The sequence below is a fragment of the Rousettus aegyptiacus genome, unplaced genomic scaffold, assembly GCF_014176215.1.
Source record: "Rousettus aegyptiacus isolate mRouAeg1 unplaced genomic scaffold, mRouAeg1.p scaffold_m13_p_6, whole genome shotgun sequence".
Taxonomy (NCBI): Eukaryota; Metazoa; Chordata; class Mammalia; order Chiroptera; family Pteropodidae; genus Rousettus; species Rousettus aegyptiacus.
Window position 1 is genome coordinate 39,641,862 of NW_023416309.1, and position 282,470 is coordinate 39,924,331.

The 282,470-nt window shown below is 47.3% G+C and overlaps 8 protein-coding genes, 3 long non-coding RNA genes and 2 pseudogenes across 35 annotated transcripts in view; 8 read left to right on the forward strand and 5 right to left on the reverse strand.

The window, feature by feature from the left end:
- Positions 1-19,199: 19,199 nt before the first annotated feature.
- Positions 19,200-31,239, reverse strand: LOC118603792. Of its 2 annotated transcripts, none has more exons than XR_004951270.1 (2): positions 28,660-31,239; positions 19,200-21,124 (listed from the first exon to the last, which is right to left on the reverse strand). It is a non-coding gene; the product is annotated as an uncharacterized LOC118603792 (long non-coding RNA). The 2 variants fall into 2 exon arrangements; XR_004951269.1 differs by lacking the exon at positions 19,200-21,124 and adding an exon at positions 21,319-22,909.
- Positions 26,678-115,769, forward strand: PAX2 (paired box 2). 6 transcript variants are annotated; one of them, XM_016120063.2, is made up of 12 exons: positions 26,694-26,963; positions 37,496-37,606; positions 41,113-41,281; positions 42,043-42,240; positions 68,191-68,276; positions 69,830-69,949; positions 75,513-75,581; positions 93,452-93,627; positions 95,859-95,985; positions 110,557-110,658; positions 112,822-112,908; positions 113,395-115,769. In XM_016120063.2, exons 1-12 carry the CDS (start codon positions 26,939-26,941, stop codon positions 113,514-113,516), a joined length of 1,392 nt encoding a protein of 463 aa, XP_015975549.1. In that variant the 5' UTR covers positions 26,694-26,938; the 3' UTR covers positions 113,517-115,769. The 6 variants fall into 6 exon arrangements, with proteins under 6 accessions (XP_036078096.1, XP_036078097.1, XP_015975549.1 ...); XM_016120065.2 differs by having other exon boundaries at positions 26,698-26,963; positions 113,376-115,769; XM_036222203.1 differs by lacking the exon at positions 110,557-110,658 and having other exon boundaries at positions 26,678-26,963.
- LOC118603791 lies at positions 33,856-37,364 on the reverse strand. Of its 2 annotated transcripts, none has more exons than XR_004951267.1 (2): positions 37,112-37,364; positions 33,856-34,210 (listed from the first exon to the last, which is right to left on the reverse strand). It is a non-coding gene; the product is annotated as an uncharacterized LOC118603791 (long non-coding RNA). The 2 variants fall into 2 exon arrangements; XR_004951268.1 differs by having other exon boundaries at positions 36,705-37,364.
- Positions 38,720-41,065, reverse strand: LOC118603790. Its single transcript, XR_004951266.1, has 2 exons — positions 40,929-41,065; positions 38,720-39,268 (listed from the first exon to the last, which is right to left on the reverse strand). It is a non-coding gene; the product is annotated as an uncharacterized LOC118603790 (long non-coding RNA).
- LOC118604149 lies at positions 102,370-102,485 on the forward strand (annotated as a pseudogene).
- Positions 115,770-128,327: 12,558 nt separating the features above from the next.
- Positions 128,328-128,456, forward strand: LOC118604381 (annotated as a pseudogene).
- Positions 128,457-185,589: 57,133 nt separating this feature from the next.
- Positions 185,590-223,528, forward strand: SLF2 (SMC5-SMC6 complex localization factor 2). Of its 2 annotated transcripts, none has more exons than XM_016120049.2 (20): positions 185,590-185,884; positions 188,286-188,329; positions 188,780-189,522; positions 190,838-190,895; positions 194,592-195,580; positions 196,583-196,653; positions 199,323-199,445; positions 199,775-199,942; positions 200,926-201,028; positions 204,476-204,551; positions 205,348-205,489; positions 207,020-207,119; positions 207,710-207,886; positions 209,055-209,152; positions 209,713-209,800; positions 211,336-211,467; positions 211,940-212,017; positions 214,776-214,862; positions 216,840-216,908; positions 219,038-223,528. In XM_016120049.2, the coding sequence occupies exons 1-20, from the start codon at positions 185,745-185,747 to the stop codon at positions 219,071-219,073; spliced, it is 3,522 nt and encodes a 1,173-aa protein (XP_015975535.1). In that variant the 5' UTR covers positions 185,590-185,744; the 3' UTR covers positions 219,074-223,528. The 2 variants fall into 2 exon arrangements, with proteins under 2 accessions (XP_015975535.1, XP_015975537.1); XM_016120051.2 differs by having other exon boundaries at positions 194,595-195,580.
- Positions 223,529-226,691: 3,163 nt separating this feature from the next.
- SEMA4G (semaphorin 4G) lies at positions 226,692-240,265 on the forward strand. Of its 3 annotated transcripts, XR_001593885.2 has the most exons (16): positions 226,692-226,780; positions 229,749-230,227; positions 230,325-230,473; positions 230,757-230,819; positions 233,287-233,385; positions 233,468-233,561; positions 233,682-233,795; positions 233,996-234,165; positions 234,249-234,418; positions 234,712-234,856; positions 235,018-235,240; positions 235,579-235,694; positions 235,836-235,993; positions 236,196-236,257; positions 237,651-238,710; positions 238,826-240,265. XR_001593885.2 is itself a non-coding variant. In XM_016120054.2 (15 exons), the coding sequence occupies exons 2-15, from the start codon at positions 230,104-230,106 to the stop codon at positions 238,478-238,480; spliced, it is 2,517 nt and encodes an 838-aa protein (XP_015975540.2). In that variant the 5' UTR covers positions 226,692-226,780; positions 229,749-230,103; the 3' UTR covers positions 238,481-240,265. The 3 variants fall into 3 exon arrangements, 1 of the variants encoding a protein (XP_015975540.2); XM_016120054.2 differs by having other exon boundaries at positions 237,651-240,265; XR_001593886.2 differs by lacking the exon at positions 226,692-226,780 and having other exon boundaries at positions 230,111-230,227; positions 230,325-230,420.
- A 110-nt stretch (positions 240,266-240,375) lies between these two features.
- On the reverse strand, positions 240,376-241,594 carry MRPL43 (mitochondrial ribosomal protein L43). Its single transcript, XM_016120062.2, has 3 exons — positions 241,416-241,594; positions 241,218-241,324; positions 240,376-241,098 (listed from the first exon to the last, which is right to left on the reverse strand). Exons 1-3 carry the CDS (start codon positions 241,544-241,546, stop codon positions 240,857-240,859), a joined length of 480 nt encoding a protein of 159 aa, XP_015975548.2. The 5' UTR covers positions 241,547-241,594; the 3' UTR covers positions 240,376-240,856.
- Positions 241,209-246,847, forward strand: TWNK (twinkle mtDNA helicase). Of its 3 annotated transcripts, none has more exons than XM_016120060.2 (6): positions 241,209-241,342; positions 243,451-243,577; positions 243,766-244,006; positions 244,161-244,268; positions 244,593-244,734; positions 245,647-246,847. In XM_016120060.2, the coding sequence occupies exons 3-6, from the start codon at positions 243,885-243,887 to the stop codon at positions 245,944-245,946; spliced, it is 672 nt and encodes a 223-aa protein (XP_015975546.2). In that variant the 5' UTR covers positions 241,209-241,342; positions 243,451-243,577; positions 243,766-243,884; the 3' UTR covers positions 245,947-246,847. The 3 variants fall into 3 exon arrangements, with proteins under 3 accessions (XP_015975546.2, XP_015975544.2, XP_015975541.2); XM_016120058.2 differs by lacking the exon at positions 241,209-241,342 and adding an exon at positions 241,646-241,733 and having other exon boundaries at positions 243,743-244,006; XM_016120055.2 differs by lacking the exon at positions 241,209-241,342 and having other exon boundaries at positions 241,664-243,577.
- Positions 246,848-249,210: 2,363 nt separating this feature from the next.
- LZTS2 (leucine zipper tumor suppressor 2) lies at positions 249,211-259,266 on the forward strand. Of its 3 annotated transcripts, none has more exons than XM_036222199.1 (5): positions 249,211-249,353; positions 254,582-255,031; positions 255,650-256,297; positions 256,853-257,110; positions 257,936-259,266. In XM_036222199.1, the coding sequence occupies exons 2-5, from the start codon at positions 254,624-254,626 to the stop codon at positions 258,617-258,619; spliced, it is 1,998 nt and encodes a 665-aa protein (XP_036078092.1). In that variant the 5' UTR covers positions 249,211-249,353; positions 254,582-254,623; the 3' UTR covers positions 258,620-259,266. The 3 variants fall into 3 exon arrangements, with proteins under 3 accessions (XP_036078092.1, XP_036078093.1, XP_015975547.2); XM_036222200.1 differs by having other exon boundaries at positions 249,238-249,319; XM_016120061.2 differs by lacking the exon at positions 249,211-249,353 and adding an exon at positions 251,637-252,081.
- On the reverse strand, positions 259,110-277,800 carry PDZD7 (PDZ domain containing 7). 7 transcript variants are annotated; one of them, XM_016120053.2, is made up of 18 exons: positions 277,731-277,800; positions 276,642-277,016; positions 272,430-272,570; positions 271,940-272,114; positions 271,238-271,414; positions 270,819-270,966; positions 269,573-269,633; positions 268,776-269,180; positions 268,081-268,278; positions 266,484-266,534; positions 265,704-265,879; positions 262,551-262,642; positions 262,343-262,434; positions 262,105-262,176; positions 260,974-261,609; positions 260,560-260,660; positions 260,038-260,163; positions 259,110-259,818 (listed from the first exon to the last, which is right to left on the reverse strand). In XM_016120053.2, the coding sequence occupies exons 2-18, from the start codon at positions 276,862-276,864 to the stop codon at positions 259,663-259,665; spliced, it is 3,030 nt and encodes a 1,009-aa protein (XP_015975539.2). In that variant the 5' UTR covers positions 276,865-277,016; positions 277,731-277,800; the 3' UTR covers positions 259,110-259,662. The 7 variants fall into 7 exon arrangements, 6 of the variants coding, with proteins under 6 accessions (XP_015975539.2, XP_036078087.1, XP_036078088.1 ...); XM_036222194.1 differs by lacking the exons at positions 259,110-259,818; positions 260,560-260,660; XM_036222195.1 differs by lacking the exons at positions 259,110-259,818; positions 260,038-260,163; positions 260,560-260,660 and having other exon boundaries at positions 261,410-261,605.
- Positions 277,801-277,910: 110 nt separating this feature from the next.
- Positions 277,911-282,470, forward strand: part of SFXN3 (sideroflexin 3) — an 8,358-nt gene continuing 3,798 nt past the window's right edge. The window contains exons 1-6 of one of the 5 annotated variants that reach the window (XM_016120078.2): positions 277,913-278,237; positions 280,370-280,533; positions 281,191-281,361; positions 281,712-281,810; positions 282,153-282,228; positions 282,391-282,470. The exon at positions 282,391-282,470 is cut by the window's right edge and continues 6 nt beyond it. In XM_016120078.2, the coding sequence (XP_015975564.2) occupies positions 280,373-280,533; positions 281,191-281,361; positions 281,712-281,810; positions 282,153-282,228; positions 282,391-282,470 (587 nt within the window). In that variant the 5' untranslated portion in view covers positions 277,913-278,237; positions 280,370-280,372. Of the gene's footprint in view, positions 278,238-279,012; positions 279,156-280,369; positions 280,534-281,190; positions 281,362-281,711; positions 281,811-282,152; positions 282,229-282,390 lie in introns of those variants that run through there. The other 4 variants (XM_016120077.2, XM_016120080.2, XM_016120081.2 and 1 more) reach the window with 4 other exon arrangements.

Here is a 282,470-nt window from a genome sequence, read left to right on the forward strand (position 1 = left end):
CTAATTTAAGGATAGTCACGTTAGTAGAAGGCCAGTATCAACCTAAATGAACATCAATCTGGTCTTATAAGTAACAGTACATCCTCACAATGAAATACTGCATGGTGGTTGTAAAGAATGAGGGATGTCTCCATATATTACTCTGGGATAACCTCTAAAATAATTTGTAAAATTTAAAAATGTATATAGTTTGCTATCATTTGTGAATGTAGAGAAGATTTTTATAATATACATTTACAATATTTCTGTACACAAAAATGTCACCAGAGTTGCTTCTAGGAAGGAAAATACTGAAAGAAAGATGAGAAGGGACTTAATTTTCACTGTATACTCATGTATGATGTTTAAATTTTTACCATACTCAGACATTTAATAAGTAAAAAAGGAAAAACAAAAGCAAAAATTTCCAAACTTTCTTCGATCATCTCACTGAGCCTTTTTATTTCATATATGTGAATATCTGGGTACACGGGGGTGCCCTGCTCCCCTCTTCTTATGGCCTCCCAAGTGAGGCTTACATATCAACCATTTTCAGAGACCAAAAATCTTGTCTCTTCTACCAGATAGTATGATCCTGCAGTCACTTGACGGCCAAGGAAATGACTTTTGTTCTAGCCCTAGCTCTGCCATTTGCTAATTGTGTAACCTTGGACAAGTCATTTGACCTCCCTACTGGTAGACTCTGTCTCCTCCATCAGACAGATGAAGAGTTCTCCATCATCCCCCTAACTTCCAGATCTTCAATCTGTCCCATCCACCTATAAAATACCACTCTTCTCCTGTCCTTATCTTGGGAGCTCCTACCCAGCCTTCAAGATTCAGCTTTCATATCACTCCTAAAGACTCCTATAATCTTTTATTGGAAGTCCTGTCCCTTTGCTATTGGCTTCTCCATCACAAGCCCCATAACACCTGGTGGGCATGACTTGTCCACTGTTTGCCTTCTCAGTTAAACTACAAGCTCCATGAGGACAGGAACCATACTATGTTTATCACACCTAGCACAGTGCCTGGCACATGTTTCAGGCTCAGTACATATTTGCTCTGAGAGTAAATGGGCCGCATCATTCTTATCTAGACCCGCTTCTCAGATCCTACATCCTGATAGACGTTAGAAGCCTCCCCGTTGTCACTCATGAAATGGGGTGTCACTGTGGATTAGGCCTCTCCATTTCTGTTCTTCCTCTAAAGTCTCCCAGCCCACCTGGGGCATCGGAGCCTGAGATCTTCCCCACCATCACACCCACAGCCTCCAAAGCAAGCTCCCTTAGGTCCCACCCCAGTCTAAGCCTCTCCCTCAGGGCAGGGCCCCACCCAGGCTGAGGCCAGGCCCCAGACCCATTCCCAGCCCCCAACCCAGCCTGAGAACACAGTGGCCCAGGCTAGCCTGGAGGGCTGGGCCCATCAATCGTGCTCCCAGGGGTACAAACCAATTTCTCTTGCTTTCCCGAGCCCGTCTCCCTGGCGGAGCCTGGAAGAGCCTTCAATCGCATTAATCCCAGCCTGGCGGCGGTGACGAAGACGGATTTCTCCACCAAACGATCCATTTGTATCTCTCGTGCACTCACTTGGTTTTTTTTTTCTGTGCGGATGTTCAAAATATCATGAAAAAGGCGTTAGTCGGGTAGCCGTGGCGCAGTGAAATAATAGAGTGATCCGGCAATGCGCTCCTGACCTTGCAGGACAGCTAATCCATCCGCACATCTATCTTAATTATTCCCGGTTACAAAAGAGAAACTCCACCATCCATTCATTCCAGGCTGGCAATTCCATTTTCCACCCCGACTCACGCCCCATCCTTTCTCCACATTCCCCTAGCCAGATAGGCCCATTCACTAGTGCTACAACAATCTCCCCACTACAGCCCAGGTTAGCCACATCTGAGCCCACCCAGTAGCAGCGCACAGCCTAGCCCACGGCTCCTTGAGATTAGAAGAGCGACGCTCTCTTCCCCAGAACTCTGACCAAAGTCCATTGGAGAAAGACTAGCTACCAACACGATTAAGACTTGGCAGGGACACACATATTGATACCCTCACGAAGGCAGCCATAGACTTAATCTCGTCCAGACTCTGACATTCAGGCCTCCTCTCATAGCCACTAGCAGAAAGGCCCAACCCCCTCCCTACCCCAAAGCAGACCACTTTAACTCTCCTGCTGCCCTGGCACAGACTCTGAGACAGATGCTAGGATGGGCATTTTAACTAAAGGCAGGTACTATGGGGGACATCTTGATCTGCTTGTCTCCCACCCCCAATGCCAAAACCCCCACCCACTGCATCCTCTCAGGCCTACTCATTAATAGAACCTAGCAAGCCAGGGCTGGAGGTGCACCGTAGAGTGTGGGAGAGGAAGAAAGCAAAAGAGGAGAATGAGTGAAGAGAAACAGTTTGAGGAGAGAGCCTGCAAGTGGGAGAAAAAGAAGTGAGGACGGTGTGGTGTGGTGTGGTGAGAAGGTCACTGAGATGATGTGTGAAAGTGTCTGTTTGTGTAACACAATTTGAGCTAATTGTACCAGATTCACTTTGGGGATGCCTGTGCCAGTCTCTAAAGCCCTTCCTAATTCTACCCTTAATGTACAATTTTTCAGATCCCTCATTCTAATGATTTTATGCAATCAGCAAAACTAGGCATGTAATTGTCTTGGCTTTGTGTTTGGCCGTGGTGGCTCCTGGGAACCCTGGCTCCCAGTTCCCTTGCCTTCCCCCTTCCTTCCCGCCCCCACCCCCACCCCCTTCACACACACACACACACACACACACACCAATCTTTCCTTCTCTCCTCCTTTACTCCTTGCTTCAGCCTCTGTCAACAATACAGAGAGAGACTTCAGCTCACAGGGCGGTGGCAAAAAAAGAAATGGAAGAGTTCAATCGTGGTCTCATGAAGCCCAGCTCTGACTGAAGAAAGGCCACATGTCCAGGCCAGAACTGGGCAGTGGGGACTGTCTGCCGGCCCACCCTGGCTAGATTCCTGCCGTTAGAGAAGGAGGAGGGCTTCCCCACAGAGTTCAGTGGGCTCTCCTCCCCTTCTCAGAAGCAGCAGGCAGCCTGAGCTGAGCCTGTGGGGCAGTGTGCAGGGGAAGGGCCATTTGTCCTGAGACAATGGGAGAGAAGGGGTCTCCAAGCGGCTGTTGAGAGTCAATTTGTAGTGGTGACGGCTGAGGTTACTCCAAAGGCTGGGAACAGCTGGAGCTCCGGGTGACTGATGGGTGGGCCCAGGAGAGGGGCCATTGGTCTGCCAGACACAAAGGCCCCGATGGTGTGCGGGTGGGGCCTGTCAAAATCATTAAGTATGGAAGATAGGAGCCACTGACTTCAGATGGGATCAGTGGGTGGGGAGACGAGGTCAGCAGACTACCCTTCCCCGCTTTGAACACTCTCAGCCACCCACATCCCCATTATCATCTTATTTGCATAGACACCCAGCCTTCCAGGTCCCTGGCCTCACTCCATTGAGAATACAGGTTCCAGTCCTATTTGAGCAGCTTTGGTTCTGGGGCCAACCCTGGGCCTGGCTAGGCCTCCCTGGGCCTCTTTGGGGGTACTTGCCCACCCTCGGGCGTTTCTTTCTCTAGCCAGTAGCCTCATTCACTTCTCAGGGAACGCGACATCCTCAATTCAGGACCTGGAAAAATCCGCCCCTGCCTTCCAAAAGGAAGAAACTGAGGCCCCAAGTGGTGATTTCTCTGGTTTCTTCCCCTATGTGGGAAACGCTTCTCCCACTTGACCTTCCCCAAGGGGGATGGAGAGGCAGTGATACTAGGAGAAACCCACCCCCTCCCACCACACAACCCTTCCCGGCTCCGTGGCCCTCCCAGCAGGAGAGGGAAGCAGTGACCCGGCCAGGTGGTGATGATGCGGCCGGCCGCGCTGGTCACTCTTGGCCGCTCCCTGAGCGCAGCCCGACCCCCCTCGCATGGGTCACGGCGCCGGCAAAACTCCCTGACACAGAAACGCCACGGGGCCTGCGCGTGTCGGGAACAATCCTCCGCCTGATGGGAAGCGACAGCTCTGCTCCGCCTCCCTCCGCTCGCTTCCCTCTCGCCGCTCCTCCCCTGCTCCTGCTCACCCGCCCGCTCCAGGCCCAGTCCGGCTGGGGCGCCCCAGCAGGTGCCCCGGCCCCCTCGACTCAGCCGAACTAGTTGCTACCAAGCCCTCCCGGGTGTCCCAGGGCAGGAAAAGGAAAGGAGGAGGGCTTGGGGTGAGGGGAGTGGGGACAAGAGGGGCACCGGGCGGTGAGGCACCTGGCAGCAGTCAGAGATGGCAGGCAGAACACGGGCGCAGGAGGCGGCAGTAGAACAGTTTGTTTCCAAGACCTTGCTTCTGTTTTCACAGTGTTCACATAGAAAAAAGACTGGAAAGCTCCTCCCCTTTCCAGGAAGTACCATACTGATTCTGGCGCCTTTCCTCTCCCCCCTTTCCTCCCCCTTTCCTTCCTTTTCCTGCCCTAGCAAAAAGGGGGGGGGGAGGAGGGAGGGAGGAGTGAGGGAAAAAACATTGGAAAGACATTGGTACATACCAACTTGTAGAAGGGGCTCTCCCTGGTTGTGAATTGACAGGTGGTTTTTCTTCTTTTTGCTTATCTGCATCTCCTGGTTTGTTGTTTTGTTTTGTCTAGTTTTGTTTTGTTTTGTTTTGTCTTTGAGTGTTTGTCTGTTTGCAATAAACCTATCTTGTGTGACTTTCCCCAAGAGGCATAAAAGCCAAGCCAGGACAAGGGGCTGCAGAGGGAAACTCCCACCTGGACTCCAGGCCCTATCACTGATTCAGCCACAAGGAGGGAGGCTAGTGCACTCTGGATGGGCCCTGGGTGTCAGACCAGGCTGGGGAATGTCCCCTTACCCTCAGGGGCCCTGCTCCTCCTCCCACTTCACCTGCAGAGATGAAGCATATGTGGGGAGGAGCCCAGGCTGTAGAGGTACAAAAGTAACCTCTCAGCACATTGACCCTCACACACAGACCCTCAGACACTTGGAGACATGCTGACATGCTGGCGCACATCCACGCACCTATGAACATATGCTTGTAGATATGGCCACACACCCAAGAACACACTCATTCACAGCCACGCACTCCTAACAAGCACTTGTGGCCCTCCTATACTCACACACTCAAGCATGTCCCTCAGAGCCCCAGACAAATACCCCAGTCATGGCCTCCTGCTCTCAACTTTCCACTAGCCCAGATCCTTCAGAGAGCGAATGCCTCATTCACCTCAAACGCCGTCGTTCATCCTTCTCCAGCTGTTTTTCTGTTCACCTCAACACAACCTCCTCCTAGCTGTCAGCCTCTCTCATCCCTCTCCTCTATGCTTCTACTCTATATCTTAGTCATGAGACATGAGGGAGAAATTTGCCTGTTCTTACCATCTGACCTTAGCCCTAGGCTTCACATGGAAGGAGGAGGGTCTGAAGGAGAAAATGAGAAATCTCCCTACCAAGACGCCCCAATAAGAGGCCTATGTGGGATCCCTGTGGGCTCCAAGGACTGTGTCTGGGGTGAGCCCCTCCTACCTTCCACCTATAAACCACTGACTCTACCCACAGAGCCTTCCCCTTCCTCCAGCCCTACCTCGCTCCTACCTTCCCCTTGTGGCCTAGCCTAGCCTGGGGCCCAGATTATCCAGGAAGTCTCCCATCCCAAAACCCAGAGCCTGAGGCCTGGTTGCCCACTGGTACTCCTATCCAGATTGTACTATTTACTTGGGTGATAGTCCTTTCCTGCGTTCACCTTTGATTGTCTCTTCATAGCTGTGGATCCTGTGAGCTCCTACAAAACAGGGCAGATCTCCAATCCATCTTGCATCCCCCCACCCACATCTGCCTAGCAGTCTCTCGGCTGACTCCTTGATAAATGAATGAATGAATGAGCTGAAGGATGTTTGTGAATATGGCTTGTGTCTCTGTTTTTGAGTGTGACTGCGTGTCTATGAAGAGGAGGTGGGAACAGAGCCAGACACATGGGGTAAGTGCCATTCCCTGTTTCCTCTGTGAAAGCACTAACGACCACTGACTACTTTTCATGAGAGGTGTTCACTTTATAAAGAACAGAAGCTCACAGAGGTTACATTATTTCCCCAAGGTCACAAGGTTGGGAGTGGCAGAGCTTGCCAGACTGTCGGCCTCTAAGGCAGGGGATACTAACTGCTTCTGCCTCCTTCATTATGGCCCAGAAGGGTGTGGTGGGGAAGAGCTACTTTCTGATAACCATGCTGTCCCACTCCACCTCTCCACAGTGAGGGAGTCTCTGGTCCCCTCTCCTGTCTTTCTCCTTCTCGAGCCCTTACTTCAGACCTAATTCCCTGTTCTGCCCTTTCTATTATATCTTCTCTGCCCAAGATCACCATCTCCTCATGTTCCTTTGGCCTTAAACACATTTTTAGGAGCAAGAAAACAGGGCCACAGTTTCGGCTCCATCACTGAATAGCTGGTGACCTTAAGCAAGTTACTAATCTCTGGCCTCGGTTTCTCCAAGTATGTGCATCTGAGCTCCAATCCCTGATGAGAGAAGGCCAAGAGCAAGTCAGCACCTTGCTCAGCTCAGTCCACCCCCAGACCTACCAGAGGGGTTTGGGCTCAAAGAGGGTTGGGAAATGCAGTGAATTAATTACCATCAGACCTCTGGTCGCTGTTCATCTCTGTAAACAAACATTTTAATATGCTGTAATTAATTACATCTGCCACACCAACCCTCCTCTCGTTCATCCTTCTTCAGCTTTTCTTCTGCTCACCCTGAACCAACCTCCTCCTCCCAGTTGGGGCCTGAGAACCCAGGCAGTGCCCCCCTCCCACAACCTCCTCAGTCTTCTCCCCCACCCCCCAGCCCCCACCCACCTCAAATCACCACCAGATGCAGGTGCTCACATCTGCCACACTGCTCTGCAGCTTTTTGTTCTTTTTTCTGGTTCTCTAATACCTCTTTCTGACAGACAGTCTTTTGTCTCAAGTTCTCTCTGCCTGGATTTTCCTCCCCAACAAAGTTTGATGCCAAAGACATTCTGGGAGGCCAGGAAAAGAGGAAGCCAGTGGATCTGCCCCCAGCTGCCCAAACGCATAGGCACCCTTTTCAACTCAATAGTCCAGGACCAGGCAAATTTACAGGGATTATCTAAAACCCAGAACAGACCTTTCTCCAGGAAGACCCCTCCCGCCCCAAAAGCTCCCAAGTGTTCTGACTCCAGTCCCCACTCTCTGCCTCCACAGCAGCTGAGTGTGAAAAACACAGAGGGGGCACATTCACCCCGATGGGCTCACCGGGCCTTACCACAATTACCTTCCACCGTTTCCAAGGGCCAGAATTATCAAGATTGGCATCGCCTTCTGCACCCCAGTCCTCCCGGCCTGGGTACTCGCCAGGGTCAGGCAGCCTAGCACGGTAGGCATGTGGGGGATGCCCCCAGCCCGTGGAAAGAAGCATACTCCTTTTCTGGAGAAGTTCATCATGTCCAGCCTTGAATCTGGTTGGGAACAGGGGAGTGACCAACACTGGATCAAAGGTGTGAACCCCAGATGAGAACAAAGCAAGGGGCCGGGTGCCTAAGGCTGAAGCGACAGGAAGGGTGGGAAGAGTACCGCTGCCCCGAGAGATACGGCCCAGCTTGGCGGTGCTTGGAAGCCGGGAGCGGGGTGGGCGGGGTGGGGCGGGCGCCACCAGGCGTGGCTCAGGGAACCGAGCAGAATGAAATGCAGATGCAAAACGTGCTCGTAAGAGTTTCCTCTCTCTCCCCATCTGCCAAAGCCGAGATTTTAATCTTTAATCCATGAGCAATCAGCGAGCAGCGGCGAATGGCACATTACAGATGTTTTACTGTCGCGGGCGCTCGCAGCTTCCGCGCTCCGCACAAACGCGCCGGGAGCCCCCGCCCGCCCCACCCCCTCCCCCATTACTCCCCCTCTCCTTCCCCTTCTCTCTCCCCCTCTGGTCCTTCTTCCTCTCCCCTCCCCTGGTAGTCATTTAACAATCTGCCCCTCACCTGCATGCTCCTGGCCCGCAATGGAGGTGGCAGTGGGGCTCAGGGTCATTATTAACCCTTCCTAGCAGACCTGGGGCTCTGCCGGGGGGAGGGGGGGTGGAGGCGGTACATGCGAGGGCACTGGCGCGGCGGAGGCCGTACTCAGTATTACGTTGAGGTGGATTCCCCGCCCAGTCCAAATTGGGGAGGGGGGCGGAGCGGCAAGGACAGGGGCAGCGAGTGCTCCGCTAGCTGAGTTGTTCCATCCCTCCACCCACTTCCCCAACCCAACCTCTGGGGCCGCTCATGGCTCCTGCGATGAGCGCTCCAGATGTTCAGCCGCGCTGGTGCTCCGATTTCCAGATGTTGGGCAGCTCTGTTCTCACGGGTGGGAACCACGATCCCCTCTGTATGATGAGGGAGGAGAGTACTTTAGTAGTCAGATCTGGAAGACCCTATGGAAATCTGACCCGATGGAGTCTTGAAAACCAGCCGATAAAAGCTCACTTCGGTGGGTAAGTTGTGCCCTCTGTAAAAATGAGACAGGAGTCCCTCTCACTTCTTGAGAGCTGGAACAGGAGGAGAAAGATGGAGGCTTCATCAGGCTCTGCGTCCAAATCACTCCCCCAGCCCTCATAGGAATCCTGAAAGCCACAGGGATATACTCTTCCCCTAGCTCAGAAACCCTTGGCAGTGATTCCAGTTTGCAAAGGCATATTTGTGTGATCACTTGATTAATATCTGCCACACTAGTCCATAAGTTTCACGAGGTCAAAGACTGTATTTCATTTTTCACTGTGTTCCCTGTGCCTAGCACTGGGCCTGGCACATACATAGATGCTCAATAAATATTTGTTGACTGAATGAAAGAACTGGTGTGGTCTGCTGTAGTCTTGGATCATACTTTTTGTGCCATTATCAGTAAAGACAGGCCCTTCACCCCATGCACCTAAGCACGCACACACAATCTCCCTCTATCAAGTTGCTTCCCAAACCGCAGACCTCATCGCTCTGAGTAACCACATTTTTTCCTACTTGCCTGGTAGGTCTTTCCCATTAGATAGAAGGGGACCCCAGGGCAAGAGTATGTCTGACACTAAACCAGGGCTCTTTTGGCCAGCTACCCTCTCTTCTGAGGCCCCAGGACCTAGGCCCCTCTGATTTAGCCTTCATCCCCAACTCTTAGACATTCTCCCCTTTTCCCCTGTTGACGTCTTCTGTTTACATGGTCATACACATCATAACCCTCTCTAACACTCCCCTTGCCTAGTGGCTCCAAATGTACCCCCAACCCCAATCCAACCTAACCTAGTCCAAAGCCTCATTTTACTAAGCAGGGTCCATCCTATCTGCAGGACTCCCCTCGCCCCACCCCAAATGGCTTCTGGCCTTCTGAGAAGAAAAAAGAAGGGAAAGATGTAGAGAATGGAAGTGCATAGGATAAAGAGCTGGAAAAGAGAAATCTAAACAGTTGAAAGAAGAGATCCACAACAGAGGCAGGGGTAGAGAAGGGCACACAGAGACGGAAAAAGAGCGCCTTGAGAGAGGACAGGGGCCCGTGTAAAGACAAAAGAGGGAGAAAGTAATTGGCAGAGGCCACTTCAGAGGCCTAGACAGACAGACCCAAAGCAGAAAGATGGGAAAGAGAGTGCGTTGGGGGCTGAAGAGTTGGGGCAACAAAAAAGACTCAGATTCCTGGAGCCGCAGCGTTGGAGAGGGAGGCGCCAAGGAGAGAGGGTCTGAGATGTGCGAAGCGGCCCTGAGCCTGCTCTTGCCCCAGCCACGCACTGTCTGTCGACAGCCTCCCAGGGCCTAGGCCGCAGGGCCCACAAGCGGCCCTAAAAGGCGGCGGCGGTGAGGGAAGCCGGAATGAGAGGCAGCGGAGCCGCGTGTGTGTTTTTATTATTATTATTTCTGATTAAAGAGGAATTCATCTCGTATCTGCCTCCTGCCAGGGGCCGAGGCGCCGCCATTGGGGTTAACGGTGCGGAAGAATACAAAAAAATTTCATTGAGGAGGATTATAAAAGTTACTAGCTGGAACATTAACAGAAGAGTAACTTGTAAAAAATGCAATATTACAATATTCACAAGGACGGCAGAGCGTGGTAAAGCTATAAAATTCAACATTAAAATCTTCCACAGCCTAGATAACCTAGTTAACAAACATGGTATTGGAACTACTTTTCTGCTGGGGATGAAAGATACCAGCCAACGGCTGAGGGATACTAGCAGCTAGAGCAGCTGAAGGCTGATCACTCGTTGACAGCAGGGGCGAGAGGGGGCGGGGTGGCCTGGTCTAGCCCCGCCCCTCCTCAGCCTCAACCTCCTCCCCAGGAAAATGGGGATAATCCCGAGCTAATGTTGGGGAATGCCTGAGACAGCACCTCAAAACCTCGGATAGGGCTTTACACCTGCGAGGATGTTTTTGTGTGAAGTGTTAATTAAAACAGACAATTCCGAGTGGATTTCATCCTGCTGAATACGATATACATTTCTGTAACTGCAAGATGTTTGTATAAAATGTGTTAAGAAAGGATTGTATGTGTGTGTGAAAGTATGTATTCAGGGTAGGATAATGCGCTCATGTGCAGAATGCGTGTACCCAGGGTCTCTGTATGTATGTGCACAGTTCTTGAAAACATGCATGGTCTACTGCCATGCCACCCTAAACAAACCCGATCTAGTCTGATCTCTGAAGCTAAGCAGAGTCAGGGCTGGTTAGTACTTGGATGGGAGACCACCTAGAAAGAGTGGGTGCCGTAGGCGTAAAAATAATAAAAATTAAAAAAAAATACACATGATACATAAATGTGTATGCAGAGCTGTGGAGTACAAGGTTGTATGTGTGCATGCATGCGTGCATGCTCATACAATGTATGTACGCCAAGTGAGTCTCTAAGGTATACGTGCGTGTGCATAGAATCCATGTGTGAGTAAAATATGTGTCTAGATAGCATAAGTATTTGCTGAGTATATATGTGTACGTGATGTATTCATGTACAGGGTATGCATATTATTATAGGCATATATCTTTTTGAAAGATGTGTTTATAAAGAGGCTATATGTTTGCATGGTTCTGTGCATATGTATACAAATTGTATATTTCACAAGGCATTATATGGTTACAAACACAGGATGTTTCTGTGTAAAAATAGCATAGAAAGTATAATATGTTCACTATGTGTTCAGAATATGTATTTATGCATAGGCTCTGGGATAGTGCACATAAATGTGTATGTGTATGTTCAGAGTATATGTACATGTGTGCAGTATGAGTGTAAGTGAGCAGAATGGATGTTTGTGAATGTGTATATCCAGGTATTTTGTGTATATTCAAGTATCTGTAGTGCATATGTAGATATATAGGTATGTGAAAGGCATATATATATTGTGTTATATGTGTATAAAAAATACACGGATATTATGTGAGATGTCTGAGTATGTGGAGTGTGTGTGTCTGCAGGTGCAGACACAGAGCATCTGTTTATATCAGGCCCCCAAATGCTTGTGTGATGGTTAAGAGCACAGACTCTGAAGACAGGCTGCTTGGGACTGCATGTTAGCTTTGTCACATACTAAATGTAAGACTTTAGACAGCAACCTCAGTCTGCTTTAGGTTTCCTATCTGCAAAATGGGGATAGTAATAGCACCTACTTCAGAGTTGTTATTAGGATTAGATGATAAATATTTGTGGTAGGCGGAATAATGACCACCCCCCAAAACACTCCACATCCTAATCCCCCAAACCTGTGAATGTGTTCCCATACACGGCAAAAGGGATTTTGAAGATGTGATTACATGAAGGATCGTGATAAGAGAAGATTATCCTGGGTTATCTGAACAGGCCCAGTATCATCATAAAGGTACTTTATAAGAGGGAACTGGAGTATGAGAGTCAAAGAAGGAGATATGAGGACAGAAGCAGAGCTTCGAGTGAAATTGGCCATGAGCCAAGGAATGAGGGCTGCTTCTAAAAACTGGGAAAAGGCAAGGAAACTAATTCTCCCCTAGAGCCTCTGGAAGGAACACAGCCCTGCCAACCCAGAGTTTTAGACTTCCGAACTCAAGAAATGTAAGATAATAAATGTAGTGTTTTAAACCACTAAGTTTGTGATATTTTATAGCAGCAAAAGGAAACTAACATACCTGTAAAGTGCTAACAACAGTGCCAAGTACACAGTACCTTATAAGTACCTTGTAATTCGTTAAATAAATTCTTTGGAAGTGATGCATGAGGCCTTAGGGGTGGTCTAATTGGTCAGTCAGTTGCCAGATTTTCCTCATCTAGGGCTGCTTCTGGCTACCCTGGGCCCTCCAAGATTTTGGATTCTGCCAGAGCCTATGTTCTGCCAACATAAGCATGGACACATTGAGCAGGGAGGGCTACTCCTTCAAATCTGCCTGCTTCTTCTTTCTTAATCACATGCTGGGGACCTGACTTATACTAGGGATCTAGGCCTGTGGTTGAGGGGTTTGGGGGTAGGTTGAGAAGCTTGGACCTTCCAGTTCACTTGCTCTTTGGACCAGGCTTGGCAGGAGGATGAAGTTGTTGCAGGGAAACTTGTGTAGGAAGGTGGTGCTTTGAGAGCCTGTGTAGTATACACATGTTCTTGTGCACAGAGAGCTACACCAGACTATCGGTCACACTCAGCCACATTATTAGCCATAGAACTCATGCCATAGAACTCAATCCATGGGGTGAGTTCTTGGTCAAAGGCCTTAATTCTGCCCTTACCTCTCTGGTTCTTTGGCTGTCTCACTTTACCTCCAGCTTGGTATTATTTAATATCTGGGTCCTTGGGAACTTGGAGGAAAGAGGCAACTCTGGTTGTTCTAGGTTCTGCCCTTACCTCTCTGGTTCTTTGGCTGTCTCTCTTTACCTCCAGCTTGGTATTATTTAATATCTGAGTCCTTGGGAACTTGGAGGAAAGAGGCAACTCTGGTTGTTCTAGGTTATGGGCAGTACAGGGTTATAAGGGCAGGTTACAAGGAATCTGAAAGCCCATTGCTAACAGGGAGATATCCATTTCTTCTCACAATGGAAGAGGACACAGGAAGTCTGTCTCCCAAAACCATTTGCTTCGGTGCTGTGAAGGTGTGTTTGTACAAATAAACATGAACATAGGTCCACACTATGAGGGTTAGTGTATGGGGGTTCATGGCAGGCCTCAGAGAGGTATGATAGAACCATCTTGGGATGAGCCACTGGGAGTACAGCATAGGTTGTGGAGTTTTTTATGTTCATTGAGATGGTTAAGCACCAAACGCTGGAGTAAGAATATCCAGGTAAGTATCTCAGCTGTACCACTTCCTGGCCACTGTAACACTAAGAAGCTCTATTAACCAACCTCTCTGCCTCAGCTTCCTCACCTGTAAAATGGGATAATAATGGTATCTAATTCATAAAGTTTTGTGAGGATTAATAAACTGTGAAATATTTATCACAGTGACTAGCACATAACGAGTTCCCAATGAACACTGCTGTTGACAACGATGATATTCTTAGCATCATTATTCCTCCCCTCTTCTGGGAAGAAGCAGTGTGATGTTATGGCCAATAAATCAGAGGGACCTAATTAGAATCGAAGCTCAACTGCTAACCAGTTTATAAACTTGAACTTAACAACTATGCAAATTTAATCCAAATTAGCCTCAGCTTCCTCATCTGTAAATGGCATCGGCAATACCTCCTTCAAAGGGACACCCCATGAGGATCAAAGTTATAAACATGTGGCCCAAAAGCCATAGGTAGCCTTTGGCTACGTTTGCTGGGCTTACACTATAAATACATAAATCACACAGTTAGTGTAAAAGTCAAAACATACCGAAGGGTATACTGGGAAGAATAAGTCTTCCTTCCACCTCGGCAACTACTGTTTCCAGTTTCTCCTATATCTTTCCAGAGTTAGTCTACACAGGTACAAATATGCACATCCATGTATGTTTCTCTTTCTCTCAATAAATGCTACCTTACACATTGCCCCATGCCTTCCTTTTTTCACTTAATTCACCTTGGAGCTCTTTCCATATCTATATCACTTCATTCTTGATTAAGGCCGCCTAGTATTCTATTGAATAGATGTGTCATAAGTCATTTAACCTGCTCCTACTAGAGGACATTTAGATTACTTCTAATCTGCAAACAAAGCTGCAGTAACCATCCTTGCACATCATCACTTGATCATCTGCCTGGTTAGGTTTTTTTGTTTTTTTTTTTTAATGTTTAAGTAGTTTCCAATGCATTTCAAATAAAAACCAAGATTCTTGACTGTTCTTAAAAAATCAGAATTTGGCATCACTGGCCCCCACTTATGTATGACAATCACAAACTTCAGAGAGGTCTCACTGTCTAGTTGCCCCAGAAAGCCCTCCCTGTTGTCTTCCCTACTCTTCCTGCCTTCACAGGCATTTATATATGTTTATAAATCCCAGGTAAGATTTATGATATAGCATATGCAAATAGTGTCTGATAGCCAAGAAATACTCAAGGAGTGCTATTGTTACTCTCATGGGAAATTACTCATCTACAGTTTTTAGAAGGAGACTGGTCCATGCACATGTGGGCAGATTTTGTTTTTACAGCATGTAGAGAACTGGTGGTCTAAACAGGAAGAAGAGCCATACTCAGAGGTCCCCCATTTGCATTCACAAGGCTTCCACAGCTCTGGAAGGAGGGAGGGAATTTCTTCACATATATCCTGCCCCATTGAACGAAATAGACTAACCTGCCTGTGAGACCTGTGCTGGCCAATACAGCAGCTATATAAATTAAATAATCTAATCAGATGAAATTTAATCTAAATAAATAAAATTAAAATTCATTTCCTCAGTCACATTTGCTACATTTTGAGTGTTTAGTTGAGACATGTGGCTACTGGCCATCATATTAAACAGTGAAGATATAGAACATTTGCACCATCACAGGAAATTCTATTGGACAGCAGTGCTCTAGGCTATGTCCACGGAGGCAGACACTGGGTAGCTCTTTCCCACCACTGTAATTCTCATGTCAAGCAGAGAGCTGACACAGAGAAAGCACTCAGTTATGGTTGTTGAATTAATGACTGAGGAATGAATGAATCAACCAACCAATGGTTCACAGGAGACACAACCACAGGCTCCTCTACAGTGACACATTAAGGGAGGCTTTTGAGAGGAAACTGAGGATGAGCTAGATCAGAGGGGACTTCAGTGTAATACTGGAGCTTGACTACCACCAGTTAGGCCAGCAGGGGCCTAGAAAGGAAGCAGTCACCCAGAGATTGCTTTTTGGGTCAGAAAACTGTGTTCCAAACATTCTTGCTATGACTTTTTGTGAAGTCTCTTTCCTTAGAATCTGAATAAACTCCACTTCTGAAATGTCCCAGTGTCTGTGGGCCTGAACTGGGGAGACCTCATTAACCCCTGGGAGTCAGCGCAGAGCAAGTGAGGCTCTTCTAATAGCCTGGTAGGGCAGCTGAGATCTCGCTGGTTATAGGCAAACTCACTCACCTAAGCCAGAAGTTGTTCCAGAGATTGTGGTGCCTGATCTGTTCCTGCCTAAAGTGTATGTACTTGCTGAGAGAGAAAGAGGGGAGAGAGAGAAATGAATGGGGCTCAGGATCTGGGTAAGAGGGCATGAGAAGACAATGCGAATCTGCACACCTGTGTATTTGGAATGTGTGTGCCATTCTCTACCTATGTCCATCTGTATGTATTGGGGCCTATGTGTGTGGTAGATAGCTATGTATGTATTAGCGGGCTCTGTGATATAAAGGGGGGCTATGTATGTAGAGAGATTGGCTACATGAGTATGGTTAAGACACTGTAGGGGTCTACTGAGGGCTGTGTGTGTGGTGTGTGTGAAGGGGCTGTGTGTATTGTGAGAGCTGTGTGTACGTGTGTGTATGGTATGTGCGGCGCAGACCCTGTAGTATGCGTGAGGCTATGCGTATGTGTTGTGTGTGTGTTTGTAGTGTGTGATGGGCATGAACATATCTCTAGTGTGGCCCTGCTTCATTTCCTCAGACTCCTGGATGTGGGCCCTAACTCACCCTGGAATCAACCTGGGGAGTTCCACTGTGGAACACCTCAGTCCAGGAGGAGAGGCTCAAGCTGTTCTATCACAAAGGGCCCTTCTTGCTTCTTGGTTCTGGCAGGGAAATGGGGATGCTGGGTGGGGAGAAAGCAAAGCCCCAGGGAGACAGGGATGACCTGGAGGCCAGGCTCTGGGAGAGGGGAGGGGAGGAGTGGGGAGGGGAGGGGGGAGAGGAGGAAGAGAGGAGAGAGAAGAGGAGAGGAGAGAGAGGAGAGGAGAGGAGAGGAGAGGAGAGGAGAGGAGAGGAGAGGAGAGGAGAGGAGAGGAGAGGAGAGGAGAGGAGAGGAGAGGAGAGGAGAGGAGAGGAGAGGAGAGGAGAGGAGAGGAGAGGAGAGGAGAGGAGAGGAGAGGAGAGGAGAGGAGAGGAGAGGAGAGGAGAGGAGAGGAGGAGAGGAGGAGGAGAGGAGAGGAGAGGAGAGGAGAGGAGAGAGAGGAGAGGAGAGGAGAGGAGAGGAGAGGAGAGGAGAGGAGAGGAGAGGAGAGAGAGAGGAGAGGAGAGGAGAGGAGAGGAGAGGAGAGGAGAGGAGAGGAGAGGAGAGGAGGAGTGTTAGAGTGTTAAGGAAGTGGAGGAAAAGCAGAGGGACTGTGGATCAAAGACCAGAAAGAGAGATGAGAGGGAAAAGAGAGTGGGAGAGGGTTGAGCGAAAGAGATTGATAGGGAGTGGGGAGTACAGAGAGAGTGGGGGGGTGGAAGCAGAGACAGTGGATCAAAGGCCAGAGACGGGCCGGCGATGGGGGTTGGGGGGAAGAGGTGAGGGGAGGAGGCTCGGCAGGGGAATTGCCGGGCGGGCGCTCGGGCGCTCCGAGCCGCGCGGCTCCCCGGGGAGACCGCAGACACTTTGCGGAGATGTTACTCCGGAGTTGGAGACGATGATAAATATGATAATTTGTATAAAATCTGAATGGGTCTTGTTTTCAGGGAGAATGCCTCGGATGATGAATGGGCCCGGCTCTCAGATAGATGGCTGATAAAAAGTGTATTGGATTGTTGAGAGCGATTTTAATTCTCATTCCGTACCTGCAGATGCCGTGGCCGCCGCGCCCTGCCTCCTCCTCCCTCCTGCCCGCCGCGCGGGGCGGCCGGCGGCCCGGCCGGCCTCGGCGGCTCAGGAGGCTTCCGAAATGACTCTAATTACAGAGTTATTAATTTTAAGAGCAGGGTGAGCGGGGGGTTTATGATTATTAATCGAGCGCCGGCGCTCGGCTGCGGGGCGGGGCGAGGCGCGGGCGAGCGCGCTCGGAACATGGAGGAAACACAGGCCCGGGGGCAGCTCCAAGCTCGGCGGGCTTCGTGGCGGCAGCGTCCAGGAGAGCTTCGGAAGCGGGCTGGAGGCGGCAGAGTGCGTTGCGTACCCCTCACCCCTACCCTCAATCCCACCTGGACGTCCATCCTCTCGGCCTGGCCAGAGCACCGGCGCCGCCGAGCATCTGGCTTTGCGGGTTGACAAGTGGGTCTGCAGCCTTAGGACCGGGAGGTGAGGTTGTGCTCGAGGGAGCGCACTCTCCCAGCTCCCACAGGTGTTGAGTGCCCATGAACCCCCACCTAGACTGTGACCAAAGTAGTGTGAGCTCATTTAAAGGCATAAGATGTCGACAGTGATATTTATGGGGTTCCCTGTTGTGTGCCAGGCGCGGTGCTGGGCCCTCTAATGCTCTAATTAGAAGGGATGAGCCTCCCACTTCTCAGATGAGGAAACTAAGAGGAGGAGGGATGGGGGGAGGAAGAAAGCAGCAAGAGAGAAAGCTCCTGTCTAATTTACTACATCTGTCCAGTCACCTTCATCCCAGTGTCTTATCTGAATGATCTGGCCTCTCGCCTAACATCCTGTCCATCTTGAAGGAAGAGTTTCAAAAGAGTAGGCTGCAAACTGGGGACAGAAAGAAGTTCGTAAATGGTTTTGTTCCACCGCGCTGGCACTTTGGGAATAATATCTGCCTGACTTTTGTGACTATTTTTAAAAATGCACGGGTCATTTAAAAGAGGCCATGCAGTGTAGAATTGGTTGAATTCCAGTCAAAATGAGACCCCTTCAAATATAGACCCAGACCCCCTCTACCCTCCCCTCAAACACATTCATTACTACACAATCTAGCTGGATGAGTTAAAGAACGCACAGATAGTCTCCACAGACCTGGATCATTCCAGAACTTCTTCAATTTCTATCTTTTGACAAAAATAACTCCTGCCCAAAGGGAAATAAGAAAGACCTGTGTGGGCCTAGAGAAAAGAGGGACTGCAGGGTGGTTCCAACATTTAGGGGAGGGCAGTTCTCTGGCCACAGTGAAGTCAGTTCTGAGAAAAGCTGGAAGAGAGGATGAACTCATAAGTAGAGTCCTCTAGGTTCCTCTGCAGTTCCCAGGGCACTTGGCCAAGCTCATGGGGATCTGTATGGGACAACCCAGGTCAGGCCTCCATGTGGGCCATCAGGATCTGTCTAGGGAATTCTTGTCTGTAGCTGGTGTTGAGGCCTTAGCAGAAGCTGAGCCCAGGTAGGACGAGGCATGGAGGGGATCTCCCGCCATCCCATGTAGAAGTTGCAGGCCTGCAGGCTGGAAAAACCTGAGGCCCATGGAAAAGAACAATGCCTGGCTGGAAAAAATCAGCCTCTCAATAGAAAGAACGGCTCTTAGGGTGGGGCTCCAGGCTTCTTGCAGCCTTATAGACTTGGCTGTCTGGTCACAGAAGCCAGGTCTGAATTTCCAAATTTAGAAGCCCCGGGCAGAGAAAAAAGCATGGAGGTGGTAAGAATCTGGAAGAGAAAGGGAAGGAAGGCTCCTGGTTTCCACCAAATGGATGTTCGGAAGGAGTCCTCTCAGATCCACTCAATCTCTGAGCCACAGCCAACATCTTTTCTCCCTCTGACTTATGCTAGGGCACTAGGAATATTTAGTATTGCATGTACTTAAGAGTTTAGGTTATAGAGACAGTATCTGGGTACAGATTCTACCTTTGCCACCTACTGGCTGTGTGCTGTACACAAGTTACTAAAATTCTCTGTGCTTTGGTTTCCTCATCTTTATTTCTCCAGAGTATTACTCTATTACTGTTCTTTGTGTCCCTGACATCATGTGCTTACACAGGAGACAATGCTCACTCAGTGCATGCAGAGGTCTGGGCCTAGGGCAGGCATAGGGAATGAACTGATGTGATCAAACATCTATGTGTCAGGGCTTAATATACCTTTTATTCAATACCACTCAACAATTCCATAATGCAAATATTCTTGTCCCTGTTTTATAGATGAGAATATTTAGGCACAGTAAGTTCAAGGGGTGTGCCCAAAGTTTCTTATAATAGGTACATATAAGAAAGGTGGTATCTACCTGAGTACCACCCTAGTCCATTTTTCACTCTTGGGGTGCTGCTCTCTCTGTCTTGGGGTTAGTGAGAAATTATCCCCTTCTGTGGTATGCATTGTTCTATGTGGCAAGGATGAGTGAGGTGAGGAGACAGCCTTCCTTCCAAACATGGTTTATGGGTCTCCACTTTTGTAACCACTACAGGGTGGGGGGATTGCAAGGGAAGGGGGTGGAGAGTCAGGGAAGAGACCAGAGTTGATACTAAAGTTACCCGAAAAGCAAGAAACCTTAATTTATCATCTCATTTCACAACACACACACACACACACACACACACACACACACACACACACACACACACCCTCTCTTCTCTATCTCCCTCAGACTTTTTTTTGAGACCTCCCATCTTCTCTAGCTGAGACTATTTTCAAAATCTCTGCTGTTCTTACTACCTCCAGCCCACTGTCCACACCTCCAGAATGGTCTTTTCCCCCCAAATTAGATATTTTTATCTTACCTATTTAAAATCCTCAGTGATATCCCATGGCCTAATGGAGCAAATCAAAACTCCTTAGCAAAAGTGCTCCTTGATCTAGGCCCTGCTCACCTCCCAGCCTTATTTTCCTTGCCTAACCCCTATACCCCTTTTGGCCTCAAAGAATCCTTTGCAGTTCCCTAACTAAGTGGGTTGTCGCCCCCTCCCCATGCCTTAGCTCTTGATCTCCTTCTGCCTGGGACTATGTCACCCAGCTATCCCCCACATTTAGTGTACATTAATTATCTTACCAGACCCCCATCCCCTTTAAGAAGCTTTCTCTAACTCCCTCGATGGTGTTTCACCATGTTCCAGTCACCCTTCCAGCCCGTATTGATACTTCGCACAGTTCCTTGGTTTATAGCTCTCCTTGTGCCGCCAGGTAAAGTCCTCCTTGAAAGCAGGGCCAGTGTCTGATTTACCTCTATAACCCCAGAATCTATCGCAGAGCGGACCCAGGCTCACTGAGTGACTGGTGTGGGGGGAGCTGCCCTGCTTGGTTGGCGTCTTCCCAATTTCCTCAGTCCAAAAATTTCTGATTTAAGTATCAGTTTCATCTTGCCTCCATGCACAAGTAAGAATTGACTGGGCTGCCCACTTCTCTCCTGGAGGTCTTTCCCCATTCCTCTCTTCTAGTTCTGTGGTTTAACTGGCCAATGGACAAGGCAGGAGGGAGGAGAAGGAGGCGGAGAGGAGAAACAGAGTGGATTGTCCATTGCCCTAGAAGTCCTAACGCTGGGAAATTTGGGAGCATTAGTCATCTCAGGGGCTGCCTGATGGGCAGGGAAGCTTTCTTCTCACCGCGGGTACCACACGCACACAGCAGCCCTGTTGGGGGTCTCAGTCTCCAGCCTGGCGTCCTGGGGGCGCCAGAGCACAGGGGCTCGAAATGAGTGAGACAGGGAGAAGGCAAAAACCTCGTCAGACCTAAGGGGAGATGCTCCCATTCACCCTGGCAACTTCCTTTCCCTCCGGCCAGCATTTCCATTTTCATCCCGCTCAGTTTTAATTCTGCATCGCCCCGCCTCTTCCCGCGATTCTTTCTCTTCTTTCCTTTCCTTCTTTGCAATCTCGGGCCCGGGCAGCCCAGTGCGGGGCCCGGCCTCTTGAGCGAGCGGAATCTGCGCCGATCCTCTCTGTCGCCGCGGGGAGGCAGTTTAGGAAATGCGCCCTCCTCTGGCACACAGTCGCTGTTCTCACTGCGTTACTTTTTTCTCGAAGCTTTCACCGGGCGCGTGCACCTGGAAACTGGGCATCTGCAAAGGGAGTGAGGGAGTTCTTCGAGGCCCTTTAAAAGGGAGGGGGGTCCTAGCTGCCTGGACGCTGGGAGTAGGGGTGGGGGTCTGTGCTAAGGTGCCCGAAGCCCGCCCTCCCCGTGTCCCCGCCTCCTTTCGCTCCGGGGCAGGAAGTCCCAGGTACCAAAGGCACTCCCAAGAGAGAACCTTGCGGCTTTTATCTGCCCATCCCCTCTCCAGCTACAAATCCAGAATTACAGTCCACATATAAACACCATTCCTTACAGGGGTAGATAATCTTGTGCGCCCCCTGTCCTGGGACTTTGACTTAGAGTCTGACTCTGCGCTCGACCCAACCTGGGGGCCCGAGCGCGCAGGCTGCGCTCCCGCCCGGGCCTCCCGGTTCTGCGGCCCTTGCGCGCGAGCCCTGACCGCCGCGGGGCGCGCTTTCACTGCCGAGCCTCGCAGCGGAGTTTTTGTAGATAAACAAAAGCGTTTGCTCTTTTGGTTTTCTGTATTTTCTTTATTCTTTTGTCTCCTCTTTAATTACCCTCCTCGCTCTTTTTTCTTCTCCAACTTCTTTCCTTCATTTTCCTTTTCTTTTGGTTCGGTTTTCTTTCTCTCTCCGCCTCTCTTCTGTCTGTCTTTTTCCTGTATTTCCCTCTTCTATTTTGGCCTTTTCTCTGCTTTTGGGTCCCTCTTTATCTTTGGGTCTCCCTTCTAGGGCCCTTCGCTGTCCCAGGGCTAGGGTCGCGCCATCTCCCTGTATCATTTTTTCTGACTCCACCGTCTCTTTCTCACTTTTTCGTTCTCCTGGTGGCCCCCGGCCGGCAGGCTGGGTCTGTCTCTCCCGCTGCCTCCGCCACCGTGGTGATTTATTCGCCTCACCCGGCGGAATCAGGTGCTGAACTGAACCCCGGAAGGAGGGAACAGATTTCTCCCAGGAAGGGTTTTGTGAACTAAACGATGCTAATTATAGGGTGGGGGGAGCGCCGCTTGAGGAGGGGAGGCGCGCCCGGCCGGGCCCGGGTGGGCTGAGGGCGCCGGGCAATGCTAGAGGCCGGGGCCCGGCCGCGGCCCTCCCAGGCCGCCTCCCCTGAGCCTCTCGCCCCGGCTTTCGCCTTTCCCTGGGAACTTTCCCGTCTGAGTTAACTATTAACTGCTGGCGAGAGGCAATTTTCTTCGGAATTTCAGCGATTTCCTTTTCGCGGTGGAGGCAGATTAACATGTAAATGGTGAGATGCTCGGCTTGAGTCTACGCGCGGGCGAGGATGCCTCTGCCCCTCCAAACAGTGTCCTTCGCGACGGCGGAAAACTACAACTCCGGCCCCCCCGTGCCAGCGCAGGAAGCCGTGACCAAGCCAGTGCCAGGCCGGTGCCCGGGGTGAAGGTGGAAAAAGCCGAGCGCTCGTTCTTGGGGGCGGGCTTAAGGGGGGGAGCCTAACCCAAGCGAGCCCCAGGAACCTCAGACTCACCGCCCAGCACGGCCACCCGAGGAGCCTGCGACCAATACAGCCTGGTCCCTACTCGTAACCCTGCACGCGGGGACGCTTGTGGAGGCGTTGGCAAACTCGGGGGAAAGTCTTTCCCACTTGCAGGACCCCAGACTGTCTCTTGCTTCCTCCTCCTTCACCACTGCCGTCACCCCCAAAACACAAGCACACACACCCTGCTCTGGCTTGTGATTGCTGCAAACTTTATCAAATTTGAGGTGCTGGGCACAAAGTCCTCGTATTTCCTCCTTCCCTCTCTTGCTCGGCTTGCTCTTCCTGGAGCAAAATGGGAGGCGGTTCTCGGCCTCCAAACCTGGGAAGGAGCAGTTTCCGAAAGTCAGGGACTTTAGCACCTACGGCAGTCCGCCAAGCTGCAGGTTACCCAACGCTTTCCACGGCGGAATGCGCTAATGGTTGCAGCCAGGAGTCTTGACACGGCCCTGGCAGACAGCCCCGCTGCGGCCCGGACCAAGCCTTCTCGGGGTGCCCGCCTCTGTTCCTCACTATTGCCGTCGGGCCATGCTGGGTTCAGGGCTGCCATTCCCTCGCCGAGCCATCCTCTGCTTTCGCAGTTTTTCTGGCTTATTTTCCCCCAGCCCACTCCCAGGGTGAGCTCTCTCTCCGCCTGCCTCGCGGGCTCCGTCTCTGGCGGGCTGCTTCTGTCTCTCGCTGTCTCTCCCTGTCTCTCTGTCTCTGTCTCTCTTGTTTGTTTCAACGCGCGGACACTGATTGCGCCTTATGAAGTTCTAACTGGTTTTGTGTCAGGAAGATCTTTCTCGCTGCTACCCAGCCTGGCGTGACGGATTAAACATCAACTAGTTAAATAAAAATTAATATCAACTGCCTCCTAACTTCTAATGTCATGTTGTTTATAACTAATGAACTGATTAGGGGATAAACACATCACGGAGACATTCGGCTCTCCTGCCTGGGCTCCACCGCCGCCCAGTGCCCACTCCCCAGCACCACCTGCCCGCTGCTAGGCCAGGGACTGAAGGCTGCCAGCCCCCTGGGGCTTGCTTCTCTGCCTGCCTTGCTCTCTTTTCTTCTCTTTCTTCCTCTTTCCCTTCTTCTATACATTTCCTTTTCCCAGTCTCTCTTCTTTCCCCCTTCTCTCTTTCTTTATTCTGTCTTCCTTTCATTCTTCTCTGTCATCTGCTTCTCACACTGTCCCCTGCAGTAGTTTCTCTCTCTTTCTCTCTCTCTCATCTGAGCCCCATCCCCTTTCTTTATGGGAGTCTCTAGCTCTCTCTTTCCGCTTTCCCCCCTTCGTTTGGGTTTATTTCTGCCCCAGTGCAGAATGTAATGATTATAAGTGTCGTTGTGACTGGGCTTCTACCCTGCTACAAAGCAGGAGACTGCAATCTCTCCCTCAGCACCTTGTGAAAGGCTGACATCTCCTCAGCTATAAGGGGAAAGGAGAGGAAGCTAGAATAAGTGCAGTTGTGTTTTCTATTTCTCCTCTATTCAATCTGTAAGGAAAGGGAGAAAATAAAAGTGATTTTTAAAACTTTCACCTTTTCTCTTGTCCCAGAAGCAATTAAGACAGGTTCAAATGCTAAATTTAATTTTCAAGGGAAGAAAAACTGCTCTGGTGTTCTTCCTCCTGGGGGTTTTAGAGCCCTGTCCACTTATGTGTACCTCACCAGCCAGCCCCAGCCTGAACTGAGCAGCTTCCTGCAGGGCCCCTTTCTTAAAGATACTTAAACCAAATCACAATTGTTATCATGACAACAATAGGGCAGGAAAGCAAGTAATCACAGACCTTGCTCCGGTGATTTTTTTTTCCCCCTAAGAAGCCACAACGTTAAACTTGGTTTGCCCTGGACCGCAGGGTCTGACAAGACAATAACAACAGAAAAAGCTTTTAAAACCAATTTAGCACACGTGAAAATGTAATTCTAATGAAGAATCAATAGGCTGGCTGATCATTTTTTCTGGGACTCCTTGGAGAACCTGAGAGACTTTCAATCAATGGGGCGGGCAATGAGCAAAAGGGCCTGAGAAACAATGTGGGACAGGGGTGAGAGCTGAAGACAAAGAAGCAGAGCCTGAGGGAGGAGGCTGGAGGAAGGCTGAGGTATGAAGCCCTTTGACTGGCATCACTTTGCAGGCTTCTGGAGTCTCCAAGGCTCCAAGAGTATCAGACCCAAGAGCTAAGATACCTCCTTCCTCCTCTTGGTCCCTTTGGTATGCGACAGGCTGCTTAGCACAATGGCCTCAGCTGCTTTCCCCTAAGGCTAGGCCCCAGCCTTGGCACTACCCCAACCCTGGGCCCTGTGTTCAGGTAACTTTGCAGAGCTGGCTCAGGAGTGGGCAGGGACACTGAGCTGAGTGTGTGGTTCCCCAGTGATTGCCTCCCTGCTATGCATGTCAGGAACTTAGGGTCTCAGTTCTTGTCTCTGATAATACAGGAGCAAGAGCAAGGGATGTGTCTGTGATCACACTTCACATTTTACAAATCACTGCCACATAGTTATCTTGTGAGGAACCTGTGAGAAGGGCAAGGATTATTACCACTATTTTAGAGAAGAGGTAACAAAGGTACAAAGAGCTGTGCAATGAAGGCGTGACTCAGCGGGTCATGGCCCTTGTGTGTGACTGGGTGCGGTTCCAAGGAGGTGACCAAGAGGCTAACTATGTGTGTGAACATCACACATGTGTGTAATGGAGTAACCACATGAGAGTGCTTTTAAGTTTTTGTGCTCTTAGATCAGAAAATCAGTTTGATTAAAAAAAGAAAAAGACACTGGCAAAGTCTGATGTTTTAAATCACAAGATGATAATTTGGCCATGCTTTGTCTGAAAGGGTAGAAATTCCTGTGCTTGTAGAAAGATTTTTAAATTTTAAGTTGAGGAACCATGACTTAGGGGTTGCCCCTGGGCTCCTGTGCCTCTCCGGCTTCCTGCCCCTAGCTGCACAACCTTTCTAGAACTTCAGCATAAGTAGATGGGACTCCAAATGAAAAACTTCCAGTTCCTAATCTAAGTGGATTCAGTGGGCCCAGTGGACCTGGGCCGTGCACTTGCCCGAGGCTTAGAAATGTGTGTGCTCAAGATGGAGCTGGGACCAGCCACAATTCCCTGCCTATACTCTGAGGCTTACCCAGCACTTTTCTTGACAGCCTCCAAGTGTTATCCAGCATGTGTGAGGAAGGCTGTGACAGTGGGAGGCCCAGGACAAACAGGAGGGGGTATGGCAAATGAGAAATGGGTACATGGGTGGTGGGGTGGGTGCAACAGTGCTTAAGAGGTGAGTGTGTAAGAAGTAGGAATACAAGAGGGTACATGTGAGAAAATGGTATATGAGAGATTTGAGGGAGAATTTGTAACAGAGGTGTGAGAGGTATAAACTCTAGATTGAAAGGGCATAATGTGGGACAAAGCTAAAATGAACTTTCCATTAGGAATGAAAGAGCATTAGTGCACCTGGACAGGGTGTGAATCTGAGGGTCCAAGAGACTTGAGGTGAAAGGACTAGAATATTGTGGGATGGTGTAGCTCCAGTGGGTGGGCATCTGAATAAGGCACGAGTTTGGGAGGGATCTGGTCATTCTCCCTTTCCCTGAGGCCCTCATCATATTCTTAAGGCAAGAAAGCCAGGACCTTTTCCTTTTCTGAGGGTTGGTTTTTTTTTGTTTGTTTTTGTTTGTTTTGTTTTTTTTTTTTAAATCCAGAGGAGGAGAGCATCTGAGGGTTTCAGTGAGCAGTTCCAAAATGTATTGGTGACAGGGACATCCAGGGAGCAACTGTGCAAACCAAGAAAGTTGGAATGGTGGGAAGGGATCTTGGAAACTGAGGCAGGCTGTGGAGCCTGATTATGGGGAATGTATGATGGGGGAAGCTCTGTGAGTCTCAGGGGAAGCCTGTGAGTCTCAGGGGAAGGGGAACGGTACAAAGTTGGGATTGCATGAGGGTGAAGCCGCCCCTGCACTCGAGCCCGTAGACTGACAGGGAGTATGTGACAATGAAGAAGAGGGGGTGGGGTGAGAGGGTGTGCCATCGTCTAGGCTGGGGATTCGGTCTTTGGGTGCCTCTGGTAGCGCGGGTGTCGCTTGCCTGCTGCTGGCTCAGGGCCTGGGGGCGTGTGCGCGCGTGTGCGCCGGCGGAGAGCCGGGCGCTCCCCCGCGCGTGACTGTGTTTCGGCGCGACCGGGTTCGTGAGCGCGGAGCGCACAGCCAAAGCGGCGGGCAGCCTGGGTTATCTGAGCCGCTCGGTCTTGGGTGGCTGCGCGCAGATCTCCGGGCGGCGGCGGCGGCGGCAAAGGCGAGACGCGCTGTCGGGCAGCGGTGGAACTGAGAAGTGAGACCCTGGCCCAGACGGCAGCGGAGGGCAGAAGAGCATGGAACAGCGCGTGGGCCGGGCAGGTGAGAGTCAGAAGCGATCTGCCAGCGCCACAGGCAAGGGGGATGACTGAGAAGGATGGGGGCTGCCAAGCCAAGGGCGGACTCCACTCTTTTCTCTTGTGCTTGCTTGGTAGGACCGTTGTATGGACTGGGGACTGGGCTCTGTGGCCTCTTCCCACCACTGGGCCTCTTGAGCCTCCCCTCCCAGTGTCCTCTAAATCTACTAAAAACTTTCTATCCAGAAAATGTGAGTTTTACAACTTCTCTTGGTCTCTTTGCAGAACCTGGCTTTTCCTTTCTGTTGTGCATTTAGGACTTTATCTTTCCACTTTCCCTCAGGCTTCCAGAATCCCCAAGGCATGATGTTCACTCACAGTATAAATATTCTGCGCAACTTCCTTCGAGTTAGAAGCACTGGGAAGGCCTTAGTTTCTACTGGAAATGGCATGTGGGTGCGTGTGCATGTGTGCTAGTTGGTGAGGACATGCTGTATGCACATGTCTATGTGCACATATGTGAAGATCTCGTGTATCCGAGTAGGAGCCAAAGTGTAAATGTTGGTGTAGATATATGTGCCTAACGTGTGAGGAGAAGGCTCTGCCCCGAAACTAAACAATTCAAGAAAGGCCTGGGCCATGGGGAGGGATGGTAGGCCCCAGGGAACCCAGTCAGAGAGAAGAATCTGAAGCTGCTTACCCACAAAACTAAGGGAGAAGAGAGCAGCAATCTTTTCCCTTTCCTCCTCCTCTCCTCCAGGTCTGCCAGTTCAACTCTGTCAGCCCACTAGGTGCCAGGGAATAGCGCAGGGGTGGGGAGCTAGGGACCCAAGTTTAGTTTGGGGTTGGTGGGAAGGGAGAAGGTTGGATCAGGTTTCCAAGAGTTTTCCAAATAATGCCACAGAGATCAAGGACTAACTTCAGGCCCTTTATGCCTCACTCTTCCTTTCTCCCAAATCTCCTTCCTCCTTTCCCTCTCCCACACTCCACCCACTCAGGTTCTAGTTCTTTCAGTTGATAATCCAGTTTCCACTCTCAGCACTGCCCTTCCTTTAGCATCTTGGCCCAGTCCCTGGGCTACCTCCATTCCCATTGGGGGCCTCAACCCCTCTGGGGAACCTGGGCCCCTAGGTGTGTCAACTGTGGCCTCCTAGGCTTTTAGGGCTCAGGGCCACCCCTCCGCACGAGAGGTTTAAGTAGGGAGATCAATAGCAAACAGTTGTAATGATCTAATTAATTATGGCAAAATTAAAAGCGAGTACAAAATCAATCTCTGATGGTGTTGAAGATGGAATTCAATTGAGAGCCCATCTGTGCACCCCCTCGACCGTATAAATATGCAGCCCAAGGACAGATCTAATGGCTCGGTATTCCTGGAAACCTCTCTCCCCCTTTCTTCCTCTCCAGCACAGGGCTTCTTTCTCCCTCACTCTTTCTGCTTTTGCCACCTGCCACCTCCTGCCCCCACTCCGTTTTCTTTCCCTGTCCTGTCTGCTCAGGCTCCCGACACTCTCACTTTTCCATTTTCCCTCTTGGAAGGTGGCTTTCCCTGCCTTGCAGGCCTGAGGTCCCCCGCAAGTCTCCCGGAAGACAGCCTTCTCCCCAGGGCTCCAGGAAGGAGAAAGCAGAGCAGTGGGGGGCATCCTTGACCGCCTGTCAGGGCTCTCTCTTCCCAAGTTTCCTGGCACTCAGGACACTCCAGAATGAACCAGGACGCTTACCTAGTAGCTGCTCTCCCGGCGCGCAGGGCAGAGCGGCCGGGAAGACAAGCTGCTCACCGCGCTCTCTTTCCTTTCCCTCTTTTTCCCCCGCTTATGCCGGTGCAGGGATCGCACTCACGCCAGCCGAGATTGCGTGAAGGATGGGGAGGAGCTGCGGAACTAAGAAGGAGGCAGGGCTGTTTCTAGCAGAGGAAAACCACTGTTTCCTTCAAGGCAGCCGCTCCGAGCTCTGCAGTCTTCCGCCTCCGAGCCGCCTTCGCTCTTTCTCTTTTCACTGCCCCCTCCAGCTCCTCTGCCCTCACCTCTACCTGACACTTGTCTGGCCCCGGCAAAGCTCCCCAGGGTGCCCGCGTCCCCGACACGGCCCCCACGCCCCTTTTGGCCCCATCTGGCTAGTTCAAAATGACAATGACACCCACGCGCGAGCGAGCGCGCCTGGAAGACGCCCTGGCGCGACCGCTGCAGCCGGGTTTGCGAAGGATGCGGGTTTTATTTAGTGTCGCTGAGCCTGTTCGGGAGCAGCGAAAACAGTCAGGAAAAGTCGAGGGAAGGTAGGGGAGAGAATCGGCAACTAGGTCATTGTGGTCTTTGGCTATCGCGGCCTATACCCCCAGAGCCATAAAAACAAGACTTTAATTTGATGTCCTCCCTTTTACTCCTCTGGCTAGTCCCAGCTGGATCTCAGGCTCCTTGTCGCTGGTCCTCTGTCTCTCCCTCCTGGGGCCCTGGGTCCACTCCCTGGCCCACACTGAGTTCCCAGGGTTCGCTGCCCTCGGGAGACCCCTCCTACTCCCTGGTCCTGCAGCAGGGCCTGCAGAGCCTGGGGGAGACACAGCCCGATGCCTCCCCGCCCTCTTTTGCCAGGCCTCCTCACCCCGTTATTAATTGCTGTGTTGACCTGCAGGATTGATTGGCGGCCCCGCTGGAAGAGGCTGCGGAGGCCTTGGCCTCTGAGCAGCCTCAGCTGAGGGCAGCGGGAGGAGGGGGAGGTGCTGGATATGGGTCCAGAGGTCCTAGCTCAGCCCCGCCTGGGACACATCTGTTTGTGTCCCTTCTCCACCCCCCTGACACACACCTTTACACACTCTTACTCAAACACACACTCGCAAGATCTCACCAAGAGACATTCAGCCCCCAAGGAGACACATCGGGAATTCTCCTTGATTGATTTAGAAATTCAAAGAGGTTTCCTCCCTCCATCAGTCAGTTTCTTCAACCCATTCGTTAGCTACGGGTCCAGACCTCCCCGCCGGTCCAGACACGGCAGAGCCAACGACTGGGACCCGGGCTTTTTTCTGTCCGAGATTTACTTTGCATCTTTTCCCCTCCAGGAACAGTTACCGAAAGTTAAGAAATATTCCTAGATGCGGGTAACCCTTAAAGTCTCAAAGCAAAGCAGTTTTTCCAGAAAGAGCCCGTGCCCTGACTCCTGAGGGATTCAGTTCTGCCCTTTGGCCTCAAGTTCGGGGGTGAGGTGGACGGCTCTGGACCGCGAGCAGCCGCCGGGGCAAGGGTCTAACCCGACAGCAAATGCCCTCCCCTCCCCAGCTCTCCCCCGCCTGCCTAATCCGGCGTGCGCATATACAAACGCACGCACACACTCACACCCACACTTACAGGGCCCCCAGAGCCACAGCAACACGGCCTGCCCGACCCCAGGCCACAGACCCGCCGGCCGGGAGCCCAAGCGAGAGTGAGCCCCCCAGGACGTCCGGCTCCAGGCTGAAGTGGGCAGAGGCGGCAGGAGTAGACCAACCTCGCCCGGTCCCCCGAGAGCCCGATTTTCTTTGGTCTCTCTGTCTCACCAGTCCATCTCTCCTCCGTTTTCCCCTCTCCCCTCCGCTCCGGTCCTTTGTCTGCAGCCACTTAGCGGGGCCAAGCAGCCCGTCCCCGCCTGAGCGGCCCGGCCCTTCGCTTCCCTGGGTCTCTGGCGGGTCTCCCCTGCCTTACCCGCTCCCGGTTCTGGCGCGTTCTCCGCCTGCTCCTCACATCCTCACAGCAGCTGGCAGAGGAGGAAGGGAGGGCGGGCGCCGCGGATGGATCCGAGAGTAGATTTGGTGTCTGCTTGCAACTCTGGGACAACTCAGCCCGCCGGGCTTCTCCCGCCCCTCTCCAACTGATCCTCAGTGCTCCGTGCCGCGCGCTCACGCCCGCATTTGGCCCCTTCCTTTCCTTGTACACTGGCTGTGGCTATTTCGCTCTCCCTGGTCCGCCTTGCACCTGGAGTTGCGCTCCCCCTGCCCAGTAGTCCGTTCCCTTTCAGCTGCCACTTGCTACTGCCTGTCCCCTTCCTCCGTAGCCCCCTTCGTCGCAGTGGCTGTGGTGGGTAGCGCCAGGGACATCCAGGGCCCACAGGCACTGTCTCCCTCCACCAAAGCCGGGTCAGGCTGTGGGCTCAGGGCCCGGCTGAGAAGAGTTAATCATTACTTTGCCACGGACACTCAGCCTCACTCGGACTCTCTCGCCCTACCTTGGGGAGGAAGGGAAGGGGCATTTGGACGGGTGGAAAACGCAGCTTCGCCCAAAACCTGCCTCTGCAGGCCTTCCAGAGACAGGTGCCTTCTCCATTCCCTCAGCACCCCTTTCACGTCCTTTTCTTCCCCGCCCCTCTCCCCCCTTCCCCGCCTCCCCTTGGTCAGGCCTCTCCCCCACCATCGCATCTCCGCCCCGGCTTTGGCAGGTTGACTGCAGGTCCTGGGAAGACCAACTTTCTTTGTTTGGAAGCGTACAGGACAGGATTTCATTCCCCAATTCTCCGCCAACGGGCCAGCTTCTCCCAGCGGTTTTGACAAACTGTCCCGAAGGAGACCATGCCCCAGGCCACAATTAACCCGGCCGTTGGTGTGTGTGTGTGTGGGGGGGGGATTTAACTGATCCTCTAGCAGCTGCTCTGGTGCAGAGGGGCCAGGGTACAGGAAGAAGTGCTAATGGAGGAGAGTGATAAACATGGATGAGGTGTGGAATAGTCAGTCGTGGAGAAAAAAATCCTGAAAGGGAGGAACACCGGAAGGAAGGTAGTGAGGAATCTTCTAGCTACCCTTTATAATAAGGATAAAAGTTGGATGGAAAATACCATCCCCTGACCTGCCTAAGTGCCCAGATCCCCCCTTTCCCTCTTTGTGGAATGTTAAGGGTTCAGAAAACTATGGAAATGTTTCGTTTTCAAAGTGCTTTCCTATTGGCTAGCTCCACGGGGTAGGCAAAACAGGTGAAGTTATCCCTATTTTACAGGCAAAAAAACTGAGGCCTAAGGAGCCAAAGCGACTGTGCAGGAGGTGGGTGGCTGCTGTTCTTTGCTGTGGGCTGTGGGATGAGTGGTCCCTTTAGCTACGCAGAGAGGTCTATGAGTGTGTGTGTGTGTGTGTGTGTGTGTGTGGAGGGGGGACGCAGGCTGTGTCTAGGTCTAACCAGGGCCTCACTGGGCCTCTTGTCCCCCCCCCCCATCTCCCTCTAGGTTGTTCTCTGTTGGACAGAGTCCTCCGTTCTAACCCTAAAGACCTGCTGGCCCAATTTCTCCTGGCTTGACTATTCTTTTGGCTCCTGAGTTGGGTGGCCCATCAGCGGAAGCTACCTGACAGGCCCCGTGCCTCTAAGGGGCCGCCCGCTTTGGTGACCAAGTGGCTAGTATTGTCATTTCCCCTCAAAGCGGCTGCGAAGGGCCGGGCATGTCGCTTGGACCTCTAGTGCCAAGTAGCTGGGCTAAAGGGGGAGGGGCCGGGGAGGATAAAGGCGCAGCACGTGCGGCTGGCCGCCACAGGACCAACAGACCAAGCAGGAGGGGCCTGCCTGGAGTCAGGCCCCCCAGGCTTCACTTAGGAAGCCCAAATATTGGAAACAAAAGCGGGGAAAAGAAGAGTAAGAGCAGGAGGGAGGGAGAGAGGGAGGGAGAAAGGGAGGGAGCGAGGAAGCAGAAATTAGGGGGTCTTAGATGAAAAAAAAAAAAGAAAGTAGCTTTAGGGGGAATGTGCCGTGGAGTGTGAAATTGCAGCCCATGGTGCTCCATATTGTACCAGAAGCTCTTCCAAAAAAAAAAAAAAAAAAAAACCCATCCTCCAACGTGACCAGAGGGCTGGGAAGGGGGAGGGGCGGGGAGAGAATGGGGAGGAGGAGGGGAAGGGGGCAGGCAGGAGCCGGCCAGGCCAAGCTGGAGAGGGGGCCGGGTGTGTGCGCCCGCTGCCCGGAATCTGATTTCCGAGTGTGCGCCCCGGGGTGCGCCGGAACCCTGGGGGAGAGTGGGCTGTGGCCGTCCCAGACTTGTAAACGAACTTTTCCCCCTTACTTTCTTTTCTTTTTCCTTTGTTGTTGTTGTTGGTGGTGGTGGTGGTGATGGTGGTGACTTCCAAAACTGGGCATAATTCAGAAAAGGAGATCCGCTGCGCAGCGGCGGCACTGCGCTACCCGCTTCTGTTCCCTCCCCCGTTTCTGCTTCTCTTCCCTTCGGACTAGTTTTTCCCCCGTCGGTTCTAAACAGCATTTTTCCCTCCTGAACTTTAATGCGTTTAATTTGGTCCGCGCTGTGGGGAGCATTTCCTAGGGAGATACATTTAATTTCGGAATTTCTAATCCCCTTCCTGAGAGCCCCGGCCCTAGCTCCCCTCGCCGCTCCCTGGGAGGTGTCAGGAGTGGAAGGAGAAAGGCAGGCCCAGGCCACGGGGGCGGGGCGCGGCTGGGGGCTTCTGCGCCCCCTCTCTCTCCACCAGGCCCCCTGCGGCCCAGCTGCCATCCCAAACTGCTCGAAGTCCGGCGCCTGGGCGGTGGGTCAGGGCCCCGACTGCGGAGGGCAGGCAGCCACGCCTCTACCTTTCCCCTCTCCGGGGAGGAAAGCCCCGGGCCGAGGACTGGGAAACCCGAAAATGAACAGAAGGATCGCGAAAGAAGCGGGTGTAACTAGGGGCAGCGGACATAGTTTATAGGAGCCCTTTGCTTCATGTACAATTTGTCCAGAAACGCATTTGGGAGTTTGGAGTGCTAGTCGCGCTTGGATTGGCTTGGGGACCTGTGCATGTGTACGCTGTGGGAGAGGAGAGATCTCAACGGGGACCACTGCCTCCTGGACACCTACACCCTGGCAAGAGCAGGCTCCAGATAACCGGAGACCCAGGCGGGTGGCAGCTCCACTTGAGGAAAGAGACGAGGGCGGGGGCACCGGGCGCCAGGCATGCCTGGCAGAGAAGGGAGAAGAGAAGGCAAAGGAACCAAGATTCACAGGGAAGATTTATTGGGCAGATCAGATGCACAGAGGCGGCTAATGAAGCAAATCCCGAGATGGGTATCAGAGCAACTCCCCAAAAGTTTATTTGCCTTTAAATTTCCGCAGGGAGGCGGGCGCCTTGTTTGAAGTGTAAATGCCCCTAGGTTGGGGGGTGGAAGGTCCGCTTTGAAAACACCAAGAGAGAAAAGGTTCATTTAGAGGCAGACGGGAAAAGCAACGAACCCTGACAGGTCAGAGCCCGGGTTGTGTTTGGGGTTGGGTTGTTTTCTTTCTCTTTCTTTTCCTCTTTCTTCTTCCCTTTTTTCCCCCCTTTCTTGCTTTTTTCTCCTCCACCGGGCTCTATAGAAAAAGAAAAGGAAAAACAGGAAATGAAGCATCAGAGGGAGAGGCCAGTGCCTAGAGAGAAGAAATCTGTAGGCCAGCTCTTCAGCCTGGAGCCCTAGGAGAAGGCAGAGCCTTGGCTGAAAGGGTTTTAGTTCACCAGGGAACAGGGCCCTTTGACTTTCTAGACCTGGGAAGGGGTTGGAGCGAAGGGGAAGCTGCCAGGGACTGGCCTGGTGGGAGGATGAGTGTTCAGCTAGTGCAGTGCTGGAGAAACTGGGGGCAGGGGTCTGGAATCTTAGGGGCTACCTGGGAACTGAACTGTCATAGAAAGGTCTTTACTTCTCAGGAGGTACATGAGGATAGGTGTGTGCGTACAACTTCCAGAATACATTGTGTGTTAAGTCCCCTTCTTTTTACAAAAGGTGAAAATGACTCTTTGCAAATGCCTGTTGTCTGCACCCAAACATCATCATATGTGTACCATAAGGATATGTCCAGCTGGTTCTAGAAAAATCTGTGAGTCTATGTGTGGAGGGGGTTCTGCCCACAGTCTTGTTCCTCCAGTAGTCTGAACTGGAGACTCTACAAAACGTAACTTTTTAGGAAGACGGGAGGCAAAGAGCTCCTTGAGTTCTGAGCTTTCAGTAAGAACCCTTTCTCTTTGCCTCCCCCAACCCCAGTTCTGGGTTAATTACCTCCCTGAAGAAAGTCCAAGGCTATACCAGCTAATAGTACCTGAAATCCCTTTACTCCCAGGCCTGGAAGCCTTTCCCTTTGGGCTGTGCCAACTCTGTTTTCTTTTTTCACTCCCCACACGAAGTTTAGTGCGTGTTCGTGGGGTTGTGAGGCCAAAGCAAACCCGGGAGCGCCATCTGCAGGTCTCGAGAGGAAAAGACTGACCTTCGGGGCTGGACCCCGCGTCTTCAACCTCCCGCCTAAGGGAACCAGCTTGGCCGCCCAAGGAAAGTAGGGGTGGAGGCTGCGAAGGAGGGAGCGGGCGGGGGAGGATTTTTTTTTCCCTCTAAAAATTACTCTGCAGGCGAATTAAGTGGATCGGGTTCAAGAGGTTCCACGAAATAGAACAAATGGTAGGACCTCAGTAGAACCAACTCCCTAAGGAGTGGGAAACTCAGAATCTAGTCGGGTTGAGCCTGGTGCTAGCCCCGCCCAAGGAATAAGGGCACCCTGAAAACCCTAGTGCAGGAGACCCAATAGGAGGCTCCTCCTGGCTGAGCCCGGCGGGTGCGGCCTCCATCCTCGCTGCGGCCTGGGCTCCAGCCAGCGGGACAGCGGCGCGAGTCCTCTGCGCTTCCGCTGGCACCAGAGGTGTGCGGGCAGGGGCCAGAGGCGCCTGGAGTCCAGGCAACAGGAGCGCAGCGTTGGCTTCCCTGAGCCGCCCTTTCGCAGATCTAGGGAAGCGGAGAGCGGGAGTGGGGGGAGCGAAGGAGGGAGAGAGAGTTAAAACATCAGCTGAAGTGCCAAGATGATTTATGAGACGAGAGAAAATATTTCATAAAGATCTCCCGGATATTCTGTACTTAACCAGTTAGGAGACAAAGGGCTTCTCCTGCCCGATGCGTGCGAGCAGACCCCAGCGAGAGAAAGAGAGTGCGGACGAAGGCTGCGGAAGCTGGGCGGGTGGCTCCGGCAGGAGCGGGGCCCGGCCGAGCGCGCTGCGCCCCTTGCGCTAGCTCGGGATCAGCTGAGCTGGCAGCGGGCGGCGCTCAGCCTCGTTCCAAGCTTCTTCTTCCAAGCCGGGGAGAGCCACCCTTGGTCTCCGGCGTTCTCTGCCGTCAGCAACTAGCCCCCCTACATGGTCACCCTCCCCATGTCTGCCTTCCCAGCCACCCCAGGGTCCAGGAGCCAAGTCCCCGTGCTCTCCCACATTGGGTCCCACTGAGACAGGTGGGTCCTCGTCTGAGGGCTCTAGCTTGATTCTAAACCGAGAGTTCTGGGCTGCCCAGACCTTAATGGGTAAGGGGACAAGAGAAGCCATACGCGCAGTCGCGCGTGGGACAGGAGAGGATTAACTGCCAGGCACTTTGCCCCGGAATGAGATTTGGGGTTGCGTGGGTTGCGAGGTACCTCAGGAGGGAAAGGCGAAAGGGAAGGACCAGAGAGAGGAAGGAAGAACCAGGAAGGAACGGAAGGGAACTCAGAGAGGAGAGTGGGGGGCGGGGGTTAAGACTAGGGATGCGGACCCAGCCTGGGGCGGCGTCGCCCATGCAGGCACCGGCCGGTGGATGGCAGGGCTGGGTGAGTTGAGACTGCGAGCCAGGCTTCTAAGCGCGGTGCGCTCCGCGGCCTTCAGTCGTTGCCTGAATATTCATTAGACTGGCCGCTCTTTATCCTTATCTAACGTTTATCTTATCGGCGAGTTTCGTTTCTCAGTGTAGTTTTAATCCCGAGCTCCCCTTCCCTTCCCCCTGGCCGGCTCCCCTCCCTCACTCTTCCTTCTCTCGCTGCTCCCTCCTCCCTCCCTTTTCCCCCTCCCCTGCCCTCCCCTCACCGGCACCGGAGTGACAGGCGCGGGGCCCTCCTCGCCGAAGCTCGGGGCTCCGGCGCTGGCGAATCACAGAGTGGTGGAATCTATTGCCTTTGTCTGACAAGTCATCCATCTCCCAGCGCGGGGAGAGGGAGGGGGTCTGGAGGGGGCTTTGCAGCTTTTAGAGAGACACACACCGGGAGCCGAGGCTCCAGTCTCCGACCGAGTCTTCTCGTAGCCGCAACCCACCTGGGGCCAGCCCAGAGCTGCCGGCGCCGCTCGGCTCCCTCCCTCCCTCCTGGCCCTTCGGCCGAGGCGGCGTGCGCCTGCCTTTTCCGGGGGCGGGGGCCCGGCTCGCGCTCTTTCCTCCTGAAGGCGCCCGCTCGGACATCCCAAGGATTGCTACTTCTCTGCCAACTTCGCCAACTCACCGGCACTTGGTGCGACCCGGCTTCCCGCCCGGCGCCCTCGGGCCGCCCCAGCTCCTCGCCCTCTCTGACCGCCGCCTCTCCGATGACCAGGTTCCAGGGGACCTGAGAGAGCTGCCTGCCCCTCCCAGCCTCAGCCCTGGCCGCAACGGCTGCGAGCGCCATGCAACCCCAGATCCCTGCGGCCCGGCCCGCCGCCTCGGGGCCGTTCTGCTGACCGCGCAGCTCCGAGCCCCGACGGTGGGAAGTTGCGGCCGCTGCGGTTGCAAGCTCCAGCCAGCTGGGGAGGAGTCCCCGTGGGGAGCACGGCGCCCTCCGCCCCCGTGCGCCCCGCAGCAGCCGGGCGCCTGCTCACCCCCCCCACCGTCCCTCCCTTTTCTCCTCAAGTCCTGAAGTTGAGTTTGAGAGGCGACACGGCGGCGGCGGCCGCGCTGCTCCCGCTCCTCTGCCTCCCCATGGATATGCACTGCAAAGCAGACCCCTTCTCCGCGATGCACCGTGAGTACCGGCGCCCGGCTCCTGTCCCAGCTCGGGGCTCGCGATCCCAACACTGTCCCGTCCTGGCGCGGCCCTGGCCCCTGTGCTCAAGTCCCTTCTTGGAGGCCACGCTGGCTTCTCCCGTTCCCCCCTTTCGTTCTTCCTCTTTCCCTCACTTCCCAGTGTTTTTAAAGCCTACAGTTTCTCTCCTTTCTGCTCTCTGTCACCCATACTTCTCCTTCTACCTGCCTTCCTACCTTCTCTGGTGCCCATCCCCTGCCTTCCTTTCTTCCACCTTCTTCTTAAGTCAGGGATCCACAGCCCCCCACTTTCCCCACCCTGTTTCCAGTCACCCCACTCCCTGGTTACTCTCTTGCCCTGGGCTGGGGAACGAAGGAGCAGGCAGTTTTCAGGGTTCTGTGTTGTGTTGTTTTCTCTATCTTCTCTCTGTCCCCCCACCTCTCTTTGCCTCCTCCTCCCTCCCCTCAGTGCTACCTTTCTCCAACTTAGAGGGTGATTGTCCAGGAGGACATTCTGAGCATGGGCACCTTCAGTGTCAGGACAATCAGGCAGAAGAGAGTGGGGGTGGGGTGCCCCCTTCTGACCCTCAGCTCCCAGCATCTTGGTGCCCTGCAGCCCAGCCAAGGCTCCTTGTGGGCTGGTTTGAAATACTTCTCTCTTCTTTTCTTTCTTATCTCCCTTTCCTCTCCTTTCCCTTCTCTTCTCCTTGAGTTGGGAGTCTGAGATTGGCAGGATGTGGTGGTCATCTTTTCCCACCTCTCCCCAGGAGATGCTCTAAAAACAAAGAAGGGTTCCAAGGAGAAATCGAAGTCAGAGAGAGATGGAGCAGAGGAGACTTCCAGGTGGCCCCTGGGCAGAGCAAGGCTCTGCTTCTGGTTGTGGAGGCTCCTTGCCCACCTCCCAACCCCTGATAAGGATGGTTTAGCCAGAGACCTGGGCAGGGGGTAGGCAAGGAGGGGGAAATTGCAGGGATTGGGGGAGAGAACAAAAGGGAGGCAAATGCCAAAGATGGGGAGAAAGGGGAGAGAAATCAAGACAAGGGGAAGAAAATAAAAGAAATAAAACAGAAAGGATGTGACCAAAATAAAGGTGGAGATAAAAGAAATGGAAAAATAAGAGAGAATTATTTTAATGAAATTTGAATTTATCTAATTCATGTCATATGTCTTTAGCTTGGAAAACAATTCAGACTTTTTTTCAGGCTTTTAAAAAGATAAATAGATTCCAGATTTTTAAAAAATCTCCTCCTTTGTAGATTAATAATTAAGGATGATTTGTAACTTTTCACAGGGAAACTTTTTAGAGCTGACTTAGATCTGTGCTTCGGACAAGAGAGCCAAGGAGGGAGAGCTGAGTTTGTCTCTAAGCATACATTTAGCGTTACGGTGAGAACTTAAAAAAATATTCCTGGGATAAAAATATTTCTGAATAATATCTAAGCACAGGAAATCCGAGCCAGGGGCCTCGGGGTGCCGCGAGTCTCTGCGAGCAGAGGCAGAAATCCAAGCTCCTTTTCGGGGAGAGTGGAACCGGGTCCATACGCCGTCTTCGCTCAGCCCGCCGGCCTCCCGGCTCCGCTGCCTCTGCCCTCTCTCTTCTCTCTGGCCGATTCCGCGGGGGACTCGCCGAATCCCGACAGTCCACTGGGTGCCACTTTGAAACCTTAAGGGCAGCAAGGCAAGCTGAAGGTGGTTGGAGGAAGGGAGAGACCGCAGCGCGGGAGGCGGACTGGCGGGTTAGTCCGCAAGCAGCCGCAGCCAGAATCCGCGCCGGCGGCAGCGGCGCATTCCAGGCCCGACTCAGCGCCGGCTCCGGCCCCCAGCCCCGGGCTCCCACCGTGCCGCCTTCCATCCCCACCCCTTAGATTGGGTTTGAGGGGCCGGGCCTGGAGCCCGGGGAGGCTGAATTATTCATCTTTAATCTGCCGGCAGCTGCCGCCTTTTCATACCGGTAACGCGAGTTCTCCCGGGGCCTAAATTATTGATGATTGGGGTTTGGAGGGCGGGGAGGGGAAAGGAGTGGGGCTACAAGTAGGGAGACTAACGGAGATGGGGGTAAAATAAGAGGTTCCGGCCTCCCTCGGTCTCCAGATTAGAGGAGATTCGTCTGCTTTGCTCTCTGTCCCCTAAAAGGGGACGGACAGAAAAGAATTGAGCAGGACGCCGATGTCCCCGCTTTTCCCGAAAGTCGCCTGAGGCTAATAGGGCAGGGGCTGCAGGTTGCCGGCCCGGTCCGGCCCAAATCGGCCGCTAGAAGTCTCTGTGCTTGGATTGCTCAGAAACTGCAGCTGTGGATTGATGGCTCTGAGTGCAGGATTTCTAGACTACTTTAGGCTAGGGAGAATGGGGCACCAGGAAGCGCCCTCAGGTCTGGCATCCGGTAACCATATGGGGTCCGAGGTTGGAAGCCCGAGCTGCGGTCGGGTTAGAGACCCAGCGCCCTTCTCTTGGCCAGGCAAGCAAACGCCCTGGCTTCGCGGTGTTCCCGGCAGCTGCTGAGGTCTAAAAGGTCGGAGGGACGAGAGCTAGCTTCAGTTGGCTGCACAGGGTGCCCCATGAACCCTCAGCCCGCCTGGGCGACCTGCACCAGGCGACCTGGGCGAGGCGGTGGACCCCGAGCCTGGCGCAGCGCGGCAGGTTGGCGAGCCTGAGCAGCCTGCCTTCTCCGGCTGCTGCCGGCGTCGCGCTGCTCAGCGCTGCCTCCCGGTCTCTAGACTCCGGATCCTTGACTCTTCAGCCTTCCCTCCTGCACCTGGCTTTCTTTGAACTTTAGACACTAGGGAGATAAGGAGGAAATATGGACCCCGAAATATCTGAAGATAGAAAACATAAAAAAAAGGAAAACTCGATCAAAAAAATGGAACAAAACAAAAACACAGGGAAAGAGGTGAGAAGACTCCAATCCGATTAAAAATAAATACGAGGAAGAAAGTTGGGAGCTAAAGGGGGGGTGTCATGGACTCAGGGATATCCCTCTCTGTGCTCAGAGCCCTTGTGTGCAGAGTCATTTAGACCCAGACCCCCCAAAATCACTCGCCTCCAAACGGCGCCCAGCACGCACTGACGACTCCCTCTAGCGTGCGGCTCAGGCGGGATCCCGCTCCGCGCAGGTTCCGTCCTCTGCCTGGCCCTTCCTTTCAGCACCTACATTCTTCCCCGCAGGCATTAATTTCTCCTTTGCTGTTTTTTCCCCTTCTCCTCTCTGTTCTCTTGCCCTGCGCCTCCATTCCTTCCCTTACTTTATCCTTTGCCCAGCACTGGTCTCACAGCCTCGTTATTTCCCAGCCCTGCGCCCAGCGTTTGCCCTTCTTCATCATCTCTACCTGCCGCGGCTTCCAATCCCCAGTCCTCCGCGCTGTGGTCTGAGGGCCACCGTTCTCCCGCGACTCCGGGAACATGCCCCTCCACCCTGCCTGCTCCCTTCGCAAGTCCTGGGCCGCGGACCTTGACTAATGGCTGGTCCCTGCTGTGTGTGGGGTGTTGTGTTTTTTTCTTGTCTCTCCCCAGCAGGGCACGGGGGTGTGAACCAGCTCGGGGGTGTGTTTGTGAACGGCCGGCCCCTGCCCGATGTGGTGAGGCAGCGCATCGTGGAGCTGGCCCACCAGGGTGTGAGGCCCTGCGACATCTCCCGGCAGCTACGGGTCAGCCACGGCTGCGTCAGCAAAATCCTGGGCAGGTGAGGGCCTCGGAGCTGCCCTTGGGAGACGCTCTGCCTCCTTCCCCTGCCGGCCCTGGGTCCCGAGGACTTGGCTAAAAGTCGAGGACGCCAGCGGGAAAGGGAGATGCCAGACTCCGGGATATCTGGAGAGCTGCTCCTTTTGGAGAGGGTGCTCAGGTGGTGGCTGCCGCCTTAGGAGTGAGGGTGGAGCAGGGTCATCCAGTGCCTACCGGACCCCGAGGGGAGGCAGCCTGATTCTCGACTTCAGAAAAGGAGGAACGCCTCTTCTAGCAGAATTAATTCGGACTGGGGGATTGGAAGAATAGAATGAGGAGCAAAAACGGGTCCCCAAGAGGAGAAAAATCAGGATTGGGGAGGCAGAAGGAGCGTCTTCGTTCCTACCAGGAATCTGCGCTCAGTGGGAAAGGGCTGGAGGTGGTGCCTCAGTCCTGGTTAGCCTAGAGGCCTGAAAACGCGGTTCCTCCTGTTCTTAAATGAAAGGTCAGGCTTTCAACTCCTAGGGGCGCCTATTCCGACTGGCGTGCTCGGCAGCCCCTGGCATAGCTGCCTCCCTGGAGGGAGTGCCCTCCTTGTCCTCCCCCTCATGCTCCGCTGGGTCCGTCGTCCTAGCCAAGCGTACTCTGGAAGCCAGCTCAGCCACGCTGGACCTGTTCCTTCCCGCGTGGTTGCCTCGGCGGCTCCAGAGCCTGCATCTCCCCTGTCCCTGCCACCGCTGCTTCTCTGCTTCTCGCTGACTCCGCCGGCCTTCCCCGGCGCAGGTACTACGAGACTGGCAGCATCAAGCCGGGAGTGATTGGCGGCTCCAAGCCCAAAGTAGCGACGCCCAAAGTGGTGGACAAGATTGCTGAATACAAGCGACAGAACCCAACTATGTTCGCCTGGGAGATCCGGGACCGGCTCCTGGCTGAGGGCATCTGTGACAATGACACAGTGCCCAGCGTCTCTTCCATCAACAGGTGAGCAAGGCACCCTGGGCTTTCAGGACAGGATCCCAGCTCCCAGCTCCTGTCCACTAGGGCACCACAGCATGTTATCTTGAGATCCTGGTTCTTTCTCCAGCCTCTGTCCTTCCTCCCCATTCCCAGGCCCAAAGTCTTTTGGGCAGGGTTAGGGGACCTGGGAGACAGATAGACAGGCAGACAGGGCTGTCTCCAACTTAGGGCTAGGTATTCCCTGCCAGGCTTCTCCCGCCGGCATCCTGGAAATGAATCCAAGTGTTTGTGGTAATTAAGACTCCAAGATTACACACCTCCGTATCTAGAGACAATCACAGCCCACAGCCGAAGCCTTTAAAATGACCAGTGTCTATTCATCGCATCCAAACAGACTTCCTTTTCTAAAGGCATGCTCCCTTCCCCAGGGGCAGCCGCCTGTCCTGGCTCGCCCACCCTCCCTGCCAACTCTCACAAAGCTTGCCTCCCTGGAGCCCAAGCCTTGCTAACCAGCTTTGCACAAATTTCCGGCCTACAAGCAGGAGTATCCAGGCCTGCAGAGCAAATGCCAACCACCAGCCAGCAATTGGCAGGGACTAGAGGAGCTAGACAAGGAGAGAGATGCCAGGCAGTGAGGGAGAACTCTGAATTCTGAGGCTGAACCTTGGGAGATGCCTCTACCCATATGGGGTGCCTATGTCCAGGCCTAAGTGTGCACCAATGACAGGCTCAGGCACAGGCTGAGGATGAGGATGACACAGGCTGGAGTCAGTTTGAAGTACCATAGCAGGAGATAGTCTCCCAACTTCTGAGCACTCTAGCGTGCCTCCTGAGAGAACACACGTATACACTCCGTGTATGTACACCCGACCAGTGTGCAAATGTGTCTATCTGTGGTACGGACAGCACACATAAGCAGCAGTTGGATGCAGGAACCCCGGATAGGTCCAACATCATAGAACTGTAAAACCTGACATCGATAGAGACCCTGTACAAGTTCCAGATAACCTTGGCCAGCCTTTCAACCCCTGCCCCCCATTTTAAGGCAAATCCCCAAATGAGATGAGGATTAACAGTTTCATACCCTGTTATTCTTTGCACACTTCATAGGCTTATTATCAGGACAACTAATAATTCAGATGGTGCCTTTTTCTGAAATTGGCATCACGTATCAAGGCTTTTTTTTTTTTAATACTTTGCAAATGATATGGAATTATCCCAAATCATCCTGAAAACAGCAGGTAAAATTAGCTGGTAGAATGTACCTTGGCTAAAGAAGATTCCCTCTGCCACACTCATGCTGTAACGTACTGCGAGGCGACCCCAGAAATTATCCCTATGTGTGCCATCTGTATTAAAATGGTTATTCAGTTATGAACAGGGTAACATAATACTGATCAGCTAATTATACACCCTCCGAAAACCCTCCAGCTCCCTGGGCCTGGCTCAGCTAGGTATTGAAAGCATAGCAGTTTGACATTCAGACACCTTCCAAAAGAGCTGGAGAAAGATACTGGGTGTTTTGGGAGAGGAATGAGAATTTTGCATTTAAAAGCCAGAGGGGGACACTGGGGAAGCTTTGGGGGCCGGGGCAAGCATGGTGGTTAAAGAAGGAAAGGGGACAAAACATGGTTTTCTGAGCCTCCAGGAGATTTAGCTTCTTGGCTGGCTGCTGGTGCTTGGGAGTGATTTAGAACTGAGGTCTTGGGAGAGCAGCCCTCCTGAGGAGCAGTGGTGCTGAGACTAGGTGCTGGTGTTCTGGAGAACATTCGCGAGAAATCCTGTCGTCGGTGATAGGATTTGCTTTGGAGGAACCCAAGACATGTATGGTTACGGCATTTTGCTTCTCTTGATGGGTGGATGATCAGAGCAATCAAGGCAGGTCCATGGTGGCAGCGCCCCTTGTCCAGCCCCCTGTCTAGCACTCTGTGCCCCTCTCCTCCTAATATCTACCCCTCACTGGCTGAAATGGTTTTAAAAGCTGGCTTAGCTAAAAGTTTGGGGATACTCTCATCTGGAAAAGCTATGAAGAACAGGGGACAGGTGACCCTAGGATCAAGCTCCAGAGGCTTTCAGGTGTTTCTATCAGAATTGGGAAAAAGTAGAGACGTGAGTCTTGGGTGGAATGAGAGTAGGAGAAAGAACAGCCTCAGCTTGACAGCTCTGACAGCTACAGAATCTGCTCAGCATGGATCCCTCTCACCTGAGGGGCATAGAGACTTCCTTTGGGTGTGGAAAAATAGCCATCTGTGGGCAGGTATTGCTGTAGATGGAGAGGGAGTGGGAAGAGCGGAAGGGGGAAGCCACTGACAGCACGGGCAGACAGCCCTGGGTCCATAGTTAGATTTCCCAGTGGTTTGCTTTGTCAACCGTCAGAGTATTCCCAATTTTGTTTTGGGACAGGATCCTACCATGGTTCATATTTGGGAAAGAGTTCTGAGGGCTTCCCAGTGTGCCGCTGAGTCAGGGCTGGAGGCATGCATCTGGGCTCCATGCCCTCAGCTTCATCCCTGTAGCTGCTTTTCTGTGAGTGGGGAAGGGTTTTGTGAGATGTGTTGTTTCATCTTAAAGCCTGATAAAGTAGGTGTTTCTGCTGGTGGTGTTAGGAAGCTTGTGAATTCTCACTCGCTGTGGGAAGTGTCTAAAGATTTTCCCCAGTGCAGAAAGTGTGGTGCACTGGGGAGTGGGCAGTTCTCGAGTTGAGAACTTTACTGTCGGTGAGGTGCCCTCATATGTTGGGTACTTTATAACCCTCATGAGTAAGGGTGTGCTTGTGCTGGTGGTTGGCAAGAAAGGAAGTCTATACAGGCTCACTCACCTGAGCCAAATCATGAGGTTTTTCATCTTCTCTTCAAAATAGATGCTGTTGCCACACTTAAAATATGCTGTTATAGTTATAAACTAAATTGCTTTCCATGCTTTAAAAATGATTTTGGCTTTCTCTGATGCTGTCATAATAAGGGTTTGGACAGCCAACCTACATTCTCCATTGGCAAATCTTCATAGAAATACCTCTCTGAGCCAACAGAGTAGGTCAGGGAGGCCTCCCACCTCAGCCTCACTCCCTAGAGACCACTGTCAAAAATCCAGAGGGTTGACTGGATTGCATAACATGTGGAATTTGTCTGAATCATTCTCAAAATTGGGTGACTGATAACTGAGCATGGAGTTGACAGTTCTTCACCATGTACTCTGCCTTTGTAGAGGGCAGGTGCTTATAAACAGGTGACTTGAAATTGAAACCCGGTGTGGGAAATGGCCTGCAGGGGGAAGAGATGGAGGGAGATCTCTGCTACTGAAAGAGGAAAAGTCACCTAGTTACATCCCAGAGCAATTGACTAAGCAGGAAGGATTTTCCTGATTATATGCCAAAGTCTTCTGGTTTGGCTGTTGCTCTGGACATAGAATAGAGAGGCTTTGAAAGAACAGGCACAAACTCCAGATAGATTTTGGAGTTACTGAAGATCCCTTCAGGGTACTCTCTGGGAATGAGCTGACGAGAAGGCCATCACTCTTAACTTTTTCATCCTGCCCTATGCTCTTTGGGATCAGGGCACTCCTTGCCTCAGATCTTCGGAGTGGACTCTTCCAAAGTCCATTTCTCCCTGATCACCTGCTACCTACAGTCTCTCTTAGCCTATTTGGCTCTAAGTGAGCACATTAATTCTCCAAGAAGGGGCAGCACTGGCTTCAAGAAGGCTACAGCCCCAGTGTTGTTAAAGAATTTATTCACAAATCTTCATCAGAGCTCTGGCAGTGAGATGACAGTGGTCTACCAGCTGTTCACTCAAAGACCTTTCCAAATAAGCTGGGAGCCACTCAGTCTAGCCAAGGAAATGCTGAGGACATGTTTAGGGCTGGGGTCTGTGTCTTCCTTTTTGAACCTCAGGTTCTAGAACATTGCTGGTTTGACTCTTGGACCTGGTGTGACACAAAGCCGGGCCAGAGGGGCAGCATTTTCTGCCACATCTCTATGTCCCTGCGGCTGTTTTGTGGTCAGGGCTGTTGGTCTCATGGCAAAGAGCCAAGGCAAGTTGATGCACCAAGAAGACTTCTTCCCACAGAGGAATGTGAGAAATAAGGACAGAGACTTTGCCTTCTGTGGCCCCAGGCCTACAAAACTGGACCACAGATAGCAAACATAGGTGGCATTATCTGTCTGAGCTTTGCTTACTTGTCCCTCCCCAGGGAGGGTCTCCTGGTGCTGAAGTCACCCATCATTAGAATAACATGTGAAGGAGGCATGCCAGTTGATCTTACTTCTTAAAATAAGAAATTGAGTTGTCCTCCTGAAAAGCCATTTTTGTTCCCTTGATTATTTTTGACTTGTTGGCCAGCAGTCATATTGGTCTGTTTCTCTGTTGATTGGCTCCGAGTGGGCGTTCAGGCCACAAAATGGCTTTCAGGTGAGAGCAATGGCTGGTTGCCCTGAGTTCTTACCTCAACTGGCAACTATTGGGAAGAGACAGACAGGAGGGGTTGTCCCTCATGAAAGCTCCAGGTGGTTTTTGGAGGCTTATGCAAAGAAGAAAAGAGAGGGAAACCCTTAAACAAACAAACAAACAAATAAATGGTGTCTCAACTATTCTGAGAACTCAATAAAACAATCACATCAAAATGAAGAGGCATAAATCTTGTGTCTGCACAGGTAACCCACTCAATTGCTTTTATTATTGCTCAAGCTGCCTCCATTTATTACCATCCATAGCCTGGGCCAAGGAGGTTGCGTGGAGGGTGGTCTCCAGTGCAATCCTACACCCTGAGAGGCAACAATCAGCCCATACAGCCAGGGATTTCGATGGGAGCTCGGGAAAGGCCCATCTGTCTGCATGAAAACCAATCAATAACTCTGTAACCAGAGCCCTTGTCACAGGGAAATGGACAACACAACAGTTCAATACAGGGGCCACAAGGGGAATTAGCCAAGTGGAGATGGGGCCAGGCAGGAGCAGCCCCTAGAGAAGGGAAAAGGGGTGCCTGGAGAAGGGAGTATCGGAGAGGGAGTGGGGTATGGCAGGGGAGGGCGGTAGCTCTGTGAGCATATTGGCACAAGGGGAGAATTATTGTGTAAAGGAGATCCAGGATATGAAAGGCGCAGTTAGAAGTTGGGGTGGGAGGGAATGGTTGGGAAATGAACTTGTTCTGGTACCAATGGGATCGTGTGGCTGTTTCTGTGACGGTACGTGCTCGTGGACTAGAATATTACAGCTTCTAGAGAAAGACTAGTGATAGTAGTAACTGGTGCAGACGGTGAATCAACCCCGCCCCCAAGAGCCTGCATTCTGAAGAGTGGGCTCCTTATGAGCTCACATGGGATAGGGGTCCTGCTTCCCAGTCTTCTCAGTAGGAACACCTTAAGCCAGGGGCTCTACTATCTGCTCCCAGCTTCCTAGATCCTAAGCTCTAGCTACTCTGCAACTATGTCTTGTAATGCTCAGGTCTGTCCTTAGCCCCTCCAGCAACCTGGAGTTGGAAGTTGGAGTTCTTGCAGTAAAAGAAAACTGTGTATACTGGAAAGAATTTTTTTTTCACTTCCTGTTCTTTAAAGTAGCGGTCCCCAGCCTTTTTGGCACCAGGGACCGGTGCTCCTATGAGAATATAATGTCCAAGGATCTGAGATGGAGCTGAGGCGGTGATGCTAGTGTGCAGGAGTTGCTGCAAATACTGATGAACTTCACTCTGCCTGCTGCTCACCTGCTGTGTGGCCCAGTTCCTAACAGTCCACGGACTGGTAGTGGTCCACGGCCCAGGGATAGGGATCCCTGCTTTAAAAGAATGCAGTAAAGGCTGCTAACCTGGCCTGCCAATCCCCTGAATTACTACTGTTTCTTCTTATACATCTTCTTCCGCCCCCCCCACCACCCCCCCCACTTAAGCCAGGTGTCCAGAGTTTAGATTCTTGCAGGAGAAGCAGTTACAGGTACAGCTATAACCAGTGCAGCTCATGCAGCCATGTGGATGAGTCTAAAGAAAAGAGAAGGCCCCCTGACAGATCTGAGGAGTGGGAAACAGTGTCTCATAACCAATGCCCAAGTAACAAGTGAAATATTAAAGAGATAGGGAATAATTCACCTTGGGTTTATCTGTTTACCACTCAACTAACTGCTGGGTTGAGATATTTTCCTTCTGTTGAACAGATTATTTGTTTTGGTGCTATAAAGGTTCAGCCTGAATATATTCATGATGGTTTCTAGGCATAGAGTTTGATATCTTTGGGGTGTGTACGCATGTGTGTGCATGCACACATGTGCATGCTCACACACATACATGCGCGCACACACCAACCTGTATCTGCTCGTTGGTGAAAGGTTTCTGAGGCCAAGAGGCAGAAAGGAAGGCCCACAGAACGTGACCTGCAGTCACAGACAAAGGTTGGATACTTTGTCCTTGGGCTCATCAGGTCATTCAGTGAGGCAGCCATTGGACCATTGGGCAATTACAGGGCTGGGCCAGAGATTCGTTTTAGAATTTGGGCAAAGTAGGGCCAAAATTTCCTTTTTTTTTTTTTCCCACTGTAACACTCCATAGTCCAGTTAGCCCCAAATTAGAGGGACGTCGCTATAGTAATGCCACTTTTGTGTTGGGAAGTGATGTGATGAACTGGCCATTTTCACTTCAAAACTTGAGTCCCAGCCCAGGTGGGTCTTCTTCCTGCAGAGTTGTGGTGCCGTGACTCGCCAAGGGGTGCAGGTTCCTGCAGCAGCAAGCATGATAGAAGCACTGGGGCAGTCATTGGCAGAACTCTTCGAAGGGCCAGGCCCCAGTTCCAGCCTCCAAATCCGTCCCCAATAGTCCTGGTGCCAGGCAAATAAGGAAGAAACTATGTGAGAGAAACATAGCTGGAACTGGAGAAGGCTTGGCAACCAGGCGGGGCATGATGGCAGACACAGGGGCCTGCTGGGGAGGGCTGGGCAGAGCTGGGCATAGAGGATGCACTGGGGGTGTGGGAAACAGGAGGAGAATGACCTGGCACTGGAGAAGAAAGAGCAAGGCCCTATGTAGATCTGGGAACTCTCAGGGAAGAGAGGAAGCTGTGTATGAGGGAGGTCGGGAGACGGGAGAAGGCATAGAGCCAGGTTTTTCTTGTAGTTCATCCTCAATAACCACAAAAATAACTGGGCGTTTTTGGTTTTTGAGAGATAATATGGTAAGAAGATATATTGTGTGTGTGTGTGTGTGCGTGCGCACACACACACACACAAGAGAGAAATGGAGAATATGGTAAGAAGATATATTTTGTGGGGGGTTTTGTGTGTGTGTGTGTGTGTGCACACAAGAGAGAAACGGAGTCCTTGGAATTCTAGAGAGGTTAGGTTTATCGTAGGAATGTGGGGGAGGAAAGTGCCCCGAAGTCCAGACCGGTGAGATATGTGTGAGTGAGGGGCAGCAATGGAAATGCCTTGTGCGGCTGGAGGGGTCACTAACACGAATGCCTCCAGGGGACACTCAACAGGGAAGGTCAGTGGGAGTGGGTACAGGAGTTGAGACAGAGGTGGTGAAAACTGGACAAACAGGAGCTGGAGTGAGCGGGCCCGACCTAGAGGCAGTAAGATTTGTTTTTTAAAAAAAGTCTGCTGGCCAAATAAAATACATTTTCAGGCCTGATTGAGTTCATGGGCCAGCAATATGCAGCCCCTGGTCTATGTAACTGGACATAACTTACCCTCCTGCTTCAGACCGGACAGCAACCTCAGCGCAGCTGCAGGGGAGCATGACATTTCCTGAGCCCCTCAGTCCAGACGCCCTTGAGTAAGAGAAGTGGGGGAGACTGTACTTTCTCTAGCTAGGGGAGGAGAGGGTGAAATGTCAGTGGAAAGGAGAGGACAAGAGGAAGAGCAAGGATTAGAAGAGTGAGGACGGAGGCAACCACGCTGAGAGGGAAATGACAGAGGTCTCGGAGCTAGCTCAGCCTGGACGCGTGTGTTTGGGAATGGAGCATATCAGAGTGCAGAACAGGGAACAACAGAGGCTTGTAAAGGGGAATTGGATCTGCGTATCTGAGCCAAGGACCTTTGGTAGCCCTGCAAGGTCTTGGAGGTGGTTGGAGCAAGCTAGAGCTCCGGGCAGTTGGTAGACCAGGCTGAAAGGGATTGAGAGGGCTCAAAGTTAGCAAAGGAGAAAAGAAAAGGCCACCCAGGGTAGAAAGAGGTGGTGGAGCAAAGGACACGGCATGGGGTTGGGGGGACAGAGTCGTAGGACCTGGAGCTCGCAGACGCCTGTACCGGGCAGCACACCGCAAGGCAGGCAGGCAGTGGCTATGGGACTGCAGTGGTACAGTTACTCCAGCCTGATCCCTGGCAGAAGGGGTGGTGGGAGCCAGGCCAAGAGGAAAGGAAGTCCCTGCTTCTTGCATGTTCCAGATCAGAGCGCCCTCCACCAGAGAGCCTCTGGCCACTTTGCTCTGACTTCCTCCTCTGCCTGCCTTCGGGCCTGCCCAAGCGTCTCTGCAGTGAGCTCCCACTGCAGCCATCCAGGAACAGAGGAAGCCAGAGGACGTGACTGACAGGTTCTGGCAAGAGGAGAAAGGCTGTGAGACAGGGCAGCAGGCTGGAAGAGGAAGTAGACCACCTCATAGGCACAGTAAGGTCAATAAATCAGAGAGAGGAAGGACTGAGAGGACTGGGAGAGAAGGGAGGAGGGCAGGAAAGGGGATCAACAGTGGCCTCAGAGCTTGAGCAAATGGGATTGAGCATTGGGGGCAGGCTCTCCTGGTCCTTATGCTCCCTCTTGGTCTCAGGGTCTTTATTGGGCTAATGAAGGAAGCTGAAGGAAACCAGGAACCTTGTGGGTGGGATTCAGCCTGGTAGGCCACAGAGATGGTCAGGGAGGAGGCCCTCATTCTGCCCCTATCCTGTGACTTTTCATCCTGATTCTATAGGGCAAGATGGTACCTGCCTTGTGTGTTGTACGAAGTGAAGTTGGCGATTATGTGTTGGGGGCCTCTGTGTGGCTCTGTTTTGGAGTGGGTGGGCTTGTGGTATCTAGCTGAGCCTGACATTTGTGCCCTGGGAAGCTGTCTAAATGGCTCTGGAATTCCAGGGAGCTCTTAAAAGGAGTCAGTCCTGTCAAACAAGGAGCTGGTTGGTTCACTATTTAGAGGGCTTCTGGCTGAAGGGATTGTTTGGTCCTAGAATGAAAGTGTCTGCCATCACCTGAATGGCTCGCCCATTTGGGGTGTTAGCAAATGTAATCTGGAGAGCACTGGGTTGAATGAACTGTAGATGTCCTGCTGGTTTAATGAGTGGGGTCCTGTCAAGTACACAGAACCTCCTGACACATGTAGTTTGTGTGTATATACATGTGCATTTGCTGTGCTAGAGGCAAGGGCGTAGAGTGGTGTGTGATGCCAGGGTGGCGATTGTGTGTAACACACTGCTAGGGAAACTGGTAATAGCTGCTTGGTTTGTGTCTGCTGAAGTCTTCAAAGGGAGTGCGCATTTAGGAAGGGACATAGACCGAACTATTTATCTCCTTTTATCATCTGCAGAGAGGATATCCTGCTCCCATCCCTTACCCTTTCCTTCTCTCCTCCTCTTCCTCATCATCATCACTCAGGTTAGCTGGTTTGGGTTAGGAGGCCAATCTCAGTAGACTCTAATTGAAGACTGAAGAGAATTTGATAAGATAAGGAAGGCCATCGTTCCTCTGGGGACTGATAGAGGTTTCATGTTCCCCCACTCTACTCTGCTTCCCTAAGGAGCTGACACCCGGGCAGGCAGCCTTCCCACTAACTGTGACTGTCTGGCCTCTGGGAGAGAAAAGGAGGTATTCCCCAGGGTCGAGGTTTGGGTTGCTTTCTTAGTCACCATGAGCCTGGGAGGGACAATCTAACAGAGCCCTGGACAAGAGACGGAAAAGAGTAAAGACAGATGTCTGGAGACAGGAAAGAAGTGAGGGCCAGATGAGGCTGCCACCAACTGGCCCCAGCTAAAGCCACCTTTTTGGCCACAGAAATGCACTGGGTGTGTGCATTAGGAAGAGGGTCTCTTTTATTAGGAAAGAGGCTCTGAAGCCTTTTAGCTTATCTGCTGAGCTGAGCACTCAGCTGTTTGCAGAGGATATAGCTCTGGTTCAAGTTCGGCTCCTTCTAGAAACAGTGTTCACCTCACCCTTATGCCCCCTGCCCTTGCACCCCAGCACATGCACATACGCCTCTTCCCCAACCCTTACTTCCCTTGAACTTGACTCTGAGGACCACCTAATTTCTGGCCTCAGGGAGACAGCCTGAGGGGCAGTGTAGGCTCCTTAGGAGATGACTTCTCAGAGTGGGTGTGAAAAAAAGTTGAGAGAAATTCATTTCATGGCCAATGGCTGCTTAGAAAAGATATTCCAGCATCCGAATGTGATAAATGTTAACTGAGCATTAATCGCATTAAAGAGGGCCCTATAAACTTTTCATTTCTAATTAAATTCATCCAGTGATGCTGCCCAAGCGAGTACTCTGGGCCTTTGTTTATGTGGAAAATTAAAATGCAAATACAATGGGATTTATTTCCAGGAGTGGAGTGATAGGCTAGCCCCTCTGGCTACTGGTCTCCAGGCCTGTCAGGCCTGGACAGCAGGTGCTGTCCCTCTTGGGACACATTCTGGTGTGAAGGGAGAGGCCAGAGTTCAAGGTCAAATGGAGTGAGAAATGAGAAGGTGTGGAAAGAACTGAAGAGGAGGACAAAAGGCAATAGATGACCGGGAAATATAGGGAGGCATTGTCTTGTTTTCCTACCCTCCAACTCGCACTTCTAGGAGAAGAAATCCCCCAAAACCCTGCTTGTAAATAATGTCATTACGGCTTCCTCTGCAGCTCCAGGGTGAAGGATATGTGTGGGAGAAAGATTTTGGTAGAAGTAGCCCTGCCGGGCATATGGGGGCCTGCTCTTAAAAGAACTGAGTGGTCATCAGCAGGGAGGGCCCAGGGCCTGCATTTATCTCCGGCAGTTTGAGGGTCGGCTGCCGTCCACATCATGGTTTCACTGGGCTCTTCCTGCTAGTGCCAAGTGGCATTGACACAGGGCAGTGGAGCGTAGTGGCACACACTGAGGACGCTGTGCATGCACGCCCACACGCACACAGCCTTCTCGCACGTAGGGAGAGCCAATCTCTCATAAGAATAAACAAATGTCCCTTGCAAGGAGTCCTTTAGTGCCATGATTCCTTTGATAAAAACGATAACCCTAAGCACTATTGAATGGAACGACCTAAATTTCCTATTTACTAAAACATAAATTAAGTCGAGAAAACCTGGGTAAGAAAAATCATTTGGGTGTATCAGTAGAGATACTGAAAGAGTAGTATGCCGCCGTATGGATGAGGAATTGTAAATAGTATTAAAAAGTGGAGAGGGAAAGAAAATGGAAGTAGGAGAGATGATAAAAGGCAGCACACTAAATTACAAATAGTACATATACAAAGGCTTGTATATGTACTAAACCAGATTTACGCCAAGCTTTGCAAAATCTACAGCCTTGACTGTCGATACATAGGGATACTAAGTGTGCAGGCATGAAGGTGTCCAGGGAGTGAATGAGGCCGTGACAGTGTGAAGAGGGTGGATTAGCCACAACGTGGGCCCTCTGTGCCAGACACTGATCCATCAGCTCCGTCCTGCAGAGATCCGATTGGGTCTGGTTCTGTAGATCGTCAAGGATACAGACTTAAGGTTTCTAAAGGTCTTTAAGCACATGAGTCTCTTGTGAGCTGGATCCCTGTTCTAATGGATCTCCAAGGCAGCAACCCATTCCCAGAATGGAGTCTGCTTGACTAGCTTTGTTGAATAGCTGCTGACCCTGTCCTCTTTAGTCTGTTTTGTTCTCGGTTATTCTTTTTCTCTGTAGTATTCACTTATGTCTTGTGGAAATCCATGAGCACTTGCTGACAAACAGGTTAATGATAGTGGCAACTCCCAAACATCTGGACGAAAACCAAAACCTTTAGTTAATCATCTATAGCAGTTGTCAATATGATGCCAAGTATTCGGTGATTTAGAGACGTAATTGATTGAATTTCTTAGTTTTTATCCAGGCACATCATCAACACTCGTTTTCATTTCACTTGTGTTTCATTTCATAGGGAAACACCTGTTTTCGGAGGAAAATATTCTAGGAGAAAAAAGTGTTGTGGTTAGAAAGCATCTTTGATGCGTTCGAGTCTCATTTCTGATTTGAAGGGAGGCTGAGCTTGGCCTGAAAGTCTAGTGGAGAGCTGGGCCTTAGAGCATTTCGTATTTGAAAAGGCACAGCTGATGGACACTTTCCCCTGCAAGTTGGTTTGGAGGGCAAATAATTTTTGCCAAATTAGCTTAAGCTGTCTGTTAGGCCTGGCTTCCATAGAAAAATCCACTTTGCCATCTTGAAGGAGAATATTGTGGGTTTTAGTAGATACGGTCTTTCATTCACTTATTCTTTTATTCATCCATTCAGAAAACCTTTGCTAAATACCCACTATGTGCCAGGCAAGTCACATAAACCTATGTGGCATAGGAAATGTAAGAAAGTGGGCTTTGAGGAGAGATCGCCAGAATTTAAATCTAGCTCCCCCACTCACTATCTGTGTGGTTAAAGGTAAATCTCATACTGACTCTGGACCTCAGTTTCCTCACTCATCTATAGCTCTCTCATAGGTTCTTGTATGAGTTAGTCTACATTAACCTGCTTAGAATTGCCCCTGGCAGGTATCAAGTGCTCAATAAGTGTTAGTTATTATTATGGCAATAATAATCATCAAATGTATATTTCTTGTTATGTGTCTATGTCAATGTGTGTGAGTTCTGGCTTATATGTGCATAAACATTGAAATCTTTTAAATTAAAATGCTTGAGGAGCCAAAAGGATATTCTGTGAGCAGAACTGTGTATCATGAATGCCAGTGAGAACTGAAGTCCACAATGAGCACAGCTGGATTTAGGAAGGGGGCTTGCTCTGTGTGCATCCAGAAAAAAATGATAACTCTACGACTCAGTTATCTGACCATTGAACAAAATTAGTCATATAATTTCCCTCTTTGTCTACTTTGAGAATCCTGCCTGTGTGTGTGTGTGCGTGTGTGTGTGTGTGTGTGTGTGTGTGTGTGTGTGGAGAGAGAGAGAGAGAGAGAGAGAGAGAAATTTGTGTAGGTGCACATTTCTTTTCTGAGGTGAGCCTACTATTGCTTGAGGAGTTGAACGTTGGCATTTTCTGAGCTTCACGGCATTTTCATGTGTTGTGCTGCTTTGCATTTTGTAGGTTTTTTAAAAAGATAAAATGAAACGGTAATGGAAAAAAATCTTTATTTGACAGGTTTGAAGGGTTCCCCTGATTCTTAAATGTCACAGAGAAAAGAGAAAAAGAGGGAAACAGGAAGGAGGATGGAAAAGAGGAGTGAAAATAGAGATAAGATAAAGTATGAAGAAAGAGAAGGGAAGAAGTAAGCAAATATTTGACAAATTCAACCAAATTTGTCTGCTATTCCCACATATTTATATATCCCAAGAAATTATGGGAAGTTGATAATCATTACAGTTATTTACATTGCTGTGGGCTAAAGATGTTAGGAAAAAAATTGGGGAGAAAAAGTTTACTTTGGGCTTCCTGTATTTGGTGCAATGGCTCACAGTAACTGGACAACTGCAAATTCTCCTATTTACTCTGTGCCCGAAAAGAGCAAAAATGAAAATCAACGTTTCCCAGACTCACGATGATATGTTCTAGCTCCCCATCTTTATGAGAAAGCCCATGGAATAAGACTGAGGCCCCAAACTCTCCCTGCCCCTTTGGCCTATCTAGGTAACCAAGTTCAGCTCAATGGACTTCTGTAAGATTCACATCCAAATGCCTTCACATTCATTTATCTGATTCCTTTTTTTACCCCTCCCTTAGTTCTCAAATTTAACACCTAGATTCCACTATTCCTCATTTGCACCTATTAGTTGGTAAAGGTCCTGATTTTTTAGTTGATTTAGTGATTTAGAAAATAAATATTTTAAATGAGCTAAATTTGAATCTTGAGAATTCAATCATCCTTAAAATTTTTTTATGATTGTAAATATATAAAGGCCAACATCTTCCTTTCTCCCTCAGCACCACAGGGCCTGGTGCAGTCCTCTGTATGCAGATGGGCCGTGGCGAACTCTATTAATTCCCATCCCTCCACTGTCTAAATGGACCAGAGGCCAAGAAGAGAACTACCCTCTGCCCCACCCCCCTACTGCCCCGATCTGACTGTAGTTTTTGTACGTCTATGCTCAAATTACACAAATGCCTTGATTCAGCCTAGGGTTTTATGTACATTAGCACATATGTGTACATGTTTGTACATATACATAGGCCAATCTTATGGATGCTTTACTTCGTAAATCCTTATATTCATAATGATAATAGCAACAACTGCTTACTATAGTAGGAACTGTTATAAGCGTGTTGCATGTATTAATTGATTTGGGCTTCATAAACAACTCTATAGGACTTTATAGGATTGTTTATAGATGAGGAGTACAGAGAAGTTAAATAACTCGCTCCGGTCACAGGTTACGTAGCAGAACTAGGATTTGAACCCATGTAGTACTAGCTCTGAAACCCATGTGATTATCCAGTACTCCATACTTCATATTAACTTTTGACCAAGGCAAGCACAAGCATGTATAATCTCTTGGGGAGCTCTGTACGTTTTGCAGTCTCATGCCCAGTGATATATTTATACATTTATTTACAAGCTCAGAACAGAGATTCTGCGCCCTAGTAGAAAGTCATGCCTACTACGTGTTCCTGCACTCTTCCACAGTGTATGTGTGTGGCCCAGTGAGCGCTGAGCCACATCATCTGGAGATACTGGGAAGGAATAAGATGCTGATAGCCAGAGCTACAGAGTGGAGTGAACTGGGGATTCTTGGAACTAGAATTCATGTTGTTATTTCCATTGAAATAAGGAAGTTTTCTCCCATTCATCCCCCTCTATCCCCATCAGGGATCTAGACTCTTGGCAAGCATAGCATTTGGCCTAGGGGCTTAACCCACCAGGACCTTTCTCAGTAGGGTAAGGTCAGAACTGTTCTGTCGAGCAGGGAAGGTTTGTTCCAAGAGGAATAAAACGGTGCATTTGGTCATATCAAGGAAAGATTTATTTTGCATTTCTAGAATCTTCCTTTTGGAAAGGAGCAGTGCAAATAACTAAACCAGAGTAAACTAAAAAAATAAATAAAATAAAAATAAAAAAGCTAAAAGATGAGCCCCCCTCACTTAGAACCACATTGAGAAAGCAACTACTGAATTATACACCACCACCCAGATCCGACATTATTACTTAACCCACATTAAGAAGGAGACACCCATTAACCTAATCTCTGAGAAGTACATCATAGGAGAAAGAAAAAAGATGCTGATATGATCACTGCACACAGTAATTCAAAGCAGAAACATGGACATTGCCATCAAACAATACTTAAATTCCTCCAACTCAGTGTTACACAAAGTACAGTCACCTCAATACAATACCACAAAATGTCAGTAACCTTAAGCCAGATGCTGGAGGAATGCATCAGCACAATGCAATACACGGTAACACAACACAATTCCAACTCTCCATCCCACAGGCACACCCATACACAAAGGCTGAAATCATGCAGCCACCTAAGTGGCACTGGTCTCACACACACACAGAGAGAGAGAGAGAGAGAGAGAGCGCACCAGCAGCGTAACACCCAACCCTTCTGTGTACCCAGCAGAAAATGCTCATAGCCCCAGCCTCCACATAGCCAGCGCTCTCCTGATCTAGCACAGCCTGCCAGAAAGCAGTGCCATCTTCTTTCTCTAGCAGGTGGATATATCCAGACCATCACCTTCAATATGGCCTCTGGGCTCTCGTTGCTAGTAAGAGAGTAAACTGTCCCCTGAGCCCGCTTCCCGAGACCCGACAAATCAGCTTTGTCCTGGTTGAGGTTTAATGAGACTTTGCTGTTACTGAAAATGACAGAGCTCCAGGGAGGGAAGGAAAGGTGGTGCTGGGGGCTGGGGAGGGGGGCTTGCCAAGCTGGGTGCAGGAATTCCCCTTCCTCCACCAAGCCCTGCCTTCTGTGGTCATTCCAGAGCTGAAGCCCTCTTGCTGGGTGTTCACTGAGTATCGATTCAGTCTGCAAGCAATTTTAATATTTCTTCAGGGACTTTCCAGCAACAGCACAAGTCATTAATTCACCCTCCCAAATTGCTTATTCAATAGCAGGAACATGGCTCCTGAATAAAGTCCTAGAATTTATGTGACTCGCACGAGTCAGGAGGTCAAACAACTGTTATGGAGCGAAGTTAAAAATCCAAATAAAATATTGACACTTTTTGGGGGAGGGGGAGGGGGGAAGTAAAGGTATTTAAAATAGGTTTTTGTTGCAATGCCCCCAGGATAAAGAATGGAAGGAGACTGAAGACAAGTTGGAGTTTATAAAATCGATGGAATTTATTGCACATCTACTTGGCATTTAATAATTCTCTCATTTCCACATCACCCTCCCCCCTACCCCGTCCTGGCCGTAGACAGAAAGATACACAGGTATACAAATGCACATTTATGCACATCAATATTGGTGCACAGACCAATATAAAAAACACAGTTGTGATGCAAGCGTCTCAAACACCCTGGAAACAGTGATGAGTGTGGAGTCATGTATGACTGTGGCTTGCATAGTTGGCAGAAATAAGCATAACCGGGCAGAAATTCATGAAGTTGGTTTTGATAAATATATCCAGTATTATAAATCTAGTTCAATGCATTTAAGCAGATATAAATATAAAGATGCACTAATCATAGAAGTAGTGTCTAGAAACATAAAGACTGAGAAACACATCTGTATGCAGTATCTCCACATAATCATGTACATTATTTAAAAACTAGATAGATAGATAAACAGACAGACAGACAAAATTTGGAAAATCTATACCCAAAACCTACCAGTGCATATAAAATACGCCACAACCATAACCACTTAACCTAAAATTGTGGTTCATTTGTAACACAGATATGATGCTTATCAAATACAACTATGGCACATGCAGGGGAGAGGGTAATCATCTTTGGAATCTCGGCTACATGCAATTTCTGTTAATTGTCTGCATATATATTTGCTCAGTTGTCCAGTCCATGGATGTGAAAAGACTGAAGGGAAAACTTGTTCATGCCCAAATAGGTAATAAACACAAAGAACTACTAATGCAGAAATGTCCAGAAGAGGTAATATAGTTCAGCCTACAGACATTGGAGTCACAGGCCTGGACCCAAAGTCTGGCTCCATAGCTATTAAGCATGTGACCTTGGGCAAGTTGCTCAGCCTCTCTGTTGTCTCCTTGGTATAATAGAGAACATGCCTATTTGATAAAGTTGTAGTTAGTATTTGAATGAGCAAATGCATTTGTTATAATACCAATCATAGTAAATTTGAAATAAATGATAGTTGTAACTTTTCCTATTATTATATGCAGCTCTTCTGTTCAGGCCCAGATTCTCATGGATTCTACCATCTGTTCTTATATGATTGACTTATTCTGCCCAGTGGTTAGCAGCATGGGTTCTAGAGTTAGGCTCCCAGGTTTAAATCCTAGCTTTGCTACTTAACAGCTGTGTAACCTTGGACAAGTTACTTAACCTCTCTGAGCCTCAACTTCCGCATCAATAGAAAAGGAATAATAATCTTTGAAGAAGTTATGAGAAATAAATAATCCACATAAAGTGCTTAGCACAGTGCCTGGTACATAATGAACATGTATTAGCTCACTATGTCCTTTAAGATTATGTTATTGTTATTATTAACAATAATAACATTTGTTATTAAATCATTAGTTTTTAAATATTTACATTGTTCCAGGTGCTGTTGCTAGGTGTTAGAAATACAATGGTGAGAAAGATAGGCATGACCTCTGCCCTTGTAGGGCTCACGTCTGGGGGAAGAACTCAGTATGAATTGAGTAAGTGAGAAAACAAGGTTTCAGCTCTGTGTGGGACCCTGAGGGGGAGAAGGGAACACAGAGAACTAGATTGGGAAGCCAGGGTAGAGCCAGATTGGGAAAGATTTTGAAAGCCAGGCTGACGCATTTTGAATGTATTCTGTAGGTAATAGGAAGCAATTATAGAGTTTAGCCTCATCACATTCTCTTAGGAGACAGAGAGAAATCAGGGATTGTTTTTGAATACTGGAGTACCTAGGCAAGAGGGGGTGGGGCTAGGGGCAGGGAGGCCAGGCAATTTCTAGGAGACCCCAAGTCTGCTGCTAAGGGGCGCTTCCTCCAGGCTTCCTGAGGGAGGTGGGTGTGCCTGTGGAGGTACAGCGAGGACAGAGAGGGAGGACTTGGTCCCAGCATTGAGTCTACAGCAGCACCCCTTTCACCATCCTATCAGGCAGTCTTCTAGCCTCTGGAGCTTCCCAGGCAGGACTGTGGGGTGGAGAGCTGGTGGACCCCAGCTCTGTACAGGAAACCCTCATAGATGAGGGCAGGGATGATGGCGAGAGGAGCTAGTCCGGTCACGCTCTGGGCTTGGCATGCACCGCAGACTGGTTTCCAAATGGTTAGTTAAGCACATTGCCCCTTAATTTTTAAACCTATGCCTATCTTGAAGTTAAATCAATCCATATGCTTACCATTCATCATCTAAACCATCACTATTGCCCCCTTGGGCCAGCCCCATGGCCCATCTAGCCCGGTAAATTGTATCTGGCCTGGGCTCCCGGGGACACGTGGTAGAGGGATTATCGCCCTCGGTGCCAATCTTAGAAGACTATGTCGAGGCAGAAAATATGCCTCGTATCTAAAAAACCCACTGGGAATCTCTCATCCTGGAACATACTGAAAACTATTTTAACATTATTTTTATTTTTAACCTAAGTTTAGTTTCCACAGAGGAACTGATAGCTTCTTAAATTTTGGTTTCTGTGCACATTGGAATCAGGATTAGCAGATGCAGAGAAATGTCAATTGATAGAGTATGAGTAAGGAAACTTCTTATGTCACTAAGACTTTCTCCCAGCTCTCTCAAGGCTCCCCTGCATAACTACCAGCTTCACCCCCTGGCTGAAGCCAGTCTTCTCAAATATTAGAAAGTTTATGAATAATCTGGAGAATTTGCTTAAATACAGATCTCTAGGCCAGACCCCCATTGGAAATTTTAATCGGAAGGTCAGAGGTTGGCCCCAGGATTTGCATTTTAGCACACACCCCAGGGGATACTAACTAGGTGGTTCAAGGACAGTAGTTTGAGGAAATCCTTCTGAAAGCTTTTTGGTAGAGCTCTCATCTCTTGGAGCTTTCTTATGACTTCCGAGAAGCAACAAAAGAGGCAGAAGCTCTTGACACCTTTCGGGGGAACCCTGCTAACCTTGGAACCTGTGAATTCCACCTACATCCTACTACAGCCAGAATGGAAGGGCCCGCCCATAGCTTCCACACATCAGAGACAATTTTCATGCACAGTACCCTGCCTGCCATATGGTCAGTTGTCCAAACTGAAATCTGCAGGGTATGTGAGTGGGCGTGAGCAAACAATTCTAACTCTGCACAACCTGCAAAGACAGAGCCTAGGAAAACAGAGTTTATGTGTAGCTCTTCCTGGCTGCCAGTGGAGAGGCGGCAGTAAATTTTAACTCTGCAGTTCCCGGGATGTACAGGGGCAGATTCCAGTTCCTTAGAGTTCTCAGGAATAAGGAGCTACAGGAACCATTTTCGGGAAAGGAGAAATTTTTCTGGATGATCTATGACACTTCACTTGAGGTTTTGCCACGAAAAGTCTCCAGCTGTTTGCGTTGCTCTGACTTGCCTCAGGGCTGAGCTAGGGACACATGCCTGATGTTGGCAGCTCCCAAAGGCCTGAGATGAAACAATTACCAGCATTCATTGGGCAAAATATCCTTTTCTGAAGCAAACATCATTTTGTCCTCCGGAACGATCTAGCCTGTAATAATACCCAGCCCGAAGTTGCCGGCAGAGGCCCCTCCCAGCACTCCTGCTGCTCAGTGGGCAGTGCGGCTGCAGCTAGCTAGTCTGAGACATTCTCTATGCTGGAGTTCCTTTTAGTAACAAAATCAGAAGAGACTTCCTTTAAACCAAGGACTAAATTTTTTTCTGCAAAAAAACTCTAAAGTGCGCAGTCCACTCCAGGACAATTTAAACAGATTTACACATGTATGTGACACATGTATGTGGATACTTGACATCTTGCCCCAACGAACCTTTGAGCAAACAGTGACATAACCAGACCTGGGGCCAGCTAGTCGTTCCACTAGAGAGTAATTCCACAGTGGAGAAGGCAGTCTGTTCTAGGCAGCTGGGCAGAATTTCATGGGGACATGCCTGGAGATTCCATGTATATATCACATTGTCAGCAGCTGGTTCTAGCAGGTGTTATCACTCCTATTTATAGAGAGGACTCCAGAAGCTCAGGAAGCCCCTTGTCCTTTGTTTCTCAGGACACAACAGAACAAGAGAACTAGAATCTAGAAGGATGGATTTGGGGCTTTTGGGTATCTTTTCCCTGGAGGCAGTATAGCTGAGTGGTTAAGAATATGTGCCCTTGGGTTAGTCTATGTGAATTCAAAGCTTGGATTTGCCATTTAGTAAATGGGTGACCTTGGGCCAGTTACAATATGTCTTATCTTCAAGATGGGTTATTATGAAGATTAAGTGAATTATTTGTTTGAAACACTTAGAACACTGCCTAGCACCTAGTAAATATTTAGTAGGCAATCATTTTTATTACCAGAGCCTCCACTAAGGAAGCACTGCCCCTAGAAATCTTGACCAGCCTAGTCCTGGAAATGTTGTCACCTAACTCTCTCCAAGGTGAGCTGTCTGAGGTCACCTCAATGCTAATAGGACCTCTTCTTGTCTCCACCTCAGGGGGAGTTTTTGCACACCATTTATTATCATATAATATAATGCAATATAATATCATACATAACATAACATAATATGATGGGTAGGTTAACTTGGAAACCCTGAGGCGGACTGTGGATGGATGGATAGATGAATAGATACATTTGTACTAAGTATACATACATTATATCATTCTATTGATTTGTAAAAAGTTCCCCGTCTGCCTGGCTGTAATGAGATTTTTGAACTTTGCGTGGCGATCAATGAGAGGAATATTATTGGCCTGGAGAATTGATATACCTGCTCTCAGTGGCTTGTTCTGCTCCCAGGCAGCCCCGGCCCCCCAGGTGTACGATTCCAGCAGACACTTAACCTTTTTTACAGTGTCATCAGGCTAAAAGGAATCTAATAGTGACACAGGACTTGTGCTCAGCACTCTGCCACTATTGCTTTCCTGTCACAAATAATTTATAGCCTTCTATTTCCATCCCTGAGCCTGCACCCCAGCCCTGCCTCCCGCTTTCCCCCAGCTTCCAGGAATCAATAAACTCACACAGTCACAGCGAGACTTCAGGGTACAAGGAGACAGACAGACAGACAAAGAGAGGAGACAGAAAGAGGCAGAAAAAGAGTGAAACACAAAGGACAGAATGAGAAAAGGAGGAAGAGGGAGAAGGCATAGAACCAGAGGAGTAGAATGTTGAGGGCGTCTCTTTCTTCGTGAGTTTAACAAACTGTTACTCAGGAGACTCTGTGTGCTTTCATTCTAACTCACAGAGCCACAACGAGACTGTTTTCCTCTCCAGCTTGATGAGAGGTGAAGGCTTCCTGGGAGTTCAACCAATGAGGGAGTGACTCCACCTGCCTTGTCATCCTTTACTCTAAAGCTCTGCCACACTCCCTGGCATCTCTTGGGTCTAGACAGAGCTGTTGCTCATACTGTCTACAGATCCTTCCCAGTGCCCCCGGGCAGAGGTTCTCAGTCTGTCTTCTCTGATGCAACCTCTTTTGGGGTCAGGCTGTGACACCTGCTGCTGCTATTTCCTGCTCTTCCCAGGTTCTCATAGCAGCTGCTTTGACCAGGCTGGGGCATGCTGGGCTGAGAGGCCTCCTGCTGCACCTGGCTCAGCCCCTAAATAGAAAGCCGCCAGGCCTAGGGGTCACCAGAGGAATAATAATACTACTAGTTGTCATATTATTATAGCTAGCATTTATTGAGCCAGGAGCCATACTAATCATTTTACACGGATTATCCAATTTAATCCTAACAGTCCTAGGAAGTGAATAGTATTATCTTATCGTACAGATGAGAGAATGAGAAAGTGCCAAGGGTTTCACAGGCAATAACTAATAGAGCTGGGACTCAGACTGAGCCTTTTCCCCTTTGCTCTAGTCACGCCCTTGTCAGTGTGGGAGACTTTAAGCGCCTGAAGTCCCCATGCTGGGCCCAGGCAAAGCCCTGGAGGTTCCCAGGAAAGTTGAGGGAGAAGGAGCATCCTTATGGAAGAAAGAGACTTAAAAGATAAGTGAGGAGCAGGCACCCTGACAGGCGAGTCTTTCTAGGAGCAGGAAATGGCACCTCCCAGGCCCTAAGTGGAGATGTGCTCTCCAGGGCTCTCAACTACACCCTCCAAAGATCCGTGTGCCGGACTTGACTTTTCAGGCCAAGCTTGCCTGGGACCACGGAGACCATAGATGTGTCTTGCTGTCTAAAGGGCAAGTATGAAAAAGAATTGGAGGAAGAGAAGGAGGAGGAACTGGTTGAAATAGTACCAGGCAGTTGCCCAAAGCAACTGCTTTTCTTTGTTCTTTTAATCTCTAGTGCTATTCCCATGAGCTGTTGGGTTGTGTACAGGATGCAAAAGGCAATGGATAACCATCAGGTCTCCACGATCCCTGTTCTTAAATTCAGCTCTGGGGGCTGGCAAGTGCCCACCCCTGGGGGCCACGGATGGAAACCAAGAACATCAGTAACTCACAGCAGGCACCCTGCCCAGCTCCTCTCCCAGGCGCCACCAAGCTGCTGTCAGGAAATAGCGATTTTCCATCACTTGCTGCCTCAGCTAAATCTGCACCAGTGCCCCACGGGTCAGAGGCTCTGGGTAACAAAGACAGAAACTCCACAAGGCCATCCAGTTGTCTGTCTCACCCAGCGCCAGTTCTGGGGCCGCCTTAGTCCAGAGCCCAACAACCCTCAAGCCAGAGCCACCCACAGGTCAGTGAGATCCCAGAAGCTTTGGCTGCAATGAATTAAGAGCAGCTGATCTGAACTCCTATAGACCAGTTTACACCGCCCTTAGCTACTGTCCACTCTTTTCCATTGTGATTATGCTCCAACCCCCTCCTCCACCACACCAACTCTTAGAAGATAACCTTGCCTTCTCCTTTGCTCAGAGATAAAACCCATTAAAGCTTCTTTTCAAAGCATTTGGCCACCTCAAAACATGCCATCCCTCGAACTCCCCTGCACCTTCTATTCCGTTCTTTCATGTTCTGCCTTGCTCTCACGGTGATCCGCATTCTCTCAGACAGCTTCACTCTCCCCCTCTTCACTGGCTCTTCCTCCTAAGCCTGCACATGTATCCAGGTCTTCTCTACCTTAAGAAGCCTTCCTTCTACTCAGATGCCAGTTCCATCCCTTGGCTTCTACACTTTTCCCTCCTTTCCTTTCCTACAAACTTCTAAAGGTACTCGTCTGCTTTCACGGCCTCCCTTTCCTCCTATGCGCTTCCTAATCTCTTTCTGCCTGGCTCCTTTGCTTTGCTGATACTGCTCTCGCTAAGGTCACTGGTGTTCACCAGAATTCCCAAGTCTATACCCCTTCCTAGTCTCAAATCCTTTCAATTCTTGTGTCGCCATTGATCTGTAGAATATGGTCTCCTTCTGGAAACGTTCTTCTCCACTGAGTTATGTAAAACTGCCCGATCCTGGTTCCGCTATTTCCTGTGTGACCAATTCTGACCCTTCTGCAATGTCAGGTTCTTTTCCTCAGTCTCTGAAGGTGGATGTCTTCTGGTCTCTACTCCTTGGGTCTCTTGAATCTTTCAATGCTCCTTTCCTCGACAGTCTCCTAAATCTGCATATGCTTTGCCAGCTGGTTCATGGGCATGTCCAACTGGACACTCCTCTATCACTTCAAATGCTGCATGTCTGGGACCAACACTGCCACCTCTTTTCAAAGCCAAAGCCAGTCACTTCCATGCATCCCTCTTCCTGATGGTGGTACAGACGACCAGCTTTCTGATTACATAGATATGGGGTTAGTCGTCAAATCCTGGCCAATCTGCCTTCACAATGCCTTGTTCATTCTTCGCTTTCTTTCCGAAGACCAGCCCCTTATCACCTGTGCTTATATATTTGCTTTACCAGAATCAGTTTGTACATGTCCCCTCTAGTTTAGATATCACTACTTAACCTCTGTCAGCTTTAGTTTTCAATCTGCAAAATGAGGTTAATAGCATCTACTTTGGAGGTTGTTGTGAGAATTAAGAGTAGTATTTGGAAGTCGTATAAGTTGCATATAATATTGGCACATAATAGATGCTCAATAAATGGAAAAATCACAATTATCATCTCTTCCAAGCTGGCAGTCTTATTTCCTCTCAGTCCCTGCATAACTCTCCTATTCTGGCTGACTGGTCTGGGAATGAGCCCCTAAAATATCATGTCCATTCAGCTTCCATGCTTTGCTTCTATCCTGCCCCAGCACCTGCTTATACTGCCCTACCTCTGCTTCTTTATTCATCTCAGAATGATATTATTTACTGGGGGAAAAAGACCTTAGAGATCCTGTAGTCAGACCTCTTTATTTTACAGCTAAAGAAACTGAGGACCAGAGAAGTGGAATGATGGGCCCAAAGCTATGTGGCCACTTAATGGTGAAGTCAGAAGCAGCACTCAGAGCCCCTGCCATGTAGCCCAGTGCCCTGTCCACCATCCTCGATGCCTCTGGTTCCTACATGTGTCAATATGTTCAGCCCTCCTCTGCTTTGAAGAGCTATATCAAGTTCCACCTCCTCAGTGACCTCTCTCCCAATTCCCCCCACTTGCAGTGGGCATGGTTCCTCCTCTGCTTCCTTCTGACATCTCTAGCTTGGACCCCTTGGGGTGACTTTGCTTTCTTCAGGTGTGTGTCTTCCCTCCCCAACTTCATTTCCAGCATTGTGAGGCAGGTGCCTTATTTCTATTTCCTGGAAGTGTTCAGTAAAAGCTAGTTAGAGTGGAGTCCACTCCTGACTTGTAACTCACCTGCTGGTTGAGGTGAACTTGGCTCGCACACCTCTCTGCGGGGAGGAGCAATGCTGTTGGAAAAATTGCTTCCAAGAGCACCTAATTTGACCAGTGTGTGTAGGGGAGTGTTCCTTGGTCCTGGCCCCAGGGTTAGTCTTTTGTATCACCAAATCCTGGCTCCTTCGGAATCCTGGCAAGCCAGCTCATCCCCAACCCTGGGATGTTTGACAGCCCGCCCCTCCCCCACCTCCAGGGCATAGTGGAGGCACACCGAGCTTTTCAACTAGGTTGGTAAAGAAGCTGTGATTCAAGTAGGACCTTAGAAAACAAGGCTATTTAGTCCAATGAGCTTGACCAGGACAGGGCTTTGACTTCTTTGAGAGTAGTAAGTAGGCTCGAGAAGCTGTTCAGGTCCTGATATCTAACAAAGGGACTATGTGCTGGGTTGGAATCCTGGAGACAAAACAGTCACCCGTGACCCAGCTCTCCTCTGGCTACTTCACCTTAGCTCACCTCCTTCAACTCTGGAGGTGTGTGGTCCAGTCCCAATAGGAAACCCAACTCCAAAGTGATCTTCAGACACAGGGAGTCCTGTTCCCAGGAAGAGATTTGCATGTGGTTGAGGAGGGGACAGTGGACAGCAAACCACTCCGCTGTACCAATCCTTGCTACCAAAAATCAAGCTGCAATTCAGATGATACACACAGCAGGACAGAATGCAGACTGCCTCTGCCCAGAGCTGCATCAGGCTAGATCTGCAGAGCAAACAGGAAGGAAAGCTAGTGCCTTGCAACAACAGCCAATGAGGTCAGGAGTACAGGGAGCAAATGGGTGAGGAAGGAGCTTAGGGGCTGGGGAGAGTTGGGCCAGGCTTGGCTGGAGTTAGCGGGGCTGGAGGGGACATGTGATATGTGATGCTGTTGTGATGTTTCAGGATCATCCGGACCAAAGTTCAGCAGCCTTTTCACCCAACACCAGATGGGGCTGGGACCGGAGTGACTGCCCCTGGCCACACCATTGGTAAGAGGGCTGAGGGAAAGGGAAAAGCAGGGCCCCACCTGGGAAAGCCAGATACCAAGCTCCACCCCCAGGAACTATTTTTCCTAATTTGTGCACTCTCTGAGCTCCTAGAGGCTTAAAGATCTCCTTGAGACTAGCTCACTAAGACCCCTCCTTTCCTCTCCTTCTCTCTCTCAGTCTCTTTCAAATACACACACACACACACACACATTCTTACTCTCACTCTCGCTCTCCCTGCCCCCCCATTAATACTTTCCCTTTAGCTTTTCTTTTTCCCTTCCTTCTCCTTCTCCAACTCTTATTTTTATTTGATCCTATATCCCTACCTGTATCCCTATATCCCTATCTCTCTTTCATGGCTACTTTCTTATTCCAATTTTTTTTTTTAATTTTGAAAATTATTATTCTCTCTTCTCACCTCCTACCCTTTCTTCTTTCCTCTTCCCTCCTCTTTCTGCTTTTCCCTTTCTCTTTTCTCCTCTCTGTATATGTGGCTCTGGGTCTGTTCTGTCTCTCTCCCTCCCTCTTAATGGCCTCTTTCTTCTTGGCCTGTCTCTCTTGATCTCTTTGTCTCTCTCTTATCCACTCAGTAACTCTCTGCCTCCCTCCAGCTTGCTCATTTACTGATCCTTGTTCATGGCCTTCCAGAGACAAGACCCAGGCCTACCAGAACACCTGCTCACGTTCCCCCCATTCGCCACACATATAGTCTTCCCTTTGGCCCAAGGGTGCTTGATACTGGGACTTAAGGGGCAGGGATATAGCCAGACTTTTCCTGCCCCTCTTGACCGCTGTTCCCTTCTGTCTTGACCAGCAGGAAGTAGAATGGCCAGTCCCAGCCCTCCTGGACTTGGCAGGATCTGTTACTTACTAGGCCTGTGTTACAGTGTGTACCGGGAAGGAGGGTTGGGCAGATCATTATGGAGTGAATGTGTTCACTAGTCTGTGCCCTGAGGGGAAATTAGGAACTTCTCAAGTGATTTCAAGACCAAAAGCAACTGGGAGAGAGGAGCTATGTACTCTTGGGGAATATCAGGACCGTTCTGTGTCTCCTAGAGATTCATAGACAGATCTTAGAAAGCCACAGACTCTAAATCAGGATTGGTAAAGACTCAGCCCAGGAGACTGAGTGACAGTGAGCTGGGGTTTATTTAGAAGGATTTTCCTGGCCCCAGGGATTGGATGAGCTGTGCAAGGAGGCATCCTAGGAGCTGTGCTTGCTATAGGACTGCCGAGTTATTCTAGATTGACTCAGCCTTGATGTTTCTATATATCTTCAGGGGAGTAAGTTCAAGGGCCCCAGTGAAATCTATAGGTCTTCAGAGAAGGCTTGGGGTTGACTGATTGTCACCAGTCAGCTCAGGGCTGGACAGAAGTGAATAGCCTGCTCTGTATATAGCAGTGCCTTCTCCCCTAAACCTCAGAGGAAGAAGGGAAATGTGGGCTCCCCATCCCTTCTTATTTCCTCTGCTTCTCTCTGCCCCCAGCCTTGGGGCTTTGGCCTGCGATCACAACTGCTATCCTGATGGCATTTCCTCCTTACTCTCGTCCAGTTCCCAGTACGGCCTCCCCTCCTGTTTCCAGCGCCTCCAATGATCCAGTGGGATCCTACTCCATCAATGGGATACTGGGGATCCCTCGCTCCAATGGCGAGAAGAGGAAACGTGATGAAGGTAGGGAGGAGGGAAGGGCCTTGGCTTCCATGTGCATGCTTTGTCCTTGGACTCAGAGCTCCGGTTTCCGCCTGGCCTCGCAGCTGCTCTGCTATGAGATCAGTTTTAGTTGCAAAGCCCAGGTTCCCCCACTGCCCTGCTGGCTCCTGGAGAGAGGGAGGCAGGCTGCTGGTGGGGCCATCAGCTTCGCCATCTGCTCCATAGCCCCGACCGCCTCACCTTCCACTGGGACTCACCCCTAGTATCCCTGTGGGGTGCCAGGAGGAGAAGCATGAACCACGTACCTTGGGAAGGTTTTGGAGGTTAGGGGACATCTGGTCTCTGACCTGAGGATGAAAGGCCAACATGCTTTATCCTCACCTGATCCCAACCCACCAGGAAATAGGGGAGCGATGTCACATGCAGCTGACCCTGGTGTCCTTTCTCTGTTACACATGGACACTGGCCTCATTAAAACCACTCAGAGAGCTAGACAAGGAATCGCCTCTGTGCTCCCTCATGAGAGGAGACACCACTCAGGCTCTTCTCTGGCCTTCTGCTCATTTCCCTTAATACCTCGAGATGTAGCCAGCTATTAGGCAGGGAGTTAAAGAGAGAGGGGAACGAAGAGGAGGAGGAGAAGGTAAAGGAGGTAAGAAGATGAGTTTGGGAGATGGTGTTTTTCAAATGTGTGACATTAGAGGTCCCTTGGTGACCATCTGCTTCTCTTCTGATGCATGAGGCCTGGGCAAAAGGCTGGCAGGCCCAGACAAACAGACACCAGTGTCTGGAGCCTGCTTCCCGCCCCAATCTCATGGTCCCTGCTGGGGAGGCAGTAACCTCCTGGTTTAGGAAAAGTGTATGATTTTAAGGGTGTATATGGTTAAATAGAATCATCTAAAGATGAGCATACAGGGGGTGACCATATATCCCATGAGCTCAGACGGTTCCAATTTATGTCTCGTGTCTATGTCTTGACCAGTCGGCATCTCCTTTTTCTTTCAAAAATGTCCTCTTTAGACAATAAATTATATGGTCATTCCAAGCTTAGATAAGCCCTTGATTGGGGCAGCTTTAGAGTGTGAGGAACAGAAAAAAGAAGCAAAGCTGAGATTCCCTGGGTCTAGGCTGAGAGAAAAGAGTATGAGAAGCCCTGGCCTCCGGCGGAAGGGACAGAGTGCGGGAGGCTCGGGTCTGGCAAGACAGCGATGACCTGGTGCTGGCCTCCTTCCAGAAGCCCTAATGGCCTCGTTTTACAGGGAAACAGCTTGTCTGGCTCTATTTCTCCTTCTTCCAAAATATTCAAACCCATTTGGCTGCCACGGCCTTTGCCACTCACTAAATTTCATTGTGGTTGTTTTGGCGGCAGCCCCTGATGGGCAGGGGGAGGCTGTGCAGAAGGCCCTAAGTCACAATTCCCCCTGGGGGATTCCCACACTCAGGCCTTAGCTAAGCTTCCTGGTGCCCTGAATGGTTTGGAAGATTCTACCTCAAATCATAAGGGTTTCTCCTTTAACCACCAACACCTGCATTTTTTAGAGTGGGAGCTGGCCAGGGGGCCAGGGGAGGCCACAGAGCTCCCTCTTTCCTCTCCCCCATTAGTCCGAAGTTGAGGACAAGCATGCCCTCTGCTTCGTGGGCTCCTATGGGCCATGAAAGGAGGCCAGGGGTAGGGAGGCACTGGCACGAGGCTGTGGTCACCCCAGGTTGGGCCTGCCTGGCCCAGAACAGAGCGTTCTTCTCTCTGAGCAATTGATCATACCCATTGTTTAAAATCCACTCGACTCAGTGAACCTTTCCTGTGTGTTAGTGACAAGAAAGGCTTGGTGATACAGGATCCCAAAGCAGAACAAGATATGATTCTTGTCCATAAGGAGCTTATAGTCTAGTGGGGCATGTAAAACATGTGAGCCCAGAAAGCAGAAAGGCCCATCAGATATCTGTGATGTGGTGGAGGTTTGGGCTGCAGGCCATGGAAGCTCATGGTGGGGAGGAAATAAACCCCAGGAAGGTCTCCTCTGTGAAGAGGAGGAGTCTGAGGGATGGGCGAGGGGCATGTTCAAAAGCAATGGTAGGGTGAAATTCTATTCGATTGACCCAGCCTTGTGACCAGAAGGTACTGTGGTTACAAAATGCAGGGGGACTTTGGCTGGGATGAAAGAGCAGGAAGGGAAATCATAGAAAGTCAGGCTAAGTAGATGGGTTAGGGTCACAGGAGATCAGGCCAAGACTGGACCACATAAAGAATTTGGACTTTTTTCTGCAGTCACGAGTAGCCACTGAAAGTGTTGAGCAGGAAGGCAGAAGGACAGGACCGGGTTTGAAAAGATCATCCTCCAGCAAGGTGACAGTGATGGCAGCAGGGAGACATCTCAGGAAGCAGTTGGAGTTTTCTAGATGAGGGACAGTGGGGGCCTGCCTCTAAGTTTCCTCTTATTGCCTATAAGCTACCTTGCTAGCCAGGTAGCAAGAAGAATCGGAGGCCTTACTTCTTTTTTGGGGGGTGGGAGTGTTCTCTTGCACTGATTTCCCCTTTTATCGACCAACTGCAGACCAGATGGAGCTATCCTTTCCCTGGTAGAGGCTGGAGCCTATGAGGGAGGCCAGTTCTCTCTGACCTCTTGTCCCCACACCACACATACTTTATCCATTGGGCCCAGGTGGGAAGGGAGAGGAAAAGAAAGGCGAGAGAGAAGGCAGACCTTTCACAGCCCATCCTCCCCCTCCCCCACTCTGGGTGCCTCCAAGCAGCCAGGCCCAGTTTGCATTAGGGAGCAGCTCAGATGATTAAGAATAGGGGAGATAATTATGTGTCAAGATGATGTAGCCCAACTCTGCAGTCAGGCCAAGGTAGCACAGCAGCTGGCAAGCCCGTTGCAGGAGGCGTCCTCGGGCATGGGCTGCACAGACATCCAGGTGTGTCCTTTAGCCACTAGGCCAGCACTGCAGGCAAAAAAGAAAACTGGCTTGGGGCGCTGAGGGGCACTAGGATGCAGACAGGTATACAGGCAAGGGACTAGACCTCAAGGGAATGGAGGAACACACCTCCCTCCAGGAAAGCCTTGATCCCCTGCCAGGCTGCCCCTCCTTTGTTTGGCCCATGTACTGTGCTATCTCTCCAGAAGTGTCATACCCCGAGGGCAAGCTGTGAGCCTCTCAGTCCTCCAGGAAGTCACTCCCGCTCCTGGCTCTGGGTACAGTTCGGTCTATTCTTCAGCTCTAACAATGTCATGGTGGTGGGCATTAGCGAGGACAATCACTGCAGCGTGAGCTGGCGTTATTGGAGACAATCTCAGCAGTAGTTATTGGTGTTCACAGTGATAATACCCAGAACATTATTGGCACTGGCACTCGGAATATGGACAGCGTTATTAGTATCTGCAGCAATCATATCCGTGGGGATATCAGTAAAGGGCTGATCAGCTGTGACTCTGGGGGAAAAGGAAACTGATGGTGACTGAGCCTGCTTGAGATGCCTTGTCTCGCCTTGGTCTTTGAAAGTGTGCAAGAATCCCCAGGCCTTCCTTTTAGAAATGTGCTAGTCAAGAAGCTGTGACCCACCTCACCCCGCCCCGCCCCGCCACCCAACCACCAAGAGTCCAGGAGCTCCCAGACAAGGGATAAATGAGGCAGTTATGTCAGTCGCAAAGCACACAGAAGAGTCTGAGAAGGTAGACCGCCATTCAGTACCCTGCTAAAACCTTTACATTTTTTTTGGCTATAATTATGGGTGAATATATTAGGGTCCTTTGAAGGGACATTGCTTACCTGAATGTTGCTTGCCCTGGCTTATGTGACTGGAAGATAGAGACGCTTGTGTTTTTTCAGGCTGAAAAACCAAAGTCCTTTGCCTTCACCCAAGTTCCTTTCAGCTGTGGCCCAAAGCATTGCCATCCATTGGTGTTGGTGAAACACAGAGCAATTATAAAACTTGTCCAAAAATCCAAATGAAGTCATATGGTCTGAGTCCGTTATATGCAGGAGGGGAGGTGTGTTGGTCTCATCCTGTGGTGTGTGGGATTGCAGGGGGCTGTGATTTTGCATTCCATTAATTAGGTGCACAATGAGTTGTGCAGTTGAGTGGTGCCAACACAGTGCAGTTGTGCGTTTGCAGGCAGGGCGGGTTGCGTGGCTGCAAACGGCCGAATCCTGTCACTGCCTTTAATCGCTCCCTTCTGCTTTAGATGGAGCAGTAACTGGAAGAAGCAGTGTATTTCCTGAGTTAGTTTCCCTCCTACAGATCCCCAAGTGTGCTGCTCGGGTTAGACTTGGAGCAAATGAGGGGATGAGGTTATGGAAATGAGCAACACCTACCCAGTCCAGGAGCCCCGACTTCAGGCAAGAGAAGGCTGCGGACCGCCACCAGGAAGGAGGATTTGGGTTAGGGGCCATCAGGCAGTCCCTGGAGCATGGCACAGATGGACAGGGTGGCCCACTGGGGAGGTATGGGCTCTGGAGCCAGAAATAGCTGGCTTTGAACCCTAATGCCTTGGGCAAGTCACTTAACCTTTATCAGCTCAGTCTTCTCATCTGTAAAGTGGAGATGATAACAGCACTCACTTTGAGGAGACTGTGGAGAGGACTACGCAAGATCATGGGTATTGGGTGCTGAGCCAACTCTGTCTTGGCTGATGGGTTGCTGTGTGTCTAAGGAGGAAGTCCTAACTAGCAAGTTCATGTTTTCAGGGGAAATGAAGTTGTGTTGGAAAGAAACTTATTTGGGCACAGGCTCCCTAACCTTGGTATGGCCCCTTTTATGTAGGGCAGCCCAAGGAAGCTAATGCCGGGATAAGCTAACCTGGGTGGGCTCAGGGCAGTAGGGGACAGATGGCAACCTCCCATGTGATTGGGAGGACCTTTGTCCATCTCTGCTTACTCATTTGCTCTGCAGTTATCCAGTTGGGCCACATGTCTCTCTTAGCATCCGCGAGCCTTTTAGTTGTATGTAAATATAAGACCCCCTTCTTCCCGAACACGGAGGCAACCCTCTGTCCACTGCTGTGCATTTCTGTTCCCACGTGCGAGTTTATTTATGTATATTTGTTTATAGACACATATGTAATTTTTTACGTGGTTCATGAAAATGTTGGTATGTGTGTTTTCCACCAGTCTGCAATCTTTGGGTGAAAGGGGATGTGGAATGCCATGCACTGGGCAGGCATGCTGTCTGCCGGGTAGTGTATATACTCGAAGAGCTGATCAAATGTGAGCAGGTGCATGTCCACCGGTGCCAGTAAGCAGGGGGAACTCAAGCTAGGCCTGAGTGTGTTAGAGTCCATGGTCTCGAGGCACAGGTGTGAATACAGACTTTTGCCCAAAGGACCCCATAGGCATCACCATGCATTCTGTTGGCAAATGGAGGGGTTATACTGAACCTATCTCCAGGGGTGGCCTGGGGCCCAAGGCGAGGGAGACTGAGGCTGGGAGTCCTTACATCCTCGGGCTATGTGGGAGTTGCTGCTCAGAACCCTCACAAGCCCTTTCAAGAGGAGCCTGGTCTCCCAGTCTTGGGATCTTGCCCCCGTCTTCTACCCACCTGTCTTTCAGGATCTCTCAGTGTCTGTCTGTCTCTCATTTGCTCTAGTCGAGGTATACACTGATCCTGCCCACATTAGAGGAGGTGGAGGTTTGCATCTGGTCTGGACTTTAAGAGGTATGGGGGCCAGAGGGAACATGGTGTGGGGGTCAGGGGAAATAGCTGGGGGGTGGCGGTTAGAGACTACTCAGAGAGTGGGTTCCCAAGGGCTAATAAGCAGACAAGGAGGAGGTGGCTCAGGCTTTCACTGGGAAACCAAGAGGCTAACAGAGTCTCACGGCTTGGATCACTTCCTCCACGGGCCACTGCTGGGTTTAGGGGCTGAGGCCCTGGTGGCCTGGAGGGTCAGGCACTCAGTGGTTGGGGGGCACTTTTTCCAGCCCTTGGAAAAACAAAGAGCAGATCGGGTAGTAAAACAAAAGCAAAGGAGACCTGGAAGCACCTGACAGCCCTAATTCATCACGGCCCAAGTTTTTTCCTGTGTTCCCATTATATTTGTTTGTAAAAGTGGAAATCAATTTTGAAGGTAATTTTCTGGAAAGAATGGAAGGGAGGTGGGAGGGCCGGATAAGGCAGAGATGGTAAAAGGAAAAATTTAGGCCAGGCACAGCCCAGGGGCAGCTCTTGGCAAGGTGAAAGAAAATTGCATATTCAATCTCCATCCATGAATCTCCCTCACTGCTGCCCGCCTCCTGCTTGAAAACAATGAAGGCTTTTTCTCAACGCTGGGCAGGGCCTCAGTATCAGCCTCACTTTAACTTCAGGGTCATTAATTCCCTGATTATTGAAGGAGAAGAGAGGGTTGCAGCATCGTCAATTCCAAAGGCACCCCCCATGTGATCAGGCTCTGGCTGGGGTACAGTGGGGGGAAGCCAGGGTGGGGCGAGGTGTTGTTTCAGAAGAGCAAAGGGGTGGGGAGGGAGGAAATGGGGAGCCAACTGGACTGGGGGGAAGGAAGCCAGGAGGAGGGTGAAAGAAGGCAGTCATTACTGCATACCTCTGTTGTGTTGTTATTGCAAATTAAAAGTAGCATGTTCCACTCCACAGCTATCTTTGGGGAGGGAGGGGCACCGAGGGAGGTGGGGGATCTTATCATTGCTTCTTCAGCAGACCAGCCGTGGTGTCACCGTGTGAGGTGACATTTGAATTTACAATTCCGCTGAGAAAAGCCATTAATTCACAAATTAACATTTCTCCCTCTCCCTCTCTCTTTAACACTCTCTCCCTCTCTCACATGGATGTGCAGGCAATTGAAAAGACAAAGGAAATAGCCTTAAGGAAGAGACTTTACTGCTAGTCTGTCTGTGCTGAGATTGCTCCCCCTGCTTCCAGATAGATAAACCAATTACCTGAGCAGCTCTGCTCCTGGCCGCCTGCGATCGCCTCCTTTTGTAGGCTGCCTCTGTGGCTGGATTACACTTGGTGTATCTCGTTAATGCAAACCAGGCATGCCCTGGTCACCAGTCTCTCCTCCCGGCTCTCCTCCTGAAGAGGTACCAGGAGAAGTGCTGGTTTCAGAAAAGGCAGACAAGGAGGACCCAGGGGGAGAGGAGAGGCTGCCACTGTCTGGCTGCCTGGCCCTGGGACTTTGGAGGAGGCTGATGGAGGAAGTCTGCAGGTGAGGGCTCCCTGGTAGGCTTGCGTGGGCAGACAGTTAGAGGCAGACAGGAGCCAGGGCCTGACTCTCTCAGGTCCACAGCGTCTGTCCTCTGTGGCCTTTTGGTCCAGATGCAGGGGGCTGGCAGAAACAGACAGGGATCTGAGCACTCCCTGCATGAGAAGAACTTCGGGAAATTTCGCTGAGTACACATCATTTTAGTAGGACAGAGTTCAGCTTGAAAGAGCTGGGAGGGGCGCTGGAAGGACCCAGAAGACACAGTGAGGTTGCATTATGTTGAGTAAACAAAGTGAGGTTGCACTGATTCTGGCACTTGGGCACAGTTATGTCTGTTCACCACCTAACACACACACACACACACACACACACACACACACACAGTCGTTAGATTCCCTTTTTAGAGAATGCCCTTGGATCTCAGAAGTGAGCTTATGTCATGAACAGGGAATCACAGAGCCTCTTTCTGCTTTCGCTTTCCTCTGGGCCCTGGCCAGGCTCTGTAAGAAGGCGTATTGGCAGGAAAGCCGAGCAGAGGTGGAGTTTCTCTAAGGAGAGATGCTCTGTGGATTATTGCTGGAATTATATGTTTCCACACGCACTATACTACTTGGCATAGGTGATGTCGCAGACTGCCTCTCATGAAGCAGGTTCTATGAAAGTCCAGAAACCAAATCTACAGGAAGGTAATCATCCATCTAGACAAGTGCCCGGGTTTAACTGCATTAACAAAGCTCAACCTGTGTTCATTTTCCAACAAATATTCAAACCTGGCTAATGTCCACTCCAGTCCAAGAACAGCTAAGGTTCAAAGGTCAGCATTTGCCAAGACGCCAAAAAAATCCACTTATGAACACACATTCATTGTTATGATTATTCTTCCCAGTAACCTGGGAAGTCAGACCATTCATACTGAGGGGGGAATTTTTCTATCTTAGTTGGATTATATGTTTTAGCCAAACTCTGGCCAATGTTGGCCATGAGCCTGTTGAACACTGACCGTGTCATTTTATAGAGGCAGGTGTAGGTTATGTCGATGTTTTATGAAGAACTTTACCCCAGGTAAAATGGCCCCCTGGACTTACTTTTTTTCTGTGGGGAAGGACCAGGATTTAGCTATGGCAGTGTGTAGCTGACTGGGTGCATGAATTTATACATAAGTCCCTGGGTTTATACCAGAGACTATGGCTAAATCATTAACCACCTGAGGTTCTCAGCCAGTTCATGCCGTTTTGGATAGAGTTATAATTGCTTGTTTGAGGAAATATATTGTGATTTAGCACAAAAGAGTATTTTTTTCATAAAGCGCCAAAAAGTTAGAATAGCTAGGTCGACCCCATGCCCCAGGAGAGAACATACAGATTTGCAGTAGCGTGAGCTGTATATGTCCCTCCGCCACCGGAAGTGGGGATAGGTGTAGCAGAGTATTGCGACTTTCTGGGCAAAGGCCTCAGGTCATGCTTCTCGCCCTGTGTCTGTACGCGCCTGTGCACCTGTATGTTCACCCATCTTGTCAGGCTATGTCTCCAGATCCTAGTCTTTCACTTGGAAACTACTTCCCAGCCCTGCAGGTAAGCATCGTTCCCCTTCCTCCACCCAGCAAGGGCGCCAAGTGAGAAATCCGCTGCCTCAGCGCTGCCCTTCTCCACCAAGCACAGGCTCTGGACAGGAGGGAGGAGCCAGGCGCTCAGGCTGTCCCCCAGTCTCCCAGGCCCTGCTGCTTGTGGGCTTACCTCCCTGGACACCTCCTCTTCTATGGGCCAGCAGACCACTGAGAAGGGCAGGGCCATGGGGGACACTCAGAAAAAGGGTTTGGAAAGAAGACAGTCTGGGGAGACCCAGGATTATTGCCGCCTGCCAGAAGAATGGGTCCCCTCAGCCTCCCTGACCACTGTGGCTGCACGAGGAGCCCTGGACCCCCTCCTCTGCCTGCTTCCTCAGGGCCATGGTAGCTGGAGGGCTTTCCAGGACCCTCCCCACTCTGCCTCATGGGGGCGAAAAGGCAAGGAGGGTTGGGGGAGGGTTGGGAGAGGGCTGGGAGACATCACGAGTCTCAGAGCTGAGTTGCAGCAGAGCCAGTAATTCAAACCATCCTGACCCTTCAGTGAACTCGAACCTGCTGACCTTGACAGCACCAGACAAGGGAGGCCTCACAAACCTCAACCTTTGTGGAGGCCTCGCCTTTTCTCCCTGCCTTCCTTGGAGCCCTGTGGCTCAGCCTTCAGGTGTCTCCTCATTTGGCCATCTCCATGAAATGTCAGCATCCCTCCCTCCCCGAGGTGCCTGCCCGCCTGCCTCAAAGCACCCTTTGTGCTCATCTCCACCAGAGGCGAGTGCGTGGACATCTCACAGGGGTCTTTCTTTCCAGGGCTGGGCTGAGGCTTTCTCCTTTAAACAGAGCTGTGCACCTTGCCCGTTCTTCTGCCCCAGGCTTCACCTTTTTCAGGAGTACTGGCTATAGAGTGTGTGCACATGCATGCATGCACGTGTGTGTACGTGCGTGCATGCATGTGTGTGCATATGTGTGCGTGTGTGTCCTGGGTATACACAGGGGCCAGGATGAAATGTGATCGAGACAGAGTGGACAAGGGGAGGGAAGAAAAACCTGAGGAAAGCTGCCCAGGAAGCTGCATTAAAGTAAATGTAGTTTATGAAGTTTATGCTTTCCTCCCAGGGAGAGCTGGATTCCATCCAGCAGCCTCCTGGAGCCTGCCAAACGGCTCCTGAAGCAGAAAGTGCAGGCAGGAGCATGGGCAGGCCAGCGACAGAGGGAGAGACGTGCGTGCACACATATGCACACACACACACACACACACACACACACGTGCACACATTCCCCCCTCCCTCTCTGGCTTATACGGATCTCCCTAGGCCCCCGCAGACTTTGAAGACTGGGATGGAGGGGTACAAACAGTGCGTTTGTTAGGAGTGTCTCCAGAAGCTTCCCTTTCCTTCCCTCTTCCCTCCCAACTCTGCCTCCATCTCATTTGGCAGTGTGCTAACCCAGACCCATGGGCAGTGTGGACACCTGGGTGGACTATTGGCATGGTAAGCTGGGCCGAGGGCAGTGCGGACCACTGGGACAACTAGCCTGTGGAAGCTGCTCTAGGCAAGGGGTAGCGTGGGTGGTCTTGGGGTGGTAGGTATGAGGTCTGGGTGGTAAAAAGGATCAGAATGAGGTCTGCCAGGGACCTGCCCTTTTCTGATGCTAGGGATCCATTTTCCTCGGGCGCCTTGGTCTAAACCAAGTAGGCACCTTGTAGCTAGTGAAGATAGCTGCCGGACTCTCTTGAGGAGAAACGATGAAAGACGGTATTTTCTTTTCTGGAAATTCGAAAGAAATACATGCTTGACAAGGTTAAGATATGAGAACTCTTAGAGGGACTTAAAAACGAGCTGGAATATCTGTCCTTATATACTCTTCATGTGCGCAAGCACATGGATTCGTGTGCGTGTCTTAATAATACATGAGTGGGCCAGGTCCTTGACTTCAGAGGAAAGAGTTGTGTGCAGGACAAGAATGACCAGAAAGGGTCATTTGCGACATGTGGCGAAGGCCTTTGCTCCAGCCTGCTGGGTTGGCAGCATCTGGTCTCCTGCCTCTGTGCTTCTCCCTGCGCTTCTGAGACACGTCTCCGCCTCGTCTCCGCTGGGAACGGGCAGTGGGAGAGTTCTGTCTCCCACCTCTTCCTGGGAACTTCTTGTCCCTCTTCGAGTTCTGCCAGGAGCTGGGTCAGAGGAGGACAACAGAGGTAGCGTCATCCGAAGGCAGAGAGTAGAGGGCGGAAGAGACTAGAAGAGAAAGCGAAGGAATGGCAGATATCACCAACTGCACAGGCTGCTCCAGGGGACCAGGAGATGCTGCGCATGGAGAGCAGCAGAAACTGCCCAAGGATGGCTTTCGCCCTTTTTCTCCTCTTCTCTCGCCCTTCCCCTCCCTCCCTTCCCCTCCTTATCCCTCCCCTCTTCCCTCCACACATCTTTATTGGTTCTGGTAATGGCGTTGATTTGCATGTCAGGCAAAGCCTTGCTACACACACAGAAAGAAAACCCCAGCCTTGGCGGCCTGGCGGTGTCAGCTCTCGCTGTTGTTCGACAGTGTAAAATTAAATTAATAAAGCCCCCAACACAGGAAAACATAACAGGAAATTAATGGCCTTTACTGTCGCTCTGATGCAGTCATTTGCAACCCTGCTTTCCGCACCAAAGACTTCATAAATGCAAGCAGTTTCTCTAAACAAGCATACTTAGAGCGGCCTGGTATGTAATTTTTCCGCCTTGCTTGTGTCCTCTGAGCTAACAAAGCCCCCTTCTCTTCTGGCTCCAGAGTGGTTTCTAACTGGTTCTGGCCCCAGCTGGAGTCCAGCACCAGGCAGAAGGTCCCAGCCCCTCACCGAGAGCCCAGAGAGAGCCGAAGGAGAACTCAGGTCCCACACAGAAAGACCCTCAGCCAGCCCTCCTTCCCCACCAGCGGCCAGTGAGCCTGGAGCCCCAGCCTCTGCCAGCAGGCCAGCGGGAAGGCAATAGCGCATGCTTTTGGGCAGGAAAGTCAACACTCTGGGGAATTCGCCCAAACCCACCCAAAACTCATTCCTCCCCTTTCTCCGTGCATTTGTTTTCTTTTCACTACCTGTTTGCTCCCTTCCTGTTGTGTGGACCTCTGGCCCCCCCTCCCCCTCCCCCTCTGTACTTGCTCATCCTCCTCCTACTCCTTCCAGTATGAGTTGCACACACCCAGGCTGGCTGTGTTGGCAGTGGGTGCCCATGCCCTTCTTTCCTACAGGTCACCTAGGGGTTTGCAGCGGCGGGCGGGGAGTCAAGGGGTGTTAACATTCAAAATGGGAAAAGTAACTGTACTGGTATAATTATCTGGGGTTCTAGGGCTCTTCCATCTCTTCCTCTTCTCTACTGGTTGGTTAGGAAATATGAGAGCCCGAAATAATCATTCAAGCCATCCCTCTGTCCTCAGGCAGATTTCTTATAACCCATTTCAGATTGCTGAGAGTCTGTGATCTCGGTCTGGCATGTAAATGGATGAAGTATTAAGAAAACTTTCACTTACCTCTCGGGAATCTTTGTATCAATATGGGCCCCAGTGTCCACTGTGTTGGGAAGTGTGAGAGCAGCTAAGAACCAAGACATGGATCTCAAGGAACTTGAAGTCTATTGAGGGCAGCACCCCAGATGATAAGCTGTTAGCTAAATGCTGAACCGTGTCACAGTGTTTTCTAGGAATCCAGGGAAGTAACCAGAAGAGCAAGAAAGAAAGGGGACTTGAGCCTGGGGGTGGCCAAGATTCAGGGAGACTATCTCCAGGGATCCACCTACCATGTGGAGGGAGGCCATTGGCTGGGCTGAGAGTGGTGTCAAGGCAGAGTCTCAGATTCTTAAAGGTCATCTGGTCTTATCTGGCACTCACGTAGAACTATCCCCTCCAGCAGTTCCACCTGGCAGGCTGTAGCCCCTGCCTAGGCACAGGACACAGATGGACAGTTGTCACTGTTAGAATCTCAATTTCTGGATATGGGATCCATCTCTACTCCTTACTTGTTACGAGACCTTTGGCTAATTACATAATCTCCCTGAATCACAATTTCCTCATCTTAAAAATAACAACATTAACCACATAGAGTGGTGTAAAGATCTCCGCTGGACACCATCTCTTCTCTCCCCCTCTCTCTCCCTTCCTTCCATTTATTCCAACTGATTTACTGAGTGCCTGTAAAAACACTAGGCTGAGCCCTGGGTGGATTTCAGTTTCTTACATGACATGGTCCCTGCACTTGAGGGAGGTTTCTCACCATCCTGGTCACCCATCTTTGAATTCAAGTCCCTCTTAAATAAACACTGCATTCTAGACACAGTCTAGCCAATGCCAAGTACAGTAGAACCATTGCCACTTTTCATCTACATCCATAACGTAGCCTCAGATTATGTGTGACTTTTTTAGCAGCCATGCCAGACTCAAGCTCATACTGAGTTCATGGTCAACTAAAACTTTGAGATCTTTTTCACATCAATTGCTATCAAGCCAGGTGTACCCCATTCTGCATCTGTGTAATTGATTTTTCTAAACCTAAACATAGGGCATTCAATTTATCCCTGTTGAATTTCATTTTGTTTGCCTGGGCTCTTCATTCCACCTGATTAAGAACACAGGATATCTTCTATATCCTCATCCTGGTAGTTTTTAAACAGTTATTTTTCTTTAAAATAAAGGAGAGCCACATGGCTCACCAGTGGAGACCTCCCTCCTGTTTGCGATAGATGAATGTTTTAAGAATTACTGAGTCCAGCAGCCATGACCATTTCACTTTTCTTCACCTTGTCCATAAAGTTAGGAAGGAGATTCTTTTGGAAATATTAACATTCATCACATTCACAGCACTTTTTTAATCAATCAATAAAAATCCCATTTAAGTTGATGTGCAGATTGAGTGCCCCTTATGTATGAAGCACAGCAGGACTGATTTACAAAGGTAAATAGGACAATAACCCTCTTGACCTCAAGAAGCTTCTGCTCTATCTAGGGAGATAGAGGTGCACACCATTATACAAGCAGAATGCGATAGGCGCTATGATCAAGGTTTGGAGTGCTCTGATAAATGTTTAAAAAAAGAAGGAGGCACTCGCTTCCAACCAGGGCACTTGAGGGCATCTTAGTGGGGTGGCACTTGACCGAAGCACTGATATCTGATTAGTGTGCCACAACTTATCCTTGGTGAGTGCACACAGGCTCCAGGCTATCACCGTTTTCTTTTCTAGTGCCCACAAATTAACTCTAACAATGCCTTCCAAAAGATGTCCAGACCCTAATATTAAGTGTTATTTGCATAAGCTTACCTTTTCCCCCTCCCTATTTTTTTTTTTTTTTTTTGCAAGGCTGGATGGCATTGAGCGTTGTCATTACCTCCTCTTTTCATTGTGACTTCTTAAGGGTTATCAACAAAAATTCAGGATCCTATATACCTTTTCTCCCAGGGTTCTGCTATATGAATTATCTGAACCTGGGAAAGTTAACCCAGATCAAAGTAGTTAAGAGTATCTGCCTGGCCCCTCCCTGACCTGGGCAACTCCTGCAGTTCCCATTTTGACCATTCTTTTCTTGGGCGGAGAAGACAGGCAAGCCGGAGGTAGAGAAGTTCTGCCTTCTCTCTTTTCTCTCGGCATTACATCCTCTCTCCCAGCACTGAGACTAAACCTGCCTTTGTTTTTGTTCTTTCTCCAAACATAGCTACCAAGACTCTCTTTTTTGTTGTCTCAGCTCGTTCTGAGCTTTTGTCTTCCTGACGGGCTCATGCTACTCTCATACCCATCCTTGGTTGTGGGCCCCTCCTTCCATCCGTCGTGTGTCCTTTACAACAGGAAAAAAAATAACTTTTGTCCGATAATAAGTACAATACATGTTCATTGTTAAATATCTAAAAGATACAGTAAATAATTTTTAAAAATCACCCATAATTTCATCACCAAAAGGGAACCACTGTTGGAATTTGGTATATTCTTTTAGTCTTTTTTTTTTTTCTGTGCACGTATATAAAATGATATTGTATATACAGCTTGTCTTGCTATTTTCACTTAACCTTATATAGGTCCATTTTCACATATCATTAAATATTCTTTGAAAACATGATTTTTTAATGGCTGCATAATCTTCCACTGTTCGGTGTACATGTCCTTTTAAAATCTAGGCTCATCATATTTTAAAGCTTATCCGTGTGCAACAACAATGATTTTCCTTAAATGTCCTTCTCTTTTCACCCCTTCTCCCTCCCTTTACTTTGTCAGGTTGATTCTTTGAGCTTGCAGAGGCAGAATTTCATTTTTAGAGCATCCTATCTTTATGGACTTATGTTCCCTTCTAGATAGAATCTCTTGCCATGGGATCACACGGCCATTCTTTTCCTCCACACATAGCAGTTTGCTTTCTTCAAGTCAGATTCTGTCCAATGCCCCCATCGTTTCCTACTGTCAACTCTATGTGGTTGCTTTCTCCCCAGATTCTCATTACTTCCTTTTTATCAGTTTTTCTTTCTTGGTCAAAATTAAACAACTTGGAATAATGGCAAGGGCTCTGGGCTGAGAATCTCAGTTCTCATCCTAACGATGACTAGCTGTGTGATATGGGAAAATTACTTAACCTTTCTGAACCTCTGTTTTTTTAATCTCTAAGAGGGAATGGAATTAAATGATCTCGATACTTTCCAGCTGTAAAATGTGATGACACTGAATCCAGAGTAGCGATTTTCCTACGTTGCTTCTTTTTCCTTCTAAAAGGAAAAATGTTGAGCAAGGCAAGTTACGAATTAATCATCCTTTGCTTTTGGAATTCTATTCGACAAACCAGCCAACATTTTTTATCACCTACTAAGTGTCAGGCCCAATGCTAGGCTTATTAAAGTGAAAAAGATGATTCCCTGCCTTCAAAATGGGGATAATAATTGAAGCTCTGTACTTAAGTTCTGGTGAAAATTAAATGAGTTAATACATGTAAAATTCTTAGATGGGTGCCTAATATATAGTAAGAACTTAACATTAGCTGCTGTTATTGTAAGGATTAAATCAGCAGATTACAACGTTAAGCAGAGTATCTGGGATCATAATAGGAACTGGATCGATTTTTATTATTATTATTTCTACGATAGAGGTTTGGAACACAGAGAAAGGAGAAATTAATACTGCTGAGGGAAGAGCTAGCAACCTTCTGACGGCCATCTGAGGAAACTCAATCCAGAAAAGCTCAGGAGACTTAACCAAGGTCATACAGCACATGAACAACAAAACTAGGACTTCAACCTCGGAGACGTTACTACCAGTTCAGTCAGTGCCCACGGAGGCACAGCAGGACATTTCATGCCGCTCCCCCGCACCTCCATTTTTCACCTTATCATGAACTCATTGATTGCTTAGGGTTCCTGGCCAGGGCAGTCACACGGATTGTCCAGTTTAAGGGTGGGAGGCAATGGGGAATGTCACCTCAGCGCCTTGGACAAAGAAGCACGGTCTCCAGCCCAGCCCTTTCCCCGCACATTGCTACACTTACTTTTCTCCTCCCTCCTCCATTTCCTACCTTTTCCTCCTTTTCACCCTGCTTCCCCTCATCCTCTCTTCCTCACTCTTTCCCCCACCACCCCTTTTCCTGTCTCCTGCCCTTCTCTCCTCATTTCCTCACACTCCTTTCCTTTCTTTTCTCCTTCCCTCTCCTCCTTTCCCCCTCCCCTCCCCATTCCATTAATCCTTACTCTCCTCCTAGTGTAGGAAGCAGCCCCATTCCTGGTCCCAAACCTCACCCCCTGTTCTCAATCAAATGGGAGGGCCAGAGTGGCAGCCCAGACCTCCTCTGTCCTGCCGTGGGGGTGGGGCTGGGGCTGCACAGGCGGGCTGCCCTGAATGACAAGCGGTGATATTGATCGCATTCTGAACTCAGCCCAGCCGATAGAAGGTAATTAATGACTCCATTTGCCTCAGTACCAAGGAGAACAATTGAGTTTGAAACTGCAACAACTGGCAGCTGGGGAAACTGGGGGGCGGCCTGGGGGTGTAACCCTCAGAGCAGGGAAGTGGTGTTAGAGGAGCTAAGGCAAAGAGAGGGTGGGCAGAGGCCATAGGTCAGAATGGTATGGAGCAAAGGTTTGCACAGAGCCCCCACTCCCAACCACAGCTGACCCCTCCTGCTCTCCCCAGCCCCCTGAGGCCTGAGGCCCTCCACCTACTGTTCCTACTTCCTCCACACTTTTCTTTTTTCTTCTAGTATCACTTTTTCAGGTCATTTTCTGTCTGTGGATGAAATAAGACTTACTTCCTGTCAGCTGTGTGATCTTGCACATACCTGTAACTCCTCCTGAGCTTGTTCTTTTTTTGTCAAATTAAACTGATGTTATCTCTTTTGCATGTGTTCTGCAAGGATTAGAGAAATTGTGTATAAAGCACCTTGAGCCTGCCTAGTACATAGTTAGTGCTCAGTAAATGATGATGATGACAATATTTGATAAAGAAGGCAAATTCGATAGAGCCTGCTTTGGAGTCAGACATCCCTGAGTTCAAATATTTAGCCTTTATTACTTACCAGTTGGATGATATTGAACAAATAATGTTGCCTCTCATCTGAAAAATGAGAATAATAATGATAATTACCTTGTAAAGTTGAATGTATTTTAATGAGGGTATACAGAAGCCCTAATATTGTCAGTTTACCCATAGACAGGTAGATATTTGTATTTGGGATTAGAAAACTGTAGTTAGTACAGTTTTTTTTTTACTATACTTTTAAGAAGTCCCCTCAAATGCCTAATTCCTACTTTCTGGGATTTGGTGGCAGGCTCTCCTCTTGGTGGCAGGTTCATCCCATCTTGACTTTGTAGACTTTGATAACCTTGGCACTTTCTGACCATGGAAATGGCATTGTTTCATTCTGTCTGTTACCATTGCTCCTACCTACCTTTTGGTTAGTGCACAAGGATTTCTCTCGCCCCTTGCAGTGACTACTTTGGGAATTGGGGCAGAATGTCCACACACGAGGAGGACAGAACACTTCTATTTTGTTTCTTGTCCCTAGCCCTCATCTCTTAGACGTGGTATTCAGTGACTTTCTCTCCTTTTCAAGCTGCTGAACTTCGCTGGACAACCTTATTCATGTCTGGCCAGTGAGAGGGTTCTGGTCTAGAGTCAGAGAAATGGCACAAAGAGCTCTGCTCCAGAGAAGCCCAGGAATAGATGGGGAGTGACAAGGCTAAGTGAATGAGGAAATCAGATCTTTTTATTAAGGAGTAAGAGACATTTTTTATTAATGATTCTAGAAGTGGCACATGCTTTTTTTTTTTTTTATTTGTTTGTTTTGTTTTGTTTTTGTACAAAGCCTGGATGATATGGAAAAACTTAGATGAGAGGAAAATACTTTACTCATGATCAGGAAGTATCCACTGTTATCATTTGGGTGGCTTTCCTGCCAGTCAAGAAGATCTTTGGTTTTGCAGCTCTCTTTGTTTGCATGGAGATTGGGGCCCCACTGCCAGAGCCCATGCTCAGGACATTGACTGCGCAGGCAGCTGCTGCTGCTCATTGATTCAGTCCATAGCTGATTACAGGGTACCTTCCCTGTGCCAGGCTCACTGGTGGATATGCCATTGAACTAGCTACTTACCCTGTAGCTCATTTACTCCAAGCCTCAGTTTCCTCACCAGTAAAAAGGGGATGATAATCCCCACCTAAATAACCTGAGGTCTTTGAAAGTTTTTTGTTAACTGCTTAACAAATATCAAGCAATTAGAGGAGAAGACAATAGGAGCCTTTGTTCTCCTTGAAAGAATAATATACATCAAAGTTTTAACTCAGCAGTTTGTTTAAATTATTTATATCTGCCTTGTTCCACATTGTAGTGAACAAAGCTCCTAGAATGGGCTCTGGTCCTTAGAGTCTACTACCTAGTTGTATGACCTTGAACTTGTTACTTCTCCTCTACCTCCCACCCCACCAATTTTCATTACTGTAAAACAAGGACTTTGGACCAGGTGTTGGATCTGGGCACAGTCAGTTCAGGGGTTGGTTGCAGCCTCAGTGTAGGGAGTCTGCAAGTTAGAGAAGTGGGGATGCTGGGAGGGAAACCACGTCCTGGATGGGGCCAACTGGCCCTCAGCTGGGCCTCTGGGTTTGGCACCCAGATGGCAGAGTGGGACGATGTAGAGGGCAGGCTCCAGAACCATACAGACCTGAATTCAAATCCTGACTGTAATTTACCAGCTGCATGGCCTTGGATAAGCTACTTAATCTCTCTTGGCCTCAGTTTCCTTATCTTTAAAATAGGTATATAGTATTTACCTCCCAGAGCTGTTGGGGGTGGAACTAAAGAGCTGTATAAAGTACAGCAATGGCATGTAATAAGCTCTCAGTACTGTGAAATGCTAATGGGTGGTGGCTTGGGCAGGGGACAACAGGAGAACGGGGCTGAATCTTCCATATACGGAGACCGAATAGCACACGGTTCCTTCCTTGCTCTGTGGAGTCTTACTACAACTACAGCAACCACACTTTCCAACCTCAGTCCAAAAATATGGCCTAGTGTGGGAAAAGATATTGGAAATCAGAATTTTCCCAGAAAGCCCAGGACGTATGGCTGCCATACTTCAGCCTTCTTCTTGGAACCTGACAAGGGATGAGCTTCTTATCACATCAAGGTAAAGGCCAAGAGCGTCTTCCTATAATTTAGGAAAGATCTTCCCTGGAACCAGCTCCCACCATGAACAAATAGACCCATTTTATCCCAACCCTGCTCTCTGTCACCGGAGCTTGGTGCGGGGAATATGATGCAGAAGCCGTCTGGGCCCTGTTCTCAAGCAACCTCTCCCATCTGCTTTGGATGGCAGTTCCGCAGCTCCAAGGTTAAGTTCTGCTCTTAACTGGGAACATGATGTTCTCCGTCCCTTGGGTAGAGGCACTGCGGGTGGACAGGCTGGTGTTGATGAGAGCAGGAAGGGCCTCCAGTGGACCAGACTTGATGCTGCCAGAAGCCAACAAGCAATGGGCATGAGTGAAGAGGAGCATAAGTCTACCCAGGGGCCTGCTGGGTCTTTCCACATCCTCCAATAGCTAGGGATGTGTGGGACTTGCCTGACAAGTGACTGGGTGTCCTGGGGTACCAAGTCAGTCAAGTGGCCAGTCCAGAGACCTCCTGCCAGGGGTCTGGCTTTGAATGCTCCCCAGGAGAGCCTCATTCTTTCATTCAATCATTCATTGAGTACCAACTGTGTGCCCAGCTCCATGCCTGGCACTAGAGCTCCAGAGATGCATCGGTCATGGTCCCTGCCCACAAGGAGCTCACAAGGGGAAAGATGCCATCTAATTACTCACACACTTTCCTTCCCTGCTTACTCTGAAGCCTAGATTACGTCTTGCTTCTACCTCCTCCTCTGTGTGAGCCCAGCTCTGCCAAAAAGCTCTTCAGTATCTAGAAATGGGAAATGCCACTCTGCGCGCGCGCTCAATCCATCTCTCTCTCTCTCTCTCTCTCCCCCCCACCTCATTGTCCTGAGGAGGTCCCTCCAACTGGTCAGCACTGACAACCTCTTCATTTTCTGTTTTCTGTTCTTTTCTTCCACGTTCTCTTGTCTTTTTCTGCTCTTCGTCTGATCTCTTCTCCTTATTCTCCTCCACCCACTACCCTTCAAAACCACTCCCATCCAGGCTCTGGGCTGCCCTCCTTAACTGGATACCCAGGCTTCCCAGGAAGCAGAGCCAGCTTATTTAATTCCTGTGGCAAGTGCCCTCATGGCAGGCAGAGCTGCCTTAGGCTCCTAGTATGGGACTCTTCCCTTTATTCCTCTCTCCTTCTGCCCTTCCTCAGGCATCTCCCAACTTCCTTTCCTCACTCCTTTCTTGCTCTTTCTCCTTACCTTCATTCCTTGCTTCATTCTCTACCTGAGGGAAGGGTTTCCCCCACCCCGCCCTCTGGAAAGAGTATGGGATAGCCTAGGGGTCCTTTGGCTGATTTGGAGGGCTGCCTCCCTGCCCCCCACCAATCATGCCACGGTCCTCTCCCTGCCTGGGGTTCTCCTCCCTATTCCTCCAGAACTTTCTTTGTGCTCCTTCACCATTCATCATCACTGCCGCCTTTCCCACCTCCTCATCGCCTTCCTTCTCCTTCGGAGTTTCCTTGGGCCTCCTGCAGCCTCTCTTGGGGGTTCTCTGCATGCTTGCATCACACCGGTTTGCTTTGCTGCCCCTCTAGCGCCTTCTTTCTCTTCTTCTCTCCCACCCCCTTCCTTCTCCTCTTCTTCCCTTTGCCCGCCTCCCACTGCCACCTCTTCCAGTAGCAGCCTTCCTTTTGCCTTCCCTCCCTCCCTCCCCCCTTCTCTCCATTGCTGCCTCCGTAACCAGGGCCTGCGTATAAGCAAAAATAAATAAATAAAAAGGTCAGTGAGTGGAGGGAGCAGCAATAACCCCTAAAACAGTACTATCAGTGGAACATGATTGATCAATTGAATTCCATAGCGGCTGAAAAATGTGGGATTAAGTAGTGTATTATACGCACAATGAGTTGAGGCATGATGTTCATTTCAAGTTCATTTCGCCGGCCTCTGCCACCAGATCAGGCAATCAATAGGGGCAGCAGATATCATATATCACCTCTCTGCGGGCTGGGGAGAGAGCACCATAATCTCTCGCAAATTTAGAGTGACAGATTTGTCAAGATCTGAAGGGCCCCTGAATAAATGAAGGAAAAGAGACTCCTCCAGCCAGTGACCTGAGGACAAAGCTTCAGTTCAGCCCCTACACACACACACACACACACACACACACACACACACACACACAGGCTGAGCCAAGCCCCGCACATGGACATATACACAAACCTACACAGACGCACGAGTCTCACCACACATATGCACACACCTCTGCACATACTTGTGAGCACACGCACGTAGGCAAGTGCACGCTTTACTCCCGAGGACCCACTGGTGACACTGCAATAACCATACACAAAGACACTCACTGCCTCCCTCAGCCCTGACACCGGGGCTCCCCAAAAAGGTAGGAGGCCTCCAGCGAGGGAGAATCAGATACAGTGAAACATGCGAAAAGCTATCAGGAGTGGAATTAGAATGATGACACATCCTTGGAAGAGAAGCGGCATTGGGGGACGTGGGCTCACGCTTCCCGTGCAATCACACATGGACACACACTGGTCTTTCCAAAAAAGTTCTCACTCTGTCACTTACACATACCCAGACACTTATTTATCTGGATGTTTATATGTGCAGAAGTGCCTCTTCAGAGAAAATAGTCACGCAAAAGGGAAAAATAAATATGCCACACCCTAACTCATATAGCAAGATGCGTACATCCTCTTAGACAGAAAATCACTACAGAGGCTTAGACAGAACCACCAAGTTTAGTGTCCATAGGAACAGAGGGAACATAGCAATACTGTCCAGGCTGTCTCTGTGTCTCTCTGTCCTCAGACTTGATCCTGGTTTTCATCTCTCTCTCTCTCTCTCTCACACACACACACATACACAGGCACACTTTCTTTGCTCTCCCACCCCCTCTGGAATAGAGTGGAGGAAAGACGAGAGGTCCCATTAGAAAAACAGATCCCCATGCTCTGTCCGGGAAGCCAGCAAGAAAGCAAGAGAGGATAGCTGCAGGTTGAGGTTAATCAATATGTAATATTTTCTATGGTCTCCCGAATGATACTGTACGGTGTTACTGTATATAATGCAATATTGATTATATCATATCACATAATCACCTATAAACTGATATATATAACAGTCTCAGAGGCAGACCCTGGGGCCTACAGCATGAGCTGGTCCCAGGCCCAAGGCTCTCCATCTGGTCTTGGCCAGGCTGTGGCTGGGGAGGACCCAGTTTTGGTCCAGGGGAGGTGCAGGGTGGGGGTTCAGGGAGAGGTGGCAGAGCAAGCACTTGGCCTACTGTGTGTTATGAAAACTCCAGTGGACATGACAGGAGGGTAGGGCTGGGGTGGTGGGGCGGGGGGGGGGGGGGCGGAACAGAATGGTGAGAAAGCCGGGGTTGGGCAGGACGTGGACAGGATTGGCCTGCAGCCTCAGGGAAGGGGCATTAGTGTGGCACCATGGCGGCCTTTCCTTCATGGAGCAAGTCTCAGTTCCTGTGGACACCTGCAGAAGGAACTAGGCAGCCAAGGAACTAGCTTCTGGTGGAGGCCTAGTGAGAGTCTATGTCAGGGACAGAAGCTGAGCAGGGTGGCCTGGGCACAACAGCATCCGCAAAGACCCTGTCTTCAGCCTTTAGTGTTTTATTGATCACCTGCCTGCCACCTGCTGTCCTCCTGCTCTAGTCTCAGTCCTGGCCCAAAGCAAACAGAATACCTCGGCTTGGCTTCAGGTCCCTCCCCCTTGGTAGTGAAGTTAATTACTTTACCCAGTTTCCATGTCACACTCAGCCTCGGAGATTTGATGATTTTCCACCCTAGGAGTTGGTAGAGCTGAAATTCATCTCACAGCCAAGCTCAATTCTCCACAGGCTGGGTAATGCTCGTCGGAGACACCCAGCTCCTTCCCCAGGCAGACCCAGGCCAGGGGACAGGAGGAGGTTCAGGGGAGTTGGTCCCTGGGAGGCCCTCTGGCTCCACCTCTGTTTGTCCTTCCAGCCCCCCATGCTGTGACAAATTCCTTGTGTTTTCCTAGGTCCTTCCGAGGCTCTGGCTTCCTAAGCCAGATCTCTAGGGCATAGTCAGACTCTGGGCCATCCCCTCCAGCCTCAAAGTTGAGAGTAAGGGGTCCCAGTACAGGTACAAAGCCCTAGAGATTAAACCAGGCACCTCCCCTTTGCCCACTGCACTACTCTGTGCCTCTGCAACCTCTGCTGATGCCCTGAGTGTCCATGTGTCCTCCAGATGTGTCCGAGGGCTCAGTCCCCAATGGAGACTCCCAGAGTGGCGTGGACAGTTTGCGGAAGCACTTGCGAGCTGATACCTTCACCCAGCAGCAGCTGGAAGCTTTGGATCGGGTCTTTGAGCGTCCTTCCTACCCTGACGTCTTCCAGGCATCAGAGCACATCAAATCAGAACAGGTGAGGAAGGCGCTTTCTGTGTGCAGAAGTAGAAAGGAACTGAGCAGAACTGGCCTCTGGAGAACGTGCACAGGGATCAGCCATGTACACACCTAGCACTGCATGAGCTACACATGGGTGCACTGTGTGTGGGCCGTGTGAACAGGCTCACACAGGACATTACAGTAGAGTTAGGACACATCATTATAGTGTATGGTAGTTAGAAATGGTGAGTTCTTGGTGCAAGAATGGCCTTGGTAAGTCTTACCCCTTTCTGAGCCTCAGTTTCCCCATTTATAGAATGAAGCACTTGAATATGTGATCTAACAGGTCCCTTCTGGCCCTGCCATTCCCTGATTCCAGTGTAGAGTACTCAGAAATGTCCTCTCGCTGTGTCCCTTGCCTAAATGCCCCAGGGTCCTACAGAAAGTCTGTGTAAGCCTGTGGCACTCTTCTTGCTCAGCTGTGTCTGCCCCTTGCTCCCTAATCTCGCTGTCCAGTGTGACCCCAGGCAGGCTGACAGCCTACACCTCATACCCAGTACTTCCTGCAGATGCTGAATAGTGCAGAACACACAGCATGGGACACAGCCCACAGCACGCTTGCACGATACACAACACAGAAACATATCTCCTGACTCGTCACACTTACCGTGTGCACACGTTTCCTTGCCGCCGCCACCCAGCTGCTCCCTCCCTGCCACAGCCCGTACTCACGGCATCTCCCCCAGACCACCAGCTCGGCACCCTCCGGCACTCACGTCTACCCACACCTCAGTGCAGCCCGCAGTGCACATGCTCGAACATGAGAGCGCACGCCCATTTCTCCTGCACATATGACCCAGGCCAGGCCCACAGCCACACCAACCACACGCTTCGCTAGCACACATGCATGGGCGCGTGCACACACGCGCACACGCGCACCAGCACGGCCCCGCTGGCTCCACACAGCACAGTTCCACTCTAGGACTCGACAGCTCACAGCCACTCGCCTTTTTCTCCGCCCGTCCTTTTATCCTATAAGCTGTTTGTCTTCATAAAACAAAAATCAAAAGTCTTTTTAAGGTGCCCTGAGCCATAAACCAACAAAGGAGGAGCCGGCCGAGGCGGGCAGCTCGGTGCACCCTCCCTGAGTCCCCGGCTGTATTACAATGAATAACCTTTATTTACTTTCATTAGACTATTAAACACCAGCACAGTCATTTTTCCCCCTGAAACTCGGAGCAGGGCCCATAAAGCAAATCCGAAGCCTAATTGAGTTCATTTTAATTTCTCTCCGATCACAGCGAATTACTCTGGTGATAAATCAGGGGGCAGCTTCACCCCCAGTAGAAGGCCTAATTTGCAGCTAATTACAAAACTGATTTCTACAGGAAGATCAATACGAGAAGGAATTGGAAATGACGAGGCAATCCCGTCCAGCCAGGGAGGGGAGGGGGTCCTCTGGGGGGGCCAGGAAGCGGAAGGGAAAAAAACGAACCCGAAAGAGCAGAAAATCAGTTTTAATTTAACGTAATATTAATCAGAGCAACTTTTCCTGCTTTGTGCAGGCTCCTGGCCTGCCCAGCTCTGGGGTCTGGCTTGGCGGTGGCTGCAATAAAAAGGCAATTACCAGAGTGTTTCGGGCAGGACACCCTTTCAGAGTCAATGACTGGCCCCCTCCCACCCTTCTGTTAGCCATGTGGACTCTCCCCCTCCCCAATTTCATACCCCAGTGCACAGGCAGAGAGCGAGGGGCCCATGGGGCTGTCTTTGTTTGTTTTTAAAAAAGGGGCGCCAGCACCCTTTCAGCCAGCCCAGCAGTGCCAGGCTAGAGGCCCCACTAGGCCCTTCCCCCAGCTACGGCTTCTGCCATCATGTCATGGTCTATCGTTCTTCCCCAAGGCTCTCGACCCCAGGGGTTCCTTAAAACACCCCTTGCCTCTCAGCAGGGGGATCCTGGCTGCTACACTTCACCTTTGGGGCTTCTGAGGCAGGAACTGCTACAGAAATGTAAAGGGTACTGGGATAACCACCGATAATGTATAGGCTGCACCTCAGCTTCACAAGTCAGGTCTGCCCCCACCCACACAAAACTCTCCATCATTCGTTGAGCCTGCCCCTCCCACTCTGCCCTCCCTCTGCCTGGCCGTCTCCTGTCTCCTTCTACCCCGTCTGGGAGCGCTCCTCGGTCCTCCTCCCCATCTGCACACCGAGCCCTTTCTCCGCGTGTGCGCATCAATAGAGAGCTGTCGCTTTTCTCTCTCCTCCCAGGGGAACGAGTACTCCCTCCCAGCCCTGACCCCTGGGCTTGATGAAGTCAAATCGAGTCTATCTGCATCCACCAACCCCGAGCTGGGCAGCAACGTGTCAGGCACGCAGACATACCCCGTTGTGACTGGTAAGGGGGCTTCCAGGAGGGTGGGGGCACAGCTTTTGGTGGGGGCGCCTCAGCCCATGCCATCTGGGGCCTAGTGTGACAAGTGGGCCCCCTGCCATGATATCTGTAGAGAGAGTGAGCCTCCAAAATCCAGGGTGCTTCCTGAATAGATGTGTATAGATGTGAAGAGGGAAAAATGTGATCAGGGTCTCTGCGTGCTTCAGCCTGAAAAGGGAGCTGTTGTCGGTGGCTCTTTCTGCCCATCCTCTTGCCTCTCTCCTTGCCTTTCATTACTTGCCTCCACCAAGGTGCCCAGAATTATAAGCCTCTTGCTAGGACTGGTGTAAGAAAAAGCAGAGGGTAAATAGGCCAGGATGGCGAGAAGAGAGCATGAGAGCCCAGTGTCCAGCCTCCATGCCCTTGTTTCCCCAAGGCTGCTGGGAACCTGCTTGCTTCTCCCTCTGGTCAGCCTGGATCACTGTGGCTTTGGGCTTCAGGACATGGCATCCAACTCTGTGGTTATAGATAAGCACAATTATCTCAGCCTTTCTCCTGCTTCCTAGAGAAATCACAGAGACTAAGGCTTGATTTCAAGGCAGACAGGGTCAGGCCTGTCCCACAGGAGTAAGGGCCACCAAATCCAGGGGCTCCCATTGATTAGGAGCAGCAGAGGCAGCTGGAGTGGAAGGAGGCCGAAGTGTGACACAGTGAGGGGCCCAGCAGATGAAGCTCTAGGCCTCAGAGCTGCCAGCTGTGGAAGGCGCCTGGCATTGCAGAAGGGTTTCCAGGCCAGGGAAGTGCCCAAGTGGGAGAGACACACATTGAGGTGTTATTAAAATTCACCTAATTATTCTGGAAACACTAAAGCCAATGTGCCGTTTGTTCCTTGGGAGACTGATTGAGAAGGGTCTCGGTGGGGATTGGGAGACACTGAGGCGTTACCTGCCGAGCAAGGCGAGCGGAGGCGGCCTAGGGACCTGGCAGCAGGGCTGCAAGCAGCTAGCATCACAGTTGGTGGCAAAGACAGGGAGCAGGCCTAGCCCTGCTGTAGGACAGGGGTCCAGTTCTGACGTGCAGCTAATCTGAGTACAGCTGAGGCCTGAGGTGGGCTGCAAGTCGCCACTTAGCCTCCACCTGGCAGGGCTTGGTAGAGCCCTGTTAGCTTTCCCAGGTTCTCCCTAAGGTGTGTCCTGGCACAGCTGTTTCTAGCTAGACAGAGTTGAGCTATTTGGCTAAACAATAAGAGACCGAGTCCTGGAAGTGTCAGAGAACTGTATGGATGGGCTTTTGGGAGTGACAACCTTAACCGGACGAAGACACAGCCTATTAGCAACTGGCTCTTGACATGAGCCCTCCTTAAGCCAACTCAGAAGCTCTCTGAGCTGCTGGGTATTCTGACCCAAGGCAGAGAGATGGCTCAGGCCAGGCCACTTTTCTCTTGATCTGCTGAGAGTGACAATGATCACTTCCCAAAGGTAAAAGAGAGCCCAGTAGACTTTCCTCTAATCCCAGCTGTGCTTCCCTGGGCCCAGGGCCATGGTCCAGAAGGCAGGAGCTTTCGGGAGCAGAGAGATGGAACTTTCTGGGGTGGAGAGATGGAACTTTGGGGCAGGGCTCCTGCTGCAGGAGAACTTGGGTTGGTACAGAAAAGTCCTTCCACCTTGAGCCTCCCCCACCCGCCTCCCTGCTATGGCCCTGGAACGGTCCCAGCTCAGCCTGGGAACATCTCCGGCTGATCCATCTGGATCCAAGTGTGAGAAAAGTTCATTTCAGACCCAGCTTGACATTCCCAGGTGGCAAGTTAGCACTAACATCTCAATCTGTATGCGACATTTCAATCAAGCGAGGAGTAACAAAAGCAGAACCATTAACATTCGGAGCTGTTCACCAGTGGTAATGACGGGGAAACTCGCTCAGAAACTGGAAATTACCAAAAAGAGAAGTGTGTGGAGAGGTGGGGGAGGGGAGGTGGGAAGGGCTGGGGGCAGGGAATGATTTTCCTACACTTAGGCCAAGATCCAACGTTTGGATGAATGGTGCCATTACCCGAGAAAGGGCTGCTCATTCTTAAAATGTTTTTGCTGGCAATTAAACGGCTGCAGTTATTGATCTCTGTTGATTTTATGTCCTCCTAATTTGCATAATCTATTAAAGATGAATGATTCATGATGTGTTTATTATGGGGACAAACAGAAGTTGCTGGAGGTACTGTCAAGGTGAGAAACGGGGCAGTGCCTAGAGGCTTCATGGGCCATCTCAGGAGCGGGTCCAGCATGTTGGCCTCCAGGCCACATGGCTTTGTGGGGAGCAGTGAGCAGTGATGTAAAGAGAGCAGATATACAAGAGTTCTTCTAGAAAAATATGGGCATCTGAGAGAACCAGTCTCCGAGCATGGCTGGGGTGTGGGAGAGTCTTTTGGTATATTTGTAGAAATTCTCCTCAAAGATTCTTAAAAAGCTGATTTTGTTGGAAAATATAAAGGGCTTTCTTTGGTGGAGAAAGAAAAGGGGAGGCCCTTTCAGGCAGGTGATTCTGGCCAGATATGTGCTCAAATGAGAGGGTTGCAGGGAGGGGTCATCCAGTGCCCACAGCCTGGCTTGGGTGTACCGAGGTGTTCAAGGAGCCTTCTTCATCCCCCGTATCTCAGGCACCCAGCTCATCTTCTTCCCAGAGGACAGGCAGCTGAGGCTGCAAACCTCCAGGATGAGTCCTGAGGAAACTGGTCCAGAAATGTCCTAGCCCAACTTTAAGAGCTGACCTTATTGATATTCCTGCCACCTCCTGGCACCGGAGGCTGATTTCAAACTTCACCAGCCACTTGATACAACTGTTCCACAAGGTCAGGACTGAGAGGAGAGAGGAGCTTGGACTATTGTGTGGAGGGGAGTGTGGGGCCCAGTGGGCCAGGACACAGCTAATCACATTGCAAGCAAGGGTGGCTGCCAAAGGCTGGGGCTCAGCCTGATAGCCTCCCCTCCCCACCTGCCATCACAAAATCAAGGAGAGAGACCGATTTCTCTGGGTAGTGTTTGCAAGTTCTGCCGAGATTTTAATTTCACTGCATCACAACTCAGCAAGCTGCCAAGTCAAGCTGGTTATTTAAATTTATCACCCACTTTCCCTTCCGCCACTGGGCTGCTCTAGCTCAGCGACATCCCTTCTCTCCAGCCCACTGCTCTAGGCTGCTGGTCTGGAACGGAGCCCAGTTGCTCCTAAGTGATAAGGAAAAAGGGACCAGCTAGATGAGAGAATGGGCTAGGGGCACCGTGGCCCCAGGCTTCCTCAGGTTAGCTGGCTATGTCTGGTACCCGTCAAAGGACCCCACAGAGGGCTGCTATTAAGGCCTTAGTAGTCCCAGGGACCTCTGGGTCAGGGCCTCTTCAGTGAGGACTCTGGCTCTGACTGTGAGTTGGTGCCTTCATTCCTTCAAGTCTCCCTGGTAGAAAAGAGCCTCTCTTCCCCATGACCTTCTCACCTCAACCCCTCCCTTCCTGTGCCTGGCCGGGTCTGCAGCCATAGAGGAACATGGGGGGACACTGGCATTAATGTTGAGCTGGGAGGAGACGATGACTACTAGTTTTGGGATTCCCAAAGTCTCTTGGAGATGCTTCTGAGCATTGAGAGAGTCCCTTGACCTGATGAAAGTCCACCATGAAGGTGAGAGGAGGTTCCCTACCCTGGAGCCTGAATGGAGCAAGATGGTGCTGGAGGAAGTTAGAGATTGTGCAGAGGCTCTTCATGCTCCATCTAGAAGCCGAGGAATACACCGGTCCCCGGAGCTGCTCCACTGTGCGGGCTTCACTGGCCGCTAGTGGGAATCACTGCCAGACACTGGGAGAGCGTTGTGAAGTGTGGCTCTCCCCACCTGCACTTTAGTCCCAGAGAACTAATGGAGGAATGAGACTGAGGTCTAGAAACAAGGCAGGTGAAACTCACCAAAACATAGCTGGGTAAAGTATAACAACAAGAATTGTTAAAACACAACCAAACTTCGCTCTCTGGTGCCAGAAATAGAGGGAAGCTCAAATCCAGAGCCGTATATGAGAAACTGCTGGTATTACACTGGAGGTAAACCCTAGCTAGGGGAAGCTGGGGTTTTAACACACGAGACAGGAGACATGACCTTGGGTCCAAGAGAAGCAGGAAGCTAGAACAGAGTATTACCCTGCATAAAGCCAGGAACAGAGCAGACAACACTGTTTATGCAAGAGAAACACACAACTTCATCCCAATGGCCCAGGGAAGTAAGTGAGGGGAGAAAAATCTCCATGAGAGATGGAGACCCCAAGCCTGACCCTTGATCAAAGTCCAAATTATACTACGAGTACGCGGCAGGAACCACCAGCCAAGAACTTACAGAAAAATTTGTCCACGATAGTAATCCATTCAGAAACCCCAACAAGAACAAGGGCAAACCTTCTCTGTAGAGACATTCCACAATCCAGGGTACCTGGAACTCCCACAGAGGAAAAAAAAAATTCACCACTAAAGATAAGCTCACTATAAAAAATTACATACCTCATACGAACACAAACTATCATGAGGGAGAGCTGGCAGAAGCAATAAATAGGACAATTAACACCCCCCAAGAACTGGAGATCATAAAACAATCCAAAAGCAACTATAAAATAAGCATGTTTAATATGCTAAAAAAAAAAAGATAAAAGAGAAGTATAGTTTTGTGTTTTATCACAGATCTGGATACCACATACTCCTTACCCACCACTGCTCAGAAAATTGTGAGCTAATGGAGATAATTAAGAGTAAAGAATGAAGACCACCTCTATAGTTTATTGTTTTGGGGTGCTGGAGCCTTGAAAAGAGATGAGCCTCAGGTAGCCCTGAAAGTAGAGCCTGATTCCTGCTTATCCAAACTCCCAGACGGCTAAGTCTCAGCAGAAAATCTTCTCTTTACTTTGGAAAAATGTCTGAACATTGGAAACTGTGAAAAGGACAGTGTGTGTATATGTGTGTGTGGGGGGGGGAGGATGATGTAAAAAAAAAAAAAGACCTTCTTAGCTTCACCACTCTAGTGGAGAGAAGGTGGTTTTATTCAAGAGCTTGGAAGAAATTTCTCTTAATGCCTAGAGTCTGTAGCTCTGAAGGAATTCATAGCTAAGAACCAGGAGGAGATGTGGGTGCTGCCCAAGAGGGGTATACCTAAGGCAGGAAGAGGGAGCAGAAGATGCTGGTTTCCTGGAAGCTGGCAAATTAGAGTGGGGGTGGGGTGCGGGGTGGGCAGTAAGGCAAAGTTCAAAGAAAAGGGCCATGGAAAGACATGAACCTTTCCTGGACGCCTGGGAGAGCAGTATAGGCTCATCTTCTGAGAAAGGGTTGCAAACTCTTAGAAGCTCAGATTCCTTGCCCACATCTGGGATGGTCAGTGAAGTGGCCTTTTAGCAGATAGAGGTGTGGGCCCTGAGAAACCCTCCTCCCCATACTCAGGGAGTCCTGAGACCTCCAGGAACTGCCTCTTTCCTGTAGTTAACAACCCCCTTCCAATCCAACAGCATTCCCCTCCATAAAACAAATAGCTTAGCCCTGGGCCAGCCACTGGGGGAGGAGAAGGCAATAAAGGCTGAGAAATGTTTCTGAAGGAGGCTGGGAGTCTCCTAGCCTCGTCTGTCGGGCTCAAAGTCCCTGATTAGCTAGAAGAATTTAGGACATCAGAGTTCCTCTCCAACCTTGAAAGGAAAGGAATAGGGCAACATCACCATGCAGCAAGTCAGAGAGCCCTTTACTGTGGAGGACGAACCCAGCCACAGGGCTTCTCCTTAGCACCCCCAGGCCCTAGACCATTTATTTAAGCTGAGAAGGCCCCCTGGAAAGAGGCTAGCTTCCTCCCCACATCCCCAGGCCTCCAGCCACATCCCCAAGGACCTCTAGCCGCTAGACCTCAGCTCTGATTTAATTATGGGGGCATTTCCATAGCAATGAGACATTGATAGATAATGTGGGTGCCCTGGGCCTACAGCCTAGGGAGTCATTGGATCAGGGCTCTTTCCCTTGCTCCTTTATCTCATCCAGCTCTATAGAAAAAGGATGTTGAGAAGATGAGGCATTAATCTACTCTAGGACTTCCCAGTCAAATAAAAGAGAGAGTAGAATGAAATCTGTACCACCCTAATCTCCAGCCCCAATTCCACCCCCATGCCTGTGCCCAGCAGCCCTCCCCACCAGGGTGCCTTGGGCTGCTATTGGAGCTGTAGAGGGGAGGAGAGTAATTGGGAAGATAAAGAAGGTATGAAACGTTCCCAGGCATCTTAGCAAAGATGTAATTCTATGGTCTTCTAAACTGAGTTCAAATTTGGCCCATTAGATGTGGTTCCATAGTGTAGTGGTTAGCATGTCTGCTTTACACACAGAAGGCCCTGGGTTCATGCCCCAGTGGAGCCATAGTTCATGGTCTATAGCCATGCCACCCTGAACAAGCCCAATGTCTGATCTTGGAAGCTAAGCAGGGTCAGGCCTGGTTTGTATTTGGATGGGAGACCACCTAGGAAGACCAGGTGCTGTAGGCATAAAAAAAAAAAAAAAAAAAATCGGCCCATTACCTTGGGCCTTTCTTCTCTCCATCCATGAGATTCAAAGGCCGAGCATGCCAAGTAGACTGTTTGGTCCTCCACAGCACAGTCTCACCAATTCATTTATAGATCAGGGAGAGAGGCCAGTTTGAAGATGAGTGAAAATATTTTCAAGAAATCAATGATCTTTATTTTAAGCTCATATAGTAGCCAACTCAGGCTAACAAAGAGTTGCCCAGTAGAAAAACACTGAGCACTGCTTTCATGATTAGCAGGATACAGGCATTCTTTTAACTGCTGTAAATGTTAAAGATGCTTGGGGTTGTCCCGAAGGAGAGTTCTCCAAAGGGCGGATCCTGCAGTACTAACCTTGTTTACTCTATTATCTTTCTCTGAAAAAAAAAAAAAAAAATGGTTGGCTAAGTAAAAGTAAATTCAGTCAACCCAACCTTTTCTGCATAACCAGAAATTGTAATTAGTGGTGTCCCAATGAATGTTACAAGTATCCATTGAGACCAAAGACTCAGAAAATGTCCACGTGGCCTCAAAGCCACCTAGGCAAGACCTGAAAGCCTGTTCCACACAAGGTGACACAGGAAGACCCTGCCACTCCCTCCCCAGGGTGATCAGAATCCTTCCTTCGTCTACATTAGCTGTAGCCTCAGGACAAACATGCCAGCACTTTTTCAACCCTGAGCTTTGGGAGGCAAGCCTTGCCACTATTGTCACTTCTGAGAGGGCTTTGCGCTCCTGCATCCTGGAATCCTCCCTTCTCCTCCCTGGTGGCGGCTGGGCTGGCAGGCGGGGTGGGAGGAAATCCTGGGCAGGCTCCTAGAGCAGCCTAATGCTCCAGCAGCTTAAGTGGCCCGTTTTCCTTGGGATTAGGGTTTCACTTACACAGAGCGCCTGAAAAACACTGCGCTTTCGGAAGGATTAGAGCTGACAATTCGGTGCTCTCCGAGAACAAAATAAAGCCGGAGAGGAACTGGGAGAGCTGGAGTATCGGGAGACTGTGCAAACAGGCTTAACCTCTGCCCACCCAACGCGAGGGTTTCTCTTACTCCCAGCTCATCAGTGAGCCTGAGCCTGGCCTCAGGATTGCCAGCACCTGCCCAACTCGTCTTCATTTGCGATTTGCTAATGGAGCCAGAGAGAAGGCAGTGTGGGAAGTAAAAAAAAGGAGAGAAATAGAAGGTCTTTCTCTTTCTCTGAGCCTGTTTCCTCCTCTGTAAAATGAGGGAGTTAGATAGAAGATAACCAAGTTCCCTATCGGCCTTCTGAAAATGTGATTCTCCCCAATACTCCCTAGCCTTATCCCAGGATCTTTAGGCTGCAGCTCCATTCATGGTCCAGCTAAAGTAGAAGGAATTCTTCTCCTGCGGGCCCCTAGGTCAGCAGACTCCCATGGCCCAGATGAAGGCTATGTGCTATGAGGAGAAGGGGTGTAAACAGCATGACTGGTTGCGTCCGGCTGGTTAGCTGTGTTGGTGCAGACCTCGCTGAGCTCACACAGATCTAGGCAGCATCCCTCCCTAGGACATAGCAGGGGCTAAATTAAAGGTCCATGCTGTCAGTGGGAAGCAAAATCAGCTAGCGGAGCAGCCACCCACCCTGAGCTGCCGGCACAATCTCCTCTGCTGGAACCCAGAGAAGGCAAGCCTCAGGATGGGGAGATGTGGGGCCAAGAGAGAGCCTGGGGCTGGGGGCCCTCACACAGGCATCTCTGCCTTAGAGGAAAAACTTTTAGGATTTGGAAACCTGGGAAATAGGAAACAAAATGAAATACGCAAAAAGAAAACTCCCTCTCCTTTCAAAGCATCTTTTACAGATTTAGTTTGTTACTTTAGTGTGTTATATAACTTGGATCAGTCATAAAGTGATCATAATTGGCATAGTAAATGTAAGTGTACGGTATATTTAGGCAGTAATTACAAATTTAATAACTGTGGATTCTTGGAAGTAGTATAAATGCTTGTGTCAAATGCAGCCACAGACTGCCAACCTTGAAGCAATCTAATGTCTTCATTTTTGCTACCTTATGAGAAGCAGACAAACTTGAGGATAGGATAGTAAAACAAGAGTTATGTTTTGTGGCCTTAGGGTCCTCCACAGTGTCAAGTGGATAGCGAAAGTGCTCATTTTCAGAGAAAGATGCTGAGGAAAAGCATCTCTAAACTCATTGAATATAACTTTTGCTGTATAAATCTATGTCTAATAAGTCTTGTTGTCTGAACCATCACTGAGCCAAAGCATCTCTGCTGTTTTGGGGCTTCCTTTTTATTATTTCCTTAGTCTTCTGAATGCTGACATTTTCCTCACTTGAGATAAGCCTCTCTCTTCCTTCACATGATATTTTGCTATTCTTTGTATGATCTTCTTTATTGGTACAATTCAATAATTAATCTTTGGGTCATGAATACTTTTGAGAATATGATGAAAATCCTCTAGATGGTCTATATGTATATCTATAACATCTTACGTATGGCTTTATACAGACTCCCTGAAGCATATCTATGGGGTCTTACAGGATCAGGGAACCTCAATTAAAAAACCCTTGCTGTAGAAAAAGGAAGAACATGAAACATGCAAGGAACAAGAAGAGATAAAATGTTTTGTTACAGGAAGGATTCGCTTAACATAATCCCAGGTTACTTTCCTAGACCAAATACCTATTTTTTGGGTCTATAGTACTTGAGAATGTCGTTCTAGAATTATCCAGGTATACTGAGTATATTGTTTGTTCTGTAGACCAGGTTCTGACATCTACTAGCTGTGAAATCTTGGACATAATACTTAGCCCCTCTGAGTTTCATTTTCTCATCTATAAAATGGTCATTAAAAACAGATCAGCATCATAGATTGAGGTGAGGCTTAAATGAAAGAAGACATAGAAAGTATTTAGGTCAATGCCTACTGTACAGTAGGTGTTCAATGAATGTTAGCTGGTCTACATGCAAGTAGAAACACAACCTGGTCCTTGAATCTTAGTCCTGACAAAAGAGCGTGAATTATCTGGTGACTGAAATTTTCCAATCTCTTAATAGTCTTTCACTTTGCTTTTCTCTGTACTTGTAAGAAGAACTGTACTTAGAGTCTCCAAAACAGTTGATTCGATCTGGCCCATTTGGTAAGAAATGTCTGACAAAAGTGCACTGTCTGATTCCGATGTAGTGATTGCTGTAGAAATTGGCTTTAGAATCTTCAGGGACTTCTGTAGTTGAACTGAGAAGATATCCTCATCAAGTACAGTGATTCTAACACTTCTGGGTACTTTAAGATTCTCAGCTACTACTGTTTCTTGAAGAGCCTTTTTGTTTTTGAGAAAACTCTCAAAGGAGATTAATAAACCATCCGATGGAGTTCTGCTACAGACTTTTGGTGTCAGAATTTTATTCCTTGTGTCCTGTTTTTCTTGTCTCCTCTTAATGATGGCAGTGATAATAAGAGATTTTGCTTGTCAGATTACTTCTTTTCCCTTTCTTTAGCTCTTTTGACAAGTATCTGGTTTCACATTATCATTAAAAGGCAGTATGGTACAGACATAGCTTCAAACTTTGGCTCCGTCATTTACTAGTTCTCTAGCCATTGGAAGGTCATTATGTCTCTCTGTGCCTCCATTTGCTCAACTTTAAATCAAGCAAGTTAGACTGATCATCTCAAAGCTTCTTTTATCTTAAAACTTTGTAATCTTAGGAAGCAAGTATTCAATATGAAATGCCCATCCTCTTGTAATATGTGGGGTTTTATCCATTAGTGATTATTGGTGCTATTTTCATGTTACTGACATGTGGCATGTGACAGAGCAAAGCAAATACTTTACTGCTTCCTATCTCCTGTTGGCTAGCACATATTTATAACTTATATATTCTGCTGTGTAGCTGTTTTCTTCTCTTTCTATGCTTTTGCTTGTTTGAGGACATGGCCATGCTGTCTTACAGTTTTAGGGCTTGTCTCCACTCCCATTTGTCCAGTGCTCTGTTGATTTTTCCTTGCACAGATTCCATTACCAATTCATATTCTCTCACTCAGAGAGGCTTGCTCAAAGAATGCTGCTGAGGAAATGGTATGATGGTCTTAGTAATTTGAAAACTTCCTGCAGTGTGTGTTTTCCATTATTGACAATGGTGTTCCAGAAGAATATATGGCTCTGGCCAGGATTTGGTAAATTTTTTCCTGCTCATCAGGTGTCACCTGTGTACTAATGAAGCCATTAAGAGTGCTTTGTATGCAGTAGTGAGCACCTTTGTTGGCTCAGGGGTCCTGAATGGGCATCTCTTCGTGGTGATACTGATGTTCCAGAATCTGCAGAAGCACAGCTGCACACTCAAAGCCAGGAAGCTTCATCATGGGTCTCTTCTCTCACATTTTAGAAATGTCTGGTAACCAACAATCTGTTGTCTGTATCTATGAGTTTTTTGTTTTGTTTCGTTTTGCTTGTTCATTTGTTTCTTTTCTTTCTTAATATTCCACATGAGTGAAATTATACAATGTTTGTCTTTCTCTGACTTATTTCCTTAGCATAATACCCTCAAGGTCCATCTGCATTGTCGCAAGTGGCAGTATTTCATAGTATTACATTATATATTTATAACACATCTTTATTCATTGGTCAATGAACTCTTAGGTTGTTTCCATATCTTGGCTATTGTAAATAATGCTGCAATGAACATAGATGTGCATATATCTTTTTGACTTAGTGTTTTCATGTTCTTTAGATAAATACAGATAATCAAATCATAATGTCTTACATCTGAAACTTATATAATGCTATAAACCAATGTTGCCTCAATTAAAATAAAAACATTTGGGGAAAAAAATAGACTGACATCTTTGACTATACAAATATGTCTGAATAGCACTTCCCAGTTTTTTGTGTAGAATTGGGAAATGTGTCTTTCAGTCAACAGTTCTGTGGATGACTTTCAGCACACAAAAGTTTCTATATGCTGGAAGTTGGCCTTATCATTTTGTAAGAGAAAAAGCCAGCGAAAATAAAGATTACAGTAGGGGTAACTCTAGGTTAGTTGGAAACACCTTTCCAGTCATCTAGCCTTTCTTTCTCTCCCCTGAAGCTAGGTAGGGGGTTGAGTGACAAAACCTTAGATTACAAGGAATTCATGTGTGACAGGTTGTGGAAACCATGAAGCTGAAAATCAAAATTCAAATGCATTTAAATTCCTGCTTATTAAGAAAGAAGCATATTTCTTTTCCTGGCTGCTTCGTGGATAGTTAAGATCGCAGGACCAAAAGGAATTGGGTTTGTCTACCTAATTTCAAAACCTTTACATCCTCCCTAACTTTCCTCTGTCTTGGGCCTTTTTGGACCAAGAAGTGCCATATTATTACTATGCCTAGGAATTGATAGAGATTGCTCTCATTGTTCACTCCATGTCCACTCTGCTAAGAGGTGGTCAGAAAGAGTGTACCTTTTATTAATAATAGAAGTCAATGAAAGAAAACTCACAACAAAGCAAAAACTGAGTCTTTCTTCTGTATCTCTGGGAATCCAAAGTGATCTCTTGTTTGACACGTCTACTCTGTCATTTATGCTTGAGTTTGAAAATGTAAGATATTAGCTCTATCAGACAGGTATAGAGGAAAAATCATTCTATTGCATGATAAAGATAAGTCATACCATATGAGTCCCTCACTGTAAATCTTTCATCAATCTAAAAAAATTCATAATCCATTGTTCAAACTATTTTTAGAGAAAAAGCAGATTCAAACGTTTACATTTTGTCCTACCATTTACCTGTTCAAAGGAGACCAACACATAGGAAACAAAAGATGATGTAACTCACCTGGAGTTGGCTATAAACACAATGACAGAAAAATAATCAACAAGCATTTATTGAGCATCTACCATGTTCTCAACTGTGTGAATAGTGCAGAAGACAGGGCCCTACCTTTGGTTTGATTATGATCCGTTTGAGAAAGCAAGCCATTATATGAAACAACAGGGCTGATGCATTATGAAATATAATGATATGGTAAACCATGGAGCAGAGACACTATAGAAGTTTAGAAGAGAGAAACTTCTCTGATGGGTAGAATAGTAATAAGGCTTAAGCTGGAAGGAGGTGGAAACCGTAAGAAAGAAGACGAAAATGATATGGCACAAGCACAGAGGTTTCACAGCACACAAGCTAGTGAAAACAGTCAAACTAAACCAGGAGAGGTACAAATCACAACTGAGAAGGTCAGGTGGGGAAGAGTATCTGGGAGGCTGTGTAAGCTTGGCAGTGTTTAGATTCAAACTGTAGCCTGCAGAGGAGAATCAATGATGGTTTTTACAAGGAAAGTGATATGATGGGAGCAGTGTTTCATGAGGACCAGCCAAGCAGCCACATTTGGGAGAGACTGGAGGGGAAAGAATGTGGAGACAGGGAATACAAACAGGAAAACTGTTGCAGCAAACCAAGAGCAGGTCTTAGGAGCTGAGCTATGGATGTGGTAGAGGAAATGAGAAGGGACAGCTGTGACAGACATTGCTAAGAGAAATTGACCACACTTGGTGGCTTACTTCATATGGGGGCGGGGAGTGACGTGGTTATGTCAAGAAGGACTCCAATAATTGTGGTCTGATGGTCTTCAAGTGGGTCATTGGTAGAGCTGACTGTGGGGAAGATGAATCAGCTCTTATTCCTGTCAGGTTTGAAGTGACAGTGGAACAGCTAATGAAAATGTTCAGCAGGCAGCTGGAAATACAAAAATCAGAGCTGTATCTCTGTATACCGAGGGGAGGAAGGATGAATCACTCAGATGTGTTAAGGTGGGGTGAGGAAACACATCTCGGAAAAGTAGCAGGCAAGGTCAATTTCAAGGGGAGACTGGCAAGGAGAGAAAAGGGGCAAGGGAGAGAGGAAAAGGGAGGGGAGGGGGAGAGGGAGAGAGAGCAGGGTGTGGGGACTTTGAAATAGCTATCAGGAAGTTGAGGATTGATGCAATTGATGAAAAGAAAGTGAACTGGGACAATTACACATAGTTCTTTGACTTCCTGCAGCCATACTTTGCCTTCCCAAATTTGGACAGAGGCACTAGAGTGGGAGAGTGGCCCTGGCTGAAGTGGAAGATAAGGGGAATCTGGAGAAGATGAATGGGACCCAGGAGAGCATAAAGTAGTCCTCAGGGCATGGAAGTGTGGAAGAGGAAAGAGGGCAAATTCTTGTCATTAGAGATTGGAACATGCTCAAGTGCAAAGGGAGGTGGTGACCCTTTCATGGTGATGGAGGGGACAGGCAAGGAAGGGAGGCCACTCAGGTGCAACTGTGTTCCAGAGGAGGTGTCTGTGGACCATGAGTATTTCCCTAACATTGACTCACTTTGCCTTCATTCCAGGACACTAAGGAAAGCCCTGCCTCCCACCCTCCAGCTCTAGCTAACAGAGGCCTCCCAGGACAGAAGTCCAGCAGTGGTGGGGGGAGCACATTTTGCTCATTGGAACTTGATCTGATGCACTCTTGGCTCAAAAGTTCCTGATTTGCTTCAGAGATGGTTTTCTATCATTTAAATACCATAAACACTAACAGCAAAACAGCCCACTGGCTGGCCCCTGCTCTCCACACCTGCCAGGCCCAGCACCTGCAACACCGCTTGGAGAGAACAGGAAAGACCCATCAACCCATGTGGGTGGTGGTGGGGTGTCTTCCAAGCCTAAAGGAAAGATGGGGTGTTAGGGAGGAGAGATGTGAGCAAGATAATAGAGATCCATTTGGCTACTAGAGAGACCACAGCCAAATATCTTGCTGGGAAAGAGCAAAACAAGGTCATCCCCCTTTGGGTTTGGTCTACAAAGAGACATGAGCAAAGGCAAACACATATACACACACATGCACAGAGAGCTACACAGAGCAGACATGCAAACATACAACTAACATTATGACAATTCTTTAGGTAATGAACTTAGACCCTTGGAAAGGCACACCTGGACCTGCTCATCACATGCATCTCCATGTGTCTACACAGTTTTTTCCTCTCCAAGGGTCCTCTTTCCATGGAGTACCCTGGTATGAATAGAGACAGCCCCTTCTCTTCCAGGCCTCACCCCTTCCCCTTTGTGTTTTTCCAGGTCGTGACATGGCGAGCACCACTCTGCCTGGTTACCCCCCTCACGTGCCCCCCACTGGCCAGGGAAGCTATCCCACCTCCACCCTGGCAGGAATGGTGCCTGGTAGGTGACAATGCTGCAGCTGCCTAATTTAGGTGGGGATAACTAAATTGCGGGTGAGCTGCTGAGTGGTCTATAGTCTGAGGCTAGGGGTGGGAGGAAACCCAATAGTCCCTCCCCTCAGACCACTGCTATTCTGTTCTTTCCCTAGAGGCTGCATTTGGTCCCTCATCCTCCTTCATAAGAAATCAAAGGAGGGGGCTTTCAGAAGTGCCCCTTGTGTGCACCCCACTATATGTCATGGCCCCTCCACCCTCCCAAGCCTGTGCCCAGGGAGCACTCAGCCTCACCTCCACCCTCAGTGCCCCAGCCCACCCCCAGCCAGCTGACACTGCTTGGAAGAGCCTGCCCTGGTTTCCATGGAAACTTGGAGCCAAGAACCATTTCCAGGGGCATGTCAGTCACTCAGACAAAGCCTGGTCCACACCAACCCACAGGGAAGACTAGTGTTGAGAACCCACCCACCCCAGAGAGAGGAGAGAGCTAGTCCCTAAGGAAAGAGGAACAGAGGACAGATTATGGAAAGAACCAGAGAGGCTACCTTCAGAGAGATAAACTAGAGCACCCCCACATCTCCTCAGAGGAATCTGACCCTCTCTTTGCTCCTCAGAGCTCAGACCCAGCCCCTGTCTGAGGGCAGCTGGATTGGGCTGTGTAAATCAGAGGCAGAGACCACATTTAGGCTATGGTGATGGCACCTGGAGCTTGAGCTCTTCCCAACCCCTCACCCCAGATTGGGAGCCAGGCTTGAAGCCAAAGAAAGTTAAAGCTCCTATTTGCATAAACACCAAAAAAAAAAAAGAAAAAAAAAAAAAGAAAAAAACCCTGTTGCCTTAAAGAGAATGAGACTCACTGGGCCTGCACCCACTCCTGCTGGCTGCATTTTTCTGTGCCTCTACCCAAAAGCTCAACTCTCATGGCAGGGGGTGGATAGGAGAGGGTGACTGGCCCCAATCCTGGACTGTCCATCCAGGGACAGCACTGGGTAGGCAGAGGTACGGGGCATGGCAAAGAGGGCGCTGCTGCAGAGTGTGGTAGAACAGGGGCTGAAGGGAGTTAGATGTGGGGTTGGGGGAGCGGAAGTGTTTGGGGGCAAGGAGATTCTTCCAGGAAAATCCCAGCAGTGAGCAGGTGGGGACTGAAGAAGGTCTTAGAGCAGTGGGGGTGAGGGAGGAAGAGTCTGCAAGGAGGTGGGAATGAGGGGAGCCGCGGAGAGCTCATGGTGGCAAGGGGGGAGTCGTTAAACAGAATCTAGTGCTGATGAGGAAATTACACTTGTTTCATTAGCGATGGGGAAGGAGATAGCTCAGTTCCTCTTGGTCACAGTTGAGCTCAGAAGCTCATTATCCTGCTGCACGCATGCTTTCCCTCCTCGTCAATAAACAGGCTTTCCAGTGGCTGCATCCCCACCCCCACCCCAGCTCCCTCTCAGAGAGGGGCCCCTTCTCCTCTACTTAACCCGCGGTTAGGGATCACTGTAAACAGTCTGGGGTCATCACACAGGAGAAAGGGCGAGGGGGAAACCTGGAGGCCTGGCCTTTCTCCCGCGTAGGGAGTGAAGCAGCTTCCGACGGTTCCCAGCCCAGGTGGGCCCTGGGCTCACCGCTAGCGGACCAGCGGGCAGTCCACCTGCTCCTGACTGTCTCCCTCTGTTGCTGTGTGGCCCACGCATTGACTCTCTCGAGGGACAGGGGGTGGAGGGGGTGCCCCCACCCCTTGCTTTGGCACCGTGCTGAGGTGCTATTCTTAGGACTTTCTGGGACAAAGTGTCCTGAGGGCTTTTCTTCCGCCACCTTCTCCCTCTTCCACTCCGTGGAAGAACCAGAGCCTCCAATAAGAAGGCCCCCAGTGCAGCGAGGTAGGGTGCCTGGACCTGAAATAAACCCTTCCTGGGTGGCTCAGGGCGTCTCCCCGGGTGCGTGACCGCTCAGGCCCTCCACACCCGTGTGTGAGGTGCGTTGGTACTTCTGCAGCTCCCACACACCCATGGGCTCTCCCCAAGCAGAATCGGGGGATTACTGCCTCCGCCGGGCCCGCACGCTCACAGCCAGCATTGCGTTGGCCGCCACACCTGCACCTCCGACCCGAGGGAGGCCACCGGCCTGGCGCGTTGGGTCCGCCCCGGCGTGGCTCGTATCTGATCCCCACTCCCCCACCCTCTCGCAGGGAGCGAGTTCTCCGGTAACCCGTACAGCCACCCCCAGTACACGGCCTACAACGAGGCTTGGAGATTCAGCAACCCCGCCTTACTAAGTGAGTACGCCACCTGGCTGGCCAGCGGCTCAGCGCGTCCGCCTGCTGGCCCGCTCAGCCGGGCCGCTCTGGATGCGTCCGACTCCGAGCCACACGACCTCAGGGTGCTGGCCCGTCAAGCCCGTTAGTGCAGCCCTGAGCGCGGGATCCCTTGAGGACGCCCGCGCCTCTGGCTCTCCCTTCCCCTCTCCTCCCTCCACGCTTGCAGGATGGCCCTGCGCCGCCCCCACCCTCGACCCCACTGGAAGTCCCACAGTCGGGCGGCGGGGGTCGCCGATTGGGTTCCTCTCGCACCAGGTGAACGGCAGCGCTCCTAGAGACAACCTGCCTCGCAGCCCAGCCAAGGTCCCCCTGCCCGGGGTCCCGCCAGACCCCAGCCCCAGGAAGTCTTTCCTTTGCTTTTCTTTCCTTTTTTTGTCCTGTTTGTCCTCTCACCCAGCCCATTCTTCTCCTGTGTTAACTTCCAGGTTCCCCTTATTATTATAGTGCCGCCCCCCGGGGCTCCGCCCCTGCCGCTGCTGCCGCTGCCTATGACCGCCACTAGTTACCGCGGGGACCACATCAAGCTTCAGGCCGACAGCTTCGGCCTCCACATCGTCCCCGTCTGACCGCCCACCCCGGAGGGAGGGAGGACCGACGCGACTCGAAGCCTCCGGGTCACAGCCCCAGCCCCACCCCCACCCCAGGACGCCTGCAGCTCTTCACGTCACCCCTTCAAGGCCCGGACTCTACGATTGGAGCCGCAGGCAGGACCCTCAGGCCCAGGCTCCCTGCCCCCAACCCCGCCCGCCACCCCTCCTCTCCGGCCTGGACTGCGTGGCGCAGTGAGGAGGGCCCGACCCAGCTCGATCCAGCTCACCCTGGCCTCGCCGAAGCCGGCCCCGGAGCGGACCAGCCACAAAACGCCGAACTCTGGCCCGACCCGCCGCTGCACGCGGGGACACGTTTTTGTGACACACAATCAGCGCGGACTGCAGCGCGGCCCAGCCCCGGAGCAGCCCGCCCTGGCGCTCAGGCGCCGGGAGGACTCGCTGGAGGGACTGGGCAAAGGAAAATAAGAACGAAACGATTTTCTGCAGAAGGAAGAAGAGCCTCCTGCCTAACCCTCGGGGAAAAGTCGTTATTCCTGAGCCAGCCGGACTGCCCCTACCTTCGGAGTGTGCCCTGCCCCAGAAGGTGGAATGGAATGGGGGCATGAGGGCTGGGGTCTAGAAACAAAAAGGTGGGGGTTGTTAGGTCTTTCCAAGGTTGGGACCAAGGCACGCAGGCCCCAGCAGCCTGCACCCACCCGACTCTTGGCTCTTCCCTCCCTACTCCACCTGAACTGCCCAGGCGCCTCCTCCTAGTGACCAGACTCTCAGCCCCACCTTGCCCCTACCTCAGCGTCTCAGCCATCTGCTGACCTCCCAGTCTCCCCTCACTTCCGGCCTTTCCCCACCGTTCTCCATCTCTCCTCCCTAACTCGCCGCCGCATCAGAAACTCAGGACCAGTTTCCATAAGTCATGGGCACTGGTTTTCCCCATCGGTCGCTTGATGTCCCTCCCTGGGCACAGGCTCTCGGTCTGCCCATGGTAGGAGCAGGTTCTGAGTTGGCGTCTGAGCTATGGCGGGGTAGAAGTAGGGGGCCGCCCACTCCACCCCCAGCCTCTTCCTCCCACAGGAACTGAACAGAAACACAAAAAGTCTACATTTATTTAATATGATGGTCTTTGCAAAAAGAAAAAGAAAAAAAAAAACCCAACAGGCTGCTGCTTTGTAGAAAGATGGTGTGTGTCGTGTGAAGGCGAACCCCAGTGTATATAATCCCGCAGGTCCGCCCCGCCCCGTCCCGGTAGAGCCCCAGCTGCCCGCCCGCCCGCCCTGCCTGTAGATACGCCCCGCTGTCTGTGCTGTGAGAGTCACCGCTCGCTGGGGGGGAGGGGGGAACACAGCTACACGCCCTCAAAAGCACAGCACGTCCTGGGGGGAGGGGGGCATTTTTTATGTTACTAAAAAAATTACGAAAGAAAACTCTATGCAAAATGACGAACATGGTCCTGTGGACTCCTCTCGCCTCTGTTTCGTTGGTTGTTTCTCTGTAATTCTATGTTTTCGCTCTGTCCTCCGCATCTCTCTCTTGTACACCTCTCCCTTCTCTCCATCTCTCTCTCTCTCTCTCTCTCTCTCTCTCTCTCTCTCTCTCTCTCTCTCTCTCTCTCTCTCTCTCTCTCTCTCTCTCTCTGTCTTGGTCTCTTTGTCTCCTCCCTCGGCCTCTCTTCCCAGCCCTGCCCCGGCAGCCTCGCCCTCGTAGGCTAGATCAGAGGTGGCAGCTTGTCCCCTTGCGGCCGTGACCCACTAGCCCTGAGCCGCCGGCAGCCGGGCCGCCCCGCCCCGCCCCGTAGTTGCTCTCTTTGTAGCGGCAATGCGCCCTGCATGTCTCCTCACCCGTGGATCGTGACGACTTGAAATAACAGAAACAAAGTCAATAAAAGTGAAAATACATAAATAAATAAATAAATAAAAATCCTTAAACAAATGCGAAAAGGCTTGGAATCCTCACCCAGATGTCTCTCCCCTTCGAGCCTTTTTATTTGAAAAGGAAAGCAAGAAAAGAGAATAGTTTAAGGGAATTTCCGGCGCCCAGCCAGGCTCCAGTGCCCGGAGCCCGGTGGCAGGGCGCCGAGATTTGAACTTCGAGGCCCTGCCCATCCCAGTCCTTGCGGGGCTGGCCCGTCAGGGGCCCAGAGCCAGGACCCAGGGAACCCTCGAGAGAGCCCCTTGGACAGCTCTGGTCTCCTCGGCTACTCTCAGTGCGTCGGTTCGTTTTGATTCTTTTTTTTTTTTTTGTGCACATGATAAATAAATAATAAATAATAATTAATAATAATAATAATAATAAAATTTTGTATGTCACTCTCCATGGCTCCAGGTTTGTCTCTCCTTGTCTCTGGGACAGGCCTCCCCTCACACTGGTCGATCCCAAATAACCCTTTAATGATCTTCCCAGCTACACTCCCAACTGCGACCACCGTCCCCATCCCTTTGCCCAGACCCTCTTGAAGGCAGCTGAAAGCAAGTATAGACCCAGATGAGTGGGCCCTTCGGTAACCACCCTCCCCCACCCGCCCTGTCCTTGGGGCAAGGAGATTTCTGAAACTTCAGAATAACTTCGAGTTATGCATCCATACCAGGCCAGTGCGGTAGCCCTGCCTCTCCACCTGCACCCAGATTTAAGATTCAGGCTCTCAGAACACAACCTTGGAGTCCCTCTCTCGGTGGGTAGGGGGTTCTCTGCTATCCCAACTCCTTCCTCTGCTCCTCTGATCCTTGGAGCAGCCGTAATTTTATCCCCGGAGTCCCCACGAAGACCGCGGAGACAGCAGATGCGTGTCACAAGTTCCTTCGCTGCACATTTGGTTCTGGCGCAAACAGTGCCCAGCCCCGCGTAGACCCGAGGAGAACCTACCGGCTCCAGGGACCTCGCACGCTCCCAGTGTCTTGGGGGAGTCCCAGGCCCTGGCGGATAGCAGCTAGGATTGGTGTGGCCTGGGTGTTTCCCTGAGAGGGAGCACAGGAACCTGTCTTTAGGTCCGTCAGTTCTTCCTCTTCCATTCGTCCGCGTGGGTCTGCATGTCCCTGAGAGGGTCTGCGGGTGGGGAAGTGGAAGAACTGTTTGCTTTTTCAGACACTCTCACTGTTCTTGTGCCTCGTTGTCCAATGAAGGATTTGTGTATGTCCTGTGTCTCTGTTCCAGTTTGGAGGCGGGATGAAGTGATTGTCCAGGATTGTCCAGGTGGCATCTGAGATGCTTGGAAGGGAGTCCCCTCTCTATCCCTTCAGCCATCTCCCAATTCCAGCCTTTCCACAAAGGCTGCACCCTCTACTTGGTCTCCACCCTTGCAGGCTTTCCTTCTCTGCCCCTGGGAAACTTTTTCAGCTCAGCTCTCAGCTCTGCCTCCTCCCACATGGAAGGCTCTTGATGCTCTGAGTTGCCGGGGTTGGCTAGGGGAGCTGCTGGCAGGACCTGGAGGCAGACTAAGGAGTGGCTTTCCGTCTCGACTGGGGCCAGTGTGTCCCAGGTGCCTCCTTCCAACCAGGATCCCTGATGCTTTTCTTTCCCCAAGCCTATTTGCCCAGCTTCACCCCGATCATGTCACTTCAGGAGGATACACAAAATTCCCAATGAATTAGCCAGCCCCTAATTAACTCTATCCCTTTCCTCCTTCCTCCCCACCCATGGCCTCTCCCTATTCCCCATCTCAGCAAATGACAGTCCCGCCTTCCACCCTGCATGGTGCTGCCCATCTTGACCATCAGTCTCATAGAAAGATAGCCTTCGAACTTCTTTGATCATATACCCTATTAGTAAAAAAAATTCTTAATGTTTACTCTCAATATAATATTTATATGCTTATTTGATATTTAAATACTTATTTATAAATTCGTTAAATGTGCTCCTGGACTAACATATTATGAATTTTATAAGACATAGAAAAAGGATGAGACTGGAGTATATAGACGTAGAAGTTCTAATGTTCTCATCTTACCCCTAAATGGATTATCTTGCACACACACACACACACACACACACACACACACACTCAGAATATGTACAACCCACTTTGGAGACCCTGCTGAGAATCCATCAAAACCCAGCATGGCAGAACTCTTGACTATTGCCTGATGCCCAGTAGGCAAGTTCCTGGAAGTTGTAAGAGCACCGGCTTATCCTAGTCAATGCCGCCCTCATCATATATAGCAGGATACCTGTCCCCAGTACCTGACTTTGCCTCTAGGTCCCCCTAGACTGAGAACACTGCTCTACTCAATACATCAAATTAGGAGCCAGGGCCTCTTACCTGAGTCTCGCTAGAACGCCTTACTTTCTATTTTATTTCTGGTCTCCTTTATATAGATTTGGACAGCAAGAGTCCTACTGTTGACAGTGACATCTCTGTCCAGAAGCTTTCATGCTATGTCCTTTGTGAGGTGCTGGTTTCTGCTTGAAATCAGCCTTAGGGGGTCCAAAACATGTTCTATAGTCTTGACCAGATGCCTGTTCTAACTGCAGCCCTGAATACATACCCCAAACACAAATGGGGCCTGTTCTCCAGACTCAGTGTTCTCCAGAACTCACCTAATTCTGGCTCTGCTAGTCCTGTCCCCACCCTATCCCCACAGCTGAGGTACACCAAGTTTGACAGAAACAGATGAAGAAAGGTATCCTGGGTTGAGGTAACAGCAGGAGAAAAAACTTGATAGCATGGAAATATACCATATGGAATGCGGCTGGAGCATCAGGTGCCTGGGGACAGACAGAGGGGTTGGGGGCAGGTAGCAGGAGAGGAAGCTCAAAAGTAGTTGAAAGCCAGGACACTGTGCTGGAAATGTCAAAATAATATTCATCATTTATGCAGCTTCTTTAAGGAAGCTGCCTCACTCATAGCCCCTTCTGCCCATGTAACTACCATATTTGTGCCAATGACTCCAATCTGAGCCTGTCAGTTTCCCTCTCTTAGAACACAGGACTAAGAAGTGTGGAGAGAATGAGACCATTACCCATGAGAGGCAAAGCCTAACAGAGATTGTGAGGGGTTTCCCCAGTCTGCCTTTTCTCAATCAAGGACAGCTCCATTCTACCAGTCGCTGAAGCCAAAACTCCAAATCTTCCCTTATTCCTCCTGTCTTTCCTCTCCCACATCTAATGCACCAGCAAAACTAGTTACCTCTACCTTTTAAAAGAGATTCAGGATTGGACCACTTCTGACAATCTGCACTGTACCATCCCAGTCCAAGCCACTATAATCCTTCACTTAGATTTGCAAATCAAAGTTCTAATTGGTCTTCCTGTTTTCATCTTTGCCTCACCCACCCCAGTTAATTCTCTCCCAGCAGCAGAGTGACCCTCCAACACGTAAAGCAGATTATGTCCCTCCTCTACTCAGGGCCCTCTAGTGGCTCACCTCCCTGGAAGTCAGACTCCTAAAACTGATCTGCATGGCCCCGCCTGTTTTGGCTGTCTGCCCTCCCACCCCCACCTTCCTTGCTCCCCACCAGAACTCTTAGCTCACCTCCCATCACTTCCCCCAGTCACTGTTTCCTACCCCACCTATGTGCTTCAATTACACCAAGCATAAGCCTTCCCAAGGCATTCGCACGTCATGTGCTTTTCCCCCTAGACAGCCCTGTGACTGGCTCCCTACTTAAAGTCTCTGCTCCAATTTTACCTTATTAACAAGGCCTTAAATAAAATAGCACACATCCTGCCATCATTCTCTGTTTTATTTCCTTGCTTATCTACACTCTTCACTACCACCTGATAGATTACATTTTTTTTGGTTTATGTCCTATCCTCTCCCATTAGAATGTGAGCTCCATAAGGACAGATTTTTGTCAGTTCTTTTTTGCTACTATATCCCCATTGCCTGGGTCAGTGGTTGGCACACAGGAGATGTTTAATGAATATATGGTGGACAGAGAAATAAATGGAGTGATGAGGAAGAAGAAATTATGAGTAAGCAGGAGGCTGAGGCAGCGCCAAGAAACACAGTGTAGAGGGAGAGAAGTGGTAGGAACCTGCAGTCACGGGGAAGAAGGGCATGGCCCTCAGAGAGCAGCTGAGTTACTAACAAGGAGAAAGAAGGTAGATGCACTTCTCCTGCAGCCCAGTGGTTAGAGACTCATGAGCACAGAACTCCTTGAATAATCCCCACCATTACTTGGGGCGACTCTCTATTCCTTATATTCCAAAGCACCTATCATAGTCCCCAATGGAGACATTAAATGTGCACCCTCCTACCATTGGGAAATCGTCCATCCACCATCCTGTGTAGTTCTTGTGGGACTATCGGTCAGAGTGCTATGTCAATCAAAGAAACCATCAGCTCTTGACCATAGATGTGGGCCTGAGACCCATGTCTGGCCAATGGGGACCTCATGTTCCCTCCAAAGCACATAGACCTCAAATTAGGAACAATCAGAGTCTTCGCAGAAGTCTTGTTATTGGGTACAGGAAGAGAGAGGGTCTCCTCTTCTTTTTGTCCATGAACTGCAATCATGAGGGCTCTGGGGCCCTAAATACTCACTCTCCCCATGTGGAGAGTGCAGTCATGCTGGAGTCAGGCAGGGACATGTAGAGAAAAGGAGAGAAAGAGCTTTGGTAGTATCATTCGAACCTCTGGAGCCAACTAGGCCTGAAGCAAGACAACTTTTGGACTTCCAGGGTCAATATGTTCTTCTTTTCACTCAAACCAATGTGTTGAATATCTGTCAATTATTCAATATGTTCTTCTTTTCACTCAAACCAATGTATTGAATGTCTGTCAATTGTAACCAAAAAGTTTCTGACTTAAACAGTTCTGGCGGACATAAATGCCCTGTTAAGGACTTCGAATTTTTTTCTATAGGCATGAGAGCCACAGAAAGTGTTTGAGTGAGAGAGTGGTGTAGTAGAGCTGCATTTTTTTGGCGGAGCTCTCTGTCTATGATGTGAGGAGGGGTACAAGGAGAGATAGTAGGTCTGGGGAGACCTGTTTGAGCCCACTACAGGGATCCAGGCAAGAGATGATGGTGTCCATACTGTGGAGTAGCTCAGGAAAGACAATGACATGGAGGCATGACAAGATTATATTCTTAAGTGAAAAAGAAAAGTCTAGAACAGTGGAATATTCTCCCAGTTGCTTATATTTACATAAACATTGGAAACATGAACAATAATCTAGTGAGAATGGTCGCCTCTGAGCAGGGAACAGTGTGGATAGAGACCGGCTAAGACTGAGATTTCTATGAGTATATTTTTACTGTAATTTTGAATTTATTGAAAAATAAAATTAAATTTTTTTTAAAAAAAGGGGAGACAACCAAGTCCTTGACACATGTAAGCATAATTATTTAATGAATGCAACAACTTTAGATTTTTTGTTGTTGTATGGCTGAGGGAAAGGCCATTAGAGTTGGTGAATAGGGGAACATCTGGTGACCTGAAAGCTTTCTAAAAGTGGAGGGAGGGCCAGTGGGAGTTGGAGGGGAGGGGTGACTACAACCCGAGGAACCAGGAGGCAGAGCGTAAATAATCATTTCGAGAGGTTTGGAAGAGAGGGCAACGTGAGAAGGGCCAGAAGACGATGTGGTCAGTGAGCTCAAGGGGAGATTCTTTGTTGCTAAGTGCTATGGACAAACCTGCTGGCTGAGGCAAGGGTGGGAGGCAGAGGGGTTGAAAGGAGGCTGTTCAGAGATGGACATTAGGGGCTTATGGAAGGAGGCCTGAAATGATAGGGTGAAGGCATAGGCGTAAGGGGTGGGGAGGAACCAGAGAATTCTGCTGGGAGAAGGTCATGAGGGCATGGGGACTGCTAGGGTTGCTCAGAGAGATTCCAGAAGATTATTGATTGCTGTCTGCTGAGGAGGGTGTGACAGGGCTGAGTCCAGCCTTGAGGAGGATAGTTTTGGAAAATATTTTCTTGAGGATTCAAAAGGAAGTCTGTGAGAGCAGGAGCATGTTGCCAGGCAGCAGCAGGAAGAGCATACATGAGTGGAACATCCTTGGCTCCTCTTGCCCTGGCTAGATCCATCTCTCAGAACATGACATCCTGCCCCGCAAGATGACACTGCTCTCCACTCTCCCACCTCATCCACAGCTCTCTCCTCTATGTAACCACCCTACTTGATGAACCCCAGCAGCACCTTGGGCCCATTCTCATGGTCTGATCTTTGTGGTTGTCCATCCCCAAGTGCCCAGGTGTGGCCTCAGCTGCCTTGTACGAGAGGCCTATAGAACTTCTAGCCCCCATATGCAACCTAGAGGTAGAACAGAACACATATAGGTATGGCGGCATCTCCAAGCCAATAGCAGAGGAACCCAGAAGTTAGACCACAAGGTTACTGTGTAACCTTCAACAAGCACTGCTCCCCCCGCCCCCGCCTCTCTCTCTGTGCATCAGTTTCCTCATGTGTAAAACCAGATGGCCTCTAGGACTCCTTCCCACTTTGATATTCTAGGCTTCTGTAGTTGTATTCTGTGGGTACTCAGGCAAGTTCTGTAGCCAGGAGAAGTTCAAGAAAGTTCTCTAGAAGTGGGGTGGGTACATTTGGATGGGGAAAGGGATAGGGGCATTTTAAGCGAGAGAAGGAAGAGGTATGGTTTTATTTATTTATTGTCATCTCTCCCATCTGGGAGTTATGGAGTTAGTACTGCCTTTTCTTTCTTCCTAGTGTCTGCCCAGAGATTTCTAGAGGTGGGAGCTGAAAGCATTGATAAAGGAGAATGGTGGGGACCATTGAGGGAAGGGAGACAAAGGAAGCAGCTATTTGGGGCCAACTACATTTTCTGCCTCCCCTGGCACCCCCACCTGCCCAAACTATCCCAATACCCTAATTAGCCAGTCCCTTAGGCCCCTGTTAGCCAGGCCGGCTGAGCGCCCAACTCCCTAGAGACCAAGCCCCTTACCCCCCGGACTAATCAGCCCTTCGCTCTTCAAGTGCATGAGTGTGTGCGCATGCACACACACACACACACACACACACTGCCTTATTCTTTCCCAGAGTTCCAGGCCCCATTCAGTCTTCAGAGAGTTAATGTAGGGTGGTGCTGAATTCCCCAATGAAGACTCCCCCATTTGGTATGATTGAAGAATTGAGGAGAGGCCAAAGTTTGGTGGGTCATCTCCAATTCGGGGTTTTCTCTCAAACTTGTGGGCTCAAGGATATGTAGCAAAGGATGAAGCCATGACTGGGGGCGCTGTATGTCCCCTTAAGCCCTTGGGTCGGTGCCTCCCAGGACCGCACCTATGGTCAGTATTCACCCCAACCCAAACCCATCCCCCCTTCATCTCAGGCCCCCCATTCATCTCCCAACCTCCCTACCCCCCGACACTCGCACTGTCAGCCCAAACACATGATAAATTGCCCTGTCAACAGAATTCATTCAGGGACCAATTAATTCCACAGAAATGAACCAGGAGCCATCAGTTGCTGAAAAACTCAGAGTGCAGGGAGCGGAAGGAGGGGGTGCAGGCGGGGGGTGGGCGGCAGAGGAGGGGACAGGGAGGCTGGGGAAGTTAGTCTGACAGAAATTGGTCATTTAATGCTTAAGTGCACGCTAGACAGCCCTGTCATCGCCCGCGGCCCCCGCACGGGATTAATTATCGGAGGAGGTGAGGGCAGCCCAGCCCAGCCGAGCCGTCTGTCACCAAGCGAGGCTAGAGTCACCCAGGACTTGGGCCACCCTGAGTCCACTTCCGAGTCTCCAGACCTCCTGCTCCCTCAGCTTCTGGGTTCCCCCAGATCCCAATCTTAGACCCAACTTCACATCTTCGACCCTCAGCCATACTTAGTCATTAGCTACCCCAATCAGGAAGCTTTCTTTGACCTCTTGACTGGGTTAGGTCCCATAACTTACTATACTTCTCCATCATTACCCTCAACCATCTTGGGTGACTTTTTGTACAGAGCCCAAAACATATTGTCTCACCCATGAATCCTAATCTGAGGTAATGAATGGCATTATCTTCCACTCAAAAGTTCAAGCCAGAATCCTGCCAGTTTTTCTTGTTTCCTTCCTCTCCCTCATCCCTCTCAATGGATCAGAATCTAAGCCCTGTCAGTTCAACCTCCTGTAAACATATCAAGTCTGGACCACTTGCTTCTAGCTTTCCCCTATTACCCAAGGCTGGGCCACCAGCAGCTCTGCTTGTTCTCTTGATTTAGATTTTTCCTTGCAATTAGAGTTATCTTTAAAAATGCAAATAATATCCTGCTGTACCCTCCCCCAACCCCTCTCCTATACACAAATTCCAGAGTAACACTCCTTGGTGGACTACTGTGGGCCTTCAGGTGATTCAGTCCAAACTTTTAACTTGACTGGGAAGGCACAAAACCCCAGTCTCTGCCACTAGCCCAGCCTCACCTCTGGCATGCTTTCCCTCCTCTCTCTGCTCCAGCCCATTGACCTTCCCTTCTGGCCTTTGCACAGCTGTTCTTCTCTCAACCTGAAAAATATTTTCTACTCTACAACCCCCACCATTCACTTGACTAACTCCTATTTATCCTCGAAATCTCAGATTAAATGTCACTCTCTCCAGGAAGCCTTCAGTAAACACTTGATGAGCTTTTATAGCTCTCAAACTTCCCCATTCATCAACATGTCACCCTACTTGTGCATTGTCTATCTTTTCACCAAAATGTTAAGTTGCACAAGAATGGAATCCATATCTTTATCCTTAGAGCCTGGCACTTAATGGATACCAGAAAGTATTTGTTGAAGAAATAAGTAAATGAATAAAGACCCAACCTTTTCCAGGCTCTGTCTGTGCCCTGACTCTGGAGCCAAGGTCCCCAGAGTCAGACCTCTCCTAACAGCCAAGACAGGCTGCTGGGGGTGACTGGAGAGATGAGAAACCCTCAGGAAACACTCAACTTGTAAGCCCATCAGACTGACCCAAACCAGCTGTGCTAAGTGAGTTCAGGTGAGAAAGAGGCTGCTGAGAGCTGGAGGTTAGAATGATAGAGAGAATGGCTTGGGGGACTTCCTAGAAGAGCAAAGCCCATGGTCTGAAAGAAGCATGCTCTGCACAGATATGTGGGTTGGCTGAAGCATGAGATGATCAGAGGAGGTGGAAGATAAATAGCTGGAAAGAGAACTTTCCAAAACTGATTTTGATATATTTACCAGAAGTTGAACTGACAGGACTTGGATACTGATTGGATAAAAGGGATAAGGAAGAGGGAGGCCAGTTTTGAAGAGCAATGAATGCCAGGCTGGGTTTGCCCTTCTTCCTGCCCTTGATGGTGAGTGAGAGGGGTGGGGTGGGGGTGGTCATTGACTGCTTCTAAAGATGGCCAGATTCAAAGTTTTATTTGCAGAATTAATTCTGGCTGCTAGACAGAGTGGTTTAAGGGTAAAGTTGAAGCAGGGAGATCATTAGAAGGCTGGCGCAATTATGAGAAAGGGATTGAGAGTGAGAATGAGAGAGAGAGAGAGATTGAGATTGACCTGTGGAGGAGGATGAGGTGAGCTGAGTGGGCTCCATTTACAAGAAGCCCAAAAGGCCTGATGGCAGCCTCACCAAGATGACATATCTGGACTTGGCTGTCAATTGGACCTAAAAGTGAGGTAGAGAGATAGAGCAAAGATGATTGCCTTCAAGGTTTGTGTTCCAAGAGGCTGGGTGGTCAGTGGAGCCATCAGCAGAGATCAGAAGAGAGGCTGACTTGAGAGTAGAAACAAGGAGCATGACTTTGTATACTGAGTACACCTGAGTTTGACATGCCTGAGCATGATATCAGGGGGTGAATTAGCCTTGAAATATAGAATTGGAAGATACACCTTTCTGCCCCCACTCTCCTATCCTCTAAATTTGCATTTAGTTAGAATGGGCCAATGTAATTTTGTGACAAAGTGATAGTATAATACTGAAATAAAGTGATCCTACAATAATATAATGCAATAAAGTTGTGTCACCAGGTACAAGTGATAAGATAGGGCTGTAATGATGTAATCCAGAAAAAGGATAACCATGTGACAATTTACTAAAATCAACCAGAAAATGATGGCTCAATGCACTAACTAACAATATGGGGCTGCATTGTAGTAATGAAGTAACCATGTAATCAGTGACACTGTAGTGCTGAAATGACTGTAATGAGGCACACAATTCAGCAACCAAAGGATAACCTGACAGTATAATCATGTTAACTCAGTAATGATATACTGACATAATGATGCAAAGAATGGTGATGATGTCACACATTAACAAAGCTTCAAGGACAGTGGAAGGGAAGAGGATAGAACTCTTAACCTGAGCCCAGGGCCTTGAGAATGGAGTAAGAGAGCCCTTTGGAAGTTTGAAAAGAAGCTTCCTCAGGATGCAGCAGAAGTCTGGAAGCAGTTTCTAGAGAGATGATACAGTCTGGAACAGAGAGGAGCTGAGCCAAGAAAGGAAGTTGGAAAGGCAAGAAATGGTGGTGGCTTTGCAGAGCAGGACACAGCTCTATGAGGCTGGCCAGAATGAAGGGGCCTTGGCTGAGGTAAGAAGGAGGCAGCCCCTGGCTGATGAGTAGTACCTGATGGCATTCAGTGCAGCATTCTCAATGGACCCAAGAAATGTCTGCTCCTTCAGGAGCCAAAAGGGATGGTAAACTACATTTGGTACTTATAAGATTCTTGGAATCATCAAATTGACAAGAATATAAAAGAAAAACCCAAAGCTAACAAAAATGCAACCGAAAACAACTCAATATTTAGTGTGTGCTAGACACTGTGCTCAGGGTTCTTCCTGCATTATCCACAATAACCCTGCTAAGGAAGTTTTATTATTTCTATTTTACAGATAAGGATAATGAGACCCAGACAGATTAACTTGTTTGCCCAAAGTCACACAGCAAGTAAGGAATAAAGCTGGAATTTAAACCCATTGCTATTTCCCTTTAAAACACATCCATGCCCTTGTTATTGTGTGTCTCCTTTACGAACTGTATGTCCTTAGATAAGAGGCAAACCAGGAAGCAGATTGAGCTATAGCATACATAGGTAACATATTCTTAAACTAAATTTTAGTAAAATACCAATGTTAAGGTGAATAAAAATATGTGTAATAGGCAACCATTTGTCTAAAAAAGAAAGAAGAATATGAATATATATACTTATTTGCTTACATTTTACAAAATGGAAAGATAAACCAGAAAAAATTTTTTTTAATGTTCATCTATTGAAGAAGACAGACACAAAATGGAGAGGACAGGGTAGAAGGTAGACATCACTGATTATATCTTATTTTGTAAAGTTGACTTTAGAACCATGTACACATTTTACACAATAACACAATAAAATTAAGTAAAAAATAAGCAATCCCCAAAAAGGCAAAACCAAAATGAAACAAATAAACCTATCTATTGAGTTGGAATCATAACCACATAGGGAGAAACTATTTCAAAAAATTTAAAACCTAGTAATTGACTGTAGACACATTTACTAATGGGACATACAGTAAAAAAGCAAACCAATAATGATGTTGATGTTCTTGGAGTTTTTTTTTTTTTTTTTTTGGCATGGGAGAAACAAAGGGAAGATCAATGAAGATAAGTAAAATCCTTGTAATCCTGGATTTCAACTGGACACATTAGTATTAATTTATTGCAGTTTGCTTTTTCAAAAACTGTGTTTTCTGGCTCTGTCCACTGAAAAGGACAAAAAGCTGATCAACTCAGTAGCAATAAGCACCTCTAGTCCCCAGATTGTGGTCTTTAAATACCACAGTAACAATATGGGGTATTGCAGTAAAAGGAACTAGGACTCTTTGGGGGAAATGGAAGATACCAAATCTGAAACTGGAATGTACAAGGTGACCTGGAAATCTTGTCATAAGAGAAAGCAAGGAAGCTATTAAAGACTACTAGGGTCATTGAGAAAGGACTTAAGTCCAAGTTAGAGGCTCACACTGACCAACAATGAGAAAATTGAGCATCAGTGAGAATAGCTACAACTGATTGAAACTCATCGAATGTATTTAAATCCATGAACACATAATTATACTTAAAATAAATATCTTATTGATCTTCTTTGAAGAATACTAAGAAACTATCTCATTATTTAGGAAATTGATAAATAAAGAGAAAGAATCAAGAATTTCTTTTTCCTTTCTTATGCAAACTATAGTCTAAGAAAACCAAACAGTAGGTGAAGAGAAGTTTCTCTTTACAGAAATCTCACAGCTAATAAATGAAGAAGAAATAGATAGAATTAGGATATCAACATTTTGTAACCCCCAGTGGAATAATAGATCTAGGCAATGATCATCAATGGCTGTTAATTTCACAAAAAGAGAAAAACAGAACATTATGTGCCTCTTGACGAAAATACAAAACATACACACACAGAAATAAACAAAAAACTCTATTAGGTAATATTTCCAAAAAATCAAACCTGATTCTGATCAAGCCTCTAGATGTAACTATCATTTAACAGACAATACCATGAACAGAGAAACCACAAGGATGCAATCTGATTTAGGATCTTGCTTGTGTAGTTTCCCCAGACTGTGAGAAACTGTAGGAAAAATAATCTGAAGAAATTGCGAAGGGCCAGGGGGAATGGGTAGACTAAAGGATACTTAAGAGATATATCAACTAATTGCAATATGTTTGAATTTTGCAAGTAGTTAAATAGAGGAGGAGGAGCAGGAAGAGCAAGAAGAGGGGGAGCAGTAGGAGAAGTTACCAGGTAATCAGGGACAAGTAAACACTGTCTTAATTGCACATTATGAAGTTTTTTAGATGTGCTAGTGATGTTATGGTTATTATTAAAAGTCCTTTTATCTTAGAAATTGAAATTGAAATATTTACAGATAAAATTATATAATTTCTGGGATTTGCTATAAAATAATATGGAGAGTGGAGTGGCTGAGAGCTACATTAAACAAGACTGGCTACAAATTGATAATTCTTAAGCTTTATGCAATGGCAGTATTGTAACCAATGAGGTTTATCCAAGGCACAATTATTGCTAATTAAATTGATTATTCCTGGAGCTGGGTTCATTATACTATCCTCTATATTTTTATATATGTTTGAAACTTTCAATAATAAAAAATAAAAACTTTCAATAACAAAAACTTTCAATAACAAAACAAACTAGTTAAATTTGGGGATAAACATCTACCCCATCTTGACTTCCAGAAAGCTGACAAATGTCTTCAATTCATCAACTAGCTAAGATGGAGATTCTGAAGAAACTGATCAGCTCAAAATAAAATACCTCCAGATTTTGGCAATTGAGATCTCCCACAAAAAATCTGAATCTCCACCTTATTACTGTTCAGTGATGTCTACTAATCAACAGAGCACAAACCTGCACACAGAGTTTACAAGCAATATTTCACTGCCTTACTTTTGTGTATTCATGGACAAAAAAGGATATTAATAGTTTAAAATAAGCCTCTAACATGAGGGATAGAGACCAGAATTAACTACCACAAGAAAAAGAACTTAAAAGAATCAAAGACAATTGAGGGAAAAGAGAAAACTAAAAACAAGACAAAAACTGTCTATAATTTATAGCCTCAGATAAAAGAAATGCACTCATGAAACAAAAACAAGGTTTATTTTTTAAGTACTTCAGATAATAATAATAATTTTTCAAACCCCTGGAAATGAATATATTGTATATGTGCATGTGTATATATGTGCATATATGTATATGCATGTATGTAATATCAGAAATAAAAATATTCAGTAGAAGGTTTTCAAGGTGAAGTTAATATCCAAAAAAAAGTAGAGTGAATAGCCACAGAGATGAAACTAGGAAAGAAAAATTTTAAGAAAACTAGATGCTAAATACAGAAAGTATAAACATCTGACTGATAGGAGTCTCAGGAAAAGAGGACTAAGAAAATGGAGGTGAAAAAATTTTACCAAAAAATAATTTCATAAATTTCCCCAAGATGAAGGACATGAATTTCTAGATTGAAAGGCCCTACCAAATACCCAACACAATGAATTTACAAATTCCCACACCAAAGCACGTTATTATAAAATTATAGAACACCAAAGGATAAAGAGAAGCTTTCAGAATAAAAGAAAGAGGTGAAAGAAGGGTTAACTACATTAGTTTGAAAATAAGTCAGCAAACTTTTCAACAGCGACAGTAGAATCTATTAGATAATGGAACGATACTTTCAAAATTCTTAGGAAAATTATTTCAAGTCTAGAATTCTATACCCAGCTAAAATATCAAACAAGTCTGAGACTAAAATAGTCTTTTTCATGCTTCCAAAGTTTCTTCAAATTCCCATGCATACTTTATTTAAAAATTACTGAAGAATGTTCTCCATCAAAAATGAATGAATGAACCAGGAAAAAGAAATACTTGGGACTGACCCAATAAGCAAAAGCTCTAACACAGGAGAAGGATGAGGGGAATTCCCAAAATTATGGAAAAGGAAATTTTCATAATGACAGTCATACAGCATATCCATAGAGCAACCGGTACAGATAAGAAAAGGAACAGGTACAACATAAGTAGTTGCATAGGTTGTTTTCCAACCAAAGGTGTATGGCTTGGGGGCCATAAATGAGAGCTGAAATTCATCTGCTTGCCAAGCCACATTCCCGATGAAGGGTTGCATTAAACCTAGAGAAAGAAGACACTCTTAATAACTGGTCTTCCCAAAGAGAGCACTATTTTGTAATCTGTCGTCCAGAAAGCTTTTTTCAATAATCTATCTGTCCCGAGGGGGGTGCCTTTTTTCTTTAATTTACTCAGAGGGCCATTTGAATTAGTGATGGCCCTGAATGAAAAAATGTAGGTTTAAAAAAGATGTCACCAATAAAATTATGGTAACAATAAATTATATATATTATATAATTTATATAAATTTTATTACATAAATAAAATATGCTTGACAAAAATTAAATGGTGCATATCTCTGTTGCAAATTTAGATATGAATTAGTAATAAGGAACTAGAAGCTTACCAAATAAAAAAAATGAGGTACTTATTGACTCCAGGAAAGACAAAAATATACAAGGAATAAAATGTGATGAAAGTCACAACATGACTCTGCTATAAAGAAAAATACACATTTATATACTTAAACACAAAATATTGATTTCACTCCAAGTAGTAAGTGTCTTGAGTGTATATAAGCATATTGAGAGAACGAACAATGATTAAGTAAATACATTTTGTAATTTGTAAATATAGGTGGTGGTGTAAGAGAACCCAATCTTCATCTTCCATAATAGATAGTCAATAGATAATATCTAAAAAATGAAAAGATAAAAATAGCTATACAAACATATTTCAATAGAAATAGGAAAATAAATATCAGAAGACAGAGCTAAACAATTTAAAAACAGTTTCCTATGAGGAGCTAATAAGGGATAGCTATAATCTTATATTAGTTTGCTTTTCGAGCTATGTAAATAACTATTTTAATGAAAAATTCAAAGATACATTAAAAACAGACTAGTACAATGGACTTCCATAGTCTAATCACTCAGTTAGCCCTTATCAAGATTTTGCTATACTTGCTTCATACGAGCATATTAATTCAATTTTTAATAAAAAATATTTAAAAATACAACAAATTAATTATACGGTTACCTCTGAGACACGTGGTTGATACAGAAGATAAGAGGGAGTGGGGAAAGGGAGAACTTCTTTTTCTTTTAAACAGTTTTATTTTTATTTTTATCTTGCAAATTTGTACGCTACGCACTACTCTAAACACTTTACATTCATTTAACTCTACTTATAATTCAAAGTGGATACTAGTATCATACCCACTTGACAGAAGAGAATTGGCTGTCACTGAAGATTTTCAGTGAGTAGGTGTTCCTTTTTAAATAATAATTTTTAAAAATAATGAGCCATAAGCTTTTGCTACTAAGGATCGAGTGTGGACACACACAGTACAACACGAGAAAGTGTCATGTCATGTATGTGGCAAGATACTCAGCTCGGGTTATGATTTGGACCACATGAAGGTGCACAGCCAGGGCCCTCATCATCATGCCTGTGAGCTGCTCAACAAAGGTGCCGGTGAGCTCTGTCCAATGGCGGCAGCAGCAGTAGCAGCGGCATCAGTGGCAGCCCCTCCTGCAGCTGTGCGTTCCCTCTCTGGGCCAAGGAGATGCCTGTGAGCTCTCAGCCACTTCCCTGCCAGACCTGGTGAGCTCCAAGTTGATGAGGGGGAGGGGATAGAATGGAGGAAAGTTCCTTGGTACCATCTCCTTTTCCCCTTTCTCTTCCCACCAACTCCTTACTACTTCCCCTACCACCCAAGCAGCTTCCTGAAAGAAAGGAGGAAGAAATGTTTTCTTAGGAGAATTCACTAGTTTTAATGATTTGTTTCTCCTGCTCATCTCTTACCCCTATCAGACCTGACCCCATACACAGCTGCTCCCTTGGTTGTGTCGAACCCCCTGGGCAATGGACAGGGGTAGCAAAGGACAGGAACAGCCACTGCCCTCACCACCCCTCCTCTTTGTAATCCCCTGCCCTGCCCTTCCAGAGATTTGTGTGTCCTCTCCCTTGATGGTCCTTCTTTCTCCCCTCCCAGTTCCCTCACTACCATCTGCTGGCTCTCCCTAGGGAATTGGCGGTCTCCCCTCCCCCACCCCCCACCCTCGCCCCAGGGGTTGGGATGAGAGGAACGAGGAGAATCAAAGAGGGGAAAAGGTGAGATCTGAGAAGGACAGAAGCAGAGAAGTCAAAAGTTGCACCTTCTTAAGGTAGGGTTGTTTGGGGTTAGGCCCTAAGCATCATCCTACTTGAGAATCTGTCAGGGGAAAACAAGCCAAGGGAAGCAAAAGAAAGAGCCACTAGGGCCAGAAGCAGGACAAGAAATAGACAGGGTAAATGGGGGAATTTAGAAAGCAGAGGTCCTTCCTAGGGGTGATGGGAATACAGTCAAAGTGTCTCCCCCTTCCCTCATCTACCTCAGTTCCAGCCCTGGCCTTATCTTTTCATCCTTCTCCTATAAGATAGAAGCTGTGGCCCTGGCCATGTCGTAATGTTCTGCATCCCCTGCATGTTGCCCACCCTTTACCCTCTCCTTTTGTGCAGATCCCATTACAATGAATTTTAAGTAAAAATCTGAAAAATTAAACAAATAAATAAATGAAATAATGGGCCATAGAAATTTCCCTTCTCATATGACAACCATTTGGTTATTTGAATTCTTTTCTTCTCTGGTATAAAAAAAAAAAAATCCCAGTTCTTCCAATGATGCCTCAAAGGTAGAATTATTATACATTGCAGTTTTAATAACACTTTTTTTCACTCTCAAATGTGAAAGAAATTTTTTATAAATTTTATGGTCACTCTACTCACAGGACTTGGTGTTTAGATCCTTTACCATGGAGGTTGCCCTTTCCTGGACATCACTCTTAAGAAGGGTCCACAACCCTGAACCTAGCAAAATATAGAAACTAATGGGACTATTGACCTTTCTTATTCCAAGCTTTCTGCATCTACTAAGGTAGCTTGGGAGCCTGGGAGTATCATACTCCTGGCAGTGCCACATAATTAATTCGCAGCGAATTAGCTGTCAAATAAATGCTCAGTCTTTTTCAAGTGATTTCTTCTTAAACCAAGGCTCCAGCCCCATATTGGCACCTTTGGTCTTTTTAACCTGCCTGCAGAACTCCACACCCACCTTCCTCCAAATGTCATTTGCTCATGTAGGATCATAGTTCCAGCCTGTCAAGATCATTTTGAATCTCAATTCTGTCATCCAGCCTATTAATGATCCTGTTCCTCTTTGCATCATGTGGACATGTGATAAGCTGGACACCTACATCTTCATCTGAGCCACTGATAGAAACATTGCATGCCAGAGCTGAGTCATAGGCTCAAAGAACTCTCACTAGCAAGACATAAACCTATAATCATCACACCACTTTGGGTGCAGTGAGTCACCAGTTATGAATCCTCCAAATAGGGTTATCATGCAGCCCACATTTTTTCATTGTGTCCACAGCATAATATGACAAACTACTTAATGCCCTGTTGAAAACAAACAAACAAACAAACAAGCAAGCAAGCAAACAGTATTTTCGACATTCTGCTATCCTCACCAACAAAAAAGCATGATATTCTCCATTTTGGTATATGTCCTTAGAGAACTCATGCTGGCTTCCACCAAAGGCAGACACATTCTCCTTTCTAAGCATTGCCAGACCCCATATATAATAATCATTTCTAGAATTTTGCCAAGAATCAAAGTTAATCCTGACAATCTCTCATTTCTAAATCCATTATCTACTCTTCATTGAGTACATGCAATACTGGTCCATTTCCATCCCATACCACTCCTCCCGTCCTCCACAATTCTTCAAAGGTCATTGAAAGCAGAATCCCAATCACATATGATCTTAACACCTAACTGAACCTAGACTTTTTTATCATGATTTTTTCTTACAGTTTCTGATTTGAAGTCATTCTCTTCAACACTCTAGAAAGAAAGGAAAATAAAGGTGGTAGATCTTCTCTCTGTCTTTGGTTAACAAGGCATGACCTTCTACCCCAAAGGTTGTCCTAGGCATTAAGCATGTTTTGTTTGTTTGTTTGTTTGTTTGTTTATTCATTAATTCATTTATCACCCATTTATTTACGTTAAATCATACAAGTAATACATACTCATTAAAATGTAAATACCATGGATAAAGCTAAAGCTCTCATTGACTAGTCCTTCTAATTCTAGTCCATTCTTTATTGCTACTAACTTGGAGCACATTTTTCTATGCATTTATAATCTATGTGTACATAAAAACATATGTTTTGGTTTTCTGTTTAAATATGTCAGCATATCCCATAGATCATATTTCCTCTGTCAGAAGATCTGTAGGTTTATAGTACCCAAATTTGGAGAACACATGTATCTCACAATTTATTTTAGTTGTTGTTTATATAAGGAAAGTATATACAGTATTTGCATCTCCTATATTCAATATAGCATTTAAACATAATGATGCGCAGGAAAAATTCCAAGTTACAGGACAGATAGAATTGGTAGGGTGTCAGAATCCCATACAGACATTTTGAAAAATGTCACCAAAGGAAATGTGAGTCTGGAGTGTGGCTGACGCTGAGAGGCCTTATTATCGCTAACAAAGCAACCATTTATTACAAACACATTTTTTTGGCAACCAGGAAGAAATATTTTGAGCATTTTACATCTTTACATAATAATTTTTAATTTATATATAGGCATTTTACTGGATTTAGTTATATTTTAGAAAATCTATGGAGGGATTCGAGTTGACACATAACCTGTTACCATTTGTCCCACTTAAAATAATGGAAAACAGGCTCCTAGTTAGTGTTTTCACACAGAACATTTGATTTGAGAAAACAGTTTTCTGACATTAAGAGAGAAAATGCCAGTCCATCAACAGTTGAAGGAATAAACAAAATGTGACATATATGTACAATGAAATATTATTCAGTCATAAAAAGGAATAAAGTTCTGATACATGCTACAATATGGATGAATCTTGAAAGCATTCTGCTAAGTGAAAGAAGCCAGACACAAAAAGACAAATATTGTATGATTCCATGTATATGAAATATCTTATAGGCAAGTTTATAGTAAAATTAGTAAAGAAAGTAGATTATTGGTTACCAGGAGTTTATGGAAGGGGAAAATGGGACGTATTTATTAATAAGTATAGAATTTCTGTTTGGGATGATGAGAAAATTTTAGAAATAGTGGTGATGGCCACACAGCACTGTGAACATAATTGGTGCCATGGAATCATCCACTTTAATATGGTTAAAACGGCAAAACTTATGTTTACCACATTAAAAAAAGAAAGGTTCTATGTATTTTTTAAAAAACACTCTTTTCAGCACTGAGATTCTTATTTACATTGAATTCTACGAAGAAGAAACTTGAGGAGAATCTCGTTTTTACCTTATTAAACTTTTTATTTATTTATTTATTTTTGAAAAAATAAAGAGGTAACATCCCCATATACATACAAATAACAAAGGTTTTATTCTACAACTTGGTTTTCTCATTCAACAATATGTGTTGGAGAGCCACCTGCGTGGGTACCTGGCAATGCCCCACTCTGGGATCATTGCTGAGTCCTCTCCAGGGCAAAAGTACATGGGCTTATTACACCATTGCCCTGCCAGGCAGTTTTCACAGCCTTCACCCTTTTCAAGCTCTAACCTTTCAGATGCTTCTCAGAGCATGTTGCCAATCCGGTGTATCTCTCCCTGGTCACTTTTTCTCTTTCCCATGGTTTGTGCAAGGCCTTATTAATATGACTTCTTTAGAGACTTTCCTAGGCAGTCACACTGTATCTCTCTTGACTTTGGAGATACATTGCTCAGAGCCGTTCCTTGAAGTATCGCATCTCTGCATCATTACTAATCAGCGATGACCACCTGTTCCATCTCCCTCATTTGCAGAGTAGACAACTGAGGTTTAGAGAACAGAAGGGGTTTGCCAGTTCAGCAAGTGGAGTCAGCAAGTTCGAAGCAGACTTAAGACAACTCTTGACTATTGTGAATGAATGGATAAATGAATAAGTGAATGAATGATGTACATGAATGAGGATAAAGTACATGGAGGGGCAGCATATAAGATTAAGATCAATCATTTCATCTTCTTCAAGTCATCGAAGAGGAATTAATCAAGGTGATACCTTCCCATTGATTTATGCACCGATTCTTCGTGCCGAGTGCGTGAGTACATATATGAATGCCCAAGCCATACCCCTAAAGGTTCTATTGTGACCTCCCACATGCTTTCCTCCCTGCCCCAAGTTAGTGCTTATTCAACTCCCTAGTTTTCCACTATCTGACTCCCTGGATTTTCTTTGCTCTTCCCAAGGCCTCTCCTCCAGGAAAACCTCCCATCCCAAACTAGGGAGGCAGTGCACTGGGTTTTCACCCGGTCAAAGAGCCCTATCGGCTGCAGCAGCCCCTGCTCAAAGCAGTTATTCTAAATTATCCTAAGGGGCATGAATCTAGAGAAAGCCCCCACCTTGTACTTATGCACCCTCTGTCTCCCCACATGCTTTTGTGCCCCTGGCCCCTCATCCTCTCACCTTCACCAGGGCCCCATCTTCAGACCCATGCCCCTCAGACCCTAAACCCCTGGTTCCCTTTCCCTCCTCCTGAACCCTCCCCCAAGATTCTCTGTCATTATCTCTGGAAAGTGAGGCTTGTGCATCATCATTAATGGGCTAAACAGCAGGGTCAGCAAGGCAGGTAGCAGTAAACGCAGCAATTACGGCCGCGCCTCCATCCGAGCGCCTTCGCTCCCAATCCATCTCCCCTCATCACCGGGTGGTGCTGAGCCGGCCCTGCCTTCATTACATTAATCAGGTTAATTCCAAGTTAGAATCCACATTCTAATCAAAAGGCAGTCAACAGGAGTGGGGTGCCAGGGGAAGAAGGAGGAGCTGTCCTCCCAAGGAATGGGGGTTGACAGTAGGGCCCAGTCCTGGACACTTGACAGCCTAGCCTACAGGGCCCTGTCCCTTCCAGGTGTTGTTTCCACCCTGTGTCTAGGCCTTGCTCCTTGGACCTCTATTGTATCCCGGATTCAAGCCAGGCCAGAAGCTCTAGGTATATAGTTAGGGGCAAGGAAGAGTCTTTTCTTGTCTCTCTAAATAGGTCGACCATGCCATCATGGACTGTTGGCAAGGTTGTACACTGACAACTCTAGGACAGCACACATTCCTATTATAGTCCATGTAATGCCATTAGAGCTATGCAATGCACAACCTGCACAACAGTAGAGAGTGGCCCTATAGGATACCTTCCGAGAAACGAGGACCAAGAGATGTTGGAGGACAGTGGAAGAGGGAGAGTAGAGGTCACAGAGCCAACACTGGAACTCAAAGAGTTTGTTAAGAGAAAACAGGATAGACAGACTCAGCCTCCACTGCCAACAACAACCCCATGAGCCCCTGACATGTTGGCATCTCCTCAAGTTTCAATCCTCACCCACTGCTAGATAACCTTATCTGCTTCCACAGCTTCTCATATTAACACACCAGTGAAGAACCCCTTCCCAAAAATCTTCCTATTCCACATGAGTAACTCCACATGGAAGTCCCTATAGCCACACAAAGAACATGACTAGAGTAGCTCAGAAGCTTCTCTCCCAAATTTACGTCTCCTCTTTTTCTCAATGATTTCCTCCATCTCTGGCACAAGATAGAATTCTTGGAAGCCACTTGAGAGCTGTCTTTTTTTGGCCCTTTATTAGTCTTCCATTGCTGCTATAAGAAATTAGATTTAGTGGCTTAAAACAACACAGATTTGTTATCTTTCAGTTATGGAGGTCAGAAGTCTAAAATGAGTTTCACTAGTTCAAATCAGAATGTTGGCAAGGCTATGTTCATTCGGAAGGCTTAGGGAAGAATCTGTTTCCTTGCCTTTTCCAGCTTCTGGAGGCTGCATGTACTCCTTGGCTCATGGTCCCTTTCTCCAACTTCAAAATCAACAGCATAGCATCTTCAAATCTCTCTCTGGCTCCGACCCTCCTGCCTCTTCTTTCACATATAAAGGCCCTTTTGAGAACATCGGCCATACCCAGATAATCCAGGATAAAATCCTGGACCTGCTTAGCAACCTCAACTCCATCTACAACCTTAATTCCCCCTTGCCATATAACAACATACCCACAGGTTCTTGGGATTAGGATATGGACATTGAGGGGCCATTATTCTACCTTCCACAAACTCCAAATGCCCTACTGATCTTCAAGTCCTATTAATTCTATGCCTCCAAGAGGACCTTTCCTCCTGTCAGTTCCTACATTCTTTATCTTGGATTATCTAGATGTCATAATCATCTTTCAACTAGTATCTCTACCTCCAACCTCTCCCTCTCCTATCCATCTCCCAAGTGACTACCAGAATGTAGCAGATGTTTTTATCGTACCTAGCATCTCATCCTTTCAGACAATTTCTGATTTCAGTGCAGCTAGCCTAAGAAAATGGATGTAATTGCCCTGGAGGCAACCTTCAAACGATGAGGGACTCCAGTCAGTAGATAAGTGCCCAGCTTCTGTCCTTTAGAGAGATGATTCTGAGATACATTCTACATGATCCCTAAGAGGGTCCCTAAGGATTAAACACCAGTTTCCCACAGTGGCAACAGCTCTCGCTCCATTCCCTCACTACTGCTCCCTGGGATCACCTCCCATATAAACTGCCTTCACTCAAGTCCTCGCCTCAAGTTCTGATTTGGGGGACAATCAAACTAAGACACAGAGTGATAGCTCTAAAATGAAAGTCTGATCAAGTCATCTTCATTATTAAAGACAGTCAATAACTCTTACCCTCAGATGAAAGTACTAACTCGTAAGTTGGTATTTAAAGCCCTATATTCTCCAACTCACTTCCCATCTTCTACATCCATCCATTCATCCTATACACCAGCTCTACCAGATTCCACCATGAACTTTCATATCCCTAAAATTTCACTCATGCTGAGGGATCTGAGTTCTAGATCCTGGTCTTTGGACACCATTTCATGAATGTCTCCTAGAAAACTTCAAACTCAACATGTCCAAATCTGAACTCGACTTCTCATTACTGTTCTCTTTCCTAACTTGTAATCTTCTGTTTTGTCTGATTCGTTATCATCTTTCCCTAATGTTTTTTCTTCCCCTAGTCTCGTGTATATGAGTGATCTCTAGGCTTTGACCCTTGACCCTCTTCTTTTCTTTATCTCAACACTTCCCCTGGGTAGTCTCATTCATTTCTTTGGCATTAGTTACTACTACACATGCTGGTGATTTTTTTTTTTTTTAATTTCCAAGCCAGACTTCTCTGCTGAGCTCCAGACTAACACCCAGTTGCCTGCTGGATACTTCAACCTGGGTGTCCTATTGCAACGTAAACTCTACATGTTCAAGGCCCTCATCCTCCGACTTGCTCTTCCTTCAATATTTCTCTTTATAGAATCACTTACTAACTACATGTTCATAAATCTTCAATGCCTTCTGCTTTATTCCCCCTCCCCAAAGTCGTCCCATTCTACCTAATCTGTTCTCTCTTTCCTTTTCCCTTGAGTCTTCACAATCTCTCCCCTGGATTTTGCAATGGTTGTAACTGGTTTCCTTAACCCTGGTCTTGCCTTCTCCAATCCACAGAGCAGTCAGAGAGGTCTTTCTAACACACAAACCTGGCAGGGTTACTTCCCACTCAGTACCCAAGAGGAAAAGTTTACATTTCTTAGCATGATCTGAAGACCTTCCTGCTCTAGGCCTGCCCTTCTTGGTAGCCCAGCTTCCCTTATGTTCGCTCCATATACTGTTCCCCCTGGCTGGGGTGCTTTTCCTATACCACAACCCCAATAATCCCTTCTCTACTTGGAAACTTCTTTTCTTTTTAGCCACCTCTTCTGGGAGGCCTTCCAGATCAATGTTCCCAGAGCAATCCGTGCAGCACAGTTCTACGACATCTATTTACCAGACTGTCTCCTTTATTAGACTATGAATCCTTGAGGGCAGGGACCCCATCTTAGTCATCCTTTCCCCAAAGCACAATGTCTGCTTCTTAGCAGGAGTCCATTCAGTGCTTGCTGAACAAATGAACTAATAGATGTACAGTTCCACACACAGCCAAATTCTTACCTACATAATGACACACACATAGTGTGTTACACAAGCAGACGCAGTCATCCTCATTCACACTGTTGTTTCCATGTATAGGAGTCTTCAACAGTCAATCACGCACCTCAACTGTCACTTACCTACAGCCAAATGCCAAAATTCACCCACAAACCCACCTCCATATCAACCAAGTCATTCACAGTCACACCCACACAAACACATATAGTCACAAAGGTCATGCACACAGATTCACACAGACACACACACAGCTCCAAACACCTTGAGGGCACACTTCATCTCCAATTGTGAGCAAATGCTGTTGGTTTTCATTAATCTGCAGACTTTGTGTTTACCAGTCTCTCTGGCTCCCCCTCTCCCACTTCCCCACTCTCTCTCTCTTTCTGCTCGGAGGCAGGTGAGCGCATCAATTTTCTCCTCGTCTGTGGCAGTTAAATTAAATGGAATCGGCCTGATTGCTGAAAATCAAAGGGAAGGCTGATAAAGCAATTAAATCCCTCTAATTCCTCGTCCTGAAAGGTGCAGCGGCTCTGAAGCTAATTAACTTCATAATGAAAATCCTTCTTCACCCTTTTAGGCTCTTCTCCCCAGGTCTCCTCTCCTTTTCTCCTTCTGGGGAGAAGCTGGTGGCTGAGGAAGAGCTGGATCAGCAGCATTCAGTCAGAACTCTGGAGAAGTCTCTAGGGACTCCTTCCTATGCTCCCAAATCCAGCTCCCTTCCTCATCTCTTCTCCATTGACCTGCCTGCCCTCAACACCAGCCCCCTTTCTCCTACATCCAGTTGCTTGCTTACCTCTCAACATTGCATTTCTAACATCCACCCCTACCTCAAACACCCAGCACTATGCCAACACCATCCCAACCTGCAACGCCTAGCCCCATCTCCAACACCAGCTCTACCCCCATACCCAGCCTCCTTCAACAACCACTCCATCTCCAGCACACCCTCATCCCACCTCTAACACCCAGCCCTGCCTCAGCACTTCGCCTTAGCTGAACATCAGCCCTCCTCAATCTCAAATCTATCTCTAATAACAGCCTTGTCCCAACATCAGCCCCACTTCCAATACTCAGTCCTACCCCTAAACCAGCTCTACCCCTACATCCAACCCCACCTCCCTACCAGCCCTACTCCCGTACCCAGCCCTACCTCCAGCTTCAGCCCTATCTCAACACCAACATACCTCCAATGTACAGCTTATAATTTTGAGCACTTAATATGTGCCTAGAACTATATTAGGCACTGGAGTGAACAAAAACAAAGCCCTATCCAAGGAAACCTCACTGCCTCACACATGTATGAATATCTGTGGTCACGCTGGCAGGGAGCAGGCCTGGAGAATGGGGACCATAGGAGACATCTAGTCAAAGCTTATCAAAGAAGGTAACAAAGCATATGTACTGAATGACCTTCCATGATTTGAGAGAAGCCCTAGCTTCCCCTCTTCCAGCCCAGTAATGCTGGCACTCTAGCACCTTTCTCTTCTCCCTCTGGGAAGTTCATTCACTCATGACTTCAGATACCACCTCTCCATTGAGGGCTGTGAGTAACACAAGAGACGGATGCAAACTGTCTCATTCACCATTACATCTCCAGCCTGATCTATCACAGATGCTCAATAAATATTTATTGACTAATGCATGGAAATGAACAAATGACTTCCAAATTTATGCCCCCAAGCTCTAGGCCTTTATTTTCCACTGTCAACTGAATCTTTCCGATTGGATATTTCCATCTCACACTCTACATATCCAAACCCAAACTCAGCCCTTTCCACGCCCACCCCAATCCTGCTTCTCTTCTGAATTTCTCATCTTGGCAAATGGTACCACCAGGCACACTAGCGACCAAGCCAAAGGCCTGGGCTTCATTCTTGGCTTCACCCTCTCTGCCACCCCTATCCTGACATTGAACAGTCTCCAATTCTATTTATTCTGCCTTTCTATGGTTTCCCCTCTTTGCTCTTCTATGGTAATACTCCAATCGTCACCTCTCATTGCCTCTGGGATTGCTGCACTGATCTCCTGAACGTCCTCCCTGCTTCAGGTCTCAACCACTTCCAATCTATTCTCCAGAATAATTGTTATTAAACAGAAAATAAGATCACACCATTCATTGTTTATTGCTTTCCTGGGTGGTTCCTCACTGCCTATAGAACAAGGGCTGAACCCCTCAACCACCCTAAGAATCCCCAGGCTTCAGCCACAGCAGACTTCTTACAGCTACCAAACATCCCAAATTCATGTCAGATGCCTTGACTCATGCCCTCGCCCCTGGCTGGAATGTCCCTCCAAACTCCCTCCCCCGCCCCACCTTCCTCATCACCACCACACCATTCACTTAGTAAAACTGCTCTCACTTCTCAAGACTCTCTGCAATTTTTTTTGAGACTCTATTTTGTTTTGGTTTTCCTTTGAGCTTTTTTTGATGCATTCTCAGAATTCTGCATTGAGCAAGTATTAATTTTGTAAGTAGAAAAAGAAAATGTTTTGAATGCAGCTGAGAATCTCCTTCTCCATAAAGCTTCTCCCTGAGCTTCTGCACCCCTATCCAGAGAATTCAGCTTCCTTTAAGCCTCACTGGGCCTTCTCTCCAACCCCCTGGAACACCAGCATCCCTATCTGTTTGTACACATGTCTCCCTTGAGGGCAGGGTCTACGAGCATCTTCCTCATACTGGTTAGCATGGTGCTTGGCAGATCAAATATGCCCCGTGATTGATGAATGAACGAATGAATGAATGAATAACCAAATGCCCTGAAAAGGAGCTGAAGTTTTGGTCCAAGCACACAGCATTCTGTGGGGAATAAGTTATTGAGGGCACTTGATCCGGGAATATGTAAAGAGCAGCCCAGCAAGCCCACCCCTGCCTTAGAGCCCTGTCACAGACTCAATCACTCTACACTACCACCATCCAGAACCCCTGTCTCCTTGCCGTGAAGAGGAAAGATGGTAATAGAACTTCTCGAACGGAGAGGATCACCCCAGGGGTCTAGGCCCCAGCTCCAGCCCAGAACCGATCTCTACCTTCAGAGAACCTCAAAGGTATGGCCAGATGCACAAGGAGAGAAAAGCAGTGGGCAGAGAGGAACAAGAATATGGAAGAAAGGTAGAGACAGGGAGAGTGGCAGAGGCGAAGTGGTCCTCATGAAGACAAGGAGGGAGAGACAGAGAAAGAGACATCGTGGCAGAGACACAGGACACAGGAGAGGCAGAAAGGCAGCAAGATTTCAAGCACAGCCCAGGAGCCTCCGCCAAGGCGTGGGTTGGGGGACAGTGTCTCAGGGATGTGGAAGAGAAGGAAATGGGTTCCCACTCCCTCCAGGTACCAACCACCTCCATCCCTGGTTGGCTCCCTGCCTGTGGTCAGCACCCAGTAGGGGGCAGATGAGGCTGTGACATGAGTGATGGGCTCCAATATGGGCTCAGCTCCGAGCCCAGGAGGAGGAGTGGACTTGGCAAAGGCAGCCAGACTGGCCATTGGGAGGAGGGTGGGGGTATTCTCTGGTTCTTTTCTCTGAATGCCCAAGTGGAGTTCAAGGGACCAATGACTCAGGACAGCAGCCAGAAGACTTGAGAGGGGCATTCAGTGCAGGGCTTGACTTGTTTGCAGAGAGAGAGTGCAGGGCAGGCTCCCTGAAGGGACAGTCACAGCAGAGCAGGGAGTTGGTGTGCATGTTGGGAGCTACCTGAAACAGCCCAGGGCACATGCGCGTGTGCATACACTCATGCACACACACAACCCAGCAACCTCACCCAAAACAGACTACTATGAGGCAACGGGGTAGACACACTCACCAGCGTTGTTTGGGCACCTACTATGTGCAACAGCATGTCTGAACCATTCACACTCTTAGTCACACCCCACACAACTCAACCTCACAGCCCCCCTACACACACAGTCATCTCCCACAGTCACCTGCCATCACACCCACACACCCTCATAGCCTGCCACACAAACTTTTTCCCAGTCACACTTCCACAAGCGATAAGTTTCAGCCAGATGTAAAATGTTAATACACCCAACTCACAGTCACAAACGGCCACCAACACTCGTTTACTCCTCTCTTAATTGCTCAGTGAAAGTCAGGCAATCCATACAGACACAGTTCATCACAGAAGGGATTGCACAGTCTCTCAGACACCCCCACACATACGCAGACGCAGACAGGCACACACACACGCACATGCATGTACACACGCAGATTACTCGGTTTGGCAAAAGTGATGGGGAGAGCCCCAGAAGTTAGGAGCTGGGTGTCTAGGTCTTAGATTTACAGAGAGAAGAAGACAGTCAGCCTACTGGCTCACGGAGGCAGATCTATGGCCCTAGAAAGTCCAGTGAGGTCAGCCACAGGGTCTGGGCCTCTTGGGGATAGTTCTGTCCATCCGGTTGACCGGGACCCCACCCACACTGTCTCTAGATACCCTCCTGCACCCTGCCGGTGTCCGGTCTCCCTCAGCCGCTATAGTCAGCTTCCTGGCCCCCCTCCTGTCAGCTCATTCCCTTTCCATCTGCATCCCTTCGCCTCCCCCCCCTTACCCACCATCCCTGCCCCCACCCCAGCCTCGGTGATAAAAGAGCCAGATTGGAGCGGGTGCCACGCAGCTTCATTCCCCACCATATGGGCCCAAAAGCCAAATCGTCAGCTAAGCGATTAAATCAAGTATGTCGAACAAAATGTTATGAACTGACATTATGGGTATATAATTTTATGCCATTTGTTGCCATCTGTTTATCTAAACAGCCCCCGTTCCACATAGACATACAGACTCACACCTTCCCTCCTACTCACCCCCATGTTAGGATCCCCCCACCCAACCAGAGCCAAGGGTCAGGGACGGAAAGACATGAGCCTAGAAGTTAGAGAACTAGAGGCTCCATGGTTCTTAGAGATCAGAATGAATTTGGGGACAGGGGCCCCAGAGGGCTGAGGGATGGGAGAGTAGCAGTAAGGATTGCTAAGTGGCCTGGGAGGGGACAAGGCCCTTGGAAAGCATGAGTTTGGGGAGTCAGGGGTCCTGGGCATAAGGAGTATAGGAGCCATGGACCAAGTCCAAGGGAGCCTCATTGGCAAGTCTCCAGCCTGGCACGTGGCACGTGTGAGCAAGTGTGTGTACAGGAGCAGGCATACGAATGGCAGCTGCGCACATCAGTGTCTGCGGGAGCTTTCTCTCCCTCCGGCCCCTTGTCTGCCCAGGGGTACTGAGGCTCTCGAAGCCTTACGAGGAGGGCTGGCTCCTTTTGGGACCACAAGCACAGACCAGGGTCCAGCGGCTTAGACTGTAGTTGCTCGTGTTTCCTCCCCAGCATGCCCAGCATGATGAGTCTACAGGGCAGATGCCCCATCAAGCCCAGAGGCTGTGGAGCCTCGCTCCTCAGGTCCCTCAGGCCCCAAACAGCTTCAGAGTCTAGAAAGGCCCCTCAACACTAGGCCTGTGGCCTCCGTGAACTTAAGAATGAGCTCCCAGTCTCGGAGGCTCAGCCCTCCTACCTCCTCCTATCCTCTGCTGGCTGGCTTTTGACCTGCGTCTATGACTGTGGTCTCTCTCCCCGCCCCACCCTTGTCCACCACCTCCGCCTGAATCTCACTCCTGCCATGGCGTCTCTCTCACTTTTGTACTAGTTTTTGTCTCTCTCATCTCTCAGTCTCTTTTCTCTGCCTCTGGCTGCTTTGCTCTCTGACTCCCCAGGAGGTGCAGGCTTGGGCCTCGGGGATGTCCAACCAGAGGGTAGTGGCTCCAGAGAGGGGTGCAGGACCAAGTGGGGGTAAGCAGCTGGACAGAGACAGAGCAGGGCAAAACATTAGACCCCAGAGACTCCAATGGTGGACAGTTAAGTGATCGTGGGGCATTAAAAGCCTTGGGGCTATTCAAGAAGCTGGAAAAAGCGTGGCCCGTGGGTAACGAAGTATGCAGAAAGTAAGGGAAGCCTCATGCCCCGCTGCGAGGCTGACCCAGAGGTATAAGGAGGAAGCCCTGCTGATGGGTACACATGGGCAGAGGTGGGGAACCTCTCCCATGGTTTATTAAAACACTACTCCCAAAACACACTCACACACAGAGGCAGGTCACATCCACACCCTCTCACACAGACACACATGGCCAAACACACACACACACACACAGGGTCACAGTGATGCTCCCCATAAAAATACCTCAAGGTCACCCTCGCACATACCCTCACAATCAGAGACAGTGTTGTTAGCGAGCTAACAGCCACTCTGTGGCTCACTGAGCCCAAGCCAGGTGTCCTAGTGTCCAGCCTCTTTCAGGGCTCCCCAGGTATGTGTGCACAAGGGGTACCCCAAGCATGGGCTCACCTCTACTGCCCCACACAGCGCCACTCAGCCTCCCTGACTCGCTCCAGGCACAGAGGGCCAAGGTGAGCCACAGAAAGCAAAGTGCTGGAGAAAGAAACAGCCAGGGAAACTTAAAAGGAGACTGAGTCTGACTGAAGCAGTCAGAAACTCAGAGAGAAGGAGATGACACAGAGAGAGGCAGCGACCCCGGCCAAAGGACATATGTAGAAAGAGAAAGACAGAGAAGAAAGAGACTTGAAGACCCATAGGGAGAGCGGCACAGCCAGAAGAGCGAGGTGACGCTGCAGGCGGGCGGCAGGAGGGGGCGCCCAGGACGCGAAGGCCGGGAAGGCGCGGGCGGCGGCGGCTGAGGATGGAAAAGCTCATTTTGCTGGTAATTTACTCTCCTGCTTTTGGGCCGCTCCGCCTGCCGCTGCCGCCCGCCCGGGCTGCCTGTTCCAATATTAGATATAAACAAGTAAACTGTGTAATGGATCACATTAAGCAGGCCTTGCGTCTTGAGGCAGGATTTAATTTGCATGGCAGATTAGCTTGTCTTCCCAGCAAGGCACCCCGGGGCACCCCGAGCTGTAATAGGATCCCGCCTCTTAGAGCCCATTAAGGCAATTGAGAGCGCCTCCTAATCTCCCTCCCCGCCCTGCACCAGAATCCTCTCCTGCTGGACTGGGAGGGACTTGTGATGGCCGGACCCCCTGCTTCCAGCCCCCATCTCAGGCCCCACCTCCCCCTTAAAGTGGTAACCCCAAATCCCATGGGCTGCCCCCTTTCCGCGCTTTGCCTCAGCACCCAACATCGGAAACTCCCTCTGAGCAACGCAACTCTTGCCTCACAGTCCCCCTAACTGCTCTGGACCCACTTTGTCCCCGTTCCCCCAAAGCGTGCCCAAACTCCAGGGCGCTCTGACCTCCAGCTTTCTTGTCCAGGGGCTCCCCAAAGCCCTCCACCAATCAATGGGCTTCTAAGCTGAAGTCAGGCATTAGAATACGTTTCACCCCTTTTCTTCAATTTATCATTTAACAGCTATTCATTGAGCTTCCCTCATCCTTAACGATATTGTTGCCAGGATGGGAAACATAGCGGGACTCAGAATCCACATGAAAATCAGTGTGAAAGACGCAATTTGGTTTCAAACTGAGGCTGAAGTTAGTGGTGATAACGTCCCACACTCTTGGGGTGCTTCGAAGTATATAAATGCTATGCCTGTTAGGTCACTAATCCTCATAGGAACTCTTTTAAATCAGCCTCGGTTTACAGATGAGGAAACTGAGGCTCAGCGAGTAGAAATGATTAGCCCGAGGTCAAATAACTGCTAAGTGTCAGCTCCAGAACTCAACCCGGGCCTTCCGGGCTCCCAGGGCAGCAGTCTTTCTGGGGTACTACACTGCTGGGATCAGCACTCTGGGCCAAAGACATACAGGGCTGTCTCAGGATTAAGTACCAGACCAGGGTCTGTATCAGGATTAGGATAGCCATGGGCATCCAACCCCTCCCGAACCATGCACCCCGGTGGGTGGAGCCCACACCATGGCTCAGTTTCCCCATCATTTAATACGAGGTGCTTCTGCAGTGGAGTTACTGAAGGCTGTTAGGAGGACAAAACAATCAAAATCTAGTGGCATCAGAAATTAGAGAAATTAGGGATAGACAAAGAAAAGGACTTTCGGTCTTGGGAACATCAAGCTGGGTTCCCTCAGCATTGGAGAGACCCGGAACTGGATTGTGCTGGGCTGAGAAGGGGGGCTATGGAGCCTGCAAGCAGGGAGGTGGGGCCCGGGGTGGGTGGGTATGGGGCCAAGCTGGTGGAGAAGGGTCAGTTCAGCCCTCCTTAGCTCACAAAGGGTCCTTGTTGTGGGTAATGGGACTCCCCTGGCAGCTTTATTTGCTGTCAGTGGCTTTTATTAAAGTCTCCAGTTTCAGACCCTCCAACCTCCAGTCATTGTGTGTGCTCCCCCAGGGCCCTGCCCCCAACCCCTGGCTAGGCTGACTCTAAAGGGCCCTCTAGCCTGTTTCCTGGGCCCCAGGGCCCCAAGCCCCAGCCTTCCACCTTCGCCTCCCAGAGAGAGGGCAGAGAGGCCCTTGGCCCTCAGCACCCAAACAGACCCTAATCTCCCTGATGTTGTGACTGGTGCCAGGGGCTGGGGTCATGAGTCAGCCTGAGCAGAATTCATGCAGAGAGGCACACGGGTGCGCATGTATGTGCACCCGTGTGTGTCCTTGAGGGGTGTGCACCCATCTGTTCCCTCAGTTCTTCTGCACACAGGCCCACACAGACACTCTAGAAATATGTGCTGTTTAGGGATTGAGATGGGGTAGGGGGCTACATTTTGATTTCATTAGCAATTAGGGACGTCCTCCACCTCCACCAGGTACCCGTCACAGCTAGGGGGTGCAAGGGTGGGGAAATGTCTCCTCGTTTAGATTATCAACTGAGATATTGGCTCTCTGCTCCCTTCTTTCCTCCTGTGAGCAAGGGAGAGTGTTGGCCAGTGGAAGGAAGGGGGCAGAGGGAGCTGGGCTTGGGTTTTCCCTGTGGCAGGGGCGGGGTGCGGGGGTGGGGGAGGTGACTGTCAATGCCCTGATCATCAGTACAGAGTTTAACTTCACCCAGATCCAAACTCTTCCTTTGTCACTCAGAGCCCCAGCCTCGAATCCACAGCACAGAATTCGAGCAGCCGAGGCCTTGGTCCTCACACACTTCTCAGAAAATGCATATGGGGTTGGGGTGTAAAGAGATTCAGGCTGAGCTCTTCAGAATAACCCTTCTGAAGGCAGAAATTTGGAGTGAAAATGAGTACTTGATCCCAGGAAATCCTTGCTGAGCAGGGGGAAACTGAAAAGGGGCACAGAGGGAGGCCAGAGGCCCCCAGTGGGAGCCAGAGGGGCCTCTCTTATCTCATGCTCCATCCATCCCTGATGAAGGAACAGGGAAGAGGTGGTGGGTTTTCTCCATCACGCACGATGTGAGATCTGAGGTTGGCATAAGCGCATGGCCAGTAACTGTGTCCGTGTGCAATTGAGCATGGACTATGGGGAGTCTAAGGACGTGTGTGTACATGGATGTTGGGGTCTGTATCAGCATATTTGGAATCAAGCAAAGCATTAATTTGTGTGTGACTGTGTGTATCTTTTCTAGGGGTGTCTGCTCTGGGGGAGCAGCTCAGTGTGTTCATGTGAGAAGAAGGTATCTGTGTTTGAGGGTAACTCCATGTACTTGTTAAGGATGTTTGTCCTGTGTATGTTCAAGTGTATAAGAGAGAAGGAGATCCAGGGGGCCCACAGCCCTCCCTGGGGTCTTCTGAGCGCCTGGCTCGGCCTGTGCCAGGCCATTTGGGGAGCGCCCGTGCTTTATGGTGCGCGGGTGAAAAATGGAAATGCTAATAAGTAGTCGTTAAGTTGTCTTGCAAAAATGTTAAATGATAAATTGGGTAATGTTATTGTTGAAATGAAATATGTAAAATAAATGAGTTATTTATTTCTAATAAATATTTTGTTTATGATATATTTGTAGGGGTGTTAATTATTTTTCCCCTCAATTGGGGCAACATATAAATTCTAATAAAGTGCAGGCCGCAGTGAAGGCAGCCGTGATGGTGGCAGCTCCTCTGGGCCAGGCTGCTGTAGGACCTCGGCCCGTGATGGATGCTCCAGTCACAAGTGATTGTTCTACTCACTACTGTTGCAAGCTTCCCAATGTGGCATGTTTTCTTTCTTTAAAAAAAAAAAAAAGGAAAGAAAGAAAAAAGAGTCAAAAAGGAAAACAAACAGCCCAGGGTCTCCATGATGAGATGATTAAATACCCCTAGGCCAGGTCTTGCTCCTTAGCTAGCTGCACAGGCCCTGGGCACCACATTACTGCTAAAACCGACTTCAAGGAAGGAAAAATAAATACATAAACAAACCAAGCGATGAAGAAATTTCATGTCCCCCAGATGTATCAGCAGTACTGAGCACTCACTCTAGGCCAGGCGCCCTCAATCATTCCTACTCTCCGCAGCCCCTGGGGCAGGACCTCGATGGGGGCAGATGCCCCCCATCTCCTGCTTTTTCCAACACTGTCCCACTAAAATGTCCTCCTCCCTCTGGTCAAAGAAAGCTCCCCTTTCCCCTCCACCCTTTTCTGTGTGGAGACTCCCAGGACAGTCCATGGCCTCTCCGGGGGGAACCCTAGCTTTGCCCCCTCAGGATCCATCAGACCAGAAATGCAGTTAGGCCCTGGCCTGGCCCCTGGGGCTGAATTGGGAGAGGTGGGGGGAGAATACATTCCCCTTCAGAACAAGCTGCCTCCCCCCAGGGTGTTATCTCCCCCTGGGTAATAAAACTGCTGAGGCAGGACGGCCTGGTGGGCAGGGACAGGTGGCATGGGCACGGGATGCAGGGCTGTTCTGTCCCTGCCGCAGGCACCATCCACCCCTCCCGCCGACCCCTCCCCCAACTTCCGGGGCTGAACCAGGCTCCAAGTTCTCACCACAGGACTCCAGGCTGGACTCCTACCAGGGATCTTGAGCACTTAGTGTCCCCTTCCTGAGAGTGAGGGCCCATGGTGGGGGTTACACCCCCAAGGGAGCTGGGATTGGGCAGATTCTGGGGATTCCTATGAGTCCTTTAGAGTGAGGGTGGAGGAACCATTGCCTGAGGTAACGCTTCTCAGGCTGGGGCCCCCAAAGTCTGCTAGAAAGGGGCCTTACCTACCACTGACCACCACCCTCAGCTAAGCCATTGGGATCGACCTCTCAAAAAGTGGCCCTCTGCACAGATGTGTATCTGTGTGCACGCGCCAACGTGTGTGCAAGAGGAACGAGCCAAGCTTGTTGTAGGATGGCAAGACCTTCGGCACGGGACTAAGAGGAAGGTAAATAACAGAGGACACCAATGGAGGCACACTGCACACTCTATCCCTTGCGAGCCCATACATAGATGCTAGACTGGTGTGCACAGTCACACACAGTGCTGCATTTCGCATGTCCAGGTGCAGAGCCCAGCCCCACACAATCACAGTCTCACAGACACAAATGCCCCACGATTACACTTTCAGGGGAGTTTGAGACAGGTCTACGGACAAACAGAAAGGGACGTGAAATTATAGCGTATCAGTGAGGCTCTGATTAGGTGCAGGGAGGGGGTATAAACACTGGATGGAGGGCGCCCCCTGCTGGACAGAACAGCTGTAACTACCCGCCTCCAGGCCACGCTACCAAGCCTGCTGGTAACTATACCCCTAGCCCACTCTGCCAAGATATCATGCACCTTGCACTTAGCCACCATCTCTGGATAACCCCCAGCAGGACTGCATAACACTGGATTCTTTTCGGAACGTGTAAAATCTTTGCTCATCATTTGTTTAAACTGTATAAATAATCCACCCGATTTTAATAGGATTTTTCTATGAATCGGCAACAAAGCATGAAATGTGATATTTTCACCATGAGTAGTTGGGAAATTAGTCACCTCTGTCCGTGGCTCTCTGCTGGCTGGAGACCCCCATTCTGTCTTGTCCCTCCCTCCCCTCCTCCTCAGACCATCCTGGGCCCTCCAAATGTTAACCCCTCAGTTCCCACCTTGTCTGGGGTTAGTGGATAAATTCTATGGTGTTGTTCTGAGCAGCCTGTGCTGGTCATTTCTGGGTCTAAGAGCAAAGACCAGACCGGCCTAGGTCTCTATTCCCTAGACTCCTCGTCTGAGCTCAGAATCTTTAAGTCTCACCATGGGTTCCAGTGCAGGCGAGGGTTGGATTCCAGGATGGGCATTGGGTTTAAGGAAATTTATTTGGGAAATAGTCATGGTGTGGGGCAAAGTGGGGTCGTTTTCCATTTCCCCAAGTCTCCCAAAAGTGTTTCCACACTTGCCTACTCCTCAGGCTGTTTCACACCCATTTGCTCTTACACACCCATGTGCCGTTACATACTCAGAGGGGCACAACTCATGTGCATACTCCTGTCTCCTGAGGCTGACAAGCTGCCCGCCCATTCTGGGAACAGAAGATGCCAAGAACAGTCTGGGAGAGAAGAGCCATTTGGTGCCAAGGAAAGATCAGAAATGGGGGTCAGATGTGGGGAAGCAGGAGATGAGAGTATCAGAGATGAGCTTCAGGGGTGGCATCCAGACAGGAATCAGAGATGGAGGAATCAGAGATCAGGCCGTGACTGGAAAGTTACATGGATATGGCAGCGATGGGAGAGACTGCTCAATCAGTCGAGAGAGGCTTTCTATCCCACTTCCAATGACTCCTGGCCCTGGCTCCTGCCACCATGTACAATAACCCCAAAGCAGCCCTCCTCTGCCTTGGTGCCCTGTTGGGAATAGCAAACAGCCAACAGCAGTGAAGTGATCTAGCGCCTACAGGAAAGGCCGGCTTGAGTCAGCAGGCCAGGCCTTGGGCCTCCCGGGTCTCAGGCCAAAGTTGGTGAGGCTCAGGCTCAGAGCTGGGCATGGCCATGGGGGAGGGGGCTGTGGGGTCCCCTCCCGCATGCACCACAATCCACGTGCTCCAAGCTGAGCAGGGCCCCCTTCCTTTCTGCCCCCTGCCCCTGGCCCAAGATGAATAAAACTCCAGGGGTGGGGGGAGCTATTCATGGAACCAGAGAATGTGTGAGCCGCCCAGTGGCCCCTTCTCATTAGGGGACCCCGTCAGGTGGCGCTCATTAACTTCAAGTTGTCTCTTGTTTTAAAACTCGGGTGAGGGGGGCAGGGTGGAGGGGCACATTGTCTGGCTGCTGCCCCAGAGAGATTAGGCGCCCAGGGGGAGGGGGCAGGCAAAGGCCCTTTAATTAGTTACTTTCAAAGGTTCCCTGTCCCCTTTCTCTCGGGTCCCCCTCCTACCCCCGGCTGGGCCCAGCTTCCAGGGGGGGCGGTCTTTTCTGCTTGGCAGAGCTGCCTGGTCACTCAGCTTAAATCCGCAGTCTTTGTTCCTGCCTGGACAATGGGCCCAGAGCATCAGCCGTGGAAGGAGCAGAGCCTTCTTCTGCAAGCCTGAAGCCAGCTGAAAGGGACACACCCTGGCATGGGGTGCAGCCCGGGGCCCCAGACAGGGGCCTGGGCACAAGGGGCCCTTTCTGGGCTGAGAAGACACACACATACACACATATACCACATTCGCCCCAATCTCAAGACCTCGCGCTAGCAGAGAAAACATGAGGGACAAACCTCATGTCAGAGTGTCCTTCCCACGGGAAGTTTCTGAGGAAATAACCTGGAAGATAGCTGGATATAACCAAAAGAACAGGGTTTATAGAGTCAGACAGATCTGGGTCCAAATCTTGCCTCAGCTACTCATTAACAAGTAATTAATCTTTCAAACCTCGCTTTCCCTCGTCTTTAAAATGGGAGATATCGTGCCTGCCTCTTGGATTATGTGTATTAAATTATTTAACTGTGTAAAAGTGTCTAGCACAGTGCCTGGCACACAGTAAGCCCTCAGAATAGTTTCTTATAGGGTTCTCACAGCCAGAGCCTGACCCCATACCTTCCACTACCAGGTTGCGAGCACATCTGACCCTTTTGTTCTGGGGGTGCTGGTGTCACAGCTGATGGGGGGCTTAGCAGATCCTAAGGGTGGTCTTAGGGGGATGAGCTGAGAGGCTGAATTGCAGGAAGAGGGGGTGATTTGCCTGGGTCAGCAGATTTAATGGCACTAACGAAGTTTCCAAGAGTGTGGTGAGTTGGGGGGTCAGGGGCACCCATGTGGAAAGGCACATGACTGGGGATTGATCAGGCTGGAGATGAAACAGAGAAAGCTTCCCGGGCAGCGGAGGTAGGAAACGCCAAAACCAATTACTCCCCAACCCCTCTGGCCCCTAGAGCCCTCCCCCCAAACCCGAGGCGGGAAGGGGCTGCGACCTCTCTCGGTGGGCGCATGCACTCTGGCGCACACGGAGGCTGCTCGCATGGGTAGGTGCATGCACAGGAGCAAGCAGATCCCCGACGTGACGACGTTTCACGTGTTGGCCTGTGCACTCTCCCCCTTGTGTGAGAGTCATTTGACTTCTCACAGATGTTCCCACGTCTCATATTAATGTCGCCTTGTGGCCAGCACATGTATCACCAGGAGGAGTCAGGGGCCCATGGGTAGCAACAGAAGTGAAGGGGATGCTGAGGATCCTCTTCATTCAATTTAGGCCTTTAAGTCCCACCTCCACAAATTTGCTAGTTGGGACTTAATCCTAGTTTCCTGTCAGAGGCAACCCTGGATTACCATTTTTGTGGTTAATTTCTCATGCAGATAATTGACGATTTATCAGCCTCTGGTTAATGGGAGTGTACCCTACTTAGGAAAAACCCGCCCTTTCAGAAATTATCAATTACACACAGGTTTCTTTTAATAGCCCCTGATATTTGTTAAATGAATAAGTGTGGCAGTTTGGGCAGCCCTCTCCAGCTTGAAGAATTCACAAAGGATATCAAAGAACTAGATCAAAGGGCAAGCAAACATCTTTTACAGGACCTAGAGAAGGCCTTAGTTAAAAATCAACAGTTAAGACGTGATTAGATGTAAGATAAGGGCTCTTCAAACTACTAACGCTAATCCAATAGTTGTCCACATTTGGGGTCTTTAAGGGAAATGGAGTTGGGGGAGGGGAGACACAAGGAGACCTGAATTTAGATCCTGTCCATGGAAGGACAGCTCTCTGTTTGCACCTACAGATTCAGGACAGAATTTGTGTTTCATGCTGTATGTTGCCTGATGTTATTACAATTATTAACAATTATGTTTTACCATAAAATCACTTTTCCTTAAAATATGTAAGAACAGAAATTCACCTGTTCTTAGAGTAAGTTCTATCCAATCTATTCCTCTTGGAAATCACTTCCAGTTTTATAATACAAGCCAACAGGCAAACAGGAAGGGAGCCCCAGAAATGTGCATGAATCCTTGTTGGAAGCCTAACCATTCACACAAGGAGCAACCACTGCTCTGCTGGGTCCCAATGCTTGGGCTGTGGGTCGTGCCCCAAAGGTAATGTAGAGTCAGAGCTTCCACCCCAACCTCCAATCAAGTGACCACCTCGCCAACATTGTCACTGGGGTTCTTCACTGGGGATGTCTCTCTTTCTCTGTGCAGCGCCCCCAACCTCGCCCTATGCCCTTGCTTGCAGTGTCTACCAAGGAGATCGACTCCTCTTGGGGCCGGCAAGCTTTTGTTAGCGTTATGTGAGCCGCTAGTGACAAGGTCCCTGAAACCCAACTCGACCAAACTCATAAAAGGGGTCACTGTCTCTTTAATTAAAGTTCCCTGTTTGGAGGTTAAAGACAAACCCGTTTGATGGTGCAGGTGTGTGGAGGGGGGGTGGGGGAGAAGGATGGAGGGGGCTGGGGGGTCATGGAATTCTATCCTTGGAGGGGAACAGGGAGGGGCCTCACCAGGCCAGACTGGCTGACCATAGAAAGCCTGATAGGGGGCCCCTGAGGTCCCCAGTGCAGCAAGGGTCACAAGGGAGAAACCAGTCAGGAACAGGGAGGCCAGGGGCCAGTGCAATCAACTCTGAGACTGCCCTGCAAGCATGCCCTGTACTCGGCTCCCCACCTCCATTATCCCCATACCCCAAAATTTATCCATTAAAATCGGCCCAGGGTCTAATCCCATCTCCACATAGAAGCAACTTCATCACAGTTTAACATAAAAAGATCAGCTGGTATCGACCTGTAATTTGGACCCACGCCACGCTATTGGCAGGAAGACAGAATAAGTTAGGGTGGCCATGTTTCAAAAATTCTCTGTGTGCACTCAATCACGGCCCAGGGAAGGCGGGCGGGTGCGTAATAACCCAGCCGCGCTCTCCATTTCCCCTGTAGATCAATGCTAATACCAGGAGGCCCCGGAAGATGGATGGAACCGACAGGAACCTTGAAATCCCGACACGGGGGCTGCTTCAACTGATAAAGGATTTCGCTGCTGCTGGGGTGGGGACACAGAAACCCTAGGGGCCACAAGGGACTGTCTGCTGCAGGGCAAGGAGGTAGGGAAGAGGGAGCAGCCTCTCTGTCACACATACACTCATGTCTTTACTGACACCCACAGTCGCTCATGCAGCCACTGACCGATGCACACTCCAGAGTCACCGACGCGCACGCCATTGGCTGGCACACACCATCACTCACACACTATCCAGCCCACAGCACCAACACCTCCTCAAGAGGCCTTGACTCCGAGCGGCCACGCACACAGGTCCTAGCAGGCACATGCACACACAGGCACACAAGCTCAAACCCACACACCGGAATCAGGGACTCTGACACAGACACTCATGCTGACATATTGAGATGCAAACACACCTACCCACCAGCATCCACATATCGTCACAGTAAAGCATAAAGATACACACATCCACACACGTATGCAAATCCCTGCCTTTCCTTTCTTCCTGTCCATCCCAGCCCTTCTATCTGTTGCCTTCTGATTCTGTTCAGAACCTTGATGGCTGATAATCAGTTGGGGCACTTCCCAGGACCTGTTGGAAGTAAATCACTAAGACAGAAGTGTACCAGATGCACAGCTATAGAGACATGCCAAGACAGGAACCCATATACATGCTGGGCTAGAGGGCAGGAGACTGGGTTCCAGAGACAGCTCAGCCACAGACTTGCTGCATGGCCTCGGGCAAGATACTTGCTCTCTCTGAGCCTCTATTTCCTCATCTATAAAACAAGAGGTAGGACAGGGAGATTTCTAAACTCCCTTTCCAGGTCTAAATTTCCTCATCTATGGCAAATAAAAATCTTTGCAGAGTTATACACACACACACACACACACACACACAGCCCCAAGCAAGTACATCCCGCCTTAGAGCACCTAGTGGCCTGAAGCCACACTCACGCTGACATGCAGGACCACACATGCACACGCTACTCTTCCCAACAAAAGTGCCTGCAAGAGGGACAGCAGCTATTATCCTTCCCAGAGCTGGATGTCAGGGAGCTTCAGAACTCACTTTTCTGGGAGCAAAGAATTGGGGTCAGAGAGATGGAGCATTGCTGTGAGTTTGAGGGAGAAGGTGGAGTGCAAGGGCTGGGGTTGAGACTTGCAGAGGAGACAGAGAGAAGCACAGGACTAACTGCCAAGACCACCCCACACACACCCCTTGCTGGCTGCTGATGCCTTCCTTTTGAAGGAATTAGCGTCAGGACAGGAGTCATTTCCACGGCCTCACACTGACATCTTGTGGCCATCCCTAGATTTGCAGGCATTGCAAGGAGGCACGTGGTCCTACGCAGAAAACCACACTGCCCTACCTACAGTCCTGTGGATACTGGGCGGAAAAGTGGGCCTGATCCTGGATATCCTGTTCCATGCTCAGCAGCCAGGAAAGGCACAGGGGGATGGCATGTACCTTGAACAGGAACAGGTGGAAGAAAAAGAGGCTGCTTTGGGAAAGGTTTCAGGGCCTCTTAGTAACAAAAGGGACTGGAGAAAAAGAATTGCTTAAAGGAGATCCAGTCTATGTTAGAGATTTAGCCCTGTCTTTCTGCAGCTCCAGTCAGAAGTGAGGAAATACCATAGTCCTGACCAGGGCGCTATAGTTTTGAGGGAGGAGATGAAACATTTCCCCCAGGGGTTCCCTGCCTGAAGAAAAAGATTCAGCCCTGGCTTCATTGAAGCAATGTGATGGGGAGCATTCCGCCCCATTCCAGAGAGCCTAAGCCTTGAAGGTGTGTGTGGGGGGTGGGGGGAGACAGTAAAACATGGCTCTGCCCTAAGGGAACCTCTAGTCTTAAAGAGGGAAAAATTCTAATCCGCATCCGGGATCCCAATCCCATCTGGAAAACATGCACTTTGGGGGTTTGGAAGTCCCCAGTATCTCAGCCTCCCACGCCAAACCCTAGTCTGGAATTCAGAAAGGAACATGACTTCTATATCTTCATCAGCAGCCTAGGATTGGAAAGAGGGCTGGGAAAGAAGTTTAGGGGAGGTGGGCTCTCCAGAGCCAGCCTCGTTTATTCCGAAGAGATCTGGTAAGGGGTGAAGGAAGACCACACCTTTCTGGTCCTTCCAGAGGTAGCCGTGACTGAAGTCCCAGGCTTGTCCTAGGACTTCTGTTAAAGCCTCCTGCCACTTCTGGAGCCAGGTCTTAGGCACCTGGAGATGACAGATTACACACACACAAGGCAGAGGCCATGGGTTCCCAGTCTGGAACTAGGGAACCCTGAAAGTGCTAGGCTGATGAGTTTGTTATAAATTAGAGACTCATTAAGTAGAGGTGAGAAGGGCTCAGTAACAGCTTTCAGGGCCCATCTTTTCGATTTCTTGTTCGGTTTGTTTATTGCGATTGTTCCTGTCTCATAAGCTTATTGCAAAACCAATAAAAATGATCTATTCAGAGAGGGGAGCTGCTCTTTTGACTGGTAAGCTGCTGCTTTGTCCTGGACCCCACCCCACCCCCTCCCCATGGCTGCAGCCCCAGCCTGGTTGACCAGCTGTCTCCTGCCTCAGGGTCAGCAGAGGGTGCCAGATTCCTGCTCACCAGAAACTGTGTCCACCTGCCATGCAGCCACCTTGGGCTGGCCTCAGGCCTCCAACCTGGTCCCACCACCCCAATGACTACTGTACCTCAGCCCTCCAGCTCACCTCTGATGGACACAACCAGATCTAAGCTGGGCACATATCGGGGCTCTGTTATGGGAGTCGGGAGTCTAGGATGAGGATTCGGGATGCTTATTAGAGCCTAGAATTTCAAGTGGGATTTGGCTCAGTTTCCTCTCTGTGCCTCAGCGAGGCTGTGCCCTTAGCATGAGTCCCCTAACCTGAAGTAGCCTTAAGGGCTGGTGGATAGAACAGAGGAAGCACCAGATGTTCCCTAGAATCAGAAGTCCTGGTTTTGACCTTGATGACAGAACAGAGGTCCCTGCCTCTTGTGCATTCAGGAACCTAGTCACAATTGAAGTCAGGGGCCCAGGAACCTCTCTCTTCTATGACTTGGCTTTCATCCCCATCTGTGTTCTGCTGGTGATGTCAGTTTCATTTACTGACTATAATATTCCTGAGATATGGATTTCCTTATGTTTCTAGTGCTTGGATTCAGCGTTTTTCAGATGATTATTGTGGAGAGTGAATGGTTAAGAGGAGTCAGAGAGAAACCAACAGCCTCCTTTACTGACCATACAGAATTCCAGAGTGTCAGAGCCTGGAGGGGCTTCTGAGATCACTCTGTCCAGCCTTTTCATGTCTCAGATATAGAATAAGGGCCAAAGACGTAAAAAGACTTGGCCAAAGTCCCACAGCTAGTGAGTGGCAGAGCTGGGACTGGAATCCAAGGTGACAGACCCTTGTATCATTGCTCTGCATCTTCCTTTGTTTATTCTGTTCATGTCAGAGAGCTCCGTCTCATGTGTTAGTCCCCATAGCCAAAAGAAGTAACATATGTCTTCCTTTCCTTCTCGTTTCTCTAATAACAGGTTCTTATCTCTAAAGCAGAATCAGTGTCTTGCCTCAAGGCCAATGCATTGGCTCTGAGGAGAAGAACCTTGCATGGAGGCCTTCAGAGTTTCTCTGTCATTTCAAAAAGATAGTATCAATTGACTCTTCTTTTGTTTATTTTGGACAAGGAGGACAAGAGAGGAAAGTGCAAAAGTTTTCAGGAAGCAGAGCATCTCAGGGACTTGGCACATCTTCAGAGAGGATCACATCAACAGTTTTCCTTGCTCTCTTTGTATTCGTTTATTTTAACAAACACTCAATATAGCACTGTGATTAAGCACTGTTCTAAGCACTTTACATATAAATTAATTTATCTAATTTTATATTAACTTAATACACGTCATATTTAATTTGTTGAATTTCCTTAATAACCTTCTAAGGCAGCTACTACTATTAGTCCCACTTTACAGAAGAGGAAGCTAAGTCACAGAGGTAAACAGCTTGCCTAAGGCCTCATACCTCAGAAGCGACAACATCGCCAGGCAAATCGGCTCTTGTCCACCCGGTATGTACCTTCCCTTTACAGAAGCCCCAGCACAAGGGCTGACCTGGGGAGGAAGGAAGACTCTGAACAGAAGGAAAAGACATTGTTAGGGTCCAGTACAGTGTCTCCTCAAATCTATCTCTTGTTAACCACCATCTTGGCCTCCTCTGCCTTTGCTTATTTGAAGGCTAATGTTTTATGGCTGGAGTGGTCAAAAGAAGCATAAGTAGTCTGCACCATGGGCCCCCCCTGCCCAACACACACACACACACACACACACACACACACACACACACACACGCCAGCCCTGATTCAAGGAGTCTTCTGCTAGATTTTGGAAGCCAGGGCTCTGAGTGTAGTGCCAAGCGCCCACTGCCCAGTTGTTCGTGGAGCCTTGCTCCCTCCCATGCGGCCGCCTGTCCTGACATCTCTGAGAGGGCCTTTGATTAAAGAGACAAGTGACTTTGCCCATTCTATTGATCAGAATAAATTACTAGGAACTAATTTATGGGCCTCCCCACAGCCGATGACATGGTGGATTGTGCGCTATTGGTCAGTAAATTGGATTGTCAGGCTAGATTATTGGTTCGTATACAGTTATCTCTCATAGCAATATCAGGGAGCCCAGGTAGAGAAGTGAAATTTTTTCTCTGCTGCCAGATGCCAGGATGTAAGGAGGCCTTCTCCAGGGCTGGTGGGGCGGGGTGGGGTGGGGAGGGGAGAAGAGGAGAGGAGAGGAGAGGAGAGCAGAGGCCTCTGTGCAGGATGCTTATTAATTAGTGCAGCATCACAGCATTAAAAGAACATTAGTGTGGAATCGTCTGCAGAGTGATGGGGAAATGACACTCCCGGCCTCCTCCTGATTCTCCAGCTATGGCTCTGCTGGATAGAGGCAGGGAGGGGGTTGATGAGCAGACCAGGGAATGGGAAAGATAAGGGAGGGGGTGGGGTGGATAAGGGGCCAAAAGGAGGGGAAGGGAAAGGAGAGGCCACGTCTTGCTGGGAGTTGCAAGCAAAGCGGGCCTGCTAAGTGCCAGCATCGCTGAGCCCCACGCCGGGGAAATGGAGCTGCCGTTCTGCTCCGTACATCACAGCCAACGATGAAAAGTTCTAGAGCTGGGATTTCTCAGGCAATTTGGCCAGTGATGCATGGGGCAGTAGATCCTCGCGCACTCTTCCGTGCTTCTGCCAAGCCAGCAATAACAAAAACTTATTTTTTGCCAGGGAAACGGATATGAGTCAGGCAGCCCATCAGGACTAAGGGGAGGGGGGGGGTTCCACGCGGCTGCGATTTGTACCGCTCGGCTGTTTCCCCGAGCTCTAAAGACCTGCCAGGAGGTGACAAAGCCGAGACAATTTCAAGTTCACAGTCCTGTGTCCTCGAAACATAACAGCAGCCATAGATGGAGACTTTCAGGGGCTACGGGTTGCAAAGTCAGCGGTCTTCCCCCCAAGCCCGCTAAGGAGGGAGGAGTGGGGGGAGCAGGAAGAGAGAGGCAGAGAGATGTAGCACTCAGGCCACCCCTTCCCTCCCTGTGAATTGTGAATTCCTAGGAGAGGTGCACACACATGTGCGCACACGCACACACTCCCATGACAGGGATGGTGTTGGAGTACCGAGCTGGCTGTGTGGGTGAGAGCGCAGACATCCCAAGTGACAGCTTTGTGTGCCCCCTTTCCATGGGCTGCCAGGGACTTTGCCACCATGCAGACCCTGGGGTCATCCAACCCCTAAAGGGGTGGTTATGGAAAATCCACTAGATCTTGTTTTTCTCCTTTCACTGTGGAGCCTGAGCCCTGAGGAGGCCTGCACTTTCTCTGAGGCATGATCAGGAACACAGATAACCTGTTCTTTGGGCTGCAGGCCTCAGGAGAAAATGTTCAGATGGACACTGAGCCCTTCTGACTCCAGCTATCACTCATCTGACACTGCCAGTAACCTTGCAAGTAAACACCCGCTGGCAGGGACCCAGGCCCTCCAGCTTGCTTGAGTTCCCACTGAGAACAGCATGCTGCAAGGAGGTCTCAGGAGTGTCACCAAGCAACCAAGATCACCACCCCTTGGTGCCACTTAGCAGGCAGGGCACATGTAGATTGAGGTCCTTGAGAAAGCTTAGCACCATGGACTAAAAATATTCTGCACATTCCAAAAGATAAAGGTCAGAGGTTTAAAAGGTGAAAACATCCTCTGCCCAGCCTCTGCATGTTTTTCATGCCCAACCCCATCATTCTGCCCTTCAAAAGTTAAACTGCAGCCTTTGGCCATTTATTTCATCCTGGTCACTCTCCTTTTCTGCCCTCCATTGATAAACGTGAAACTGAAAGGGAGCAGACCCTCAAAGACAGAGCGAACAGGGCCCCGAGGCAGTGCCTCCTGCCTGGCCCTGCTGAGCACTGGCTTCCATTACAGCAACTATGCGGAAGCCAGCACACAAGCCCCCAGAGCACACAAGCCTCCAAGATGGAAAAGTTTGCAAAGCTCTGAAAAAGAAAAGTGGCTCTGCTAGTCGGTCTATAAATTAGAGACTCATTAAGAAGAGGCGGGAAGGGCTTTGGGGGCCTGTGTCTTTCGATTTCTTGTTGAGCTGGTTTATTGCTATTGTTTCTATTTCATACGTTTATTGCAAAACCAATAAAAATTATCTATTAAGAGCAGGAAACTCATCTTTTGACTTGTTGGTTGAGGTTTCTACAGAATAAACTTTAACTGGCCCAACATGTCTGTAGGAGAAGAGCAGGCTTGTGTCGATGCCTCTAGAAGTCAACCAAGCAGAGGGTAGGGATGTCCAGTCCTAGGGGGAGGAGAGGGTGGCCACAAAAATAGGAACACCCCTTCCAGAAACTGCCAAGAGCAGAGGTTGTGAATCTAACCAGCAGGTGCCATACTGTGTTTCATTCACCCCACATTTAAATATTTTTAGTTTATTGGAAGCACTTAAAATTTGAGATTCTCCACTGAAATATGCTCATATCTTACTTCTCTTAAAAAATGGGGAGATCATACTGGGCCTCACTCTCACCTGGAAACAACTAAATCCAGATGACAGTGTCTTCTTTTCACAACCATCTTGCTATGTATTTACCTGCCTGGCATCTATCATTGTAAGTCTGCAATCCTTACTTCAGAGGACTAAGTTGGAAAAGGAGACAGCTAAACATTTTGTTTATAGAACTACTCTTGAAATAAAATTTTGTCAGAATGCTTCCGATTCAGACTGATAAAATTTCTCTTCCAAGATCCCTGGGTCTTGTCCCAGCCGGACAAAAAGGGGCTAATATTTGTTATGCACCGTAAGTGCCAGACTTGGCACTCCTTTTTATGTACATTATCCCCTTTTCACCAAAAGGGAAATTGAAGCTGGGAGATGTCAGTGGTGTGCCCATGGGCAAGTGATAATATAACCCTCAGCCAGAGAACACCAGCCCTAGAAGACCCAGTAACCATTTCTCTATAGTTTTAAAGAAAGAACAGGATGTCCACAGTGTTATTCTCCCAGGCTCAAGAGAGTGCCCTGAGGGAAGATTCACAACCAATTGAGGGAAAATCCAACCAACTGTGACTCAAGTTGGAACTTGCCTCCAGAGTCACCAACACCCCTAAATCTAGTGAAAGGGAACCACAGGGTCTTCAATAATCGCTCTGTCAGGTCACAGGATAGTGACTAATGGGCCTAGAGGAGGAGATGGTGAAAAACACTCTAGGAAATAAATTTGGGTGATTAAATTTCAAGGCAGTTCATGGAACAGCAACCTGAGGCCTAAACTAAGCCATCAAATTACCAAGAGAATCAAGATTTCAATTTAACCACTGCTGCCCAGGAACCAAGCCTGAGTCTGCAAAATATTAATGGGTTAGGAGAAGGCACTCAAAAAAATCTTGTGAGTGACTCTAACATCTTTCCAACTTCTTCCAAAAGGCTAGCTAGCAATAAGTTGAAGAAATGATTGCCTTTCCCTGGTTGACATAATTATGAATCTTTAAGTAAAAAAAAAAAAAAAAAAATCATGGCTCATCTGAGTAAGGGAGATGGGAGTTGGGGAGGGCCTCCAACCAGTCACAGGCCAGAACTCTGAACAAATCTCTGAAAGACTCTCAGTTTACTAAACTAACAGAAGAGGCCCAAGTTCCTCCAATACTCTGCTATTTCAATTGAATGCCAGCCATGCACTCTGATTGAATCTCATCCCCAAACAGTCATGGTCTAGTATCTGAGGCATTACCTACTCTAGCTGAATCACATCCCAGGCTCTGTTAGGCTTGCAGGTGAACACACCCTGTGCTCTCAGGTAAGAGCCTTAGGTCTGATTCCCTGTCAGATACAATCGGTGCCCCTGTTTATAGTCTCCAGGGCATCACTTTAACTTGTTCCTTTTTGAGCAAAGCCAGGGGGAGGAGTATTGCAGCCATGCAGGCTCCCGAGATGGAGGAGCCCAGACAGGAAGACCTTAGCGACTGCAGCTGCTCCCGTCTCTCTCCCTTTCTCAATCTCTTCCTCTCTCGAGGTTTCACCTCTCTCTGCCCTGGCTCCACCAGCTGTTTCCTGCAAATCCAGCTGAGACAGCTGCTGGCCCACCATGCTAAATTTCCAGGGGCCCTGGAACCCCTTGATTCTCTTGGCCCAAATGTGGGCGAATCTCAGGCGTCCAGACAAGGCTGGGATTGTTCAAAAAGCACTTCACTAGGAAACTGGGGGGAAAGCCAAAAAAGTAAATTACAAAAGCAGAGAAACAGACAACTTATAGAGCACAGATTCCTTCTCCCAGAACGACTCAAGTATAGAAAATGTGTTGCAAGAATAAGTGAAAAAGAAGCAAGGGAGAGGAAGAGGGAAAATGGGAGGGGAAGAGGGAGGGAGGGAAGAAAAGCTACAGCTTGTTGGACACTCACACCTCCTTGCTCCTTACTCTTCCTCAAATCTTTAAGGCTTGGATACAGAACAAAGATGCTCACACTTTAGCCAGAGACAGAGGTTAAAACCATCACCATGCCTGATTGAGCTCTTTGTTGCTTTCAGAAACTGCCACCCAGACCCCTGTCTCGATCTGGCCCCCAGATCTGGGCTATGCTGCATGTCTGCTCTGCCCTTTCCCTAGACCAGGAAGGCACGCCTCTGTCTCTTTCTTACACGGGCTCCAGTCTGCCACTTCCAGAGAGCTCAATGAATGCCACCTTCTCCCCGAGGCTGTTTCTACCTTTCCTTAGAGTTAAGATCTCGGTCTCTTGGTCTGGTTAGGTGTTGGGCTTTGGGTTGATCACTGACTGGCAAGATAGTAGTGAAGCCAAGAGCCCTCTTCCTCTGAGTTCCTAACCATGGCAATTCCCTGAGGTACCCTGTCCTACTCCATTCACATGCCTACCCAGTCCAAGTGACCTGCTGCACTCCATCACCACAAAGGAGATAGAAGATATAAATATTTATCTACTATCCATAAGAAGTTAGAAGCTGTTCTCTCAGAGCTCTTCCAGAAGACGTGAGGCATATGCTGGATGACACCTCTCCTTTCCATCTCTAGATCTAGGCTCAGCAGAGTTCTCCCTTCTTCATGTTCCATTGCTTACAGAAAATTTCCATTTGGCCGATTCATCAGCACCTCAGTATTCACTACCAACTCATCTCCAACCAAACTTGTCATCTCCTCATTGCCAGGTAGTTGGGATCTATTAGTCCAACCATGGTTTTGGGGTTCAAACCCTGGTTCTGTCACCTGTTAGCTGGATGTGGATGACCTCTTTAGGTTAAGTTATTTAATCTGAACTGCTTTCTTTCTATGAAATAGGGATGAATATTTGTAGCTCCCTCTCATGGCTGATGTGAGAAATTAACATTAACAAAATGACATCTGTAAAACATCTAGCATTTTGCTGAGCATATAGTAAGCATGTTAAAATAGATATAAATATAGATATATAGATATTCTTCCTTTCTAATGTAAACTGGTACTCCATATCAACTTTCCAATATTCTACAGTGTTGTCATCATTTCCAGAAAAGTCCGCCTCCTCAGAGACAGTGATGCCTGCTGGAGTACCCTAGAGCCATGTGACAGACTTCTCATTATAAATTAATAAATTCACATCCTGATTTTAAGCATCATCTGATTAATATGCTTTTGCTACGAGGACAAGGACCTGTTTCTGGTTGCACACAAATGAGTTTTCTGAGCCTGTAAAGCTGAGGGTCAGCCATTGGACTAGAGGAAAATCTCCAAGTTAATGGCTGTCCCTTGAGAAACCTCCCAGGAGACAGTCTGCTCACTACCCCAGAGAAACCAGTCACCTCCATTTCTGACATCCCTGGCTTGGCTGCCTCTTCTCCCGTTTGGAATGCTCTACGCTGGGCACAGGGGTTCCCATATGGTAGGCATTTAGGACCGATTTGTTTTGTCTGTGGGTGGGTGTGTAGGTGGACGGTTGAGTGGGTCACCAGGAATTTGTGCCTCATTTCGAGGCAGGAAAGAGGCAGTGGTGGCCTAGCAACAGGGGAATCTGCCTAGCAACAGGGGCGGGAGGCGGGGCCTGCTGGAATCCTGTAGAATGGCTGACAGAATTGCAGACAGAAAGGAGACTTTCCGGATCTCGTCAAACTGAGGTCTCAGGCCAAAAAGAGAAAGCAGACCCATAGAGACCAGGAGGGAAGCATGAGAGGCAGGAAAGGAATAGAGTCAGCCTATTTGGAAACGTTACAAACCGAAACTGCAAAACGCCTCATGCCTTTCCCAAAGTATGCTGAAGCAACGAGAACCCCTCACGCCACAGCTGCCACTCCAACCACCGGTGGCGGATGCCCCGAAGTGGACAAATTTGAAGAGTACACCACCCGTTCTGCCCTCTAATTTGCAAGGGTACAACAGGCTATGCTTTCAAATGTGCCGTCGAGTCTGGAATTTGCTCAACTTAGCCACAACCCCCCAGAAAAGATAAAGACCTATATTCACTTAAAATCAATCCAGAGGCAGATTAAGCAGCTTTCCAACCCAGTCTGTCTAGGGCAAGAGACCATTAAGAACTTGAGACTGGCCTGGCTTGAATTGCTGCCCTCCTTCCCACCCATCACAGAACAAGGGGTTGGACATTCCCTCCTCTGCACTTTCAAGACCGTCCCCTGAAGAGAAGAAAAATTGTCATCAGCCTTTGACCTGATTAATAATTAAAACTGCTGAGTCTAAGCTGCCCCTAACAGTGAGGTGCTCCAAAACCCCAGCAAACTTTAACAAATAACCAGCCCGCTCAGGGGAGAGAGGAAGCTCTTTTCACTAGACAAACTGACAATTAGCCGCTATTCAAATCCCCCTCTAGTCTTAGCATACTGGTTCTCCTTTGAAAGTGGCTCAACATGGGGTAGAATTTTTGGCCTTGAGTTTAGAACTACTGTGCATAAAATCAAAGCAAGGAAGCCAGCAGTTGAGAGAATAGAGGCTATTTGGGGATTAGTGATTTCAGAGTTAGATTTCTAATAACTTGGTGAGTGGTGGGTTAGGAATGTCCTCCAGGAGCATCAGGCAGTCAACACCGTGGGACATGTCCTCACATTGAACTGGAAAGCAGTGAGTCACTGCCCTAGAGGGCGGAAATACAAAATGGCACGAAAGTGCAACTCAGCAGCGCTGCATGGTAATCTGCCTTTTGTAACCGCTGCAGGCTGCATCCAGTGCTTATAATCTTGGGGTGACATGTGAAACCCCAAGTGTGGCTCAAACTTTTCTCCCCAAAGAGCCACAAATACAGGCACCCCTACATTAAAGAACCACTTATAGAGAACAATGGGAGGAGAGTGGGTGAGATGGGAGAGGGGAGAAGGAGGGGGCAGGCATTCAAACTGCTCATTTTCCCCTAGGAAGCATAAGGCCCAGCCACTACGGTGGGTGAGCAAAGCAAATTGGTAATGGGCGATCCAGATTGCATCGCAGAGTCTTGCTTGCTTTCCAGGCACTTACAGAACTTTATAACTCTTTTGGGGGTAAGGCATAAAAACCCAGGGTTTCTTATTGACCACTGGGGGAGAGGGAGTTTGAGCTGGCTGGTCCAGGTCTGCTGCTTTTCCACAATACTGTACTGTATTCCATCAAGAGATTTTTTTAAAAAATATTTTTTAAAAAAGAGAGAGAGAGCTGGAAAATCATGACATGAACAGCAGCTGCAGGCACTTCAAGATTGCAATAGCCTAGCCTAGAAAACACTAGAAAAAATCAGTTTTTCAGAGATGGAGAAGGCAGAAGACAGAGGTGGGCAGATGGCTGCTCATCCTAGGCACCCCGAAGGGCAGGAGGACAGTTCTGTGAGAATGAATTTCCTTTTATACTTTTTCCTTTTAATTGAAGCATCACTTCCAAAGAGTAAAGTGGATGGTTCATAATGTATGGTTGGATGAAAATATATATGTATATGTATATATTTATGTAATCACTAGTCAGATCAAGTCTAGAGCATGGCCACCCCAGAAGTTTTCCTTGTGTCCTCTCATAGTCAATACACATCCATCCCCCCAAATTAGCCACTATTCTACCCTATCTCTAGATGAGCTTTGCCTATTTCGGAACTTCCATTTTGTCAACCTTCTTATGCTCAGCATAATATCTGTGCAATTCATCTATGTTATTGTGGGTGTCAACAGTTCATTCTTTTTCATTGCTGTCAAACATTCATTGTATAAATATACCATCATTTATTCATCCATTCTACTGTAAAGACATTTGTGTTACTTCCAGTTTTTGTCTATCATGTATAAAGTTGTTATGAGTATTCTTTTGGTGGATGTTAGCACTCATTTCTGATGAGTATTACCCAAGAGTGGAACTGCTGAGCCATTTATTTATTTTGTAAAAAAGCAAACCTGGATTCAAAGAGGGCAGAGACAATGGCTGTCTTCTTCACTGCTATATCCCCAGAGCTTGTCACAAAGTAGGTACCCCATAAATATCTTTGGAAAGAATATTGCTCAAAATGTTAATTTTTCCAAAATTAGTGTATGCATTTGATATAATTCTAATTAGATAACAAGAAAGTTTTGGTGGGATAATTAAATTAAACGAAGTTATATAGAAGAATAAATGCTTTTGAATGGCAAATAAAAATGTGAAAAAGAAAAATAAGGGGCGAGGCTCATCTTACCAGATATCAGAATGCACTATAAAATCGCTGTGATTAAATCAGTTTGGTACTGGCGTGGGAATAGATAAATATATCAGTGGAATAAAGTAGAGAACTCAGAAATAGACCAAGTATATATATGAGAATTTACCATATGACATAGCTGGTATTTCAATTCCATGAAAAAGGATGGATTATTTAATAAATGGTGCCAAGATAACCTCCATCTGAAAGAAAATAAAACTGGACTTCTATTTTGTACCACATACAAACATAAACTCCGTATAGATTAAAGACAAATGTAAAAAGTAAGACAATAACAATCTTGAAAATTTAGGAGGCTACATGTCCATTATGGGGGTAGTGGGGGCTTTATAAACCAAGACTAAAATCCTAAAGCTATAAAAAAATATATAGACATATTTTACCTTATGACAATAAAAAAAGAAAAAAACTTTTGCATGGCAATCAATAAAATAAAGTCAAGAGGCAAACAATAGATTGGAAGAAATAGTCATAAATGTTCAGGACAGAAGGATAATTAAAAACAACAATAAACAAAAAGGTTTTATAAATGGACAAGAGGAAGACAAATAACTCAACAGAAAAATGAGCAAAAGCTAGAAGGCACCTCACAAAAGAGCTAAATGGTCAACATGCATAGGAAAAGAAGATCAAAATTTTTAGTATTTAGAGATGCAAATTAAAGTACAATGAGATATTATTTTATACCTTGTAAACTAGCAAAAATTTAAATGAGGGTAATTTCCATTGCTGGCAGGGATTCATGGAAAACAGTTTTTACATTGCTAGTAGAAATATAAATTTCTGCAACCTTTTATAATCAGACAACATTTTTTGAAATTGAAAATACATATCCCCTTTGACCCATCAGTTCCACTCTTACTTCCCACAGAAATGAAAACACCAGTACATAAGGAGATGGATACACATATCTACACATTTATAGATGTATGTGTGGGGGGGGCGGGGAGAGAGTACTGGCCATTCTCTCCCCTTACCTCCATCCCACCCTAGAAAAAAAAAAAATAACTAGAAGCAAATCAAAACCCATTAATAGGGACCAGTAGTGTGCTAGTTAAAAACAGAAAAAGCCCTGGATTGTAGCCTTTGCATATTCCTATGGTGTACATATTCTCACCATGCCCAACTTCAAGTTACCAGCCAGGTGTCGCTGAATACCAGGCTGGCAGGAGATATGAACAATCAGCACTAGAAAGCCAGGGTCCCCAGCACAACCACATCTTGAATAAAGTATAGCATAACCATAACTTGGAGTATTATACAGCTATTAGAAAGAATTTGAATGTCCTATAGAACTTTACTTGGTAGATTTCGGAGAGGTAGTTTTGAGCAAGAAAAGCAAGAGGCAGAAAATGTTTAAGATGACAATTATATTTTTGCAAAACATTGACAAAAACTATATATGCGTATGCATTCTGTTTGTATATGATTGTATGAATATGAGAAGAGGGGAGAGGAGACGACAAAGAAAAAGAGTAAGCAAAAAGGGAACATTTATGTTTTACATAAGTGTGTATAAAAGTGAAATTCTTTTTAATTAAAAAAATAAAGATATATTGAGCCTCTGATTCATGATCAGTTCTGTTTCAGGCTTTTGGGAATATAGGAACATGCGAGACATGGTTTCATTCTAACATATAGATGGAACTACAAAAGCAAGTAGTCACAGGGCAATGATTATCTCCTATTAGGGGTGAAATAAGTGCCACGACAGAGGAATAAGTAAAATGAGAGTGGGACTGAGAAAATCCCACAGGACCTCTCCTTTTTTTTTTTTTTTTTTTTTTTAACTAAGCCCCCAAGGCCCTCCTTGGCCCAAGCTTGCTGCCAGGTCTAGATCTTCTTCATCTTCTCACAGTGGGCCCTGGGGGCTAGCCTGCTTTTGTCTCCTTGGGAAGGTGTCTTGGCCAGCCTTCCCAGCTCCCTCTTCCTTGCTGCCCCTAAAGATAAACACTTTTTTTTTTTTTAAAGCTTTTGCTGCTTTACTGCTAATCGCCATGGAAACAAACATGGAAAAACAGAAACAACACAATTGAGGAAGCCGTACACAATTAAGAATCATACAGGTGCCTCAAGGTTGAGTTTCTGGGCCTGGCTCTTGACTCCTTTCTATTATGGTAACTGGAAGTGCTCACTGGGCTGCCTCCCTCCTCTTGCATTCTGTCTCCCAGTCTCTCTCTCTCTCTCTCTTTCTCTCTCTCTCTCTCTCTCTCTCTCTCTCTCTCTCTCTCTCTCTCTCTCTCTCTCAGAGTCTCTTTCTCCTTGGGCAGCCAACTATTCATCAGGAAAGACCTGCTGAGTTTCCATCAGCTTTACCTTGGGTCTGGGTCCTTCCACCTCGAAGGTATGCTGCGCTCCCAGGCCTCTCTCTTATTGGGTTTTGTTCTCTGGGTAACACTCCAACAAACAGGCCAGACAGGTAATCTGTGCGTCTCCAAGTGCAGGATTAGCTAAAGCCCAGTAAATCCCAGTTGGCCTCAACAGCCTTTATCTTCAGGAAGCTCCAGACCCTGATAAGTTCTCCACCCAGAGAGGTCTCTCAGTTTGTCAAAGCCCCTCATCACTTCCTAATGCCCCATCTTCCCAAATCTTCAGTCTCTTTGCTGTCAACTAGCTACCTTTTTATCTCGCTCCTCTGTTCCAATGGTTTAGCCTTCAACCCTAGACTATCGGGAAACTGGTGAGCATCTCTACCTGGTGTCATTGTCACCTCCCATTCAAACACAGCTTTAAGAACTTACTGTGCTCAATATCTTTAATTGATTGTGTCCACATTTTATATTCATACAGCTTGCCAGAATATTTACATAGAGTTCTGAATCATGCAAGAAAATGGCCAGAAGGCCTGTTTACATAGGAAAAAGAGGCAGAGTTTTATTAGGGCTGTAGGGGTCAAGTCAAGCTAGAAAAGAGAAAAACAGAATTGGGACTCTTAATAGTCTGATGAATGTCCACTGAGTCCAGCTGGACAAGGGGACAGGTAGAGCGTGGCCAGGGGTCAGTGGTAGCAGAAGGGCACAATGAAATCATAGGAAACTGTGATGAATCAAGGGTTAGATTTGGGGCTGGGCTTGTGGGAAAGGTTTCATTCCTGAGGTTGGCAGCAACAACGCAGTAGGTGAAAACAGGTGGTAAGACCACACAACCACACAATCGATGAGTGGTGTTCCCACACAGGGCTCAACCACCCACTGCCTAAAATAAATTCATTTTGTTTCTAATTTTCATTGCTTTGCTGATTATAAAAGTAACTCATACTCACTGTAAAAATATCCAAAGTTACAGAAATATTTAAGGTAGAAATTCAAATTCTATCCTTCAGAGATAACCACCGTTGTTGAAGTTTATTTATCCAGATTGCTTTCTCCATATATATAAACATTTAATACATCACACATATATGTAAAGTTTTATAAAATTAGAATCATAAAATCACGGCCAGACTTAGAACTTAAGCAACCCTAAGCCTAGGGTGGTTATAGTGTCCTCCCTACCTCGCCTAAGCATATGCCTGATTTGTAAATTAGGTCATCTAAAACTATGTACAATACATATTATCTTGCAACTTGTTTTTTTCCACACGAGATATCTTGGGCATCTGTCCACGTCAGTATCTCAACATTATTGTGATCAGAAGGTGCAGACTCCTCTCCAGAGAAAAACGAGATCCTTCAAATGTTGGTACCTGTTGGCAAGAGTTAGGATCTTGGAGGAATTTCATGGCTTTAACACATTAGCTTTACAAACACTGACAAGGAAAGTTCTTCCAGATTCAGAATTAAGTTCACAAGCAACTGAACTGCTTTCAAACTTTTATGGAAAAAGATGAGATATAAATAAACAAATTGACTTGTTCATTTATTCACAGCTAGTTCAACTCTGGAGCAGCGAATATCTTCATCATAATTAAGGGTGAAGGTGAAAATCAGAGAGAATTCATTGATGTAAGTTTTTTCTTTGTGTTATCACTGTTAGAATTTAGAATTGAACTGTCTTGAATTGGTTATTTAATTATTACTTAAATATAATACTTTTATTACTGATTTCTAATTATATTACACTTTGTACAGAGAATGTTATTTATATGCTATCAGTTCTTTGGTATCTCATTGAATTCTACTGTCACTTAGACATGGTCATTGTAAATATTCTGCATGGGCATGAAAAGAACATATTAATACTGCAATTTTGTCTCCCACCCTGGGTGAAGGAAGAAATCAGAAAATTAAAGTCCATATTCCTATTTGAAATTATCACTGAGGGATAGACTTTCAAATATCATAAATCCTGAAATTTGCCTGACCGAAACCCTCAAAAGCTTTACAAAAAAAGAATTTTTAAAAATTATAAGTGGTTTTTAAAACTTTCAAACAGAATAAAGATTATAAAGTCGAAGGCGATAATTCCCTGATAACTCCCCTAACTCCCAATCCTAGAGAACAGGGGTGGGGTACTGTTAACAGTTGTATGCATTTCCTTCCAGAGATTGTCTATGTACATACAAGAAAATGTAAATACACACTATTTGCCGAGCCTTAAAAAGAAACACCACATAGAAATAGGATTTTACTATATGCATACTGTTACATGCGCTTGGCTTTTTTCACTTAACATATTTTAGGTATCTTTTCAAATTGGCACATTTACATTCTCTCCATTCTTTTTAATGGCTGTATGGTATTCCATAGCAAAGCTGTTCCATACTTTATTTAGCAATCCCCTAATGATGAACAGCTGGGTGGTTTCCAATTTTTTATTACAGACGATGCTGCTATGAGCAACCTCATTCATATAAGATATTGCTGCTGCTCAGCTCAGTCCTTTCTCAAACCAACTGCTCCCTTCCACTGTGTACTCTCCTCATCCTTCCTTGCTGCAGACCTAGGTATTCAACCTGCTTCCCTCTCCTTTGAGGCTGTCACACTACCACCCATGCTGGCTAAGGTGTAGCAGGTTGTTCCCCAAGTCCTCTGTTTTGCTAGTGCTCCTAATGACCAACACACAGGCCTTTTGGGTTTTAAGTGTTTTCTGCCATCATTTCAGGAAGCAAGCAGGGAATAACAATAAGAGGAAATGTGGTGTGATACAAAGCTTACACGTTTTTTACTTTGGTAGTCTCTGGCTCTGGGGTCTACCTATGGAATGCCTAATTTCCAAAGTTTACCAACTCCATTTCTAATCCCCAAATTAGAGAAAGTCATATAGATTCTTTTCTCCATAATATTCCTTCTTTCCCTGCCTGAAAATATCTTCTTATTTCAGGAGTACACTTTACAGTTCTGAGGACCCCGGACTGGGTTTCCAATTCAACAGGTCTCTGTCCTGTCGGTTGTAGTCACCCCTAAACATTTGCTTCAAACATAATTTTTAATTATTATGCAACATCAAGGTAGGCCACAACGTTCTATGACTATTGAATAGCCTTAAAATGTCAGAACTTTGAGTGCTAAAGCCAGCTAATCCTTTGTGAGTCACACATAACCTCCTGGTACCTATAACATAAGGCCAGAAGAATGCATAATTTTCCAAGCCATACAGAGATTGGGTGACAGAGACAGTACAAAGAGCGGGGCAGATTTCACGAGAGAATTCAACTCTGAAGTGAGCTTTGGGTATGAGTGCCTCATGGGTTGGTACATCTGTGAACACCTGTTGTTTTGCCATTTGTTCTGCTAAATTGGAGACACCCAAAATCCCCCACACTGATCCCTTGACTTTCACACCTGTCCACATCTGAATTTTTCATTTGTGATCTAAGCCAGCAGTGCTGTAAGGGCCTCTAGAAAATCAGGCATGGCATTTCTAGGCTCTGCTCTACAGAACAAAAACAAAGCATATTTTCCTGCTGCCAACTATCCAGGAAAGCTTTGTTTCTGCTCTGGTCATAAGAACACAAAGTGAGAATTTTGTGCTTGGAAGAGTTCAAAAGGAACATTATAGTAAAGACCATCTGACATCCCAACATGGGAAACTGGATTCTGAGGGAATCCTGGAACAGATGGTTTGGTTTTATCACATGTTGAGACTTCAGACTGAAGGCTGCTTCAAAGGTGAAGAGAAGAAGGAAAAGGCGGACTTGGTGAGTGACTTGAAGAGGACTGAGGTGGAAGTAACACAGAGTGGCTACCTGAGATTTTTTAAATGCAAAGAATGTTCTCAGAGTCATTTAATGCAATGCCTTTTTCTAATGCTTCCAGGGTTTTTTTGGTATGGTAGCAAAGTGCCTGGGATAGAGGAGACGGGAAAGAAGGGAGGAAGAGTGGGACACCATTGACCAAGATCCAAGCCAGGACTAAATAAGCAGTGGGAATTACTCCTGAAATTTTGGCTGGGAATGTCCAGGTATCACCTAGGCTACCACTGCTCCAAGGATATTCTTTTGAAGAATGGGCCTTGGTGTCAGGAAATCAGAGGAAGTCAGGACTAGGCAGGAGACAGATGTTTTACAACAATGCTGTTATGAGCAACCTTAGGAGAACATCCCAAGGACAAGGTTATAAACACTATAAAACCTTGTCCACATCTATCTTCTCTTATCTCTGTCCTGGTTTGGTTTTGTCTGAAGGAGATTGGCTTTATTTTTAATTTTTATTATTTATTTATTTCGCCTTCTTCCCCTTTGGCAATCATCAGCTTTTTCTCTATATCATGGGTCTTTTTCTGTTTTTTTTTTTTGTTTTTTTTTTTTTTGGTTTTTGTTTTTTTAGATTCCACATATGAGTGAAATCATTTGTCCTTCTCTGTCTGACTTTTTTCACTTAGCATAATACCCTCTCGGTCCATTCATATTTTCGCAAGTGGCAAGATTTCATTCTTTTTATAGCTGAGTAATATTCCATTGTGTGTGTGTGTGTGTATCACTTCTTTGGTACTAATTCTGAAAAAGCATTAAGACATCCAGGACAGGTGGAAAAGCATTTATTTGTACAAATATACCAACTGCCTACCATGAACAAATAATAATACTATTAATGTGTTAATAAACAGAGATAATCAGAATTAACCTTTATTGAGCACCTATTATATGCTAAACACTATTATAAGCACTTTACTATATGTATTAATTTATTTAATACAAGCCAATGAGATAGGTACTATTATTATTTCCACTTTATAAATGAGAAATCTGAGGCATGGAGAAGCCATGCAACTGCCTAAACAGAAACAGTGCTGATTCAAACCCAGGCAGTCTGACTTCAGAGCCCACACTCCTAACCACTCTACTATACTGCTTCTTGAGATGAACAGACAAGAACCCTGGCCAGCTGAAGCCTTCAATGCATAGATAAGACATATATACAATAAATCATTTCAATGCAAGGTCATAAATATTATAATGGAGTCATAATGTATACATGGGTTGAGGAAGGAGCAACCAGGTCTCTTCAGGGACATCAAGGAAATTTTTATTAGGAGGGCAAGATAGCAGGACAATAGGTGCACAAAAGCCCAGAAGCATCAGCAAGGCTGATGTGTTCAAAGAATGGCCAGTACCATTCTTTGTTCTGAATGGCTGGGTGTAAGATGCACAGGGAGGAACACAGTGCGATGGCTTCACTCAGGTAGAAAGTGATCAGATCATGGAGTACCTGATATGGCAGGCCCAGGAGTTTAGTTGTAGATTTAGGGCTTTAAAATTTGTTTGGAGATTTTGTTGTTGATGATGATGTTTTTGTTTTGTTTCTCCGTCAGTAGAGAATTTGGGAATTGCATGCTCAGATTTGCTTACGAGAAAGATAGCTCAGGCTGCAGTGTGGAAGACGGAGTAAAGAAGGGCACACTGAAAGCAGAGAGAGTTTGGAAGCTGTTGCAAGAAACTTTGCAAAGGATGATGAGGACCTGTATTGAGATACAGCAGGAGGGATGGAAAGGATATGTGAATGTATAAAAACATGTATTTTTTAATTCTGCAAACCTATAAGAAAAATACAAACAGTTTAGAAAATGGGTGAAATATACTAATATGCAATTAACAAAAGAAGAAACAAAATGGCCCTCCCAAAAAATTATGAAGTGATATTCAACCTAATAATTAAGGGAACACTAAAATCAAACAATGAAAAATCATTTTTGCCATTCAGATTAACAAAAATAAAAAAGGATGATGATATCAAGTACTGGAATAGAACTGAAAATTAATTCGGCTACTTATGGAAAGCAATTTGGCAGCATACAATAAACTTGATAATGCAAATACCCTATGACCTAGCAATTTCCCTTCTGATTATATAACCCATAAAAATTTTTGTACATGGGCACAAAAAACGTGTACAGAGATGTTCTGACAGCACTGTTTGTAATGGATAAATAAAATGTGGCATATGAACTGCATATATAAATAAAATGTACATGTATTATAGCTTTAAAAACATATAAAAATAATCCTATGTATTTTTTATGGCTAAATATATGCATATGTAAAAAAATAAGGAATCTGAGGCATGGAGAACTTGTGAATTTGAAAACCACATAGTAGAGGGAGGCAAATTAAGTTGGGGGTGTCAATTAAAAAGGAATCATCTACTTCTGTAACATTTTATTATAAAAATGAAAAGACCAGAAAAGAGAACTGGACAAAATGTTACAGCTGTGTGTTTAGAGTTGTGAATATATGTTTATAATATCACTCTTTGTATTTGTCTATATCTTTTACATTTTTAAAAAGAATCAAATATCGATGTGTGTGTGTGTGTGTGTGCATGTGGTTTTAAGAAAAAAAGAGAGGATACAAGTGAAATTTAGGGCACAAAATCACCAAGACTTGGTAACTGATAACAGGTGGGGGCTGAGGGGGACAGAGGGAAGTGGGGGAGTAGGACTCCCAGGTTTCTGGCTTGGGTGATAGGTGAGGGGAGGTTTCATTGAGATAAGAAATACAGAAAGAGAGTGCAACAAATTTGGAGGTTAGGGAGAGAAAATAAAGAGTTATGTTTAAGACACATAGAGTTTGAGAACCCAGCAACAAATGTTTGTGCTACCAAATCTGTGTCAGGCAACATAACTTAATGGCTTCCACACTGCCCACAAGGGCAGGTAGGAGTAGGGGTGTCAGGATTGAGGATCTAGAGAAGGCAGATGAAGGAGAAACAAGTAAAGGCTAATAGGAATAGTAACAGCTATCTAGCAAGGTCTTTATTGAAAACAATGAATGTAACAGTATAAATTTTCATCTAAAACCACTGGTCCTTTTATTTTGTGGTAGAAAGAAAAAAAGAGGGAAAAGAGGAAGAAAAAAAGAGAGAGAGCAGGGGAAGGAAGAAAGAAATGTGTTTCTTTGGGAAAATAATATAAACATCTGGTAAATATAAATTTCACAAATAGGAGAAAACCTCTCTCCAGAGGTAACCGCTGTTATGTGCTTCTTTACCTATGATCCAGTTGGACAGTTAAAAGGACCAATGACTGTTTATCAAAAATATAAAATGTACATGTCCTTTGACCCAGCAATTTCCCTCCCAATGTATCCTAGAGATATACTTCTGTGTTCACAAAGGTGAATGTATAAAGGTATTAGTTGCAGTATTATCAGTAGTATAAGTCTGAAAGAGAACTAACTAGTCCAGCAGTCAGGGACTAGTTAAATAAATTATGGTGCATACATACAGTAGAATACCATGCTGCAGTCAGGAAGTCACTTAGAAAGCACAACATCCTTCCAGAGATAATCTTGGCATAAACATGCAAATAAACCCTTTTATTTACACAAGCAATAACATGGCAGCATACACTGTTCTACGATTAAAAATTTTTTCAGTTAATATATCTTAGAGATTATTTCTTACCATTCTATATTATTTACAAGTGTTGAGAGTTCTGCAAAACCACTACATAATACTGCTGCATCCATTTTGTGTGGGCAAGGAGACTGCATGGGCCTTGAAGTGACACTAGCCCTCCTATACGCATGCCTAGATAAGAGCCGGCAGAGTCTCAAGTAAATATAAGTTCTTGATATGACTCCCCAACAGCCCTTGTGATAGTCTCCCATCTCCCAAGGCCTTTCCCTTGTGTGCCCCTTAATTAGACCCCTAGAGGGAGACATCTGCCTCGCTCTATAAGTCCCCCCAACAGACCGCACTCTTGGAAGGAATGGCCTTAAAAGGGCACAAGGAGAGCCCTAGTATGTCTCACCCCATCCCTCACCAGCAGGAGTGGCTAAAGAATACCCATCACTTCTCCTCCAAAACCCAGCTATTTTCAGCCTGAGTTGACCAAAGAACCCCAAAGCACTCCACTACAGACCCTAATGAAGGCATGTGCCCCAGGTCTCACTGCTCTCTATTTTGACCTCCCTACTTAGCCCCTCAAGGTATGCCATATACTTTCTCCAGGATCTGTGAGTAATAAACTTCTCTATTGCATTTTCTCTTGGATCTTTTATTGGCCATGAACTCACCACCTGACATCCCAGGGCTCTACTTAACAAATATTAATTTAACAGTCACAACAATAAGTAACAATAGCTAAACCTTATAGTTCCTATGATATGCCAAGCACTGTTCTAACTGCTTTATTTGTATTAACTTATTTAAAACACAAAAATTTATGAGGTAGATACTATCATCATTCCCTTTTGTAGATGAGGGCAATAGCACAGAGAGGTTAGATAACACACCCAAGGTCACAGCTCTGCTAAGTGGCAGAGCTGGGATTTGAAACCGAGGCAGTCAAACCCTAGGGCCTGCACATTTAACCACACAACACATACTGTGTATCTAATCCAGAATTCTTAATTGCAGCATAGTACTCTAAAGCATGTTTGTGCCATCATTTGTTTAACTAGTCCCCTGTTGCTAGACTAGTTAGTTCTCCTTCAGTCTACTGCTATTGACAGTGTTGCAATGAATACCTTTATACATCCATCTCACAGAAATATAGAAACAAACAAACGTTAGGGTATATACCAAGACGTTTAACGCAGTTCAAATAGGGAGCTACAGGCTTTTACTACAGGTCTATGTTACGTCTCACCCCGACACTCTCAGGGTTTAATGCTAAGAGAAGTAACATTGGGCCTACATTCTCACATGGAAATTGTGGCCTGAAAAGGCTGTTCCCATTTAGCGTGGAATGTGACCTCCAGTTTTCCCAGTCCCACCTCTCTACTCACTGAGGCTGAGTTCCAGGTGCCACATATCATCATACTTGTGCAAATACTGGGCAAATGCCACTATTTCCTAATTTGTAGGAATGTGATGAAGATTAAATGGGTCAGTAGTCATAAAGTGCTTAGAACAGAGCCAGATCCATAGTAAGCCCCAGTAGGTGTTTGCCATCATTGTCATCAATACTGTTAAGAAATATTTCTCTGATCCCAACTCACTGTAAAAGTTAGGAAAATGGACCTGATTCATGTACTTATATTATCTACCTAGACCTTGTAGGCATAAGACAGAAATCTAGACATTTGTGTGAAATCTCTTGATTTTAAAATGTTGCCCCATATCTTTAAAAAAAAAAACTCATCAAAAGCTAAAAGAACACCTTCAGGAGGCCATCTTATGCCTGGCATAGGGGGTTCAGTATTTTGGTGTCGTGGAAGCTTACAGCTTAAAGAAAGTGGTGATAGGGAATGACTCTGAAGAGACAGATAAAGAAAAGCCCTATGGGTCATGATAGGTGTGTTGAATTCTGGTAAAAGCATTGCAAGGAGTGAGATCAAATGTATTATTCCCTTTGGATGGTCTTCAGTTCCAGGATGGTGCCCTGGGCAGGTTGGACAAGAAATAGATCTTTCTGCCTCTTTTGTACCATTTTCTCTTCTCTCCCATTTCTCACCCACAATCCCTAGATTACTGAGGACAAGGTGGGACCTGAAAGGGGCACCTCAACCACTCCTCCCCATCTTGAAGCTATTATAGCACAGAAAGGATATAGGCAAGCTTCTTTGGAGACATCTGCCTCCCTCTATAAGTCCCCCCAACAGACACACTCTTGGAAGGTATGGCCTTAAAAGGGCACAGCAAGAGCCCTAGTTATGTCTCACCCCACCCCTCACCAGCAGGAGTGGCCAAAGGATACCCATCATTTCTCCTCCAAGGAAGTGCTGTTGTTCAGAGCCACCAATACACAGAAGCGTGAAATGTGAATACAGATTACAGCGACTTTCAAATGTTTCCACAACTGCCCACAACTAGGGCTAAAGAAATCCTTTTACATCACTGCTATATTATTTATATATATATATATATATCTGAAGAAGTAAGTTTTACAAAACAATACATACCCAAATACTATGTGCAATGCAGCAACATTCTCTACTCCGTTCTTTTTTTCAATGTGGTCTGTGACCCATTACATCAATTTCAAAACCCTCTAATGGGTTGCTGACCAAGTCTAGAAAATGCCTGACTACAGGCTGGAGTCCATAAAACCACTACGTCCCAAAGAGTCTCTTATATTTCAGATATATGAATAATATCTATGCCTACCACCACTAATAAATAAGTTGGCTCTAGAAGAAACATGAAAATATATATTTTCTATTTGTTATTTAGTTATTTATTAGTTTTTACAGTTAGATTCCATTTGGATAGTTATCACTTTCTAAGCGATAGATTTTCCACTTATAGAAATGATTGTTTTCTTTTAAAACAAATGTATTTAACTTTAAAAAGTGATTTAAAGAAAAATATAATACATAAATAATAGTATAGGAAATAGGTTATGTCAAAAATCTCAAATATTTACTCATATTCTAAAGTGTGAGAAACTGTCTTGTACCATTCTATAGTGAAACAAGAAATCTACTTTCCTAAACATCAAATCTGCTTTTGCAGTTATACTATTACTCCCAGGAAGTTTAAGTAACATGATATGACATATTACATTTGACTTCTCCCCGGTATCCCCTTAAAACCAAGCTAGTGCTTTTTCCAAGTACTTGTTGGGCAGTTTTGAGTTCAGCATCCATTTGCTAAGTAATTTGTGCAGGTCTTGAGATGCTAGAGCTGCCTTCCCTTCTCCAGATCATCATATGGTCCTTCTTTCCGTTAGGCTTTTGAGTCAATTATTTCCTGTTTCTCTGAGTCCATTCCTTACCCCCCTTCCCAGGTGACCTTTATCCTCCTGTCCATACATTCTCCTGGCCACTGGCCGTAGGCTATGCAGCAAACCTATCTTTGCCTCTCCACCTGCCCTAGCCCACCCTCCAACAAGAGCCTTAGAGTTCATTCCAGAGTGTAGCAATCTCAGAGCAAAAGAACGTCATTACTGTAAAATCAGAAGTTACTTTTAGAGTTCCCTGCATTTGAGTAAACGTCTTCATTCTCTGTAACTTACTAACCTTTTGTTCTTTTAGTCACTGCCCGTTATGGTACTGTGTGAGCCAATCTGTGCAAGCTGTTTTCTTTGTGACTGCTTGGGATCTCTGGCATGTTATACTGCCACTCCTCTTAGGACTCCTACTTTGGGTTTTGACTCTCCCAGCAAATTTAATCTGTTGTTCATGCAACATTGTTTCTGCTGCTGTCCCCATTCTTTCCCATCAAGGCCAGAGTCAGAGGTCTTTCATTGTCTTTAACAACTCGAAGTGTTAAACTGAACTGAACTGTATGTACCCCAAAGAAGCTTCATACACAGAAGCCGCTCTGTTCTTGTGGCTTCCTCATCCCCATGACCTAAAATCTTTGCTCACACTAGCCTTTTAAAATCATCTGGCCTTAATTTCTCCAAATTATTTTTCCAATCCTCACTGAAGTTTTGTCTTAAATCTCTAATTCAGTCTTGTCTACTTTATTCATCCTCTCCCCCAAGCCCCACTCAAGTTTTTCTCTACCCATCTCCAGGACAAACACCTGAACCCTTTAACATCTTTCACTTAGTGTACAGCTTCCTGGCCATCTAGTTCTGGCCTGCTACAAATTGTGTAAAAAGCCCTTATATTAACTGTGTGTGTAGACACACACGGCGAATCTATACACAAAGCAGGAGAAGGCATATAAACACAAAATAAACTGTCCAAGGCTATTTAGGGGAATAAAAAGGGCCTTAGAAATTCCTAGGAGTTCTGATTAGTATGTTGAGCATATTTCACCCTGCAACCCAAATTTGTTTTATTTTCAAACACAGTTTAAACAAAGAAGAGCCTTGATGCTTATCGAAGATTTAGATAACTACCTCCCTGTTAAGAAGAGATTTTTTTTTTAATTGTGTTTTCATTATGACTCCATCTCCATTTATTGATCAAGGGATTTCTTGCCTCACTTAACTCCATAATCTGTTGCTCAGATTAAGAAAATGTGAAAACTATTGTTTGATAGCATGAGTACAGACTTTAGAGTGATACCTTGAAGGCTGGATGATTCAGATACTATAATCCAAGAAAAGCAACGAATTGATTATGCAGAACATGTTTTTATGCACTACTCTTTTTTATGGACTGAGCATGCAATGAAACGAATCAGATTAAATGTTTTGTAGATGTGCTAGTATAGAAGCAGGAACTTACTCGTGTAGAAACATTCAACAAAAAGCAGAAGAGATAAGAAATAATACATGTAAAAAGCCCTTAATAAAAAACATATGTCATTATACATACAACATATTTTAAGCATAGCCTATGTTCTTTTTAAAGTAAGGAACAATGGTAGATATAGTAATTTCTCAGTTATTAGCAGCAGAAAAATGCCCCCTATTTTAGTGTTTCCTTTTTTGCATCGCTACTACCTAGTACACAGATAGCTCTGTATATATGTTCTGATTGCAAGAGAGCCCTGGTTATTCACTGTTTACCTTCCACCCTCTACCTTGTTCGCCACTTTATTCCTCATTAATTCTTCCTCCTGAGGGCTAACCGGGAAGAAAAGGTGAACTTTAGGTCAGTCAGGCATGCTTAACTATCGAAGCAGTTAAATCTCAGTGCAATAAACTTTAAAGACCTGTCTAAATTCTTTTGTGTCATTTAAGATTTTGCTCTGTCCAATCGATTGACCAGTCCTGCTAATTAAGCCTGGACATCCTTGTGATTGATATTTTAGTTAATAGTTATTATACAGTATCTGACCTGTCTCTGGAAGATTTTGAAAGTAAGTTAAAGTGTAAGAGTTGGTCTAAAGAACAAAGGAACTCTAATTTGCTCAGTACTTATTACATGAGATACTCTGAACTGTGCAGTTTACAATGCTTATCTTGTATGGTTTAATTACCCAGAAAAGTAGAATACCCATTTTATAGATACAGAAACTGAGGCTCAGATACTCTAATCAGTCTCTCAGTTTTTAAGGAAAATCCTGGCTAACAGCCTCTAAAGCAGCAGTCCCCAACCTTTTTGGCATCAAGGAACCAGTGCTCCTATGAGAATCTAATCTGATCATCTGAGTGAGGTGGAGCTGAGGTGATGCTAGTGGCTAGGGAGTGGCTGCAAATACAGAAGCTTCGCTCTGCCAGGGCTCACCTCCTGCTCTGCAGCGTTTCCTAACAGGCCACAGACCAGAACCAGACCATTGCTCAGGGGTTAGGGATCTCTGCTCTAAAGACAGACCACTTACAAAAGATTGGAAACTGCTGGCGGCTTTCACTAATCTGTGCTGTCTACACTTAACATGGGTAATTGAAACCTATGTTCCTTTCAAAAATCTCCAAAGAATCTGGCTGCAGAGACTTTATGGAACTGAGAAACAAAACGCTTCTGTGGGGGACGTGGGGGGGAGTCTATTCCATCGGAGTTTCTTTCTTTCCTAAAAAGAAAAAAGATAAAAGAAAAAAGAAAAAAAAGAATCAACCACAGCACTCAAGAATCCCCAGAATGGACAAGTTTTCAGATCGGGCTTTGCAGACTACAGAGGAAATTAGAGCACTTTGGCCTAAAATGCTAAAGAAACAATATAATGAATAGCTGAGAATTTCTGAGGCACGATTGTGTGGACAGGAAACTCAACTGCAAGCCATCCTCACTGAAGGCGGCTGCTGGGCTTGCGTGTGCTTCTGCAAACCTCGCTCCTCGCTTCGACCAGGCTAGTGTCCGCAGCAGCCGCAGCGCCCACGACGGCCCGCACCTTCCCGCCCCACGCGCGGGGACGGATGACGCGGCCGGGGATCGGCAGCGCGCGCCACCTCCGCCCCCCCACCCCCGCGCACGTGATGGCGGGGCAGTTTTCCTTCTCCCCTCCCCCTTCCCGAAACTCCTCCTTCTTCTGAGAGGCTGCGGATTTCTATTGCGCCGCTACTGAAATGACCGCCGTACCATCCAATCAGAATGCGACTCTTCAAGTAAGACCCGCCCCCTGATGGTCCCCAGGTTCCTTCCCGCTCACACAGGAGTCACTTCCGAAGAGAGAACCGCCATGAAGAGAGAAGGGGGTGCCGCCCACCTCTGCTCCGACAGCCTCCCAGAGTCCCAGCAGCAAAACGGCAACCACGCACCCAACTTCTCCAGCCACAGCTCATGCCGCCGTCGCCAGCGGCGCCGACATGACAAGGCGCTGCATGCTCGCTAGGCCAGGTTTCCCCTCATCCCCAGCCCCGGGGTCGTCGCCCCCGCGCTGCCATCTGAGACCCGGTAGTACCGCCCCTGCTGCAGCGGGAAAGAGAACAGAGAGTCCTGGGGACAGGTACCGTGCAGAGGGCTTGAGAAGGGGCCGGGTCGTGGGGGCAAGGGTATGAGGGAGGACTACGGACGGCCGCTCTTCTAGTTCCCGCCATCCTCCGCGAGCTCAGGCCTCCGCGTTCCAGGGCCTGGCAAACCCCCGCCCCGCCTCCGTGCAGGGGCTTCTGGGAGTTCGAGTTTCCTCTTCTATAGTTGGGACGCTGTCCTGGGTCTAGTGACCACAGTCTGGGTGGCTACGGAGATCCCGCCTTAGGTAGAAGGTGATTTTTGTTTTTTCGATAGGTGGACCCGGGGCCCTAACTAGTTAATGCATATTTAGGTGGTTTCTATACTTGGCCAGTTCTACCGATCTTAGCGGTTTAATAGTATAAACTTTTTAATATTGTGGGTGAAATTATGTAAAATGTGATGAGGAAAACCCTTCCATGAATTACTTTATAGTTAAGTGTACACGATAATTCATACTAAAAAGAACATGCAGATTTGGAGTGTGATATGTTTTCTCCAGTAACTTCTCTCCAAGAGGCCAGTTATGTAAAGATTTTGTGAGAGCTATGTAATGAGATGGGGAGTTTCCTCAAATGACATCCTCTGACAATAAAACGTGTTTAAATTCTCTACACACTTGGTACTGTCTTTTTTATTTTAAGTGTGAAAGTTTGAAACATAAGTTTAACAATAAATTTGTCTTCCAATATTGTGGTACAGGTCCACAATCCCTTATTTCTGAAAGTCAGAAAGCTATGAAAACTCAAAGTTTTCAGTAAGTTTGGCACTACATCTTACTTGGCAGCCAAACCTGACTAGAACTAATGGAAAGTTGTTTATGGTCTTTATTCCATTGAGTGTAAGTATTTATAAGTTTGCTGGAGAAATATTAACGTGTCATGGTGCAGTGTAAGACCCCACTGAGGGGTTTTACTGCATCCAAATTACCCTTTTTCTAAAATCCAGTACATTCAGAATTCTAAAATACATTTGGCCCCAAAAGTTTCAAGTAAGGGTTTGTGAGCTGTTATTTTTTAGCTTGTTATAAATAATAAACATTTTTGTGCATATGGACTTAGGGAACTGTTCCTTTTTGAAAGTTACATTCATAGTTATTTTACGAATTTCCTGCATGTTTTACCCAAACCATTTTTCTTTCTGGTGTATTAATTGATTAGAAGCCAGGAATCTAATATTTTTAGGGAAGAGATAATAGTGTTACTTTTAGTTATTAATGTAAAAACATATTTAGTATTATCTTGTTTTTCTTGAAACCAAATGCATAAATTCTTCCTTTCATCACTCATGTTCATAACCACTTAGGTTATCTACCAATATTTCAAACATTGTAGACTCTTGGTAAACCATTAAAGGTGAGCCTTGCTCTTTTAATGTAACCAGTAAAGTTTACAAGATATAAAAGAAGCTTAACCTACAAGGCACTTGGATTATTCAAGTTTTCTCTGAGCATTCCAAACTCATAGTGGATAAATGTTTAGATAAAGTCAGACTACCACTTATTCTCTTTCAGTAAAATGAATACTGTTTAGCAAAACTTGCCAGAAAGTTAATTTTTTGCTCTGTACATAATGACGTCCCTCTATGCAGCTGACAACTAAATACGTGAACAAATCAATACAAATTCTGATAATATGGTTCTGTTTCACTTCATGTCCACTTTATATTGCAGAAATCCTTAAAAAGAATTGTTTTTTGTTATTTATTCTTCCTGTTCTCTTTGTTTTGTGTTTTTCCCAGACAGTGCATTATATTCCTAATTTAAGAATCTTCTGATTAAAAATTAAGATTTTACTTTACTACTTATTAATGTATAAAGAAGGTAGTATATAAAGTATAAAGTTAATACTTGATCCTTTCTGTCTTTTGCCTACCACACTTCCACTTACCTCCCAAGACTGGCCAAATCACTTATATTAACATTCTACCATCTATTCTTGTTAATAAGTCTTAAGATATTACTCAGTTTTTACAATCTCCATTATTCATTCAGCAAACATCTATTAAGCATTATTTTGTACCAGTCAGTGGACATATAAAGGAAGATCAGATCCCTTTAAGATCTTTTATTCTGCCATGTAACAGCAAGCTTTTCAGTCCCAGGAAGCACTCTACCAGTTCTCTGAATCCGCACTTCAATCTTACACTTTAGTACCGTAGGCTGTATAAACTTCAGTTGTATTTTTTTAATAAATTTACTCCTATAGGAAGTAGTGGATTGTATTTTCAATTTTTTGTCATCAGCAAAGCATTATTGCCATTGTCAGAATTTGATTAAACTAGATAGTGAAATCCAGCGTATATACTATAAATCTACTAGTGTTCTCCATTTAACCTGAATTATTGAGGTTTTAATATTTGCTTATGTGATACCATATTAGTTATGCTTTTATTTTCAGGAAGCAGTCAATTATAGATTTCTTCAAACCAGCTTCAAAACAAGGTATGTATACTATTAATGTATTTGGGGAGGGAGGGAGATGGATTTAATTTTTAAATCTACTCAACTCATTAAACAATGTTCAAAATTGAAATATGAAAATGCATTGTTTTTTACAAATACAAGTTCTAAACATTGTCAAGAAACTTTTGCTCTTATACTTTATTACCCTTAAAATTCCTGTGGTAATTTTCATAATGCGTACTGTTTTGATTCTCTAATACAGTAACTTGTTTCATAAATAGAGCCATAGGGAGCTTATGTGATACAGCAGAAGGGAGCCTAATGAAAGTACAGCTATTAACCATGTCTTAATCTTCTCCCCCAATAAAATATGTATCATATCTAAATAAATTGAAAATTTTTATGCTGGATTAGTATTTTCAATATTAATTTAAATGTACAAAATAATTTGTATATTTTTAATAACCTGCAATTTATATGTTTTAATAGGCTATTTAGACAAACATATGTTGGATTCTCCACAAAAATCAAACATCAAATATGGAGGAAGTGGTTTGTCCATCACTGGGACAGAGCAGTTTGAAAGGAAACTATCCTCACCAAAAAAATCTAAACCCAAAAGGGTGTCATCAGAAAAGAGCCCTATTTTAGAGGCTTTCAATAAAGGTGTTAAAGAGCACCCTAAAGATCGTGGTGTACATGAGTCATGTCAGCCTTGTGTGTCACTAACCACAAAATGTCCAAAGACGGTTACAAAAGTCTGTCTTCCTCCTTCATTTCACTTGTCAAAAGAGATGAAGACATTAAAGAAAAAACATAGATCTCCAGAGAGAAGAAAGTCACAGTTCATTCATGAAAATAGGGAGAAGAACGATAGAGATCAAGGCAAGATCAATGCAGATTCCAGAAAGCAGGCCACAGTGACAGAATCTGACATCTTCAAGAATACCTCCAGAAGTCTTAGCAGCAGGAGCAGCCTATCCAGGCACCACCCAGGAGAAAGCCCACTAGGAGCTAAGTTCCAGTTGTCACTAGCTTCTTACTGTAGAGAAAGGGAACTAAAAAAGTTGAGAAGGGAACAAATGGAGCAGAGAATCAACTCAGAAAATTCTTTCTCAGAAGCAAGCAACCTTTCCTTGAAATCCTCAAGTATAGGAAGGAGTTGTCAACCAAGGCAGGAACAAAGTAAACAAAATGATGTCACACCTGGAAAGAGTAATCTTTCAAACCTGGTAAGTGCAATAATCACTGATTAGCTTGGCTACTGCTTTATATTCAGATACTAAATATAAAAGCATTTAATGATTGTTAAGTTCATCTTGGTATCTTTTGGTAAAGAAATGCTGATACACAGTTTGTGCAGAAGCTAGTTTTGTTAGATTTTTCTCCAGTTGTCTATCAGACTCAGTAAAACAGTGTTTCTTGCCCTTAATTTTTTCAGACCAGGAACACAGATCTTTCTTAATCAGTAAAGCATTCTTTTTTAAGTCAAATATAGTCATTGTTAAAGTAGGCTGTGCTGAAGGGAGATACTTGAGGATGGAAAATCAAAAATAGCAGAAAATGGTTTAGAACAGAGGTTCTCAAAATGTGGTCCCTGGACTAGCAACATCAGCATCACCTGGGAACTTGTTAGAAAAACAAATCTTGGGCTTCACCCCAGACCTACTGAGCTAGAAACTGGAGGTAGAGTCCAGCCATCTGCAATTAACAAGCCTTTCAGATGATTCTAATGCACTTTAAAGTTTGAGAATCACTAGTTCAGATTACATATAAATCTTAATTGAGTATAGGTCTTAGAAAACTATTCAAATACATCTTAACATCATCAAATTTCTTTTGAAAATAGACCAAATTTAGATTAGCATAAAAGCTGTCCTCTCCTAGATAGTCAAGTTATCTGTTTCAAAGAACCTCTCTACATAAAGAACAAATACAGGAAGATCAGATAACAACAACAACAAAAATACTATGCTGAGAAGATGCTATGAGATTTTAAAACTAGATAAACCAAAATAAACCAAACTATAGCATTCTAGGAGTGAATGGAGATTATTGCATTGTATGTTGCTGGAAAAAATATTTGGGAACTCTAGGGTCTGCAGGGATTTGGTGCCTTAACAAGTGATATTTGCTAATGATCAATAGAGATTAGTAACATTTGGTCCATTATTATAAGGTTTCAGTATTTGGTGTTGCTTCAGTACTTAAACAGAAGTATTGAAGAATGAGTTATAGCCATTTGATTGGCAAGTGTTAGGCTTACTATTTATCAAAATAATAGCACACTAATAAAATATTGATCTTGAATTATTTCTAAATTTGCATTAGGAAAACTATGGCATTTTTATACTTTTATGATACAAATGCCCTTTGTTTCTATGATGAAACTTAAGAATTCAAGATATTTTATAAGTTTGAATTTACCTCCAAGTATAGGTGCTTGCTTTAATCAGTCTAATAATCTGTGTTTAAATGTTACAAAGAAAAATTTACATTCTTTGCTTTCTTTGACTCCTAATTAATTTTTTCTTATTTTGCTAATAGGAAAATGGACATCTCTCAAGAAAAAGATCATCTTCTGACTCATGGGAACCTGCTTCAGGTAGAATCAAAATTAAATTTATGAATTTTTAAATTTGCATCTTAATGGCACTTTTTTAAAGCAAATTTGTTTAAATATGCAGATTTCTTCTTCTAAAAGTGAATTCAATATCTCAGATTAGAGTTTGGTAAAATTATATTCGAAAGGAATAGTCTTTGAATTTAGTATGTATAACCTGTAGTTTGTCTTGACCTCCTCTGCCTTCTTCAAGAGTATCTAATAATGTGTTTTTCACATGATAATCATTGTTCTACTTTTGAGTCTTTGGCTGTAATTAAGAAGCATAATCTTGTATCCTAAGAATTATGGGCTATCTGAGATCTTTCTATTAAAAGATGCTTTCTGTATGGTTGAAACTGTTACCATGATCCAAAACAATGTTGCCTATATTTCAAATACAGAGATTTCTTTTTAATATCAAATTTCAAGGACACCTACACATATTAGTTTGTACTTTTAGTATCTACTGGTTGAAAAAATACATAATAACAGTTACTGTTAATTCAATAATTCTTAAAGTATCTTTATCTTTTCTTAACTAGAAAGTAGAACAATATAAAATTCAAACACTACTGAAATTTAGAACACAAAAAATGAAAGATACCCAGAAATAACAACTATTTATAGTTTGGTGTATCAGAGTTTTTTTCCCTGCTATTACCGCAAACTTTAAAAAACGAACTTTACAAATTTACACCCTAAGTAAGATACATTGGACATAATGATAATAGCATCAGTTATTTGAATATTTGATTAGAGACCAAAAAACAGTCCACAGAGAAACAGTTCTAACATCATTCTTCAGGTTTCATGTAAAACTCTATGTTTTCTGGAGGTGCACTGCATTTTGACCAAGTGATCTCAAGTGTTAAAATCAGCCTTTAGTCAGGGCTAAAATCTTACTTTACCGTCATAGAAGGAGCTTCCAGGATATGGGAATAAATTTGAAGTTTTATGTGTTCTTAAAATTTTATTTAACTTTTATAATATTGTTTATTTTGGTGATCCAATTTTAGTGAATTTTGACATTATAGTACAAAAGAGTAATTTTTCAGCCATGCAATTGCTCCCACCTTCAGTGTATTGCACATTTGTAATACTGAGTAAATGATCACTTTGCAATGAGGTAAATGGAAGAACAAAATACTTTTAGAGTTATACTCTGGCAGTATAGAGGGCTGCTGGTGGTAGTGTTGTCACCAAGCTATTCAACTTTTTTTTCTTCCGATAATGAAATGAGTAAGGTAAAAATTATGTTTAGTTCACGGGTTTGCAGATTTCATCAGTGACGACTGAAGTAGTTTGATTTATGTAATCCCACATACTGAAGATTTTGAACATTGCTTGAAAAAGATGTTTTCTACATATTTTCAGAGGCCAACTTAAGATGGTTGCCTTCACTTATTTTTATTTCAAATATTTTGCAAATTTATCACAATTGTTGTATTTTACTCTTAATAAATATACATTTATACTTGACTGTCAACAGAATATAAAGGACATAAGGGGCTTTCTCTTTCACTAGATAGCATGAAGAATGCTTATCTTTATCTGATAGTAAATAGATATTAATAATTAAATGTTATGTCTTGTTCATCTTAATGCTATCACAATTATAAGTTGTGATGGTGCTATACATAAATCACATCCATTAATTTCACACAAGTTCAAGGATTTCAAAAATGTTGGTGGCATAGGCATTTGTCCCCATTTGGCTGAATTCTGAGGTCCAACTTAACCCATCTCTAGTTTATTTCATAATTTTTTAGCAGGCACTCCCCTATTAATGAGGATTTGGATTTTTCCTTTTTTTATTTTTACAAAATCAATCTATCTTATCTGAGTATTTTATATACTAACATATTTGAAATGTTGTAAAACATTGAGGCTACAGGTTGTACAAGAGGTGCAGAAAGAATCATGAAACTTTTGCAGTTAATCCACTACCCAGAAGACCTTGCAAAAAGGGAGCCTGCCTGTAGTACCAATTCACCCTCCTCTAATTCTCAATGTTAAAAAGCTCTTAATAAGATGAGTTTTCCTAAACTCTGCCCACAGATAGTTTTTCTATCTTGAGTAAGTCTTCAATTCCTGAACAAAGCAGGAATTTTTCCTTATTACTAGCCATATATAAATTATCTGACTTCTCTAGGAAAATAGAATAAAACTCAAACTGACAAGCTCTATAGCTCTCTTTTTAATAACCCTTAAACTTAAGATAATTGGTATGAGTCTGCCCCAAGTCTTCTCTTTTTCCTAGTTCTTTGATTTCTCATTCAGCACTCTAAGGGATCCCTGTTCGTTTTTATAAGACATTTAACCCCCAGAAAACTGAATGGGCATGAATGATTTCTTCAGGTAATAAAAGATATCTGTAGAAGAATGGAGATAGGAGCATTTGTTTATTTGTTGATTTTTCATTTTATAGATTGAATTTTCTAGTTTATGTATTGACCAAGATATTCAAATAATTGCTTAACTCTTGAGATTTTTGTTTTGTTTCGGTTTTGGGGACATGGAGGATCTGTCCATGTGAAGAAGGAAACTTGATTTAGGGAAATTTGATTTATACTGGTTATATAAATAGTGAATTTTTAATAAATGATGAATTTTGAGAATGAATTAATGAGACCACATTTTTAAACACAATAAGAAAATTTTAAAAACTGGTTATTAAAGTACTTCTGATTGGAGCTCCTAACACAATGATTGTATTAGTTTCCTAGGGCTGCCATAACAAAGTACCAAAACTTAGGTGGCTTAAAACACCAGAAATTTATTACCTCACTGTTCTGGAAGCTAAAAATCCAAACTTAAGGTTATCAGCAGGGCCATGCTCTCTAACGGAGAAGCCTTCCATGCCCCTTCCAGCTTCTCCTCTTTGCTTACAATCCTTGGCATTCCTTGATTTATAGATAGATGCATCACTCCAGTCATATGGCACATCATCTTCCTTCTGCATGTCTGTCTCCCTGTCCAAATTTCCCTTTTGATAAGGACACCAGTCATATTGGATTAAAACCCACCCTAATGACCTCATTTTAATTTGATTACCCCTTCTAAAAGATCCCATTTCTAATTAAGGTCACATTCTGAGGTTCTGGGAGTTAGGATTTTAACATATCATTTTGGGAGCCACAATTTAACCCATAACACAGCTGAAGACTAGAGAGAGACATGGGAAAGGATAAACAAATAGCAGTGAGAAAGATTGGATGAATTGTTTTTTTAATTGAGAAATTAAAATTTGACTTCAACTTGTTACCGTATCTGTGTTTTAAGGTACTATAAATTTAAATATAGAATTGTTACATTTCTAGAACCAGGTAGTCCTTGGTCTAAGAAATAGTATATGCACTTTGAGAGAAAAAGCCTTTGGAATCCTTTCCCTGATACAAATATGCAGTTTTTTATGTGTGGAAGAGTGACACTTTTAATTATATTTAGGTAGTAAACTTTTAATCGTTTTGGAATGAAGATGAGCATTTGTCATTGTCTTGGGCTGACCAGTATTTATCAGTTAATGAATAAATGATATTATTAACTCTTTTTCCTCATTCTATATGTGGTGAATAAACTCCAACTGAACTTTTAGAATTTAAACATTTTGTCATGGTGTTCTAGACACTCATTGAATAAACTTTACTAAGAGAAGAAAGTATACTTTTCACTAATCTAGCAAAAATTAAATTTTAGCAGGCTCTAAGCAGAATAAATTCCCTGACAAAAGAAAAAGGAACTCTGTGGACTCAGATCTGAAAAGCACAAGAGAATCTATAATGCCAAAAGCAAGAGAGTCCTTTCTTGAGAAGCGTCCTGATGGACCACATCAGAGAGAGAAATTTATTAAACATATTGCATTGAAGACACCTGGTGGCGTATTGCGCTTGGAAGATATATCCAAGGAACCGAATGAAGAAGCCGATCGCTCCTCTGCAGGCTTGGCACCTTCAAATTCTGGCCACCATTCTTCCAGGAATAGTGACCAAATCCGTGTGGCAAGTACCAAAGAGACTAAGATGCAGAAACCCCACTTATCTTTACCTCAGGAAAAGTCTGCAGCTAAAAAAGCTAGCAACCTTCAGAAAAATAAAACTGCTAGCTCTGTGACATCAAAGGAGACAAAACTTCTACCTTTACTTTCCCATGTTCCAAATGCTGGTTCCTCTCGGGTACCATTAAATACTAAAAATTGCACTCTTCCAGTTCTTAAAAAAGATAAAGAGCGTTCCTCATCTAAAGAATGTTCTGGGCATTCTACAGAGTCCTCCAAACACAAGGAACACAAAGCAAAGACTAATAAGGCTGATTCTAATGTATCTTCAGGGAAAATTTCTGGGGGATCTTTGCGTTCGGAATATGGCACTCCTACAAAGTCTCCCCCGGCTGCTTTGGAAGTTGTGCCATGTATCCCAAGTCCTACAGCACCTTCAGCTAAAGCCCCTTCAGATAAAGAGAGTTCAGGAAATTCCAATGCAGGTAGCAATGCACTGAAAAGAAAACTAAGGGGTGATTTTGATAGTGATGAAGAAAGTTTAGGTTACAACCTAGACAGTGATGAGGAAGAGGAAACACTAAAATCACTGGAAGAAATAATGGCTCTGAACTTCAGTCAGACTCCTGCATCTACAGGAAAGTCTCCTGCTCCTTCCAAGGGGCTTAGATCTCAGTCATCAGACTATACAGTAAGTAATTCTATAGCATTTATCTTTACTTGAAGAAGGAAAGATGGATTGATTAGTGAAAAAGGGAAGAAAATTAGAACTTATTTTAAAATTCAGTATTTGTTATGGTTCATAATTGGTCTAAAACTGGTGTAGTATTTGATTAGTTAATGGGTTTTCAGTACCTTTAGTGTTATTACTGTAAATCAGTGGTCTCCAAACTTTTCTGATCACACACACTTAGTAAAAAATTTTTCGAGCATGCACCCCAATATATATGTAGACTTAAAGATTAATACATGTGCATGCACCCCAATATATATATATGTATACTTATAGATTAATACATGTATCACTATGTACTTTATAAAGCATATGCAAAAACAGATTTTAAAGGAAGAAGAAAGTATTTTCCTATAGAAGTTATGTAGAAGTTACTATAGACTAAGTTCTACTGGAGTTTCTGTAGACGTTCCATATAAATAGAAGTTCTATTATTTTCTTCCTGCACCCCAATGGATCACCTTGCACACCCTCTGCTTTGGAGACCACTGCTGTAAATGAAGGTAGAGTGTAGAAATGTTGTTAATTGTGGTGTGCAATTTTATTTTTAAGTGCTTCATTCTATCTTGGGAATAAGCTGAATTCTAATGTCTGTGAAATTTGGTGGGGAAGGTGTTAATGTTCCATGGTAACACCTAAAAATTAGTAGTTTGATTCCACTAAAATAGAATTTAAAAATAAAGACAGGGTAGCCATGGAGCCCTTGGGTGTTTGCAGTCAGTTCCTAGGGCTAATAGGGTTTTAGTAGTACCTTTTCTAGTAGATGATAAAATCAAGTTGCCTGCAGTACAAAATAATAGATTTAAAGCATGATGGTGAAAATTCTTTTTTAAGAAAGGTATCCTCCTGCCCAGGTTATTGAAATAGAAAATATTCTTTAGTACTCCAAATAACTTAAAACATCCCAGTTTTTCACTAAGATATGTTATAAAGTATTCCTAAATTTTCTTCTTGTTTTAGGAACATGTTCACAGTGGAACTTACACAAATACTCTAGAGCGTCTAGTGAAGGAAATGGAAGATACACAAAGGTTAGCATCATGACTACCTTGCTCAATTTAACATACTGCTTATTTGTGTGGCTGGCTTTTAATTTACCTTGAAAAATCATGAACTGACTACAAGGAAGGGCTCCCCTGCACTCTCTGCTCTTGCAGCCTCCTCTGGTCATTACTACTTTTAGCATTCTCCAGGTTTTTAGTCAAGTTTAATTGTGCATGGGGGTTTTATTAAAACTGTATATATCTCCCTAAACAAAAATCATAATAAATTAGCATGAGTTTTGTGCTAGCACATTTACAACAGTTTTACTGTCAGCTATTTTAGAAATAAGGTATTGTTCATAGGCTGCATCGGAAGCTCCAGGTTATTATGGTATATTGCATTAATATAATTTATTTCTACTTACCACAACTAGTATCATAAGTGATAGCTGAAATTTTTGATCAGAAGCATTAGTTGAATTTTTTATTATGATAAAATGTATATAACAAATTTTACCATTTTAATCATTTGTTAATGTACAGTTCACTGGCATTAAGTACATTTACATTGCTGTGCAACCATCACTACCATACATCTCCAGAACTTTTTTCTTTTATCTTCTGTAACTGAAATTCCATGCCTATTAAACAATAACTCCCCATTGTCCCCTCCTCCCCCATCCCCTGGCACAACTACTGTTGTACTTTATGTCTCTATGAAATTGACCATTCTAAGTACCTCAGATAAATGGTATTGGAAGCATATGGCCTTTTATGACTGGCTTATTTCACTTAGCATATCTTCAGGGTTCATACATGTTGTAGCATGTCAGAATTTCCTTTTTAAGGCTGAATAATATTCCATTGTACTACATTTTGTTCATCTATTGATGGACACTTGGGTTTCTTCTATTTTTTGACTGTTGTAAATATTGCTGCTGTGAACATGGATGTACAAATATTTCTCAAGTACCCACTTTGAATTCTTTCGGGTATATGCCCAGAAGTAGAATTGCTGGATCATATGATAATTCTATGCATAATTTTTTGCAGAACTGCCATATTGTTTTCCATAGTGGCTGCTCCATTTTACATTTCCACCAGTAGTGCACAAGGCTTTTAGTTTCTCCACATTTTTACCAAGCCTTGGTATTGGCTGGGGTTTTTGTTTGTTTGTTTTTTGTTTTTCCTTATAGTAGCCATCCTAATAAGTACGAAGTGGTACCTCATTATGGTTTTGATTTGCATTTCCCTAATGACTAATGATGTTGAACATCTTTTCATGTCCTTATTGTATAGCCTCTTTGGAGAAATGTCTGTTCAGATCCTTTGCTCAATTTTTAATCGAGTTGTTTTTTGTTATTGTTTGCATAGGTAAAATTTTTTTTTTAATGTTTTTATACCTTTCTAGTCCAATTTTTGAAACCAGCATAACCAGACATGTTATTTCTACATCAAGCTACTCTTTTGAGGAAGATGTTTAGAATTATGACTGATAGCCTCCTACAGGCACTTACAGAGAAATCAAAAAGTTTGAGGATTATAATGACCCTAATTAAATTTATATGAATGGTTGCAACTACTTTACTAATGTGAGGGGGGAAATATATTTCTTCTGAGTTCAAGGAATGTCCTTGAAACTAGCCCAGAGAACTTCACTAAAAGCTCAGCTGGCTTGAAGTTAGTATGTATGTTTTTCAAATTCGATGACTAAGCAGCTCACTATAGGAATTGCAGACACTTAGTAGGTCAGAAGTGTTCCCTTCCTGAATGTAATTAAAGAAATTATTCCTATTATAAAATTCATTAAATGTTTCATAAATTCATGTGATTTGTGATGTCAGATCTGAAGTTGCTTATTTACAGTTGAACTTGTACAGATCGAAGGCAGAGATGCTATCTTAATCTGATGATTTAATCTGTAGTGAGAGCAGTACATTTATTTACTGGCCATTTACCGTTATACTCATCTACTATGGAGCTGAAGCTGGGAATAAGGACCTCAGTTAAAATAACTTAATCTTGGTAAGCAATATAAGCAAAAACTTTAAAGCTAGACTCTGGCTTTGAATCCTAGCTCCTCACCTTGTGAACTGGAGCACCTTAGCTTTTTAATGTCTATTTCCTCACGCATAAAATGGGTAATCATAAAATACCACACTTTTAATAGAGTGGCTGTCATAATAAGTGCTCAGTAAGGGTTAAGTATTGTGATGATAATGACGACAATGATAATGACTGCTGCTACTAGAAAGCTTAGTTACCATATCAGTTTGTTACCTACTAGAAGTCAAATGAGCATTAAAGATTAGCGGGAATAATCAAATTAGTCATGTTGAGCCTTTGCCATTTTTCCTTACCTTTCTCTAAGTGATTTCGGCATTATTCTTGAAGTCCTGCCTATAAGGAAATATTCAAGTCTTTTTTTAATGCAATGGAACACTATTCTAATACCATACCAGTAGGTGGATAAAAGCCTAAGACCTAAAATAGATTTTCTGTGTTTGGTGGAAATAGTATAAACTGTATCATCATCATGTATTTGGGAAACAAGATTTGACCTATAGTGTAAACAAAGTCTGTCTTATAACAAGGTATTTGAATAAGAGTTTTCCTTGGTGCTGCTTTTAGACATAAAGTTTTTTTAAATTTTGTGCAGCGTTGGCAGTATATTTTTTAGGACAAACCACTTATTATAACATTCTTTCAATTCTCAGGCTAGATGAACTGCAGAAGCAACTACAGGAAGATATAAGGCAGGGCCGAGGCATTAAATCCCCAATAAGAGTTGGAGATCAAGACAGTACAGATGATGAGGATGGTCTCTTAGAAGAGCACAGGTATAGCATTTTTCACTATGTTTACCATATTAAGTTTATATATTTTTTATTTTTGTTTTTATAAACTAGATGAGCCATTGATGGTTATTTACTTAGTAGATAATCTGTGATGGATTTGAAAAGCAAATGATAAGGCCATGTTACATCATTTGTCTTTTCTCCTGGTATTGTTTCTTTTCACACACATATTTAGTGGTTTTGGACTGACAACTAGCAAAAAGTGTAAGGAGCAAAACACATGTTCTCTTGCTTTGCATTCAGCTTTTAAATACAAAATTATGTACAGTATAACTGTTTGGTATTTAGTACCTTTTTTTTTTTAATTTCAGGGAATTTCTAAAGAAATTTTCAATTACAATTGATGCTATTCCTGATCATCATCCAGGTGAAGAAATATTTAATTTCCTCAATTCTGGAAAAATTTTCAATCAATATACCTTGGATTTAAGAGATTCTGGTTTTATTGGACAAAGCGCTGTAGAAAAGCTTATTCTTAAGTAAGTAGAAAAATAGAAATTTTACCTTTATATAAAAATTAAGATTCTGACTGATGTAATCTAAACATTAATTTCTATTATGACCTATCCAGTTTTTTAATCCTCTTATTACTATTGTCTTTTGTGGGGTTTTTTTTTTTTTTTAGTTTAATTATAGGGAGCAATGTAAGATAGTCATTTGGCACATCATGTCTTTATTAATTAGGATTAAGATTAATATATAACAGTGACTGTCAAAATAACAGGGGCTTAAATAAGAGGTATGTATCTTACGTGAAAAAATTCAGAGGTAGAAAGTCCAGGGCTGGTGTTTCAATACGTACTCTTTCTTTGCCACCATCCTTAGCACTTGCTTGCTTCATGTGCTATTGGAGTTCCAGCCTTTACATTCAAATTCCCAGAAATCCCACACATTTGTACTTATGGTTAGTTGGACAGAACTTAGCATGGCCACACCAGCTGCAAGGAAGGCTGGAAAGTAATTTTTATTTTTGGCAGTCAGTGTGCCCAACTAAAAATCAGGGTTCAGTTATCAAAAAGAAAGACAATGATAAATGTTAGGATAGGCATCTAGCAGTCTCTACCACAGTGCTTTTCTTCAAATTGCCACAAAGCTAATTTCTCTTGATGTGATACATGATATCTCAGATCCAGAGAGATCTCACTAATTCTGGTGCTGAGTTTTATGAAGTATAAATGCAAGCTGGCAAAACCAGATCCTGAGTCTTGATAGTCTCCTTTTCAACACTACCAACTAATGATTTGTCCACCAGAGAAATCTAGTGACAAGCCAACAGATTGGATCAACTTTAGGCCATTAATTCAATTTCTTTTATAAGTAACCCATTCATATTGGGGTAGAATCCACCTCCATGGACTTAAGAATGATTTGCTTGCTCGTTTTCCTGGTTATGTCAGATGTGATGGTAGAAGTTTCTTGCCATGAAAGTAACAGTCATATTGATTTTACTGTATTTTTTCAGATCAGGAAAAACAGATCAGATTTTTTTGACAACACAAGGCTTCCTTACCTCCGCTTATCACTATGTCCAGTGTCCTGTACCTGTGTTAAAGTGGCTATTTCGGGTAAGAGAAGTGTTTGGGGGTATAGTTGCCTCCTACTATATTTTCCTGTTACAAACTTTTAAATATAATTTTGTTTGCACATTATTAGAGAAAATAGTTTTTAGCATATCAAACACGTGATTTCAGTGAATTAGAATGAAGCAAAAAAGTCATTGTAAAGAGATTATAAAGAAAATGCTAACGCAGGGGGTATGCAGGGTAATGTTAGTTGTCAATTATGTTAGTAATGTTGGTTGTACTTAAGACATTTCATCACATTGGTAAATCACTATTATAGTTAGTTTCAGAAGAGGTCTTCTAACACTTACGTACCTGAGGGATTTTTCACCCATTTTTTACCCATTTTTATGGAGGTGCCTACATACATTTTTAAGATTCGACTTGTATACTACTAATATTTCCCCATTCATATATATGTATTTTTTTGTTATGCAAATCCAAGTGGTTTTCTTATCCATTCATATTTAACCCTTAAGTCCACTTAAATAATTATCTTAATTTTTGTATTATCTACATGGGAACTTTATAAATATAAGTGGTATCAGAGAACTATAACATATACGAAGTGAAAAGTGAACAAACATGAGTTTCTATTCTGGATTTTAAAACAGAATTTCAGAGAATCTCACATTTGGCAAGAACTAGATATCCCAGTGCAGCCTTTCATTCATTTTTTCATATAGCTGGCATTTTCAAGTGCAGACTATGCCAGACACTGGACAGAACAGCAATGAAAAGAAAATCAGTGTTGCTGATATCATGAAACCCACATTCTGATATAGAAGAAACACAAATGTGTGTATGCACATTTACTGGTATATTGTGTCAGATGGTAAGTGTTATGAAGAAAAAGTAGGCTAAGGTAGATATAGAGAATATCAAGGTAGGAAAGAAAATTTGCCTTTTAATATATACATATAGTAGTTGATGAAGGCCTTACTGATAAGGTGATCTCTGAGTAAAGAACTGAAGAAAGCGTTAGAATTAGCCTTGCCACTGTAGGCAAAGAGCATTCTAGGCACAGGTGGTGCAGACTATGAGGCAGGAGCATTTGCTTCCAATGGTTAGGAGATAACTTCTTGGACCCCAGTAATTTTTTTAAACAGTCCTAATTAAATAAAAAGTTCCCTTCCTACAGTTTTTATCTAGTGGTAATAATTATCTTTCCTGTAGCTTCTCAGAACATGCCTCATCTGTCTTAACAGTCAGTCCCTTCAGTTATTTTTAGACACCCTCATGGCTGTTATCTCTCCCCACATTAAACATTTGCAGTCACTTAATTTCCCTTTACCGATCATCTTTCTGCAAGACCCTTTGCTTATCAGTGTCACTCCCACCATAAATGAACCTATTTTCCAGATAAGGTCTTTCTTACCAGCCATTTTCATCAAGACTCGTACCTATCTACCCTACTCACAGATTTCTATTTATTAAGTTCAAAATTTTGTTTGCTTTCACACCAGGGCTTCATTATTCTCTATGTAATATATCTTTTCTTAAACATACAAGTAAGATTTTGCATTTATTTGTGTTAATTTTCATCTTCTTGATGTGGACCCATCATTCTAGCCTTTAAAATCCTATTGATGACATACAGGCATATCTTTAAGTAGTTTTTTATGCTCCTCATATTTATTCTTTGAAAAATAAACTAATAAATCATTCATTAAGCATTTTTTTGTGTGTAAGATACTTTGTTTCATTTCTCCTTTTCAATTACAAGTCCTTTTTGTGATGGAGAGACTTACCAATTTATAAGTATTTTTTTACAAAATATGTCAATTTATTTTAATGCTATAGTCCTAATTAGTATTTTGTAAATTTAATTGTTGAAATGTAAGTAAAATGTTGGCACCTTTGTAACCTTATTACAAGTGTCTAAATGTAGTAGACCAGAAAAACAGTTTATTTTTATTTAACATTTTCAGAGAGAATTCACATTTCCTTGTGAGACATTTAAGTAAAATGGGAAGATTAAAGTTTAAAAAAAGCTGAACTCCCAGTTTCCAAGGGCTATTAAATTTATTGTTTTCTGGCTTGTTCTGTGTGTACACAGATCGCAGTATAACAATATAAACAAAATATGTGCTCTTTTATAACTCATTTATTTCAGACAACAATAAATTATCAAATATTTTTATCTCTGTCTAGATATTGTCCTTTTTCACAACCTTATACTATTCCTTTGTAGTACTATACCATGATTTATTTAACTCAGTCTTGATTGATAGACATTAGATTATAGTATACACTTCTTTGCATACTTAATGTAATTATCTCAAGTGCTGTGTTGCCAACCTTAGAATTCATCACCCCCACGAGATAGTTATCTAAAACTTGTCTTCTGTTTAATATGCTTTTGAATAGTGCTGTCCCTTAGTAGAAGAGAGTAACAACACAAATGTAGCAAAGACATTTATTCATATAGGATGATTTTAAAATGGCACAGGCTCTATGCCTGATTGAGTTATTCCCTCTTACATTTTAGATTTAAATTTATTATAATTATTCATGGCTCCAAAGCAAAAGAGAAAGAAATGGAAATACAATATATCTTTCTCTAAAAACCAATTTAAAATTACTTTCAGTGTGATTTTTTTAAAAACATTTTTAAATTTGAGCTTTTGTTCCCAAAGAATTGTCTTGTAAAATTAATTATATGCCTCTGCGTAAAAAGTCCTTTGTCAAAAGCTGATTAGATCAAAGTATAAGGACAATAACTTTGCATAAATATTACCAAATTATTTTTTATTTGTTTTTTTATTCCAAATTATTTTTAAAATTTTTCCAAATTATTTTCACACTGGGCATACCTCCTCTTTTCTAGTACACTTGTGAAAACTGGGTATTATTAGTAATCTCAATCTTTACCAATCTTGAAGTCAACTAATGATATCTCGTCATTTTTCTTTGTCTTTTTTGATTGCTGGTAATAGTGAACATCTTTTATAAAGTATGTTGGTATGTTAATTTGCATATTTGTATCTTTTCAAATATTTCAACTAATTTGTGGTTTGACTTTTGCTGGTGAAGTGATCAAGCGAGCAGCCTTTTTCCTTTATGGTTTTGGGTTTCATGGCACAAGTGAACCAGAAAGTTCTTTTTTTATATATAGAGTGTTAAATGTCTAATTATATTTGACATTTGTCTATAGTTATATTTGTCTAATTATACGTGAAAGCTGTAAAAACATGCAGCATTAACGTTAGAATGGAAGAGGCCCTGACTTTGGAGTCAGACCTGGACTTACATTTCAACTTCTCATGTATGGCGTTGGGTAGACTATTTTAATCTCTCTGAGCCTGTTTGCTCATATGTATGATATATGACCATTTCATAAAGTTATTATAAGTATTAAAGGCATATAAAACATCTTTATACGTGCCTGGCGAATAGTAAATTCTCATATTTTCTTTCTTTATACTCTCATTTATCTGCTTATGACAGATGATGTCAGTTCACACAGACTGTATTGTGTCCATGCAGATTTTAAGTACATTGATGGAAATAACAATTAGAAATGGTGAGTATATAAATTCACTGTGACTAATGATGTGAATTATTGGTTGCTATGTACATGGTCTCTTTTGTATTGCTAAAAGTTAGGATATTTGGGAATATAGAATAAAAATTTATTTTTATAATTAAAGTCTTTGATAATAAAATGAAATTCCAATCAAAAATGAGTATATGCATTTTTCTAGTTACATTGAGAAAAAGGGTATAAGATCTTGCAAGTGGCAACCCTTACCTAGTATTTACCGAGTCATAGCTTACTGTGCTGGGTAGAAATAGTTGCTATTTTATTTATTTAGTCAATTAACTTTAATCGACTCTTGCCGAGCAAGAGTGCTGTACTGATTATGCACTGAGGAGACTGAAAGTGTTCACTGCAAAAGTGTGATAGTTGCTTTCTCACTTTTGAGATCTCTTAAAATGAAACGAGCATTATGATTTACCTGTATCACTTGTTTTGAGGATCGGGACAAATAGGCATTGAAGATAGTAAAATCTTCCTGTGTTAACAATAGTTGGTATTTTACCACTGTTATTTCCAGTCTTTTCAAAATGTGTTACTTCCTCCTGAGTTACATCCTTTGATTCATCTCAGATATTTTGTTCATAAATATTTCCTTCAGATATTCTTGAAAATTTCTAATTCCTATATGATCATTTTAAATAACTGTATTGTTAATATATCAGCTGTCATTTCTATGAAATCACTGTAATAATCCATGTTTCACATGCATACCATCACCTTGAAACTATGGGTTTGTGGATCCAGGATTTGGGATAAAATATTTTCTTCTGTTAACTAGATACCTTCAGTGATTCACCAGTTTGGCCCTGGATACCATCATTGTCTGATATAGCAGCTGTGTTTTTCAATATGGGAATTGATTTTAGATTTTTGTTTCCTCTGGAGAATCTTCAGCCAGACTTCAATGAAGACAATCTAGTGTAAGTTTTCTTTTCATAATTAATGCCCAAAACATTCTTTTAAACAATTTTTATATAAGAACAGTTAATATTCATTCGATAAGTTTAATATCCATTCTTGATTTTTTAAAGTCTCAAAGTTGAAATGGATCTTGAATTAGATACATTCTTAACATGTCTTAATCTAAAAACCATCATCATGTTAAATAGTGAAAAAATAGAAACATTTTCTGAAAATTCAAAACTGTAATTCAAAATTCAAAACTTTGACCTATTTTCTACTTTTTGCTCTCCTCTTGTCCTAACCAAATTGATCTGCTTGCTGTTCCTCCACATTAGCTATTGTTGCGTTGGCTCTTCCTCCATCCTTAGTGTCTACTCTCCAAAATATTACCTGTCTCATTTTCTGAAGCACTATAAGAGCAAAATACAGTCCATCTTTAGGGGATAGATCATGGTATATTAATAATCATCATCACAACTGCTAACACATATTGCTTAATATGTGCCAGGCATGGTTCTAAGGGCTTAATATATAGTACTTTACTTAGTAGTCACTACAACTATTAGCGTTTCCATTCCAATTTGACTGGTAAATCAGGCACAGAAAGGTATTAAGTAACTTGCCCAAGGTTGTACAGCTAGAAAGGAACACAGGACTACCAAGCAGATATTTAAAAAATAAAGTTCTTTTCATATGAAAGTATCTCTAAGTTATATATTAAGTGGAAAAAGAAAAGTACACAAAAGAGTATATAATATGCTACCATTTGTATTAAAGGTGGAGGAGCAAATATTCACATGTATTTGTGCATTCATGAAATGCCTGAGGAAGGAATGACGAAAACTAGTAGTGATTGTGGGGAGGGGAAAGGGGTGCTGAAGGTCTAGAATGGGAGGACAGTTCTTCATAGTATACGGTGCCTTGGTACCACTTGACTTTTTAACTATAGAAGATATTATTTTTATTCAAGAAATTAAACAGGAAAATGTTATCTACCTTTTGAAGGCCGAGTTCACGTGTCTTCTCTTCCAGGAACCTTCACTGATTACCTCAACCAAAATTAAGGTGTTTAGAATTGTTTCTTTATATTACTCTGTTTCTTTATATTTTGTTTCTTTATATTTTCTTTATGTTGTTTCTTTATATTTTCTTTCGGCCACTCATGAAACCTTTAAATATCATGAGTTCTTTGTAGTCAGAGCCACCTTCCACATAGCTCTCTGACACCGAGAGCAGTGAGGATAGTGCCTTGTAGCTGTTCAAGGAAAAACTAATGTGTAGAGATAGAAATCAAATTCGTGTTTACCTGGAGTGGGACATGGCAGATTGGCTTGCATCTGACATGAAATGACTTTTGGGAGTAGCAAAAATATTCTATTTCTTGATTTGGATGGTGGTTACACTAGTTTATTTATCAAAACTAAAGATGGGTGTATTCCTTTTATTGTATGTAAATTATACCTCAGTAAAACTTTTTTGTCGTTCATTGTTTTTTAAAATAGTTATATTGTTCTTAATTTCATGTTGCTTTATTTGCTTTTCAATAGTTCTAAAACACAGATGACATTGGGGGGAAAAGGAAGTGAAGATTCATCTAAGCCAATTTTTTCAACTCTTCCTGAAACTAACATTTTAAATGTGGTTAAGGTAGGAAAAAATTCCTTTGTATGTCTTTAGTACAGAGCTAGAACCATTTAGTTTTGTGGTTAATAGTTTTAAAACAAGACAAAACTGGTGATTCCCAGTCTCTGAAATATCTTAGCAATAATCTTTGTATTAAAGGTTGTTTTTGTTGTTTTAATATTGCGAGAGAAAGAGATCTCTGGATCAAAGTTATGTATTTAAAATAGCTCTAGGAATACCTTTCCCAAAAGCTTTTTGAAATTAGTATTTTTTAAACCAGTTTTTTTAGAATTAAGATATATGAAGGAAAAATACAACTCACAATATAACTTAGTGATCAAGAATTAATAACAATGTTAAAACATTTTTAGTAGCTGAATCAAATCAATGATATTGAACTGTTAAGAAAATCTTAAAAATGAAAAATGCAGAAGAAAATACTTATCCTATCACCTAATTCTGCTGCTAATATGAGTATTTCTTGCTTCTTTCTAGACAGCTGATGTTTTGTTTTCTACACATTCTCTTTTGCATTTTTTGTTTAAAACTTTTTATTTTGAGCTCTTCAAGTAAAATATACCTCAAGTTGTTTTGTCTCTGCATTTCTGTCAAAGTTTCTAGGCTTATGTACATCTATACATCCAGAAGGTTACCAGGATCACGAAATAATTTTGCTGATTCTAATGTTGTTTAAAATGAGTTTGGAAAAACAGTTGAAGCAGATTCCTCTAGTGGACTTTCAAAGCCTCCTTATAAACCTAATGAAAAACATCAGAGATTGGAACACAAAGGTAACGTTACTTAAAACTTTAGTGTTGGTTTTTTGTATGACATCACAATTCAACTTTAATTGCGCGTGCAGAACAGTGTCTAACCTCAGTTAAGATCTTCAGCAGATGAAAAATAAACTGAGAAAGGGACTTGTCTTTGCTGGGACCATATTATTTAAGTTCACGATAACTGAATCTTCTCTAAAACTGCAGGTATTCATTTCACTAATGAATGGTATTTATTGGGGATTTACTGTGGGACCCTGGAGATAAAGCTATGAAAAAGACAAAGTCCTTGTCCTTATGGTAGTTTCATCCTCGTCAGAGGGTTAGATAATAAAGTCAATGTAGATTATAATATTATGTCAAGTTTTATTAAGGGCTATAAATAAAAATAAAGTAGTATTTATTTTTATTATAATAGAGAGAGTAGCAAGGCAGAGATGTCTGCACATTCAGTTGAGACAGTCAAGGAAGCCCTTTTTAAGGCCACCTTTGAGCAGAGACCTGAAAGGAATGATAGAACGAGTCACATACAAAACAAGAATTTGAGTTGAATTTCTGCAGCCACATTGACTAAATGTGTATAATTTTTGTTAGATTTTTTTAAATTATACATTTCAACCTTTGTGGCAGAAAACTCCAAACAAGTACAGAAGAAGGAAGAGTACATTTGAACCCCTGAGTACTCATCACTCCACTTTAATAATTAAGCCATAATTTTGTATCCTCTATTACCATCATCCCATACTTCTTTCCCCAGTCAGAGATTGTTTGACTTTAAATACTGGAATAATTGAGAATCATTAAAATGCAAGAAATCTCAGGTCAGGAAGATACATGCTCTCGTGCAACAATCATAATAGACCTTTGGAAACTGGTATTTGTATTTAGATCGCTTTATTCTTCCAAGAAGTCCTGTCTAAATACATATAGATACGATGTAGTGCAAAACATGAAAGCCAAGTGAAATTCTGATCAATGTCTGTTCAGTCTGTTCTAGAAATTACGATATACTGAATCTGTGTACTGTATATGTTTTACCAGGTACTAGACTCCATGCTATTTTTAAAAATGATCTTTTGGAAATAATGCTTTCATCTTGGCAAGAAGGGATGTGGATAATCTGTTGGACATTTGATTCTACCAACCTATTTGGAAAATCTTATTTGTTGTTCTTTGTTTTCAGATGCCTGAACTCTGTCTGGCCATAAATGAACTCTCCAGTCATCCCCACAACCTTCTGTGGTTGGTACAGCTGGTCCCTAACTGGACATCACGTGGAAGGTATTGAAAAGTGAGAATTAAACATTGAGAAAAATGTATACTGTTTATATTAATGAAATGCTTCTAGGTCCTTTATTTTCTTCATCATTCCTTAAATGTTAGATCAGAGTCTTTTATTTCATATTCAGCAGTGGGCAAAGGCATTGCCAGCCTGATTCTGATACTTAACTCGGATCATTTTATAATATTCTTGATTTTTAATTTTAGCTTATATGATAATACAAATGGCACATACCATGAAAGTAAATGAATTAGCATATTTTTTTGCTTTAGTAAAAAGAAATTCCAGCAGTAAAATAGATTTTCTATCAGTAAATCAGCAGGGTCAGAGATAAAGGCTTTACTAATTTGCCTAAGCCTCAGGCAACTCTAACTTCATGAACAAATTTTTTACGTGAAAATTTTACTATTCTATTAAAGCTCATTTGTTCTTATACAGCCTTCTCTTGAAACATTAGCTATGTTTTCTATTAGGATTAGAAGAACTCCTTATGGCTCATTCACTTCTCAAGCATTGTTGATTAAAATACTTTCTAAATACTTTTAAATTCTAATTCCAGGCAACTGAGACAGTGCCTCAGCTTAGTGATTATTTCAAAGCTTTTGGATGAAAAACATGAAGATATCCCTAATACGAATAATCTTCAGGTATAAATAATATTTTTGTTTTCTTTTAATAAATGGAAGAGGTAATGAGGTGTAGGGGAAAATCGAATCCTGAGTCAAAAGTACAAATGGATGGTTACAAAATAGACATGGAGGTATAACATGTAGCACAGGGAAAATAGTTAATAATGTTGTGTAAATATGTAGAGGGGAAGAGGGGTGCTAGATTTAGTGGGTTGCTCACTTTGTGAGTTATATAGATCTCTAATCACTATGCTGTACAACTGAAACTAATATATTATTGTATGCTAACTATAATTGAAAAAAACTCATTTAATTGAACAATGTAAATACAAGCAACTAATTGTCTATTATATTTCAATAAAGCCAGAAAAAAAAAGTACTAGGGTTAGATCTCAACTCTCAGACATAATAATATTCATATACTGTTTAGAATGGTACTTAACTAATGAGATCTAATTTCTTCATCTGTGAAATGGAGATGGTATCACATCCTCTACCATCTCTATATGATTGTTACGGACATTTAGCTGAATTAATGTATAAAAACTACTGGGAAAATCAAATGTGCTAAATATGACATTATTTATTAAGTTAGTTTGCCTTATCAAGGTTAGCAATTTTATCTCAAGATTAGAAATTGCAAAACTATTATACATTAATTTTATCGTGTACCCATTTTAATATATTAGTCTTTAAATTGCAGAGCATAAATGCAGTTGCCCTTTGGTACTTGTTCAGTAGTGAATATATCATATATATATGAGTGTGTATAAACATGTCTTGTGGAGGTTCTACTCTTAGAAGTCCTGAAAACTTTTTACAAACATTATTAGCACTAATGGGGCTACTCATAGTTGGATTTGAAAACTCAACATAGAAGCTGATCTAGATGTAGTGTTCTTGTTTGAATTGTAGTTCAGTACAATACACTCTACTAGGGATTAAAAAATGAATTAAAGACTCTGCCCTTGAAAACATAATCTAGTGGTTGGAACAAAATAAACCAATCGTTGATACACAGTATGGTGAGAACAGTAATAGAAATATTCACAAGGTGCTGAGGGACAGAAATTGAAAGAGCACTGATTTCTGCGTTACTGGAGTTGAAGTAGATTTCATTCCAGATATATAGGTACCGCTCCTGAGTCACCAGGGTCATTATCAAATATCTCTCAATCCTTTCAGTGGTATTTACTGCCATCAAGAGAGAATTCTTTTCAGAATTCAATGACTTCGACTCACAGGGAGATTCAATTTTGCTGACTTTCAAATAATTTCACAGAGAAAGTACTGTCTTTGACCTCTAATTGCAATACCATTTGGTCTCCTCCTTAAGCTTTTATCCTCAATTACGAGTACTAAATCTTTCATTTAAAACCCCTTTCAAGCAATTGAGAACTTCTAAGGAGAAATGGGTATCACAGACTATAAAGAAATATAAAGGGGCAAAATTAGAGAAGGCAAAATGAACAGAGGACACACTGAAAAAAAGCAGCCTAAGAGAACAACTGTATTGCTTAATATTGCTCACTGTCTTCTCTTTATTTTGATAGATATCAGTCCTACTTCGTTATCTTGTACAAATGAAGCCTTCTGACTTGTTGAAGAAAATGGTCTTGAAGAGAAGGGCTGAACAACCAAATGGCACCATTGATGACAGTCTTCATTTGGAACTTGAAAAGCAGGTATCAGGCTAGATCATCTCAAAGGGGTATATATATGAGCATAACTAATACCAGCTTACAAACTATAGACTGATATAGGACTCTTAGGTTGTTTCTATGTCTTGGCCACCGTGAATAATGTTGGATTTAGAGACCAGATACACAATTATAAAGTGAATGATATTTTTTTATTGTTGTCCTATAATCTTCAGTAAACTCTAGAGTTGAGAATTGAGGTAAAAAAAATGGTTGTTGGTAGTTTAATACTGGAAGTGTTTTTTGTAGCCCTTTACTTATGCAGTCATGAGGTTAAAGGAATGCACTTGAGTTAGAAATTAGAAAGCCTAGGTTAAAGGCATAGCTTTTTTCTATTACTAGCCTGGTTAACTAGCAAATCCTTTATCCTTCCCGAGCAGCTTTCCTAATGTGTAAACTAGGATGACATCTATGCTAACTAATTCGTGGGTGTTCGTTTTATTCATTTCTCTAATAGGCATATTACCTGACCTACATTCTTCTTCATTTAGTTGGTGAAGTTAGTTGTTCTCATTCTTTTTCTTCTGGACAACGGGTATGTAGTTTTTAGTGGCTTTTGTTTTTAATAAATGTCAACTGTTGATGATGGAATGAATAAACTTTTTAATTTTATTAAATTTACTGGGGCGACATTGGTTAATAAGATTATATGAATTTCAAGTGTAAAATTCTGTAATACATCATCTGTATATCGCATTGCGTGTTCACCACCCAAAGTCAAGTCTCTCATTTCACCATATATTTGACTCCCTTTACCTTCATGTACATCCTTCCCCCTACCTCTTCCCCTCTGGTAACCACCATACTATTGTCTGTGTCAGTGAGTTGTTTGTTTTGTTTGTTCATTTGTTGCTTTCTGTTTTATATTCCACACATGAGTTAAATCATATGGTCCTTGTCTTTTTCCCTCTGACTTATTTTGCTTAGTATGATGCACTCCAGATCCAACCATGTTGTAGCAAATGGCAATTTTTCATCTATTCTTATGGCCGAGTAGTATTCCATTATATATATGCACCACATCTTCTTTATCTAGTCATTCATCGAAGGACTCTTAGGTTGTTTCTATGTCTTGGCCACCATGAATAATGCTGTAGTAAACATAGGGGTACATATGTTTTTACAAATAAATGTTTTCAAATTTGGGGGTTAGGTACCATTGTTAGGTCATCTGGTTGCTCTATTCTTAAGTTTCTGAGGAACCTCCATACCCTTTTCCATAGTGACTATACCAGTTTATGAACAGTCTTTGTCTCGGAGAAAACATAATAAAAATTAACTTTGGATTTTCTATACAGTATTTCCCCCTCCCTTGTCCACAGGACATATGTTGCAAGACCCACAATAGACATCTGAAATTGTAGATAGTACTGAACCCTGTATAGACTATGTTTTTTCTTATACATACATACCTTTTTACTTAAAGGAAGCACTTTACAACTTCTCTTTGAAACACCCAAATTGCCAACATCACTGCTCTTATGCTTTGGGTCCATTATTAAGTAAATAAGGGTTATTTAACACAAGCACTGTGATACCACAACAATCTCTCTGATAACTGAGTTGGCTACTAAGTCACTAATAGGTGGATAGCATATACAGTGTGGATTCGCAAAGGAATGATTCCCCAGGAGGGATAGAGCAGGATGGCATGAGATTTCATCATGTTACTCAGAATGGTGCAAAATTTTAAACTTATGAATTATTTATTTCTAGAAATTTCCATTTAATATTTTCAGACCATGGTTGACCACAGATAACTGAAACTACAGAAAAGCAAAACCACAGATAAGGGAGGACTACTATAGAAATCTCAGTATACACTGGAAAGAGAGAAGTAATAACAACCTTGTAACCACATCACTGACAAGAATTGTCAGCAAATGTTAGTTTTGTTTATTGGAGTGGAACTGAACTATCATAACTTAGCAACAATGTAGCATATTAATAAGATATAGTGAAGGCACAAACACAAAATGGGCCATCTCTTAGCTGGTTTCTTCCCATCTCTTTTTCCATTCTACTTTTTTTCCTTTAGAAATAATATTTGCCTTAAAAATTAAGTTAATAGTAAGTCAGGCTACTTCAGATATGTATTTCTAAATTATCTCCCAATGTTAAGATTCTCATTTTCAGTCATTTTGTTCTTCTCATACTATTATGATCTGTACTCCTGGTTTAGTTCTTGTTTAATTACTCATGTTTCACACCGTAGATAATCCAACCCCTGTTTTAAAACTTAGGATCTCCTTAGGCATGATGAAGAGGACATGACTGGTTCATGTGTTTTTATGAACACTATTGGACATAGAACTATTCGCTCTCTTGATTGGAACCTAATGTAATCATTTATCTGTAATGTTTTTCTGTAGTCTTAATATTTAAAATTTTTTATAAAAAATCATGAGTATTGTTTTAAAATTCAATTATAAAATCACCTAAAGTAGAAAAACGACTATAATCCAGTGCCCTCCTGTAAATTTCTCCATAATTTATGCATATACTAACATAATTTTAGCAAAAATGGAGTCAGACTATTCATTTTATTTGCAACTTGTCTTTTTTTCACTTTAATGTATTAGCACTTCTGTCTAAAATCATAGTATTTCAAAACACTTATTGATAAACGTTACATTTTTGTAATTACACACAGTGATAACATGAATATGCTTATTCATATATCTCTACCAATCTATGCAAATGTTTCTATAGGGTAACTTCCTAGAAGTAGAATTGTTATATGAAAGTTTATAAATTTTTCAAACTTTAATTATTTAAAAATAGCTGTCACATTTCCTTAAAAATGTCCATTTACATTCTTACCTTACAGTCTCAATTTTGGCGTATGTATGAGAGTGACTGTTTTGGACTATACACTTCTAAAACTTAAAAGACAATTTTTCAAGGAACTACTATTAAAGCTTGTTTTGTTCACAAAGAAAAAAATACATTGTTACTTGAATATTTCATGAGAGAATGTGTTAAAAGAAATGAATTTAAATTTCTGGGCATTACATCACAATCTGAACCCTAGGGTTAATTTTCTTTAATGTACTTCCATATATAGCAAAAAAAAACTTTTACTTTTGTGTGTAACTTTTACATTAGCAATAAACCATAAGTCTCATTATTGTGGCAGTTACTGCTTTCACTGATACGACTGCTGTTATGTTAGATAGTTAACATCAGAAATTGCTAACTGGAGAATGGTAGATTTTTGAATGATTGTTAGTAGTTCTAGTAATTTGTAATGCTTTAGCGTTGTTTTCATTCCTTGTATTTGTTTTGAACAGAAACACTTCGTGCACCTCTGTGGGGCTTTGGAAAAGCATGTTAAGTGTGACATTAGGGAAGATGCAAGACTTTTTTATAGAACTAAGGTAAGTGTGCATTTTTCTTACATATTGTTGATTCTTTTGTTTAACCTTGGTAACATTAATATTTGAGGAAGAGAAGCATATAAGCATCTCTGTAAAAAAAAAAAAAAGATTAGAATTATGAGTTTCTTTAAAAACAAATCATCTTCTACTAAGTACTTTTAGCTAGATTGAAAGTGAAAGAAAAAAATTTCAAAGCAAATACATGTTTTAATTTTACTATACTTTCTATTCTAAAACTCCTGACACCTAAGGAAGAAAATTCTTTCCCTATGAATGAAACTTATGTACAAATTAAGACCTTAATGCTTAAGTTAGCTTCAAGGATTAAAACATTGTTTAAATAGATATTTAAGTTTTAAAATAGTGGTTATACAATTTTGTGATAGTTGAAAAGTTGTTTTGTTCATAAAGAAATAGGCTAGGTATTATTTGAATATTCTATTAGAGAGTTTGTTAAAGAAAGGACTCCTCAAATCTCTTGAGTTTTGCATCACCCAGTCAGCTCTAGGGTGGAAGTGATTTCAGCAGCTTGCTAAGTTTTTTTCTTAAAGATTTAGTATATGCAAAAACAGTAGAAAATCTGAGTATCTGAGTATAGAGTTAGGAAAGGACCTTTAGTATTAATAAAATGACTTGGCAATTTTTCCTGAAACACTAAGTTAAACAACACTTTTTTAAAAGTTTCATCTAAGGATTTTTTTATTCCAAATCATATTTTAGCTTTTGTAATGTAAAGCTGATTCTTTTTGCCCTTGTGTTTGGATAGTCATTGAATGTGAAGTTTCAACTTTGTAACTTTATCTTACATTAATTAGCTATAAAGGTCAAGTCATTTCAACAATGCCTATTTGGACTTAGTATCTGAATTTTAGTAGATTTAAGTTAAATACAAAAATGAGCAACTAATGAAGTTGTATCAAATTGCAGATTTTCAGATACATGTAGCAGCTAGCTCTTTACCTCAGAAGGGAAACCATAGTTTCAAAAGCACATTCTTTTGAACACTCACTAGAGTTACTGGTCCATAGAACTTGGTGGTAGTGGCTACTGCTGACAGACATGCTAAAAGGGGACCACCCAAGGTTTTTGTTTCCTAAAGCCAAGGGTAGGACTTAGATTGGTGCCATGGCTGCTCTTAGAGTGGAGAGTGACATAAAGGTCTATGGAAATTGCTTCGGGGGATAGTCCTACAGAAATAGATGAAATAGATGAGTCGCATTCCCCTTCACAAGCCCCCTAGTGAAAAATAAAAAGGTGGTGATTGTTTTGGAGAAACTGAATCCGCTGAACTCTAAATGGAGAAAAAAAGCAGACCTTGCAGTTTACTGTATAAACTTAGAGTAGCTATAAAATTCCTGACTGGCTTAAGACATTTTTCTCACGCAGTTGCATTTGAGAGCTAATTGAGAATCTCTAGAGTGGTAGGAGAGTTTGAGTTTCATACAAAGGCTTATTAAACTTCCAAATGTAAGAAGATACCAAGTATTTAAAGAAGATTCATACTACTTTGGAAAAACCTAGAGAGATATAACAGGTAATTTTAGATGTTCTGGAACAAATGGCAACCACTATATGTGGCCTTGAGTCTTTCAAATAGAAGCTGGGACAGCAGGGAGCAACCTAAGCCAGGCTTCTCTGTCAGGGTGATCAAAAGCTAGCAAGTTGAAAATGTAGGTGTCTTGGAAGGCAGGAAATATTTTCTGGGTGATCTTTATAACTAATGGGAAAATTGAGTCCTAAGCCTTCAGTATTTCAGATCATGGTGATGAAGAAAAAAAAATCTTATTAATCGCTGATTTTAAAGCCCCTCCAGAAGATAAGTTTGAGTTTATTTTCTTTTTTCTTGACAAAAATCAAATTGAGTTGTTGGGTGTGAACCTGTCACAGTTGTCACATCTTTTATATCAAGCATTAAATTGATTTTAAAGGTGAGGATGTTTTGATCTGATCCTTTTTCCCCTTTTTGATATTTTTAAGGTAAAAGACTTGGTTGCCAGGATACATGGAAAATGGCAAGAAATAATTCAGAACTGTCGTCCTACTCAGGTGTCATTTTATTAAACAGTTTTATTTATTCTTAATAGTTTTGCTAAATGGTATTTCTTAATACTATGAAAAAAAAATGTAACAGAGGACTTGTTTCTAGGTATCTTAAGATAAACTGAAAACTCCAGTACAATAGTTTATATATATTTTTTCAGTTTTTGTTTGCTTTATATTCATTAATTTATTTCAAGAAGTGGCTGAGCCCATTTTTAAATGTTAAATTGCATCAAAGAGGTTATTTCATGAGGAGCATTTTTCTTAACAGCTTAGTTAAGATAAAATTCACATATCATACATTTCACCCACTTAAAGTGTACAATGGTTTTAACCTTTTTGTCACTCCCAAAAAAAAAAAAAAAATCCCATTAGTATTAGTAGTCACTCTCCATTACCAAAGCTCCTGCATTCCCATCCCCACTCCCCAAGTTTTCCGCAACTAAAGACTTTTTGTCTGTATAGATTTGCCTATTCCTTACATTTTCGTGTAGATGAAGTCATATACTATGTGGTCTCTTATGACTGGCTTTCTTTCACATAACAGTGTTAAGTGAATCTATATTGTAGCACATGTATCCTTTCTATTGGAAAATAACATTCCATTGTATGGATATGTCGCATTTTATTTTCCACTTATTAGGTGGACATTTGAGTTGTTTCTATTTCCTGGCTACTACAAATAATGCTTCCATAAACATTTGTGTACAGGTTTTTGTATGAACTGTGTTTTCAAATGAAAACATGTTGAGCATATACCTGGGAGCAGATTTGCTGGGTCATATGGTAACTATGTCACATGTTTTGAGGAACTGCCAGACTGCTGAAGTGGCTGCACTGTTTACATTCCTGCCAGAATGTATGAGGTTTCTAATTTCTCTACGTTCTTGCCAACACTTGTTGTTATGTCTTTTTAACTAAAGCTATAGTAAGGTATTGGAAGTGAAATCTCACTTTGGTTTCAATTTGCATTTCCCTAATAACTATTGATGATGTTGCATTAATTTATATTGCATTTTCCTAATGACTAATAAGCATTTTTCTTGTACTTATCAGCCATTCATATAGTTTCTTTAGAGAAATGTTTATTCAGATCCTTTGCCCATTTTTTAATTGAGTTTTGTGTTTTTATTATTGTATTGTAATAATTCTCTCTATGTTTTAAATACAAGTCCCTTATTAAGTATATAATTTGCAAATATTTTCTCCCATTCTGTGTGTTGTCTTTTTATTGTCTTGATGGCATCATATGTAGAAAAAGTTTTTAATCGTGATTAAGTCCAATTTTATCTTTTTTTTTCTTTTATCACCTAGGCTTTTGGTGTCATATCCAAGGAAACTTTGCTTAAGAGGGGCATTGTTTAAATACCTACTATTAATTCTGCTATCTTGCTTGTTTACAAATGAACTGATATAGGATTACCTAAAATGATGCTTCTCAGATTTTAATGTGGATAAGCATCAACTAATAATTCATTGGAACATAGATTCTTATTCAGTAAATGGAGTGGGACCTGAGATATTCTGCATTTCTACCAGGTTCTCAGATTAATGCCAGAGCTGCTGGTCCAGGAGCCACACTTTCAGTAGATAGGGCATAGAAGTTCCTTATATTTTTTACCAGAGTAACAGGAACACTGAAGATTAATTATGAAAAGCAATCTCACTATTTTAAGACATTTTGATCTTGCCGTTGGTGTCCTTCCTAAGATATGCACACTCTTTTTGAGAAGTCTTTGAGAAATCTTAAGCTACTGTTATTTTATTGTTCGTAACCTCAGTAGACTTCTTTTTAGGCTGGCCACATCTTTGCTGATGTGGCATTAAAACAAAATTAATTTAAAACCAAAACTTAATCGGCTTATCATTTTACTTAATTTTCTTAAATATAACCCTCTACTCATGTGTGTTGGTGAGGAGAAATTGTCTTATAATTATTTTATATTTTTAATTGTAAGACCACAAAATGTGAAACTCGAATCTGTTACCATAAAATTTCAGAGAAATATACAAGATAAAGATTTTATTACTTTAGTTGTCAAAGCCTATTTTCTTAGAAAAATAATTAGAAGTTTTATAAAAGTTATTTCATAATCTTTTCCTTTATCCTCTTTTTCCCCCCTTCCCTTTTCTAGGGGCAGCTTCATGACTTCTGGGTACCAGATTCTTAACAGGAGTTGCAGCAGCAAAAATGTGAACCAAGAGAAATTTAATAAGAGCCTTTTCTAGAGGAATTGAAAGGAATACTACAAAACCCAGTGGAATGCTAAGAAAATGTGCAGCAAATGTGCCACTTGAGTATCTAGTATGAAGCTGGTAATGAAGAAATTGCCATTTCTGAAGCAGATATGAAACATGATCTGCTTAATTAAGGCAATTGGCCTTTTTAAAGAACAAAATCCTATAATAGAGGGAGGAGTAGAAGCAGCTAATAGTTGCATGGCTAACCTGCCCCTATTAACTCCTCTGTTAAATTTTAAGCCAGTTGGTTTTTTTGGTTTGTGTGTGTGTGTGGTTTTGGGGGGTGGTTTCGTTTGGAGGTTTTGTTTTGTTTCTGTTTTTGTATTTGTGGCACTTGGATAATCACAGGAAATATGTAAGAAAGGGTTTGTACCAACCCGAGTTGGACATGGAAACTAAGATCAAGTTCCAGTTGGGTTTAATTTTCCCTTTTAGTTATTTTAAGACTCAAAGGGAAAGCTTATAACTGAGTTCAGTAACAAAAAGGGAAAATTTCTTCTGTAACTCCTATAAACCACAGAGAGGTTTCAATCCTTACATTTTCTTTCACAGTTCAAGGTTATAAGTCTGTTAGGTTTTGAAAATACATTTAAACAGTTGAGAAACAAGTTTGGTATATTGTCAGATCCCCTTAAGGAGAAGAGTTTAAGCTATAAAATAGTGGCTCTGTTTTATGCCAAAATATTAATATGCAGTTTGATTTTTTTAAATACTGGTTAAATATTAGAATCTTGGCTAAATCTTAGAATTCTGGCCCCTCGATAGCCATATTACAGAAGCCTGTATTGTAAAAGCTTAAAGATCTGGACAAGTAAGTTTCCAATAACCTTGGCAGAGACCTGGATGGTGTTTGTTCTTTAGGACACTACACGCATGTGTATGTGTGTGTGCTTATATTTTAAAGTTGTTGCACTTGAAAACCACAGCTGCTCTAAATTCTTAAACACTGGAAAGCCACCCTTTGGTTTAAGTGGTGGAAGGTTAGTAGAAGTGCACATGCTGGTCTTAGCCCAAGGGCCCTTTGAAGCCTTTGATAGTAATAGACTCTTACTAACTAACTGAAGATTTCTTTTGTTGACTGAATGTCTCTTTTAGGAGGGTGTGTTTCTTAAGAGAATACCAACTTCTTTTCTTTCTTTTAATATTGACTTGGATGACATTGCTGTCCTCAGCATTCTAAGTTGTGGGGAGAAAGATAATGGAGGAGAAAGGAATCAAACTTGATGTTTGTAGTTTGAGAGGGGAGAAAATAAATTTTGAAAAATAGTTTTCTACCTCTAAATTGAGGCTTAGGAGTAAAAACTATTTAATCCTAAATTTATCATTTAAAATAGCATCAGTAACTTTTGAGCCCATGTCAAGCATTGAGCAGTTAGAGATTTTATAGGAAAAATTAAGTAAATCTAGTTCCTAAGAACCCTGGGTGAATGAGGCTGTAAAAGTCAGACCAACAAAAGTTTTATTCTGTGTTGAGTTTACTGGTAAGAGTATTATTATCTTGATACTACCTCTCAAGGGTATTGTTAGAAAATGCCACTTATGGTTAATGAGATAGATACAAAGAGTTATATTTGACAGAAGCTTGAAACTCTGGCATCTATCTGCCCAACAATGGGGGCTTTCACGCTCTGTAATTTAATGCTTTGTAGATACATTATTTGTGCGTAATTTTATAAGTGTTCATATTTTTCTCATTTTGCATTGTGTAAAGTGTACAAAATCTCAAAGTATAAAATACTGCTTATATTGCTTGTAATTACAGTGTGTAAATATTTTCTAATCGTGTACATTGATGGGGGGACAAGTGGGTTATTCAGGTTTTTTTTTAAGTGACCTTTTTGTATTGCGGTTTCAACAGATAACTGCCCATCAAATTTAAAACCACTTTGATAACATTTTTATTTAACAGTTCCAGTAAGGAAAGTCTCTATTTTTAATTATCTTTCTCCATTAGAGAAAAATACTTCATCTGTCCCTTTAAAATAAATGGCCAAACGTCTATTTGGGCCCTTGTATTTATGACTCTGGTAGATGTCTTCGATCTCTGGGTCATCATATTCCAGTCAGTATTTGCATTTGGGTTCTCATAAAAATTTTGTGATTCTCTTTTGGTACAAGTATTCCATGGTTTTTCTCCCAAATCAAGTATTATCCTCCCTCTTGAGTCCCCATGCTTTGTCTCCCTCTTGCTGTTGTTGCCCACCCAGTGAATGGGATGGTAGTGGGGGAGAAATCTTCATTGCACAGAGAATGTCAGGCCACTTTTTGGACTTGGCATACAAAGCTTGCACTGAGTGGTGGTGTGTTTGGCAATGTTACTGTGCCAAAAATCACCTTGTCTTATTTTCTGGATATGTATGTCAAACTTATTACCCTTATTGCAAGCTGAAAATTAAGGTACTCGTATTTATGCTTTTGTGTGTAACTGTTTGCCTTTTCTAAACTGCTTTTCTTGTTATCTAAAAATATAATTCTATTAGTTATACCATGTTAAGTGAAGAGGCTCTCCATGCACAAAATGCATCTATGTAGCAGTAAAGTAACAGCATTTGTACATTTTCTGTCTATCTCCTGATGGCAGTAGTGCCTTTGTCACCTTTTGGAAGGTTGGCATTTTGTTTTTGTTTTCAGGTACAAGTAATAGCTTGCTTTTGACTTCACAAAAATCTCCCCAGATGTAAAAGATAGGAAATGGAGTGTTGTCATCCAGGCTCAGTTGGAGCATTTGCGTTTTTATGTCTGTCAAAATAGTGTAGTTGGTGGGGACTGGCCAGTAATAATGTGTGGAGTCTTTAAACCAAGAATAATTTTTAAATTTAAAAAAAGTAAAAATTTAAGAGGTGACCCATTAACAAATGACTGAGTTGGAGAATTAGGGAAGTACTGCCCTGATTTGTCTCTAAGGAGGCAAGATTAGGGTACAGGTGGCTAGGCATGTAGAGCGTGATCTGTGGTGGTTATTTCTTACGCATTAACAGTGTTGGTGCACCTCAGTATCTGTGCATTTGTTTTCCCTGGGCAGTCTTGTCAGCCAGATAATCCACCAGCTCTTAGGCAGTTTACAAGTAAATGCAGATTTCCTTTTTTTTCCCTTTTTTTCCCTTTTTTTTCCTTTTTTTTTTTTTTTTTTTTTACGATTTTGTACTACATCTTGTTTAAAGTCCTATGAATGTATGTGTGTTATTAAAATGGCTTTTTCTCAGTTTGAACATGTGTTTGGTAATATTTGTTTGGGAGTGGGCATGGTAAAGTATCTGGAATGTCTTGTTTCTTCCCCTGCACCATCCCCTGGTTTTTAAACAGATTTTTTCCTTTCTTCTTCTTGCTTTAGATTCTCCAATCAGTTTTTTAGTTTGTTGTCTCCTGTTTCTGGAATACATAAAGCTGTAGTGATATATAGTTCACTTTTATATAACCCAGTTAATATATACTTTACAGTCAGAAATTCAGTTATCTCATTCTTACATTACCTCATTCACTTTGTTCATTCAGCAACTATTGAGTACCTACTATTGCTAGGCATTCTTTTTAGGATTCAGTGAGGATTCAGTGGTGAACAACACAAGCAGCTGTCATGAATCTTACCTTCTGGTATTCAGGTGAAAATACTTTCTTTTATTGGGCAAAGGACTGGAAAAGAATATCCTTGGCCTGGCCCCGTTGTTCTAGAGCCCAGGACAAAGAAAGGAGAAGCCAGACTGCAGAAGCAGGGCTCAGGATCACCGACCTTCCAGGCAGATACAGCTTTAGATATGCCAGCTGGGGGAGACATAGGTTGACACCTTCTCACAAGAGTAATTCTTAAATCATAGAAGGGTCTAGGCATGGTTACCAGAACCTGCAAGTTCCAGAACCATGCCAGTATACTAGTTGGGAGAAGATGGGCTGTGAGCATTTTTCTCTAACAAGTGGGGGAGTGACAGCCCAGGCAGAAGCAGAGACATTGCCTAATAATTTACTGGGAGACAGGCAGCATAGCCTTGTACAAGTTAAGGGCCTTGACTTTACCCTTAGTCCTGACCTCAGATCTCAGATTCACCACACCAACCATTTGATTTGGGCGAGTTACCGATCCTTCGTTTCTTTGTGTTAAAAGGAATAATAATGGTGTCTATCTGAGTTTGTGAGGACTAAATGAGCTAATGCATGAAAAATGTTTAGCTAGCAAGTGCCTGGCATATAGAACTCTAAATGCTAGATGTTATTTAGCTCTAATTTGAGGCTCTTCTCAGATGACAATTAAAATTGATCTTAAGACATTTGGAGTTCACTGATACCTGAGCAAACTGTCTCCTAAAATTGTAGTGTATGTGTGCTGTATTCTGACATAGCACCAGAGGCTTCTCTGTCCATCTCTTTGCTGGTAAAATAAGTTGATGGCTTTTAAAAAAAAAAAAAAAAACCTAGCATGCTAAAGTTGAGAAAGGGGTGGTGGGTGGTGATTTTCCAACATTTGTGGACATATCCTAACACACCCTTTTCCTTGCTAACCATTCCCCAGGCTGCAGTCAAGAGAGGGCAAACCAGAAGGCCCAGCTTTGGGTCTGACTCCAAGACGACTGGCTGGGAGGAAAACTTAACAGGCAAAACAGGCTTCTGAGGCACAGTGGAACAGTGAGACTACAGCATTGTTGCACTGGTGACAGTCCCTACTGAAGAAGCACTTCAGCTGTAATGTGGCCAAAATAAAGATGATACCATCTAAAGGGAGAGTGCTGGGCAAACCACAGGTGGAGATGGCAAAGCAGGAACAGAAATGCCTCAGTGAACAGGAAGCAGGACAACTTGACTAGACCAGAGTTCTTTTGCCTCAGGGAACCTCTGCTCAAGTATCAGGAGTTCATGCCTACCCCCTTCACCTAGGATCCCTGCTACAGTAGGTAACTGCTCTGTGCAAAGCCTGGAGCCAAACGCTGGTGTGTAGATGGCTGAGGACAACCAGCATTGCCCTCAGCCACTTTGCTACGACATTTGGGGAGAATAGCCTGGCAAAAACAAAACCTCCATTTGTGTTCTGTTTGTGAAATACACCAGAAGGTTTTCAAATGGGATCCTCACACCAGCCCTGTGAAGCAGCCAAGGTAGTGACTTTAAGGATGAGTAACAACCTCAAAGAAGGACCTGCCTATGTCCCAGGACACAAATTCATGGCTAAGGATTAATTTCTTAGTTTGATTTCAAGTCCTTTCCACTGTCAGTATATTTTATTCATATTTTATCAGCTTGATTTACCAAAAAAAAAAAAAATACCAATCAAAGGGGTTTCATATAGAAAGTTCCATTAATTGCCATCACATCTGATCATTTTATTAGGTACAGAGATTGAAGTGGGAGAATAGTAGAGAGAAATATGGTCAGAATCTACATTATCAGGTACTGAAGTAACTGCCCACTACAGTTTAGCAAGTGCCATACTAGAACTCAGCATTGTGAGTTGCATATTTTATTCATTTGAAAATGTATGATTTCTGAGTCTGCCATCAGAGTACCAGAGAAAAGAAAGGCTTGCCTCGTAGAGTGTAGGTGAGTGGGATGCTGAACCTACCACCAAATCACTTTGGCCTACTTGCCACCTCCAGAGGTACCCAAAGTCAGCACTGTGAGTTCTGTGAGAACATGAAAAACTGTGTCCCTTTGCCCACTGGGCCCCCCTGAATTTAACTTCTCTCCTGTCTGATACTTGAGGTCTAACAGTCTCCCTGCCCATCCTCCACTGTCACCCCCAACCCACTTTGCCACAAGGACTGCACATTAATTTTTTTTAACCGTGCCTTTCCCAGTCTTCCCAGATTGGACTTCCTTACCAATTCATCAGCTTTCAGGATTTTCTTGTGTGATCTTTTCCAAACTACTTACTAACTTTTCTGTTTCCCACTAGGATGTTTCATCTCATCAAATCAAATTTGTCTTTCTCATGCCCTTTCCCTCTGCCTACTCTCCCAACACAAACCTGTACATTTTCACCTTTGCTCTGCTAACTAACACACCCCTTCAGGTTTACCCTGCTTGCCTCTTAGGCTTTTCTAGTCCTGATTGTCTTCTCTGTAAACACGAGAATAATTTCAGGGCAAATTATTTAACCTCTTAGAGCCTGTTTACCCATCTATAAAATGAGGCTGTTAGTGCCTCGGGATAGAATGAGGGTACAATTTTAAAAAATGAAGCTGAGCATTCTGCAAATGTGTATGTACACTTAAAGCATTTCTCCCCAGCTACCTCCCCTCCGCATACACATCCTATTTGCAGAGTGCTGGGGGAGGTAGAAGTGTGATGTGGGCCCTGCTGTCTAGCAGTCTGCTGTCACACACAGCAGCCCAAACTACAAGATTGTATATGATGAAGTGCCAAACTGAGCTTTGAGGAATTTAGAAAAGGATGATCTGTCTTTCCCAAGGCATCTTCAGTTAAATAATGACGGAGCCACTTGAATCTTGTTCAAACTCTCAGGCCAGTGCTCATTCGCTTGGTCCCCTACTATCTGTCCCTCCAGAGCACAGACTCCTAGGCACATGCAAGAGTCACCTATGTCCCTGTATCCCTTATCATTTTGGTCCTGCTCTTGGGCCCATAGCAATACTGTCATAGATAAGAGATTAGGCCAGGTCATGAGTAGAGCTGGGGTTTGGGTCAAACCGTAGAGGTATCTTTAATAGGGGATGGGAAGGAGACATAGCCTGAGTTGAGGTGAAACTATAGGTCCAAAGATGGCATGTGAAGACCAGCCTAGTTCGGAGGTTGATTCTGGTGGTGCTTCCTAGATTGCTGGTAATAGGATTGAGCCTAGGAAGGACAGGATATTCTGTTGACTGGGAGGAGTGCACTGAAGGATCTGGAGTAACGTTGATGTCCAAGATGAGATGGAAGGAAGGCAGATGTCTGAGTGACCCAGTCTTTGAAGAGGGTCACGTCTAAGTTTTGATTGAGTGGACCAGGTGCAAATGGTTGTGGCTATTTATCCAGAAAAACATTTTCTGTGTGCACTTCTGGTCAAACTGTAATATCCCTCTAAACCTGACTCCCTTCACCCACCCACACCTCAGGCTGAAAGACCATATGAAGGAGGCCCTGGACCTCTGAATCAAGACCCTGTTCTGTGTTCAAAGCTGCCCCAATGCCTGGTCTCCACACACTGTTCCCCGCCGCATCCTAGTCAGCGGAAGAGGGGTAGCCGGAGAGTAAGAAGTGAGGACGGGCCCTCGGAGAGTTTTCAGCCCCCAGAGGACAAGCTTGCACGACTCTAGCAGTAGGAAAGTCAGAGGCATCAGGCATAGAGGGGAGAGAAGGTGGGCTATAAGCCGCAGAGGGAACTCGGAGGCTTGAGGCCAACACCAAGACACGATCCTGGAGCCGCGGCCGTTGCGGACAGGGTACCCCAGTTGCCGGACGGTTAAGTGGGATCCTTGGCCTTAAATGTCTCTATTGTATAGAGTAGAGGGCGCGAAATAAGAACTGTGCCCTTCCGTCCACCCCACCCTGTCGCGCCCGCCTCCTGGTCCCGCCTTCCGAGCCCCCGCCCCACCTCCGGCCCCGCCTCCACCCCGCCCCACCTCCGGCCGCGGCCCCTTCGCGCAGCTGGTGCTTTTGGGGCTGCTGAGCTGCGCGTCGCTGTCTCTATGGCCAAGGATCCGAGCGCAAAGGTGAGAGGCAGGGAGTGCGGGCAGCGGTGGCACCCGCGCCAGGGGGCAGGGACCAGGCCAGGCCTTCCACATGTCCATTCCACCCTCCAAGCTGGGCCAGGCCTTTCTCATTGCTAAGTCCCCCAGTCCCGCATAAAGGCTCTAGAGGGGCGCAGGCCAGGCCTCGGGCCGCACTGGACGCAGACCCGCCACCGCAGAGTCGGGGACCCGAGCGAAACGAGCCCCGCGTGACGAACACTGTACCCGGGATCTGGGTCATGTCTTCTGGTGTCTGGCGGGATCGAAGGAGAGCTTGTCCTCAAGCTGCAGCAGTAGAGACTTGAGGTTAGACCTAAGGAAAGGATAGAACTGGAAAGATGGTGGAGAAAGGAGGTAGCGGGGGAGGGGCTCTCCGGAGAGACCACCATTCTATTAGGCAGAAGGAGACACCGCCTATGCTAAGCAGGTGGACATCTGGGATGAAGGTCGAGAGCCTGCTGATCCTACATTGATTTTGTTCGGGGGGAGGGGTCCTCCCCTCCTCAGTTTCCCCTGCCCTGGGATCTGCCTAGTGGGAAGGTGATCAGAGTTCAAGGGGCCGGCCCTGGGGAGGAACCCAAACTGTGCGACTGGGGGTGGAGTGTGAGGTGTGGACTGAAGACCTTGAAGCCTTGTTGGAACTGGTGTGTGTGTGTGTGTGTGTGTGTGTGTGTGTGTGTGTGTGTGTCTCTCTCGGGGCGCAGCGGGGAGGGGGGGCGCCTCCGCCCCTCCGTTTAGCCCCGCCCTCTCCCAACAGGTTAAATAGGGGCTGAGAACTCGTGCCCCACTCTCTTATCTAGAACTGCAACATACTTGGGTGTAGAAGAGTGCTAAGTTAGGCACTCCATGCATCTTTCTTTTGTTAAAACCAGGGGCATCCTCCCCTCTGTTAGGTACCTCTTCTTCCCTTGCAGAGCAGACTTGGCCTATACACCCATCCCATTTGAGCATATGAAGTCAGAAACCTCTCTCCATCTCCCACACACACAAAGACATACACTTGGTATCTGGCCTTAGAATTGGGACATTTAAGAAGGGAGGCAGTGCTCTGCTCTGCATCTCACCCTCAGTGGACACTGGCAGCCTCCGAGCTTGCAACGATAGCTGGCCCCCTGTATGTACATACGCTTGTTTCTACGTAGATGTAATTGTGTGTTTGAGGACTATGTGAACACATGTACTTGACCCCTTTATGAACATGATGATAGCTGACCCACTGTGTCAATGAGTTAGTAGTGTCCATGTCCCTCCACAGACGTGTGTATGTGCGGGACCCTTCTGTGAATAGGTGTACAATCTTTCATATGCATATGTGTGGGTTTTTAACCCTCCTTGTTAACCTCTGAGGCTATGTGACCTGATGAATGAATGGACATGTGAATACAACCTTACAGGTGAATATCTATGAACACATGTTGCAGACACGTGTGCACAAACCTCCCTGTGAATGTGCATGTGCATGACTCTCTTGTGAATACATGTGTTCATAGCCTCTTGTGAATATATGTGTGTACATGTATGCATGCGTATCACCCTCCCGTGGGCACATGTGACTCCTGTGTAAACCTGTGTAAGTGTGCCATGTACCACACTCTGAGTGGTTCCTCTGACCTGGGGTGTGTTCCCCCTGCCCAATCCGAAGGACTGATCTCTCATAGTTATCTGTCTCCTCAACCCTTTTGCACTAAGAAAATAGGAGGCCCAAAAGGTAAACAGGTGTGCCTCCACAGTGAGGGGTGGAGTGTGGGCAGTTTGCCTGGGGCCTCCTACTGCCCCAGCCTCTAAACCAGTAGCTGATGCCCTTTCTGTGGTCTAGGGACCCTTTTCTCTCTACTCATACTCCATTCTCCCACTCTGGGCTCTGCCCACTACAGTGGTGACCTTTACCTCTTAAATAAACGCTCCAAATTCCTGTTCTCCCTCTGGCCACCTTCCTAGTCCCTCCCCTCTCTTCAAGGCCACATAGTTAATATTTGACCTAGAAGGGAGGGGAGAGGCCAGTGACACCCCTGACCCGGTCTGTGGGCATCTAAATGAGATTGGGTGGGTCAGGCTTCCTTCATGCCTAGCCCAGTTCAAGAAACCTTCAGGGGCCACCTCAGATATCAGGCCTGTTACATAGCTCAGTATAACCCCAATCTCTGTGCCATGTACCACATTCTGAGTTGGCTTGAGGGAGGGCCAGGTGTGAGAATAGTCTTCAATATATGCCAGGGGAGGTGACCAAGAGCTCAGGGATCCCATCATTCACCTTTTTCTTGTTGTTCATGTTTCAATTAAATGGGTTTGCACATTATAGCCTCCTGCATAAACATTACACCCATGCAGCCAGGGGATCTAGACCGCCCCCCCCCTCCCCCAATGCCTGTGAATGCCTGTTTGCAGGTAGGGGCATGTGTAGATGCCTAGCCAGAGGATGCAGTACAGACTCGAATGGGCAGGGTGGAGATATGCACCCCCTCAGAGAGGAATGCCAAGAAGTATCTAATTAAAGAGAAATTCCAGAGAGAGCTCTCAGGCCAGGGAAAAGAAAAAACAAAGGGAATACTGGATAAAATAAACAACGGCCCATTAAACATCTCTGCTCAGGCCTTCCTGCATAAGGCACCCCTGCAGGCAGCAAGGCCAGCTGCTGCCCATTCGGGGTCTGAAGGCAGTCTCTCTGAGATCCTGAGCTCCACCAAGATAGAGGTGTAGCTAAACTTCTGACTTGGTCAAAGGAGGGCTATTACCTAGGGTTTGAGTTGGGGGAAGTCTCGGACCTGTAAAGAGGACAGGTTCCACCACGCAACTTCCTGCATCAGAATGACTGTGAGTCCATCCCGACGTGGGAGTTCTGTGAATGCTGGGCCTCCTCCCTTCAGTACCCCCTGAAGTCTAGGAGAAATGTCATCTACCTTCCACCCACACATACATCAAAGGGCTTTTTTTTTTCCTGTTTTTTCTTCAGAAATTGGACCTCAGAGAACCAGGACTAGCCCTGTTGTCGGAGCAGGGTGACCCCGTCAGTGACTTACAGCCCCTCTATGACCCCCCAACTCCCTCTCACCATGGAGTTTGTATTTGATGCAGATAGACAGCGTGTGATCCGTCCATTCCTCTGACCTCTTACCTAGGATTCCATGGCCACACAATCCTGTGATTCCATGCCTCCCCAATTCCAGGACCCTCCCTGGCCCCATGACGCCTGACCTTCCAAGTGACCCCCCAGGACTTTGACCCCTGTGACTATTCTTCCCATAATCTCCTTGACTCTGGCCCTAGCTCCCCTTGAGAGTATTGTTGGTCTGGGCCTCCCCAGGAAGATGTGGGGGAGGCTCTGGCCCCTCCTCATGAGCTTCCTCGCAGCAACTGCAGTCCCTGGACCATCACTGCGGAGACCATCCAGAGAACTAGATGCCACCCCACGGATGACCATCCCCTATGAAGGTTAGATGTCCTCACCAACCTCAAAAGGCAGCAGGAGCCAGGGCAGGGGGTTGGGAGGCAGCCCCAGAGCTGGGCTCACAGCTTCCACTCTCCCCAGAGCTCTCTGGGACCCGGCACTTCAAGGGCCCAGCCCAGAACTACTCAACACTGCTACTGGAGGAGGCCTCAGCAAGGCTGCTGGTGGGAGCCCGAGGTGCCCTGTTCTCTCTCAATGCTCACGACATAGGAGATGGGGCTCACAAAGAGGTCAGCCCCTGGCACTTGGACCACTCAGAGGTTCTCCAGCTTCATCCAGCTCCCTGGGACCTCAACTTTCTAGAAATGCTGCCAGCCTTCCAGAGCCCCCTGGTCAGACAATGCTGCCCTTCCCAACCCAGGTCTCCCTTACTCTCAAAGCTCCTCCTGAAACTTACCCCTAACCCAATTTCCCCACTCCCCTGGAGCCCTATCACCTGGTCACACAGATAATGAGGAAAGGCGAGCGTATCGGGGTCAGTGCATCAGCCTTCTATCATTTCCCCCTCTCCAGATCCACTGGGAAGCCTCCCCAGAGATGCAAAGCAAATGTCATCAAAAAGGGAAAAACAATCAGGTATGTGGTCTGCCCTGTCCCCAGCTCCTTTCCTCTTCCTCAATTGGAGATGTCAGGGTTGATGGGAACACCAATGGACAGTTAATTATCAGCGAATCAGTTGCAGCAATCACAATAAACATCGTAAGTACTGTTGGTGTGGCAAGCCCCGGGTGCAGTACTTCTAATCCAAACATCTGGCGGTCTAATAAATTGGTCTGTGATGGCATCTTAATCTCCTCTGGGCTCCCCAATAACAATCATGATAACAATAAGTAATCTCTAGTAAGTGTTTACTTAGCTATTATCACCTAATTCTAAAACAACCCTATGAAATGGTATTATCCTCCATTTTAGAGATGAGAAAAAATGAAGCTTTGGTCAAGGAATAGCTCAAGAACTCAGTATCCCATGGAGGGGTATTGGTGAAGCCTTTGCTAGCTAAAGAACAAGTGTCTTCAGGGGTCTTATGTCTGGCTATGTAAGAGAGCCATCTGGACAGCTTTTTAAAAATACATATTCTCAAGGTCCACCAGCCCAAGGATTCTGATTCAGTGAGTCAGGAATGGTGCTGGGACAGCCGTATTTAAAGAGATGCCTCTAGGAGCTTCTATCAAAGGCTGCTTCTTGGTGTAGCGTGGGTAGAAAATGGGACTAGTAAGGCAGGTGGAGCCCAGGTCATGGAGGACTGTAAATGCCCAGCAGGGGGTTTGGATTTTATTCTATAACAGTGGGTATCCTCCCCATTGAGAATTTCTACTTTAGAGACTCTCAAACTTCAATGTGCACATGAATCACAAGGGTATATTATAAATGCGGATGCTAATTAAGTAGGTCTGGGAACAGCCCAAGATTCTGCAATTCTAACAAGCTCCCAGGTTAAGCTGACACCGCTGGTCCCTGGACCTCACTTTGGGTAGAGAGAACATTTCCCAAAGCTTGTTTTGAGGAACTTTAATTTTCAGTAAAAATGGTTCAATGATCAGATGAGTTTGGGAAATGCTACATGCTCCGTCCCATGATGCACAGCAATCCCTTAAGGCTCTGAGAAGTCCTCAGTAAAGGTAGGTTTTACCCATGGTTTCCAACTTATTTCACCACAGATTTCCTTTCTCCTCTCCCCATTATTAAATGTAAGCATCTTGGGAAAACATTACTATAGGAATATTTATTCAGCTCCAGGCACTAGATGGATTAAAATGGAGGCAGGAAAGGCAATGGGGAGGTTGGGGGCATTGCGTGGGTCAAAGGAGGGAGGCCTGAGCAGGCTGGTGGAGCGGATGGATGGGTGACAAAGTACTGCACCCAGCAAGGGAGCAAGATGCAACAAAGAAGCCTGCGTGGATTCAAATCCTGGGTAACGGGCAGGAGGAAGAAGCATTAACAAGGCAAAGAAGTCAAGTGGGTGACAGCTCAAGGCATTTGAGGGGTAGAGAAGGCCAGTGTGTCTGGAGTAGAGTGAATGAGGCCAGAGGAAGGGGCAAGGCACTATCTTGCAGGGCCGGGAGCATGTGAAACTCCATGTTCAGGACTCTGGTGAACCACTGACGGGGTTTTAAATACATCAGTGACATGATCTGGTTTACATTTTTAAAAATATGCCTTGGAAAGTGGGTTGCAAGTCTGTGCCATTTGGTAGGATCTCTCTGGAAGGAAACGTCAGACAATGCTAACAGCAGTCTCCTTTGAAGACAACAGGGATAAAAAGGAGACTCTGTTTACAACATACACCTTTGCATCTTTTGAATTTTACATTGTGTACAAGTATTCCTCATTCATCGATTAAATAAGTCATTTTTATAAAGAGTGGCAGAGCGTTGGGAGAGCTGTCAGGTAGTAATTTGGACTCAAGTGGGCGCAGTGGAGGGGAAGTAGGCCAAGTCAAGAGACATTTAGGACAAAGACTTAATTAGGGAGCAGGACTGAATGTGGGGGTGAAGAAATGGGAAGCAGCGAGGACGACTCCTGGTTTCTAGACTGAGTAATAGGAAACACGAATGAAGAGAGATGGGAAAGACTAGATGAACAGGTTTAGGAGGGAAGATGCAGTTAGGGAGGAGGGGATGAACTTGCTTTCTGACAGGATGAGTTTGATGTGTCTATGGGATATCAGGTAGAGAGGGGGCTGGAACCTGGGGATGGATTAGGTAGTATCACTCCAAAGGGGGTCTAGAAGCTCCAAGATTGGTGGACATTGCTAAGAAGGAGATGTGAGAGAAGCATCTTAGTATGGTGAGAACCTGGGAGCCCCTGAACTGGGAGTACAGGAGATACAGGAGAAGCTGGCAGAGTATATCAGATAATCCAAGAGACAGAGGAGTTAAAGGACAGGGAATATTCTGTGTTCTGGGAAGTAGGAAGGCCCACTGGGATCTTGGAAAGAACTGTGTCCTGTGGGTGGGGATAAGAGCCAGACTATAAAGCTAGACTACTGGAAGAGGCTTCTAAGGAGACCTGGGACCCATAACCCTCCCCCATCTACCCACAGACTGAGTGCTTCAACCACGTGCGATTCCTGCAGCGGCTCAACGCCACTCACCTCTATGCATGCGGGACTCATGCTTTCCAGCCCCTCTGTGCAGCTATTGTGAGTATGCCTGCCTCAGCCCTTGGGCCTTTACCCCTGCCTGTCCTTGGAACCACTGATTTCTGGACTCTCATTCCCCCAGGATGCTGAGGCCTTCACCTTGCCAACCAGCTTTGAGGAGGGGAAGGAGAAGTGTCCTTATGACCCAGCCCGTGGCTTCACAGGACTCCTTATTGGTGAGTGTGCCCTTCTCCCCACCCCAGTCTCTCATCCACAAGCTTGCTTGCTAGGACTTGCCCCCCATGTGTATTATGTGCCTTGTTGTATATGACATGCCTGGCATATCCCTGCCCCAGATGGAGGCCTCTACACAGCAACGCGATATGAATTCCAGAGCATTCCTGACATCCGCCGAAGCCGCCACCCTCATTCCCTGAGGACTGAAGAGGCACCCATGCACTGGCTCAATGGTTAGGAGGATGAGGCACAGGATGATGGGGGGCAGGGGACTATTTCTTCATCTTTACTCCCTTGGGCAGTTGACCATCCTTTCCCCAAATCCCCAGGTGAGCCTGCCTATTCCTTTGTATCATTGAGTGAGGAGGGGTGGGAGATTGGGAGAGAGACTCCCGACGTATCTCAGAAGCCACCTGAACTGCCTCACCTGCAGATGCCGAGTTTGTATTCTCCATCCTGGTACGGGAGAGCAAGGCCAGTGCAGTGGGTGATGATGACAAGGTTTACTACTTCTTCACGGAGCGTGCCACTGAGGAGGGCTCTGGCAGCTTTGCTCAGAGCCGCAGCAGCCACCGTGTGGCCCGTGTGGCCCGTGTGTGCAAGGTGAATAGGACTGAGGTTGGGGCAAGGGTATAGAGGCTGAACTTCTGACGCTGGCCTCTGACCCCATGCCCCTACCTCCCTAGGGTGACCTAGGAGGGAGGAAGATCCTGCAGAAGAAGTGGACCTCCTTTTTAAAGGCGCGTCTCATCTGCCACATTCCACAGTATGAGACACTACGTGGTGTCTGCAGCCTGGACGCTGACACATCAGCCCGCACGCATTTCTATGCGGCCTTCACGCTGACCACACAGTGGTCAGTGCAGGGATACTGGGGAGGCAAGGAACTAGGGATAGCATAGGAGCTGTAGCAGAGGTCATTGAGGATGAGATAGGATCCATTGTTGGGAGGGCTGGCTACAGAGAGGATTTCAGGCACATCCAGCTAACTTGGGAACAGAGGCTACATGGCCTATTGACCTTCAGAAGACCCTGTGGGCCTGGAGTTGGCATTGACCAGGGCAACAGTGGGCTCAAGGCTGGGAAAGTGGCAGGGAGGCAGGCTCCAGTCAGTGTAACTCAGCCCTCTTTCCTATGTCTTATCTCTAGGAAGACCCTGGAGGCCTCAGCCATCTGCCGCTATGACCTGACCGAGCTGCAGGCTGTCTTTGCAGGTCCCTACATGGAATACCAGGATGGTGCTCGGCGCTGGGGCCGCTATGAGGGCAGGGTACCAGATCCTCGGCCTGGTTCAGTGAGTACCCAGGCCTGGGGCCAGTACTGAGTAGGCAGAACCCCTGGAAGGAGCAGGAGGGTCTGGCCTTATAGGGAGGACAGGCAGGAAGACAAACCTTGGGATGGATAGTAGGACTCTTGTGGGGAGTCCTGAGGTTCACCACCCGTCTCCCACCCCAGTGCATCACAGATGTGTTGCGCAGCCAAGGCTACAACTCATCCCAGGACTTGCCATCGCTAGTCCTGGACTTTGTGAAGCTGCACCCACTGATGGCTCGGCCCGTGGTACCCACGCGTGGAAGACCCCTGCTGCTCAAGCGTAGTGTGCGCTATACACACCTTACAGGGACACCTGTCACCACACCTGCTGGACCCACCTATGACCTGCTCTTTCTGGGCACAGGTGCTTCTGACCCCTAACCTAAGCCCTCTGGTGACTATTGACCTGTCCTTGATCCCTGTTGACCTCTAGCCCCTGGATGACCCTTGATCACAAAACACTGGTGACCACTGGTTCTTGGTGACTGCTGACTCCTGTCACCAACTAGTGACATTTGACCTCAATCACAATGCTTTCGAACCCAATAATTCCTGCCACGATAAGCCCAAAGTTCCCAATGTCCCAAGGGCCTACAGCTACTGGCTGAATCCTGTCCCTGACCTTATGGCTCCCAAGCTGGTCTCATTAGACTATTGCAGTTTTCATTGCTGGGGTCTGACCCTCTGCCTCTTCCATACCAGCTGATGGCTGGATCCACAAGGCCGTGGTCCTGGGCTCTGGGATGCACATTATTGAAGAGACACAAGTGTTCAAGGAGCCCCAGTCTGTGGAGAATCTGGTTATCTCTCCTATGCAGGTAGCCCCTAACTCATGACCCTCAATATGGCCTTTTGGAATGGCGCGGGGCGGGGGAGTGAGGCGGCTGGGAAGTGGCCGTACATGTGTCTGTAAGTGGGAGCGAGGGTATTGCTGATCAGCTGTCCTCTCTGGCTCCCAGCATAGCCTCTACGTAGGGGCCTCCGGTGGAGTCATCCAGCTACCACTGTCCAGCTGCTCCCGCTACCGTTCCTGCTATGACTGCATCCTGGCCCGGGACCCCTACTGCGGCTGGGACCCCAGCAGCCAGGCCTGCATGGAGACCACCTTAGCCAACAGGTCCCAGGGTAGCAAGTGGGAGGTGGTAGGGGCTATGAGGGTCCTGTGTGCCCAGAGCATCAGGGCCTGAGGGGAGGAGGATGGCCTACCCGGCTATAGGGGGAGTGACAGCCAGTTGTTGGTAACAGCCCCGTTGACAATTCCACTGGGGAAACCGAAGCCCATTTTCTCTTGTTCATGAGTTCTGCTCTTCGTTCTCCAGGACGGCACTGATACAGGACATAGAGAGAGGAAACAGAGGCTGTGAGAGCAACAGAGATGCAAGTAAGTGACATTCACGTGTGTGTGGGCCTGGCTGAATTTGTATACATATGTATGCATCTAAATGGCTATGTCTGTGCACTTTCAGTGTCTGGGACAGAGTAAGTGTTCAGCAAACAGTTGTTTCCCAAAAGAATTATAAATGAGGAAACAGGTTCAAGGTGTGAAGTTTCTTGTCACGTCTGGGGCTTAAAGCCAAGTGTGTGTGCCAGGGGGCAGCACTGGCAATCACATGATCACAATTAAGTATAATTTCTACTGGTTTTTGTTGCAAAAAGAATCATCATAACTCTGACAATAGTTTGAAGGATAATGAGTGCTACCCCAAGGAAGAGCAGATGACTGCACTGATATCTGAAGGAGGAACAAAAGTTAATGATCATAGCTAATATGTACTGAGTACTTTCTCTGTGCCAGACTCTGATCAAACACTCACATGCACTCTCATTTATTCTCACAACATTCCTATGAGAGAGGTGCCGTTATCATCATCCCCGCAAGGGGCAACTTCTCTGAGGCACAGGTAGAATAAGTAAATTGTCCAAATCCAATCAGCTGTTAAGCAGCAGGGTCAGAATTCAAATGTGCTTCCAAGCAGTTGGACTGGAGTTTGTGCGTTGGATCACTGCTATGTTCTCTCCCTGCAAGTTAACTAGGAAAGTAGGAGACATGGGGAGAAGGATGACACCCAAGCAGAGGGAACAGCAGGCAGAGCAAGCTTGGCGTGTTTGAGCAACAAGAGGCTGGAGAAGTGGGCAGGGACAGTGCTACTGTAGGGGAGTGGCATGATCAGCGGAGTGTTTTTAAAAGGTCATCCCATTGCTGCACAGAGAATGGATTAGATGGGGACCAGAGTGGACCAGCAGCTGGAGGAGAGAAGCGAACAGGTCTGAGATAGATTCCAGAAGCATAATCTCGGTTGGCCCAAGAGGGTTAGATACAAAGGTGAGGGGGAGAAAGAGGCAAGGGAGACTCCCAGGTTTCTGACTTAAGCAACTGAGTAGCTAGTGGCACCATTCACGGAGATGACAATTCAAAGGAAAGACCTGGTGAAGTTTGGGAGGGAGCTTTGGCCATAGTTCCTGTCACATGTCCAAGAGACCTCATATTGATGTCCAGCATGTAGAAGATATTCAATTCTGACGTTCAGGAGAGAACACTGTGCTGGAGGTAGAGGTTAGGCATCACTGGCAGATGTCGGGAATTGAAACCAGAGGGAAGGGCCAACGTGAACCTCCTGTGCAAGCTTAAGTGCAGAGAGCTGGGCTGGGTATCTCCATGACTCGATTCTGTGCTTGGTGCTAGAGACATAACAGTGAACCATCTGGCTTGCCACCTCTAGTGCCCTTCCTGGGATAGGCAGGCATTGACTGTTCCTATCTTCCACTCCCTCCAGGGCCACCGCCACCGACGAAGACCCGCTCTGTGCTCCGGGGTGACGATGTCCTCCTGCCATGTGACCAGCCATCCAACCTGGCTCGGGCATTGTGGCTGCTCAATGGAAGCATGGGCCTGAGTGATGGGCAGGATGGCTACCGTGTGGGTATAGATGGGCTGCTGGTGACAGACACACAGCCCGAGCACAGTGGCAACTATGGCTGCTATGCTGAGGAGAATGGCCTCCGCACCCTACTGGCCTCCTACAGCCTCACGGTGCGGCCAGCCACGCCTGCCCCGGCTCCGCAAGCCCCTGCTATGCCAGGAGCACAACTGGCACCTGATGTGAGGCTGCTCTATGTGCTAGCCATTGCTGTACTTGGTGGTCTCTGCCTCATCTTGGCTTCTTCCCTCCTCTACGTGGCCTGTCTTCGGGGAGGCAGACGAGGACACCGACGGAAATACTCGCTGGGTCGGGCCAGCAGGGCAGGGGGCTCTGCTGTGCAGCTGCAGACAGTCTCAGGCCAGTGCCCCGGAGAGGAAGATGAGGGTGACGATGGGGAAGGGGCAGGAGGCCTGGAGGGTGGCTGTCTCCAGATCATCCCTGGGGAAGGAGCCCCGGCCCCACCACCTCCACCACCCCCACTGCCACCAGCTGAGCTGACCAATGGGCTTGTGGCACTGCCCAGCCGGCTGCGCAGGATGAATGGCAACAGCTATGTGCTCCTGAGGCAGAGCAACAATGGAGTGCCGGCAGGACCCTGCTCCTTCGCCGAGGAGCTCAGCCGCATCCTGGAGAAGAGGAAGCACACACAGCTCGTAGAGCACCTGGATGAGAGCTCTGTCTGAGCCCAGCCTCCCAGGACGAATGCTCTTCCAAGCCAGCCTGTCTTGCCCCAGGCTGGGCTGCTGCCTCCCCGACACAGTCACCTTACCTTCACTGCCCCCCAACTCCAGGCCCTTCTCCCAACTTTTTGATGTCCCTGTACAGCTGGCCAGAGTTAGGCCCAGCCAAGGCCCCCTCCTCGTCTCCACAGATCCATCTGTGAGCAGCCCAGGCCAACCGGTGCTCCTCAGAGGTAGGTACTCCCTCAGGTTCTGCAGCCCGTTCTTGTGGCCTTAACCTAAGCACCCGAGAAGAGAGGACTCCATCCTCATGTTGCATTCGTCTGCTCAAACCCTTCTTTCTCTCAGGCAGGGCTCTGCAGGTCCAGAGGGCCTCAATGTCACCATCCTCTGCATGGCCCTATGTGCTAGATGGTACTGATACCAGACAAGACCTCTGTCAGCTACCAGAGCATCCTGAGCCCTGCATACATTCAGATGTGCACATGGAAGAATGTCTATCAGCTGGGCTGCAGGGCCCCCACCCTTACCTTCTGGTACATTGTTTTTCATCCCTTCTGGACTTTGGGTACCCTCCCAATTGCCACATCCCATCCTATCTAGTCCTCTTCCCTAGTCCTAGTCCTAGCCCCTTGTGTGTGGTGACCTCATTGGCAAGAGCCTAAAGAGGTAAGACCTTCATTCCCCTCTTCTCCCTTAATGTGCTTGAGTCAGCTCCCTCACCCTACCTTGGTCACTCCCAAGAGTGACAGAGTTCCAGGCATGTCCCTTCCCCACACACATGTGCTTACATTTCCACTCACATGCACCTTCTGGGCCTCCCCTATCTGTTGAGTTTGGTCTTTTGACATTTCAGGAGAGCCCTCTTCCATTAAGCTATCCTTGAAGACATTTCCCTAGAATGGGTGACCGACACTGCACTCAATGAGCCAGCTTTCCTTTTAGGGACCAAGCATTTGCTACCCTTAGACCAGAGCAGGGGAAGGAGAGATCTGATGTCTCACCTGGCACATGAAGCCCGTTCTTGGAACTATGCAAAGGGCAGAGGCTGGGAGTTTGGATGCTTGGCTCCCACCCCTGTCCTACCTCACCGGGGCACTTTCAGGGTCCAGGGGCCTCTGAAGTCTCCAGGCCCATATGGGACAATCAAATCCTGACTGAGCTCCCCCATTCCCCTTGGGTGAGGATGACTGTTATTTTTGTAGCTGAGAACGTGGAATCTCACGGATTTTTACTGCCCTTTACCCATCCTCTCCCACCTCCACCCCACAATGAATGTATTTATTGTGAGAACAGCTACATTTCTTTAGGAATGCCCCCACTCACCACTCAGGTGGGCGGAACAGGCATGTGACAAAGTGGGGAGCCTGGGCTCAGCTCCCCTACCCCCTGTTGGTTAATAAATACCCTCTTTTCCCCACAGCTGAGTGGTCTGCTTGGTCTCAAATGGCCCTCCCGACTACCAGGGAGGGGACAGGCTTCTGTGCCTATGGTAAAGGTGCCGCATGGTTGGCTCTGCTCCCCATAAAAACCATTTGTAGAGGAAATTGGGATCCTCAGCTTCTATCTGGGTTGCCCTGGGCAATAATAAAGGGTATACAGGCCCTTCTTAAGGCTCTCACTATTCACTGATCATGGGGATAAGAACACTACAACAATTCAAGAATTCATACAACAGTTTCTAGTTTTTTACCTCCTTTTCCTCACCATCCCCCTCCCCCCATCCCTAGAAGATGCTGCCCAATTCACTCTCTCCAAGGGTCAGGCCTAGATTAAATCATATGGCCTTTGATATTAACCATCCTGAAGGGTTACTCTATGTTCTGCTTCTGGTTTTATAATGAAAAATGGGGTTACATTTTAAAATGCACATATTTTGAAGTAAGACCTCAAGTGTGTCCCCTGAGCAAGTTTATTAACCTCAGTTTTCTAATCTGCACACAAACATTTACACAGATATAAAGTGCCTAGCCCAATGCCAGGCTCACAGCAGAGTATAAAGGGCCAGCTCTCTCTAGCTCAATGGTTGCAGAAATAGGATATCAAAGACAATAGGATTTTTCAGAAACCGGACTGGAAATCCCGCACTGTGATCTGAGATTACTGCTATCAATTTGGATTTCAGAAAGGAAGACCCTTGTAAAATCTTGCAACACTCCTGGATTTCAATAATGTCAACTGGATAAAATTAGGAGACACAAAAATCACTGATCCTCACGGTGGGCACAAAAAAGAAACAGGCATTGATTCTTTATCCCAAGCAAAAGCTTCGGTATCAAATTCCCCTTTTGTGGGCTCCATTAGTTTGCCTGCGCTTGGAATCCCCTGAACTAAAAGAGGAAGAACCACCTCCACTGGAACTGAAGTTGGAGCAACTCTTCATTGCGCTTGCACCTGGGCTGGGGCAGGATCCTGGACCTCTCGGGGGCGCAGCCCGCCCCACGTTGTTGGTTTGTTGGTGAAGGGGTGCCACTGGCCCTGGATGCTAGGACTGTCTGTGTGGAAGGGCTTGCGGATGCGGATTATGTCCAAGCCCGACTGGTTCGCCAGCTTCTGCACCAATGTCGTGATCTCCTCGACCGACTTGCAGTTGATGCTCTCCTCACGCACAGCCCCGTTAACTGGACGAAGGAAGGTGGGAATAAGAGGAAGCGGGCCGGTCAGGTGTCAGACGAGGGGAAGGAAGTGGGCCGAGCCACCCCCGGGGTCAACCCTCCAGTCCCCGCCCGGCCCTGCTCACGGTATTCGGCCACGACTCTGGGCACACAGCACGGCCGCGGATTCACGTATATTACGACCCCTGGGTTCCGTCGGGCGAAGTTGGCCACCTCCTGTTCCACGAATTCCCTAAAGGACCCGAGAAGGGTGAGCACGGTGACTCCGGACCCAGGGCGACCTCTGCCCGGAGTCACACCCCCGCGCCTTTCGCCCGGCTAACCTGGCGCCGCGGGATGAGGGCGCGTCGCGGCTGAGGCTTAAGCTGAGACGCTGCAGCTGCTGTACGTAGCGACCTAGCCCGTTGTGGAGGACACTGGTCAGGAAGCGGCTCGGAGTCCCCCGCGCCGTCATGACTCCAACTCGCTCACCGCGGAGCCCAGCCCCGAGGAGAGGAGGCGGGACTAACGCCCAGGTTTCCGGTTCCGGGGACACCGAGCTAGGGGGAAGTTTTGATTCCGAGGTCTTGGAGAGTGGCGCGTGCGAGTGACCCACGTTGCGAGCAAAAGGCGTGAGACAAGAGTGGTGGCACGTGGCCAGGGTCAGAACGCCGGAGCTCTTGGCAGTGGGGCGGGGAGAGACACGCGGGCAGGTGGAGAGGTGGCGCGGAGAGGGGCGGGAGCCGCACCGTGGCGCTCTAGTCGCGTCGAGTCCCCTTTGAAGGAAGGAGCTGCGAAGAGGGCCACTAGTTGGTGACCTAGAGCAGAGGGACTCCTGAAAGGACGCAGAAGGCTGTAGAGGTGAAGACGACGAAGAGACTCCCTGGAAGGCAGTAGTGATGGAGAGATAATCTTGAGAAACCTTATCGGTGTGGGTTGGCTAAGGGAGAAGCTGTAAAACAGGACCAGAGAGGTAGGGAGCCCGGTAGATGGGTAGAGACGTGAAAGGGTCTTATAGGTGGGCTTGGTTTGAGGGGCAGCCATGTAGGGGGGCAGGAGAGATTTCAGAGAGATGTATATGAAGAAATTTGGAGAAGTTTGGAGAGAGAATTCAGAGAGATGTGTATGAAGGAGAAGTTTGGAGAGAGCAGCCACCTAGAGTGAGCTCTTAGAATGCTGCGTGGAGGATTCCTGACCTAGTGAAGGCACTGGAACCAGGCACCTAAGGCATTTCAAGTAGGGACTTTCAACATTTGACTAGGAATGTGGGTCTTCCTCCGAAGTGGGTACCCCCTCCGTATCTTGTTGTCCCTGCGTGGGGAGTGGATGGGTCGGAGGGGCCTGCCCCGGAGCTTGGTCCCAGGACCGCCTCGCAGGCGGTACAGGAAGGAGGCCCTCCCAGCCTTGGAGGTACCAGTTTTGCCTGTAACTGCAACTGAAATCCGCCAGTACTTGCGGGCTCATGGGATCCCATTCCAGGATGGCCACAGCTGCCTCCGGGCACCAAGCCCCTTTGTGGGAGCCTCACAGCTCAAGGACCAGACTAGTGCTACCACTTCCTTTAGCCTCTTCATTAACAAGACCACAGGCCGCTTTCTCTGCATGACCAGCCTAGCCGAGGGGAGTTGGGAAGACTTCCAAGCCAGCGTGGAGGGGCGTGGGGATGGGGATAGAGAGGGAGTTCTGCTTAGTGAAGTCCCAGAAGCTGAGGACAGTGAGGAGGTTCGGAGGATCTGGAACCGAGCAATACCTCTGTGGGAGCTGCCTGAGCTGGAGGAGGCCCAGCTGGCTCGTGTGATGTTTGGCCTTACCAAAGTGACAGATGACACATTCAGGCGTTTCAGTGTGCGGTATCTGCGGCCTGCTCGCAGCCTTGTCTTCCCTTGGTTCTCCCCTGGAAGTTTGACATTACGAGGCCTGAAGCTCCTAGGGGCTGAAGGCCAAGGGGATGGAGTGCGCTACGTAGAGACCACCATTCCCCGGCCTGGTGCCTACCATAATCTATTTGGATTACCACTGATCAATCGTCGAGATGTTGAGGTGGTACTGACAAGTCGTGAGCTGGACAGCCTGGCATTGAACCAATCCACAGGGCTCCCCACCCTTGCCCTTCCCCGAGGAACAGCCTGCTTGCCCCCTGCCTTGCTCCCCTACCTCGAACAGTTCCGACGTATTGTGCTCTGGCTGGGGGATGACCTCCGGTCCTGGGAAGCTGCCAAGTTGTTTGCCCGAAAACTGAACCCCAAGCGGTGCTCCTTGGTACGGCCTGGGGACCAGCAGCCCCGTCCCTTGGAGGCCCTGAACCGAGGACTAAATCTTTCTCGAATTCTACGTTCTGCCCTGCCTGCCTGGCACAAGTCTATTGTGTCTTTCCGGCAGCTTCGGGAGGAGGTACTAGGAGAACTGTCAAATGTGGAGCAGGTAGCTGGCGTCCGCTGGAGCCGCTTCCCAGACCTCAATCGTCTGTTGAAGGGACATCGGAAGGGCGAATTGACAGTCTTTACAGGTGACCCTTTGGGAAATCACTGCTCAGGGTGGGGGCAGAGGATCAGGTGATAGAAGCACGTGGGTTTCGGCCACTGTAAATTTTGAAAAGGAGGCTTTTCCTCCCAACTCTGAGGCCCTCCTCCATGTCTTGGTTTCAAGAGTAGGAATTTTTTCCCTTACCCAGGTCTATGTTCAACTCCCCTGCAGGGCCGACAGGCAGTGGAAAAACGACATTCATCAGTGAGTATGCCCTGGATTTATGTACCCAGGGGGTGAACACGCTATGGGGTAGCTTTGAGATCAGCAATGTGAGACTAGCCCGGATCATGCTGACACAGTTCGCTGTGGGACGGCTGGAAGAGCAACTGGACAAATACGATGAGTGGGCCGACCGTTTTGAGGACCTGCCCCTCTATTTCATGACTTTCCACGGGCAACAGAGCATCAGGTGATATTCCCAGGCCTGGGGTCTTCAAAGAATGGGAGGGCAGGAGAATAGGCCCCTGACTGAGACTGAGTTCAGGATGCTGGCTTTCTGCCTGGGATGGTCTGGAGACTACTTCTAATTAACTCTTGAATTCATTGCCTCTTTCTCTTCCCAGGACAGTAATAGACACAATGCAACATGCAGTCTACGTCTATGACATTTGTCATGTGGTCATCGACAATCTGCAGTTCATGATGGGTCACGAGCAGCTGTCCACAGACAGGTGACATCCTCTTGTCTAGCTGGAACCTACTTGAACACACACATGTCTTCTCAGGCAGCTGACCTCTAGACATATATACTATACTCTCTTGTTTTATGACACATGGGCATGTATATCCCACCCCATGTGTATTTCTGTCTTCATAGATGTGTGGGATGTGGCAGCTGGAAGTATGGACAGGGACCTAAGTGTGAGTCCTTGGGTAGAGGGAAGTAGAGTGAGGTTGTGTGCTTTGTGGAGTCGTGAACGAATCAAGAGTATGTGTATATTCTTGTCCTTTTGTCTGTGTCTGATAACTTCTTTGCTTTGTTGGGGTTGGGGCAGGATTGCAGCTCAAGACTACATCGTTGGGGCCTTTCGGAAGTTTGCAACAGATAGTAGTTGCCATGTGACGCTGGTCATTCATCCCCGAAAGGAGGATGATGATAAGGAACTACAAACAGCATCCATTTTTGGCTCAGCCAAAGTAAGTGGCCTTTAGAGGATTCCAAACTTTGGAAAGTGGAGGCGGGGCAGTGACCCGAGATACCCCTCAGTCAGCTTTAAATCATCTTGATTGTCCATCAGGAAGAGGCAGCTCAGGCCATAACATAAGGAATACAGAGGCTGATAATAGTTGGTTCTTTGCCCTCCTGACCTTCCAGAAGCTCACATCCTCTAATGGGGAAAACAGACAGTGATTACAACTTGGTATGATAAAAACTATGATAGGCAGCACAGATATTTGGGAAACAAAGGGAAAAGACATCTGAGTCAGCCTGGGACATCTGGGAAGACTTCCTAAAGGAAGCGTCAGCAAAGGTTGGTTTGAGTCTGGCCAACAGTAAGTGTTAAATAATCAAATAAATGGGAGGGCCTTCTGGGCAGCAGGAGCAGCCTAATCATGGAGCTTCCAGTGGTACACTGAGTGCCTATACATGCTAGGCCTGGACTGGGCACGGAATACAGGGCAAGGAGCAAAAACTATGCCACAGTGGAACAAACATGGAGCTGGGGAAGAGAATAACACTGAAATGGAAAGATGGTGTTGCTTTCTATATTTATGGGGATCAAAAATGGTCTGTCAGAGGCAGTGTGACATTTAGTCCAAGGCCTCAATGAAAAGCTGGGGTTGAGTGGGATGGCGAGCTGTGGAGAAATGTCACAAGCAGAGGGAATAGTGGGTATAAAATCTGGGACAGCAGCAAGGTTGTCAAGGAACTGGAAAACTCAAGTGGGTTGCAGCATTGTGGTCAATAGTTCAAAGAGCTTTGATGAATTGTGGAAGTGCTTTTTCCTTTCCTCATTCTTGCCACTTCTCCCTGTACCCTCAACCTTCTTTTCTGCTTCTCTCATATGTCTACTCACTGTTCCTTCATCCTCTGCCCCCTGTCTTCAGGCAAGCCAGGAAGCAGATAATGTTCTGATCCTGCAGGACAGGAAGCTGGTAACTGGGCCAGGGAAACGGTATCTACAGGTGTCCAAGAACCGCTTTGATGGAGACGTAGGTGTCTTCCCACTTGAGTTCAACAAGACCTCTCTCACCTTCTCCATACCACCAAAGAGCAAGGCCCGGCTCAAGAAGATCAAGGATGACAATGGACTAGTGGTCAAAAAACCCTCTTCTGGTAAAAAGGGAGCTGTGCCTCAGAACTCTGACACTTGCTTTCAGCCAGATTCCTCTAAGCCTTCAGGGTGAAGGCAGTGCAGAGCTAGACACTGAAATGAGCCTTGACAGAACAGGCTGGGGCATAGACTCTTTCTTGGCCATCTGCTAGGCTGCCCCTTTCTTGCGGTCTGGTCTTGAGCTGTGGACACTTCTCAGTCTGAGGGGCCTAGGGCAGGATCCCGTAGTGAGAGAATTTAACATATATTTGAGAACTTACTATGTGCCAGGCTTCATTCTAGGTCCTGGGAATACAGCACTGACAAGACATATGAGGTCCCTGCTTCCATGGAACAGGCAATCTGGTGGAGGGACAGATAAGCTAATGAACCAATAAACACAAAACATAATTTTAGATAGTGAAAAATGCTATTTTAAATATAAAACGGTAATACGATAGAGCTTACGGGCTAGTTTAGATTAAGGTCTGAAATGGTGGCTCTGAGTATAGGACATTTGAGCTGGGACCTAAAGAACTATTATTCAGGCATGTGAACATTTGGAGAAACAGGGATCCCGGTAGAAGGAAACGTAAATACAAAGACCCTATGCTGGGAATGAGCGAGTTGAGTTCAGAGCAGTAGGGTTAGGCCCCCTGAACCTGGAGAGGACTGGGGCGACTTCTTGCCAAAATTCCAACCTAGGCTTTCAGAGCCCAAGGGTGACATGAGTACCAAGCTCCTCTGCTCCCTGCCCTGAAGCCTGCTTTGTGGTGGCATTTGCTACCATTGGATCCTAGGTGCTTGGCCCTGTAATATCAAGAGTCCAAAAGGTGGAAGCTTGGCCAGAGAGCCAAGGAAGGAAGCTGTGAGCCCAGAGTGCCCGCCACCTGGACACATTGTATAGTATGCTGCCTCAGACCACTGGAGTAGATGCAGTCATAACTTTTGTAGAGCCTTTTCTAGTTTTATTGAAAAAAAATTTTTCCATTGTCTTTGTTTCTGTGCTTTTTCTTATTTGTCCACCAGGTGTCTCTGCAGTCTATAACGGGATTTTTTTTCTCATTTTGAATGAAATGTACATAGGTCCCCTCCCCCACCACATACCTTCCCAAGGAAGCAGGAGCATTAAAGGGCCTTCCCACATACACACCCTTACACTGCTTCTTGGCCTGGGGAGGACAGGATGGTGCTTCTTTATCCCTATTTTCCATGAAGATCTCCATGTGATCATTGGCAGAGGTGTGGATCAGCAGGCCACATGCCTAGGCTCTGCCTGACCAGCTGTCCCTCTGTGATATGAGCCACTCTCCGACATCTCTCAATGTGGACTCAGCATATTCTTATTTGGTCCCTGTCCATTTCCTTCCTCCTTGTACCTTCTCAGCGTTTCTCTTACGTTAGTGTGTGTTATCTCTGAGGACTCCTGTTTAAAAAAGCAGAACCTAGGCCCAGCTCGGCCCAATGCTCATACACACACAGAAATTTCTAATTCTGAAGGTTTGAGGAGAGGTATAGGATTTTTCATTTTTAACAAGCCCTGAAGGAGATGGGAAAAGTAACCTAGAGACCCTGTCGGAAGTATTCCTAATGGTTACATTTCTCATCTCTTCTGATATCCTGAAGTCCCACGTGCCCTTTGGATTTGCCTGCAAGAGTGGTGAGAATGCAGGATTATTATTATTTTTTTTTTTTGGTGGGGAAGGGGACTGCTGAGGAGAAGACTTTCATAAGGGTTGGGGTTGGTTCCCTGCTCCCTGGAAGTAGGGTTGCCTTATCAAGGTCTCCCTGTCAATCTAAGAGGGAACTTCTAGGACCTCTAGGACCCTATAAAAAGGTCTGAGGTCTCTGGTCTTTTATATGTGAAAACTGGCTACAATTGTCTCCTGAAACAGACCTGGAGCAAAGCTGTCTCTGGGGGTGGGAGTGGGGGAGGTATAGTTCCTCCAGGGCCTCCCTTCTTGGGGGTCTCTCCTAGACTGGCTGGAGCCAGGCCTCCTAATCCCACAGTAATCATTCCCAGCCGCTGGCTGGTCTCGGCCTCATCCAGGGTCTATAACACAAAATCAGCCATGCCTTCCAGATGCACACCACTAGGTCAGTCCTACCTATAAAGACATGAGTTCCACATTCTGTTCTCCCCAGAATGCCTGGTATGTTCTCAGGAAATCTTTTAGGAGTTTCCATCAGGGGAACTTTTTGAGGTCTCTGTGTGAATCTGGGATAGAGGGATAGAAATGCACTTGTCTGTTTAGCCCCATCCTCCTAGCAGACCCCACATAGCACAAACCAGAATGATGGGGGGAAGGGAAGCTAAAGCTTTCCCAGCCCCACACCCTACAGAAGCACATTCCATTCCACACCTGTCTTAAACTCCTCACATCAAGATGAGCCCAAAATATTTTCAGAAGTCCCTGGAGCCTAAAAAGCAGTGAGGGATCCTTGGGTCCTATGTAAGGGCTCTGGCAGCCACTGTCTCTGTACCCAGCCAAAGAGTGGATTGAGGCAAAGTACTCTGCCTACGTCCAATTGGATGTTAAGAAATCTCCCTCAGAGTTCAGGAAGGGCCTGGCCAAGCAAGCTCCAGCTAAATCTGCAGCCCTGTCCTCAAGATTCATTGTCACACTTGGCAGTGAGGGAGCTTCTTTACTGTGGATGGGTTTGAGAAGGGTCAAAACTCACTGGACTTCTGCTGCTCAAGTGCTCAGGCTGTAAATATAGCTCAGACACCTGTAGACATCACAAGCTGCCTTGGGTGCCATGGAGCAAGGGAATCCTAGGTGCCTCCCTACAATACCAGCCAACTTCCTGTTTGTGCTTGTGGGTGGAACTTTATGAAATCTAAGGGAGATCAAGTCATGCTCAGGGAGGGGGTGCGCGGAACGGGCAGGTCTGCTCACCTGGGCAGACACCTACTCCAGAGCAAGGTGCTGATTCTTGGGCAACTCCAAACCTATGTCTGGGGGAAGGAAGGGGGGATCGGGTCTGTTTCGGTGAAACCCGAGCCTTCTTTGTCTGCTTCCCAGGGGTCTTCCCTGAGTCTGGGGAATGGGTCGAGAGTGGACCAGGTTTGGCTCCCTCCAGAGCAGGGGTGGTGGCAGAAAAAGCCCTATAGCCAGCTTGTTTAGTGCAGCCAGGTAGGTAGCTTAGCTCTCGGTCATGTGCAGCTCGCCCCTTCCTCAGGTCTAAAGCCAGATTCAGTAAGCTGTTAAGTCAGATATCAGAAGGAAGCCTCGGGCCACCGTGGAGCTCCTGCTGGGTAAGGGTACTGGGTCGGCTGTTGGGGGGGAGGGGGGGTTGCTGGACAGACCACTCCCTTCCCTGGGTCGGGGGCGCGGCCTTCAGCGGCCCCGCCCCGCTCTACCAGGCCTGGCCAGGCGGGCGCCCGGAATCTGGAACTCGGAGCGGGCTTAGGAGCTGGTGGATCTACGGCGAGGAGGTGTCCGCGCTGGAGCTGCAGGAGCCAGGCAAGAGCTGGAGTAGCGGCGCAGGTGGCGCTGGGTGAGTGGTAGGGGCGCAGAGGTGTAGGAACTCCAGCCTCCTGCTCATCTCCGCTCCGGAGTAAACTTTGCCGTCTGGTGAAGCTGGGGGTTGGGATGAGGAGAGGGGTCTCCACTCCGCGGGACGCAGGCGAAGTGTCTGAACAGAGAACCGACACGGAAACACCGACGGGCCCACACGCGCGTGCACATAGACCCACGCACGCACTTGGGACACACGAACACATGTGCACTCAGGAAAGGACGCACCCAGTGGTTTACTTTTGCATCCCCTGGCCCGCGCGGACCCCTAGCGGGCAGGGCTCTCTACTGTCGCGCACATGACGGTGGTGGGAGGAAAGGGCCGATGGGGGCGGGCCGGGTGGGACACCTCCAGCTGTTCAGCTTCCCTGCCTCCCGCAGGTGATGACTAAGATGTAAACAGGCGCCGGGCACGTGATCGTTTCGCAGACAGGTGGGCTGGTGCTTCCCCACCCCAGCATCAAGGCGAGGTTCCACGCGGGGCTATATCCCATCCTCCGCATGGATAAGTGATAAGCCCTCCCCTAGAAATGGGAGTACAACGCCCCCTGGAGCTGGGGTAGCACTGGAGGACCGGAGACTGTTGGGCTGGGGTGGGGTTACCTGGGCTCCTAGCCTTTCTTCTCCCGAACACATTCATGGTATCTCCAGCCTCACAAGTGTCAGAGAGAGACGCTATTCTTGATGACAGTGCACGGCAGCTCTTGCCCCATACCCCCGGCCTAGGGAGCAGCTGCCCGAGCTTCCGTCGGTCCCCTTCCTACTACTACCCCTTCTTGCAGAACTGGGAGCTCCTCCCCCCTAGGTAGGAGCAGGAAACCCACTCAGCCAAGGCTGGGAGTTCCCCTCTCTCAGAAAATGCAGGAGCATAAACCTCCCGTCAGTACCAGTGGGCCTATCCCACTGGTGTAGAGAGGAGAGCCCCCCTCCTCCACTTCACCCCCCTAATGAAGGAGTGGGCAGCAGCCCTCGGCCTCTCCCCGCCCCACCCCCCAACCCCTACACACACGCTGAGCCCAGCTGCTGCCTGAGCTTCTGGGCAGGCGGCCAGAAAGGGGAGGAGGCTTCTGCTGCCCCAGGAGGCTGGGATCAGGGCAAGGCCAGAGGAGGGGGTCTCTGCTGGAGAGAGGGGCTCCGTCTGTTCTTGTGAGGCTGGGGGTCTGGGGTGAGCCTGAGGGTGGCTGGGCTATGTTTCCCTTTCCAGGGAAAAAGAAAAACAACCCTTTCCATAGAGCTAAAAATAGAGCTGAGAGCCAGCCAGGGCTGTGGCCTGGAAGGGGGGGAGATGCTCCTTCCTGGAGCAGAGGAGTTCTTTCAGGCCTGGCCCTGTTGCAGGGGTTGAGGGGAGGGAGGCTGTGCTTGCCCAGGGGTGCCAGCATCAACTGACTTGACCAGGTCACAGAGACCCCTCCGCGAAAGTCTGTGTGGTACAATGTTTGATAAATGTGTGTGTATGTAGAAAGTTGTATAGCTGTGAATAAGCCTGTCAATGTGTGAAAGATGCTTAGGAGACTATGTGTTTAAGATTGTGACTGGGTGTAAAGGACTGCAAGGTGTGAGATCTTGGGCACAACTAGGCGTGTGACATTGAGTGTGCCCGTGTGAGTTGGAAAGATTATGGAAAGAAAGAACGTGGAACCACCTGACAGATGAGACTGTGATTGTGGCTATGTGAGACTGAATGTGGGAAAGGTCGTGTGGGTGTTAAGGTTGTGTTGTTTGCCAGAGGGTGAGAATATTCGTGACCCTGAGAAGACAGTGGAATGTTGTCTGCTGTGAGGCTGGTGGAGGTTTGGACTGCAGGTTTGGACAGGCTCAGCCTGAGCCAGGGGCTGCCTCTCCAAGCAATGACCTCTGTTCTAGCAAATGACTGTGAGGGAAGGTTGGGAAGCACTCGCGGGCTCGCGAAGGGAAGGGTATAGTGCTGGGGAGTCCGGTAAGGCCCCAGCCGAGATGGGGGTGGTGGGGGTGTGTGTGTGTGTGCGCGCGCGTGTGTGTCTGACTGACTGTGTTCTTCAATTAAGCCGCCAGGTGGCGCCGCCTCCGCAAATCCAAGCCTGCCGCCTCCATGCCGCTGGGGGTGAGGCAGGCACGGACCAAGCTTCGGCCCCTTGTGCTGGGGCACCGGCCCCGGCAGCTGGGTAGAGTGGGTGGCAACTGACCCTCTGCCTCCTCCTCTGGACTCCGAAGCCGGAGAGTGTGCCTGGGAGGGAGGTTTCGACTAGAAGAGCGGGGGCGGGCCGGGGGGGGGGGGGAAGGGCGGCCGCTGCGGCGCCAGGCCCTTTGTGCTCCAACAATGACCAGCCGCGGCTAACCCCGGAGCCTCGGTTGGAATAGAGGGTGACCCGCTGCCACCGCGGAGTCCTAAGCCGATCGAACTCCCAGATACACAGCCATCGGTCTGGGAGGGAGGGATCCTAAATTCAGCTGTGCTGCCCCCACGTGCGCCCCGCGCCACACGCGGGACACGCGTGACGTGGGGTGCTTGCGCGTGGCCGCGCCCCGGGGGCGGGGACGCCCCTGGGACCCCTCCCCCGCACTGCACCGCCCACTCGGCCGGGCGGGGTCTGCCCTGCGGGGGGCGCCGCGGAGGCGGGGCCGGGTCGCGCCAGGCCGCTCCGAGTGGCCGCGCGCGGGTTGGAGCCGGGCGGCTCGCCGGTGGCGCACGGGGGGCTTCCCAGGGCTGAGCATGGAGCCGCGCGGTGGAGGTGAGGGGCACCGGGGCGGGGAGGCGACCTTGGGGCCGCCCCCAACTTCTGCGAGGTGGAGGGCCAGTGGGGAGGTGGCATTCCACAGCGGCCCCACTTTATAGAAGCGGCGGGGTGGGGATATCTCTGGGAGGAGGGGGGTGGTCCTGGATTCCTCTTGCAGAATTGGGAACTCATGTTCCAAGACTCGATTCCTTATGACTGGTCCTTGGAATCCGGTGAGGGGAGACTTTCCCCAACTGTTCAACCCCTAAAATAGGTGTGCGAGCCCTCGGGCCTTAGCCAGACCCTTCTCGGGCCCTGGCTGAACCCCGCCCTCGGCTTCCCCCAACCCTTCAAGTTGGGTGTTTTGTGCTAGAGGGGTCACTCAAGGAGTACTGGGGAGAGCAAGGGTTCCCTTTCCCACAGCCACAGACGCATTTCTCAAAATGGAGCCTCCACTTGCCCCTCCTTCTCTCTCGGGCTTCAAGAGCGGGAGCTGGGCCGGCTGGCCCTCGCTTCCCAGATGCCTGGCTCTGGCTCCCTGGGTGTCTGGGTCACAGGCCCCTGCTTTATGTTGTTTCTGGGTTTAGGGGCCCCTGGATCCGTGAGATTCAGGGTTCCCCCTCCTCACTGAGCCTGCCTGTCTCCTTGTCTGCCTGACCCTGAGGCCTCTGAGTCTTTGTCTCCTGTCTTTTGGATCCCTGTCTCTCTGAGTTTGTCTCCTCCCCTCAGTTTTCACTTTCTCTGTGCTCACTGAAGTGGAGAAATGCAGAGGTGTGAGACCCTACTGCTCTCTAAGAAGCCACTTCCCCACTGTTTTCTCCATGTCCTGAAGTGGCCTGGGAGAAGGTAGAGGAGTAGTTGTTCCATCTGCTTTGCTCAGGGCTTGCCCTTGTGGAGTGGATACTACTCACCCCTAGCTCCCAGCTCTTCCTTCCTCAGCCTGGACATCTCCCTGGGTCTCAGGATCTTTTGACTGGGGGGGGGGGGTGTAGGCACTTAATGGAACACAGGAAAGGGGAACAGATCGATCAGGCAAAGGAATCAGATGTCTTTCCTCTCCCACACTCCAGTGAGTGACAAAAACCAAGCTCTCACTCACCTAGTTGGCCCTGCATGCCACCCACTCCCAGCCCCTCTCACACGTGCTCCTGTTCACACACTCCTTGATATACACTTGTGGACACTCACTTTTCTGTTCACATACTCGCGTAAGATATATGTGAGTTTACACATAAACTCACATATATAAGGGGACATCTATCCACATATTCATCTAATGTTAATCGCATATCACAAATTCACTTATATATGCATTTGTAACTTTCAGTACTTTCTAAGAATGACACCTTATTTATGCACATTCTCTTATAAGATATGGACATTTGAATTCATACATATATATGAATGTATCCATACGTCTCTACTCACATTCATATTTTCACACACATTTTTATATACACCCTGCTTATTTTCATTCTCCTGTGTGCACAGTCTCACACACACACAAATAAGTACACACACTCCTGCTCCTACACGATTCTCTGTCCACATCTTGGCCCTTGCTCTGTATGATGACTTCAGCAGATGCCTGAGTCCTGGTCTTCAGCCTCAGGATGGAGGAGGAGGGAGTTGCTGGTGGAGACTCGCTGTCCCCTTCCGGGAAGGAGCAGGGCCTGGGAAGGTGGAGCCCTCTTCCCTGGGTTCCAGGGAAGTGAGATCTAGGATCAGCTGCCAGAGGAGATGGTGGGGCTTCCACCCTCACCCCCTCTGGGTCACTCTGGGGGACATCTAAAGCTGGAAGGTTTCATAGATGTTGGCAGTGGTCCTGTGTATGCTCCTTTAGGCCTAACCAATTGGGTGTGGTGAGGCTGGGTGTTGTCATGGCAATAAGCATGAGCCTGCATCCACCATTGAGACCCCAGAGGACACCTGTGGGTTCCAGAAGAGCTCTGGGTTTCTTGTTCGGCCAGCTCCACCCTTGCCGCCTCTCTGTCTGGGAGAAACTGAGGCCCAGCTGGGGGAGGCCGGGCACTGTCTGGCCTTGGCTCTTTGTTCCCTAATTACCATCTGGGTTGCTGACTGCATCCCTGTGGTTGCTTCCCTCTGCCCAAACTGCCCTCTAATGAGGCCATCTGTCCCAGGGGACCAGGGACCTATGCTGGAAGTTGGTAGAGAAGGCTCCCTCCCTAACTTGAATCCTTGCATCTGTAGGGATGCAGATTTGAGCTGAGGCCTGGGCCTCTCCTGCCGTGGGTCTTGCATAACTAGCAGGTCTCCCCTCCTCTTATCATCTCACTAGGTAGACTCAGCCCTCAGCCGTGTTCAGACCTGAGCTGGACAGTGGTCTAGGGCTCAGGGAGAACCGAGGTTCATGCCAGTGCTCGAAGGGGAGCCTCTAGGAGCATCAGGGATTGTTACTGACATCAGAAGGCTATTTTCAGGAGAGGGACTTAGGGACTTGTGTAGCGAGGGAGCTCAAGGTGGAGTGAGTCTAACACCACTGCCCTACTCACAGGTTCCCTTGGAGGCCTTCGGCCAGGCCTGAGCCTCTGTTGCCATGGCCATTGTACAGACTCTGCCAGTGCCACTGGAGCCCACTCCTGAGGCCACCACTGCCCCACAAGCTCCAGCCATGGGCAGTGTAAGCAGCCTCATCTCAGGCCGACCCTGCCCCGGGGGGCCGGCTCCTACCCGCCACCATGGTCCCCCTGGGCCTACCTTCTTCCGGCAGCAGGATGGGCTGCTGCGGGGTGGCTATGAGGCACAGGAACCGCTTTGCCCAGCTGTGCCCCCCAGGAAGACTGTCCCTGGCACCACCTTCACATACATCAATGAGGACTTCCGGACAGAGTCACCCCCCAGCCCAAGCAGTGACATCGAGGATGCCCGAGAGCAGCGGGCACGCAATGCCCATCTTCGTGGCCCCCCTCCAAAGCTCATTCCTGTCTCCGGAAAACTGGAGAAGGTGAGGACCAGCTTCCACTTTGGGGCCTGGGTAGAATAAGAGTCCCCTGGAGAGGCTGCAGGAATTTGGGGGCCTGTTTAGAGGAAAGAGCGGGGGCTCCAGATTCACCAAACCTGGGTTCTAATCCCAGCTCTGCCTCATTCTGGCTGTATGACCTCAGGGAAGTCACTAAACCTTTCTGAGTCTCAGTTACTCTATCTGTGAAGTGGGGGTAATAGGTCAGCTCTCATAGGACTGTTGTGAGAAATAATATATGTAAAGTATGTAGCATAGTTAGTGCCTGACACATACTATGTATTCAATAAATATTACCTACTTGGTAATACCGCCATACAACAGTGGTGACTTCGAGCAAGGTCTTTAACTGCTGAGCCTCCATTTCCTCATCTATAATATGGAGATAGTGATAATATTTTGTTCATCTGGCTATAGTAATGATTAAAGACGAACCTTTTAAAGTACTTGATATAAAGGTGACATTTAGGAGGTCCTGAGCCAGTGGCAGCAATTGTTATTAATATATGGGGATAGGGGACTCTGGATGGGAGGACAGAGTGTGATAAGGGCTTTGAAAGATTGGGCAGCTCATCCCCCGTGTCACGTGGTATCTCATTTCAGAACATGGAGAAAATCCTGATTCGCCCAACAGCCTTCAAGCCAGTGCTGCCCAAACCTCGAGGGGCGCCATCTCTCCCCAGCTTCCTGGGGCCTCGGGCCGCCGGACTGTCTGGGAGCCAGGGCAGCCTAACACAGCTGTTTGGGGGCCCTGCTTCCTCCTCCTCTTCCTCCTCTTCCTCAGCTGCTGACAAACCCCTGGCACTGAGTGGCTGGGCCAGTGGCTGCCCATCAGGGACTCTGTCTGACTCTGGCCGAAACTCACTGTCTAGCCTGCCTACTTACAGCACCGGGGGTGCTGAGCCGGCCACCAGCTCCCCAGGTGGGCACCTGCCCTCCCATGGCCCTGGGCGGGGGGCACTGCCAGGGCCAGCCCGAGGGGCCCCTGCTGGGCCCTCCCACTCCGACAGTGGCCGGTCTTCCTCCAGCAAGAGCACAGGCTCCATGGGGGGCCGCGTGGCTGGGGGGTTTTTGGGCAATGGTCCACGGGCTTCCCCTGACAGCAGCTCCTGCGGGGAGCGCTCCCCACCCCCACCCCCACCCCCACCCCCCCCTTCGGATGAGGCCCTGCTGCACTGTGTCCTGGAAGGGAAGCTCCGAGACCGAGAGGCAGAGCTACAGCAGCTGCGGGACAGTCTGGATGACAGCGAGGTAACTGTGTGCCAGGTGTGGTCAGTGGCTATAATGGGGGTGGCCCGGTAGGACATCCAAAGGTGCTGGGATGCCAAGGAGCATCTCCGTTTGTTCTGGGACAGGGGAGAAAGTGGTGGGCAGTTGTACTCGTGACCCCATTCCCACCCCAGCTGTCTGGTTTAACTGTAGCATGGTGAGGATTCAAACCCAGCACCACCATTTACTGCTTTTCAGACTTGAGCAAGTTACTTATTCAGACTGAGCCTCAGTTTCCTTGTCTATGGATGGGGATATTTCTGGCCTCTTAAGAGTTAGGAGGATTCAGAAGACAAAGGATATAAAGTGCTTAGAGTAATGCCCGGCACGCTATTATTATTGCTGCTGCTTTTGTGTTGTTGTTGCTGGTGCTTCCATCATCATACAAGTAGTTGTTATCATAATCATCATCATTGTTTACTGGAATCTAGCCTTCCAGAGCCCAGGCCAGTGAGCCCCAGAGCATCAGTGATTGGGCAGCCAGGGCTCGAGGTTTGGGGGAGCTTCCAGGAGCCGGGTCTGCTCTCTTGCCCACAGGTTTACGAGGAACGGCAGCGGCACTGGCAGCGGGAGCGGGAGGCCCTGCGAGAGGACGGTGCGGCCCAGGCGCAGCGGGCACAGCGGGCCCAACAGCTGCTGCAGCTGCAGGTGTTCCAGCTGCAGCAGGAGAAGCGGCAGCTACAGGACGACTTTGTGCAGCTCCTCCAGGAGCGTGAGCAGCTGGAGCGGCGCTGTGCCTCCTTCGAGCGGGAGCAGCGGGAGCTCGGGCCACGGCTGGAGGAGACCAAGTGGGAGGTGGGTCAGATCAGGACAGGCAGGGAGCAGGGTCCTGCAGGGACAGGGCCTGGAAGGAGGGGCCCAGCCACACCCCCAGAGCCTGCAACCCCTGGAGGGCCTCCCCTTCTTTATCTCTCCAAGATGAGGATCCCCCTCTGACCTCCCTTTCTGGACAGGGGCCTCCTCATGCATATGTGTTTGGTCTTCTCCTGGGTCTGGTCTAGTGCCCATAGCCAGTGGTATTCCTACCCACTGCCTTCCAGCCAGCAATAAGAATGTAGTGCTTGCTATGTGCTAGGCGCCATTCTAAGCATGTTACTTAGACTGTATTTCTTCTAATTCTTACAACAGCCATACTGTTGGGTGGGTACTGTTAATATCCCCATTTTAGAAATGTAGAAACTGAGGCCAGAAAGGCTAGAGGCCAAAATCACACCTAGTCTGTGGCAGAGCTGAGATTTGAACCCCGACATTCTTGCTCCTAGGTCTACACTTTAAACCAAAACACTGTAGGGCCTCTCAACTGGAAATATGGGCACCACCCTCAGTTGCCCCTACTCCTGCACACTCTGACACCACCTAGACCCCAGGGCTCTGCCGTGCCTCGTGGTGGTGTAAAGATACCCACTTTGAAGGAGAAACATCTGGGTCTGTATTCATTTTAGCCACTGACATGATGTGTGACCTGGGGCATGTCTCTAGGTTGCTCTCAGTGTCTCCATTTGTAAAATGACTATTACAATGATCACACCTCCTTTCCACCAAATGTATAGCATGATGTCAGGGCCTGACCCTCCTGGAGAACGCTTCTCATCATCCTTCCCAATTCCCTCCCACCCCCAGGTGTGCCAGAAATCAGGCGAGATCTCCCTGCTGAAGCAGCAACTGAAGGAGTCTCAGGCAGAGCTGGTGCAGAAGGGCAGTGAGCTGGTGGCCCTTCGGGTGGCACTTCGGGAGGCCCGGGCTGCGCTGCGGGTCAGTGAGGGCCGGGCACGGGGCCTCCAGGAGGCAGCCCGAGCACGAGAGCTGGAGCTGGAGACCTGTTCCCAGGAGCTGCAGCGGCACCGCCAGGAGGCCGAGCGGCTGCGGGAGAAAGCTGGGCAGTTGGATACGGAGGCAGCTGGACTCCGGGAACCCCCTGTGCCACCTGCCACTGCTGACCCATTCCTCCTAGCAGAGAGTGATGAGGCCAAGGCACAACGGGTGGCAGCCGAGGTTGGGGGCAGCCTGCGGGCCCAGGTGGAGCGGCTGCGGGTGGAGCTACAGCGGGAGCGGCGAAGGGGCGAGGAGCAGAGGGACAGCTTTGAGGGGGAACGGCTGGCCTGGCAGGCAGAGAAGGAGCAGGTGATCCGCTACCAGAAGCAACTGCAGCACAACTATATCCAGATGTACCGGCGGAACCGGCAGCTGGAGCAGGAGCTGCAGCAGCTCAGCTTGGAGCTGGAGGCCCGGGAGCTTGCTGACCTGGGCCTGGCTGAGCCGGCGCCCTGCATCTGCCTGGAGGAGATCACTGCCACCGAAATTTAGGGCCCTCAGCATCCCAGGTCTATAGGGAGCTCTACTGAAAGGGAGGGACAGTAGCCTCAGGTCTACTGAGGACCCGAGAGCCACTTGTCCCCTGAGATCCAGGCCTCTGGGCCTCTGCAAAGAACTCGGGGCTGTCCCGTAACTTGGAACAGCAAGATTAGACTCCTTGGAGGTCCTCATGTTCACTGTCACCCAGAGGCTCCTAATCACTATTTCACTGCCCACCTGCTGCCACTCTGTCACCACCATTTACTCCAGATGCTCACCACTTCACTCAGCCAGAGGACTGGGGAGAGAAAGGGGTTCCCTCCTCTCCACATTCTTCCCCACCCCAAAGCTAGAGAGAGCCAGACAGTGCCAGCTGCTCCAGATGTGCCTGCCTTCACCCTGCCCTTGTTGGGGGACAGGACTGGGACTGGGTTCTGATCCCCATCTTCCAGCTCTGCAGCCCCTTTCCCGAGGTGAGGGGACTGTAGTCAGACCAAAGGAAAAACTCAGAAATGTCTTGTTTATTTGTGTTTGTGACCAAGGGGCCCCTCTCCACACCCAGATTTATGGCCTCGTTTTCACTTGTATATTTTTCACACTGTAAATTTCTTGTACAAACCCAAAGAAAAATTAAAAAAATTTTTTTGTTTTTAAAAAAAGGTGAGTGTGCTGGATAAAGATTATGGAACTTGTTTTACCCCACCCCCTCGCTATTCGCTATTTCCTCATGTAGGTCTTGGCGGCGGGGAGAAAGGGTGAAGGACAGATCCCATAGAAAGTCTGAGGTCCTAGTGGACCACATGAAATGGTCCCTCAGGGTTTGAGAAACTAGAAAAGCTTTCCATTCTGTCCCTTGCACAAAACACTGCTCAGGACTGGGTGATGGATGCAGTAACCCCTGAGGGCTGTGTCTTGAGAATCCATGTCCCTCAGTGCTTAGGAGAATCACAGGGAGCATCATTAGTGCTCACCAATCCCAAACACCAAACCTTAAGTTTCTTGATCCCCTTCCTACCTTGGGAAGTTGAGAGCAGCGAGTAGGTGATAAAGGCTGCTCAATAGCACCTTGCCCTTGACACCGAGTTAGGAAAGGGCAGAGCCTTAGTGAACTGGGAAAAAAGGGAGATCTCAGTCACCAGTGTGGAACTTTGGGAGTCAGCAAGGCACGCAGGAGTGGGAGGTTCCTGGCTCCAGAGGAAGTTAATAGATGTCTGGGAGAGAGCAGGAGAATTTGAGGTCAGTGGGAGGATCGAAGGTCAGCGAGAAGAGTCATGGGATAGGTGGGGAGAATCCAGAGTTAGTATCGAGAGTCGAGGGTTGGAGAGGGGACTGGGCTAGGGTCAGTGGGAGGGGGAATGGTCAGCAGGAGGGTGCCGATCTGTGAGGTCTGATGAGTCAGAAGGTAAGGGCAGTGGGCTGGGAACAGGGACCTTGACCACAAGCTCCATGGGCTCCCGAGCCTTGTTTCGATAAGCCCGGCGGATGGTGTCCACTGCCCGCTGGTGAGTCACCTGCTCCAGGGTCTCTCCATCCACTGCCACAAGCTCAAAGCCGGCCTGGGATGAGAGTGGGAGAATCAGTCCCACTTCCCTAGGTCACCCCCACCACAGCATCCAACCTCTCACCTCTACCAGCTAGGATACTCCTCCCCATCTGGGTAGAGAGGATGGACAAAGGGACTTTTGTGCCTGGAGCCGTTGGGGGCTGGGTGGGGTGCAGACAATGGCCCTTTGTCCCTTGGGGCTAGGGTGGAACAGGATGGGCCACCCTCAGGCCTGGGCTGGCATGAGGGGACAGATTTTTCCCTTGGCATGCTCATCCTGCAGGCCTGACCCTGCTCCTCCCATGACCTGGTCTGAACATGCCTGGCTAGCAGATGAGCACGTACTAGCCCGCCCCCGGCCAGAATCAGCTCTGGGCTGACAAAGTGGGCCTGGGTGCACTTCACCCACCTGCAGGGCCCCACAGAGGAAGGCGGCCCCCCCAGGGAAGATCTTTTCTATCTTCACCATGGGCTGCACCCTGGACTCAATGCCTCCTGAAATGCTGATGCCTAGTGAGAGAGACACGGGGTCAGGTGCACCATACCCCCTAAAACCTAGAGCTCCCAGGATAGACCCAGGGTCCCATCCCCAAATCCAGGGCCCCAACTTCTTCTAAACCCCAATTCTGTTACTACTCAGTCCTCAGCTCCAAAATCTTCTAGATCCCAAAACCCCCAGATCTAGACCCCGCAACTAAACCCCAATACCCAGATCCTTTTCCTAGGCCCAGGACCTAGAGTCACACCCCCAAAACAACCAAACCCACCAACCGCACTCAAACCCAAGAGCCCCCCTGCCAGGTACATTCCCACCTGGACTTACCCAACGACTGCTTCATCTTGGACAGCGTGACTGTCCTCAGCTCCCAACTAGGGGTTTTCGTAGCTGCCTCCTTGGCTGTCCTGCCAGTTCGGTTCTCAGAGGTCCCTTGACTGGCCCCGGCCTTGGCTGACTGCCCATCCAGAGGTTGAGGCAGAGGGGGCCTGGCCTTCCGAGGCTTGTGGTAGCGTCCGTTGGTCATGCTGGGGGTGGGGATGGGTGCTGGTGATAGGGAACGCCTGCGCCCAGGGGACTTGCCTTGGCCCTGGCTGCGGCTGCGGCTGCGGCTGCGGCTGCGACTCCGGCTGCGGCTACGGCTCTGGGCTGAGCCCTGGCTCTGGCTCTGGCTCTGGCTCTGGTGAGGGTCCTCCCGTGCCTGGGGTTCTGTCAGCAGCCAGTTGGGCCTTGGGGGCCGAGGAGCAACAGGGGGTGGCTGGGGAGGGGGCGTGCAGGCGCTTCGGCGTGGGGTGAAGGCATCCACTGGCACGTCTTGGAGAGGGGGGATTCCTTTATGAGGGTGACGGGGGGCAGAGGCACCCAGGGAGACCTGGAGGTCCCCCAGCCGCTCCCTCAGCTCCCCATCGTCTTCCTCCTCTGAGAAGCCATTCGCAGGCAGCAGGTAGAAGCCTCCACGGCTATCTGGGGAAGAGGGCCAAGGTCAGGCTGCCCCCTCCACACCAGCCCAGACCACCTTGCGAGACTCCAGTTCTTCGTGAGCCCGGTAGACCCAGGCCTGGGCTTGCTCAGGCCCTACAGCAGCGTTCCCGCAGTGAAGGACACTGCCTAGGTTCCATTATAACTATTTTAATACTTTCTATCACAATAGTTATACTACAATGTGTTTGAGAAAAAAAATATGACTCGCACACCAAACTGGTGATTTCTCAGAGATTACAGCATTGAAGGAGACTAGATTTAAAAAGTGAGTGAGTTTAAAACTAGTGATTAGGTAGATAATAGTGGTGAGTGGATGTGACAGAAATGGTTCTGGTGGACGAAAGGGCTTTCCTTCAGGGAACCATAAGTACCTCTGAAACTGCAAAACCCCACTTGGGGCAGGGACAGAAAGCCTATCCTCCCTTTCCCAGTCCCCCAGAAGTATGTCCCTTCCCCGGGCCCTGAGACTCTACTGACCAGGCACAGGTGTGATGAGGTGACGTTTGGGTGGTGTGTCCTGCCGGGATGGTCGCAAAGCAGTAGGCCGCACTGGTTAGAGAGGAGAACAGGTCAGAGGCAGGGCCCCACTGCCAGACTCTCTGAGGGACACAGTTCAAGAGGCTCTGACAATCTCTGCCCCCTCTTCACAGGGGAAGACCACCCCTATCCCCACCTGGGGCGCAAGATACACAAGTCCTGCCCCCCAGCTGCTGACCTGTCCGGCTCTTGAGGGCCTCAAAAGCTTCCAGTTCCACAGGCATCACCATGCTGTCGAAGCGGCCCAGGTCTGTGAGAGCCACCACACTCCTGGGGGAGGACAAGGGATGGAGGTGGGCTGGGGCTCAGTTCTCGAGGTGCCAGGAGAGGCTGGAATCAGGGGTCCCCTTCCTGCCCTCACGCGCTCCGCACACACCCCTCCCCACCTGATGTCCCGCAACAGCAGCAGCTTCGCAGGCCTGTCCAAAATGGCCAGCAGGGGCCTTACCAGGTCCTCCACACCACCCTCATGCACATACTGCAGAGAGAGGTATTACAGGTCACATAACAGCAGGGACTTCCAGAGCTGGGTGAGGGGGAATGCCTGGGCATGGAGGGACCTCCTACATTTAGAAAAGGCTCTCTCCATCCCCAGGCTGTCCGCAGGATGTCTTATCTTGGTGACTAGCTAGAAGCCTGTGATAATAACAACAGACTTATAATATATCAATGAACAACAAAGAACAACAGCAATGACAGCTTTGGGACAGGCACTTTTCTAAGCCTTTTACACATAATCTCTCATTTAGCAACCAGCCTGGGAGATGACATTAGTTATTCCTGTTTTACAGAAGAGGACACTGAGGCTCAGAGAAAAGGACTTTGCCAAGGCCACACAGATAAGGAAGTATGAAGAGGGACTGCAACCTGAGAAGTCTGGTTCTTGCCTGCTCTGGTGCCGGAAAAGGATGTGCAGGGAGTGGACTCTCCTCCCCACCCCCACCTCCAAGCAGAAGGAAGGAATTTGAGCCAAACACTAGGCTTTGGGCCTGGCTTGCCCAGCACTTGTCTGCACACAGACCTACAAATTATGCTTTGTTCAGGATGGAATGGGGACCTTGGGGAAGGGGTGGCCCTTACAGAAAGCCACTCCAGTCAGTACTCAAGGGGGTGGAAGCCCTTCTGCTTGACACTGCCCGGATGCCACCAGCCACACCCCACCTACGCAAACTGGCAAACTGAACACTGGGAACCACACTATTGAGGCAGCACACCGCCCCCTGGTGGTGAGAGGGAGACATGTGCTGATTCGGGGTCACAAACAGAACATCCTGTATGGACATAAACAGAGAAACAGCATGCCCTGGTGGTCAGAATGAGACATTCATAAATATCTGGAAATAAAAGATAAACTGTGTGCGGCCCTAAACCACACACAAAGGTACAGGGACTCACACATATACATATCAACAATATACTCCCTTTTGTCTGGAGAGAGATACACATAATTGTACAGAAATAGTCAAATATGTGCACACCCTTCGAGTCCACAAACCTGCATTCAGCACCCACTAACTGCCAGGCTGTGTACTGGGCACTGGGTGCACAACAATGAAGACCCTGTTCCAGATCTTCAGGAACTCAGTATAGTGGGAACAAGGAGCAGAATGAGCCACATGCCCCAATGAATCACAAATCACTGGCAATGGGACCAGAAGGAGTCTCATAGGAGTGTGGGAAGATCAGAGTAGGCTTCATGGAAGCGGTGGCATTTATGCTGACTCTTAAGGACAAATGCAGGGATCGGCATGAAAGTTGGGAAGAAAGTGCTCCAGGCTGTTGTGGAATAATGGGTAGACAGAAGTTTAACTTGACCTCGGGGTGCCAGAAGGGCTTCTGGGTAGGCTGCACAGGTTGTGATGACAATGGGAGTACTGCACCTAGAGTTGTGCAGTCCATAAACTGTATGAATCTATGTGGCGACTGTGGGAAAGCTGAGATTAGTGGGTCGGGGAGTCAAATCAGGGAGGGCCTTGAAAATGAAGATAAGGAACTTGCATTATGTTCTGCCAAAGAGGTTACGAGGAGTCTTGGGGAGTGTAAAGTGATCATAGAGGTGGTTTCTAATGCCTGGTTTGGTGGCTGTGGAGAGGGGGCTGATGGGGAGCGAGAAGGGAGCCCTGGGAGTTCAGGGCTACACATTAGAATCACTAGGGGAGCTTTACTAATCTTTTGGGCCAGGATTCCACTCCGGAGGGTCTGATCTCTTGATGTGGGTAGGGCTTGGGTCAGGTTTGGGTGGTATGCCAAGTTCCCTAGGTGTTGTGGGTCACAGTGAGAGGAAACCTACCTTGGGCTGGGTGGGAGGAAATGGGGGAAGAGGGAGAAAAAGTTGAACAAAGAAACAGACACAGAGCCCCACCTAGTGGCCACACTCCAGAGTTGCAGGCTCACAGAGGCTGGTAAACACACCCCGGTTTAGTGCTGAGAGCTGAGCACCACACTTAAACTTACCGAATTAAGCTCAAAGGCCCTTAGCTGCTCCCAACAGGCACCCTATCTGCAGCTCTGCTGTAAACTAGGCTTTGGTAAAGGGATGCATGAATTACCATGTCACAGTCTCCAGGTGACACACACGTGCCTTAGCTAGATACACGCACACTCATGCACAGATACAATCGTACTGTTAAGTCAACACAAACCCAGGTAGCCCACAGACAGAGAAATGCACACATCACACAGACATACATCTCAGCCCACTCTGACCAAGGTGAGGAAGTGGGGGGATCCACAGCGATTTCCTGAAACTCCTCAGCTTGCCCTTGCACACAGGATCATGTGTGCAGACTCATCACGGAGAAGCCATCACAGAAACCTGAGGGTTCTTGAGATAGTGGGCTAGAAAAGGGCCATCCAATCCTCCTTGAGGGAATGACCTGTGCCTCCCGCAGCCTTCCCAACATTCAGGCTACAAAGGCTCCCTCAAACCTAACCTATACCCTACCCTGGCCCCTCTGGTCTTTTTGACGTGCAAGAGAAAAGAGAATAAGCGTAGGTATTAGGGGAGGCTTGGGCCGTGTGAGGGGACAAAAGGTTACTTACTTGGGAAATAGGGGTAGGGGTCTGGCACAAGGCCAGGCCTATTAGCTGACCCAGGAAGGCATGGAGGAGGAGGCTGGGGTTTAGAGGAAAATGGGGGCAGGTGACTGCAGAGATTCATGCCCCCCAACTCATCATCGTCTGACTTCTCTCCTCAGCTTCAATATCACCTCCTCAAGGAAGCCCTCCCAGACCACATCTACTTTGTATTTCTTGGGTTATTTTCTCATATTCTTTTCCTTCACAGTACTTCACATGATTTGTCACTGGATATTTAGGTTCTAGTTATTATATGTCCCCCCATCCTGGCTGTGAGCTCAGTGTGTGTGTGTGTGTGTGTGTGTGTGTGTGTGTGTGTATGACAGTGGCAATTTTTGCTTTTAAAGACCACTGGCCTCACAGCATCAAGCCCAAATACTAGTCAGCAGTGACCTGAACAAATGAGGAGCTGGGTGACTGAGTGACCACATGCTGGGTCTGGGGGAAGGCTAGAGGCTCACCCTGGAACAGTGGCGAGTGATGGCCAGAACCTCGTCATCAGTGAGCAGCCGCCGGGCCAGGTCCTGAATAAGGGGCCGTCGGCTCTCCCAGGCCTGCACTCGCTCGTCCACGTTGGGCAGCTGGCTGGAGGGACCCCCAGACCTGGCAGCGAGCAGGGCTCGCCCCCTCTCCCGGTCTGCAGGGCAGGAACAGAAGGGTATGATGAAGGAGCCAGGAGCCACCAGGGGAGGAGGCAGGGCTTCCCCCAGTGGGGGCCGGACCCCAGGACAGGCCGGCTAAGAGGCCCAAGTGCCCCCGATGATGTTCCGGCCTAGCCCAGATGCTCCCCACCATGTTCTGGCATAGTGGCCTCCCCACCAATGGAGCTCCTCCCCAGGCCCCTCAGCCCCGAAAACACACAACCCCTACACCCATCCGTTTCTTAATGAAGTCCTGGCCCAGTGCTCCCCAGGCCCTCTGAACATGCACTGTCATGTTAGTCTGGTCCCCATTAGAGTTCTAGCACAGGTTTTTTTTCTCTCTCAAATCTGTCTTTGGGTGTTCTAACTTAAGCTCCCAGTATTTAAAAATGCACCTCAATATTTACCTGCAACACTATCTTTCTTAGTAAACTTAGTCCAGTTCTTTTTTACCTGCCCCAATATGCATCTCCCTATCTTTCTGATCCCCCATTCTTGACCCCAACTTAGTTTAGCCCAAACCCCTCAGCTGCCTCCAACATGCACCCCATCGGCAGCTCTGCTGTAAGCCAGGCCTTGGTAAAGGGATGCATGAATTACCGCGTCTCAGTCTCCAGGTGACAAACTTCTGCACAGGCCCCACTCCCCCTGCTAAGAAGAAGAAAAGGTTCAGCAGCAGGCCCTGGCCCCCCATCTAAAAATGGGGGTTGGGGAGATCAGGACTAGCTAGATCACTGGCTAAGAGAGTTCAGGATGGAAGGAGAAAGGATAGGGAGGCAAGAGGCCAGGCATGAGGTCTTGAAGGCCATGCTCAGGCCAAGGACTTCGTTCATAGGCAATGGGGAGTCACCGAAGGTTTTGGATTGAGAGAATATGCAGTTGAGCTCTGCCTATGGAGATTCATTTGGAAGTAAATGTATGGTAGCGAGAACCCCAAGGACAGTTTGGGGGAGCACCTACCTTCAAAGAACAAAGAGGAAAAATAGAGCCTTTGAAGGAGAGAGGGGAGTGGCCAGAGAGGCAGGAGGAGAACCAGGAGGGAGCAGGGCTCCTGGGTCTGTGGACAGAAAGGCGGGCTGAGGGGCAGCGGCTGGTTTCCTCTGATTCGAAGGGCTGGTCCCTCCCATGGGATTGTTACCTCGAGACACCAGGGAGGGGCAGAACCCAGCTCCTCACCCTCTGGTCATTTTTGCCTCCCCAGCATCCACTCTCCTTTTTGGGAATGGCATCCCGATTTTAACCGGGGACACCTATTCTCAATGCATGTACTCCAGGGTGGGCACGTGACTCAGGGTGGCTGATGAAAGTACCCTCTCTCTCCCATGTCGCAGTGATTTGTTGGACATGTGATCCCGGCTGGGCCAGTGAGAGTCTGGGACTTCAGCTGGGACCGTTTAAGGAGAAGCTCTCTTTTCCCTGCTCTGCTAAGTGACAGTGGGCTTCCTAGCTCGGGCGTGCAAAGCCCGCATGATAATGAAGCTAATCCAGGAGAAAGGGAACCAAACATGATGGGGCGGATATCTGATGAGGTTGTTTAAACATTTAGATCCAGGCAAAATCAGCAGCTGAACCGAGGTGTTTTTTAAAGCTAGTTTGGGTTGGGTTTCTGTCACAGGCAACCCCAAGTGTCTTCCACCTTGGCCTCCTCTCTGAACCTCATTTGGGAGATGAGGGGCCTCCCATGAGGGTCCTTAGGAAGTCCTTCAAACCAGTGAAACCTGCCTGGGCCCTTCTGCCTGGACCCTGATCGAGAAATGGCCTTGCTCAAGGGTGGTTAGAACTGGGTAGGGCTTGTTGAGAAGTGAAGCCAAATGCTCTAGGAAAGAAATGTCCTTCCCTCTCAGCACCAGAAGTATGGGGATCGAACCTAAGCTCTTCCGCTTCTTTCTATGCTATGACTCTATCGGTTTTCCCTTCTGTAAAACGAGGAGATGAGATCGTACAACAATGGCCACTACATTTTCTGAGCACCTTCTGTGTGTCCAGCGTGATGAAAATATACTACTCCACTTAGTCTTCACTATTCCTAAAGATACAGGTATTATTTTCCCATTTAACTCACGAGGAAACTGAGGCTCGCAGGGTGGAGTGGTGACTCACAGCTGATAAGAGGCAGGGTGAGATTTAAAGTCGTACCTGCTGGATGCCACAGTGGACCTTTCCTCCATCCTCCCTGTCTGACCCACCCAGTACTTACCCTTCTCCAGGTCCAGGCGAGGGCGGGCCTTGGCTGGGCTCCCGCTCTCCAGCGTCCAGGCCTCTCTGTGCCAGTCCCCTGCCAGCCGCCCCTGCCGCCCTCCCTTGAAGAAGAGGTTCATCAGCGTCTTGGAGCGTTGCAGCGCCCCCTTCTCCCCAGGGAACCCCGACTTCTCCTTCTTCCGCTGCTTCTTCTCCTCTGCAGACACGGAGGAGCACCGGGGGTGCTGGAGGGGTGGGCAGAAGGGAAGGACAAGGGGCAGGGGTCGGGGGAGGGGCAGAGAGAAGGGAGAATAGGGGGCAGACAGGATCTGCAGCTGTGTGAGGAGGTGGGAATGGGGACGGGGGTGGGGGTTCTCCTCCTCCGTTCCATCCCTCCCCCATCCCACAGCTACAGCTATGTGAAGAATCCATGAGGGCTGGGGTCTGTGTGTGTAGACAGGCCTGGGAAGTCCAGGATGGAGGGGCTTGGTCAGGGCTGGTTTGGGGCTCAGAACTGACGAACTGGTGCTGGGACTGACGGTGGGTTTGGGGCCCAGGATTAATTTAAAATGAGACCCAGAGCAGGGCCTGAGTGTACTATGGGGCTGAGGTTGGGGCTGGGGCTGGGGCAAAGGGAGGTTTGGGGCACAGGACAGGGTGCGAGGGAGGTTTTGGACCAGGAGCTATGGAGACAGCAGCAGCCACCCTACGTACCCCACAAGGTCAAGTGACTCTGGGAGCGTGTGATGGGGGGCCGAGGTCGGCTGAGGGCCAGCAGCAGAGCAGTCTTGGGGGACTCTGAGAGTGCAGAGTCAAGGTGGCGGGCAGGCAAGGGTCCATCGGAGCGGATGGCTGTGTCCTTGAGGATGACCGTGGGCCGCACACTGCACCAGGTCTCCGTGCAGCCCCCCATGTCGGGCTCCGTCTGCATGGCCATGTCTGTCCGCCCCCTGCCTGGGCCAAGCCTGGGCTCCTCAGGCCCCAGGCAGACATCCATGTGGTCCGAGGGCAGGGAGCCGGAGCCCTCAGCAGAGCTGTAGGGGGCACTGGAGGTGTATGAGGAGATGCTGGAGCTGCTCTCAGAGGCCTGGGACAGCTGCTGCAGCACCCCATTGCTCACTGCAGGGAGTGGGGAAGGCAGGGTTATCTCGGGGGTCTGACAGGGTTGCTTCACAGCCCTACCAGGCTTGCAGACATCCCCTGGGCTTGGGGGTTTGGGGAGAGTGTAGCACTAGCCAAGGTCTGGGGACTCAGCTGCTCAGAATCCTGCCACTGACCCTTACTAAGAGACCTTGGGCAAGTCGCTTTTCCCCCACCCACATCCTGAGACTCCAGACCCTAGGAGAGCCTGCAAGAAACTTGCAGCTTCTCAAGGGGAGTCCAGAAATGACTCTGGGCAGTGCGAAAGTCCCAGGAAGATCCTGCTCCTGCTCATTTGTTCTTCAGAGATTCTAGCCCCACCCTCGGGCCTCAGCCCTTCCTCCCCAACCTTGGGGGCCTGAGCCACTTACGTCGGTCCAGCCAACAGTACTCAGAAACCATCTCCTTGTAGGCAGGGTAACGGCCTGTCTCCTGGGGAGGGCATGGTGGGCAAAGGAGGGCATAGGGGAGTGGGTGAGAAGGGAGGGCAAGAATGGGGAGTGATAGGACAGGAGTAAACTCTTAACCTTATCACTCTCCTCTGAGTTCATCCAGCTCTAGCTACACGAGCCACTTTATTTCTGAACAGGCAGCATTCCTCTATACCTCAGGGCCTTTGCATCTGCTGTTCCCGTGGACCGGATTCTCTTCCTTCGGCTCATCTTGTGCTAGCTCCTTCTCCCTCTTCAGGCGTCAACTCCTCAGAGAGGCCTGCTCTGACCACACCCCCTGGCTAAAAGGGCCTTCCTAAATTACCCTATCCTGTTTCTCTGTTAATTTCCTTGTAGCATTTTTCGCAATCTGCACGTATCTAGCCTATGCAGAGGCCTTTGTCCTGTTCGCTGTTGCAGCCTCAGTACCTGGCATAGTCATATAGTTAAGTGCTTAGGATGAATGAATGAATGAATGAATGAGGGGCAAAGTGGGAGTAAGGAGGAACACTTTGGATAATTTGAGAAGAAGGAAAGGGAAAGATGGGTTGTGGGAGAGGTGGGAAGTAGAGGCGGTGTGTGTGGCGGGGCAAAGGTGGGTGAGGCACTGAATGGCGAAATGGTGAAGGCTTGGAGAGGGTGGAGCAGGGGCCAGGATGAGGCACTAGGGAGAGTGAGGGATCACCTCTTCCAGGAGCCAGAGCGAGAAGGACCTGATCCACAGGCAAGTGTGAGACCCATATGAATAATGGATCCAGCCACCTCCCCTGAAACCCAATCTCTGGCCCTAGCCCAGCCCTTCTTGCCCTGTACTCTGAGGATGTCCACCTTCTAGGTCCTGCGCAAAGCCACAGCTACTGCCCCAACCTTCTGGGAGGAGCGTTTTTCCTTTCAGTCCTAGGCCTCTGCCACTCATACGAAGGGATATTGCCCTAGATGTCTCAGGAGCAGACCTGGAACTCTGCCCTGCTACTGGCCAGCTCAGTAATTAACTGTAGTTCCTCAGTTATTTAGACTCTCTGAGCCTCAGTTTCTTATGCAAAATAGGGATGAGAACAATGCTTGCCTTGTCTCTCACGTGGCTGTGGAAAAGTCATAAACTGCAGAGCGATGGCCATAATTAAGTACTACAGGGCTCTAGCGGCCGTCAATCTGGCCTTCCCCTGACTCCCAAGGTCCTGCCCACCTTGATGGTCAACATGATGTGCGTTTGGCCCTTCAGCACCTCCACGGCCTGGCTGTGGCTGATGTCGTCGAACCTGACACCATTGGCCGCCAGGACCTGGTCTCCCACCTTGATGCCGTTCTCTTCGGCCAACCCACCATGGTCTACTCTGAGGTAAGACAGGCAGCAGTCTTGATAGGCCTCCTGGCCTGCCCTCCCTCATCCCATTCCAGATTCTCTTCACTTAGATACAGGAATGCCCATCAAACTCCTTGACCCTCCTTCCTGGTGACCCCCGCCACCCTCTATAGATCCCACCCCTGACCTAGGCCCTCATTTGTACATGTAGTTGGCCAGGCCTCACTTGCTGACCCAACCCCAGGTCCCAGGCCCCTCCAAGCTCCATTCCCTACCCATTTCATTCCCTACCCAGCCCTCACTTGGACACATAGATCCCCAGGCCAAACTCCTTGCCCCCACGGATGTTGAAGCCCAGGCAGAAGTCGTCAGAGGTCGTGTAGAGGTGAACGATGCGCCGAACGCTGTCCTCTGAGCTGCTGTCGGATGGCGTCGAATTGCATTTTTCCACCACCAGCCTCCGATTGACCACGTCCACCCTAGGGCAGGGACAAGAGGCCCTCAGCCTGGGTGCTACTATCCACACCCCTCCTTCCAGCAGCCCCCACAACTGCATGGGAACGGTGGGGGACTTTGGGGGACTTCCCAGGCCTGAAATCTTCAGTGGGACATAAATTAATCAAATCTGCGAAACCATCCTAATCTCCTCTTTTTCTTGAGCAGCCACAATTTGCCAGGCCCATCTCGAATCCTCACAGGTCTAAAGGGAGAGGTGCTATTACTATCCCAGACTCAGAGCAACAGCAGCAGCGGCAGCAGCAGGAATGTAGAGGGCAGGGCCACTAGGGTCTGGGACAGCAGAGCTGTGGGGAGGAGGGCTGGGAGACAGACGTGGCCTTTTCTCATTTCAAGGTCAGGTCTCAGGATCCCTTGTTTCCCACCCCAGGAGTTGGGAGGAACAGAAGTCACACTAGCCAGGCCCATACAGAGCCCCATGCCCTCAGCTTCTCCTGCTACAGCTTTAGGTGGGAGTGCTACGGGGCGGGCAGGGCAGGTCCTCTCACCATGTGGTCTTCTCCTTGGAGAATTTGATGCCTGGCACACGGCCCATGCGCCTCACCATCATGTGCAGGCGGCTGCTGCCTGTCAGGACCTTCACGGCACTGCCCATTGTGGTGCTCTCCAGGCTCAGCCCGTTCACCTCCGTGATCTTGTCCCCCACACACAGGCCAGCACGCTCTGCATCAGGGGAGAGCGGTGGCTGGCATCAGTCCCTTGGGAGAAGTTCCTCAGCCTGAGGCTGAGCCCACATCAGGCCAGGCTCCCTGTGGTAAAACTTCTTCCCTGAGATTGGGGATCCCCAGGTAGGGTCTGAGTGTCCCCTATTAGACTAGTAGCCCACTCTGCCCTGAGAGTGGGTGCCATCTCCCCATCAGATCAGGCCCTCCAAAACTGAAGGCCCTTTTTCCCATCCTGACAACAGCATCTTTGTACTCCACTGAGATGGAGGTCACGTACATCCCCCAGAACCTTGCCCCTGCGGACCCTGCTCACCTGCACTGCTCCCCTCCTCCACCTTGCTGACGAAGATGCCCAGGCCGTGCTCAGAGCCGCCCCGCACACTGAAACCCAGCCTCCCCGCTGGGCTCTTCTCCACCTGGACTGCATGGATGATGTCACTCTCATCACTGTTGGCTGAAGAAATGGGGACATAAGCATGACTCCCATGCCCATTCTGGGCACAGTGGACCCCTCAGTTTCTCAGCTTGGGGTCTGAAAAGGCTGAATTGCTGGACACAGGCACCCAGAGACCTAAACAAGGGGGCCAGCTAGTTCTTTGAGTTCCCTCTGGATGATTTTGAGACTATGGGCCACGAAGGGTGTGAAAGCAGTTGGGACAGGACTTCATGCCAGAGGACATTGTTCTCCATCCTCATAATATAGATGTGTGTGTGTGTGTGTGTGTGTGTGTGTGTGTGTATCTAATGTTTATTACGCTTCCCATTCCTGGGATAAGCCAAGTACCTAAAAATCCTGGTACTCTGAGGGGCAGATGGATAGAAAAGAGGTTCAAGACCCCATTCTATGGGGTGTAGTTAAGGGAGTTTGGGCTCTTCGGCTTGCAGGGGAAATGAGTATGTTAGCTCTATCTTCAAATAGTTGAAGAGCTATTCTATGAAAGGTATTAGATATTTTTGACTGTGCAACCCAGAGGGCAGAACCAAGCCCACATTGTGGAGTTAGATGGAGGCCAGCCGAGCAAGGGAAAACTTTCTAAAACCTTTAGCTGTCAGACAATGGGAATGAGTTTTCCAGGAGGGAGAGTGAGTTCCTCATCTTTGGAGGCACACAAGCTGACACTTGGTAAATCCCCATTTAGGATGTTGTAGAAGAATCCCTTAGGCGCCTTCTATCTCTTAGACTCTGCGTGATTCTGGAGGTAAGGGCTACCTGACTATATGAAGAGAGAAACTCAAATCGACACCATGTTGCAGTATGTGCCCAGAGCCCAGAGTGGTCCTCTCCATCAGTGCTGGGGAAAATAAAGAGCAGGGAGGCCCTTAGGGGCTGGAGCTGTCAGGAGAGGTTTCTTGGAGGATTAAGATGGGTAGGATTTGGGTGGGTGGAGGGGAAAGGGAGGACACTGATGAAGGAATGGAGTGAGCAAAAGCTCAAATGGATCCTCGACAAGTCCTTTTAATTGGAGAAAGGTGAGAAGACTGGAGGGGTAATTTGGTTCCCAGGTGAGAAGGTGAGATTTCTTCTCGGGCAAGGCTTACTCCAGAAGAAATTCTCTCTCTGTCTCTCTGTCTCTCTGTCTCTCTCTGTCTCTCTCTCTCTCTGTCTCTCTCTCTCTGTCTCTCTCACACACACACACTTCTATTTGACTAAGAGAGATCAGGTTACAGGGAAGCTCAGGAAGAAATCCCCAAAGGCAGCCTGTGGGCAGGGATGGTATGGAACAGAGACATGGAGATCCTAGGTATCCTAGCTGATTCTATCTGCACAGGTTTTTGGACCTTTTCGGCCCAGCCAAGGAGTTTTTTGCTCTCCCATCCCCCAACCCTTTCTCCTCAGTCCATCCCTGGAGCCAAGGGAATGCCAAATCTGGGGTTTTGAGCCTAAGAGCTTGGGGCATCTAAGGATGGAACGTTTTCTACCTGCATTGCCCTAGCCCTAGCCCAGGCTACCGATCTCTCCCTCCAGGCACTGTGCAGCCTCCTCACTCTCTCCCCATTTTTGCTCTTGCCTTCTTTAATCTATTCTCTATACAGTGGTCAGAGTTAGCTTTTGTAATAGATCATGCCTTTCCCCTGATTAAAAACTTTAATGCCTGCCCCTGCTTCTAAAAGGAATGCCACACTCCTCCCATGCCCAGTAAGGTACTCCATGAGCTTTTTTCTGCCCACTTCTCTTCTCTCATCTCTGGCCACCCTCCCTGGCCTCCCTGACCTCCTTCCTGTTCCTCTTACAGGCCAATGCTTTTAGTGTTTCCTCTGCCTGTGATACTCTTGCCCAGACCTTCATAAAGCCAGCTCCTATACCTCAGGCTTTCCTGGCTTAGATACCACTTAATCAGAGAAGCCTTGATGGACTACCCTACCTAAAAAAGTCCCTTCTCTTCTCCCAGGTAGTCTCTGTTAAGAGTGGTTCTCAAAGCATGCTTCCCAGATCAGCAGCATCAGTAGCACCCGGGATCTTATTAGAAATGCAGATTCTTAGGCTTCACTTCAGACTCACTGAATCAGAAGTTCTGGGTGTAGGACCCAGCAATCTTTTAACAAGACCCTGCTCCCCCCACCCCAGGCAATTCTGATGTATTCTAAAGTTTAAGAAACACTACTCCAGCATAATATCTGATTTAGTACCTTCAAGAATCTTACCATCCTTTCTCATTATTTGCTTATTTGTATATTACTTATTATCTGTCTCCTTTCACTAGGTTGTAAACTCAACCACGGTAGAGACTTTGTAATTCTTTCCACCATTTTTTCCCCAGGTATGTTGCTCATTGCTTGGTATTTGCTAAGTATTTCTTGAATAAATGAAAGAATAAAAGGATGAATGAATAAATAACTGAATGTGCTAGGAGAATAAAAAGAAAGGGCTAGTTTGGATTAAAGATAATGCATTTTCTCTCGGGTCAGCCGGGTTTGAGAGGCTGGTGGCACCTCATGGGAGTGACGTGGTGGCAGTGTTCCCCTTCCCGCTGTGTCTCCCTTATCAGTTACTTTAGGCCCCTGAATGATCTAAATAATAACACGGGCGAGGGGTTCCAGGCTGTGGTGAGTTGGAGGACACTTGTGCTCAGGCAGGGGGAGGATTCTGATCTCAGAGGCTTCCAGACCAGACGGGCTGGGGGCCAGCTGGTCAGAGCAGTGCCGCTTGGGCACAGTATGTCTGGCATGTGAGGGGGCGTATGTGGTGTGAGGGAGGCATAGCACAATATCACTTACAAGGGCAGTGCTGCAGCTCCCCCCTTCCCCTCCATGTCTCACTGCTCCTCCGAGGACTTCTGTTCCATGACCACGTGACAGTGGTAACTCTCAGCAGTGCCCTGCTGCTTACCTGAGGGTGAGGCTGAGTGTGTGGAGGATGGGGGGTGAGTGTGCTGGACCGCTGGTGAAGAAAAGCCTACTCCCTGAGCAACATGCTCCACTCCTACCCTAAAGGCCTGGAGGCAGGGGAGTAGAGATGCCCAACTGAGTTAGAGGGAAGAAACAGGGTCTGAAAAGCCCAGTCTGGGATTTGGCCAAGGGAGCTCTGCTGCTGAGAGACAGGAGCGGAGCTAAAGATATTTATCTGATCCTGCCCACAGAAAGCTCAGGCCTCAGGGGCTCCCACTTTCCCACCACCATTCAAGGTCCTGCTTTACTCACTTACTCTTTGTCGCCTCACATCTGTCGCTGCAGCCAGGCTGTCTCCTAATCTGTCACTGCAGCCAGGCTGCCTCCTAAGAGCCTGCCCCATCGTGTTCCATACTTTCCACTTCCATCCTTTGTCTGTGATACCTCCACCAGCTGCTCTTAATGCTATCTCTAAGCCCTGCTACATCGTAAATTTCTGAAGGTAAAGATTGAGCTTTATTTCTCTCTAGGACCCCTGCAGGACCTAACCAGGGCTGGTACAGAATCGGTGTGCAATGAAACAGCATTAAACATCTAAATAAGCTTCAGTCTCCCCCTCCTTCAGGAGCTGGGGCTCCCTCCCAGACCCTCCATCCTCCTCTTCGCCCCTCTCTTCTAAATATTTGCTATACCTTTACTATCTTTCTCCTTTAGGTGAAACCTTTCACTCTGTCTGCCCAACTGGTCACTAACTCCTCACGGCTTAGCACAGAGCTGGTCACTCCACAGGCTGGTTGATGGAGGATGTATGTCCTCCATCCTGCCCACCCCCAAAGGCTTACACAAATGGGTTTGGAGAAAGGTAGAGTCCGTGGGATGAAAAAGCCAATTTAATACCCTGCCTAGCTCCTCTGGGGGCTAGCATACCACACACACACACACACACACACACACACACACAATTTTCCTTGCCACCGTGCCCCTATCCCACCTCTGACCTCTCTACAATCCTGGAACCCTAAAAGATTAGCTTAAAGGAGAGAAAAAGATAGATGAGGAAGAGTGTATGGGTTCCCAGAGAGCCTCGCCCATCTCTTGAGTTCCCCTGCCCGTATTGCCTCTACCTTCTTCTGCCTAGTGCCATATGTCCCCTTCCCCCACCCCGCACTCCCAGCTGGTGGCTGAGCCCTGCCTGCACCTTCGATGGGGGAGTTGATGAGGATGACTCGGCCCATGGGCGACGAGGCTCGGATTCCGCGGAGGGGCCCATTCAGCAGCCGCTGTTGCTTTCTCAGCAGGTATCGCGTTGCGGAGCCGGAATCGCTGCCCAGATGGCCTCGGGAAGAGAGGGAGCTCAGAGAGCCCGAGCTTAGGTCTCTGAGGCCCAGTGGGTCGAAGCCCACTGCGAAACCACGTGCCATGGCGGCTAGACTACAGGTTTAGAAGGAATCTGCTAGCCCTCAAGAGGAGGGCTCCAGGAGTTTGGGGCTCCATGAGCCTTCTGAACAGGACTGCGGTCACAGTGACCAGGATCTCCCACCTCCGCTGCCTCTCCAGAGTGTGAGCTCCAGGCCTGCACAGGAAGAGTGGAGGAGGGGTTTGGGGGTTGAGAGAGGAGTCTGAATGCTGCCTTTAGAATTTCCACCCCTCTCTCTGGTTTGAGAATCCTGCCCTTCCATGCCTTAGGCTCCTAACCTCTCCCACCCCTGGCCAGAGAACTGCCCAGTCCAGACACCATCGTGAACTTCTGGAGCCATTCACAGAAGGCGAGTGGGAACCTCTCTTGCATCCCTCATTTCTGCTCTCAGCTGAGTCATCTATTCAGTTCCCAGTCCTCAATAAAGGTTGAGAGAGTAGAGATAGGATTATTGCGCGCCCTGGGGTTTCAAGCAGTGTAAAAGAAATTGGGACCAGAAGAGTTTGCTGCACACCTCTCCTGTGTGGGTGGGAAGGGGGCCAGCCCCTGGCGCTCAGGCCTGGAGGGCAGGGCTTCAGGACCTGGGACAGCTGCAGCCAAACACCCCAGACATTTCCCCAGCTCCCAGAGATCCCCAGCCCCCAGACTGCTGTCCTCTCCGTCTCCCCCCTCCCCCCACGCCCGTCTAGAGAGGTTGCGGATCCTCTCCCAGGCTTGGTGGGAGGACCTGCTGGCAAGAGCCCCACAAATCCCGCGCAAACCTGGAGCCAAATCCCCCGAAGCAGCTCTGGGTCCCAGAACACAGCACCCTAGTCCCCATTTGGATCTCCTGGCCTCCCGTCTCTAGAGCTCTGCTCCCAGCTCCCTCACCTGCTCTTGCGTGCGGTAGCCGCCGACCTCGCCCGCTGGTGGGCGCGAGCGACTGCAGCAGTGAGGAAACCCCGCCCACGCCTCGCCGAGGTGGCAGGAACCCGGCTGGCCTGCGCAGCCCCGCGCTCCCATTGGTTGAGAGGACCGCCAGTCACTCCCTCCCGCCACTTCCCTTGGCCTCCAGAACAGCCATTTGTCGCCTGGGCTGGGCCGCTGGATTCTAACCGCTCCGATTCTAGTGCTGGTGCCCCACCCCAACTGCGAACTTGGGGGCGCGCATCTCGGCTTGACGCCCTCCCACTACCGGTTCAGCGCAGGGGAACCCAGAACAGCGTCTTCTCCAGGCCAAGCTAGCTACCAGAGCTCATGAAATTGACACTCCTCAGCGGTCACCCCCGATGCCTCAGTGAAGGAATGTCACCAGGGCAGAGCAGGACGTGAGCCTGCGGTGCGCAGAAGTGGACTGGCACCTGGGTGTGTGGCAGGCGTGCTCTGTACTGTGATTGGGTGAGTTGTGAGTGTGTGAGTTGGCTGAGTGCCGCCTTCTTCATAGGCATCCTTCTATGTCAGACAGCCTCTCTCTGGCCAGTTACGGAAAGGTCGCAGAGAGCAGCAACTGATCCCAAGACACTAGGCAGAGAAAGAATCTTTTTGATCCACTTGCTTGACGCAGAAAGAGCTACCTTGAGCCTTCTGCTCCTTCACATCCGAGGGCAGGGACTGGGGCTAAGGTCTGTGTGCAGAGGTAGGGCTTGGGAGCATAAGGAAACTGGGGACCCAGTGAAACTAAGGGTTACGGGGGGGGGGGAATAAGAAGGGGGCTGAGGACATCGAAGGGGCACAGGCATGAGAGGCAAGGGGCTATGGAGGGGCGTAAATACGAGGTACTGCGAGAGGAAGGAGCTGGTGGGAAGTGGGGTAGGAGCCCAGGAGGCCAAGTAGGCAGAAGCCACTGCCAAGGCAGCCATCAAGTAAACAAGCAGGGCGGTAACCCGAGTCACTCCGAGCGCACCATCACAGGATAGACCCTCCACGCCGTCCGCCTGCGTCCTGGGTGCCGGACACCTAGATCCCTTGCTGTCGAGGCCGGGTGTCTGCGGAGGCCAGCCAAGAGACTGCAAGCAAAAGATGCAACACTCGCGGCTCTTCCCCGCCCTACCCCCTTTGGCTGGGGCTGGATCCCCGTGGCCCGAGATGGGGGCGTCATCCCAAATGACACCCACCACCTCCAGATTCTGCCAATCCCTGGGCACGCCAGGCAGACGCGCTGGGGAGGAGGGGAGGGGAGGGGCGGGGGAGCCCCCGCCCCTCCTGGTTAGCGTCACAAGTGACGTTACACGTGATGGGTGGGAGGGCGGTGGCGACGTGCGGAGAGGAAGGCGGGTCTGAGAGCTGCAGAGCCCAGGAACCCAGGAGCCCGGGAACGTGAGTGCTTGGGTGGGGTTCTTGGTCAGGCGAGTTGGGGGGTTGAGGGCTGGGTGTCACAGAGGGAGACCTGCCTTCTCTGTCTTGTCCTGATTCAGAATACTTGTCTGTGGGAAGGTCCATGCAGCAAGAGGAGATGTTGGTTGGGGGAAGAATGCAAGGGTGGAGCTCTGTGGTCACACATTCAAGTGTCTGTAACTGATGGTTATGGGCTGAGTGTGGGTGTGTGTGTGCGCGCGCAAGTAACAGTCTTTGTGGGCCAGTGTATGCAGGGCGTGTCCATTCTGTGTGTATGTCTGTGTAGGGTATGATGGTGTCTTTATGTGTGGGTATGTGAATGTGAATGTGTGAGAAAGGGGAGGGTGTGTCTGCCTGTGAGTGAGGAAGTGCAGTTGAAGAGGATTAGTCATTCTGTAGGATTTTGCGCAACAGCCAGATGGCTGTTTCAGGCTTTCCTCTCCGTGCTTGGTGGAGAGGGCGCTTAGAGAATCCTGCCTCTTTTCTGGAGGTAGGTGGCACAGGGTAAGGACTGGCGCTAAAGGTGGAAAGTTGTCTGTGCCAGTCTTGCCCAGCTGGGGAACAAAGGAAAGCCTCCAGACATTCAGCGTAGGTTGAAAAAACACACACATGCACACGGTGCTGGCATCAGAGTGCCCGTTTGAGATCCGGAATAGATAAACTCTGGGGTGGCCCATGAGCTCCTGTTCTCCTTCAATCGGAGGCTAGGATGTAGGATGGCTTATGCCATGTTTCCAAACAGCCTTGGGAGTTTGCATACAAGGTCTCAGGGCAGCTGGTGCCTAAAACTGACATGAACATGGATGTAGAATGCATATAATATGCATTTTTGGGCATACAGAGCACAGGAGTAGCCACATGGGATTAGTTGCTGCTCATGCATCAACCACGCACTTGTAAATCCTCACTCATGAAAATCTGCACCAAGCCAGAGTGCAAGATATGTTTTCCCGGTTCTAATTCCTCCCCTACCCACCCATTCCCCTGGTTCCTCCGATGGTGGCAGGTCCCTGGGCCAAGACATTGCCTAGAAAATAGCTCCTCCCCCACTGTTGCTTACCTATCTGGAGTCACCTTGATCTCTAGAGGGATTGGTGACAGGCCCTGGGACCAGAGCGGGGCCACCAAAGGCTCTCCCAGGTAGAGCCCTTGGATCCACTCTTTGGAGTCCTCTGACTCTGGTCCCTGCCCTACAGAAAATGGGTGAGTTGCCTTTAGATATCAACATCCAGGAACCTCGCTGGGACCAAAGCACCTTCCTGGGCAGAGCCCGACACTTCTTCACTGTTACTGACCCCCGAAATCTCCTGTTGTCTGGGGCACAGCTGGAAGCTTCACGGAACATTGTGCAGAACTACAGGTGACCCCCTTCTTCATCTTGACCCCGTAACCCAGGATCTTATTCCCTGCCTTTAATACAATACCTTTTGCACTTGTCTCCCCAAGCTTGGGAGTGACCCTGTCCCACTCCTCACTCCCTAGCCCTACCTGTTGGAATCACAGAAAACAATGGCACAGAGCTTTAATCTGAAAGATTTTAGGGTGTTTGGGTTTAGGAGGTAGCACTGATATTTATGGGTAGGGGCCTGCTCTTATACTTCACAAGCCCTGTACAGGGACCCACTCCACTGCTGGGCCACCATCTGCAAGGACAGAGGGGCTCAAAGTTGATAAGGAGGTAGGAAGGCATTCCCCTTGTCTCCAGGAGGAAAAACCCTTGCAATACCCCTAGCCATTTTTGACCCATTGGAAACCACTATTACTCATGACTCAGTATTTGGGCAGAAATTCAGGGGTACCCCTCTTTGTGTGACTCGAGAGAAATAGAAATAGAAGCACTTCCCCGCTTTCTGGGAAGATTTGATTCTCTCGCAGAGACAAGGAGATCCTTTATTCTGAGATTGGGGACCAAAATGATTGGCCCTCTGCCCAGACTTCCCCTGAGTCAGGTGTGCAGGGCTTGGGTGGTCAATCTGCCCCCTAGAATTGCCTGTCTGCTCCCTGCTAACCTCTGCAGGGCTGGCGTGGTGACACCAGGGCTCACCGAAGACCAGCTGTGGAGGGCCAAGTATGTGTATGACTCTGCCTTCCATCCAGACACGGGGGAGAAGGTGGTCCTGATTGGCCGCATGTCAGCCCAGGTGCCGATGAACATGACCATCACTGGCTGCATGCTCACCTTCTACAGGCAGGTCCTGATCTGTGTGTGTGTCCTCTCCCTAGCACTCTGTCCAAGCTAGAGCATGGCTTGATGATTAGCTGCTTCCTCTCTGGGCCAGTGTGGGCAGAAAATAGTGGATGAGTGACAGTTTGTGTTAGAATCCCTTCCATTCCTCAGAACTCAGCCCTGGAGATCCCAGAGACAGTATGTGTTTATGTAAATGGGGAGGGTCATGCAGAGGTCACCAGAGCAGGATCTAGGGTCATCATTTGGGTTCCTCTTGAAGGTTTGGGAATAACCTTTGGGGTTTCATTATCAGGGTCCAAGGATGAGGGACACTGTAGAGGGGGCAGAAATAAGTGTCTTTGTTCCCTTAGGAAGACCCCAACTGTGGTGTTCTGGCAGTGGGTGAATCAGTCCTTCAATGCCGTCGTTAACTACTCCAACCGCAGTGGCGATGCTCCCATCACTGTGCGGTAAGAGCTCATCCCCAAAGACTCTTCTGCTCACCACTGTTTCTCCTGTTCCCCAACAGCTTGTGTAGCGAGTGGCTCTGTGCCCCCTTCTCAGCCTGCCTCCCCACTCTCCTGGCCTGGGGGCATGGGGCCCTCCTGTGTATGCTTTGGGGGTCCCATTCTTCTTCAAGGGGAGAGGTTAGGGCTTCCAGACGAGTCTATACTCGAGCACAGTAGGCGTTTCTCTGCAATGAGGCTGCCCTCCCACGCCTCCTTGTTAAGGATTTGACATGTCCCTGAAGGAAAGAGCCACATCGTAAACAGTTCACCTCCCCCCTTATGTCCTGGTTTTTCCATCCACAGGCAGCTAGGAACAGCTTATGTGAGTGCCACCACCGGGGCTGTGGCCACGGCCCTGGGACTCAAATCCCTCACCAAGGTAAAGTCCCCCTCCCATTCTACTGGTTCCCCACTCATCCTTTATCCACCTCCTTCCCTGTCATTCTTCCACCCTGACATACAGGCCCCCCCTAACTCTCCCCAGAGTTCCTCATCACCTGGTGGCCCTCAGAGCCACTAAATGACATCTTTCCTCCCCCAGCACCTGCCCCCACTAGTTGGCAGATTTGTGCCCTTTGCAGCTGTAGCTGCTGCAAACTGCATCAACATCCCTCTGATGAG

Bases quoted from the DNA above. Each gene is read 5' to 3' on its own strand.
- PAX2 (XM_016120063.2), top strand. From the start codon at position 26,939: ATGGAACAGCGCGTGGGCCGGGCAG. The intron at 42,241-68,190 runs GTGAGCAAGGCA...GTGATGTTTCAG, and splicing joins AGCGTCTCTTCCATCAACAG to GATCATCCGGACCAAAGTTC. The intron at 95,986-110,556 runs GTAAGGGGGCTT...GTGTTTTTCCAG, and splicing joins GACATACCCCGTTGTGACTG to GTCGTGACATGGCGAGCACC.
- SLF2 (XM_016120049.2), top strand. From the start codon at position 185,745: ATGACAAGGCGCTGCATGCTCGCTAGGCCAGGTTTCCCCTCATCCCCA. The intron at 199,943-200,925 runs GTAAGTAGAAAA...GTATTTTTTCAG, and splicing joins GTAGAAAAGCTTATTCTTAA to ATCAGGAAAAACAGATCAGA. The intron at 204,552-205,347 runs GTGAGTATATAA...TCTGTTAACTAG, and splicing joins GGAAATAACAATTAGAAATG to ATACCTTCAGTGATTCACCA.
- SEMA4G (XM_016120054.2), top strand. From the start codon at position 230,104: ATGTGGGGGAGGCTCTGGCCCCTCCTCATGAGCTTCCTCGCAGCAACT. The intron at 235,241-235,578 runs GTGCTTCTGACC...CTTCCATACCAG, and splicing joins CCTGCTCTTTCTGGGCACAG to CTGATGGCTGGATCCACAAG. The intron at 235,994-236,195 runs GTCCCAGGGTAG...TTCGTTCTCCAG, and splicing joins GAGACCACCTTAGCCAACAG to GACGGCACTGATACAGGACA.
- MRPL43 (XM_016120062.2), bottom strand. From the start codon at position 241,546: ATGACGGCGCGGGGGACTCCGAGCCGCTTCCTGACCAGTGTCCTCCAC. The intron at 241,325-241,415 runs GTTAGCCGGGCG...CGGGTCCTTTAG, and splicing joins CCCTCATCCCGCGGCGCCAG to GGAATTCGTGGAACAGGAGG. The intron at 241,099-241,217 runs GTGAGCAGGGCC...TCCTTCGTCCAG, and splicing joins CAGAGTCGTGGCCGAATACC to TTAACGGGGCTGTGCGTGAG.
- TWNK (XM_016120055.2), top strand. From the start codon at position 242,335: ATGTGGGTCTTCCTCCGAAGTGGGTACCCCCTCCGTATCTTGTTGTCC. The intron at 244,007-244,160 runs GTGATATTCCCA...TTCTCTTCCCAG, and splicing joins CACGGGCAACAGAGCATCAG to GACAGTAATAGACACAATGC. The intron at 244,735-245,646 runs GTAAGTGGCCTT...CCCTGTCTTCAG, and splicing joins CCATTTTTGGCTCAGCCAAA to GCAAGCCAGGAAGCAGATAA.
- LZTS2 (XM_036222199.1), top strand. From the start codon at position 254,624: ATGGCCATTGTACAGACTCTGCCAGTGCCACTGGAGCCCACTCCTGAG. The intron at 256,298-256,852 runs GTAACTGTGTGC...TCTTGCCCACAG, and splicing joins ACAGTCTGGATGACAGCGAG to GTTTACGAGGAACGGCAGCG. The intron at 257,111-257,935 runs GTGGGTCAGATC...TCCCACCCCCAG, and splicing joins TGGAGGAGACCAAGTGGGAG to GTGTGCCAGAAATCAGGCGA.
- PDZD7 (XM_016120053.2), bottom strand. From the start codon at position 276,864: ATGGCACGTGGTTTCGCAGTGGGCTTCGACCCACTGGGCCTCAGAGAC. The intron at 262,643-265,703 runs GTGAGCCTCTAG...CTCTCTCTGCAG, and splicing joins TCACTCGCCACTGTTCCAGG to TATGTGCATGAGGGTGGTGT. The intron at 259,819-260,037 runs GTCCCTGTTCCC...GCTCTCTCCCAG, and splicing joins CCATGGAGCTTGTGGTCAAG to ACATCTATTAACTTCCTCTG.